The 288358-nt window shown below is 37.3% G+C and overlaps 5 protein-coding genes and 1 long non-coding RNA gene across 16 annotated transcripts in view; 4 read left to right on the top strand and 2 right to left on the bottom strand.

Moving 5' to 3' along the window:
* The first annotated feature begins 387 nt into the window (after positions 1-387).
* Positions 388-14100, top strand: LOC124171647. The gene is made up of 5 exons (XR_006867896.1): positions 388-635; positions 801-1072; positions 1256-1518; positions 1683-1882; positions 13719-14100. It is a non-coding gene; the product is annotated as an uncharacterized LOC124171647 (long non-coding RNA).
* An 11654-nt stretch (positions 14101-25754) lies between these two features.
* Positions 25755-43855, bottom strand: LOC124171167. Its single transcript, XM_046550308.1, has 4 exons — positions 43777-43855; positions 43414-43476; positions 27017-27109; positions 25755-26101 (listed from the first exon to the last, which is right to left on the bottom strand). The coding sequence occupies exons 1-4, from the start codon at positions 43853-43855 to the stop codon at positions 25776-25778; spliced, it is 561 nt and encodes a 186-aa protein (XP_046406264.1). The 3' UTR covers positions 25755-25775.
* A 4551-nt stretch (positions 43856-48406) lies between these two features.
* LOC124171637 lies at positions 48407-201251 on the bottom strand. Of its 7 annotated transcripts, XM_046550840.1 has the most exons (38): positions 201031-201251; positions 114680-114862; positions 113966-114106; positions 110776-110811; positions 106329-106511; positions 104678-104821; positions 104287-104469; positions 103171-103302; positions 100506-100688; positions 97213-97344; positions 96891-97073; positions 96602-96733; positions 95364-95546; positions 95027-95158; positions 94092-94280; positions 91064-91204; positions 90797-90979; positions 90536-90673; positions 89840-90022; positions 88971-89021; positions 84147-84263; positions 78138-78338; positions 71862-71993; positions 71587-71769; positions 71371-71511; positions 70552-70740; positions 69131-69268; positions 67105-67236; positions 64367-64467; positions 57800-57884; positions 57291-57422; positions 57025-57207; positions 52021-52161; positions 51150-51224; positions 50285-50392; positions 49726-49866; positions 49431-49613; positions 48407-49345 (listed from the first exon to the last, which is right to left on the bottom strand). In XM_046550840.1, exons 1-38 carry the CDS (start codon positions 201215-201217, stop codon positions 49179-49181), a joined length of 5568 nt encoding a protein of 1855 aa, XP_046406796.1. In that variant the 5' UTR covers positions 201218-201251; the 3' UTR covers positions 48407-49178. The 7 variants fall into 7 exon arrangements, with proteins under 7 accessions (XP_046406796.1, XP_046406797.1, XP_046406798.1 ...); XM_046550841.1 differs by lacking the exon at positions 110776-110811; XM_046550842.1 differs by lacking the exon at positions 84147-84263.
* A 31409-nt stretch (positions 201252-232660) lies between these two features.
* On the top strand, positions 232661-247817 carry LOC124170732. The gene is made up of 14 exons (XM_046549630.1): positions 232661-233323; positions 233419-233556; positions 233786-233904; positions 234166-234310; positions 234383-234512; positions 236676-236841; positions 239218-239398; positions 240169-240286; positions 243346-243586; positions 243670-243826; positions 243959-244090; positions 245021-245138; positions 245666-245820; positions 245985-247817. The coding sequence occupies exons 1-14, from the start codon at positions 232824-232826 to the stop codon at positions 246088-246090; spliced, it is 2406 nt and encodes an 801-aa protein (XP_046405586.1). The 5' UTR covers positions 232661-232823; the 3' UTR covers positions 246091-247817.
* Positions 247818-257517: 9700 nt separating this feature from the next.
* Positions 257518-273230, top strand: LOC124170574 (leucine-rich repeats and immunoglobulin-like domains protein 3). Its single transcript, XM_046549373.1, has 11 exons — positions 257518-257947; positions 259163-259306; positions 259397-259540; positions 259637-259780; positions 259861-260004; positions 260691-261073; positions 263056-263370; positions 263472-263753; positions 265612-265887; positions 266697-267092; positions 268429-273230. The coding sequence occupies exons 1-11, from the start codon at positions 257766-257768 to the stop codon at positions 268875-268877; spliced, it is 2859 nt and encodes a 952-aa protein (XP_046405329.1). The 5' UTR covers positions 257518-257765; the 3' UTR covers positions 268878-273230.
* Positions 273231-278612: 5382 nt separating this feature from the next.
* The window catches only part of LOC124171472 (single-stranded DNA-binding protein 3), a 184442-nt gene continuing 174696 nt past the window's right edge, over positions 278613-288358 (top strand). For all 5 annotated transcript variants that reach the window (XM_046550643.1, XM_046550645.1, XM_046550644.1 and 2 more), the window contains exons 1-3: positions 278613-278877; positions 281115-281187; positions 283246-283307. In XM_046550643.1, the coding sequence (XP_046406599.1) occupies positions 278822-278877; positions 281115-281187; positions 283246-283307 (191 nt within the window). In that variant the 5' untranslated portion in view covers positions 278613-278821. The remainder of the gene's footprint in view (positions 278878-281114; positions 281188-283245; positions 283308-288358) is intronic.

Genomic DNA, 288358 nt, shown 5'->3' on the forward strand with positions numbered 1-288358 from the left:
CCCGGACGCCCCCTAAATCCGCCTAAGCCCCCTCCCTAAACCCGCTCATGTCCCCCTTCCATTTCAAAATTCCGCCTTCGCTACTGCTCCGAACCCCCCCCGTAAGATGGGCCCCAGCAAAAGGTCCCCAATCAACCCAGACCGCCCCTGATGGTGAGTCGGTCGTTTAAGTCTCCCACGTGGGTGCGCAATCAAACTCCAGAAACTGGCATGTCGCTCGCGAGGGACTGGCCCAGCTGCTTGCGTGGCAGGGAACGGGTAGGAGGCGGGGGAGAGGGGAGGGAGAGGTGGGGTAGCCACCCCCTGAATAGAGAGAGCTCCGACACCCTCTCCTCTCACGAGTGAACTTCGGTATAAATTGCGAAGCTTCGTCAAGTACTGGTCGTTTTGCCCGTGCTCTTCAATGGTTCGAGGCTTGTCTTCCGTACGTAGCTGTCGTTAGTCTTACTATGCTGCCCGTCTCTGGTTCACTTTCCTTCATCTTCGTGATTTCGATCTGGTGAAGAAACACCACTATGTCGTAGTGCATTGACGACCAGATAGTGTAGTTGTCTTGAACTTTATTCATTTGATGATTTAAATGAAGAGCCAGCTAAATTGAGTTCCGGATTTTTAACTCTCGTAGTAAGGTCTTAGTAAGTACATATTCAAACTATTGCTTGTATAATGATTGATATTTGGTCGTGCATGACGTTTTTTACGCACTAATGCATATAGTAATTCTTGAAATATTGTGGTCATTCTGTGTGACACATTTTAAAGGGTATGTATGCTAACTCTATCTTTTATCTTATTTCCAGGCCGAAGTTGAAGTAAATTTCATTACAAGTCGAATCAGATTACTTGGCGTAATTTGACTTCGTTAACTTGCACGTGGGATATCTCAGTCAGAAGAACAAATTTCCTGGAAAGAGTATTTCCAAGACTTACCCACGATTTCAAATGGTTGCCAAAGATTTCCACGAGGTTTCGGCTGTACCTCCGATCGCACGACTCTTCATTGTAGCGCTTCTCGCTGATAATTTGCCTTCGTAAAGCTGGAGAGACTGCGCTACTTCGGAATATTTTAGTGGTGAGTTTTATTCCTAATCTCGAAAGTTTCCCGTGCCTAATATAATCGGCAGAGATTTAAGATGTTATCCATTAGATGGATAAAGAAACTTATATTAATCTAATTGCCGCTTTAATTTTTATCTTGTATTGGTTGGTTTTTAGTACTAGTTTTTTTGTTGACCAAGGTTAATTTTATTTACAGGTCGCGTGTCCAGCACGAACACTTGGAAAGCGCGATTAGGGTGCTTGCTGCAAGTGTATACGGTCTGGGGGATCAGTTTTCACCTGGCGACAACTTCAAATCGCCATTTCAATGTGGAATTTGACTGATTCGAAAGAGAGAAGTGAAATAGTCGCTATTAAGTGGGCTCTAAGATGAAAATTCTGAACGTTGATCCATCGTAACGTTTTGGAGAAATGCCCTTACACCAAATCTTGAATTCTTCGGGAACTATTTTTATGATGGTGAGTTAAATCTTTGTTCACACGTTTGGATTGCCGGCGTGTTCTTTGTTCAATCACGCATCGTTAACATTAAATTACATGGTTGAGCTACTCGTCTACTTCGCTTAAGTTCCGATTGATATTCTTTTCCTACACCGTAATCATGACTTCATTTCAATTTTCAGGCCTTCAATGACGCTACTTCAGGCCTCGACATTCAGCATTCGATATCACCTTGCTGTACGTTCTTCTGCAACATCCATAGTGCATCAGCTGTTTCGTTCGATTCTCCCGCGAGGGACTACCATCCGAATGAAAGCTTCAACTTATTGCTGTTGTTCAGTTGGAGGTTTCGTCTGGAATTTGGACATCATGCTGCGGCTCGGTGAGTTAATATTCCCTTCTTTCCAATTCTAAGTGACCACAGTGAACTCATTTATGTCAGTGTGAACAATGCAGGTTGTACGTCAGTTTTATTGAGATATTGAAGTTCAAAAACAATAGAACAAAAATATTTGGTGCGCGCGCATCGTGCCATAAGAGGCCCAATAAGGCCCAGTTCAAATCTTGTAACTGATGGCAAGCATCAGTACATGGAAGTTGCGATGGCGATCACATGGGACAAATTATTCAGTGGATTTATTCCCTCTAAAGTTTGAGAAAAAGAGGATTTACCTAGCACGTATCATTAAATGTATTAGATTATATTCTTTATAAAATATGCGCAATGTCATGTTGAATATCAGTGAGTATTTGGGAGTAATTATTTAAAGCTGTTGTGTAGGCATTAGCGGTACTTTAAAAAAGTACGGGTATATTGTGGCGAGTATTAAAAAGCAATAAAAGTACTCACCCGGTGGTACCGGCGAAAGAAAACTAAGCCGGTACTTTTATTATTGATAACATACGTAAATAAGGTTAAAACAACCGTTCGCATTGCCCTAATTATCCGGTATTTAGGAAAATTAGAATGCCAGGCAGAATGAATGCACAGGAGTCATCGAAAAGCATTTTTTTTGCGGAATCCAGTTAGAAAAATATTGGAGGCTAGTTAATTTGAAAGTGAGAAGGGTAATAGAGGCGTAGTTGTCGAAGTCAACGTCATGTGAACTATTTCGGTTTTAAGTTTTTTGTCTGACTCTGGCACAGTCATCAGGAAGTCTTCTACAGTCATCATTTTGAATAAATCCTTATTATTAAAAGACCTGATGATGCAAGTCTGACACATACTTCGGCTGTATAAAAAGCACGCGATTTGTGTGAAAAGAAAGGCACTAATTATTTGAAATATCATTCTTTCTTCGTGATTAAAAATATTTTAATACTCTAATGCAAAGACACTTAATTGTATGGTTTTACATTACCAAGTTCAGTGTTAATCATGCATAGAATACTGCGATCAAATAAATTTCGATGTGTAGATAATTATGCCATTTAGGTTGGAGAAATAAATAAATTTTGTGGTTCAATAAAATTGATTTTTTTGCCTTTTCTGGCTTAAAATATCTTTTACCTAAATAATGATAGCACGTGCCCCAAAGTCAAGGCTTTCTAAAGTGCCTACCATAAAATTATTAGAAAATAAGAATGGAACTTAAGAAGTATACTCAATAGTTCAATGTCAAGTATAACATTTTCCATGCATTATTGTATTTCTTAAACTCCTTCATACCGTATTTTGACAGTGAATATAGAGCATACAGTATTATTGTTATCATAGTTTAATGTAGAGGTATTTTTATTGCTTGCTTATAGCATAGTTCAGTCTAAATAGTCAATCGTTGCCTATTAAAACAATAAAAATTTCAGCACATGCACAATGCATTTTTAGGGGTAGGTGAGTCCCCATACCTTCAGCCTATGACTGCTGTGGAAGACCCTTTGAGAATAAAGTTTTATGATTGGTAACAAAGAGGGATGGTCAAAAAATATCCACAGGGGAGAATGATGCCTCGGTAGCTTCGCTGGCTAAAGCACCAAACTGAAAATCTGTGTATCCTGGTCAAGGCGAATAATTTTTTTTCTGTGGATTTTTGGTGAAATCATGATTATTATAAATACTAAAATAGGGGAATATAAGCAGTATTTTATTACTAGAATGAGAAATATAAAAAATCTTAATATATGTAATTATGCTACTTCGGTGCAGGATTATAATTTTAATGGTTTCACACTGCCATTGTCCCACTCACGATAAAACTAAAATTTATGGGTCATGAATTGAAATTATAAAGAAACTGCAGCAATTTACCTATCATTTATTTACTAAATTTGCCAATTCAATTAGGACTCAATGAAGAAACTATAATTAATTCATATTTTAATTCTTTATTGGATTGCATAATGTATTATATGGGATCTTTATGGCGTTATTTAGGATTGAGTCAAAACCTGTATCAATTATAAATTATGAACTTCTTACAAATAGCTGTTTAGCTCAAATTATGTTAGAGTTACAGGAAGTACCAGCCATATTACTACTGGTATTTCTGGTTCTGGCGCAGTAGTACAGCTTTTAAATACTGACAATCTAAAATCTAAATACAGATTTACTGGAGTAGACAAAAGATATGCAAAAGGTATATAGGTACAACAGAAGACTGGTATTTCTTGCCCATCCCTAGTTAAGTGAACGAAAGAGACCGCAATGAAAAGTTGAACAAATGATAAGTACATTATTTTGGCATTAAGGAAAAATTGTCGTGGATGTTCTGAAAGCTGTTATGTAGTGGGCATGTGCTTCCCTATTCTTAAAGCTACTTCAAATTTTTTCTTGGACGCTTTGATTTTAAATTTGCATCATCACCATTCTCTCTCGTTGACAAAGAGGGTAGTTTCCTTCATCAAAGAAAACGAAAGGCATACAATGAAATTCGTTACCCACGATTAGTGTATTCATAAAATACAAATATTTGGTTTTAGAAATCCCAGTTTAGACTAATGTTAATGGTCAATTTTAACCTCATTTGAAAAAGACAAGATTGGCGCCCATGCGATGCCACTTCATGTGATGGCACAGGGACCTAGATTCTATACTAGTGGTCAGGAGTTTTAAATAGTCTGAGATTACTAATGCATGAATGTGGCACAGAGCTCAGGGGAAACAACTCTTAATAATCACCTATTAAAATTGCCTAGGGTTGGAAAGTTTCCTTCATTTGACTTGACAATAATCCTTATGTAAGCAGAGCACTACCTGCTAGGAGGGTACTCAATGCTCAGCAGCAAGCAGCCTGCAGTGGTGTTCATAGCCTCGCACCCGGGTGGCATCACACAGCAGCAGCCAGACGTCACATGGGCTTTTCCTAGCATTCATATTAGCAGTCACATTTTCACTCTTGGAAATTTTCACTTTTCATTTAATGTTAAAAAAGTAGATATCAGTTATTTTAAAACATCTACCAGCATGAAATATGTGCTCCAGGAGTAATAATCTTTCGATTTAGGCAATAAACAAATGATAGGAAATTTACCATATTATATGGGATGTTATGGGAGGTGTAGTAATGAATCTTCTGTTTGAGCAGTTAGAGGTCAAAGGTTTCCGCAACTAAATATATTGATTCTACTGAAATAAGGATGTAGGGAGAGACATATAATTTAACATGAGCCGTGGGGGTTGCAAGTGCACACTTTATGCCCTTGGTGCCCATGATCATGTTATTATATCAAAATGTTAGGTTTTGTTGTTACATCGTTAATTACTGTAAGAGTTCAGTAATTTAACAAGGCCATGCTTCTCAAAAGCGGTAACTTGGGCATGTCAAAGTCATTGAATGATAGTTACCTGATTGAGATGCACTTCAAATGAACCTGATCCTTTGACTTTTATTCATTGCTTTTTCCTAAATTTTTTTTAAAAAAGGTTTATTAGATTACTCTCTTAAGGTAGTTTATATACTTGGAGGGGAGAGGGGCCCAGATTAAATGAAGTAGGTTTTTAATATCAGATGAGGGCATTGAATGATATTTTAAATTTGACAATGATATAATCTTAATGGGTGAAAGTATTTACGTTATCTCAGAAGGCTATGATATGAAAAATTTCAGGTTTTGCTTTATGCAAAGAAAGACTAATGTGCTTTGTTCATTCTACTTAGTCAAAAAAAAGTCTCTCAATAATAGTGCAAAATAAAACTATTCATAAGAGGCAACTGGTGTTATATGCAAGTGGGATTAATACTACAATGAAAGGCTACATGCAATTGAAATGTAAGAAAAGTTACTTGTGGTAGGAGGGTTTAAGTATTATTGAAATTGCAAATGGCTGGTAATTAAAAGGCACAAAATTTCCTCATTTCAGTGCAGTTAGAGGAAAGCCCTGTGGACGTTCCACATGTGGCCTGGTGAATCTTATATGATAGAGGGGAGTACTATGAAAGCTTATGGAATCATTTGTCAGTGCTCATAGTTTTTTTAATTTCATCATATATTAACCAAAGATATATTTTGGCTGTAGGTAACTCCATTAATAAGCATATGATAATGTTTCAGACATCAGCTGGTTCAATGTATTGTCATCTTAGTGCAGGGATGCGGACTTACAAAAAAATAGGGAGGGGCCCAGACCTGGGATCTTGCCCCAAGAAATTTTACAGTAGAGAGTTTTAAGTTTTTTAAGCCTTTTAGTCATATGATCAAAATTAGAACCCTGATAACTGGAATCTTGATACCTGGACACTCCGGGGAAAATCGACAAGTGCGACACATTTTTTCCTCAACACCCATAACAAATTTTTGATGGGGCTCGGACCTCCTTAGGCCCTATGGAGTAGCGCCACTGTTAGTGTTATTCCAGAATAACATTCTTTGTATACAGCTGAGGAGAAAATTATTTCAATTTAGTTTTTAGTGTGTTCCCTGTGGTTAGTTGCTACAGATCTCTTAGCACTGTGGAGCTATTATTCCCAACATTTTCCCGTGTTGACTAGCAGCCTTTTGGTTTTAGCCACATGTAACATCACCTCTTGATATATTATCTGAAAATCAATTTTTGCAACTAAAACTTGGCCATAAATTATTAAAATGATTGTGTAACAGTTGCTCCATTGGAGATTCTGAAGATTCTCATAGCACCTCAGGATCTACCTCTGGTGTAAAAGACATGTAGTTTGAATGGTGATGAAATGAACGAAATTATGTAGATTTGAATTTATCAACTAGTTTCCTTGGCATGTAAAACATTATATTTTGACCTATTCAGGTGCCTGGCACTGTATGTACTAGATCAGCCCCCTGTGCCTTCTATGAACTCAACTAGCATTGGCCTGTTCTATTCATCTCGACTCATGAGCAGCCTAAAAGCCAATATTTCATTACTTGTGCCTTTGCTTTTCTTTTAAATTTGAATTAGTCTGCATTGGAGTACTCTTCCATTCTTTGTTCTATTTTTCTACAGCTAATCCTTTTCAGTATCTTTGATGCAAGTTTTCTCGGTTGCGGTCCTAAAATGTTCACAGGTCTCAGCTTCTTTCCTCTTAGGAATTGGTATTATGCTTCTCTCAAAATCCTTTGGTATCTCCACTGTTACATACTTTTTGCTTATGGTCTTGATCTGCTTCATCATATTTTCTCCTGCATTTGTGATTGGCCCTCCTAGTGTATGGTAAATGCTAGATGTTATCTTCATTTGTGGGTATTATACCACCACATCAGTCTGAATGTGGAATTGACTCTATCATGTCGTCGTTCTCAACTTTCCTTAAGTTTTCGTTTGCTATCCTTAAGGTACTACCGTTGTATAATTTTCAGATTCTTTTGATTTCTTCACTTAGCATTCATTTTAAGCATTAGTTGCCCATTTCCACTCCCTTCTCTATTAGCACTGCACAGCTTTTATTTTTCTCCACAACTGGCATCCTGATGGTTCTGATTTCTGGTTTCTGATCCACCATGCACGACATTACCTACGGACATGTTGTTTATACAGCATATTGTGCATATAACAGACTTAGTCATCAAATACATAATCAAGGAATTGAATGGTTGAGTTAACCTTGCTCACTTTTTAGTTATGAAAATATGCGCAGCACACTAGCATCTACCTCTGGCAGGATATTACATCTTACACCTTTGAAATGGTTCCTTATTATCCTATAAACAGCCACTACTACTTCATTCCCAAGGAATTTGGTAAGTCTTTGCAGACATTTTTCATCCATCTCTCTAGCCTTCCTGGCTGTGCGACACATCTTGTTCCCTATTCTTCAATAACTGTACTGCCCTTCCCCTGTTTTTGCACTCTTGTGCTGCTGTACCGAATTCTCGTCTTGAAAGAGAGGCTCCCATGTCATCCACTTTCCTAGTTTTCAATAGCTCTCATTGTTAGGCCTTTTTCGTAGTCATTTCAAGATATACTTTCCATCTCTTTGTCATAGTTTTCAAGCATCAGTTCTCAATGTTCTCCCTAATGGTGTCACATATAATGCCATGGAAGTGGTTCCTCACCATCCTGTATCCTCTCCACTTTTTCTTGCCGAAAATTTGTTCCACTGGTCCTCAAATGCATTTTTCATCCATGCTTCTCCAGCCTTCCTTGCTTTACTACAAATCTAGTTGCCTATCCTCTGGAACTTTACTGTTCTTCCTCTGTAATTTCACACTGGTACTTTCTTCTTTCATTGATAAGACTGAGGACTTCCTATGGGATAGCTAATTTAATGACTTTCCTATTTAGAGGAAATTCTTAGGTGGCTCCCTCTATTCCTATTAAGTTGCACCAGCTATCTTCCACTAATATCGTGTACACATCTTGTCCTGCGCTCCACAGCTTCTTTATGTCAGTCAGTGGCGCCGACTCCATGGGGCCTGAGGGGGCCCGAGCCCCCTCAAAGATTCGTTTGGGGGGGCGGAGCCCCCTCAATTATTCAAGAAGGTAATTAAGTTATATTATGCTTTGTGAAATCACATAAATATATTTGTTATTTTTATTTCCCATGTTTGACGATAGTTACCTTTTAAAATAAATTCAACAATGTGTGTTGAAACAAATAACTACATATAAGGTTAAGCAGGTTATCTGAATCAAGTGGTGTGAATCATGGTAGTGTTTCGGTGCTGCGACACACTTTGAATTTAACCTCTTCCCGGGGCAAGACCTCCGATATGGGCCCCCCCAATATTTTTTATAAGTCGGCGCCCCTGATGTCAGTTGATACTACCCATCCTGCAATTTTTCAACCCTCCAAAATTTATTTTACTGCTTTCCTCAGATTTTTGAATTTTAAGTGGTATTTCATCATAAGTTATGGTCAATGTCAATATCTGCCCATGAGTAGATTAAGTGATCCTTAATCTGGTTCCTCTTTTTCTTAACTAGAATGTTTCGAAATACTAGAAATTTTGAATCTTTGACGTCCCAAGGCATTTTCCATGCTTATCCTCTTAGTATGGGATGTTTTTCATAATGTGGAGCAACCACTAGTCTGTATTCAGAGCAGAATTTTATTAGCCTTTCTTGTTTTGGGTCTTCTAATCCATAATTCCTGGCTATTCTCCTAACTTGGCCTTCATAAATGACTGCAATCTAGTCGCCTTAAGATTTTCACCCCTATTACTTATTAAATTTCTTCCAATACGTCTCTGTAGATGTCCTCCACTTATATTCAAAACCTGATGTAGGCAAGTAAACTTGCCCCTATTCAGTAATTGCCTCTTTGGTCTCCACCTTAATCATGATTTTACTTTCATTAATCAGCAGGTAGGTTTTCACATGCATCTTGGCTTTTTCAGCATTCATCATCATCACCACTGGTCAACAATCCTGGGATTGGTTTGACGCAGCTCTCCACTCAGTTCTCCTATCAGCTAATCTTTTCACACCTACGTATTTCTTCTCTTTCACATCTCTCTTTACTTGTTCCATATATTTTGTTCGGGGTCTTCCTTTTCCATTCTTGCCTTCCACTTGTCCCTCGACGATTGTCTTAATCAGGCCATTATGTCTCAAGATGTGGCCTATAAGGTTGTTCTGTCTTCTTGTTAAGGTTTTCATGAGGCTTCTCTCTCCTACCCTTCTTAGGACTTCCTCGTTACCAACTCGGTCGATCCATTTGATTTTCATCATTTTTCTGTAGCACCACATTTCAAAGGCCTCTATCCTTGCTTTCTCCGCTGCGGTCATTGTCCATGCCTCACTTCCGTATAGGAGCATACTCCAGATGTAGGTTCTTATAAATTGTTTCTTTACTTCCATATTTAAGTTTCCCGCTGTAAGCAGGTCTCTCTTTTGGTGGAATGCTCTCTTCACCTGGGCTATTCTGCTGATAATTTCTTTCTTGCTTCTCCCGTCACTAGTTATCTTGCTTCCCAAATAACAGAATTCATCCACCTCTATCAGTTTTTGCCTCCCTATTTTAATGTTGGTCTTGACTTCTTCTCTTCTGCTGCATACTAAAATCTTGGTTTTCTTCGTGCTTATTTTCAGTTGATATCTACTAATTACCCTACCCATATTAGCCAAAATATTTTTCAAATCCTTCTGTTTCTGCTATAACGGCTGTCATCGGCAAATCTCAGCATGCTAATTTTTTCTCCATGGATATTCACTCCCAATTCATTTTCTTTGATTTCATTAATGGCTTTTTCAATGTAAAGTTGAAAATTACGGGTGACAATATACAGCCTTGTCGCACTCCTTTCTTAATTCTTGCTTCTTCACAGCTGGGCCCTGATTTTATCACGGCTACTTGGATTTTGTATTAACTGTGGATGATTCTTCTGTCATCATAAAGAACCCCAATTTCCTTTAGGATTCCAAGCATTGTGCTCCAATCCACATTGTCAAATGCTTTCTCTAAGTCCACAAACGCAACGAATGTTGGCTTGTTCTTTTCCATTCTCTTCTCTATGAGCAGTCTTAGGGCCAATATTGCTTCCCTTGTGCCTTTGTTTTTTCTGAATCCAAATTGGTCCTCATCCAAGTACTCTTCTGCTTTTCGTTCTATTCTTCTACAGATGATCCTTGTCAGTATCTTTGACGCATGTGTAGTAAGGCTAATGGTCCTAAAATCTTCGCACTTCTCTGCTCTTTTCTTCTTAGGAATAGGGATTATAATGTTCCTCTCGAAATCCTTTGGTATCTCACCTGTCTTATACATTTCACTAATGATTTTGTATAGCTGGTTCAACGTCTTCTCTCCTGAATTTTTAATTAGCTCTGCAGAAATGTCATCAATGCCAGACGCTTTATTTATCCTGAGGTCTATTACAGCCGCATCAAATTCCGATCTTTAAATTGGGGCTCCCATGTCATTGGTATCCACTTCCCTCTCGTTTTCGATAGCATTCATTCTGAGGCGACTTCCTTTGTACAAATCTTCCAGATATTCCTTCCATCTCTTCCGTTTGTCTTAGTTTTCAATATGTAGTGAAATAACTTTTCAAATAATTTACTGTAACACGAATGTCTTCAGCAGGACAGACTAGAGTGAAACTTTCCTTTGTGGTTTAATGGAAAATTTACAAATCCCTTTGAATAGGTCCTTAATTAGAGTATATCTTGAAGGCTGTCACAGCTGGTATTTTGTAGCCATGTGTGTTCTTAGAAAAAACTTCTTTAGCATCTTAAGTTGTACGTGGATGGGATGCATGGATGATATGAATGAGATGGTAATTGTGGGTGAATTAGTCCTGCAGAGCCTCTGCCTCATGGCTTGTTGCACTTAAATTTAGAATTTTCACGTTCAGAATGCTGTCAGTAGTTTTGTTTCTGTCTGAAGTATGTTGAGTTGATCAGATAGGGGTCAACTCAAGGTTGGTTGGTGATATTGGGTGGAACTTGGTGACAGGAAACTTAGTAAAAGATACACTTAATTGTATGATCCACAAAAGTTTACTTGACCAACCCAGGTTTTGACATGTGCATTATGTACTTTGGGGGAAAAAAGTATCCCAACACATTTTGTGCCACCATAAAACACCCCCCCCAAGAGCTCAGACATTTTTAAGCTAAATCTATTTTACTTAATTGGATTAATATTGTTGATAGAATAGTGTGAGGATTAATAAAATATCCCTCAGAAGGCTGTAAAAATCACCATTATGAATGATTTATCTTAATTTTTTCCGGCAGAAGGCCTCTGCACCTCCCCGGTGGGTATGCAATACCCCAAGCCCCCCAGTATTAGTTGCACCTGAAACCCCCCCTAGCCTTAATTCCTAGCTGCGCCCCTATCTCCACATATGGAAGCAAGGAAGATTGCAGAATTTGCATGTAATCACCAGATGCCATTCGTGCTAGTGTTTTGACATATGCTCCATGCCCAGCAGTGGAATTGGCAGCCCAAAAGCTAAGGCTTACATGGCCTGATTTTTTTACTTAAAATATTTTTTTGGTGCTATCTTAAATATAAAAGAAAGGTTAAGCTCTTAGATAGGCAAACAATCACATAAATCTTTCTCCATAACTGAATCATATTTACCTAGAATTTCTTGTCCTCCACAGCTGAACATGCCCACTTTCATCACTTCTAAATGTCTTTTAGTCAGTGAAGATGATGAGATCCCAAAGTGTAGGATTCATATCCACATACGCATGGGCAAACTCCAATCTTGACACCTTGTTTGCTTCTCACTTTTCTTGCTGGCCAGCAATTTCTTACAACAGCTTTGTGGAGACAGTTTCTTACAGTTCGTATGCTGCAATTTAGGTTTAACTGTCTCTGTATTGCAGCCACCCCATCAATGCTGATGGGATTATCAATAGCACTTTGATGTATATCACCATCAACATCCTCTGTTGTACACCTAGGCCTCCCTCATCTTCTCAGATTTAATGCCTCAACACCCTCGGTGGCATTTCACCCAGTAGTACACAGTACTCCTATTGATGTTCATTCTTAGTGGTATTTCCGCTGCTGTAAAGCCTGCCTCTATTAACCTAACTACTTTTCCCTCTCGCCTGGTGATAACTTCATCTCAATTAAAGATAGCAGTATATCCTTCTCCATCCAAAGAAAAAGCGTGCTGGGAAATGAGCTCTTTGGTGCCCCTAGCAAAGCTAAAAATTCTTAAAAATCAACTGCATTCAAATATGTGGCCCATCAAATATGTTAGTTGACTGTCTTGTTTACCTCAGGATAAAGCTTGCTATGGCTGGTAGGGATTTATTTAGTTTCATTGAGACATGCCAAGGAAAACTCAAAGGAATGGTTCCTATGTGTGCACATGATGCCATCAAATGCACTTCTAATCTGTGGAGTTCATCACAAATCATACTCTGGGTTGAGAGAGACTAGGTGGTCGGTCATGCATTTGGATGACAAAGAAAGGAGAGAGCGTTGTTTGATTTTCCCCACTTCGACCAAAGAATAACTACACACTGTAAAGGAAACATCTTTTCCCAGAGAGTGATAGTGGTGGAAAACCTTTGTTGGGATACTTTTTCCCCCATAGTACATTTGAGAATGACTGAACATGCTGAAACCTGGGTTAGTCTAGTGAACCTTAGTGGGACATAAAACTTCATGAATCTTTAATTATGTTCCCAGACAGGGGTGCATTGGAAGTGAATTTGAGGAATGAGTATGAGCTAAGGTTAATTGTGATCTGGGAGCGAAATTGGAATAATTTGTCTTGGGAGTAATCACCTAAAATGTCATTCATATGGTATTGGATGTTTGGAAGCATTGATAAGAATGCTAACAGATTCTCTAACCCTCTGAATCTCCTTAATATAATGTATAGTAACTGCTTTTCACATTAACTATTGGTACTTTGTTACTCTCCCATTCAATATTTATGACTGTCTAATTTAAAGAAACGGGTAAAAGAGACAAATGGTATTGAAGGTTTTCTGATTAGCGGAAGTGCTTGCCACTTAGTGATAAGTTGAAGCTGTAATTGCCTGAGTGATCCATTAACGAATCGCCTTTATCGACTCAGTCATCTTATAGGAGTGTTATGAGAAGCAATAGCTTGCTCTAAACTACTTGTGATTGCACTGCTGAAAATTTACAATATGCTTGAATAACAATTATCTTAATTTTGTTGCTATTTATAGGGGTGATACATCATGAATAGTATCAGACTATGGTATCAAATTTTGTGGTGATAGGTGTTATCTTGCTCAAAAAACTTTTATCCCTTGGATATCTATTAAAAGAATCTGAATGCATTGACTTCACAAGGAAAAGAAATTGAATGATTTAAAATTACTTCTTCGCCTGCACAATATGTATATAAATTTTTCTCAATCTAATAAACTTTTCTTTCCTTTAAAGGAGGCAATGGACTTCATTAAATGCTGTCTAGTTAGTGTTGAGCCCCTGAAACTACATCCGTGGCAACGAAGACAGACCTGCATAAGACAAAACGGTGAGGCATCTGCTTTATCATATTCTTAAGGGGGATGGTCATTGCTGCCATTGGTACTACACAAAATGCAAACTTGCGAAAAAATAAGTAAGGGGGTTGTATTTTTCTTCCTTCATTCATGTATTCAGTAAGATTTATAAGCACAATATGATAACATGATACAAGCGAGGAATTAGTGAAATCTATACCATAATGGCCAAAAAGTGGAAAAAGAGTAGGATAGAGTTTTAATGAAAATCAAACAACAATTCAAAACCTTAATGGAACAAACATGAGTTATGAGATATGTAAATGTAATATTATTTATTTCAGGTAGGTATTTGGCCCAAACACTAACAACAGTTGAAATAGCTGACATATGCAGATTCAATGACGCATAAACTAAGGAGCTTCTCACATAGAATAGGTGCTGAATTACTATGACATAGGGCCTATATTTAAAATGCTAGCGCAGTAGGGGCTCCTCTTACAAGAAGGCCGTCGCCAGTGAGAGGTGAAATTTGGCTGCCTGGGTCACTATGGAATAGGGTGTATATGTGAAATGCTAGCGCGACAGGGGCTCCTCTTACAAGAAGGCCGACGCCAGTGAGAGGTGAAATGTGGCTGCCTGGGTCACTATGGAATAGGGTGGATATGATAAATGCTAGCGTGACAGGGGCTCCTCTTACAAGAAGGCCGTCGCCGGTGAGAGGTGAAATGTGGCTGCCTGGGTCACTATAGAATAAGGTGGATACGTGAAATGCTAGCGCAGTAGGGGCTCCTCTTACAAGAAGGCCGTCGCCGGTGAGAGGTGAAATGTGGCTGCCTGGGTCACTATGGAATAGGGTGGATATGATAAATGCTAGCGCGATAGGGGCTCCTCTTACAAGAAGGCCGTCGCCAGTGAGAGGCGAAATGTGGCTGCCTGGGTCACTATGGAATAGGGTGGATACGTGAAATGCTAGCGCGACAGGGGCTCCTCTTACAAGAAGGCCGACGCACGTGAGAGGTGAAATGTGGCTGCCTGGGTCACTATGGAATAGGGTGGATATGATAAATGCTAGCGCGACAGGGGCTCCTCTTACAAGAAGGCCGTCGCCGGTGAGAGGTGAAATGTGGCTGCCTGGGTCACTATAGAATAAGGTGGATACGTGAAATGCTAGCGCGACAGGGGCTCCTCTTACAAGAAGGCCGTCGACAGTGAGAGGTGAAATGTGGCTGCCTGGGTCACTATGGAATAGGGTGGATACGTGAAATGCTAGCGCGACAGGGGCTCCTCTTACAAGAAGGCCGACGCCAGTGAGAGGTGAAATGTGGCTGCCTGGGTCACTATGGAATAGGGTGGATATGATAAATGCTAGCGCGATAGGGGCTCCTCTTACAAGAAGGCCGTCGCCGGTGAGAGGTGAAATGTGGCTGCCTGGGTCACTATGGAATAGGGTGGATATGATAAATGCTAGCGCGATAGGGGCTCCTCTTACAAGAAGGCCGTCGCCAGTGAGAGGCGAAATGTGGCTGCCTGGGTCACTATGGAATAGGGTGGATACGTGAAATGCTAGCGCGACAGGGGCTCCTCTTACAAGAAGGCCGACGCACGTGAGAGGTGAAATGTGGCTGCCTGGGTCACTATGGAATAGGGTGGATATGATAAATGCTAGCGCGACAGGGGCTCCTCTTACAAGAAGGCCGTCGCCGGTGAGAGGTGAAATGTGGCTGCCTGGGTCACTATAGAATAAGGTGGATACGTGAAATGCTAGCGCGACAGGGGCTCCTCTTACAAGAAGGCCGTCGACAGTGAGAGGTGAAATGTGGCTGCCTGGGTCACTATGGAATAGGGTGGATACGTGAAATGCTAGCGCGACAGGGGCTCCTCTTACAAGAAGGCCGACGCCAGTGAGAGGTGAAATGTGGCTGCCTGGGTCACTATGGAATAGGGTGGATACGTGAAATGCTAGCGCGATAGGGGCTCCTCTTACAAGAAGGCCGTCGCCGGTGAGAGGTGAAATGTGGCTGCCTGGGTCACTATGGAATAGGGTGGATATGATAAATGCTAGCGCGATAGGGGCTCCTCTTACAAGAAGGCCGTCGCCAGTGAGAGGTGAAATGTGGCTGCCTGGGTCACTATGGAATAGGGTGGATACGTGAAATGCTAGCGCGATAGGGGCTCCTCTTACAAGAAGGCCGTCGCCGGTGAGAGGTGAAATGTGGCTGCCTGGGTCACTATGGAATAAGGCTGATATATCAAATGCTAGCACAATAGGGTCTCTCAGGAATTGGCGCTGGCTTGTGAGAGGCGAAATGTTTATTTGCATCACTCTAGAATTTTTGTATAGGTCTTAAGTTAATACATTCTCATTTTCATCTCAAACACACAAAGACACTGCCCCCCACAATGTTCCTGTCATCCATGCTGCCTTTGATGTCTTTCCTGCCTGCCTTCATTGAAGATTGGTGTTTAGTGTCAAGTGAATGGTCATTTTTCATTGCCCCTGTGTTGGTGAATGTGCTTCTGTTTATGGGGGCTAGTGTTGTGCAAGTGATAATTAGTGATTGTGCATCGTGGGATCGTCGATGGAAAGCTGAGGCTCTGCCTACGTTGGACCTTCCTGTGTTGTGGTAGGGACTCGACTCCTTTCCCTGCATGATCTAGGAAAACTGCTGCACTGGCAATTAGCTTAGGCCAGTGTTGCATTCATCGTAGGGCCCTTAAGTTGGATTTGAATGGGAATGGTGTGACCAGCAAATGGTGTACTAGTTTGGTTATGTATTTATTCTCATGTGTTAGTCTTTCAGGTTAGGTTTAGGCCACCTCTGAGAATTTATACATGCTTCTCTGATATTGCCATCGCCTGTTTGTTCCATTGCCATTCAAATTTAGCTTTAGTGGGCGATAGAGAATGAACACTTAGAGAAACATTTTATGGAGGGAGATTAGAAATTTAATTTCATTTCATTGAGGCATCTTAATTCCTTTGCCCAATCCTGATACTATTAACATATACCAATTTTCAAGATCCTAATCTTCATTAGGCTGGCAGGTTTGACGAGATGTGATCTTGAGGATATTGTGTCACCTGGCTTAGCTGCCATTAATCTGTTAATTGTTCCGTCCTTCAGTGTCCAGCAGGAATTGGAGAGTCCTCCACACTTAGAAATGGGTATTAGGTAGGGCCATGGGACTTTTCTTTTCCTGCAGGCTCTGGAGTTAAGGTCCTTGATAACTCATTTTGAGAGTTAGGGTTTCAGTTCTGCCTTAGTTTTTATGGTATTCTACTCAAATATTTCTGAAACAAAGGTTTCACTACACCAGTCACACATTGAAATTAGTTTGATTCGGCTTAATATTAGTTTTAATTCTTAAGTGGCTATTAACATTATAAGAACTGTAATTGGATTGTGAAATGTCATTTGTTACTACTAATAACTTTACTTTTCAGGACTTTACATCCCTTTATTTAAATCTTTCATTTTCGTAATTCCACATTAAGATTAATGCAAGAGAATTCAATTTTAAAGAATTAGATTCCTGTTTTATATTTGCCCTTTTATTCAAATTATTTAAAAAATTTAATCATTAAGTTTTCTATTTTTTTATTAAGATTTTAAAATTTTGTATGGAACCTGATTTTTTTCTTCTTAATCACAAGGGTCATATCATCTGAACACCTAAATTAGTAATTACTCTATCTAAAATAAAGCAATCATGGAAATTAAATTCCAATTTTGAATTTGAAATGAAAGATATTTAAATTTATTCCCCATGTTTGATTTGTGTTGCATGATTAGAATGCAGAAGACTAATACAGTTTCTTTTCTATTGCTTTTATCCGGTGGAGTGATGTTGGCCTGTAACCCTCTGTGGTTCCTGTGTGGGAATGTAACCTCATCTTGCTGCTCCACTACATATCCTGGAAGTAGTCATCGCTAGAATAACTGTGCCTTGGCTCACTAGGAGTTTGCTAATTTTTTTTGGGCAGTGAATCAATTTTTTGAGGGAATTTTTATTCCTCGAGACAATGTACTGCCACTGTCTGGATCAAAATAGTCAATTCAAAATTGTTTTGAAACTTTCAATCAAGACTACTGCATTTAAGAGTGGAAAAGTAATGCTCTTACAGCATTGTAATATTCATCTAGCTTCTTTGTCTATTATGGGTTGCCTTCTTGGTGCATGCCTGAAGTTGAATCATTCTAGTTTAGTTGGTTAATATTTTTATCACCTTTAATGCTTCAGTGATGCCTCACTCCTATGAATTTAAATGCTATCTATTGTTATTGTTAATTTAGTTAAGTTGATTTGATGATGGAAAAATTGACATTAAAGTATTGATTTATTCTTAAGTTTTGTTGCTTGGCTAGAGTATTTAATGGTAGATCCACCTCTAGGAATTCATATACGTACATCACTTTAGTGTTGTTGATGGTCACACTTATGTCAACATTTTTCTTTGTGTAATTTTTGATGTGAATAATTTCTCGAGCTATTTGAATGAGAAATATCAATTTAAAGATTCCCATTGTACCTATGTTAAGGTTTCACTCTTCTTGGTGTATAAATCTTGTTGTAATTACTCAAATATAGTTCATAATGTTTTCCATAAATTATTTAGAATAATTTTCTATTTGTCTTTGCTGCTCCATGTAACAATAAATGAATGTTCATAAACAATGTAACAGTAATGTTATTTCTTTCACCTCTAAAATTGTATGCTTAATACAAAATAAATTTTCATTTTCTCTCTAAATTATTTTTTACCTTCCATTAAGATGTATAATTATCCTGGTATATCTATTTACTTAACATCAATGGGATTTATTCTTGCTAATGCAGTTTGTAAGGTCACGCACATGCTTTGGACCCTCAATGATTAGGTTAACTCAGAAAATTGAGAACTAAATAAGTCAACTGACACATTTCTCTGGGCATGACATGCTGTGATAATTCGTAGTTATGTAACAAGGAATTATTACTTTTAAAAATTTAATCATGAGAGTTGTCCAATTTCTTAAACGTAGCCTTCCATTGATATTGCCACTGAATAACAAGCTTGCTGCTTCATTGTCTTCATCATGTTCAATTTACAGGCAAGATGTAATTTCTATTGAAACTATTGCAGTGATGGTAGTTGGCTATTCTACTCTCGAAACTTCTGTTATCGTGGAGTTGTGGTCTGGTAGAAACTGAAGAGAATAGTAGTACTGATATGTACCTAGATGACTATATCCACAAGGACATTAATAATAGTGCATTAGATCAAGAATCATGATTTAAACAAGAATCAGAAAAAATAAGATTCAATTCCCACACCTTCATACATGGAAGGTCCAGTCTCTTCTGCCATGCCTACAGTGAATGTGCATTTGTCTGTATTCACACAAATGGTCATCTGTGGGAAGTCTGCTCTTGGTCCAAATGTCATAAGGAAATTAGTCGTGAATTGGTAAACACAAAGCAGACATTAATCATGCAAATCATGCCCCACTGTAAATACTCTTATCCTTTTCAAATGTAAATTTTCTAACAAGCTTTTACATGCCAATCGTCATTATGAACCCATCTTTGACCATACAGTAGTAGTCTTTTGTTGATGCTAAATGATATATTATACATATAATAATCCACCAAAATATTAGTACCTTTTATTACATGGGTAGAAAATTTGAGTTCATCAAAATCAACCGCTAAATCATCAAAAGGAAAAGTAAATATCCCCTCATTGGAATGATGCATTCAAAATATCAATTCATTGATAGTTGGATACTTCACCTCAGCAAACTCAACAATCTCCCACCAAATCTAATCAGTTCGTGCAACTAATACTGGGGTGTGTGAGGGTATGGAATGTCCATCAGGATAAGCAGTAGGTGCGAGATTAATAAATTGCAGAATTTTAAGATGGTTGAAAATGGTGAGTTTTACGACTTTCTGAGGGATATTTTGTTAATCCTTACACTATTCTATTAGTAACATCAATCCAATTAAGTAAAATGGATTAAATTTAAATATTTCTCCGACCCCCAAACCCCCCCCCCTCGCTGCGCCACTGCCCCCAATCACCCCAGACCACCCTTGTGAAGTAGTAAGCAAAAAAGGTAAGAGGAGAAGAAAACGTTATAAGATCTGAATGCTGCTGCTGCTGGAGAAGATCAAGATCGAGAACATGGATTAGGTAAATGTAATGAAAGGGAGATTGCTGGAAATCTTCATTGAGTGTCATTTAGTGGTGGAGAACACTCAATTTAAAAATCACAACCAAGGCAGATCAACGTGGAAAATGCTACGTGATTTGAGAAGAATTTCAAATGCCATATCTTGCTGTAATTGAGATTTAGAAACTATGTGATAGACTGATAAAGATAACGGGGGGGGGGGGGAAATATCGACAAAAACCATAATTTAGATATGATTAAATGTCACTTAAATATAAGAAACTGAGGAGAGCCGCAAAGAGAGTGTGGCAGGTAAAAAAATAGAATGAGACTTGGCATCAGGTACCATTCAAGAAGTAGAAAAGAGAGAAATAAAAGAGGATGTTAGCGAGAAATAAGTTGAAGATAGCTGGAAAAATATTGAAAGTGGAAGGTCTACGAAACGAGTTCAAAATCTGAATTTAAGAGAGATTCTCACTGAAGCATGTGAACATGGCGGGCGACCGTGGGTGAGGGGAGGGGGACGACCTCAGCCTCTGTTGCGCCGCGTCGCGCGAGCCGCATCGCTTAGCGCCACTCATGGCGCCAGGCTGCGCAGGCCGCAAAGCCTAAATGGTGAAAGATACACAAAAATCGATGAAATTTTAGTCAAATGGGTCATAAATTACCCTGATTACCCCTTTTTCGGCAGTTTTCGCGAAATTGTAGGACAAATTATGGGTGTTGGTATATAGGCGCCTCTCGCTAAGTAATTATTTTAAAATTTTTGAAATGTTTTTTTTCATCAAGGGTCATCAGGGTTTTTCGATCATTCAACGGTCATCGAAATCCAGTTGACGATTTTGAAATTAAAGAAAATTTTTTTTGGGACAACCTAATGCATGGTGCTACATCATAAGGCAAGTAGCAATTTTTCGCACCTTGTTTTTTTATTATTTTTTATTCTTTTCTCATTTTTTTCAAAATACTCTTTTTCATGATTGAACATATCCAACAAAAATTAATTAATTTGAACAATTCAATGAAAAACCTAACAGCTAGAAGAAGGAAACTAATATGATAGACTCATAGAAGAATCGCTAGTATTGTGTGTATTAGGGGCGGTCATCAAACAACTTTTTTCGAAAGTCAAAGTTCGACATATTACAAAATGTAGCCCGACGTACCAAATGAGCAGAGAAAAAATTTTGTTCATGTAGGTTGACATCCTACGGTTGCACCAGGGCCGTTTATGTTAAGCTTAGGCAACCCGCAACACATTCCCTCTTTTTACGCTATTTCGGCGATAAATGTCGTGATTTTAATGATTTTTTCAGCCGATTCTGTAACAGTCATGTATGAAATAGTCGAGGTAAGCAACATAGGTCGAATAATAACGTTTATTATACAATCACCGGTATTAAAATCCAAAGAAACATAAAAAACTTTGAAATTTTCTTAATTAATGGTATATATTTTAATTTGGTGTACTCGTATGGGCATGATCGCACTAATATGACCCTACCGTTTATATACAACAACATTTTTCCCCTCTCTCATCCTAGAGTGAGGATCTCCTCATCTCCCTATGGCCCGCCTATGAACTGATATAAATACACTGGTCAGGGATGTGAAAAGCCCTGATGCCTTCATCTGGCGAAGAGGTCTTTCTTACCTGCAATATCCTTTGGAAGGCTACTCTTCGCGCTTCGACCCTTTCATCATTCACCAATGAGGATGTTTTCGGGATGAGCGAAGAACGCTTTGCTCTGGATGAATTTCTCAAGAACTCTACTTTTTACGGAATTGTCTTATTCTCTTAAGCATTTCCCAGATATGTTCTGCTTCTGTAATCTTCCAATTTTTCTTTATTGTGAACCCCATAGGAATATAGAGTTTCATCATAGTTTCAGTTATTGAATTCAAAGCCACTGTTGGTCGTCTTGTTTCTATGTAAACGCGGATCACTCTGTTGGCCGTCATTCCCCATCTGCTGTTATTCATTTCCCCATTATCGCGATCAGCCAGCTCTTGTGGGATGTATCCCCTGGAAATACCACGAGCCATGTCCAGCGAATAATTTTGGTATTTGCTGATGAAAGATGAATTTAGTTCAGGATCAGGTAGACCAAGATCAATCGTCTGAAATTTCATTAGAGGTAGCTGCGCACAGGTCTTTAGTTGGCGACCAACTGACCCAATGTAGATATTTGGTCCCGTCGTTGGCCGATCAAATTTCTCCATTATAAGTCGAAGAGGAAGTTCATTTGAATGCAGAAGGCACTTAAATCTATAAGGCACGACCGAGACGCACGTCGATAAAACATATAGCGCCTCCCTTCCAGCCGGTCGCGGTGTTCGAATGTGATCCATCACAACCGATGCACCGTATGGAAGACGTGTCAATTATAGCAGCTTCAACTAATTCGAGTATAGAGTTTCCGAGCCATTCTGTTTCTCCTGTTTCAGTTTATGCATGTCCCAAATAAACCCCCCCGGGTTCTACAAGGATGACTACATGCTCTTCGGTTATGTCGTGATGCGCACTTCATTGTTGCTGCACAATTCCCTGATTTTCGTCTTCTCTTTTCTTCCCTCGAAGAACAATGCTATCCTCGGTTGATCTCTAAGCTTTTCCATATCCTCTGAAGTCGCAAGCTCTCTGTATTTCTTCCTTTGTCGCGCAACTTTCTTCCGGTCGACAATGATCGATGCATTTTCAGGTGTGGCCTGGCCGACGTCTTCAAACGCTCCAGACACGAGGGTTGCTGCAAACCGCTGGCAACGTTGTGCCTTTTCACCGATTGGCAGGTCACAGGCAGCTTCAGGATGTTGCGCGCCGAGCTATTATAGGATGGGCGGGAGGATGGTTGCCATTCGTCGCCGAGCACAGGTGGCGAGTCATTTTGAACTTTAGAGCACTAATACTTGAATTTAGAACCAATTTTCTGGGCTAATGATGCCCTATTTTCTAATGATTCGTCCGTTTCAATTATTTTTTTTCTTTGGTAGCCTTCTTTCTATGTTTTTTGTGGTTTTCCAATCAATGGTCCCAATCACTAGTTCTCCGGTTGATCTTTGGTCTAAAAGGAATGATATTTCTTCATTTTTAATTTACGTCTTCGGCTTACAAATACACTGGGCCAATTTTGGAAGACACATTGAGGAAAATAAAACAATATTTTAACATCTCGATGGGCAACAGAGGAATTTTTCTTCTTTGTGCTCTTCATAATTTTTTTACATTTCGTGTTGTATCTCTAAACTGCCATGAGGATGCCGCGGTTCGACATTAAAGGTCCAGACGCGTCGTTCTACACTTGGTCCACTCTGTGTGCGACAACATGTGCAATCTCTTGGACCGATTGATCAAATTCTCATCTTTCTTGCATCTTTTCCATCTTCACCCATTAGTAATACTTCATAATATCTTCATATGTGGGAAGATGTCTCCCAAACATCTGTCGAGGGGCGCCAAAGAGATGACTCTCAACTGAAGAGCGTGTCAATACATTCATTGTTTATTTTAGTTGCTTCTCCATTAAAAAAAATCACTTCGGCACGAAATCCTTGCCTCACAAAACCTTGCGAAAGGCCATCCATATGTACAAGACAATTCATCAATAGCGTACAGGGAGTATGTATATAGTAAAGGAGAATAGAGGGGAAATGGAGAAAAAGGAGAGGATACCGGCAAATTTTACTTTGTTTTAATTTGAATTTACATAGCCTTTAGCAGCTCACTTCCTTCCAATCTGTTTAATTACCATTTATCTCCACCAATTTTGGATACAAAAAAGATTGCATCTTAACTGGCACGTCATAAGACTTGAAGGGTGGGCAGTAATGGGAGAAGCTCGAGTTGGAGCGCCCTCCACGTGGCGAGTTCTGGGTCTCCCTGAGAGCCAGAGTGGCACCTGTTCTCATGATGGGTGAAGAACTGCAAAATTTGGAACACGGAGTCATTTCCGTAGACGATGTAGCCTGAGCAGTGCGTTGACATTAGTTCATAGGCGGGCCATAGGGAGATGAGGAGATCCTCACTCTAGGATGGGAGAGGGGAAAAATGTTGTTGTATATAAACGGTAGGGTCATATTAGTGCGATCATGCCCATACGAGTACATCAAATTAAAATATATACCATTAATTAAGAAAATTTCAAAGTTTTTTATGTTTCTTTGGATTTTAATACCGGTGATTGTATAATAAACGTTATTATTCGACCTATGTTGCTTACCTCGACTATTTCATACATGACTGTTGCAGAATCGGCTGAAAAAATCATTAAAATCACGACATTTATCGCCGAAATAGCGTAAAAAGAGGGAATGTGTTGCGGGTTGCCTAAGCTTAACATAAACGGCCCTGGTGCAACCGTAGGATGTCAACCTACATGAACAAAATTTTTTCTCTGCTCATTTGGTACGTCGGGCTACATTTTGTAATATGTCGAACTTTGACTTTCGAAAAAAGTTGTTTGATGACCGCCCCTAGTGTGTATGTGGTTGGAATAGAAGCATCTTAATTCCAAATGTCTGTAAGCAATGAGTTGTTTGTTGCCCTGAGCCTGGACTTAAAATTATTGACTAGCTGAGTTATGAATTGGTTTAAAGTTGGGAGACTATGAGTGGAAAGGACATCTTACATGGTGATTAGTTTGGAAGGTTTTGAAGGACACGGAGGGATTTGTTCTGAAATAATTCCACTTCTTTTACGGATGGTTCTATTGTTGGCAAAAATTTCGCAGCCATAAAGAAGGGTGGGTCTCACTATTTAAGCATAGAAATTGACTCTGGATCTATGGGAGAGTGGCAAAGCACGGGCACACAAAGCGAAAATTGATCGTCTTGCAATCAATGCTTTAGTGGTGAAATTTTTTAGGTGAAGAAGGTTAACTTATTGTTTAAGATGACACCAAGGAATTTATGAGAGGGAGCTCTTGTTTATGAGTAATGTTAGTTGTGGTACGAATTTATTTGTTTAAAAATGTACCTGTGTGCTTTTCATAGCGTAAATGTGTATTTCCATGTGAATGCCCATCTTTGAATTGATTTTAAATGATTGTTAAGTTTTCTGATGTTAGCGTTACCGGTCAAAAACACACAATTTTAAGCTACATAAACTATGAGTCAAGCGCTCCGATTGGCCGAAAGTTTGCCCTAATGCCGGGTGCTCTGGATAACTCATAACTTCAAATGCTTAGCGGCGATGCATCGAAGGCATCCGGCAACAAGGCAAACTCGTGGACAATAGGAACGCTTATCTCAAAGATTTCTGCGGTTTAAAAATGGTGCGTTTTCGACGTAAACATCATCGGTAATTTTGGTTTCTATTGTCATCTGCTATTCAGGGTTAAAATTTCGAGACATAATTTTTCTCCACCTTGTATAAGACACTCGTCATCGCAAATCGAGCTATAGACGCATTTTCGCTGCGGGGCATGGCATACCACCAAGCCACCACGGAATATAATGAACCGCTCCCCTCCCACCACAACAAGGACCTTAATCCGCCCCAGTAAATATCAAAAGGCTTATGTAATCGTACTTCCGTAACTTGATGTTGTTATATGTTTTTTAAAGATAATTCAGAAGAGTCCCTTATCGCATAGCAGTGAGGTCAGATGACAGGAATTTTTATGACAAGTCTCTTCCTTCGCACCTCAGCAGCATGAGTCACAAATAGGTCATCTGTCATTTCTTCTCCTACAGATTATCTGCGCCACATTTTAATAATAATGCGTACTATTGTACACTTGAACCTTCTACACCCTATCCAATTCCATATCCACTTAATAGAGTAAATATGTCACATGAAATGAAAATACTTCTTCCCACTTTAACAATAAGTCATTTTATTGCAAATAGTACAAATCGAATTTATGCATAGGCCAATCACGACACATGGCCTTGATATAAGCACGTAACTCGTCGCCTGCTTCCTTAGGTATGTATTTTTCAATACGACGAGGTGCCTTCCGGTGCTTTGGAGAAGGTTTAGGAGGAGGTTGTTCCTCAGTAGGGTCAGGCATTACCACTTTAGAGGGGAGAATTTCTACTCCAGGGACAGGCGTCACTTGCATCGTTGGAAGTTCCGGGTCTTTTGCGTCAGGCGGGGATATTGTACTATTTGGTTCAGTCACTGGGAGCTGTGTCCTGAGCGATCCATCATTGTGGGTGGCTAAGGGATTAAAAAAATTGTTATTAATATGGAACAATGACATATTAGGATCCGTGCTATGCGTTAAGGCGTATTTCGCACTCATGGTAAGCTGTAGCAGAACCAAAAAGTAAAAGAATCGGAAGGTGTGGAAGTATTTTTGGTAAAAGTAGAGGAAAGATAACATACAAGATGAACTAGAAAAATTAGACATTGTAATAATTCCTTTGGGTTTTATTTTAACACGAGTTTCACTGTGACAAACAGCATTATCAAGTGCAATTTTACTAGTATTAAAAACTTCCACCACATCATTCCTCACATCATGTAAGATACAAGATGATTACTCATGATGAAAAAAACACTGGCAATACTCCATTCGCCTCCCCTACCCTGATTTTCCCACCCCCAAAAACTAAAATATAATACGCCGTAAGCAGTTTTTTTTTAAGATGTGGCAGTTGAAATTACACACCGCATGTTTGCTATCAAGAAGTTTTATTAATATTATGTTGTTTAATAATTTATAAATGTCTCATTATTGCTGAATAATTTAATTTGAAAATTTGAATAACTTTTTTCATAAGTTCTCAAATATTGCCACCCCCTGAAATCTGCCGCACGGGGCACATGCCCCCTTAGCTCCGCCCTAGTTCTGGGCCTAGTGTACACACACAAGCACTCGGAAAACAGTCACACACATATCACGTACAAATGGCTCCAAAATTTCAAGAGAAATTAGCTTAAGAATAGCGCAGTTGGTGACAAGGAGGTGACGGGTAACAGGTCGAATATGCATTTTGTCACAAAAATGGCTTTATAAATGAAACTTAAGGATAAAAACGCACTTTCAACCCAAGTTCGAAAGTGAACGTTACGGGAGGACAACCATACTTCCAAACAGTGTCTATCAAAAAAGCTATAGTGTTGGCTTACCTGTTAAAATCGATTCTTCGTCATTCAATGGAGTCTCTATTTGTTCCACTGTTTCGGAGAGTTGGCTTGGATTGGAATACAATGGTGGTATTCCTGAAAGAAATTTACGTTTTTGATAATGATTGGAAATTGATCTACTCTCAGCGGGTACCTTAAAAGTCGAAATAAGGAAAGAATTTATCAGAACATACATTTATAGAATTTATTTTTACGGAAATGAGGCATGAACAATGATAGCAGCGGATAAATCAAGGGTAGAGGCTTTTAAAATGCGGCGCTACAGAAGAATGATGAGAATTAAATGAATCAGCCGAGTAAATGATGAGGAAGTCTTAAGAAGAGAAGGAGAAAAGAGAAGCCTCATGGCAGCCTTGATATGAATTCAGAACAGCCTAATCGGCCATATCTTGACGCATGATTGCCTGATGAATACAATCGTCAAGGAACAAGTGGACGGCAAGAATGGAAGTGGAATAACCCGAATAAAGTGCGGTAGATTCCGTTTAATGGGTCCACCGGTTATTTGGTGCAGCCGCTTAATTGGGGCAGATCCTGAAGAACAGAACCCAATGGAGGAATATCCCAGAGTATTCTCCGCTTAATTGGGACAGCATGCCGCTTTATTGGGCCATGAGTCGGCGACATAGACTATACTCGCGACGAAATTAAATTTTTTTGTTTTCAGAATACTATTTTTTTATATTTTTCCTCCTTTGATTTACTCTTATTTTTCACAAATGTTCCTATTCTTGCCCTATTTTGAAAGCTGTTGTTATACTATCGGCAAGAGGATAGGACTTTTCTTTATTAGGGCTTGGTAAAAGACATTCATTCAGCGTCGCCCGAGGCTGTGAAAAATATTTTTAGCTAAATTGTTATAATTCTTAAAAATGATAATAAATTAACTGAACTCGCTGATTTATTAATTAAATTAATAGTTTAATAAACTTATGTTGCATTTTAAACATTCTTTAGTCTTCTTTCTACCATTTCAAAGTTTTTTATGCCAATATACTAATTGGGGCAGCCGCTCAGTTGGGGCAAAGTGCACAAGTCCCGATATGTTCCAATTAACCGGAATCTACTGGACATGGGACGGGTAAAGAAGAATGCGAAAGATAATAAATACAAAGACGCGAAAATACTATCCTACAGAAGAATTTAGCGGAGAGCTGTGTCAAATCAATCTTAGGATTGTTGACCAGTGATGACGATAATAACGTAGAAGACGTTACTATCGTGATCGAGCGTTCCACACGATACACGATGGAAAAATAAAAATTATCGTCGTAGGTGGTAGAGTTGGTTAGAAGATGAAGGGTGTAAAGCAGAGGAGATATTCAAGTATTAAATAATGAGTCGACGGGAGAATTGAGTGGAGGGCTGTGTCAAAAAAATCTTATGGCCGTTTTACACGGGGCATGTAATTGCAAAATCTGACGCGAGTACGAAGGCGCAGTTAAAATCGCGTCGTGTGAAGCGGTGAATTGCAATAACGCATGTGAGAATGCATGGACGTGAGATGACAAAATAGCCCCCGTTCGTGCATTCGCGCACGCCACAATAAATTAATGCAGTTCTAACCTGCGCAATTATGTGCCCCATATATAACGGCCTTGAGCATTGACGACTGTTGAAAATGAAGTTTAAACTCACCTAAGGATGCCAAGCAGCATAAGGTGGTGATTAACAGTTTCATTTTCCTGGCCGTTGAGTTGTTTAACCAGTTTAATCGCGGCGGCGCCTCTTTCCTTTTCCCTTCCTCTCCTCCCCCTCCCCGGATCTGGCGTATAAGCCACTGGCTTGGTTCCCGGCCCCGGTGCGTTGTATCCTCCAAGGATTCACCCTGAACTCTCATACTCTTTATCCGGGTTGCCATCAACTGGTTAAACAACTCAACTCTTCGCCACAAGTTGTGCCAAGGGCTAAGAAGGTCTCTCTTATATAGTATTAGGCGTGAACGGAAATGATGACGCTCTCAAATTTCAGCCAATTGCAGTGAGCCTTACATTCTTGACGCTCTAGAGGATTGGGTTCACGGTTTTTTCCTTTCAGCTTAGTTTTCATAAACAGATTGTAAAAATACGAATGAAACCGGATGTTGATAAAAATCAGTCGGTCTAAGTACGCGCGAGTCAACATAATCGATCCGCTTGGTAATTACAAACTGCTTATCGTTATTGACATAGCCAAGAGTAAAACACAAGCCACATTCGTGTGATAGTTTTAAATCCTCGGAAATGAGCTCCCGGATGTCGTTGAAAATCGTACTTACTGAACCACTGCAGTGACTCATGGAGGGAAAATTGTATCACTTGGTGGACGCCGTGTGAAATTAACAGGATGCTGGTGAATTCAAGGTGAATTTCATACTTGTCGGATCAAAATAATCTGAGTTACGGGTTTTTATTTCCCCTGTGTTATATTATGTTCTCCATAACATGTTTCAAGCCTATATTCTCATCTCTTCTACCTCCATTTGAAATACAGTTGTATAAAGCTCATTCAAAAACAAATTGTACACGTAACCGCATCTTTATTGCAAATGTTTGCGTGACACTCTATAGATCCATCTTAATCCATCCTCAAATAATAACTGGAAGTAATGGCTATACCATTTTTCAGGCAATATACACTTTAGAATGAAAAATAAAACGTTAAATGTTCAATGTGTATTGCAAAATTGTATCGGGAAATAAAAGACGTATAATAGGGTGGTTTCCTATTATTATTTTATTGCCTAAATCGAAAGATTCTTACTCCTGGAGTACTCATTTCACGCTTTTAGATTTTTAAATGACGGTATCTATTTTTCGCGATCAAATGAAAAGTGAAATTTTTCGAGCGCGCGAAAACGCGACGGCTAAGTATGAATGCTGGGAAAAATCCCGTGTGACGTCATTCTGGTTCCCGCTGCCGCAAAATGAGGTGACCTTGGGGCGACGATATGTGCGCCGCTGTGATGCAGGCTGCTAGCAGGTAGCAGAGTACCCTGCTAGCAGGTAGCGCTTGGCTTATAAAAGGATTATTAATACCTTATCAAACGAAGAAAACTTTCCGACCATAGGCAGTTTCAATAGGTGATTATTAAGAGATGTTTCCCTGAGCTCTGTGCCTCATGCATGCATTGGTAATCTCAGACGATGTAAAAGTCCTATCTGCTCGTATAGAAACTAGGTCCCTCTGGTCCCTCTGAAGGAATCGCAATCAATGCCTTTCGTTTTCTTTGATGAAGGAAACTACCCTATTGTGATCAAGGTAGCCGTGATATTGCATTGTTGTAAAGGTTAGCTGCGGATAACGCAGAAATTTCCTTCATCATAGGAATTTTTTTCCTTTCTGTAGAACGTTAAATTATGGTTTCGCTAGTAGTGGGCCCTAGTCGATTCCATAGCGGCTAGGGCATTCCCTTCCTTCCCTATCCCCACCCCAGAGGCGTCGTCGGGCTCCTATCGCCGCGGCGCACAGTGGGCTGAAATCGAAAAAAGCTGGACAAAACCTCAAAAATTATTTTTTTGGAGTGCGGAATTTGAAACTTTGCACAGTTGTTTTCAATACAATTTTAATTTTTTTGACGCGAACCGTTTTTCAAAGGTTACTTTTTTAAACAAATTACATGGACTCAAAGTTGGACAAATTTCGCAAAAATTGCCCTCATTGATTTTTTTTTCGAAATTCGGCATGTTAAAACTAATGCCACACCTTCTGTAGTCATTCAATAGAAACAAAAAATACAATGTTACAATGCGGTTTTATATTTTTAATTCTTGGCAACTTTCACGACCTAGTTGTATTATTTGTGGCCCATGCGATACAAAATCGCGGACCCTGTTTTTCGTTGAATTTTTTTGTTCAAGTAGGATTATAAAAAAAGGATCACCAAGTTGCCTCGAGATATTTACACAACATATACAGCAAAACCTATAGAGTATGATACAAAAAAAAAGAATTGCGACCACCTGCGACGCCGAAATTAAGATTGATTTTTCGAACGTGCGGCACAGTTCGCAGCTCGCTGTTGACCACGAGGAATATCGTGCTCGACGGACGTTGGAAAGTGAATCTTTTAGCAAGTGAATTGTGTATAAGATATAATGTATTTAGTGCCACAGTTATTTTACATTTCACACAACCTAATTTCCTCGCTGTCTTGCGATATACATCGTCGATACGATAAAAATTGGAGGACTCTGTTTTTCGTCGAAATTTTGTGTTCGTTTGGTATTATAAGAAAATGATCACCGAGTTACCTCGAGATATTTACGTTAAAATTACATCAAAAGTTTTACATTGTCCATTCAAAGAAATCAACTGCGACCGTTTGTATCAAGCAAAATAAAGTCGATGTGTTTGCCGCGCTCGCAGGTCGCGGCAGCTCCCTGATGGTATGGAATGCCCGGGCGCGGCGTACTGTACAATTTGTTCCGTACAATCTTGAAGTCTTTGATGCGGATATATTTAGCTTTAATTACCTGTGATCATTACCTATTCTACATTGCATGGCACGTCCATTTATTACATGATTACGTGATTTTGGCGATTTTTGGGTCTCCCCTCCCACTTTTGTGAGTCGACGTGAGATTTGGTTCCACCCTCTCCATATAATTTCAAGTGAAATTGTTCGGAATACGCATTGTCTGTGTAATTACGTTAATACCTCACTGCGTTGAATTTATATTTGAAAAAAATGTTTAATTATTTTTATTTGACATTAATTTACACTAGTATTTAAGATAAATAAAATCGCAATTTTACCATGTATCTTGCGGAAAAAATTTGGACCCTCGCGTTAGATTGGGTGAGAATGAGCCTGGTACCATCCCCTCCACCCCCAAAAGCCTCACGTAATTATTTGATGCTCCCTCATGGACATTAAAATGGGCAACGCTTCTATATAAGAGCACATGCAACCAACTGGATGTGGAACGCACTGTGGCAATTCCATTCATAGTGGCTCCATTATATAATCGATACTTTCATAGTTGGCTCGTAACCTTCATATTCATCGAAGTTGTGAATCAGTGTCGATCATACTATCTACCGATTTGATCGATAGATTTTTCTTCCTCATAGGAAAATCTACTAAAATTGGTAGCATATTAATTGCGTAAGCTTGGTTTCGCTGATGGTAGGACCTGCCCGCCTTGTGACGGTGCAGGATTCCTCGTCCCCTCCCTACTTTCCCCGTCCTTCCCCTGGAGGCGTCGTCGGACTCTCATCGCGGCGCCTCCTTTCCTTGTTCCTTCCCGTCCTTCCCCTTCTGGTGGCAGAGGAAAAAAGCTGATCGCTTATAGTCCCTGCTCCAGGAGTGTATCCCGCGAGCCCGTCCTAAGGGTTTCGTTCCCACTGTCGATCATACTGTGTTCAATGAGATTACTATCGAAAAAATTTTCTCAAATTATTACGCATTTATGCAATTTTCTTAATGGTAACATTCATGTTTATACACTTCTATCAACACATTTTCCTCATTCGCCATCAAATGCATGAATGTACCTTCGATCGTGCTATAAATATTAGGGGATAATTTGAAAACAAAAAAAGGTCGCACTTATGACTTACAGCGAAGTGGAAAGTGCAAAACTGTCGGAGAGAATCGAATCTAATGATGAATTAGTTTTATTCGTGAGCCCTGGAGTAGATCTTCCGTGATGAAGAAAAATTTCTCGTCCTCATTGTCGTGCATCACAGAAACCGTCGGAACCAACCGACTTTGGCTTGCGTGCCTGTGTTTGCTGTTTAGTATGCGACTGCTCTAGGTAGGCACGTGGCCTTGTGCTGCTAAGATGCTCTGCAGGGTGCCTGCACAGCTTTTTTCCAATCCAACACACCCGAAAACCATTAATTTCATTAAATGAGCTGTACATTTCGTTTGCATATTGCTGACATTTATAGCCATCCCTGGATTTTATCAAAATGGCAGTCATTATTATGGGTTAATTTCCATCGGCGGTTCTTTCGGAATATTTCGATTTTTTTCACTTTAGGGCAATGGCGGTAATAGTTTATATTATTCGATTTTGATTAAATTTCGGATTAAAGACGATGATCTTAGTCCACAACTGTGAATAATTTTGGAAAGTCTTACGATAAGTACCCGTGAGCTAGTTGTGTCTTAAATGCATCTATACAGTCGCTACACGGGAAATGATTCTGGGTTAGGGGGGACTGAAGCCCCAAAAGTCCCCACCCCTGGCTTAATTGTGCCTAGCTCTTGGAATCGATTGCGCATTGATTAGAGTAGCTAGTTTTGTGTTAACCGTGTGGAAGAATCCACTTGAATCAGTTTATCCATTTGAATTTTTTTGTTATAGTTAGTAAATAGTTACAAACTGTATGTCATCACAAAATGGCCGCATTCCATCAAAGGGGCTCATACTGTTTTCAAATACTTTTTTAATTTTTTGGCACCGTCTTTTTTGCATCGATACCAATAAAATCCAGGTCTATGATCAGAAAAAATATTTTTTAAATTATCTCATCTGCTTGTCAGTTTCAACTGCTTGGAAAATAGTTTGCGCTATATTAGGACTAATATTTATGGGAAAATTTTCCAAGAGTAAGTTGATGTGATAAAACTAGGTCTGATGATTTAAATGCAGCTCTTAATTAGTTATAAGTCGATGAAACGCAAAAGAACTGCCTTTAAACACGTGAAATTCCCGCGGGTAAGTCTTTCGATTGTAACAATTGCGTGAGGGGGTGAGATTTAAGCCATTTAATCCAAATTAGAGTATTTCACTCATCCGATTTATCAGTTTTCAGGCATTAATGGAGACGTGTACGGAAATTGCTGTCAATGATACCCTGTCCTATTTGTCATCCCAAGCTTGTACACCATGTATTTTATTAGTCAGTTACATATATTTCGACCAGGGGGGGCATTATATAGTAGGATGGTCTCCGATTGAAGTTGACGCGGTCCGAAGTCTTCTGTGTCCTTGCGTGAGCATTTCGGCAAATTATCGCCCGCATTGATGTCTCGACAATTAAGTTTGAACGAGTCCACTTCTGCATGGAGACAACTATGACCGCGTTTTTTATTTCAGAAACACCTCAGGATGTGATAGGGAATTTATTTTAATGGAGGTGTGGTCTTACGGTAAGAGTTGGGCGTAGGAAGGGAAGAGATTGTAAATTATATTGCCCCTCTTGGAACGAGTTCCCTTACGGATAACTTTTTTTCTCCAGAAACTGTAACATAAGGAAAAGACTATGGAAAACGTATGTTTGGAGTGTGGCTATATATGTAGAAGTGAAATATGGACAATCGGAAAGGTGGAAAAGGAAATGTTGATGGCTTTCATTGCTTGATGTTAGAGGAGAATGCTTAAGATCAGTTGGGTAGATCATGTTCACAAATGGGGAAGTGCTCGGAGGAGCTGGAGAAAGGAGAAGCTTAATGAATAGCCAAAGAAAAATGATAGCAAATATGATGCTAGCAGTATGATAAATATGATATACTAGTGATAAGAGCCATTGAAGGGAAGATAGAAGGAAGAAACACAAGTGGAAGGAGCCACCACCTGCATGCATCAATTAAATCATGAGAGATGATCACAGCGCACCCTGTTGCCAGCCGAAGATTACAGGAAAGAATGGCGATTTGCGCCAAACCAGACCCATGGCTGCTAACTGAAGAAGGAGGCAGGAATTACAGCCTTAGCAGTTGTGGTGCGCGTCACGGGCAGTTGGGAAAAAATTACTGGTAGCAACGGCCGACGACTATGGTTTTGGATGGTGCCGGTGGCGTAACTATGGGGGGGGGGATTAGGGGATAGATCCCCCCCCCCACCCAAAGCCTCAAAGAAATATAAAAAAATTAAAAGATACGAGCGTGCTGCGCCCGCCCCCAGCGGGCTTTCCCCCCTCCTTGCAATGCAGGTCCACCGAGGGATAGGCACGTTTCTAATTTTAAATTGTAGAAAAAAAGGCAGGGTCTTATGTACACATTTAATTGGAATGTTCATGTACAAATTGAGGTCAGAGGACCTCTTTAAACACAACGTTGGAAGTAATTACACTATCCTCTGTTAAACGAACACGATGACTCATACTTACGTATCAACAGGAGACTTGAATGTGGAATCAGCCGCATTTTGATAAAAGTTATTTAAAGAATGCGAGATATTGTTGCAAATAAATAAATGCATCAGTTTGTGTGACGTTAACGTCAGGAATATTTACCGTTTTTTGTTTTTTTTTTCGTTTTTTTTTTATTTTTTAAAAACCAATTTCTGGAAACAATAGCAATATTTAGGAAGTAAGATATGCCGTCGCATGTTCTCTGATAAATTCTGTGCATTTTGCTACCTTACTTGTAGAGTTTGGTTGCGTATAAGTTGAGAAAGAGGTATCTATACAGTAGAAATAATATAGAAGATTGTCTAGTTATGACGTATAATAGCTGCATCTGCTTATAGTTAAATCTTTAGTGCCAATATAGTGTAAAAATGTATTTCCAGGCATGAAATTTTTCAAAAATTTGCCGTTTACCCCTCCCCCCGTCGCCCCCCCTGACCATCCCCCCTAAAATATATTCCTAGTTACGCCACTGGAGGTGTTGTAATCCATTGTAATTGTGAAAATTTTGAAAAATTATTTCTTTGAGTCTCAAATCTGAGAAAAAGTAATCGTCCTTTTTCTTAAGCTCTCATCACTGAACGTTTTTATGGGGATATAATTGTGTAGTGCCAAAAATGTTTACACACAATTGACTGAGCCCCGCTAATCCCCGCTAAAGGTGAGCCAAGAGGGGCCCTACAAACGTACATAGGTCCTGGGCTCTAAGAGTGAACTCTCACGACAAATATGTATGTGAGAATGCGCCATTAAAATAGATAAAAGTTGATTAACTTATAATCTTAACCTTTTTTTGTAGGAGTTGTAGTTTTCTAGCTATAAAATTGACAAATTTTCGAAAATTGTTTTTCAATTTATTTAGCCAACGTTTAAAGTTAAAGTAACCTAGAAATAACGCATGAAAACGTAAACGTTTGCCTTGGGTGAGTCCGCGCTTTTTTCCTCCAGTTAGTGATCATCCAACATGGCGTCGTAGTCCAATCAACATATACTTCTCACGGGAAATTTTTAGGCTGGTTTTTATTTTCCTGTCCAATATGGCTGATGCGCTGATGAATCTGAAGCTTATAAGCAAAGTTTCACGACGCAAAATACGGCGAAACAGGCCGAAACGTTACTTTTTAGCATTTTTGTTCATAGTTCGGAATCCATCAGGATTTAAGGAATAAGTATTCAGTTTAAAATTAAAATGCATAAAAGTTCCTACAAATTTTATCCCTATCATTTTGTCTACTCCGAACCGTTTAGGCTTCTGCGGTATTTGAAAAATGTCGTATTTTCCTCATCTCCGCTCAAAAAAATAATTTCCAAACAATCCTTTTCTGAAAATTTTATGGTTCTCTCATTTTTGGATGCACATCCGACTATCTCGTCCCATTTAAGAGATAGACTGATTAATTGTGTTACGCCAAGAGTTCAAAAGCTATTGGCATGCATAAATTCTTCCTAAGCTCTAGCCTGTTTCCTCCAGTGCATTTCCTTCAGCCGGCCGCGGTGTACTCTATGCTTATATGCGCACTTCCTCTCCGATAGAGCCCCGATTTCTTTTCTTCCCAATTGTCCCCTTTCCTCCGTGCTGTCCTCCTCCTTTTCCACTCATCCCATTCCACTTTCCTTCGACAGACTCACTCACTCATCAATCTCACTCTCTTGATGTCGCCTCTCTCCTCCCTCTGTTCAATTATGTTTTATCGGCAATCTTCCGCAGAATTTTCATCTGCGCGGTTTCGATTGGTCTTTGGTTTTCGGAATTATGTACCAATCTCGCCCGCAATTTTTAGGAATGTTCTCTCAGCGGCCATGTGTGTTCATTCCTTTTTCTTATTTCCCAATGTGTTTGCTTTGCCTGATGGTGACATTCGATTCTGTCGCCTCTTGCTATCCGATTTCCTGGTCGGTGTGCAGTTCTCAGATGTTTAGATATTTGAGGTAAAGATGATTAAACGACATCTCTTGAAAGAAAGGAGGTTATATTATTTATGTAACTAAATAAATAACTTTTAGCGTAAAAGTTTCTTTTTCCACTTCAACTGTTCTTTTTCATAATAGGGTGGTTTCCTTTTATTTTTTCATTGCCTAAATTGAAAGATTATTACTCCTGGGGTACGTATTTCACGCTTTTAGATTTTTAAATGACGATATCTATTTTTCGTGATTAAATTAAAAATGAAAATTTTCAGGCGCGCGAAAACGCGACGCGTAAGTATGGATGCCGGGAAAACTCCGTGTGACGTCGTTCTCGTTCCCGCTGCCGCAAGTGAGGTGACCTTGGGGCGAGGCTCTGAGCGCTGATACGACACGGGATGCTAGCAGGTAGCAGAGTACCCTGCTAGCAGGTAGCGCTTGGCTTAAATAAGGATTATTAATACCTTATCAAACGAGGAAAACTTTCCGACCTTAGCCAGTTTTAATAGGTGATTATTAAGACATGTTTCCCTAAGCTCTGTGCCTCATGCATGCATTGGTAACCTCAGACGATGTAAAACTCCTATCTACTCGTATAGAAACTAGGTCCCTGTGACGTCACGTGGAGTGGCATCGCATGGGCGCCAATCTGGCCTTTTTCGAATGATGATAAAATTGACCATTGACCATTGACCATTGAAATAAAATTCGTCTGAACTGGGATTTCTATAACCAAATAATTTGTATATTATGAATACAATAATGGTGGGTAACGAATCGCAATCAATGCCTTTCGTTTTCTTTGATGAAGGAAACTACCCAATTGTAAATTTTTACTCGAACTTGTTGTTTTTGACCGAGATTTACTTAAACTTAAATCAGTTTCTTTTTTTCTGGTAACTTTCTCAACTCTGTTCCTGAGCGAGCATTTTCACCACATAGGTACCTAATCCACACACTACTGCTCTCACCTACAATAATGGAAATGAGTTTCTGTCGAGGTGCTGTTGATGTTGTTGGATGACCGTTAGGCGGGGCGAGAGGCTGTCAGAAATTGCGGAGAAAAGTCAAATAACGGTCCCTTTCGTACTGTGTTAGATGACGTTCGTGATATCTAATAGCGTTCTTCTGCGAAAGTCGTAAAAACTTGCATTAGTTGGGGAATTGCAGGGGTGATTCATTCCAGAGAAATACTCTCTTATTCATATTTTCATCCATTGGGCTTTCATCTAAACCTTCCTTAAGTGGTAGATTTCGAGTACATATGAATTATAATTAATAGAAGCGGGCGTAAATTTGTGGAAATCCTTTATCGTAGGAAATGAAGAAAAAAAACCTTGGCTATTTCCACATGATAATCCGTGGTTTCGTCAATGCTCAAAATTATCAAGGTGATAACTTAAAGTGATGCTTCGCTCAAAATGGGTATTTTGTCGTTATAAATGTAAGAAAAAATACTGAAATGAAGGTCATAAATTAAATTGTAATCTAAAAAGCGCCGACTTGTGCATAGAAAATTATGGCTTGCTTAGATTTCTTTGCCCCTCATCTGGCGCATCCACAGTAAAATGTGCTACATTATTCCTGCACCTTTTCTACTATGAAATTTCCATAACTCCTGAATTAATTGAATTCCACGGATAGAATTCCTATTTTTACGATTTTTCTTCAGAAAACCATTCAAAATGTACTATGCACTTGAAACCGTGTGTGAGTCGCTATTTTGGCCGGGGGAAAATATTTCCTTCCTCAGCATGGTTTCCTTACCATGTGCTGGCCTTAAAAATGTCGGCAAAGTAACTGTCAGAGAATATTTAAATACCATCATATGACAAATATCCTGAGGCAATTGGTTTGATTCAATTCTCCACTTCAATTATCAACTCCACGCAGGCAAAGTGATAGTATAAGAATTTGTCAAGTTTTCAGAGCGTTTTATGAAAAATTAATGTGAAAGATCATACCTACTCCCATTGATGTACTGTCACTTTCAACAGTTTTAGGACAAAGTATGTGGCGCCATTTCTGCTCCTCGAGGAAATTTAGTTTCCTTTACTACCGACGTTGACATTGACTACGCACCGCAAATATTTCGTTTGCCCGTGAAGATATATGCACTCAGAGGGAGAATTTACTGGCAAAGGTATCATTCTGTTTCGATTTATGTTGGATTTAATGATTATTTCGTGTGCAGTTAATGCGCACTTTCCCCGGTTTTCACTGCTGGTTTGTATTTTACGTGTCATGGTTTTGCTGCTGTGATGGCGGTTGTTGGATCGATCGAATCCACGTCGCGGAAAACTTAGTTCAAACCTCTTTTTTTCAAATTATTCAATCGTTTTATATGTCGTGATTGTTTCAAATCATTTTAAATTTGCTGCAGTTGCTTTCTTTAATACTGTTATTTAGAGGGTAATGAGTCGTATTAAACCTATAAAGCGAAGGAGCGGTAAATCGTGCCACCAACGATGTCAGCCATATCTTGAGTCATGAATGGCTGATGGAGTCGAAGTACAACTGGATGGCAATAATGGGAAAGGAAGACCGCGAATAGACTTTGCGGAACAGATAAAGAAAGAAGGGAAATGGGAGTAATGCGTAGGTGTCAAAATATTAGTTGACAGGAGTATTAAGTTTAGATACTTATGCATCAAAGGAATCTTAGCATTATTGGCTGTGATGATGATTATAGAATGGAAATACCTAAGCTGCTATGAAATTTCCTTCCATGCGAAGAAAATGATGTTAATAACTTTGAAATAACGATAAAAATAAATATTAATCTCTATACCACCGGCAAAAAAATGCATTGCAAAAGAAGGGATTTGTGAGTGAGGATTGTGGCCTGAGAGTTCATACATAATGAAATCATGCCCTTATTACTATTACTGATTGAACAGACACGAATGTTAGTATGAAATTTTATGTGTCTCCGTTGTAGAGCTCTATTAATTTTTTCTTTTTTTAGTCCACTTATTGATTGTTTTTATCAATTCCCTGTTAAGTACCTCACGACGAGGACGGGATCGATCAGCCTTTACCTTCGAAGCAGCACATATTATTCACAAGGCCACCGCATATAATAGGGTAGTTTCCTTCATCAAAGAAAACGAAAGGCATTGATTGCGAGTCGTTACCCACCATTAGTGTATTCATAATAAACAAATTAAATGGTTTTAGAAATCCCAGTTCAGACGAATGGCAATGGTCAATTTTAACCTCATTTGAAAAATGCCAGATTGGCGCCCATGCGATGCCACTCCACGTGACGTCACAGGGACCTAGTTTCTATACGAGTAGATAGGAGTTTTACATCGTCTGAGATTACCAATGCTTGCATGAGGCACAGAGATCAGGGAAACATGTCTTAATAATCACCTATTAAAACTGCTTAAGGTCGGAAAGTTTCCTTCGTTTGATAGGGTGTTAATAATCCTTATTTAAGTCAAGCGCTACCTGCTAGCAGGGTACTCAGCTACCTGCTAGCAGCCTGAATTGTATCAGCGCTCAAAGCCTCGCCCCAAGGTCACCTCACACGGCGATAGAGGAAACCAGAATGACGTCACACGGGGTTTTCCCAGCATTCATACTTAGCCGTCGCGTTTTCAGCCGCTTGAAAATTTTCACTTTTCATTTGATCACGAAAAATAGATATCGTCATTTAAAAAATCTAAAAGCGTGAAATGAGTACCGGTAGTAAATGGGTACTCCAGGAGTATAAATCTTTCGATTTAGACAATAAAAAAATAATTGGAAACCACCCTATTATCATAATCTTGAAGTATTTCTAATTCTCGGAGTAGGCTTGGTCATATTGGTCATCAATGAGACGAAAATACGTGAAATTCGCTATTTTCCGTTATTTGAAACGCTTTTCGCGATGGTAATATTTAATCCGATTTGAAAAATGTTTTCGTTGCTTTAAAAACATTCACCAATCGCACCTTTCCTGCACCATACCAACTTTCTAGTAAAATTTCGAACTTTTAAGCACCACCCTACAGATCAATTCCCGAGCACCTTGTCCCGCTCTGCAACTTACATATCGAGGAATTCCCAACGGATCAAGAGCCCCAAATTCTCTTTTTCCTTCGGAGTGGGTACAATGGAGGTATCTCAATCCACACTTGGGTGCTGTGTGGAAGACATTCTCAGCACAGCACGAAATCTGTCCGAATATTAAGCACTAGCATAAGCCAAACGCCGGGTTACTCTCACTATTTCTCACCCCTACGACGTAAGGAGCTAGTCAGGGGTCCATTAATTACGTGAGGTGATTTTGGAGATTTTTGGACCCCCCCTTTGTGAGATATCGTGAGATTTGGCTCGAACCCCCTCCCTCTATTCTCACGTGAGATTGTTCAAAATGCGTACTTTCAGTGTAAATACGTTAATCTATTAACTAATTCATTGCGTTGGATTCATGAAAATAATTTGTTTAATTTTTTGTCAATATTAGTAATGACTAGTATTTAAGATTACTAAGATCTTTTACACAGTCCCTTTTGGAAAAAATGGCGTGATACTTGCCAGGACCCCCTTCTCCCTCACATGAGATTGGGTGAGAATCGGCTTGAACCCCTTCCTCCCTAAGGCCTCGGGTACGATACGAGCGGCGAGCGGCAAGCGACGAGCGGCAATCTGAGCGGCAACCTGAGCGGCAGCGGTGGCTACAATACGAGCGGCAATTTTCTAACCGCTCAGGTTTCTCACCTTTTCTAACTTCAGTCTTCCTTTGTTTGGCCGTATTCTCACTACTTTGATGTGTCTCCGCTTACATTTTCAACTACACTGAAGGATGAATCTACTGAGCGGCGAGCGGCAGTGGAAAAGAAATCGGTGTGGACTTGGAACCATGAGCGGCACTGGGCGGCGCCGCTCACTGTCGCTCGCCGCTCAAACGTATCGTACCCACCCTCAATGGATTTACACGCAACTAAATGAGGACCGATATCAGAGCGGCGCCGCTCGCGCCGCTTGCCGCTCGTATCGTACCCGGGGCCTAACGCCTCATGTAATTGATGGATGACCCCTTATCTCCTCCAAATTCCAACGCAAAAATCTAACGGTTCCCCTTGATTGTTATGCAATACAACATGACTCCATAGTGTTGCAAGGAACATAATCTTTTAGGATACGCTCCTCTCTCTACGATTCTCGAGCAAAACCGGAGGAAATATGAAGAAAAAAGGATATCGGCAGAAAAAGTCTTCAGGAGGGACACAATTAGAGGGAGAATGCATTTATGGGGGTCCACACTGATTAGTTACGCTCATGACCACCTATTCCAAGAGTTTCGGAGAGGAATTATTGAAATACTACTCAATTTAATGAATGGCCTAAAAATTTAACCGTCCCACCTCATTTATCTTCCTGACCAGTGGCGCCGACTCCATGGGGCTTGAGGGGGCCCGAGCCCCCTCAAAAATTCGTCATTGGTGTGAGGAAAAATTGTGTCAGGCTTGTTGATTTTCCCTGGAGCGTACAGATATCGAGATTCGAGTTATCAGGGTTCTAGTGTTGATGATATGACTCTTCTAAAATGCTTAAAAAACTTAAAACTCACTAATTATAAAATTTCCCGGGGCAAGATCCCCGCTTTGGGCCCCCCCAATATTTTTTGTAAGTCAGAATCCCCGTTCCTGACAGTATAGCGTTGCTCCTAAAACATTTCCTCGTTTATAAATATTATTTTGTAATGCCTTTAAAAAAAATTTTTGTCACATAAGTGTTAAAAATGTAACTGTCGTAAGAATTAATTCATGTAATTATTCAAAGAATGCCATCATAACTAATATTTTAAAAATTGGAGTAGCAAGAACTCCTCGGAATAATAGCGTGTTGGTTTCCCCTTTCCTTAAACATCCCAGTACTACTTCTATTAGAGTAAATGTTACCACACCTGCAGTGAAATGAGTCTTGCTGTACTGGCCACTACAGACTCCACCTTCACTCATGTAAAGACAACCTGCTGCCCTCTCCCCCAGGTGTTGGGAAGTATAATCATTGGTGGCCTCCTATCTCCAAGTCACGGTATCTTCACAGGCTTAAAGTATCATTTAGTTGGCCTATCTTACTCAGGGATAGACCCATACCACCTCGGAATACCATCGCTTTTAGTTCATGACTGCTTATTCCATGAGTAAACTCACTTATATCACAGCTAACCTCTATAAACAGATGTTGCCCCAGCATCTGCAACCCTGCAGGCGCACTCGGTAGCTTTACGCTTAGCCAGTCAATGAAGAATCACCAACTCCATTAATTATTTCTATCATTCATAAAGATGGCTTATGACTTAGCTGCTAAACCTGGATAAAGACGATTAGTAGAATAAAATAACCATACCTTAATTTATCCATGGTTCAAGGTATTCAACATTGAATAATAAGACACACACTCCTACTCACTCTTATCCAATCCCTTTAAGTTTGCAACTGCAATCAGCAGGTCTATCCACCCCCATCTTCTGCCTGTTGACAAAAAAATTCATGTATTTTTTAAGTGTATGACTGTTTATTTTCAATGAATGAATAGACTGACACAGAGAAAAATATCAAAAAGAAATCAAACCATGAACTGTTTAGTTCATTTTACATCTCAGGCAGATGTATATACCAGGATAATTGATTTCTTCTTGGTAGGCTTCAGAAAAATTTACCAAGCATGGTAAAGACAACAAAAACTAATCAAGGAAGCACATCCTTCAAGATAAAATACACCCAGATACTATTTATGCAGCTATTAGTTTAAATTCATTGTAAAAGGCATACTTGATACCAAGGACACTGGCAAGCAGCAACCAAAGAATTTACACCGGAGGATGTCGTTGCCCAGTGCATCAGGATCCATGAATCACATATTAGATCAAGCTCTAATTTCAATAGACCTTCAATAGTCCACTGAACCTGGAATTATATTAGTATGCAAGAGGGAACTTTACAACTAGGTATCTTAGATGAATAAAGAAATGATGAAACATCACCTCATCAGAACTCTCTACAATGTAGAACAACTATGAAATTGAGCATTGAAAACATTTATAGCTGTTTCTTGTATAAGAAATAATGGTTTATGTTTCTAGATGAAGATAATATGAATGAATAGGTCATCATCAAAAATGTATACATTCATACTTTTTTTCCAGCCTTGACATGAACCAATACAATTCATTGCTCCAGTTTAGTCAAAGACAAAATAACTGAAACAATATTCATGACTTAAATTATTTCCATCAGTTTTGTACATCTCACAAAAACTGCATTTGGTGCAAAAGACTGTGGCTTCCATGAAACATGTTGGAAAGGGTTGAATGAGCTTTTTTAGAGATATTCTGAGAACAAGGAAATATCCTTATCAGCTACCACAAAGGATCCACAGAAAGCCTACTTATACACATTGAATGATCATGTGGAATGGTCATGCAAATGAAATCATTTGCAGTGTATAATGGAAAAATTTGCCAATGAACTGTCATGCACATGATCATTCAGTGAAAATTAGAACATGTTCTATTTTGCTAGCATGATCCCGTGAATGATGGCATGATCATTTACATAATCACTCACCATGTATTGCGGCCTTAAGAACAGCATACATGGGAATTATCTTTCGATATATGGTTGGTAAAATGCATATAACCAATTATTACGGAAATCTCACAATGTGTAGAAAATATTTCATGCATGGGAGAAATACGAAAAGTAAGGGATGGTCGATTAGTGTTTTATTTAAAAAAAACAAAGACTACATTTGACTTCCAAATAAGATGGTATTACCCATTCAGCACCTCACAGCAATAATTCCTTTGGATCATTTTTTTAAATTACAATTTTCATGTACCCAAAAGTTAATGATCCCACAAGTAACTGAAATGATTATTTCATCAGGAAACAATAGGCCCATATCTGTATGTAACAGAGTGCAAGCCATTGAAATGCTCAATAACATTGTCCCCTATTGATTGAGAAATGAAAGCTTAATGATGTCGATGGGTTATATACTAATAAAATAAAATCAAAATTGCTCTCATGATGAGAGCATATCTGATTATCATAACTCCATAAGCCTAATTATTTTGGCTTTAACAAGTATGTGGCAGAAGAAGGATCAATGAACACTACAATTTACATGCATAGGTTTAATTTACACAAAAACTGGTTGTTCTGATATCAGTCATGATGTAATTTTACTTGTGTACAAAACCAAATTTTAAAATTAAAATATTATCAACAGAACAATTATTTACAAATGCATCATTAAAGTTGTTTCTCAAACATTTACTAAAATATACAGATTGCAGACAGGATTCTAGGCTTATCCACATGGGGTCATTGTACCAACACACTCCTCCTTAAAGTGTAAAAAAATGTAATCACAGAATCAAGTATTTTTGTAAAGCCATTTTCAGCATTAAATATATGGCACACCATAAACACAAAATGCCATTGCCACATGAAGATGTTTTGTTTTCAAGCCTAAAATTCCCAAAACAGAAACAAAACAAAGAGAACAGAGCCATCTGATTACTTTGAGCAATATGGAATGCCAGTAGTTGTAGCTATATTTCCCCAAAATAAAATAAGCTCCACATGTATATCACACTTAGTCCATGCTTAGTTGCCAGGTAAACAAGGATAATCTCGTGAAATATATATCACAAATATTAAAGAGATGTTAGAGAGCATTCTGTGAGATAAAGAAGTTTCTTTACTAATGCTCTTCATATCTTCTTCCCCAAAAACAAACTAAATGAGTCATTCTGTGAAATAACAACTGGCATATCCCTTCTAACTACAGAGTACATAACTTTGCTTTCAACACCAATATTTAATCCTATTGCATACAGTGACAAAACATTAGTGTATTCCACATGATCATAAAAACATTATTAGGGATGAATGACATGGAGTCAAACAAGACTGATTTCTAGCAATCACTCAGGAGTTCATGAAAACTTGAGTCCATTAGATATGTATCAGATGAACTTCAAGTAGTTATATATTCAGAAGATTCCAAAGATTAAAAAATGTACAAAAATAAAAATTTAGGTTTTCAAATGATATAATTTCCCAAAACAGCACTTTGAAAATTTCATATTTAAAAGGCAGTTATTTTATGCTTCCTCAAAATAACTTTTCTCTGAAACATTCTGTATGAACTCATTTATTTCACAAACTGATTGAAGTGCCGTCCATATGATCTTTCAACTTCATACCCCCTCTATACCATATCTATGAAGCTTCAAATATTTATCATACTTTTTGTAGGACAATTTCTCATCCCAGAAAAATAATATGAGTATTAGAAAAAAGAATAATCTTTTAATGCTAGAATAATTTACAATCCAAATATGTAAATATGAAGCAATTGCTAGAAATTTACTTATTTGGGGTTTATTTGGGCAAAGAAAGTAACCAATTGGGCTGTAAATTACTCTTCCACATTACACATGTCTATCCTCCTTCACTGAATTATAAAATGAAAAAACTGCTTTCTTGAGTAGGGAATGACTGCGTTTGGAAACCATAAAACTTAACAAGGAAGATAAATAGTGAGCAATAAACTACTTGAATACAATTGAGAACTAACAAAGAAATTGCACATATTTCTTTCCACCACTTGACAGTAAGCATCTTGAGAGCATGCTAATCAAAAATCAATCCATTTTACATGGGAAGATCAATACTCATAAATAATATCATAGAGACTAGCATAAAATGGTACCTCATAAACCAAGGATGATAATTCTTACGGACACATAATTTGATTTCTCACATAATCAAAGAAAACATTTTCTCTCTAAAATTTAAGAGGATCTATGAGCTTTGATCAACAGGCATTTTAATTAAAGCAATTAACAAAATTAATTACAAAAGCTCTGTGCCAAATTTATATCAACAGGAATATATCTGAGAACCACCATTCACCACCTAGAGTTAAACTCTGCATGAAATTACATATATGCAACCGAATTCAATTAAAAATGCCTTGAAGAATGACAGGAAAATCAAACTTAAGAATTCTTACGGTCATAGCAGTGAATCAGAATGGCAAAATTACTGCAGTTTTTTAACAATGTGTAGCTCTTGATTCTCAGCTTGTTGGAAAAAAAATTCAATAAGAAACTTTACTCTTACTTTTTCACTTCACATCAAAGGATGATGAGAGATGGCACAGATATCAACTGAAGAATGGATTGAAGCTATTGAACCATGGTCATATTATGACCTAGTTAAATCAATAATTATAAATATTTAAGGAGCCCATTGACACAAAAATATATAAATCATTTATAGCAAAAATTTACAGAGAATAAGTGTCAAAATTTCACATTTATGAGCATTAAGAACCAAATTTATACTTGATCATTGTTTTGAAAATTAATTTATATGACCAGAAATCAATTAATGGCTAATACTGATGGCTTCAGAATATGAGTCCTCTTTTTACTAACAAAAAACTATTTCTGCTCACAACAGGTTCACTAATGATGGTCCCTTCTGGTTCTGCAGCAGCAATAACTATTTTATCACGTACCATATGTCACAAAGTATGAAGCAAACATTGCATCAGATTAATTTCACAAATAGCTTCTTTTTGTTAAAACACTTCACCATAATACCCCTTTTTGAGGAGTAATGCAGAATGAAACAACTAAGCATTATTGAATATGTATACGGTCTTCAAATGATATCTTGGTATGAAAAATTTCCATCAATAAGTCAGATGTGAAGCTTAGGAGTAGTGTCTGCCAGCCAGTAAAACTCCAGCAGTTCATTCTCACTCTCAACTATGTATATAACTTTAAAAAATGTTTCACGCAGCTACCCTTTTTTTATCAATATTATTTGACTAAAGCCCAATCATTCATACTTTCCATCATTGGAATAACCTATGGAAACCAAATCATATCCAGCAGCCTTGTATTTAAGAATGAAAAGGTTATTCTATTTTTGCTAAATGGCATTTGAATGGAGTGACCAAATAAATTTTTTTAATAATCTTCATTAGGAGAGTGTAAGAGTCTTGCATGAATTGATTTTTCATTTCCAAAAGCAAAAATTTACAAAACCCTAATTATATTTATTTAATCAACATATGCACATGGTAATATAACTGATAAATAACACAACAAAGTACTCAATCATGAGTATTATGGTCAGATGGATGGACAACAATTATTTGTTGCTGGTTGTACAAATAAATGGTAAAAGCTGGGCTAGGCCATTCAGACAAATGTAATGTGGAAAAGAATACTGTAACAGTTCAATAATGAGGTAAAAATGAGTCACAAATATCAGCTGATCACACAAAAGCACATACATATTCATTGTCACTTGGCATAGAGACTTTATGTTTTCAAGTACATTTTAAAACTGAAAAATGATTGATAGTCTCAAATAACATTATGTAATTCCATTTATTATTAAAATTTCAACCAAAAATTCACAAAGTATAGCATTTGGTATCAAATATAATAAGACCACCTTTGATCTGTAAAAAAAATGATTTTGCCAATGTCATTGGATATTAATCCAGCCACACATTATAACTTGTATTTACATCTAATTTCTTGGCAGGTGACATGGCTATAAAGGTTAACCGAATATATTAATGATTGTCTTTAAGCTATGAAGCCTAAGGTTAAAAATTTTGACAAAGGATAAAAAATTTTGCAATGGAATTTACCTGAGAATGCCTGATGTCTTCTCTCAAGCTAAACATATTTCATTGATTCTGAAGTAAAATCTTCATGAACAAATCTTCACAGAGATCAATACCTTCTGAATCTAATATCATAACAATGCTAATGATGGATATGATTTTACGCTGAATTAATGATGTCGATGATGGCATTATTGAGGACTTTGATGGCCCATTGCCAACACAAAATATCTCTCATTAAAAAAATAACATCAAATGCTGCTTTCATACTCAGCATCCAGTTGTTATAGTATGGAAAAATATCGAATGTATATGTTTTCAAACAGATGACAACGTGTCTGGAGTTCCCCCATTGTATAAAAGATAAAAATCCACAATAGCACTTTTCATGGAAAAATGTAAAGGTATTATATCACTCATGGCTCAATTTCAATTATTTGTCCTTCATGTTCAATGATTTAACATTTTATTTTTTCAGCCATATTTTCCAACAGTCACTGCCAAATAATCATGCTGTCTTGGGATGATTCCGAAAGCAAAACACCAAGAAAACTGTGTATATAACAAATGCTACCGTAATGGCTATCAGAGCATACATGAAGATGTTCAGCTCTGGCTGCCTAAAACGATTTTTCCTTAGCCATTCTAAAACTTCTTCTTCTGTAGTTAAATCACCTGAAAAAATGGAAAATGGTAATAATAATTTCTTACACTATTGATGGGGAAACTGACATGATAACCATATCACACAGAGCATTACCTCGATATATACTGGGGAAACGTTTTCGGAAATATACAATGGCAGGCAACTTGGTAACTCCCCACTTGCGTGCATACCTTGCATCGGATATTTTTACAAACGTGATATCTAGATTGTCTGTTTCACTGTCTATCTTTTCTAATTCTGACAATACAACATCACACTCTGCACAGTTTTGTTCATCTGAAATATGATATCATATAATAAGTAAGATTTGGAGTTCATAAGAAAAAACTTGTTTCAGCAGTAATGCATTATTGGAAAATATAAATAATCTAAAAGGCATGACACTTACAAAAGTACACAGCCACAAAGTCATTCTCATCTAATAACTTATCTAACATTTTTCGATTCACTTCTTCAATCTCATTCTTTATTTCAAACACATCTTGAGATGTTAACCACTGAAGTATTTTGGTTTCATCCTGCAAGTCACCTGAGAAGTGAAAACAAGATTAGATTAGAAGAAAAACAACATGCTTGTGAATGATTAAGCACTTCACAGTGTATGTATTCCCCATAAAATTAATTATAGTCTCATGTAAAACAATTAAAGATAATGCATGAAAATATACACATAATACAATCCGATATCTAGAATCAAATTTACTCTTTTTCTCTTACATTTCCACATTAAGTGCTAGCAATGATAAAATTATGCAAAAAATGATATCTTATGTGCCACAAAACAACCGACAAATACCAGAAAAATACCCTGATTTAAATAGGCACATCATGTACATTATGAAATTCCCCATGGTCTTTAATGCTCAAATAAGGTAGCTAATCTACTAGATATGTACATGATGCTTTGGCACTGAAGTCATTATGCTACTCATGAGTTGGTCATTTACCATCATAAAATAATGCTGTCCTCTTCCTGAAGTATGCTAGGCAAGGGAAGTTGACGATATTATACCTAGCAGCAGCATCTGGATCATCTATCTTCACAAAGTCAATGCCTGAAAGAATTTTTGGAAAAAATGGCATCACCACAAAACATTTTCAAAAAATTATAACAATATTATGCATTCAAAGATTTTGCAAGATAAAACGTGGAAAATTAATTTTTTAAATACGTATAACCTCCATAGGAGTAAATTATTACATAAAAACTTCATAGCTCTGGTGATATACACAGAAATGTTTGATTACCTACTTTCCATTAATAGCTATTTTATGAGAGACAGCTTGCATTCAAAACATCATGGAATGGTTTAAAATTTTACTGCATATTACTTAGGCCAGTTTTCATAGTTCTGTTTCATGTACGCATAGAGGCTATGCTACATTTTATGTGACAATTAGCGCATAAATACAAGGGAACTGTTATTTTGAGCTATTAAAGAAATCAAAGGGTAAAATTGAATTGAACAAGGATGGCAGGGCATATGTTTTCAAGTAATCGACTATCAGTACTGATCCTTATGCACCAAGAAATGGAAGAGTCACTTTTTATATTAATTTTCTAGGGTTGATGCTCACTCTAATACGTTAGAGCTCAACAGACACTATCCAATTATAAGTATGTATACCAATAGCCCAGACTTGCCAAACAGTGTCAACCAATCAAATAAATAGTATCACTTTAAATTCAAAGAGCCACCAACAGAATATGAATTACATATAAAAAATAGCTGTAATCAGAGCAAAAACTACCGATTAGATTTAAAAAAATTTCTAAGGTAATAAAAAGTTCAATTTTAGGTTACAGCATACCAAAAAGATCAGCTTCGCCATCAATTTCTTCTAATTTTGCCAATATTTCCTCACACTCAGGGCAGTCCTCATCATCTTGTTCATATGAAATGAAAAAATAAATAATGGACATAAAAACCAGCAATTTTATAGTAAAATTAGTGTTTACACTGTAATTTTCTACAAACAGTCATAGCTCATTTAAAAAAAACCTGAAGTCATACCTTCACAGAACAAAGTTGAAGACTGACAGTCAAAATTCTAATGTACATATATAACAATCTTCTCTGGGTTTGATGATCAAAGAGGATATTAATTTAAATTGCAATAAGAGCAAATAACAAATATTTGCCATGAAGGAAAAAATTGAAGCAGAGTAAACATGCATCCTTTTTTTACATAGGTATATATTTTTCCCATCATTCATGCTGGGCTTTTGTATTTTCAATTTTAAATGCACCACTCATAAAATCCATAAAAAATTCAAAATCAGATTTGCTATAGAGATCACAAGAGAGGAACTTGCACTGGAAAGGCAGAAAATTGCACCATTTCCTTCAACTGCATAGAAATATCTTTACACATGGAATTTACTTGATGGCAAGGACTTACACTAGTTTAAGGATGATAAAATTCATAGTCGAATTATCACAAGGTCGGCTCCCACTATGATAGAACTCCTTCTAGTGAAATTGCTCTGAGTGGACATACTCTTTCACCACAAACATGAAAGTCTGTGATACCAAAATGGACCACGACTAAGGATACCCTAAAGTGGTTTTACGGAAAGGAACTGACCCCCTTATCTCAAACTCAAATCTAATAATGAACTAAAACTCATTAGATTCAGCTATATTTCTATAGAAATAAAAAGAAATGAGAAATAGCTTACAGAAGAAGACTGCCAACAGAGCCGATTCATCAAGAAGCCGCTCCAGCATCCTCTCATTTACAGATTCAATCTCATCAGCTAGCTCCCGATTATTATCATCAATCAGCCATTCAAGAACGGAATCTTCATTTTGCATGTCTCCTGCAGAAGCATAGCATTTATTAAAACTGACCATAGATGACATCATAAATATATTCAGATAAAAACAGCATAAACAAATCAGGTCAAGAGAAATGCATTAATTCATATCGAAAAAATTGATATGAGATGAAATTCAGAGTACACTATAAACATGTAAACAATAAGAATATGATAAAAGATTAAAGACTTTCCCAGTGAACAATGTGGGTGCCATCAGTGATGCCAAACCGGAGAAAAATTTGTAAAAATGTCTATTTTTTTCAAATTTTTCTCTTAACCATGGGCAAATAGCAAGCTTTCAACAAGTTACACTTTTATTCCATTTTTTTAGAAAATTGAAATTCTTATTACACCAAATTTAAGTAATATGGCATTAAGAGTAGAAACCTTACTCAATGGTGGCAAAAGTGAGATGGGTTTTTATTCCTAAATTCATAGTTTCCAAAAGTCAGTGTTGATCAAAAATTCATAATACTAGCAATGATATTACATGCCTACTTGGGAGAGAGACTACAGCAGAATCCTGATTTAACGTTTTTCAGACGGGACAAAATTTAAAACTCTAAATGCGTAAAACACTAAATGAGGAAATAAATAGAATTTTTTCAGGTTTTAGGGTCTGTAATGATCAGAATGGCTTTCTATTAATAAGTAATATATTTTTTAGTCACTAAAAGGTGCCACACCAGTGGAGTAGCCAGGAGTGTCGTTTGGGGGGTCGAAAACCAGGGGGGCATGGGGGAAAAATTAAAAAAAGGTTAAAAAATAGAGGGTTTAAACTGATTTCAACACTTTTTATAATGGAAACAAGTTCATTTTTCAAAAAATCTTTTGTAAATATATGAACTTTCAACATTTTGTCTTCTTTTATGAAGAACCAAAGTACATAATTGAGTTCTCATATTTGGGTGGGGGAATTTCATACCCCACCCCCTTGCTACCCCACTGGTGCCATGTGCGGCAAGAAATTCATTGATTACATGTTCTTATCCCACTAAGACGGTTTCATAACAATTTTCAGGAAAGAGCTAGAAAAATTGGGGAGTAAAATAAAACAATGAGTACATTAAATTTAAGAAAATTATAATATACTTAAAAGAATTCTCATGCAGAATATTACTATGAACTTGATTCCATTTTTACTAGGGATGGGTCGAATAGTAGATTTCTCGAATTCGAATATCGAATTCGAATATCAAATCATTGCTCGAATATTCGAATACCTCGAATTTCGAATACCTCGAATACTAAACGATGAATGTGAAAATGTTTGACTAGGTCGCCTATGCAGCAGGAAACCCGAGATTTTGGCGAGTAATTGTGATTGCCTTTAAAGGATTCAAACAGGAATTTAGCTGATTAATGGAATATTTTAATTTTATGTAAACAATAGGGTAGTTTCCTTCATTAAAGAAAACGAAAGGCATTGATTGTGATTCGTTAACCACCATTGGTGTATTCATAATATACATATTATTTGGTTCTAGAAATACCGGTTTAGATTAATGGCGATGGTCAATTTTTTCCTCATTTGAAAAAGGCCAGATTGGCGCCCATGCGATGCCACTCCTCGTGACATCACAGGGACCTTGTTTATACACGAGAGGATAGCAGTTTTACATCGTCTGAGGTTACCAATGCATGCGTGAGGCACAGAGCTCAGGGAAACATGTCTTAATAATCACTTATTAAAACTGACTAAGTTCGGAAAGTTTTCTTCGTTTGATAAGGTATTAATAATCCTTATTTAAGCCAAGGGCTACATGCTAGCATGGTACTCGGCTACCTGCTAGCATCCTGCGTCGTATTAGCGCTCAGAGCCTCACCCCTAGGTCACCTCACTCGCGGCAGCGGGAAGCAGAACGACGTCACGCGGAGTTTTTCCCGGCAATCATACTTACTCGCGCGCTTGAAAATTTTCACTTTTAATTTAATCGCGAAAAATAGATATCGTCTTATAAAAATCTAAAAGCGTTAAATACGTACTCCAGGAGTACATATTAATATTTCGATTTAGGCAATAAAAAAATAATAGAAAAGCGCCCTATTTGAGCATTACGCCAAAATGCTAAGCCTCCGTCGTATTTCTTCGTCTGTCCGGCATTTATTTTCTTGCGTAAAATGCTTAAATAAAGTCAGAAATACGTCGTGTTTGGTCTTTTTCTTTTTTAAATTACGCGCACATTACCAATATTTCAATCCAATGAAGGTGTAATAATAATTGCCGAAAGTCATTGTTAGACACCTTTCGGGCTAGTAGATGACTCATGCAGCAGTTGACCTCCGGAAAGGGGGAAATTCGAAGCAGGTAGGTAGAAAAAGGTCAGTGGGTGAGAAAAGGGGGTGGGCGCGAGACCAATTTTATTTTTCTCGCGTAACTTGATATTATTTTCGAAGCTAAGGTCTTCGTAATACTATCCCTGCGCGAGCCGGGACCTTTTGTTTGACTTCGGAGAAGAGGAAATCGTCGGAGGGGGTGGGGCGAACGCTGAATGGAGGGGGATAGCGGATCGTGGGAAATGCGCCAATGTCACTATCTCACGGCACTGAGTTTCTCCCTATGGTGGTTTCATCTCCTGGGGAAGATTCAAAAGTGCCTGTAGTTATTAGCCACAAAGTGCACATGGTAAACACCTCGTCTTTTTTTTTATCAAAAGATGGATGCGGGAAAATGGTCAGTGGGGCAGAAAGAGTGAAGGGTGAAACGCGATTCTATTATTTTCCGGTAACTTGATATTTGTTCGAAGCTAAGGTCTTCGTAATACGATTCCTCCACGAGCTGGGACTTTTTTTTTATTTTGGAGAAGCGGAAATCGTGAGAGTGGCTGAGGCGAATGCTGAATGGAGGGGGATAGCGGATCGTGGGAAATACGACAATGTTGCTATCCCACGGCACTGAGGTTCTCCTGATGGGGGACACCTGGGATTTTCGGATTTTTTTTACCCGATCAATTTCGGTTCCCCGCGTCGAAATCTTTTCGCCGCTCTAACCCGCAAATTTGATGTAGTTCGTCAACTTGCATAAAACGGCGCTGCATGGACTAAAAGAATAGAGTTCTCTCCATTTTTCCGAGTCAGCTACGAACGACGTGCGAGCGACAGTGTATGACGCGAAATTCAAAGTATTCGAGGTATTCGAGACGGCACCTTTGGCATAACTATTCGAGATCTCGAATATCGAATACTTTCTAGTATTCGAGGTATTCGAGTATTCGCGGATACTATTCGCACATCTCTAATTTTTACTCATTTTTCAGTGGTCTCGATGAATTAAAAAAAACTTATTCCATGTATAAGAGTGACGTGTTGCTGAATATAGAAAGTCTAAAATAATATGAATATGTTTAATTCCCCAAAAATTCCTCGTCATTGCATCATTATAGATAAGTGAAATAAAGAGACATTAGAAGATCCTTAATCTGTAATTCTACGCTATGGAATATCTAGTTAACGGAGGGTTATCTCGAATTTTGCCAACTTAATGTATTGTGTTGCCTCAGCGAATGAGGGCCAAATGAACTGCTAAAAATCCTCACATTTTGCACTTAATGGATTCCGAGATCATCCTAAATAGGAGAATCTTATTTCGAGTATGCATACAAGTCGAAGGTGATTGAACTCGATGGTAAAACCAGATTTGCCGTCACATATCCACGGCCTCATGCAGGTGGAATGGAGCCCGGAGAAGTTGTTTATGCAGTGCACTGATCACCTTGAATCTGACTCACCTTGTTTCTTGCCAGTTATTAATAAAACATGGTTGGGCCTTGAGTAACAATTAGGTAACTCTGAGGAATGAAAAGATTTCATATTCAACAGAACTTGAGCTAATATGAAAAATTGTCACTGCCTCTGGAGTTTTGCAATTTTGTCAGAGTTACTATGTCGAAGTGAACCACCAAGGAATTCCTGCTGGATTTTCATATTTTCCGTGCTCATCGATTTTACCTTAATTATGCAGTGGTTTTTTTTCAGTGTGAGCAATTTATTTAGAGTCATGGACTGTGATACAGTTGTCAAAAGTCTGATTGCCATTGTCTTTTGACATATAAATAGTAGCAGATCTTTGAATCGACATCGATTATAGCCATCTGCATGTCGCGTTTGGGCTCCAGGATATCTAAATACAATGTAATATGATGTTTTTCCACAGAGAAAGAATGCTCTCACCCACCATCATGTCAGGGAAAACACTTCCTCGGTTCTTTTACAGTTCATCTAGAGAAACTGACCTTTCTTTCTCTTCTTTTAACCCTTAAGAAGTCGCATCTGGTCTACATGACTTGAGAAGTTTCTTTAATGAATAAAACAAGCATTCAATTATATATATTAACAATATGCATCCCATGTAATCTCATAACGTACTCTTCTCTTTCTTTCCATGCCATTTTGTGTACGGATATTGTATATGTTATAATGTTTATTGTGTATGTTTATGTATTGTTATATATTAAGTATTGTGTATAATTTATTATTTTAACCCAGCGTGAGTATTTTCATCTTGAAAAATACTGCTCTATGACACGTCATGAGCGTTTGTGATACAGTTTTGATATATGAAAACAGTACTTGCAAATTATCAATTAAAATATGCATTAAACCACTGAAACTTATGGAAAATCAATATGAAATGCTTTACATAGTTTCAGTTTCTTATTACTTAAACCCAGATTTATTTCTAATTATATTACCATTATAACTTTAGAGTTCGATTTCTAGATCAATATGACCAGACGAGAGTAGTTCCATAACTTTATCTCATGTGACTAATAAGGAATAAAGGAGCCGTTTGAGGATAAAAATCCCAATGAATTCAATAGCACCCATGGATTTCATAAGGTCTACACGTAACATTAATCATACCATCATACAGAAGTGGGTTTCCATTTCTAAAATATACCAAAGCTGGGAATGTTTTAATTGAGTAACGCCTCGCCAATTGAGGATCTTGGATTTTCACCATGTGGATTCCATAGAGATCACATTCATCATCTATATTCTCCAATCCTTCCAGGATTTGTTCACAGGTTTTACACTGAAGCTTATCTGAAATGGACAAAGTCTAAAGAAATAATATGACCATCTAATGCAATAAATGCATCAATGTATCCCTTGGTTGCGGTGCTTACAGAAATACACAGCCAGATACTGAGTTTCTTCCACCATTGTTTCCAACATGTTGCGAGTCACTAGCTCGATCCTTTCCTCAGTCTTCTGTGTTATGAGCCACTGCAACACTTCCTCTTCTTCCAAGAGATCACCTATATTAACGATCATAGAAAGATTCCATGAATTGCATGATATACCATATCCTTCAAGCATTGAATAGCATTCCAATCAAGCTATTGGATACATTACGAAATGGAAATGGTACAACCATTTTCTCACGACACTTTCAAGTGTATTAGATGATTTTGCGAAGAAATTGGAGATTAGAGGAAGAATATCAGCATGGGTAGGGCTTTGCATTTAAGAAATTAAGGATAGACAGTATGAAGCAGAATGCATGACATAAAAGAGCCCACTTGGCGAGGGCCCAACCCTAATTTTCATAGAATGATGATAAAAATGGTAAAAGCCATTATTTTGATACTTAAAATCAACAAGATATTGATCTTTATTTTGGAAGATAACTTACCTTCAAACACATTTGGTAATTGGCCTTCAAAGTATACTAATGAAGGAAACTCAGATATTCCAAAATCTTCAGCAACTTTAATGTCCTGTTGGTAAAAAAAAAGGAATTTGATTTAATTTTCACACAGTCAAATATATTTACTTGATTTCTAATTTATTAAAAGGACGATACTAAGTATTTGGTATAACAAGGAATGGAGGGCTACATCATATTGTAGAATCTCCTCTTTGCAAATTTCTAAGGATCCTCAAAATGACACTTAAATGTATTTTCATAAGTCATCCTCGTAAACACGAGAGGCCACAGTTGGGCTATGCAGAGGGTTTCAGCTTGCAAGAGCATTTCACAATGAATGAGGCTTTGTAGCAACATGCATGCAGCAGTAATCAATGAAAATAGTTATACCTTTGAGGATGGGATGGGAGGGGGGCACATCAATGTAAGGTTAAGTTACTTTCGCTTTTGTTCATCTACTTTCCATGTACAGAGAGAAAACAAATGGCTATAACTTTATTAAAGGAGTGTGTCCCACTGTAATATCCTATTATTTTTCACTTTTCTGCACCACATTTTCATCAATATGTTCTCTCTCCTACTCTAAAAAATATCTTTCATGAGTTTTTCACAGCTCCATAAACCAGAGTAACCTTCAAGATCATTTTGGTCGGCACCCCTATTGTAAATCCTTCCCAATAACCAGCCCCTTCAGAGGATTCAGATGAAAATGTCCATGAGTGGTGGATCTGGTCTCTCGCAGAGCATAACCCCGCAAGATGGAAGGGCTGAGTTATAAAGTGTGGATACTCCTAGCCAGGGAACGGGTTTCCTGGTGATTAGGCATTTCACATGACGAGGAAGTATTCATGGGTTGCAGGTCACACAATATGTAGTATCTCTCATTGCAAAAAAAAACCATTTTTTGCATTTTTCTCTGCTCCTTCAACTACAGAAATTCCAGAACTAAAACCAAAACATGGAGGTATAGAATCCACATTGTATGCACCAAATCTCATTTCTATGGCTCAAAACTTGAGAGAGAAAAGAAACTATGCAAACAGAATTACTGACACCATCTGATGTATGTACTAAAAAATTAATAAATATATGTATGTGTATACCATTAGAGTATTTACATATTGTAAGTACTATGATAGCTTTCTAAGCTCGCTCTAAGACTGCAGACATTTCAAACCTTATAAATTTTCCTTAATTCAGGGAGGCCAAGCCCCCTGGATCCCCTAACATAAGCCTCTAGTATGCGCATAGGGGGCCTATTGCTTTGGCATAAAACAGAAAGTCTAACGCTGCCAGAAAAATGTGACTGGTGCGTGGCTAATGGGCATTTGTGATTCTATTCAGCTCCCTTGCTTTGAATGCACTTCAAACAGATCTAATAAATTCAAAATAAGGCACTGAGTAAGAAAATACCATTGGTGAGGACCTTTTGCCCAAAAATCAGCAACGCTGACTTGCACATTAGGGCGGATCGCAAAAATCGATTTTTTTCAAATCCATCTGGCCCAATGAAAAAAAGTTGTGGGACCGATCAAAAATAAGGCCTGAAAAATTTGAGACCTCTACGTGAACCCCTGACCCTCGCTCAAATGCAATTTAGGGGGGGAAGGTCAAAATTCGAAAAATATAATATTTTATGGTCATTCCCTATAGATTTTGCCGAGGTACTGCTCTTCTAGGGCAAATATTTCGTGCATTTTGACGTATCTGCCACCGTTTAGCCACAAAATGCCTAATTTGAGTCCGCGCCCGCGAAGAAAATATTACAACGCCCGCGCAGCGTCGCGGATACGAGAGCTGCTAGCCGATCCCCTCCCCTCCCCGCTCGGTTCTCCCCCTCCCATGCCTCGAATGAAGCAAAATTCATCCCGCGTGGGCTGCTAGGAGGGCGTTTATCTTTGATAATATAAATCGGAAGATGGTAGAAGGTAAAAAACGGTGCGTAGCGGTAGTCCCTTAGTCCCTTATTAGGCGCCTCGTCGGCGTTAAACAAATCGATGTTACCAACTTTTAGAGAAGTGATGAAATATTTTTAGATCTGCGAACGCAGGAAAGGAGCCTGCGGTCTATGAAGACGCCTCTCGAGTGGCTATAAAGGTGTGCGAACTATGGTGACGCGCTTCCCTTCCATTATGAATGTGACTAAATGGATTTAGCGGTACCACAGGAAGTACTATAACTTACGGAAAATTAGAATAGGCCAAAAACAGGGTTTTATTGAAGTATAAAACTCAAACAATTTAAAAGGAACATTTTTAATTATGCGATATTTTTGCATGTAAGTGCAAGGAGGAGCATAAGTTTCCCCCAATGAAGTAGTTTGAAAGACAAGCTGACGAAAAGAAAGATGATGACTGCTGGATTGAATCCTAAAGAAACTCGACACCTGAGGAAAAAAAGGGAATAATCGGAGATCGATGAGTCAACATCGTCAATTCTTGTACGGGAAAATAGTATCAAAAATTTTCTTCATCAATTCATTCGAAGAAAATGAAATTAGCCGATTTGTATCTCTACTTTCCTCATAAAATAAACATTAAGGACTATAAACTCAATTTGGAACTTCTTCGGGGAAAATGCGTCTGCCAACTATGATAGAGGTATATGCAAGATCCAAGCAACAGCAATGATCGTTCCCGCAACTTTTGCCGACGCAAAAGTCATAACTTCGTAAGATACATCAAAGCTAGTGTACCAGAATCACTTACGTACACAGAAAAAGATGCTGCCTACTGACAAATCGCTGTCGAGTTTACAAAATTATCCGAATATTAAGAAAATGTTCATCAGATTTAATACAAGCCTATGCTCATCTTCACCAGTGGAAAGACTATTTTCACTTGCTGGGTTTATCCATTCCCCTGTGAGGGGATCTCTGTCAGACAAGCTTTTTGAAAAACTTGTATTCCTCAAGGGGAATAATTCATTCATAGAGAGCAACATTTGATAATTTTTATATTGAAAAATCTCAAATGTGTATGTGTGTGTTAGAATTTTTATGTTTATTTATGTGTTAGAACTTTTTAAAAGATGTCTTCGTTTCCTTACAAGTGTATTTTGTATTTTAAAAAGTATTTAAAATACTATTTTGTATTTTGTATTTCAAATACCGAAGTCCAAGGTATTTGGTATTTTGCATTTCAAATACATTTTGTGCAGTATTTTGTATTTCAAATACTCCTCGGCCTGTATTTTGTCCAGCCCTGCCTACTGTGGATAAGAAAAGAGAGGTTTCATCAAAGGGCTCCATTTTATTGGAACAAAAGACTACACTCTTGTCTGATGAAAAAAGGGAAGAGGACTTATCAATACAAGTTTAGAGGGAAATGTGTGGTGTTACTTGAAGAAACAGGGTCCCACTTTTGGAGGTTTGCCTCCCCCGTCGGAGGATTAGCAAAAGTTATAAAATCTGCGATTATTTTATAATCTTCATCATCCCTTTGCTATAAGCATAATTCCAACATCCCTTGCAGTGTGGGTAAACTCATCTCAGGATTTCCACCGGGTTAATTTTTCCATAATGGCCAACATTTCAATCTCCGACACGGGGCTCATCCTAAGAGATAAATTTTGTTGAATCCCGAGAAGAGTTTTTTACCCACATCATTCGTCGGGAAAGCATTAAATCCGTATTTCATCCCTTACAGTGGTCTATTTGCTAATTGCACTATGCTGACTTGGATATGCGACATAAACATTGGGAGGGTAATCTAGGGACCCCATTTGCGACGCTGCAAGGATGCGTTTGGCGACAAATCCGAGATTTTTTTAATTGCTGGATTTTAATATCGACGTAAAGGACTACACGCTGATGATATATTGGAGAGAGACTCAGGTTCCTTCGGCTATATCTGAGATTAGCGCTGTGGAAATTAAAAATCTATTAGTGAACGTTCAAATTTGAAGTTAAATATTATTTTTATTATACATGCGGATGAGATATTCGTGAAAGAATTCACCAAAACTTTGTTGACAGCAGCAAAAGACAAGGAATTATATAAGAAATACAGACTGGAAAGCAGATAATTGAGTAATTCTTTCGTGATTGTTCCTCACCGGAAGATGCTGAAAGCCAAGGGGTCCACGGAAACATCAAATATTAGTAAGACTAACGAAGAAAGACGCACTTGGTGTGAATTTTGGTGCATTTGGGGCGTGGAAGAGGCGAGCGGGGAGGGGACGCGAGCGGCCTTCACCCAAAATCCATTTAGACACAGCTGTCGGACAACACAGGAATAGAAGTGCATATCCTAAGTTCCCACACCTCCATTGCCACTCGAGAGGCGTCTTCATAGACCGCAGGCTCCTTTCCTGCGTTCGCAGATCTAAAAATATTTCATCACTTCTCTAAAAGTTGGTAACATCGATTTGTTTAACGCCGACGAGGCGCCTAATAAGGGACTAAGGGACTACCGCTACGCACCGTTTTTTACCTTCTACCATCTTCCGATTTATATTATCAAAGATAAACGCCCTCCTAGCAGCCCACGCGGGATGAATTTTGCTTCATTCGAGGCATGGGAGGGGGAGAACCGAGCGGGGAGGGGAGGGGATCGGCTAGCAGCTCTCGTATCCGCGACGCTGCGCGGGCGTTGTAATATTTTCTTCGCGGGCGCGGACTCAAATTAGGCATTTTGTGGCTAAACGGTGGCAGATACGTCAAAATGCACGAAATATTTGCCCTAGAAGAGCAGTACCTCGGCAAAATCTATAGGGAATGACCATAAAATATTATATTTTTCGAATTTTGACCTTCCCCCCCTAAATTGCATTTGAGCGAGGGTCAGGGGTTCACGTAGAGGTCTCAAATTTTTCAGGCCTTATTTTTGATCGGTCCCACAACTTTTTTTCATTGGGCCAGATGGATTTGAAAAAAATCGATTTTTGCGATCCGCCCTATTGCACATGCTTATACATGCCAATCATTCACTACATAACATGTGGAAGTACAACAAGATCACCAAATTTATTCAATAATCTACAAATAAGACTGAGATCGCACCTGTGATTAAAATACAACAATTAATCCTAGTCTGGAAAAGTTCAATTGAAATTTATAAACAAAAAGGATGGTTATCAATGTGCCTAACCACTTTTACATGCATATTAATAGATAAAAATAAGGCTATTATTTAGTTGGAATAGAATTTAAAGCTCCTAGAATCTCTCAAGTGCATTCCCAAGCAAACTGCAATGATGAGCATGTGATAATATTATTAAAACTGCATCAGAAATCTCTTGTGATTGTGGTAGCCCGTAGGTAGCATACTCCAAACATCAAGGGTTCTATTCCACCCTACGGCTGCTTTTTTGCAGTCATTTTTATTTTACAGCTTTCAAATTTTCCACTTTGTGGCTAAAACGTCAAATGAAGAAGAATTTGGGAGGAAGAAGCAGGTTAGCAGCTGGTCATTAGTATTATTTCAAGAGTAATACAGAGTGGCACCTGTATTGCCGGAACCTTCAAGAGGATGGGGAAAGTTACGAGAAACCTCACCTAGAATGTTCGACAAGGTATGTATATTTTTAGAGGCCAAATATAGTCACCAGCAGACCAGAGAGAGACTGAGGAATGAGAAGAGAACAAATGATTGGATTGTATTAGAAGCAATAAAGGAAGTTTTCACCTGATTCGTGAGTATAATTCTCGGCACCTTGCCTCACTCTGGGATAAGGAACTAAAAATTCTTTCCTTTATTGCTTCTATTACAATCCACTTGCTCATACTGTTATTGTTCCTACGTCTCTCTCCCATCTGTTGACTATACATAGCCTCTTTATATATTTATCCCTCCTAGAACATTCTAGGCAAGTGTTCTCAAAACTTCCCCCATCCTCTCAAAGGTTCCAGTAAGGATTGAGGGAAGAGCAAGGACGTTGCAGCGAGACCAAGCACTGGTTGAGTGCGGCCACAACAGCATATCTGGCATGCAGAAAATAAAAATTTGAGGTGAGCATCAAGTATGCTAATTCAGCACTGCAAAATAATGCTGCCCATTCATGCTGGCAGCTACTCATGTTCACTGGGATACATAGGCGGATCCAGGGGGGGGGGGGGGGGCACGGGGGCCCGGGCCCCCCCCCAGACCCTCAAAAATATGCAAGATTTTTAATACAGTCCCATTATCATTGCATTTTTTTTGTATTCCGAGGTATCCTTGTGCCCCACCCAGAACAAAATCCTGGATACGGCCTTGCTTGTGCCCCTCCCAGAAAAAAATCCTGGATCCGCCCCTGCTGGGATACTAATACATAAGCATGTCAATGACATTCGAGCATGTAATAATGGATAAATACTGTGTCATTTTTTTGGGCATCCCACCCCCGCTTTCCTCATAGATATCATAGACCTTTTTGCTGTATGAGATGAGTGAATAATCAAGAGAAATAAATTTCCCTAGTTGCAAGGTAGTATGTCTCACCATGGTTGGTATACACGTATTCCATCCCATTATGCACAAATATAAAAGACAAACACAGGAAAAAAGGTTAAATTTAGGAGTCAACTTCATTTCATGGTCAATATTTTTATAGTCCATGAATAGAAAGTACCTGTGTTTTGATAAATGTGATTCCATGACGATCACAATCATCATCAATGTTTTCTAATTCTTCAAGAATGGTGGAACACTGATCACATTCATTGGCAGTATCTGAAATATCAAATGCATTGCATGAATTGTGGTTTGAAATTTTAAAAAGTCAATACGAATTGAGGAAAAAGGAAAATGAAATATTTCAGTAGTTTTCTTTATGCAAAACTGATGCATATATGTATACTCAGAGTTCAACAGAAAGAGTAAAATTATTAATACTAAAAATTACATCAACTGATATCTAAGGATGATGCAAATGATTCTTCAATAGCACTCATTCACTTGGAAAAGTATTCCCATGAGTGGTAAAAATAATTTCATCCTCAAAAACATACATTCAAACAAGTACGAAAATTATATCCTCAGTCTTTTGCTAGCTTAACTAGCAACAAAATGAAAACTAATACCATAACAATGTAAAATTGTAAAGGAATATTATACACATACATATACAATAATATTGTCCATGCTGTTTGCAGTCAAAATTCTAAGGAGAGAATTCATGCAAACTTCTAACAAAGGATGTAGTCCAAACAAAGTGCCAGGGCATTAGCATGTACAGAGTTCATCAATTTATCTGATCTATGAGATCACACAGAAAAAAATATAAAATATATCAATCTTATTATTCTTGAATTCACAAAATTTATCGCAGCAATCATTGGCAAATTATGGTTTCCTGGGAGATCTTAGCCTCACAAGTCTCAATTGCGCTAACAGAGAAAAATTGATTTCTTGAAACTGGATTCTAAAAAACTAAATGCAATGAAAAAATAATCTGAAATACCCGTGGTTATTCCATTGCCGTCTCCAGGTTAATTACTTTCTGAAAAGTGCCTCAAGTTAAAAATAAGTACATACATGGATACTTCAACATTGACTAGCCCACTGAAATAGTAGCATAAATGAATAATAACGATGAAATATTTTAATTTATATTACTTATAACTTCAGGCTTTATCATCTAAAACTTGTCCTTAATGGAAAATGAAAGAATAATACATTTTAAGATTTACTTAAAAATTTTAATTAGCTTAACCCATATGATGAGTTTCATAGCATAGTAACCTATGATGATGTAATCATGCTATGAAACCAGGGTTTTGCCACTTAAAATTCATAAGAGAACCTTGTATTATTTTATTTTCCATATTGTAATCAAAAATATATTTTTCGGCTAGGATTTATGAAGAAAACATGGTTTAATTAAATCAATACTGCTGAAAAAATGAAGATGTGTGTCATGAGGCATATATGTACGTTAAAATGCAAAAATGCAAAGAATATCAATCTATAGAGGAATAAATGTTGAACAAATATGCATGTTAATAAATATGAACAATGGCCCATCTGCAATTACCTAGTTTTCACTTTATTCCGCAAATGCTTCAGCATTTAATTTTCAAATACACCGGGATTTAAAATTGCGGAACTGAAATGACCTTAAGGTCTCCACCCTAAAGTGGAACTACATAATTGTCAAATGTGTTTTGAAATGCAGTGTGATAGCATGCACAATACTCAAAAGTATCAATTCATACACTTTAAATTCAAATGTTGAAGTTTAATACCCAGGAATTCTCTGATTAGGGTACAACCTTGGATCTAGCGTACTAAAAGCATTCACTGAATCTACTCAAACAAGAACAGTATTTCTTACCTGATATTAATCACATAAACTGACAGTACTACAACCAATGTAAGATACACCAAATCAAGACATGTGAACAGTTGACCTGACCCTGTTTCATTATTTATATCAAAAAGAGATTATAATTATTTTCCAGCAGCTCCAATCAGTTTTAACAGCCAATTGAATAAACCTGATAACTTTTTACAAGAAGAAATTATTTTTAGATAAATATGAAACGTATTTGTGATACAATACAGTCAAGATTATCCCACAAGGTAATCATTGCATCAGCACAGTAAATAATATTATCAATAGTACGAATCAGACTCTGAAATACAGCTGATGCAAGCAAGTAGGAGAATGAAAAGTATGGTAGCTGAAGGGATTTTGCTCATCAGCTGCATTCCATGCATAACCTAGCTCACATTCTGAATTTATTTGAAAGCAAAAATCAAATAAGGAGCATTTAAATCAATAATTACATAAAAATTAATTGTTTCTCATGACTGAAAATTCTTAAATGTGCCTAGCTAACTCTTCATCAATTTCTACTTTTACATAGGAGGCACATTTTGTCCTCATGACAACATGCTTGCAATCCACAGTGCTGCGGCTAATTACCAAATGGCATGCTCTAAATTTACTCATAGACCTACTTCAACATGATATCTATTGACAAGCTTGCAACTAATGTTTACTGAGTTACATCCTTTATTATCCACGGATACATAATATGTTAGAAGACAAAATATTTCTCATTGTGATTCAAAATGTGCAGTGATGTACCTTCAATATTAATGGCCTACGAACACTAATCTAAAACTGAATTTCCCCCACACATGAATGTCTTGAATTTACATGAGTACAAATGAGTGGTGTCTCGACGAATTTCAGGTTGCATTTTGGTATGAAAACACACAAAAACATTCGTGACCAAAGGTAGGGAAAACAAATATCTGGTCTGGCTAACTGGAAACAATGGAGTGGATCACAAATGTCCAAATATTCTACCAACTAAGCTCTATAGGGGTAAGATACACAGATCTCGAATGAAATGATACCCTTAGCTGCCCCTTCAGGTTTAGGGCATTCTGGATGGTGATCTTCAGCATGGCTTGCATTTTCAGCCTCTTTTGCATGGCCATGCTTACGTCTGTGTCTGGCGTTACATATTTGGCAAACTGTCTCGTTCCCTATGGATTTAACATTGAGATATGCATAAATATAACCATTGCACCTTGTGATAAATTGAATCAGAGGGAAAATTCTTCTGTACCACTGAAACATAGCTATAATTGGAAAGTACAATACAAAGCCTAATAAACAATAAATCAGTTTTATAAGCCAACTATGAGCCTCTACAGCAACAAAAAATGTATATTAGTGTTTACACTTAATTTTATTAGTATATCAAATCTCCAAAATAAAATTATAATGGCATGTTAATATTTATGTATCATAGCGAGTGAATATTGGAATGGCAATGCCTGCATGGGTATATCCTTCAGGAAAAAAGCTGATATGAGCAATTGGTGATAACCTGTTTTCACATCAGTTCAACTTGAATCCACTTTGTTCTAGCTTGGCTACAACTCACCTGTCTTGTGTACCCCTAAGGTATACGACATGCTGCTGGTTTACAGGTGCAACAAGGTGATGGACAACCAACTTCCAAACATTCATAAGTAAATAGAGGGTGCCGTGAGGTGAGGTTATACAGGCACCTCACATTTCGCTGGTGTAAATTTGCGAGGCCCTTTTATCCTGAATACAGGCAACACACTATGCATATAGAGATACTCAGTAGCCAAGCCTAACTGAACTAATGCGAGTTGTATTCAAGAAGAACAGAAGTTAAGAGATCATCAAAGGCTGCTCATATCCACTGCTTTTCCCCTAAACGATTTTCATTTATTGAACCTATTAACTCACCACAAAATTCAGACTACTGTGATCTTCCTAGCAAGAAGATACCAGCTATTAGCAAAGAAAACCTTTATGTGTAATTTGCAAAATTTATAACTCCCCCCTAAAAATCCATTCACCATGCTTATTATTTTAGAAGCTAGCTATAAAATACCAAATATGAAAATATATAATCGGGCAAAAATTCATAATTACTCAGCAAAGACATCTCCAAGCCATATTTACATGATGGTATTGAAAAAGCGGGAGCTCAATAGTATGAAGGGACCCAAGGTTTATATTTAACAATTATACATGTAAATTCATAAAATATCGACCACAAAGCAAATCAACTAAGAGTTATGGTACGATATATATTATCTTCATGAAATTTCATTCAAGAAAAAATGTCAAAAATAGAACTATTCCATAGAGCAACAAATTTTAGCAACCCATGACATTTAATAACTAATGAAATTCAAACAATCCAGCCAAATTGTGCGATGCTTGATTTAATCTCTATAAAGAAAACAATGCTTATTAGACCTTAACTCAACTTGCTATCATATATTTCAATATAGTCTAGCATATGTAATTATTGACTGAAACATGTTAAGACTGATCATTTTTCCAATTGGACAAAATTAAACCTTAGATGCTCAAGGTGCTGATATATCAGCTTTCTGTTTTCACCTTTAAATACCCAAGATGCCAATATATCTGCTGTGCGTTTAATCCCAAGTAAAAATTTATTCTTTGAATTAGTTTCACATTTATACTGTTGATTCTATAAATATTTATCACTCCTAATAAACTGATATTTCTTCAATGATATTCAGAGTTCTGTATAAACATAAGAATTAGTCTCTTCTTCAAATTCCTGACAGCTCTTGAATTGGGCATAAACTTTCTGGGAGTGAAAATAGAAATTGCCATGAATGCAAAAGGGTTCATGCAAGCATAGCCATTCAAATGATCACACCATAAAAATTTAAATCAAATGTACCACCATTATTTCCCATTTGAGGAAGCATTATGACTATCAGAAGCTATTGACACTTATATCAGAGCAACTCATAAAGGCCAAAATCAATTTCTGGCATTAGGAAGCATTAGCTACAGCAAAACTTAGTCTTGTATTAAATAAAATGAATAAAGACGTAAGTACATACATTCACTTACAAAAATAAACTGCAACAGCATCTGAGTTCCGAATAGCTTTGAGTAGGTCTTGTCCTTCCAATGCTTCAATTACGTCACCAGACGGGTCTTTCTGCACAAGAAGCCACTCAAGGATTCGGTTTTCATCATACAGATCACCTGAAATATACAGGCATGATGAAGGTTGGCATTAAAAAGATGAAAAATTAGAAAAAAATTTTCGTTAAAATATTTAAATCATTAAAAATTTTTAAATATCCACAATATAAATGCAAGTACAGTAGATTCCGTTTAATGGGTCCACCGGTTACTTGGGGCAGCCGCTTAATTGGGGCAGATCCTGAAGAACAGAACCCAATAGAGGAATATCCCAGGGTATTCTCCGCTTAATTGGGACAGCATGCCACTTTATTGGGCCATGAGTCGGCGACATAGACTATATACTCGCGACTAAAGTAAAAATTTTTGTTTTCAGAATACTATTTTTTTTTCCTCCTTTGATTTACTCTTATTTTTCACAAATGTACCTATTTTTGCCCTATTTTGAAATCTCTTGTTGTTATACTATCCGCAGGAGGATAGGACTTTTCTTTGATAGGACTTAGTAAAAGACATTCATTCAGCGTCGCCAGAGGCTGTGAAAAATATTTTTAGCTAAATTGTTATAATTCTTAAAAATGATAATAAATTAACTAAACTCGCTGATTTATTAATTAAATTAATAGTTTAATAAACGTATGTTGCATAATAAACATTCTTTAGTCTTCTTTCTACCATTTCAAAATTTTTTATGCCCATATACAAGAGAGTGTGCCTAATTAGGGCAGCCGCTTAATTGGGACAAAGTGCACAAGTCCTGATATGTCCCAATTAACCGGAATCTACTGTACATACTATATTCAGAATAATGACTGAGTTTACCAAAAGAATTTATAACACATCAGTGGGAGATTTAGGGGGAGTCACAGAGATCGTGATCCTCCCAAATTTTATCAAAAATTTTTAACTTTTATTAGTTTAATAATTTTCATACCCTTAAATGTCTAAAATTGTTCACATTCATCTGTTGTTAAGAATAAAAATGGAATTTTGGGTGCTAAAATACATAAAAAATGGAAATTTTAAAAACTTTCACACAGGATAACGCCCTCTCTCCTAGGGGGGGTATTCTGTATTCCCTAGACACAGGTCATGACCCCCCAAATTTGATGCTGAATCCACCACAGCTACAAATAATATAATGGTTGAATGGAAATAATATGATTGAATGGCAAAAGAATGATTGAAGCATGTACAAGTAAAAAATATCCAAAAGATCTTGTCATTAAATGATTGCTTGATGGATCAAGAAACTATACTTGATTCATTTTCTTTATAATTGTGATATATTTAGTTGAACAATTCATGACTCACATGCCCCATATGATATGTAGCAGACTTACCAGCATAAATTACAGGCTCTTTGGATCCCATTTTGAAGAAAAGCACAGCTGGCAACGCAAAAACGCCATATTTTTTGGCTAGATGCTTATCATCAATTTTCACAAAATTGATTCCTGCCGCATCAGCTTCATCATCAATGTGCTCCAGTTCAGCCAATACGCGGTCACACTGTTTGCAGTCAGCGCCATCTAAATACAAATAGATAGCCAAGGTCAGAGATATAAAATAAACCTAAAACATTGACTTCTTTCAGGGACATAAAACTCGTAAATCGTTCATCAACTTGGCGGAAAACAGAAGTACGTATTAGTCTAAACCGTAAGAAGTAAAGTTGAGTCAAAAACCCCAATTAGAGTCCAATTATAGTATGCTCTGGTCACCGGTATGAATAAAATATCATATGACAATAAAATCAGGCTAATTCCAGCAAATTTTAAGATTTTAATCAGATCTAAATTCATAAAGAGAAATTGTTAGAATGGGATTATTGCGGCACAATAAACAAAGAACAGTCAGAATTCACTACTTTGTGAATATTTAAAATACTTTTTTACTTTTAATTTTACTCCAAAGATGAGTTGAGAAAGCTTGTGTGTGACTTCGTTAAGTTATCATCGTGGCTAGTCCCAGTATATTTAAATTAAAGCAAGGTAATTTGTGTAGACAGAACATAAATTTTACCACTTAGTTGGGGGACAGTCAAATTTTTAGTGAAACAAAAATGCTGCATGAAAGCTAAATTCAATACCCACTACTTAATTTCTCCAATGAATGATCATGCAGTCTCTCAAGTGAATTTAAAAAAATGCAGTACTCACAGAAAAATACAGCCACATAATCTGAATTGGCTTTAATTTTTGCAAACATTTTTTCATTCACTCTTTCTATGTGATCTGTCAGTTCCATGTTTTCTGGGTTTGTAAGCCAATCTAAAACCTCTTCTTCATCATCAATATCACCTAAACAGAAAAAATATCAAGGTCAATGAAGGATAAAATCTTTCAAAACCAGACAGAAATATTAATTTAACCTACCATCATAGTTGATGGATTTTCCTTTCCTAAAATATGTTATTCCAGGTGGCTTCCGGAATCCATATTTTTTAGCCATTAAAAGATCACTGGTTTTCACAATTTTAATGCCATACTCAGATGCTTCGTCATCTATCAACTCAATATGACGCAGTATTCTGGGACTATCAGGATTTTCTTCATCATCTGAACAGAGGTAAAAAGTTAAATATCACACCACCAGTAAATGCAATGTCTCTCATCATCATCCAGTCATCACACCCTGAGTCATTACTTACAGAAAACCACTGCCAAAAACTCTTTGGTTTCAATGTACTTAAAAAGTTTGTCCCGTCCAATTTCCTCAATGCTTTCATCATTCTTTTGCATTATCATCCAACTGAGGACGCTCCCCTCATCTGTAAGGCTGCCTATAAGTAGATTGTTACAATTCAGTTCAACTTAAAAAGTTACGAATACATAGAATAACATTGAATTTTCCGTCAGCTTCTCAAAGTTACACTGAGAAGAATTTTCAGTGTTGAGCATGGCAGCAGAGGTGAATGAGAGCATAATGATTCACAGTCATTAAACAAAGATTCTACACTACTTTACTCTATGAAGCATGTGTTGTGGGAAGGATAACAAAGTAAAAATATACCACGCTAAAACGCTACTATTCAACTGAAAAAGGTATAGTCATAGCAGATAAAAAACTGAATTCCTAAAAATGAAAATTAAAGTCAGTAATAAGTAAAGATCCAAAGTCTGAGCTAGTGTATTTGAACAAATTGAACAATATTACATTGGCTTTTCATTATATCCTCTACCAATAACATATTACCTTTTAAAAGAAATACAGCCTGAAAATTCAAAATTGTTTGTGGAGTATGTAACCACAAAATATTATAAAGAAAGCAGCAAATTCTTCTAGAGAAGCAGCTAACAACAGCTTGCCAACTGCAATATCTTAAACAAATTTAAGTTAATAACTAACAATAAATGTAACTGCTATTAAATTTTAAATGACTGCATCAATAAAACCTAAGCTCATAAAAACAATCAATTAGCTTTCATACATTTCCTGAAAATACAGACACTAAGTTCTACCTGGAATTAATAAAAATCTAAGGTAATATCTCAATTTCTCAGAATCAATAGCATTATAAACTTAAAGACTAAGAGTAAAACTTACAACTGGAGGTAGTTTCATGAAAAAATGCAATTATAAGAAAGTAAATATTGTGAAGACAGGTACTCCCATTCATTAAGAACAATAAGCTACTTATTCGCAATATCATCATTTAATACGGCAGCATTTTTTCAGAAACATTGATTATCACTCAAAGGTCAGAACCACAAATGTTTAATCTTGAACATTATCAAAAACAATCTTTTTACTTGAATATCCTTGGAATGTGGGAAGAAAATGACAAAACTGAAAATATTATACTAGGTAAACACATTTCAAAAATTAGATATTACAGTATAAATTAACATTAACTGAACTTCTCATTTGATTTTTCTTATCTCAGTTTATTGATATTCTTAATTCTCCCACAATTTTTTAAACTGCTAAGTGAAAACAACATTTACATCTTTACAATAATACCTCTTTTTGTGATGCCTCTAGCATTGATTATAAAATGAATACACGGCCTGTAGGACAAATTTTGAAAATGACAACTATTAGTCTCAAACAAAATACCTAAAAAAGATAATACCTAGACACCTCGAATGTTATCAACAGTTATGCTCCCCTTTGATGATTAAGAGATAAACTAGAAAGTTACTTAGTGTATAGAAATTGGAGGTGGAATACAAAGATGAGATATTGTTGTAGAAATGCAAATGTTGTAGCATTATCCATTACATTTGCATGCAATTATATTTTAGCAAGCTTTGGCAAGTAGACACTGCTAAAAATGTAAATTTTCGTAGTAATGGAAAGAAATAGAAGCTACACAGACACTTCACACACACCCACTTTCTTCCAGCGAGTCTCTATGCCCTTAAGGCAATTAGTGCAATATTACGAGTTATTCAAATAGCAAAGGTCAAAAGTCATGCAATACATTTGCAAGCCATTAGTCATAAAATAGCTAAGAATATCACTAGAAGACAACTTACCACATTTTGAAATATTTCACCTTGTCTGTAATGCTACAAGATGCCCAAGAAATATGATTCCTTGCTAATAGCCAATAGCACTATTTTTAAATCCATTGTCTCACACAAAATTGTTCATAGTTTAAGTACAGAAGAGAAAATAACAGTACAAATAGTATTTTATAGGCTAAGAAGAAGGCACAACTTGAAACAAGGGCTTCCACAGTACATTAATGAAAACCTTCATGAATGGACTGAATGTAGAAAACGTAACAATAACGCTTGGCACTGTATTCACTAAAATACCAAAACTTTAAACTGTGAACATTTTACCACTATGCATCACAGTCATTATAGAGTTTTATGCTGGATAACCAACCAGCCATACCTTTAAAAAAATAATACCAGGCAATAGTCAACATTAATTGAAAATCATGGTATAACTATAGGGATGTTATCAGACTATAAACAACTGGATAGATAATTTTTGATCATCATTAGGTAGTACCCCAAGAAAATTGCCACATTGCATTTATTTCATCAGGACCTCTTTGCCTCTAAACGTAAATCCCTAATATCACGCATGATTTCCACGGTGGCATCAAAATGTTCCAGATGAAACACCTAAGTATTGGGCCCAAATTTTCAAGGTCAGCAGATTTTCCCCCCAAATTCATCTCACTTAAGTGCAGCAGTCTTCCTTGAATCATAGAGTAATATAGGTGAACAGATAATATGATTTTTGCAAAAGATTACATGAAATACTATTAAATGTAAGAAAAAAAATATTTATTTTGATCTATTAGCGAATAAGTAATTAATCATCAATCCCAAGGGCCCAAAAAAGGGAAACAGATTTTCTTTGATGCTATGCACCTAAAAATGTACACAGGATGTCATCACATTTCCAAGCATTAAGGATACAAGACACTATTCTTTTCTCTTACCCTTTGTATAAAAATATGTAAATTGCAAATCGCATATGCAGAGGAGACTATATTCTACGCAACATAAACAATTTTTAGAACTAAACAGACTGGAATGAGCATAATGATGAACATTGCTCCTGTGTCACAAACAGAATTCCACATAATTTCCTTCATCCGTCAACAACAATGTGTGTGCCATAGGTAAAAACCTTTTGGATGAAAAAATAATTTAGTTTAACAGTCAACCCAAAACCTAAGTAAGTTAGCTGTCAACAGATTTCTTGCAAAACTCTATAATCTTTCACCCATTAACTGTTAAATATGTTAGCAGGATTTATGAAGGTATATGGCAAGATTATTAAGAAATATCACCATTAAAATAGACCTATTTCAGATACCTAATTGATAAAAATGAAAATTTATATAATGGTAATGATTTTATATTTCTTACAGCTTATGGTTCTTTCCAAACTGCCAATTCTTATTTTCATTTCTTCAAAAACTATAATAATTTTAAAATCTCAGTAATTGCCATTTATCTATATACTCTTCCGAAAAATTGAATGCAAAAAAATAGATCAATTCCTTTCCAGACCATAAACACAATAACAACTTCTAATAGTAGTTCATAGAATGAAAGACTGAGACTTGAAAATATGAGAGATAATCTAAATCTTATGAAGAGTGAATGATGATTATGTAATGACTGAGATGACGAAATAAGGAGTATAATGAAAGCATTCCAAAGAGTAAGGTACCACAGGAATCCAAAAATATATGTAAAATGGTTACACCAACACGAGAACACTCATGTAATTTTAAATAATATCTACTGATTTCCTTTTAAAATCATTTTATTAAAAGACAACAAGAAAATAGCTGGTCTTTCTTTAAGTAATGTCAATGAATGGCAAAGGGCAAATGCAAACAATAGTATAATTGAGCCTACAACAAACATGTCATCAAATCTTATATACAAGATTAATTTCAAATTCTTCAAGTTAAATTGATAAAAAAAAATGTAGGATCACCCTTAAATAATCACGTCACCTATGACAGCCATGGTAAGGTAGCAAATAATCAACGGTTATGGTCAAGGGAAAAATAAATAAAATATGATACCTGTGTAGATAATGCATTCAAGGTTTATTAAATGCTAGTTAGTATCCTTCAAAAACATCACATATTCAATAGGAAAGTAATTTAAGTAAAATGAGAGTTTGGATCCAAGGACCTTTCCAAAAACTGAAATTTCCAGGTCTATTATATTAATTCTCTAGAAGCATTCAAATGATAAAAATAAAGCCAAGTATGTATCTACCAACCAAAACTATTACCCATCAATGTTATTTTTGCTGAAGTAAAAGTGTAACTATTAACAGAGTGCATTACTCTAAGAGAGTGAAAATTAATCTTTACCTACACTTTCATGTACAGTCACATTTTCTTAGCTTTGGGAGCATATGCAGCATTCTTTTGGTCTCTAAGACAAGGGCTACAAGTAAACACTTCATTCATGCAGGGTATTCTAAGAATTAAATTACCATAACCAATACATTATCACACATTCTCCATGCACCTACAAAGTTCTTCTATGCTGCCTAACTATTTTTAACTTGCAACAGTTGAACTTTAAGCAAGTCATAGGAAGCAAAAGACCATGCACAACCTAGCATGGTTACACATCAAATCAGTCATTTAGTTCAACTCAACTCATTTTTTTTCATTTTATACTCAACAATAATGAAAGTGGGATAGGGTTGATGCAATTTATCTTGATCTACTAGCTGCTACCTAATGAAAACCTTAGATGATCACGTGTATAGAAAACCACATGATGATACTACAATTGCCATCTAAAATGCAGAAAACTGAGGTAAATGAAGAGCTTGACCCATTTTTTTTCGCTGGTCAACCACATTATCTACATAGCAAATGAAACGCTTTGTGAGGAATGCACAAACACACTCCACTCCTCGCTACCTATACCGCATACACTCAAAACAGTCTTATTCTGAAAGCATTCAGAGAAGAGACTCATTAATTCCAACACTAAACTACAAAACCTCTCGAATGAAGGAGACTCAGTGAAAATTTCACCATTTGAAGAGTTCCTCACCACAACAGAAAGAGGGTTAAAATGAAAGATTATAAAAGAAAAGACCGAAGGATATTTACCTTCATGAGACACTAATAATTTCACGACGACTACGTTCGACCATATTGTAATCCTGGCATAAAAAATTCGATATTTTAAATGAGCGTACCTCCCATGAGAGCTTATGCACATGCAGGAGTAAAAATTTTATGCATGTTAAAGAGACATGGGAAGAGCCTTAGGAAGGGGTGAAGCCTATGTATTCAACCTAAATTTATGTATGAAAAATAATTGGCCAAGGTAAGCCATTCCTTAGAAACCACAAGTATAACATACAAAGGGTGGAACAAATTGATACACATATAATTCCAAAATGGTTACCATTTTAGTTCAACAATACATGACGTCATTGAGCATTGTCCATTAACACTTGTTATTTTGGATAAATAGTGCTCTAACAAAAAAACACAACACCAAATGATGTCATTTTCAAAAATTTCCATAAACATGTCCAAAATATTGAACTTGGCATTAACAAACACAACTGCAATTCCACGTTAATTGGTACAGTGTCAACACAATATGATTCAAATTTTGAGCTTCAGTTCTAATTAAGTATAGTAAAAGCCATTAGAGGCCAACTGACACTTGAGCGAGAGGTATTGGGGATAATTTTAAAGATTGGGAAAGATTCACACTATAAAGTTAGATTTTAAAGCAATACTCCAATGGTTAATGTTAATTTCTTAAGCACCGCTAATAAATGAGTATTCCTTATTTTCCATAAAATGAATTCATAAAAATTTACTTGGGAAAGAACTGATTTTTCAAAGATTATAGAAGGAAAACAGAAATTGGAAATATCAAAGACCAAGGACTCCCAAACATACCTAGCTATTCATATAATGATTGCAATTTCACGTCTAATTATTTTTCTCATGATTAGAATAAATTTAAACATCATAAATACACCAAAGTACATCAGTGTTATATGTACCCTATTACTCAACAAGTAATCATAAACTTAACAAATTTATTGGGATCTTCAACTCTTATGTACAAAATGAAATTCAAACAAATGAGATTGAATGATACTTGAGTTCTCGAATATTTCTTTCAGCCATTGCTATCATTTATGTGAATGAATTTTATAGAAATGATCAAATGTCTTAATGATCACACCATGCTTCCATAGATCAAAAACTTTCAGAGTAGACTTCAACCAGAATTCTCAGTGTAGACTTCACACAACTCTGAGATCACGAGGCAGCAATGATGATTATGAATTCTCAAAATGTACAGGGTGAAATTGATGAATATGAAACAACCAAGACATATTCATTGTGTTTCAATGATCACAGATGTCAAACACTGATCATCACAGTGCTCCAGCTACCACCACCAGGTATATTTACCACTACCAAAAAAACCTTTCTTCCCTTTATTAGACTTGTCCTGCTTCGTGACTTTCCCAGAAATGCTGCTGCTGGCTTTACCCCCCTTCGGGCTCTCTTGGGAGACTTTGTTCACTTTGGCACTCTTGCTGTCCGTTTTAAACTTTGTGGGACAGCATCGAAATGGTTCGAAAGAAGGCATCGGTCTGGCATTTTTTCCAAGCCCCATGAAGAAACAGCCATCGCCTGCAGCAGAATTAAGTAAATTTGTCAGTGTCCCCATCAAGGACTAAATGAAATTTTATCTTCAAAATTCTCAAAAAAATCATTCAGCCATTTGCATTTTTCATATAATTAAAGTATGAAATATGCAGCCAAAACAATTTATAAATGAACCGACAAGAGAATAATTATTTCAAAAGGATAATGTCACAAGTGAGCTGAATTCTTGGTTAGTTTTCTTTGAATTTATTAAGTAGATAGAGTCACACTTCTTAAAAAGCAGAAACTAGAAGGCTGAATTAGCAAAAGAATAGTAAGTTACTCTGTAGTAATGCTGAAATTTTTCTTCCTTACAACAACAAACTGCTGCAGACGACAACTGTTACACCAAAGTGGCCATGCAACCAATTATAGGCCCATGCACTTACTTTTATAAGCTAAAGTTTAAAGCTTTAAAGTCAAATTGTACAGAAAATTAAAATTATTGCACACTGCAAATAAGCCTATTCCTTTAAAAGCTATTTCATTAGCTGAAAAGCAACTTATGAAATAAAATTTTCAGCTATGCACGAAATCCAACCAAACTGATTCATTTCAAGTTGCATGAATGAAAAATGTTTTTCATAAAAAAGGCATTTAAATATATAAATATCTTCCAATAAAAAAGAAACAATAATTTTGACACCATTATACAAGAATGTATCATTTTCTATCAGTGGACGTTCTAATTAAATTAAATAACTCCACTGATTAAAATTAATTTATCAAAGTGCAAATCTAGTTTTCCAATTGTGTTTTTGTGCACTGTCCCATGTAAATTCTCTGAAGTGAAATTTTAAATATTCTGTGTAGGGTGAGATAAAACTTGAACACATTGCCATGAGAAAAATTTCACCTGGACTTGAAAAGGGGAAAAGGGGCTTTCAAAGCCAATATGCATCCCAATAATTCAACAAAGTTTCTTTGAGCTAATGGCATTTTTTAAAGAATTTTATTGCAAATTCCAGAAGAATTAAGAAACCAAGGTAGTAGTCTACTGGCCTGCACATTGGTCATGAAACCCAAAGGATGATATTTTCTTGAGGAAATAGATAAGTTAACCATAATATCCAAAAATTAACAACTACCCTTACAAAAAAAAGCTGGGACAAGCAACCAAGAATGACCTATTGAATTAGTTCACTTTGAATGCAATTCATGCAATGCAACTCAATTATGGCACAGCTATCCCATATTACCTCATGATAAATGACAGGCTGTCACTGTATACAGACAGGAAGTCATGCATAATGAGTTATTTACAAGGTAGGTGACCCGTAACCAAATGTATATGTCCTGGATAAAAAGTGAACTGATGATTAGGTCATTACAAGGCTGCTTGTATCTGCTGGGGATATTCTTAGGGGTAGGTGTGATTTCAATGGATCCCCTATATTTTAACTCTGTAACTCTTTGATTATAGTACATTACACCAAAAAAAGTGCTTATTTACAGCCATAAATTATGCTTTTACAGCCATTTGAAAATTTAGAATATTCTGTTAATGCAAAAAATTGACATTTTTGGTGCAAACTTAAGATTTTTCTTTTAACGCATTATTTCATAGGAGTATATAGATGAAATTTGTCAAGTTAACATATTTAGCCAAAAATAGCTTTCAAATGATGCATAGGCTGTGGCTGAGCGCTTCCACTTCCATGATTTTGCATGCAATACCCTGCAGGGAGGGCATGGTAAATATTGCCTCATTTACCTGTCCGCTGGTTTTTAAATTGCAATTTTGTTTTTTGCAAATGATTACTTGATTCTTGAGTTATTTAAATATTTATAAAACTCTAAGATGAATATTTAATTCATTTATGGAAATTTTGGCATCACCCTCATCACTTGGACACCTGATCGTCCTAATCTAGAAGTAAACATGAACTTTCGTCAGAGAATTCGTAAGAAAAACTAACCCTTAACTCAATTAGATACTGTTTATGTAAGGTACAATTACCTTCAATAATATGTAGACACCCACTAGTCCCGCTTAACTAATGGGGTAGGGTTGGTGAAAACTTAGAAGGTTGGCTCATCAAGCAACCAGCATCCCATGCCTTTGCAGCACCAAAAGCGGACAAGGATGGACGTGGATGCACCTGAGTTACCAAAGCTGTAGTCAAACTCCACAAATAAAAGCCCTATTGAAATTATAATTAATGGATGGAATGAACTGAGGTAACTCACGTCCACACTCACATTGGGCCCTCAGAGTTTTTCATTACGGGCTCCGTGACAAGTTTTTTCCTCTATGTAGATTCATATTTGGACTCGCTGACATAGGCATTAACGGAGCTCAAAAGAAAACAATCCAATCGCCCAATATGTGCATGGGCTTCTTCTGAGCATTCCATCCACTAATCTTAATTTCGATTGGGCTTTGGCTCCTGGGGTTTGACTCCAGCTTCAGTAGCTCAGTCGCGACCACGTTTGTCCTCATCGGCTCTTGGTGCCATGAAGGCATAGAATGCAGGTTGATTCATATGCCAACCTTCCAAGTTTTCACCAACCCGACCCCATCAGTTAAGTGAGACTTGGAGGTCTACATATTACTGAAAATGATAGTACTTAACAACATAAATTTAAGGAGACGATCTGGACTGCTGTGGATCGTACATGTCAAGACACTACTGTGAGGTTCAGCACTTCCAGCATGATAGTTGCAAGTTTTTGGTCCCTTGAATCTCCATCACCCATAAAAGAGCCCTACTTTGTGCTCATATCTCAGCTCATGCAATCAAATTCCATTAAATAAGGCGCAATGAAAGTAACCACCTCACAAAAATCATACCCCAGCGGTAAAAATATGCCCATGAAAACTGTATGAAAGGCCCTGGCTACACGGTAACACTTATATGTTAATCTGTAAATGAATGAAAATGAGAATGAATGAGAAAATGCATTGTGTAACCACCAAACTTGTATGAATGTATGAAAGGATAATAATATTGTTCTCGTTTGATCCATACAATTGTGCACCCTCCATTCTGGTCCACCAAAATAATTCATACATTATCGTGTACAGGATAATGTACAATGTAACCAGGCCTTTACAACAGTATGACAAGAGAAAAATATTACTAAAATACATTAAAAATGGAAGGTCTCCCACCTACTAGAGGGTTCTCAGAGCATTTATTTTCAATTTATGCTGAAGGAATAAAACACCACAAAGATACCTCTTTTTCAAGGTTTCATCAATCAATAAATGCTATATGTGTATTTGAGTTCAACTAATAGTACGAGCATAGATTTTCTGAGTATATATTGATGATATGCTTCCAACATGAAAACTTTGAAATAAATCCTTTGCTTTTTTCTAGTCTGTACTATTTCCAATCACCACCTATTCAGTCTATGAATGGGGGTGCTAATCCAGAGCAGGATCAAATCCATTAGAAAGGAAAATGACTTGAATCCTAAGACGGTTGAAGAGCATACCGAGATGATTTTTTCAATACCGTAGCTTCATAGAGGTAGGACAAGTAAATTCTTAAGGCAACTTTAATAAGAGACTTTGCAGGACGGCTCTTCCTAGTATGCTAGGAGTATGTCCTTCTCTGACATTCTATGTTTTTGCACTTCTTCTCTGCACCATTGATGTCGACGGCTTTTGGGAGCAGCTGTGTATTGCACTTTGTCACGCAAGCTTTCGCGGCCATTACAGGTCACATCATCAGGTGATGAATGAGGTGACCTGTAATGGCCGCCAAAGCTTGTGTGACAAAGTGCAATACGCAGCCGCTCCCGAAAGCCATTGACATCAACAAATCTCGCTGGAAAGTCTACATTCCAAGCTTTCTCTGCACCATATTTTCATTAATATATTTTCTCCCCACCATAAAAAATTAAATTATTCATTTTTCTCTTCTCCATCAACTGCTTAAGTTCTAATATCACAGCAAAAACATGAAGATAATCCACATTAAGTGTACAAAAAACCTGCTAATATAAGTTTTTAAGAGTTCTGTCACTCGAAATTGCTTTTCATAGTTAATGTGTTGAGTATTTCTGCAATAAATCCATCATGCTCCCCATATTAAAATAACATCCTAACGAGTGTTAAGTGCTCTATACATCCTGCAACGTAGGCCGCATATATGCTGATAAGTTATGTGTGTAGCATACATTACATCAAAAGAATTTTTATTTCTGTAGCTCACAGCTAGATAAAGAGAAAAGAACTAATGGATGAATAATGACTGACTGACACCCTACAAAAAATACATATATATATGTATACAAAGAAATATTCGTTCCCAAGACTAGAGCGAAGAAAAAATCCGTAGCCATTGGGGTTCAAGAACACCCCCAAAATGCAATTGTCCACCAAAGGTACCATAAAAATTTTTTGGGCAGCAAGAGAGGATTAAAATATGAAACAGACAAAAGATTATTGTTAACTTCATATTGTTTCATAGGACAGTTAAGAGGAGAATTCCACTATGATACCGGGTATCGAAGTATTCTGAAACATCAGCTATCCTACCTGTGGCCCATTGGGAATCAGTCTTCACTCAGCTCAAATCTGTATCCAAGACATCTTATAGATAACAGTTTCACTGTCATCTAGCCAGATAAGTAAACCAAAAGGGTTATTTTCCTGACCTTGAATGCATAGGAGTCAAGGTTATCATTCCTTCCCATATTTATTCAACCTAATTAAGACTCCATTTTTCCATTAAATCTTGTTGTCCAAAAGGATTTCTGCCATGAGCTGCAATATCTAAGTAATGAATCATTAGCGCTGGAAAAATAGACCTTGAAAAATGAGACCCATCAAAGAAATACCAACCCTGACTTCCACTAACATCAGGATGGAAAAACCTGAAGTTCGCTCACTCTAACTGCAGACTGTAGCTGGATGAAAAGTCCTAGTAAAACTATCACCTATATTATTTTATAAAGAGCAGACTAAATTCCCATGAGCCAAAATTAATACGCAAAAGTTGTGAAAACCAGAGAAGTACCGTATTTCTCCGAATATAGTCCCCCCCTAATTTCGAGGCTTCAGTTTCGGGAAAAGTTTTTAAAATGCGTCTGAATATAGTCCCCTCTTTACTGTTACCATTGGCATTTTTGGAAAAAAGGGGGGACTATATTCAGACAAATACGGTATCATGCATGATGTCACTTTTTGAACCTAACTTTCAGTCCCAAGTCTCATCCTCCATTGTCATTTGTCAGTTTTACCTGACCACTTCTTTTCTCTTGAATGAAATTTACTGAAAAACTAAATCAGTCACCAGCACTTATGATAAAAAGTGATCGGCCTCATTGTAAATCCTTCTATTTCCTGATGACAAAAGGGAATTTTTCACGACAACACCTAAAGATAACTTTTAACCTGAAATAGAGATTCGGGCAAATTGACATCAAATACCCAAAGTTAAAAATTTCTTGCCTCATAGGGATTGAGAAAAGTGATTTTCCTCCAGTTTTCTCGTGACAGAATCAAAATGTTGTTCCACTGCATCGGGAAATAATGATTGTTGGTGGTGATAGAAATAAAATGGTTAAAGTAAGAATATGATCAAGCCTGCATCATAAAAATTGATAAAAAAGTAAATTGCCCTAATTCATGAAGTATAAATTTTCTCTGAAGATAGAATGAAAGTATCAAATGCTCATAACGTAAAATGATGATTGTGGTGTTGAAATGGTGATAGAAATCAAATGTCTCAGGTAAAAAACTGTTTGCAATCTGTTCTGCAGCAAACACTTCCCTTTAAGGGGGAAAATGAACTGACACCTTGAGAATTGATAACCCTCAACGTTTCAATATTTTACCTGAAAACATTCCTTTTCGCTCCCCACCACAACGACTACTACCGACCTCATCGTCATCATCATCGTCATCATCATCATCGTCATCATCATCATCATCATCGTCATCATCATCGTCATCTGGAAAAAATTAGCATGTCATGCAATCATTACATGAAAGGCTGTTTGAACAACATGAATCCATGAAATGGAAACTGAATGTTTAAAATCTTTTCCGTCCCAACATATATATTATTTCTGCCCGATTGGCAATAAATTGACACTCATTGCAAGAGAGATTAAAACTACCATTTTTTTCCAGTCCATTAAAGCATCATCAAGAACTCACATGAAAAGCAAGGGATGAAAATGATCTAATTTTAAATTTAAAGGATCCAAAGAATCCTATCACATGATGCTCACAAGCCAAGAACAAAAGTAATACAATCAAGAAACCTTCATGGGCTTTCTAGCCAATTACAATGATTTCCAGTAAGTAATTTCCACCTTCAAATTACGCTATCTTAGAATCAAGTCAATTTATACCTTTAAATGCCTTGCAATGAAAATTATATTTATTAGTTTTGAACAGAAATTCTGTAACCTGTTGGTCATTCAGTAACAACATTGTTATACTGATGATGATATGCTGACTTCATTGCAAGAATGATTATGCAAACAAGTGCATTGGAGAAAAGTTAAAGAAATTATATACAGAAGTGTTTGCATAACCAATATTCATTATTAGTACTTTAAAAAATAAAATTATCAAAAAACAAAACATTGAAGATGTGATTAGAGACTTGAACCGAAGAAGAAATCAAGCCAAGTATTACAGCCAAACGGAAAACATTGGTCTGGTTGGCTGAAACCTGACCAAGGAACAAAGGTGCATGGATTGGTGGCTATCAAAACTTTTATCTGACATCAAACTCCAGGGATACATTTCAAACACATCTGAATGGAGGAAGACTTTTGAGGCAGAACTTCCCAACTAACACACATACTATAGTTCAATGAATACCATCACTACAAATCCTTAATAATACCATTGGTGATAATTTTCACAAACAAAGGAGGGGTTACTTAGCCAAAAATGTTTTGCCATATAAAATAAATGGATGACAGAAAAAACTAAATTTCAGGACACAAATACTGAGGAAATAAGTGTGAAAATGTTGATGCAATAACTGATAGCAATAACTCCATCCAGAAAATTGCACTCAAAACTTAACTTCATTGAAAATCATAGGCTTGAGGATTCTACAAATTAAATTTTGCTTGATGATCAGCAAAAGCTAATCAACGCCCAATCAGGATAAAACTTCCATCAATTTACATATTAGAGCTGATAAACGTGGATACAAAGAAACCGGTTGAAATATTTTCATCCAAGAAGCTGTGTTGGATACAGTAGATCCTCACACAGCACAGCATTGCAAAAAAATAGCTAAGATGCATTTATTGGTATAAGCCGATAAGTTGACATAATCAATGCAGTTTCTCTTATTCTGACGATTCTATAAAATTATCATGGTCATGACTACATTTGATATTCCAAAATTAATCACAGGTGGATTTTAGCAACTTAGCAAGAATAAAAAGTTATATGTATGTTGACTCAACCAGACTGTAATCTTACCAGGGAAATATTAATAACATATTAACTAATTAAATGTAGATTTCATTTCAATAGCATAATTGAATCCTCACCTACTATTTCACACAAATTTTTTCCTAACAGAATATGTTTACTTTTACCTTTAAATATTTTTTTTAAATAATAACCCTAGTATGGCTTTTAATAGTCATACAGGTGATACTTTGGCTTTCGCCATTATACTCTGAACAAAACTCGATATTTTCTATTATGCACACAATTGCTATAAATAGCATGATTCAAAAAGACTAAAATAGCTTGTCTATGCAAGAGTTTTCTGAATTAAATTCATACATTATAAAATCAAAGTATCATATTCTAAAGATGCACGAAGTTAATAAAAAGTGGGGATTACTTCAAAAGCCATTTTCAAAGATATGTGAAATTTTCTTAAGATACAATTATATCACTTGTGTTGGCTGGGAAAAAAATTATGAAGATGCACCAAACTTGAATCCATTACACCTGGAGTACACACTTACTGTGTTGGAGAATAGCCACCAAAATCAATAAGAAAATGAACCAGTATATTATGATGGAGATTTTTCAACCATGATATTATTAGGGAGACCAGTCATATTTCAGATTCATTAAAATTAAATTCAAATAAGGAGCTTAACATTGAATCCCAGCCTGTTTTTTCACTAGTCAAAGAATATTTAAGAATCAAAGATATTCTTGGCTGAAATATTGCAAATAACCCTTCACCCGACCCATATTTCAGTCGGTTAAAGTCCCTTTCAAGTGCAAAAATTCCAATAAGAAATACCAGCTAAGAAAAAATGTTATTCCAACAGAGAAAATTTCTTTCTACTTTCCTGGTGGTTATTACGGCAATAAAAAGTGGCAGTTTTAACTGTACTTATCTCTGATAAGCATGCTGAATTTCCGAACTTTTGGTATATTCAGATGTTTTATTCACTGCGTTAGGAACAATTTTATAAATTCACCTAAGTCTTCTCATAACAGTTCTGATCCAATTCCTGTACCTTTGAGTTTAGTATGTTGTGCAATTGCTGATAAAGAGTATCAGCAATGCATATAGAAATAAGAATGCTAGCGGAAGATATAGGTAGGTATTTGTAATGCTAGAAAGGATTGGCTATCACAGGACAATGTAGCCTAGGATGAAAATTATAACATTTTAAAATTATATACGAATTAAAAAGATATATCATTTTAAAGCAATTATTATTACACTCTCTAATATAAAAAAAGCCACCAATAAAACCATGAATTTCATGCACATGAAAGAATAATAGCCACATTAACAAAAATAATTAAGAGCAAACAGACAGTGCAAACATATCATGCAACTAATTTTTGGTAACACACAGCAAGTGTTTCCAGAAATAAGGTATACATACCACTACATCAAACCCAGAATAATAAATTATATAGCAGAACTAAAACTATGTTTAGGAACACACAAATCTATTCGAATTCCATTAAGGTCACTCATTCTTTGGAATCAAGTTACTACACCATGTATAGCAATATTTACAGTGTTTAAAAACAAAGACAGCTACATGGTCTACACTGGAGCTATATACAACCTCCCAATCAGAAATCAGCTTCAAATGCTTCAAATGTCACCAAAATTGAAAGTTTTTCATAGGCATTACAGTTAAATTATCAAATAAATGGAATAATTGTTCATACTTATTGCATTTTGCAACTGAAATATGTTTTGTGATACTGATTTCCACATGATACTTATGCCAGAATTTCAACATTCAATGATGTACATATATTTTGAAGGGAGAAAGATGATCCATGTGTGGAAGACCTTTAGAGTAAAAAATCAAGGAGAAACATTGCTGAATAATATTGACATTATAGAGACAGAAATCGATATGTAACAGCTATATGCAAAGAATCCTATGATACCAGACATTAATTGATAGTTTCACTAAAAATAACCATGTAGCAAATAATATCAATTCAAGATATGAAAAGTCAAAATCCAAAGGAACTGAGTTCCCGAAAGCACTTTAATAAATATTTCACACTTGGATTATCATTGCCACAAAATAAATTTAATCACATCACACTTACGTTAACCACAACAAAAATTAACTCACATGAAACAAACTTAAATTAATACGAAAACAAGCTCTGGGAATTAAATAGCCACAGTCTAATTCAGCACACTCACAAACTGAAGTCAATAGTCTCAAAGCAACTTTAATGGCAGCAATGACTAATGATATCCACACCAAGAGTGAAGTGGGTAGTATAAATATTGTATAAATAAACTATAAATCTGATACGGTTGTAATAAATTTTCTTAGAGAAATTAATTCATAGGGAGTGATTTTCTTCACAAAATTTACTGAGGATAAAAGAATAAATAATACACATCAAATACAATCATGGGCATACAAAAACTTAGGGCTTTTATTATCAGCCTTCCTTCACGGTCAAATTTACTCGATTGGCTCAGTCAAGAACCTACGCCAATCACATTCAATATCCCTCTCATATGAATAAATATGGCATCCTAAACATAAATTCATCACAAAATAAACAACACAAATGGGCTGGAAATAACTCAACTATTAAAATATACAGCACATTTGGTCATGGGTTGTTTGCACCCACATTGCCACATTAGTGAGGACTTGCAACACACAAAACAGATTGCAGGGATAAAAATGGAACGGCAGTGAGTGAAGACTGAGCCAATATTATATTGATAAAATTTAAAGTTGAATTCAATTTTAAACTATGGACAATGGAATCATGAATGGATACAATACTTGGCAAGGGAAATATTGTTGCCTATTAGATGAAGTCAAATTGACTTGTGCTGACTGGAATGCTCTAATAAAATGTCTTCAACACCTTAATCCTTGGGAAATATTTATATAGAGTACAAAATATGCCCATGACTGCATTGCCTATGAACATAAAGTAAAGCCAATAAGATAATGACTATGACAAATAAAAGTAAATTCCAGCTTAAGAAAATAAATAATAAATTCAATAAGCCTAGAGGCTATAGTTGTCAAAAGTAGAAATAAAAACCAAAGAAAAAAATCTTCAGAAGATTGCCAGCCATTAAATCCTGAAAGATTGGCAAGGAGATAATTTGAAAGAATATTTTTGAGAAAGTCACAAGGGAACACAAGTCAGTGAAATGTGTTTCAAAATCAAAGACCACTGAGGCCTGTAAAATGTCTTACTTTTCTGATCTACAATCCAATCCAGAACATCTTCTTCCTTCTTTAGACTTCCTAAAAAAAGGAATAAGGCATTAATCTTCAAACATGAATGATTGATACATAATCACTTGAGCAACTCTCTTAGATATCACTAAAATAACCATGTCCATTCGACGTGCAAAGTTTTCTAACATAATTTCAAGGCAGCTTCAATCTGAAATCCAAAATTTTACTCTCAGTTGTGCATTAGTAGGGTGGAAATGTGTCATAAGAAGAAAAAAATACTTTACCTTCAAAGAGTGGATTGACACAGGAGTTGAATACCTTATGATGCATGTGATGCATAATTTCAAAGTACAAATGTAAAATATGTCAAACTAGTACATATATAAATACACATGACTACTTTTAAAAAGAAATTATTTATTCCAATGATCAGATTTCATTCGTGAAAACAATTCCACAGGAATATTGCATTATTTCCTTGGTACAGGCTAAGTTTTCTCTTTCAAGTGAGCATTGGTAAATATTGAACAGTTCAATTGATTGCAAAGATCACAAATGATCTATGATTATTGAGAAAAGGTTATTCTGATGAAAATTCACAGCAAAATAAATTAAAATTGCTCACCAAATCGTATGAAAAAGTGCATAACTGAAAACTACTGCTTGACCATGAGATCCAATAACATAAAATAAGCAAATTAACAGAGTTACATGGCAAAAAGTCAAACTTATTACATTGAATTAACATTCAAAGTGATTGGGTCAACTATTTATTTAATGAGCAATTTTTGCAAGGAAATGAACTACATCATTCTTTTCAAGGGTGAGATGACCTTCAATTTCAATAATTATTCAGTTCAATAATTATTCAGGTTGTCACTTACCATCATACATAATTGGAACGCCAGTTTCATAATACACCAGGGCTGGGAAGCTAAATATTCCAATCTCAGCAGCAAGTTTAGCATCAGTTGACTTAACAAATTGGATTCCATGCTTATCTGTGTCATCGTCAATGGTTTCTAACTCCTCCAGAATTTCCTGGCATGATTCGCAAGCATCATTATCTAGAAAGGAAGAGTGTGTGGAGAGTGTTGTAGTGAAATTACATTGGTCTTCACACGACAAAATTTTTGTATAGATAGACTAACCCCAAGTACATCATAAATCCTTTCTTGTCTGCATACTGCAACATCTCATTTTTTATGTATTTTTAAATGTTTTGATATTTATTTAATTTTTGGATACTTAAATTTACCTTATTTTTTGTTGGATTGCCGAACATTTGTTGATGTTTTGGGGGATTGATGAGAAAATGAAAGAATAAGGTGGGAGTAAAAAGATTTGAGAAGAAATTTGTGAAGGAAATGTTTCTTGTTTTGTGAGAATAAAGATTATTGTAAAAATGCTAGAGTCTGATGTTACAATACGATAACTACTGTCAATAAATAATCACCCATGATAACCTAAATTAGTATTTTTGTTTTGCAATCTCTAGATACATGATACCAAGACATTTGGTGTGAAAGTCTCCCATTGCAAGTGCCACAGGTAAAATCCTCAGTTCCAAAGTCACTTACAGAAAAACACAGCAAGATGTTCCACATCATTAATCAGTGTTTGTAAAGTTTTGCGATCCACACTTTCAATGACATCAGGAGTTGATGTATGAAGGCTGAGCACCCATTCTAAGATAGCATCTTCATCCATAAGATCACCTGTAAAGGATTACACAAAGATGTTTTTTGTTTCAGTTTAATCAGAATTCAGGCTGTAAAAATATAAAAATAGAGTAGGAAAAAAATATCTTAAAACTATGATGATGTCCCAAGAGATCTCACCAGAATAAATTTGTCGGAATTTGTTTCGGTAGAACGCTAGCGATGGCAGTGACTTTAGGTCATATTCTTTCTCCACACCTTCATCAGATGTTTTCACAAAATCGATCTCTTTTTCCTCACATTCATCATCAATATTTTCTAATTCCTGAATGATTTTTTGGCTCTTTTTGTCTCCTTCCTTGTCTAGAAAGGGAAAATGAGAATGTAATAAAATCTTGGTCTCACAAACAAGAAAATTCAAGTGAGTGAATGGCTTTGAGTACTCACAGAAAAACACTACAACGTGCTCGTTATCTTGAAGAACCTTTTCCAACATCCTCATGTTAACTTCCTCAATTTTCCCTGGAATTTCAAGGGTTTCTGGGTCTGTAATCCATGCCAATACCTCATCCTCATCATCGATATCACCTGCAAAGGAGTTAAAATGTTATGAGAACATTTCTGACTGAAGACAAAATATGTTTATTGGCTTTACTATATTCAAATACACACTCAGATTTTACCAACAAGTTGAAGAAAATTGGTTACAATGAATTGAATTTCAACCAAATATGGCTTATTTTTGTGCTTAAACCTAATCTCTTAGATAAAATGGCCAAAACTTACTTAATGGGCAGGTTTTTATATAAAATATAAGCATTAACCTAACATCATTTTCTAATAGAAATATTAAGATTAAAATGGTACACCAGAAAAATATTACATAAATATTTTTCGAACATATTTTTGTATTATTTTTTATAGTTTCCAATAGGGATGGACGGTTCCAGGATTTTTTTCGGATCCGCATCTGGATCGGATACTTGATTTCAGGTGCTTGATCTTTGGATATTTTCGGATCCGAATGCATTTTTAATTTCCTGCCATAAAACGAAGTACATAATTATTCAAGTGTCTTCTAGGTAAATGCGATCATAGGAATGCTATTTAGGTTTTCATACACATTAAAATTTTTACAGATTAAAAATCATTTTCATAATCTTTCAGGTTATTTGACAGTACTCAAATTTTCCTCACACATGTTTCCCCCGAATTTTGCCACTTTCTCATTGCATGCTGACTTGTGTTTCACCCTCAAATGCTAGATGGTTGTGGAGAGGTGGATTTTGCACTTCCTCGGGATAGTTTCATACCTCAGTGCACGCACATGGCACACATTGAGCTCTCCTTATCTCAATAAAAATGTTTCCACACAATTAAATACATTTATATCAATATATCATTGAATTTTGAAGTACACCATGTCCCTTGTTTAAGTGCCCCTTATTTAAGAGTTTTAATATCCTCCCACTCCCATGTGTATACATACTCGTAACTTTGTTATTTATTAAAGCAAACTTAAGGCAGTTCCTGAGGAATTCTGACTTTCACCATCATTACACCAGAAACCAGGATGCACTACACCTGAACTATAGCCGCATTAAAGCAACCACTCAGGGGCCTAAAGCTGTAGGTCTGCGAATATATAATAAATTGCCCAAAGAGATAAGAGACATAAATAGCATTAACTGTTTCAAGCATAGAGTTCAAAAAATGTTACTTAAAAAATTGAACTATTCAACTGAGGAATATTTTCAAGACATGTCAAAATGACTTTTATCTGACTTGAAATGACTTTTTTTATTGTAAATCATTTTGTGTAAACATTTAGTAAAGATAATCATAATTGTAAAAATATTTCTGTGTTATATTGTAAATTGACAAATCCTATACCATGTACATGGTCTCTGGACAAAAAAGATTATTATTATTATTATTATTAATTTCATTGCAACTGTGCAATCTGCGACACAATTGACAATGGCTAGAACAACATTGACTTCACGTATGACGAGGTGCGGGAACAGAACGAGACGAATGCTCAGCAATCTCGAGAGGAAGGGGTGGATAGCAGAATCTCATGAAGGAGAGATGAGGGGAAGGAGCGCAATCCCTCCATCTTTCAAGCAACGAGACTACAAATGAGAAAGTTGGAGACAAACATGTTAGATCTTGCTATTTTGCGCCGTCGTTGCCTTCAAAGCGAATCCAGACGAACTACGTGTTGCATGCAGTTGACGTTTCCAGTCTGTCTCTCCTTGTTTGTGAGGGCTAATGCTATGCTTGTTTCTCGGAAAATTGTGCTGTTTGGACAATGTTGAATATTAGTATAGTCTAGTTGTAACTATAAAACTTAGTGGAAATCAATCAGAACTGAAAAAACTAAGATATCGTCAGAAATGCATCGCGTTTGGTCTCATTCTTTTTTAAATCTCGAGCATGTCATCCAATTGCGGAAGCCATTGAGACATCTTCGGGCCCAGAAAGTCACTCACCTAGCGTTTGTCCTCCAGAAATGGAGAATTGAAGCAGGTAGGCCGAAAAAGGTCAGTTGGTGAGACGGGGTAGGGATGATACATGCTTCGATTGTTCTCATGTAACTTGATATTTTCCTTTGAAAATATTGATATATGGTCCGTGTGATCTCATCTCGGAAACAAAAAAAAACATCAGAAGCACAGTCTGACCCAGGGCCAAGGGTGGTTTTCTGAAACCTGCGAGGTAGTTACTTTTGACGTGGTTATTATCCTACAACACTGAGATTCCTCTGATGAATGCTCATTCTCTTGGGAAGAATCACACTATGTGCCTATCATATTTTGCCTTAAAATTTTCCACGGCTGAAATTTGTTGCATCACCCCTACGAGAGATTTTAAACAAAATGATTCATGAGTAGGACAAGCATCCTTGTGCGATGGCGCATGCGAAGAGAGGATCAGAACTCTTTCCTCTCTTTCTGATGGGACGCAGCGTTCATTCACTGAAGTATTCATTTAAAATTTCAGATCCAGATCCAATGTCTTCAGCAGATTTGGATCCAAAGTATCCGTTGAAGGGCAATATCTGTGGTTATTTGGATCCAAGGTATCCAATCTGACCATCCCTAGTTTCCAAATTTCTTTGCATGCTTTTATTCATTATATAAGGACACATGTTACTACAATGAGTCACAGATGAGCTACATTGGTTTATATCTTATTTAAATGTACTGCCAAGCATTGCCTAATTTTTCATTTAATGGCGACCCCTACACAAGATTGTGTCTTCTGGGGTGCCTAATTTTTCATTTAATGGCGACCCCTACACAAGATTGTGTCTTCTGGGGTGCCTAATTTTACTGATTTTCTTTGTATTTTGATGTAATTTTTGGGCAGTGAAATAAATACCTTATTATTACTATCTTATTACATACATACGTTTTATCAGTCAATATACTTACTCTATTATTTATATTATCAGTTTATCATCACTTACCCTTGTAAATGAGCAAATCTTTGTTTCGGAAAAATGCTAGGGCAGGAAAGTTTTTGATGCCATGCTTCTTCGCTAGACCCATATCCTCTGTGGTGACAAAAACAATTCCAGTCTCATCAAGCTCATCATCAATGTTCTCCAGCTCATCCAAGGTGTTATCACAATCTTCTCCTTCTTCACACTGTCCACCTAAAAATGAAAATCTCCAGTTGAAAATTCACTGATATTGTTGCCTCAAAACTCTTTCCATTAATTCACAATTGGGAGCCCAGTGAAGTCGGTAGAGCGCTTGGCTTCTGACCACAGGGCCATGTGTTCAAATCCGAATTGAAGCCCTCGGACACCACACTCTAAAATCCTCAAAGCAATGAGGTAGTGGTCTAGGAAAAGAAATGGTCCCCATACCCTGAAAGTGTGAATTCACACGCCTGTGACTAAGTCTGGGGTGAGTTCTACCCACACCCGTTCAGACTGACCTACAGATAGAATCACTGAGTAGAGTAGAATACAGTAAAACCTCTATACAACTAGCCACCATTCAGCAAAATTTTAGGGAAACTTCCCTATTTCAAAGTCATACCCCTGGTCCCAGACCCTTCCATACGACAATGCATGTAAAAAAAACCCAGTACATTCAGTATGTTCTTAGAATCCTACAGTCATTTTTTACAATAAGTAAAAAAAAGGTATTTAAAAAGTTTTCTGTTACTCGCTGTCTGTCTGTCTCCCGAAGATGTAACCCATACATCACCTCCATAAAGTAAAACCCCCTATAGCAAAGTCACGATTTTTCCAGTCAAAACAAATTCGTAGCATAGAGTTTTTACTGCACTTCACTCAAAAATTTGTGCCCAGAGACATTCCCGATCAATTTCCCACCAATGTACTAGCAATGACAAGGGTACCCGTACGAAATTTAATAATTGATAACTCACTGAAGTAAACGACAACATATTCATGATCATCGATAAGTTCTTTCAGAATTTCATCAGTTACTTCTTCAATGGTCGCTGATTTCTTTTGTTCCACAAGCCACTGAAGAACTTCATCTTCATTCAATAGATCTCCTATGAAAGAGAAAGGGAAAAAATATCAGAGGGTGGGAAATAAATTCTAAAACTAATTCTCTAAAAGCGGACTTGCTTTGATTTACTTTTGGCTCACATGAAAAACACTGGCCAACATATGAAATATGTAGCATTCAAAATAGGGAAGGCAAAAAAAAATATAATCATTGAATCACATACAAGGGAATAAAAATGCACACATTACCCTCATAAACGGCAGGAATTTTCTCCTCGAAGTAAACCAAGGCTGGCAGGTGATCAATGCCATATTCCTTAGCTTCTGCATCATTATCCATTCGCACAATGACAATTCCTTCTTTATCAAGATCATCATCAATATTCTCCAACTCATTAAGAATCCTCATATCTTGCTTGTCATCTTTGTCATCTGAAGTGCAACAAATGGAAATTGATTATCAATACAAAAATCTTTGAAAAATAAGACCCACAATTTACTTTTTGAGTTTTCACGGCACAAGCATATAAGTTATATAAATATAGAAAAATACATGAGTTTAATCAACAGATTTAGGCGTTACTTGGTGGAACGATGAGATATTCATGGTTAAATAAAAAATAATGACGTTGTAACGTTGAAACTAGTAGACTGCAAAAATATAAGGTTGTGGAATAGTACTGTGTTTTTTTTTTTTTTTTTTTTTTTTTTTTTAACCATGAATACATGAGTTTTTTAGCCCTTTCACAAAAGCGGATATGAGAAGTTCCTAGTTTCCAGTCCACAACCTGAGTACAGAACTGGATCTATGATGGCATCAAAAACTTTTTGATGGGATGTAGCTTTCACTTTTTTTAATTTACTGGGATGTGGTTGAATTTAAAAATTTTTGCTGCAAATCTATATTCAGAACCATATCCCAAATTCGTGATAAATTCTGTCCCACAGGCACTGGCAGGAAAAGTGGAGAAAACATCACCACCATGGGAAATTCAAATGAGGAAGAATACCACTAAACTTCTTCCATCAAAAAAGTGGCTGTTCCATTATGTAAAAATTATTTTTCAACTCATATCAGTTGCATACTGTGCTGGATCCAGGATAAGGATAAAGGGGGGGGGGGGACTGGATGATAACCTACCACCAGAGGTGGGGGTCCGAACAAAATTACCATTTTACCTAATGTAAATTGGATACCCTAAGGGGTGGCTATAGCCCCCCTAATCCCTCTTTGAATTCACCACTGGTTGCATACCTTTGGCTTCTATATACTGATGCAGATATTTATGTGATACAACTATTATTTATCATAAACTCATTGATTGCTTCACGGCAAGCCACAAGCATGTCTCATCATTTTTACATACATGCTCTTCCTCCCATTCTGCACAAGATACAATGTACATACATATATCCAAAAGAGTGGTAGGATTAAATCAGAGATTATTAAAACTTGATCTCAATTTAAAAGTGAAAAAAGGACTTACAAAATAAAACAGCAAGGTATGGTGTGTTTTCAATGAGGCGGTCTACCATTTCATCAGTTACTTCCGGGATCTCACTATGTCTTTTCTGATGCACAAGCCAATCAAGGAGCTCTTCTTCCTTGGTAAGGTCACCTGAAGGCAAAATTAAACACAATTTACAGTTATCTCTCTTTCTAACATTCTCTAAAATACATCAACCTAAAACAATGAATCTAATTTTTATCCCAAGTTCCATAGTGCAGATGCTAAATTTTTTTCATAAGAAAAGATAATTTTGTGTGCATCTTACCATCATACATATGAGGGATCTTCTTTTCGAAGTAAACCAGAGCCGGCAAGTTATCAATTCCATACTCCTTTGCTTCTTCATCATTATCAATTTTCACAAAAGAAATGCCATGATGATCACACTCATCATCTATGTTCTCCAGCTCGACAAGTACTTTTTGACTTTTCTTCTGATCTTTATCGTCTGAAAGTAAAATCAACAAAATTCCATAATATGAGAGAAAAGGTTCCTTCCACCAAATCATCACTCATCATCCATATAAATAAATGAAGAGGGAAAATTAATCCATTTTAGGACATTGATATAATAGTAAAATACTCACAGAAAAGGACAGCCAGGTTGGACATCTTGGTGATAAGCATGTCCAACATTTCATCTGTAACATCTTCAATTTCATCACTTTCAACTTGCTGTACCAACCATTCCAAAACTTTTTCTTCGTCTTCCAAATTTCCTGAAATGATTTCAAAACAAAAATGAGACCATCATATTTTGAACACTAGATAATAACAAAGTTCAGATTTAAATCAACCAATCATAAGTACCATTTAATCAAAGAGACTATTTAATGTATGCTAATTCATAACACTCATTATAGCAAGCAGCTTAAAACTCAATTCAAAGTACAAAAATGTATGCAACATTTTTATTGCAATATGGACAAATTCTACTCATTGGCCCCTAAAAACTAGTAAGTGATGAGATGGCATCCAAAAATTCAAATTCACTATAATGCACTTCATTTAATCTTATCTAAATTTTGATTTATTTCAGCCATAAAAAAGTTTTCATTCTCTAATTTCAATATTGAAAATATTTTCATTTGAAATAATGAACACGCATTGAAATCACTTCAACTGCATTGCTTATTTGATAAAAATTTGAGAATTGAATACTTATATTAGGTTATTTGAACTTGTTGACCTGAACAATTCTATGTAAGATTTTACACTTTCCCGACAAACAATATGTATAAACTCTTCTTGAGATTCCGCGCAGGTAAGATAATAAATGGTTTGGCACTCATATATAATCTTACCCGTGCGGGATCCCGAGAAGAGTTCTGAACAATTCCTATTTCTCTTCAGTAATTTTGATAGACCTGACTGCTACTAGATAAAGTAAGCTATAAAAGTATCATTTATCTCACAGGTACCATAAACATCATATCCAACTCTACTCACAACCAAGACTTTGGAACATATCCTATTCGAAAGTTGCCTTTGAATACTTCTCAGCTGAATTTCAACTAACAAAAACAATATTTTTATCCAAATAATACATAGCTCTAATATTAGAAGAAATAAGTATATGGTGAATGTACACCTCACCAGATATAGCTCTAAGCCTTATTACAAGCCCTTTTTACAGCATATGTACTTGCAAAACCAATGAAAAAAAGGAATACACAAAAAATTCAAAGTGATTCAAATTCGATCATGCCAAAAATATTAACATCAAATGTATGAACAAATGCTTTAACATTATTGGTCATGCTTTACTTGTCAACATAGCCAGGAAAGTCTTTTTCAATGGATACTTAGGCTAGTGTCCTCTCCCCATTGATCTATTTTACTTGAAATGTTCATGACAAAAATCGGATAGGCTCTCAAAGCTAGTTTCACAATGAATATGAAATTCTTAGTTCATAATACCACTCATACACTCAATGCCTGTATTTGCTTATGTTGTTAAATAAACCTTTACGCTTATTTGTTCCAAAATTACAGTAGGCTTTCAATGCCATGGACTGGAGAGTGGTGGAGAAGAAAAAAGAAATTTGTGATATCATGCAGTACACATACCACAGTGGAGGTGTAATTTAGATTTATTGAAGGAATAGATACTTCTATCATGTTCACCAAACTTCAAATTGATAATAAATAAAGTAAATAATATTAATTAAAGATGAATCACATTACTTTTAATAGCAACATTTAATGAGATACTAAATTTTTCCCTCAACTGAGCTTACTAAATAATACCTCAATCGAAAAGACATTTCTTTTCTTCATGGGTTCACCACCCAACTACCCACTTCTGTTCCACTGCTTTTCCAAATGAATATGTGGCATGTATCTTTCACTTATTTGACTAGCAGATGGAATATATTTTGTTTTGTAGCTTTTATGCCAATTCATTTAAAATTCATATTTTACTATCATTTACGGGCTAAAGGAAACTTTCTTCCCCACCTCAACATTAATTATGCCAGTAATGCTCTTGAGAGAGAAATAAAATTCATATTAATTTCATTATGATCAACATGTACTGCAAGAGTTTGGTTCAAATTAAGCAAACCTGAATTACTTCTGACAGTGAAAATAATTTCCAAAGGAAAATCATGCTTCACGAAATCCCTTCATTTTTAGTTTTTACATAATTCGCATGCACTCGGAATGCACAACCATATGGAAAGACTAATGTGGTTAACTCATAGAAGTTATTCTTCTAATGCCAAATCAAACTGAAGTAGAACCAATAAGTTTCCTACTAACCATAGAAAATTTTGCAATCAGTGAGTGCCAACCATAAAAAATTTAGAAAGAAAGGAGTTTCTCTATGAAGACAAAAATTACTTGAATGGTAAAGCAAGGGCACAATTTAATTAGGCTGAAGAGACAATGAGTGGAGAGAGAATGCAGTATCAGGAATATGAGGTTTTGATTGAATGTATACAAGGAAATGCAGTGATGGACAATTTTAGAACCATCAATGGTGTTTGCTCACCACTATCAGGCAAAGCACTGCCTATTGTAAAAAAACAGATGGGTTCCTAAGTTGAAATATTCTAAAAAATAGTTTTCATTAGGAATGAAGCTACTGAGAAACTTGGTCATAACTCAGCATCAATTAAAAGTAAAAAATTAAAAGCAACCCTTTCAAACATAGGCTTTTGATGTGATAATATGTCAATGATACCAATCTCCTACATTTTCCTCTACTGTCCATTTTGGCAGATAACAAATTTGTCTTTTTGCGGATGACTAGCAACATATAACACATTTGTTAGAAAGAAAAGAAAATTCAGTGTAAAATATGAAAATTAAATATCCTAAAAAAAATTTTCAAATAACAAATATTAAACGGTAGCAAATAAAAAGACAAGAGAATTTCAAATAAAGGATATCATAAAGAACAGAGCAGAGTTGTTATTTTCTCCTTGATTTTCAGGTAAACAACATAATTTTTCAAACTTGTGTAGCTACTTTTAACTTTCAAGAATAATTTGTATAAAAATCAATAGAAAATCCATCTTTAGATGAGAAGATTAAGTTGGAAGGAATTAAAATCAATAATAAGAAGTGGAATGAAAACTACTATTTGATTGCCGCAGGATTATTAAAAATAAAGCAAGAATCAAATTCTGAACATTTTTAACATAATCTGATAAAAACATACTTTGAAATTTCGCTAGTAGTCTATACTAAAGATGTACAAAAGATTTTGAAAAAAACATGACTGGGTAATTGCAGTAGAATAGTTTTAAATGCAAAATCAAAGCCTAATTTCTAACCAATGTTATGAAAATGTCTCAAAACCACTGCTGTAAAAAAAACTATAAAACGATACAGAAAATAGAAAGAAAAATGTACAACCAAAAAAGAAAATTACCTTCATAAATAGTGGGTATTTCATTTTCAAAATATACCAGAGTAGGAACTTTTTCTATGCCATATTCCTTGGCCTCCTCCTCATTGTCCATCTTGACAAATACAATGCCATGTTGGTCACATTCATCATCGATATTTTCCAATTCATTCAGAATTTTCTGAGATTTCTTATCATTGTTGTCATCTGTCAGAAAAGGAATATGGAAAAACATGTGTCACTCGATACAATTATTACCAAATGTGTGCTACCTGATAAAAAATATTCAAAGCTACTCAGATACCAGTAACATTTTTACTCGAAGGTAACCTGAGAGCCTTATTAAAGTCACAATGATCATGAGATTTCTGTCACAACAACCTCTTGTAATATGGACTTATAAAGGAAACATCACTGGGTGCACTCTGCTACCAGCTGCCTGACATTTTTACAAACATAAATAACCATTTCCATACATAAGCTGAGTGAATACAAAGACTGCAGCAGAAAAAAACTGAGGTAAAGTTGCATTCACAGCACCAAGATAACATGTTAGACTACATTATGGTCCAACAATTACTACCTTCATTCATCTAATTAATCAATTATAAAAACTCATTTTTACATAATTATTTATTTTGAAACTGCTGCATAATTACATTTCAGACTGGACGTATGTATTTGAACTAAACATAACTATTAATTTTTCAGAGCATGCAAAAAATTATAAACAGTTCTTTGGCTGCCCCAACCATAGACTCAAACCTATTTATAAATTTTGACCATTCCATGCCACTATATAAGCAGTTAATTTTGCAATTTACAGCAGACTGTATGAGAACTATGTACTCCAATGAAACGTCCATTCACAACTTCAAAACTTCTTCATTCTGCTATGCTTACGCTACAACCCCTTCCTTATCTGAGATTACAATCCTACATTCACCATCCATCAGAAATCAAGCAAACGACGTAGGCACAAATGCTTAGCCATTGAAGCCTAATTTTATACGTTCATCAATGCCAGTTCAATTACTTCTCATCCTCCACTTTCATTTCTATCAGACTCTTACTTCACTGCTTCTCCTTCCATTACATACACAAAAAAACAGTTCTCTCTGTCCTTCTTCCCACAAAACTAGCTATTACATTCATTTGACAATCTTTCAAGTCTTTCAATAAATATTAATAACTAAAAGACAAAGTTAATACACACCTGAACAACAAAAATGCTATGAAATTTGGGTCTCTTAATATACAAGAATCACCAAAATATGTAAAGTTAAAAAACTTCACACAAAAGTATAATTCTCTGTCTTTGTATGGCCTGGAAAATGCAGCCATGTGGCCAAGAATTAGGGAAATATTTAAAGAATTCTGAGTAATACCAGCAACAAAAGTACAAATGTGTTAAACATCAGATTGTAAAACAGGGTGGAGAAAAATTGTCACGAAATTTTAACCCTAGGTAGCTGATGCCAGAGAGTATGAGGGTTCTAGGTGAACCCTTCGAAGGATACAACGCACCGGGGCCGAGAACCAAGCCAAGGCTTATACGCCCAGACACCCGGGGAGGGGAAGGAAATAAGATAGAGGCACCGCCGCGATAGGAGCCCGCCGACGCCTCTGGGAAGGGATAGGTACGGAAGGGACGGGACGAGGGAAAAACACCCCAACACTATAGAAGCGAAGAGGGCCCTACTATTAGTGAAACCAAGCATAAGCAATTAATGTTCTAGCGATCCTAGTGGATTTTCCTATGAGGAAGAAAAATCCATCAATCGAATCGCTAGATAGGTAGCTGATGCCAGTATGAGCCAAAATTACTGAAGGTGTTTTGGTTGAAAATGCATCATTTTTAAGCAACAGAAACTTTGAGCCAAGTGCTCCAATTGGCCACAAGGAAGCCCTGTTACTGGATGCTCTGAACAACTCATGACTTCAAATGCTTTGCCTGCCAGAGATCACGATGCATCCAAGGCATCCGGGAACAGGGCAAACTCGTGGCCAGTCGTAGTGCCTGGCTCAAAGTTTCTGCAGTTAACATTGGTGCATTTTCAACCTATTATCATCAGTAACTTTGGTTCATACTGGCATCAGTTATCCAGATTTAAAATTTCAAGACTTAATTTTTTCCACCCTGAGTATAAATGATAGAATATCAGCAATCAGTTTCCCAACTGAAACTCACTTAAGATTCTTTACCAGGAAAGAAAATAAATTCCCATCAATGATTTTATCAATTATTATTATCTTATCTTCTTATTAACAAGGTTTTTAAATTATCTTGATACTCAAGAGTTCCTAACTGCTGCATTGTATTCCTTATTTGTAATTTGGGAAGGTAGAGTGAATTGAATGGTGCTCATTGACTTGGATTAGCAGAGCCACACACAAAATGCATTCAGAAATACAAATATTATGACACTTTTTTCACAACAAATTTTACAACCAGAGCTATGGGCCAAAGGAAACGGTAATTCAAAAACACTACAGGAAAACCAGATCTACAGCTAAAATGCAACTACCGATGTGTTGAACATCAAATGATCACTGATCACCAAAAGCAAATGAAAGAAGTAATTTTTAACATAGCATTATGCAATGCTTGCTACTATCTAGGCTATCTTCCTCTCAATCAATGCAATTGGCAGAAATTGATAGCTGCTATCATAAAATTTCTACTTACAAAATAGCACAACCAGGGTTTTGCCTTCCTTAATGAGCTTGTCCAACATTTCATCGGTAACATCCTCAATTTCATCTGTCTCCAGCTGTTCCACGAGCCATTCAAGGATTTCATCTTCATTCTCCAGATCACCTAAGGAAAATATGATGATTAGCTTTCAAATTTTATCAGACCAATTTGATTTCATTTTGAACAACGTACTATTTTCAAACTTTGGGAACATAGAATCGATAGAGATGATCAACAAATTTTTTCCATGATAGACTAAATTGAATTACACAGGATGGTTGAGATGTTATTATGTCATTTGGGAACTATCCCATAACTGAAGCAAATTTAACAGATTTATAAAATGAAAGATTGCATAAATGGCAAAGTTTAAAAAATTGTGTAAAGTAATGAATAAATGAAATCATGGGACATAATGATAGAGTAAGAAGATGAAAAAACAAATGTTACTGTGTCAATTAATAGCTACTGAAAAGGTGATTTGTCTTCACCCTTTTGCTGCTAATTACTAACTGGAAACCTACCCAAAGCATGTGGCAATAGATCAGAGTATACGATAGGGAGGAGGGAAAGGTAAGTTCCCAGTAGCCTACTGTGTGAACATACCAGGTACATTCATAGCAGCAAAAGGGTTAATTTGATGAGAGCACACTCATTCTTGCTCTTTATTTATGCAGGTTATATTTAAAAATTCAAGCTTAGATAAAAAATTGACATTATAATGATTTCATATTAAAGTGGTCCCAAAATCAGTCACAATCAAGTAATTAGATTACAACAGCTTAATTGCCAATTTCCTATCAATCAAATGTGAATGTGTGGAGGAGCAAAAAATTAAATTCGAAGGCATGGTTGAAAATCCTCTGCTCAAAGGCCTAGGGTTGGGAAATAACAAGAGAGGAATGAAGAGAAAATAGAAAGTGTAAAGTGAAGAAATCAAAGGAAAGAAATAAGATAAAGAAAACAATCTAATTGTGAGTACTGCAGGCATCATTAATTACTTAAAGGCCTGAGTTAACAAGTTCATTTGCAGGTGACAGAAACAAGAGTAGTTACATAATACACTAGCCATAATATACTTGTAAGTTATCATCCTGAGATCATTACCATCATAAACATTAGGAATTTCCTTCTCAAAGTAAACAAGGGCTGGTATCTCGTCTATGCCATACTCTTCAGCAGTAGACTTATCATCAATTTTGACAAACTGGATGCCTCTCTTATCACAATCATCATCAATTTTTTCCAATTCGCCCAGAACTTGCTGTGATTCCTCATCATCATTATCATCTGAAAACAATGGCATTATGATATAAGACATAGGCTATTCAGTTACCTCAGAAAAGCCAAAAAATAATAAATGCATTCATAATGACACGAAATATCACTAAATCTGCAACTGAGACTTCCAAAAAAAATAGGCAATGGGCACAATAGTTTATCAAAAATATATTAGGCAAGCTATGGTTTATAGATATAAATTTAGCATGTGACTTACAGAAGAGAACAACTAAGTGGTCAATTGAATCAATTAATGTTTCTAAGGTTTTGGCAGTGACATCTTCAATAACATCTTCTTCGTCTCCTGTTGACTTGTTTTTCACCAACCACTCCAATACATCTTCTTCTCGTGTTAATTCGTCTAAACAGAAGTGAGAAAACATTAATGGTGATTTAATGTAAGAAAAAATTTCAGAGTACATAACCTGCACCACATCAATTAGGAGCTTGATAAATGTACATACATTTACACAGAGCATTTATTCCCAAGAAAATAGGAAAGAACTGCATTCCCATACCCATTTTGGGCTAACTTTCAAAAGGTGTTTACACATTTGAATTGATTCATTAGAACTGCTTCATTAACAAGCTCTCTGATTAAACAAGTGTAATACTAATGGATAACCAAAATGAGAATGTTATCCGTGCAATACTTACAGAAGAGCCAAACAACTAAAAACAGTACCACTACCTGATAACAGAAAATATTGCTGCATTTACATAAAATAAATTTAAGCCATTTTCAAATAACTTCATTGCAATAAAACTCTTAACATTTGTTTAGTAACATTTTTGCAATATCTCTTAAATCAACGCTTCACATTTTACCTTCCTTAACCCTTTCAAGACGGTGGAGTTCTCGCCTTAGCATGACTGATGTACTGAGCCCCAAGAGACTCTTCTGTCCCCTCCGTATGGAGCATTTTTAGGACATTGGTTAAGAAGGGTCTTGCTGATAATCACGCACTCTCAGCACCAACCTTTTTCGACCCTTCCTAGTGGGTACTCTGTGTTATCTCAGACTCCGAGGGTAGTTGGGCTCCCTCCTTTCGCGATTTTTAACCCTACCAGCTGCATTAGTTTGCGGTCAGTCATACTTTCTTTACATGAATTAGCTATATGGATAATTGTTGCTTGAACGTAAATTGCAAACTTTGAATTTAATTCCTCGTTTGATTCTAAGAATTGTCAAATTTTGAACAAAGCTCTACCGTCAATACTAACACATTTAATGCAGCAACAATTTACATGTTGATGTTTGTACTGAAATCGAGATTTAAGTTAATATTTATCATAGAATTTCGTTTGAAAATTGTAAACACTGCTCAAAAGACAAATAATTCAAATTTTAGTTTACATTTTTTGAGAAAGGAACAAATATTTATTTCGCAAAATGAGTGGATGCACAATTGTATGACTGCGGTCCCTTACCGCTAAGAGGGGTAATATAAGACGAAGGGTCCAGGTACCTGCTCCCGGATTTCGAGGGTACAGCCTAAGCCCCACTGTGTTGGGTTCCGCAATAAAAACATCACACACCCGCCACCGTCATAAAAGGGGGAGAGCTAGGAAACACATATATTTGTCATTGGTTCGTACGTTTAGGATAATCTCCGACGAAAATTTGCTGCTTTCGTCTCCCGGGTCAAGAAACATCCAGATGCATACTTTCATCTTTAGTAGGGAAAAGGTTAAAGAAATTAGCTGATTGTTCCATGTGTAGTAAAATACTTACGCCCACAGAGGAACAGATATTTTTCAAAACCTCCATTGAATCATAAATGTCTACTTGAATCATAAATGAAAGTTTAAAATTTGTAATTCAATGTTGCAGGAAAGTTTATTTATCCCTTAAGAACATGACTTACTCTCGTATTTGATGGGGATTTTGTGCCTGTAATAGACTAAAACTGGAAGTTCTCCCAGATTATACTCTGCTGCTAGATTTTCATCAGCAATCTTGACGAATCCAATGCCCAGCTGATCTGCTTCATCATCAATGTTCTCCAGTTCCTGAAGAGCTTTGTGACATTTCTTGCAACCCGGTTTGTCTAATTAAGTATAATTGATCCATTTATTAGTTGGTTATGCCCTTATTTACAATAGAAAACTCGCACATTCAAAATACAATACAAAATATTTTGGAATGATTTCAAATGAAGCCTACAAATTTATGAATTTCATGTTAATTATTTAGACTGCAATATATTCCACAAAAAATCTTCAAAATTCACCTTAGTATTTAATGAATGAGTTTCAATATGGTGAAAAATTGATAAAAGTAGGGATTGAAAGTAATCAGACAAAATCTAATGACAATTTCAATCATAAAGTAGCTACAAAATTAAAATGAAAACTACCAAAACTTTGAAAATCGTAAAAATGAAAAAAAGCATTATGCTAGACTGAAGCTGCTAAGTACAGTATTGGCATCATCGAGACTAAATTTAAAAATGCCCATCCATTTATTGCTTGGGCACTAAATAGTCAAAACAATGTACGTATTTAATGATATAATTAATACACTTATCATAAGTTTATAAAAACAAATAGCTCTGTAATGCATATTTACAATGGCAGAAGCTAATTTTATTCAAGTCTTGCATGTAAGTTACTGAGAGGAAAAAATAATTAAATCCAAAGGTACAAAAAGCAAAATATTTTTATGAGTCAATCTACTGCCATAAAAACATAACTAAGCTACATAAAATCTTAAGTAAATGTTTATTCTAGTAAATTTGATTTTTTAACTTCTTCAAACATGGTTCACTCTCTTTATGGCTTCTGAGGATCATGTTTCATAGATTTTTGTGATGCTAACCAAGTAGAGTATCCAATATTTCATTTTCATACTATTAAATGATAAACTAATTTTTTTTATTTCTACAAATGCTTTTATCTCAAATCTTTATTTCAGGTAGTAGTGGAAAATTGCCAATATCTTTCAATTTATAAATACGTATGTAAGAATTCCACAAGATGAAGCTTGAAAAAACTCTCCATATTCATTCATGTAATTGCACATAAAAAGATTTTGCTCAGTGAGCCTTCTGTCAAAGCAGAACATAACCATAAAGTGCAGATTTTGGAAATTATGATATAAATATTTACAGAAATGTAGTTAATAATTTATATGTAGTATATACAAATTAGAATAATATATAAGCTTATTTATACACCAAGTAATTTGTAGATGGTTGAAATGCAGTATAGATAAAAATTTCATGAAGGCTTCAAACAAAAATAATCACACAAAACAGGATGCGAACATATTCTGATGAGAGAAATCTCTTGACACAAGGCATCTCAGAATCATAAAATAAAGTATCCATAATAATTTAAATTTCGATGCTCAGAGGGCAGTTTTTCATACACACAGGCCATATGCTCAAAGTGGTAGGTGAGGGGCAGCTCAAGAAATGACTTCACCCAATAGGGTGGTTTCCTATTATTTTTTTATTGCCTAAATCGAAATATTATTACTCCTGGAGTATGTATTTCATGCTTTTAGATTTTTGAATGACGATATCTATTTTTCGCGATTAAATGAAAAGTGAAAATTTTCAAGCGCACGAAAACGCGATGGCTAAGTATGAATGCCAGGAAAACTCCGTGTGACGTCGTTCTGGTTCCCTCTGCCGCAAGTGAGGTGACCTTGGGGCGAGGCTTTGAGCGCTGATACCATGCAGGATGCTAGCAGGTAGCAAAGTACCCTGCTAGCTGGTAGCGCTTGGCTTAAATAATGATTATTAATACCTTATCAAACGAAGAAAACTTTCCGACCTTAGTCAGTTTTAATAGGTGATTATTAAGATATGTTTCCCTGAGCTCTGTGCCTCATGCATGCATTGGTAATCCCAGACGATAAAATTCCTATCTACTCGTATAGAAACTAGGTCCCTGTGACGTCACGTGGAGTGGTATCGCATGGGCGCCAATCGGTCCTTTTTCACAAACGAACGAAATTCACGGCTTATTCACGGTTTTATGGTTTTCACTGTTGAGTGGGAACCCTGAATTGAGAAATATATAAAGCATTTATGAAAAGAATCATTTTAACTGATTGTTTTCTTTGTGAGATAATTTGAAAGAAACTGCCTGAATCAGAGCCTCATTAAAAGCCAAAAAGTGGTACAACCTTAAGCTGCCCCCGTTGTAGGCCAAAGCTATAGCCTAACCTACCACAAATTGCCTAATTAGTAATTAATAATCATTCTTGAAGGAAGAAAAATTTCCAGGAAAAACTTCCAAGCAAAAATAAGTATATTATCTTAAATGCACATTTGCATTCTGATCACCAAGAGCCTGAGAATTAATAGAAAATTTTCAGTAATAAGACATGAGTCAACGGTAATATCCCTCTTGGGAGTAAGCTTATGATGTATCATAATTCTACTTGGGATTGGTACTTCAACTTCAAAATTGGCTTCCTGAATTTTATAAGTGATTTTTTCATGATAGGAAAGGTCAAAATACCTCAAATCTCAATGAATATGAGGCAGCAAAATGCAATGAGCTGTACATTTATGTTAGCAACAAGCGTTGTAATAAGAGAAAAATCTAGGTTTTATTAGAAGAAATGAGTGATTAAATATGGAAAGAAATATATGAATCTTAGGGGGTATCAGTATACATAAAAAATATAATAGAAAATAAAATAGAGAGAGCACATGTAATAAGACTCCAAAAATTAGAGCAGAGTTTACATCAATACATTTTCCCAGCCACCAAGCCAGTAACCTCCATTTCATTCACACCGAGCACATTAACATCACCGTTCTTTTTAGGATAGTGAAAAGATTGGCAGAGAAGTTTTCAACTTTTGTACTGACCTTTGTTTGTGTTCACTTCTATTCATTCACTATCATATTAATATACATATGAGAGTATCTTTCATATAAAGAGAATAAAAAGTAAGTGCACAAAAAAATGTAGGGAAATGAAAAAATGGGTAGTCCCAAATGCTGAAAGTTGATCCATTCAATGAGACGGTTCATACTAAATATTTCCCCACCCTATAGAAATATGTATTTTGAACTGAAATGGACTGATAATAAAAAGATAATGAGTAAGTCATTTTGAAAATGTATTTGGCAAGATAAATATTTTTTTTAACCTGTGTACTTCTTGCTTCACAGTTCCATTTGTTTCGATTCTAGAGATATATTTTAGTACCTGCTGATGTAACTTGCCATGATCTACCTCCAACTTCAATGATTTACATCCTTATCTGCTAACTACAAAAAGCATTCTATATAAAATTTTAAGAACCATAACCACAATTCAGAGGGTAAGTTAAAAGATAAATTGATACAGCCTTAAATACGTAGTATTCAATTTAGGGTAAGGTAAATCAACTGAAGTAAGTTTTAAGGCCATTAAACCAAGCCTTTTTATTTATTCTACATAAAAATAAAATAGCTTCGGAGAAAATAGTTGTTTCCAGGATTCCAACAAATCCTATAAAATATATTTATAAACATTTAATTTGATAAATTCTGAAAATCAACCAACAACAATACAAGTTTGATAGCATTTTAAAACTACTACAACAATGCAAGATTTTAGGCATTTTAAGACTTAATAGGAAGAATGCACTACACTAAAATACTCAGAGGTTAGCCAAAAAATATAAGTAAATAAAGGAAAATATATTTGCTGGAGAAAAAGAATATTTTGAAGAATACACTGCTATAGCATTTCCTCAATGTATTTACAGATTTCAACTGCTGACTAAAGTTATATACTAATACCATAAATAGGCAAGCTGTGCTTTAAGTGCATGGCTGTGAGATAGTGCTGATATGTACATAACTGTGAATAGTGTGTGCCAAATTTCACTCATATAAACACAAATAACATAAGGTGACTGAAATAGTATGCATGCAAAATTAGTAGACAAAATCATAGACAAGTAAATTAGTAGCCATCACACACATGGATATTTCTACGTGAATGTTAAAAATGAGATATATCATAAAAGAGTACTAAGACACAAAAACACTTTAACAAGGAAAGACAAGAGAATACTAACATTTACTAGGCTACTACACTCACAAGTTACTTACTGTAAAGCATGAACCACTTGGAAGTAACAGTAGTGAACAAGCTTTAAAACAAATATTTTACCTCTCACAAGAGAAAAATTACAAAAAGCAGTAGAATGGAAAGGGATGAGGAAACGGAAGTCCTTCTTACAGAAAAAATAATTGATATGTGAAACTTATTCATTATGATAAATGATCAGGCCTATTTACAACAAGCTCCATTCTGTACTTCTCTCAATACCTTGTAAAAATGTGTATACGTACTTACTGGGTTCATTGGGTGGACAACTCTTGGAATCAGGACCTAACAACATAGAATAACAATGAAAAACCGATCTCCAAATCATATGCAGTACAATAACAAATTACATGGTTTAGAACAAACACACATACACAAAAATTATTCAACTCACATTAAACATTTAAGCACATTAGGATTACCATGTTTATTTCCTTTTTTTCTAAGATAAGATTATTCAATAGAGAACCCCATAAGTTATTTCATACATCAAAAGTAGTTTCTGACACATAAACTCTTAATAGTAGCTATAAATGGAGGACATAAAATTTATTTATTTATTCAGCACATAAAGGAGAGAAAATAAATACACATGTGCCAAAATTGAATGGTAATAAATTATCTTTGATCACTCTAAATTTTTCCTCATCAGTTGCAATAAATATTATCCCAATACCATACTGAAATCAAATAAATCAGGCATTGCCAAATAAAGGGAATTAAAATCCATACATTTTGACCCCTTTGCTCTTCAAAGCTGATTTGAGTATAAAAAGGAACAGCTTCAAACACAAAACCCAGAAAATTAAAAAAAAAACTGAAATATTTTCCAGTCTCTGATTTCTATTTTATCCTAGTAATGTTAATTCCAGGAGCTAATCAAAAACTATTTTTCACTTTATCCTATTCTCAGCACAAAAGCAGGGCCTAAGATATAATCAGCAAAAAATATTTGGCCAAAAACAAAAAACGAACATGTGAAAATATACGCTTAATTCACCCAGGTTGTAAAAAAGTTGAATTCAACAAAAGACTCCCTTAAAAAATTCAATTCAAAAGAGAAGTTCAGAGCTTAAAAATGTTTAAAAAGATATGAACAATCAGTTCTTCTTCGAGTCGATCTGCAAAAGCACTAGTGAAGTGAAAATGTAAACCCTTTGGAATTATATTTTGGCATCATGAATTTTAATGGTTTCTGGGGTCTTTTGATAAAAAACACAACTATGTATAAAACATTGCCAAAGAACAAAATAACAAAAAGCATTAATAAATGTCTTCAAACGCCATATAAAACTCACAATTTCAGACTAATAAACAACATTCCAACCATGAGAGCTAATTTTAAAGCCTATTAAATAAGTTTTGCTCAGCAACATGAAACAATGATTCAAATATGCAACCCACTATAATGCATTTATGTAAATGTTATGGTTTGATCATAATGAGTTTTAGTAAAAGACTGAATGGTATTTTAGGGAGGACACATGCTGGAATGTGGTATTAATGAATTGTTGTTTTATTTCTCAAATGATGTCCTAAATTCAATGTTTGTATTACCACAGCCACAGCTTCATAAGGCCACCCTTGATACTGACTTATTCCTCAATAAGATTCCACAAGTACATATTTGACCCATTCTCATTTGATGCGGCACTCATTATCATTAACACTATTTGAAATTTTAGAAAAATAACAGCATTGAAAAAATGAACAAATTTCATTACTCCATTATCCAGAAATAAAAGAAATTGGTAATGAAGGAATTTCATTTCATTACATCCATTTCATTGAAAAAAGATGTGAACATTAAAATCAAAAACTTGAAATTATATCTGTTTTTGTACCAAGGAAATAAAACTAAAGTAGATATGACATTAAAGGCTTTCTGAACACATTCACCTGAGCCAAAATTTGTAAACTTTCCTCAAGAAGCCATCTCTTCTTTAGAGAGCATGAAATAATGAAACTTTGAATGATTTTTATCCCTCTCAGTAGGCCTATTTTAATTCTACCCCTTCATATAGAGTACATTTGGATAAAAAATATCCTGAGATTTTTTTCTTCGTGTAGTAGAATGATCATTGCTATGGAAAGAACTTGAAACATAAATCCACAAAGACAAATTCAACAATTACTAACTACTTACATAGACTTACAAATTTAACACCATAAATCAACAAGTTATTACATATGATAAAAGGCAGCACATAAATACTTTTTCTGGAGTAATCTATCACAAGTGTGTAGCTGAGACCAGCTCCTAATCTATACTACACATGACAAACATGGACTGGCTAAAAAGAATCTTTATATTATGAATTTAATTCAAAAGATAGTGATATTTTCGACCATAGTGAGAATGTTGCATGCGAAAAGATTCTAAAGGCAACATAATGAAGACAGGTACTGGCACTGCAAGAATGGGAGTAAAAAAGAACTAATTTCACAGGACCAATAAATCTTACCCAAAGATCATTGCCTCCAAACTCTTTGCTGCTATGTACATGGTCAAGATACTTTAAAAGCCACTGGATAGTAATAAAAATAGATGAATAATTTCTATTTACTGACTACACATCTTCACAGATAAATTATAAGGTATTTCACAGTAATTCATCTTAATGAAAGCCATAAAGGTTTAATCTAACATTTAACATCATAAGTAATGAATACTATGAAGGAGGAAAAATGTTTGAAATTGACTTTTTCTAAATTGTAATGTGTTACTTACTATCTAAAAGTCTATTCCATACTATGAGCTGTAAAAATGGCTAAAATTACCAAATTAACTCCGCCTCTTATATGCCATATTCAATACATTTCCCCAAGCTACAGAAATTACAATATTTCGAGGCAGATATCATATGCTCTTTCTAACAAAAATATGTCAGAAAATATTCAAGTGATTCAAAAAAAAAATGAGGAACAAACTGCTCCCTTAAAACTTCAACTGAGAACCAACACCTGGTGATTAAAAGGTCACTAATTATCATCTAAGGAGAGGATCACATAATACTTACATGATCAATGAATACATTAAACTGGACTTCAAAAATTATTTTATGTTTAGAGGGATAGAACGAGCCTCATGTGTAGTGGGGTGGTCACCTGTCATTTGCAATATTCTTTTTTGCATCTTCTTGGGAACCCTCCTAAGACATGCAATTTTACTAAAAACAGAATCGCTGAAATTTCAGCTCAATGTGACCAAATTCACTTACGCCACATGAAGGCTTAAGTTTGTACAAACATATTACAGGTTGGAAAATAATTTTTTTTTAATTATTTCTCATACAAATACCCTCAACATCCAACTTCATTAAAATTAAGATATGAAAGTAAGATCATATATATCGACCAACTTCCAGCCTTGTAAAAAAATATTTTACATTTGAAATCTTGGTCAACACACAGGCAAAGTGACTGCTTCAATACTCACAGAATAAAACAGCAACATATTCTGTATCTTCAACAATTTTTCCCAGGATCTTTGCATTGACTTCTTCTATCCTATCGGGTAAATCCATAGCCTCTAAGCTTGTTAAGAAATCCAAGACTTGCTCTTCATCCATCAGGTCACCTAAAAGCCAAGATAAAAAAAGGTACATTTCATCAATCCATAGAAAAATTAGTATTTACATGATGCATTTCCATGGAATTAAAAGGAAATTTAAGGATAAATAATATTTGTCATTTGTTTAAACAAGTTGATTGCAAATTTTGAGGCAAAAAGAGGATGATTTACATAAATAATCAAGGAGTTAACAGTATCATAATCCATGTACGTCCATGGGAATTAAATACAAAGAAATCAACTTAATCCAAGTAAAATTTTGATTTTAAAATTTACAGAAATGAAACATGGGATTTTCTCAGCTCAGATCACCTGGAGTGGAATCACACCTTGTATCAGGCACTGCTCAACCCTATCACATTAGCACATGAAAGAATCAGATAAAATCAAAACATGAAGAAACAACTTAGATAGTACATAATTGTGGTATACTCAATAAAAGAGCACACATACAAAAATTTTAAAAAATTTGGAGGGACAATGACTCCAAATTCCCCTGACTAAAGAAATATTCTTTGCAATCAGCTCCTTTTTTAACAGGATACTTAAAACAATAAAATATTGACTTTATATACTGACCATCGTATATAATTGGCTCTTTCTCCCTAAAGTAAGTAAGAGCTGGAAAGTTCTTGATCCCATATTGTTTCGCCAGTCGTTTGTCATTTATCTTGACAAAATCCACACCAAAAACGTCTGTGTCGTCGTCGATCTTCTCGAGCTCAGCCAGCACCTTGTCGCATGTCAGGCAGCTGCGAGCATCTGTACAAAGAAACAAAAGGTAAAATTAGTTTTTCATTAATGCCAAGCTGGGTAAAATGCCTCTGCCTGCTCTTCACTGCCCATTCAGATCCCATTAGAAATTGAAATACCGTTATGTTCAATTTATTTACTTATACAAGAAATCCTTTATCAAAGACATTGAAAATTAAGTACAACACTTTAAATGATAGAGGAATAGGTTTCTTATAAACTAAATGCATGATAGCAATAAGGGTATATTAAAATTTTCTTTTTCGATCTAATTCTTGCAAAAGTAAGACCCATTGATACTACTCTTAAGCACATATGTTTTTCAAGTTACATATTATGAGTCCAAGATATTTGGAATCTTTGAGGCTGTGAGCAAGCTTTGGACTGATTGAATGATACAAAATAGATGTGTTTCAGGGCAGTAGAAAAGAAATCATCATGGTGCCTGACCAAGGAACTGGGCGGGACATGGAAAGAAAAATATTAGGGAAATACAGAACAAAAAAGAATACACTGTTTAATGCCGGGATGATAAATTACTATGATAAAAACTGATGAGTATTCAAAGGACTTTAAACGTTCTCTAAACTTTTTCTTTTTCACTCCCTGGTTCTAGGTTTGTCTCTCAGAACCAGTGGCGTAGCCAGGGGTGGGTTCCTGGGGTCCGCACCCACCCCAAAATATAAAAACACAATTATTTCCTTCATAAAAGAAAAATTATTGAAAAATCATGAATTTACAAAATATTTCTTCAGAAAATGAAGTTTTTTTTATTATAAAAAGTGTTAAAATTAGTTTAAAACCCTCTACTTAGTACCCTGTTTTTCAAAAATTTTCCCCCTGGTTTTAGATCCCTCCCAAACGAAATTCCTGGCTACGCCACTGCCCAGAACCATGGGCATTACCATACGTCCATGGTTTAGCTTGCATAGTAGATTGCAGATCTGCACAAACTATCGTGTGCTGAAATCATGCCTTACACATCAGCACCGAACCCAAATCTGACACCAACACACCTTCCCACGTTTACTAGCCACACGTCTTTTCGTATAATTGTTACTTATCTTAAATGAGAGAAGTAACAAGTGCCTTGGAATTGTCGAAATTCAAATTTGCCTTGGTGCCTCCACCTCAGAGGTAGTTAAATCCTAGATGACTCCGAAAATAATTTTTATCCACCTGATGGAACAACATGGCCATGAAATTCGTAGGTATGGTATTTGGAGGAGGCGACCGACAGCTGAGGTCATTTGCGCCATGAGGGAAGGGTAGGTGAGGAAGGGTGGAGGGAAACCTGGCATCGGCATTAGCCTGCTCTTAACGAAAGGCGCCAAGGGGACCACGGCTTAATGTCCCATCCGACGGACGGAGTGTTGCGCTTGAAATGTCCTCCACACAATATTCAAGCAGGGATCGGGCAGTCTCTGAAAATTCTCTGCCGCTGCCGGGATTTGAACCCGGGCTCACGGGGTGGGAAGCCAACACTCTAGCAATCACACCAACCCGATCACCCCCATGAAATTCGAAGCTATTTTTGTCAGAGACCTTCGTTTTGGTACTATTCAGGATTTAAATTTTCAATAATAATAATAACCTGAAATGAAACTTTCTAAGGCCATCACTAGCAATAATTCCATTAAGCATGCTAACGTCAACGAGCCCGAAGGTTGCTCCGTCAAGGTATGTAATACGCTTGCGCGTAGTGTGCAATGTGACACATAGCTCTCAGGATAAACACAAAGTCAATAAGATGCAGAAAGTGACCGTGGCTTGAATAACTTCTTCCAACATTTGGCTATATTATAATAAAATTCGAGTGCTAGTTGCATGAAGATATCCTTTTGAGTCTCCGTCTTTGTAATGAAATATTTCGATCAATGACCATCAAGCACATATCAAACATATAAATTCTCATTAATGTCAGAAACGGAAGATGCAGTTTTCCTTGTAAAAGGAGATACAAACAGATATCATGCCTCCGAAATGTACCAAAATATAAAAAAATGTAATCTAGTTCTTGCTAAATTTTATTTCACTCCTTCCACTGAGGGCTAAGTAATCAAACATTTTACATTAATCCAATACGAATTTGGCTGGGTAGCATTAATTAAAATGTAGACAAATCATATAAACGCTAAATCTAGTTTGATAATAAATAGCTCTAGTTTCCGCAGAAAAACACCGAATACCCAGGATAAGCTCCTGCCGGTAAGTTGAAAGTCATTCCAGGAGCTCGATTCTGTAAATGTCATATGGCTGTAACAAGCAGATTTCGTCAATTTATTGACGGCTACGACGCTGGAGCGATTCTGAAACTTTTTAGTGACGTCACTCTGACTGCCGCGTCCGTGAAAGTATTCACGGCCATGAGGGCCCGTGGCAGTTTCGTTGCGGCAATGCGCTCAAAATTTTCAACATGAATTTCCGCTATGATTGTTTATTAATAGCACATTATTCATTAATTACGATGGTGGTTATTTTATATTGTCACTTCCCATGAATGAAATTCATTAAAAATAAATAAAAGAAATGCGTAAAGTTAAACTTACATCCGCGTACTATTTGAATTGATTCGCCTTTATTGCGATTGAAGTTGGTGAGAAGTTAAACCTTGCGCTGTGGGTTTGACGATTATCTTTATATATACTGGAATGTGCAAGTCAAATACTCACAACTTAATGTTCATTATAATTTGGAGTAGAACCAATGGTTACTGCGCTAAACAAGGTGCTATATAAAAAGTACTGTGCGGTATGGAATGTTAACAGATTCATTTAATATTTATTTCGTAAGTTCAAGCCTTAGATTCATTTTTATTAAGGAGAATGGAGGCTCTTTACATAGTTCCGCTACTGTTGCATGAGCATCAACGTCGACGGAGGCAACAGATGCACATACTTCGGCGGCAGATACGCGATATCAACAATCCCTTCGAGATGCAGGAAGAAGATTTAATAGTTTTGTTCCGCGTATCTCGAGAATTGGCGATGGATATTGTCGCTGAGCTCACACAACTATTAATTCGTAGACGTTCAAGTGGCTTGCCGGGGCATGCTTTAGTACGCCAAGGTAAACATTAATCATCCATTCCATCTCTCCCATGCATTATTGCTGCCGTTCAGTCACATGACCAACATGATTTTTTCCGTTGACATAACAGAAATACAAAGGCATGTAAACATTTAGTCCTCTGGCAGAAACTATTAATAATCAACTCGTATCCGCACTAAAGCATTTTCACCAATATAAATCGTGAATAGTGGCATGTGCTTGTACAATCTGAAATATGCACGACAGCGCATTTAAAATTGTGTACTGAAATGATGAGAACTCCTCAAACATACGAAATGATGAGAACAGCATACGAGAATGAACCATAGTAAGATAATAAAATAACACTTGTTCTCATTCCGCGTAAGCATTTGCTCCAGATTATGAGAATATTACTGCTAGTTGTGCAATTACCTGCCTGCTACGTGATAACTGGCTTTGATACGCAACACCTGACAACATATAAAAGAGGTAATATACAGTTAATAGCTATAAACTAAGCAACCGTAACTTTATTAATAGGAACTTTTAAAAGAAAAGACTGAACTCAAATTTGAGTAAAGTCTTGTCTCCTAAAGGAGTGAATCTGCCATGGCATTGCGCATGTTCCTCCATGGTAACTGAAGTTGAAGTTGACCGCTGAAGTAAGTTTGTGTCGAAGATTCTGATTCGTTCTTCGCATCCGCACAGCTATCAACATAAGAAACTCAAGTGATCGTTCGCAACCCGTCAAACATCTCACGACGCTGGCTGGCAGAATCGCTCGAACGCCCTTGACGGTGAGAGGCGTCAGAACTCCACTGTGATTTGAAGCAACCGAAACGTAGATATGACATTTAGAGAATCGAGCTGCAGGAAATAATTAAGCCATGTACAAAACATAAAAATGTCCTCACTCTTGATTACTTTGCTTTCGTTGAATGCTTTACTAGCACGTCTCGTGGGCCAATATTGCGAGCCAGAGTAATCCGAAAAGGGGAATATTCGACATTAAATTAGTACGCCAAGACAGGGATGAGGAGTTTTCTGGAAGAGATTTCCATAATCCGACAAATTAACATTCGTATTTGATTAATCTAGATCGTTTGATTATGTTTTATCCAATCGAATGCGGAAAATGAAAATGAGATGGACCCAAGTTACAAGAGAATAGAATGTTTTTAATTAATATCTTGGCATGCTTCAGAGCAGAGATTCCATGCGGCCCGTGGGCCGCGAGTCGGACAATGTCGGTTTGCGGCCTTGTTTGCGAGCGGTTTGATATACTTGCGCTTAAAGGTCTTGGCTCGAAAGATTTCGTGCAGCGTGTAATAACGGAAAGCATATCTTGATATAGATAGCTCCTGATTTTTCAGGAAGTTAACCATATGCTGGAGAGAGAAGAAGTCACTCATAACACGATCACGTTTCAATATCTCTTCTCAGCTATTTATTGGTACACATATTGCCTTATCCTCATAGCTATACTGCACACAATGCATAAATTGTTTGCGCGTTGCATATCGATACGGAGCATATTGCTAAACTGTCCTCTTGAGTTCGTTGCGCTGCATGCTTGATAGATAATTGGAATTACTAAGCGGTTGACCTCGAAGGAAACCTTTTCATTGAATTTCATTCCACTTTCTATAATTAGACACCTGAGTAGCGCCCTGAAGGTCGCAGACAATAGCAGCAACTGTAGTGATGCCCGTTTTGTCCCATCTGGAGACCTAGGATTGGAATTTTGAGACCTAATTCCACAATCTGTACGAGAGTTAAGAATTGTACACGCTAACCCCATATTTTCTGGCGATAAATCAACTTTAGTTCTTTTAAATGAATGGAGGGTAATTAATTATTTCCAATTAACTTCCCATTTGGCTCTCGGCCCAATAATTCCCAACACAGGATTTCGAAGTAAGAAAGGCAATGGTTTTGATACATCTCCAAGATGAAGGGTGAGATTTGAATTCTTTATTTTCCATTGCAGTCACAAAAATACATGCCAATTACATAGAACCTTCAAAAATAAATTTATACTATTTTCTCATCAAGCTATCTTCACTCGGGAATTGTTTTGCGTTTTTTTACCGTTGGATTACGTATAGATAAAATTCCCTAGTTTAAAAGAATACTTTCGGAGCAAAGGGAGCCCCACTTCTGAGAAATATGAAGATGATTTTAGAAAGATAGGACTACTGATCATCCAAATTAATGGCAAGCAATACACATGACGGAGAAATGCATTCCGGACAACGACGAAACGAGTGCATCGAGCAGAAATGGCACAGAACGACTAATAGACGTAGAATTAAGTAAAAATGGCTCAAGGAAGTAAAATTGCAGAAAAATCCTTAACCTCAAGTCCATGCAAACTGATTTTCCAAGACATTCATTAATTGGAATGGGAAAAATCGTAAGTAATCATATACATTAAAATTACCTCATAAAATCCATTCGAATACACCAGGATATTACTATTAACTTCGCATAATTATACGGCTCGGCTAAAAAAATTCCCAAAAAATAATGAAGCCGACCATTATTCAATTGACGTCATTCCAACAACTTTCCCGCGATAATGGCACACTCACGTTGTATCTGGCATTCCCGGAGTATGTTTTAAACGAAGCCTAGACAGATTTTCACCAGACCAATGACCAATATTGAACAGTATTTTGCTAAAATATTTGTAAATGTTTTGATGTCATCAAAACTGCGTTGACCTGATGATAAATGCTTGAAACTTCATGACGATCAAAAAAAATCAGAGAAAAATTATTTTCTGGTAAACACAGCAGTGCATCTTTTTTTCGTCTTTAATACATAGCCATTTCACCCGGTGGAATGGATGCCCTAATGATTAATATCATTGCATGAATTCGGATGTTTAAGGGCAAAATGCATTTTATCATCATTTAATAAGAAGGCGATACAATCTTATAGGTCATATCTTGAGAAATGATGGCCTGATGAAGAAAATCGTCGACGGACAAGTAGATGTCAAGAACGCTAAAGGAAGACATCGAACGAAATATATGGAACAGGTAAAGGAGAATGTGAAAGAAAAGAAATACGTAGGTGTGAAAAGATAAGCTGATGGCAGAATTGAGTCGAGGGCTGCGTCCAACCAATCTTAGGATTATTGACCAGTGATGATGTAGATTAGACATGGTATTGGAAATTACCACGGAAATGATATTTAATTAGTTTCTCGGTGGAAAAAAGCGAATCAAAGGGAATGATAGGAAAGATTCTAATGCAGACAAAAATTCTATCCTGCTGGCCCAGAGAAGGGGACGCATGTAGAGGACTGTCACGGCTTCCCGTCAAATCCACACGCCGCCCGCAGTAGACTTCCACAGATCGCCACCAGGAGGAGCCTCCAGCGCCGCCAGGTTGGCGAGCGGACCTCGAATCCTCCGACCAATGACAGCAATGCCGACGGCGGGGCGAAACTTACTCCCGCGGGCGCGGGGCTATGTAAAGCGTTAGAAGGTCGCCGGGCCTCCTGGTTGGTCATGCGGTGCGCTCAGCGTGGCGGCCCGCGGGTCAAACGAATGACGGTTTTTCAACGTGGCGCGGAAGAAGATGGTGGTTTCCTTCAAATTAGCGGAATTCTTCTAAGGGCCTGCAGCTCTATGGGAAAATCCGGGAGGCCATTTTAGGAGAAGGGAACTCCCAGAATAGAAGCGGCCGGGTGGATGAGTTTGTGAAGAGGGTGAGCTCACTAAAAATACGTGCGTGGAATGGTGGCCACAGTAGCGCGAGTGGCAGCGAGGAGAGGGGTTGAGGGGGAGGGGAGAGGGGGACGTAATGGAGGAGGAGAGAGGGGTGGGGCGAGGACGGGTGGGGGTGGAGGGACAAGAAGGGAAAGTAAAGACGGTAGGAAAATTGAATGAAAGACGAGCAAAGAGCATTATTTCGGGCGGGGAGACTTACGGGTTCCGTTCAAACAGGCGACAAGCCGTCGAATGACACAATCCCAGTGAGCAGTGTCTGAGATAATGGGTTTACGTAAAAATTATTTCTTATTCCCGACTCATTCCCTTTTATTCACCTTACTGCCACCGAGAAATGAAGTAAATATCATATCCGTGGCAATCTCAAAGTATGATTTTATAACGGCATACTAATCTAGTGATGGTAATATACATTTGGCTTTTTACCACACGTATTTATGTACTGATCTTGATCTTATGAGCATCCATTCCATCGGGTGCCATTGCTATGAATTATGGACGAAGAAAAGATGCATTACTGCATCTACCCGCAACTTATTGTGCTCGATATAACGCTCAAACGTGGGGCACAAATAATGGGTGGACATACCAGTATACCGTACACTAAAATTTCATTTTATCGAATTTTCAGATGAACTTTATCTCACTTCGTCACCTGAATCATGCTTTGGTAAATTTCTAAATTGTATCAGCAAAAAATTAGACTCCTTGTGAAAATTTATAAGTACTATAAAAACCCAACAAGCATCTCATTACAAACAATACCAAATATATTTTCTAAAATTAGTCGTAACTCAGCTCCTTTCGCTTCCTTGAAGCTGAGACCAATTTTAAGATACTATGAATGACTTAATGAGGGCATCACATTATATCCTTAAGTGTTTTACCCTTTCCAACCAAGATTTCCATGCCCTGACTGTTGTGACATGTAATTATATTTGGGACACGTACAGGGACCAGATGTTTATAAAATACTCAGTAAACTTACACAGAAATATCGTTTTTCATGTAGAAAAACCAACTCAACTTCATGTTCTGGTGTACTGAAAGGACGGCCTAGAAATGTTCACATAATAAAACACTAAGCCATCTATAATGATATTTAGAAAGTAATTACTGCGGATAGAGTCTCAATCACTGTTGGCTGTTCATTGCCCTTTTCACAGAAAAAAGCAACTTTTCAATTCAGCCTTTTGCGGATCTCTTGAGGCGGCTATTTTTAATATTATTGCAAATATAGAGACACATCTATGGTCCGAGATTAATGGAAAAAATAAGTACTATTAGTTTGAAATCAAAAACGGTTTGTTCCTTTTCTCAACATTTTTGGCAGTAATCCCAATCTGCTTATGGCAAAGCCTCCAACATCCGTATTAGCACAAAGTAAGTTCCCATTAAAACCAGGCGAAGTAAACAGTTGAGCTAGCATGGCGAATTTGAAACCAAGTACTTTTATTTAAAGACTGGTTTTCCGTAAAACTCAAAAACTGGATGAGAAGAGTGGCGTTTCGCCACATTTTTTCGTCGTGGCTATCGTTTTACTTTTGTTCTCAAATATTTTTTTATGTAATTACTTTCACTTTTGTGTGAAATAATTTTGCCATGACAGGCTCAAAATTACGGTGCATTAAACATTATAACACTATTTTTTCGTCTTATCTCCAACTCAGAAGCTATTGCACTTTATTGCCTTCAAAACCTTGATCGAGACGAAAATTAAAAAAAATAATATTCAGGAATTTCACAAAGTCGATGAATATGAGGTCCCTCTAACAAAAATGTCCAAAAGGAAAAACAGAAGCATTCATCGCAATTTTGATATTTTACAATCTCTAATGATGGGTCACAAATGAAATCGGAGCTCGTTTATTCCGACATATAATTAGAATTATTTTGTGGTCAAATAAGGTAAAACAGTTTCATTATTTTTAGTAGAGTGCAGTGACTTTATTCAAATTTATAATTTTATTTAAAAAACTACATATCCAGGTTATTACATCTAAAAGTGCACAAATCAAAGTCAAACATCAAGATCTGTCTAAATCAACACGGCCCATGACCCTAAAAACATTATAACATTACAGCGTCGTAAAAATTTAAGTGAATATGGATAATAATTCAAAAAAAAAGTATCAAATTCCAAACAGGAATAATTTCCCAGGTCGGTGATCGCAAATAAGATTACAATGGACGTCCAAAGACTATATGAAATGGCGTCAAAATAATACATGACTACATACGAAAGCCCACATCGAGGCTTACCCTGACATCAAAGAGGAACATACTAACGAGTACCGTATCGATTTTCGTTTCGCTTAATGAGATCAAGTACACCTCAAGAAAGTTGGCAGAGAAAAAAAGAGCACCGACCGTTTTTCTTACGGCTGAGAATGATCCACGTTTGTGGTCCATTTCTGATGAAAGTAAAAGATTAGTTGGATCTATATAACACCGGTCACTTGTATTAGAGCAGTTTAAAGAAACGAGATCGGAGTTACAGAGAAGGAAATTGCGACTAGATAATTCATACCCTCGAATTTCGTTAACAGAAGGCGGTGCTCCGCTTGACTCCTAACGAGACAAAGGGCAACATAAGTAAAGTTCACAGTAAAATAGGTAAGTACAAGATTTTCTCCCCCTAAAAATCCTAGACTGCAGCTAAAATCAACTGATTCGTTATTTTTAAGGCCACTAGCTCCGCCAAAAAATATTCTAATCAATTTTATTTCTCCAATATCTTCCATTTTACGACACCGAGCAAGACACCGAATGCGGAAGGAACAAAAACAACTCACAAGGCAGTTCCTCGGACCCACCACGCAATCCATGTTTTAAGGATAAGTGCGAGATGAGGCGCAAACTTAACGTAACTCAGATAACGGGGTATGAGGATTACGTTATTTCGAGTATTTATACCATCCAAGAATGGCAAAAAGCAACTTAGATCGAACCCCAACGAATAGATGGAAAGAGTATTGCCTCCATAATAAAATGGAAGAACAATACGAACAGTAAACAAACAGTACGAATACGAAAAACATTTCGTGACGAAAAGAGAGAAGATCAAAACAAAACGTGAAAACTACCACAAGAGCAACGAAGCGTGCAGCATTGTACTTTCCAACACTATCCATTGAAGTGGCTTGAAGGAGATGAGGAAAAAGACGACAATGACACCTATTGACTGAGTGCCAATTTTTCATTTAATCTTGACTGCAGCTATTACTGGCAAATCCATGGAATGACTTTAATACCCATCATTAGTAACAAGCAATATATAGCCAGAGTGCACGTGAGTGCATAAGAGAATAGGAAAGGCGTTAAAAGCATGTTAAATCCAAAGGAGAGCAACTGGTTAGTATAAGAATAGAAGTACTGGTTCCTCAGAACTAATGTCCGATAAGTCATATGCAGGCCAAAAACAAAGCCAAAAAATACTAAAATAATGGTCGCAATAAAAATCGTTGGAACCCGAACGTCAATAATGTTTTAAAACGTTAGACAAAGAAAGTAATTGCTTCGCTAAGTGTGGACTTTGATAATGCGATATGCATATGCACTTGTAATGCTGATTTTTATGGCATGAATAACAAAAACAGCTCGGATTACAGGAAGCATAGCTTTCAATTCTCGTCTTGGAGAAGAAGAACGGATAAGATACACAAATAAAACGAAATAAATTTCAATAAATAAGTATTATATTCCAAATAAATGATAGAGCCCCAGTTATCAGCAGTTTTGATATTAACCTACCACTCTCTTAAGAATTCCGCATAACAGTTTCCACACTTACCTCCTCCTATTCATATTAGAGTTTCTAAACACCCTTCCAATATCTATTCGACTGTACTTTTTACTCGTACCTCGTTTCTACATTATCTTCCGTAGTTTCTCTTGAATTCAATTACCACTAAAGCGCATCACCCATTTCCAAAATATCGGCGAATATTAAATAAAGCTCTAGTCTGGCTGATGACCATTCTCGAGATATATATCATGGTAAATTAATTTCCATAATAAAGTCAACCAAAAATAGCAGTCTTAAGAGTACGCTGTCCAACACAAATAATGAGAAACACCTCGAGAAAATAAGCACTATAAAATTATCACTTATACAAATAAAACCAGCTTTTGACTATAAAATAAAATAAAGTATTACTATAGAATACTAAATTTTGAAGGAACTTTAATCTTTGATTAGTCCATAATAGTAAAGCCATGTAAAGTCAAATGGTTTCCAAGGAACCATGTCTTAATTCCTTATTTAGGAAGTCAGGTACATGACATTTACCACGGTCGTAGGGAATTATAGTATACTTGCAAAAACGGGCTGTTTTTGACCCTGAAGACCTCGGTTCGACTCTGAAAAAATTTCTAACCCAAGCGACAAAAAATTTCGTACTGTCCGATATTACACCCAATAGGAGAGCAAGTAATGGTAAGGTCAGTAAAGATATAACAGCTTAGTGAACTTTCATTTCTTCGCGCAGACTCGAATATTCTTTCTTTAAATATTTCACCAACATAGAGGTCGCCTATCATGAGATCAGAGCAGTTTTAACCAGATCGCAATTATTTTGAACGCATGAGTTTCCCAATAAGTAAATCAGGATAAAAAGCCGAAAAAACTTAACCATAGAGAATGCTGATGATTTATTCTGACCCCAAATGAAAGAGATACATGGGGTTCTCCACTCTGAACCGGCCGTGCAGAACACCATCCATTGAAGAGTAAGTGAAACTGAGATCTCGTGGAAATTGAGATAGATCCCCTGGCGCTCCGGTGCGTGCGATGAACAAAGCGTGGAGTGGGGTCTAAAAACCGGAGCGGCCGACAGTTTTAGAATAGAAACTGCAGACAGCACAAGATGGAACAAAAAAGATACTAGCAATGCGTCCCCCTTCGATGAGCGCGGAGGGAGGCGAACTGTATTTGAGAGCGCACAGTGATCTGCAACGCAAAAAAGCATCCGAAGGCAATTTTTACGATTTTTATTTTCAGCATTACAACAAAACATGAACGGACTAAAATGTGCACCTCGTTTTGGCCACTTTTACGCACTAGTTTCCAACAATTAGAAGATACCTCAAACGAATAAATGCGTTCAGCTGTGGTTGTAGCGAGCGAATCAGTGTCAAATATCAATTCATTTGATGGTTAAGTAATACATCAGCGGATCAATATAAGCTCACATTAAATAGAATTAAATGTGGTATATCTAAGTCTTCTCGTCAGTTTTAAGCACTTTTTCAACTGAAATAACATAACTAAACTTATGTAAAGTATAATATTTGCTGATGAAATAATCATTCCCTCTGTTTTCCATTTGGAGTCCCTGAAACAGTTGCGCAGAGTTTCGAGTGGAATCTACTACAATAGTTTTACTAACTTATTTTTTGACTTTTTGCTGTGAAATAATATTTTGCACAAAATTTCAGCCTTCGATATCAAAGTCTACTTTGTATATGATTGCACCCGCCGTGTGGCACTCTCGCTGTCACGGTTCGACGAAAGTCCTGGACAATAAAATTACTTAAATTCACCAAACGCTTTTTCTAAGCGTATTACAGCCATTAACCATTTTAATAAAGTAATTAAATTTTTAAATGATCAATCTTCGATTAAAATAATGAAAATATTGTAACGAAAAACAGGCCCAGAATGAAGAAAAAATTGCTGTATTTTGTTTTTGTTGAACAGTTGCAAGAAATTTGTTAGCTTGGAGAGAAGAAATGTCTTTCCATAAGATTATCATTAAATGGATATAAGTATTATTAAGCAGATATACTCTGTATGGAAGCCTTAACATAGGAAAGTACACATTTTTTAAAGCCAATGGCTCGCTCAATCGGCATCAATTACAAGGGATGGAAAATGTATAAAAATACGTAATGAATAGAAATACGTAATTATATTCATGATTAAGATGAAAAATGAAATTCCATCATTTCAGAAGACCCCTCTCCTTTTCCCAACGTGAAAAAATTGAAACCCATTCAAAATTAGAATCTGTTTACTCCATACAGGTTCAGCACTTCCTTCACATCATTAATTGGCCGCATCTGAGTGAATAAAATGGTAAAAAACCATCCCATAGGAAAAAAAATTAAAAACTTTTACCAGTTAAGCCTACCATAAATTATGGTATATTTGTAAATAATAAATTCACTTCGAGCTCCAAAATTTATCATATTATCCATCTTTTCTTCCTTCATTTACGGCGCAAAATTCACCAAAACGTAAAAAAATATTCAAATAATGATAAAATATCCTCAGCTGCAAGTATAGAATTAGGGCAACATTAAAGGAGGTTCAGGGAACGTGAAACGTAGAAAACATTCATACTGTGCATATCAAATATAGGTATGCATCAGGCAGGGTATGCCTTTAAGTAAAACAAATACATGAGTTAATGTTTTCCAGCAACTGAGTAAATGTAATTCCCATTTATCCGATTCTATATCACTGTGGAACAGCCAGAATTGACCTCAATTGAACTTCGTCATAATCATATTCTACGATTCCCGACATAAACTTCCCTCATTACACCTGGCGCTCAAATCCGCTGGCTTCATTTTTGACCCCACTCTGATCGCCGTCCAAGAAGACGCCCGTCATTTAGTATCTCCGACGGGGAATCCACACGAAGGAGACAAAGGGCTTCCCGCTGACGATAAGTGGGATTCCGTCACAATCCCGCCACTTCCATTCCATCCAGTGTGTCTTTCCGGCACGCATTCCAGGCCTCATTGTTTCTTATTTTGATGCGTTTAAAAGTAACCGCGACGGGTGGATCCGTCCACCGTTTGCACATAACTGCTGTCTCAAAGGGGTCCTGGCTGCATATCAAATAAGAGACAGCTGCGAGCCGATGATTAAGTTATATTATGGCGAAATCAACCCAATTTACGATGGTTTCCAGTAAATATAAAAAATACATTTACCTTATTACAAGAATATATTTAGCGTAAAACCCAGACGAAATAAATATCCTCGGTGGAAAAGAAGCATTCTTAAAAAGTGGGGAATTTTTCCCGGGAGGAATAAGAAAGTGGGAGGATTGGACAACATTCAGAAAAATAGTTTTTCGCTTAATATCCAAACATGAAACTCACAAAAGGCTGTGTTATATTCCGAAACATGATTTCATTGGTGTTGCGAGCAAAAAAGGAGTTATTATATCAAGTGTTTTTTAAAACTCCTAAATTCCTCTATCTTTCTGTTTTAAATAAATAACTAGTTATAAATGATGAAACACCACAGTAGAGCCTGCTGAGCCAGCTACTGCATGGACGTGTGATAGAGGGAGCTAGTGCACCGTCCATTCACATTAAAAAAAAGGTAGGTTAAAAGTTTTCGTGCAGATTGGAAGTGATAAAAGTAGAGTTCCATTTAAATTACGCTGCCTATACAAACAAATCTTGATCCTATGAGTACGATAACTTATCTCCTTTGATCTATCGCTTCCATCGACACTAGAAGTGCAGTAGAAGCAAATATCTAAATGACAGAAACTGTTACCAATCAAAAGAAAACTATCTGTCGTATCAAGAAATTTTACGCTGCATTGAAATTTAATGCCACATAAATTTCACAAAAGAAACCAAAAAGATACTCAAGTGGGGCCTGAAAAAAGTCTAATTTCAAGGTCCTGGTAAATAATCCTGGCAGAGGGATCACTAATTTGAAAATCTCCCACACATTCACCCACTCATTCTCATTGTAAAAAATTCTAGCTTCTGCCGCCTTCCTCCAAAATAAAAGATAATCACCAATCATACTTAATTTAGTATAATAATTTCAGCAAATCGGAAAGATCGATTTATGATTCATGCCAAGGTTTGGTTTTCAGTCCTTCGACTGATAAATAATATTATAGAAGCACATCTAGTGACCATGGCAGAGCCTTTTAAAAAAAACATTCTTAATATTCTGTAGTAACAAAAATGAAATACCCCAACGTCGACTCCTGTCAACCCGTTTTTGGCGAAACCAAAAATATTTTCCCAGAAAATTATTCAAAAGAGATATAGCTCCCCTGGTAACTGGAGTAAAAATTACACAGTAAAACGACTGCCCTAAATAAAGCTGATTCCATCATTGCAAGCAAAACTTTCAGCTGAGAGGATACATATACCTACTCGGATATATTTTTCCTTCGAGTCAAAGTCTGTTCAGTAAATCTAGAATTTAGCTCTTTTGAGATGTATCCAAGCAAGGTACACCCAGTTAGTGTGAAATTATGCGTAGATATTATTAAATACAAAATTCTTATAGGGTTCTTCACCAGGTCGAGATGTCCATTGCTTGCTTTCCGGTTCTCGACTAGGTGAGGCAGATGAGAGAGCCATAACGATGACGACGACGATCGAGCTGAGTAACAAATAGTCAGCAATGGAAAGCATGACCCGGTGAAATACCCGCGAGGGAGTTTATACAGATATTACATTCGCTTTTTCAGGAATTATATAGAGATAACATAATAAATGAAAATATTGGCAATAATTCACAAGAAGTATGGATGTAGTAAATCGGAACTCGTCGATTTAAATTCATTCCTGTGGAATCTATTTTATTATTATTTATTTCTTCAGATAGTTTGCCAGGAAAACTCACGTTCTAATTTCATTACGGAAGAAGTTGAGTGAAGTGTATTGTTGCGGACCACTATAACTGCTGGCGACGACATCGGAGATGCGCGAAGAAACGAGGGAAGGGAAATACTGCATCGCCCTGCATCGGTAATTGAACACGAACCTTGAGATACATTGGCAACTTAATGCACCTACTTCCGTTAAAGGATTAAAAGCTTCCGCTCCATAAAATAAATATTACGCTTCGGTTAAATTGAGCTCATGCCTCAAATCAGAAGCACCTAAGTATAATAGAATCACATTACATATACATGGAATCAGAAGCCTAAATATTTCTCGAGCAGCTGATTGAGAAAATAGCATACGATATTGCCATTGCATGGTTACGTACTTGCCAAACCAGGTGCTTCATTTAAAGCTCTTGACCGGCTCCGACCACTTCGAGGCATTTGATGATGTCCTTGAAAATGTTTCGAAGGCGTCGGAGCCGGTTGGGTGTTTTCAATAAATACATGGAGAACATATCAAAGAGAAATTCTACAATTACACGAAATTTCAGCAAGTAAGCCAGAAAACCATCGATTATATTATAAGAACGAGCTTAACGCATCACCACTCCTGTTCAAGAGCAGTAAAGCGGGTGGACAAAGATAGAATTGGCCTTCATCAACAAAACACCGATGATATGATAAATACGTTAGTGAGTAATTCATACCTTTCTTATTCACTGCATATATTCTTAAAAATTAAAAAAATGCAATTTTCCAGGAGGAGAATTTTCCCCGTTCAAATTAAAATTAATGATAATGGTCCGCCTGGCAGCCACAAATAATATCATTTTCTATCACTAATTCGAAAGGTCCAGAAATTATCAGGGAAACTTTATACAAGTATCTTCCTGCTTCGAGTGTATAGGATAATCACTTTCCGATTAAATAATGCATGAAACCACTGCCAAATAGGAAAAGGATAAGGGAAAAAATGAGCAAAATCGGTAGTTAGGGCCCAAACAATACTAATGGAATAAACCCAATTAAATTTCACGACAAAAAAATCATTAGTAAATACTAAATATATTAGAATTGCTAAAAAAAAGTCACATACGACAATCTCCTTCGACCTAGCACTCATTCAACAACTCCTTCAGACACCGAACTTTTCCATTCACAACTGCCTTAAATGTCGATACACCAAAACAATGAACATTTTTATGTTTCCAACTTTGAAAAGATGACCAAGATACTACCAGAGCGCTGCTGTATTGAATAAAGACTGGGTCACTTCTTCTTGATTGGTACAAGCTGTGGAATTGAGATCACAAAAGATTGACCCCGTCCCTCTTCCTCTATAGTATCTATAGGTAATAAATCCATGAAAAAATCTCCATTCATATATGCTAAAACATTTCGTTTGAAGAAAAAAATAGAGCATTATTTTACATCAGACTGAAATTTCTTTGATCCAAATATTCATTGCAGCCCATTAAAAAACTTCGAAAGAAAACACGCTCACAAAGAGTGTTTTGGAAAATATCTAGCGCCTGACGTAGGCTCACTGTGAGGGAAAACAAAACATCTATTGACTCCTGTTCCTGCGAAATCATCACCACGCATTTTATGATGCCTACATTCCAGATGAAAACAAATAATAACAAGATCAATGGAGAAAAAATCTCGAGTTCATGAACTGACGAACACGAATGCAAGCCATAAATTCAGTTTGCGCTCATCTTTAAAGTATTTGCAGTAAAACCACAGATATCACTGACAAGAAACCGCTTTGAAATGGACGCACATGGCCCATGACTAGGGCTTTCACAATAAATAAATTCACTTGTGAGCGTCCGACACTGTTACACTGTTTGTTAGATGAAAAAAGGAGGTGAATTTAAACACGTAGCATATTTGTCTGACAGACAAAGATTTAATATGACTACCCATTTAATTTCTAAACACAGAAAAGGAAATCTCTATCTAAAGAATGTGACACACACATAAAATGTAGTCTTCACATGGTTTTGTAAGATAATATGCATTTTTCTAAAGAATTTCGCAAGAAGCAAACCAACTGTGTCGATTTCTGTAAGCATGCAATTGTCTTTTTCACTGATACTGCGCGTAAATATTCTTAAGTTACAATAGCCTTCTGCATCTCTGCATCACCCCTGCATCAAACTTTTCAGTACTTCCACAAAAGTTTTGGGAATTTGATTCTAGAGGAGGATTCTAGAGGATTCTGGGAGGTATTTTATATTGGCCCTACGAATATGTGCCACGATGTGACTTTCATACTGTCCATTATACCTCAAACGTTATATTGTTCTCATCCGCTCCTTTCCACATAAGTTTTTGACGGTTTTATTTATTTTCTCGGCGAGGCGAATAGCTGTGTCTATCAAATTGGTAGGCTATTAAAGGACAAAAGCAAAAACGGCATTCTATTTTTTCACACGAGGCATAGAGAGAGGACAAGCTGTGAAGCCCCGCGCTGGCGGTAAAAAAAACTCTTTAAACATAAGCGCTAAGCGAGCCATGAGATAATATCCCATGCAAGTACAAGAGCACAGTACTTTAAGTGTTCCCCACACATTATCCTAGCAAATACTGAGATCCTTCCGACACTGACCTCCATCAAAGACCGGAGAGAAGCATGGAGTCAATACTTTACCAATGCAATACATTATTCCTAATGTGGAAAATAACCTCCATATTCGGTCGCTACAATAAATTACCGATCAACACTTAGTTGACTGCAGGGCATGGGCTGAGTATGGCGGTTGGAGTGTCTAATATATCGTTTCTAGTAAAATGAAAGGTGATAAAATAATTAAATTTTCATTTGATTACTTTTTATAATTTCACCTTTTGAGAATTAACACGTAGGGGAGGAAGTAATTATTTTAGATTTAAAAGCGGAGCCCCTTACATTTTTCACATTAATTTTTCCACAACTGAAATAAATGCGAAGATGAAATTCAGACGGCACTCTTCATTCAAAAAAAGGTGAATAGAAAAGATATATTAGATACTTCAACAGTCGTACCCAGCCCATACTCTGCCCACACATATGGGTTGAACGATTAACTTATTAATGAGACCGAAAATAGAGATTATTTTCAACATTAGAAATAACATAGCATGCTGGTGAAGGACTGCAGAAAGAGTGGGTAAAATCTGACGCCGATACTAATATGGTCCTGATTAAAGCGCTTAGTTTAACGACTCCAGTATACAGCTATAAAAATGCAATGTTCCACGCCCAAAACAAAGTGTGCACTTCATTTACCATAAAGTTACTTGACTACCACTGGATGTGACCTCAATCCCTCGGCGAAGAAAGCCATTAAAACATATCTCCGCTTTTTACAGGAAATTTACCGCGAATGGAATCATCCTTGATGCTTCAGATTAATTATTTCAGCGTACATATAGAGTTCAAGAAAGAATACTAACCTTTTATTTTCAAAGAACACATAGTCTTCCATGTGGTAGTAGAAATAAATTATCTTTGATAACCAATAGTTTCAAGAAATTGCCAGTCACCTATTGTTAGGTAACCGCATAGAAAAGTTACCGTAGAAATCAAACAATTCTGTTTAAAATACAATATTAGATTTTTATTCAAAGGCTATTTGGATCCATAATATCATGTTTACATTGATGGTCACTGCAAGGACATTAATTTTTCATCGACTGGTTCCGACTTATGAATATATAAGTAAAATATTAAAATACCCCGCAATAATTCCGAAAATCCGCTAGCAAATAAAACCTTGCCCACAAAATTACTCTGGTGCAAACGTAAGCCACATACAACAATAATTATACCAGGATTACGATTAAGATTAATTTTCAACCTCCCACTAAATTGAGACAAAACTCCATTATTAATAAAAATTAGAAAATAGCTAAATGTTGACTCCAAATGAATTTATAATTAACTAGTTTATTGCACGTTTATTTTACTTAAGGTCATTTCCACCATATATTCATAATCCGCTGAATCGTGTATACAGGATCCGGTGTAGAAAGACTAAATCCATGAACTGAATAAATACTAAGGAAAGCAGCGCGATTCGTTAAAAACTACTACGGGCGTACAGTAACCGTAACACAGACGTTAAGCGAATTAGGCTGGGAATTGCTAGAGACTCGGACGCTGTGCACTAGGCTTATATTACCTGAGCAATTGATAATAGATATATTTAAGAGCGACACGCAGAATTATTAGAGTTCCACTATACGACCAGGTCCGACAGAAGCGATAAATTAAAAGGCGTATTTTGGTGAACGGATAGGTATGGGAATTCGCTTTTCCCCCGAATAATAAAGGACTTAAACAAATGCTAGGTATAATTTTGCCATAGCATTTCCATCTTATTATTTAATGGCTGGTGTCCGAACACCCCCCGCCACACGCCGTTTTAGGCGGCTTGTGGGGTAGCATGTACATGAAAACAGTTATTTCTCCCTTTTTTCGTTCGTAATCAGAGGGAATCGGCATGAAGAGATGTATTGAGCGTTACAGCGGAGAGCGTGTCATTCCATGCTAAAACTATGCGTGGAGGAAGACCGGAGCCTCGCCTCCACTCGGCGGATCCCGCCGCAAGAGGCGGTTATTTTCAACCCGGGAATACGACCGCACTCAAGACTCAGCGAGATGCATATACTCGGGAAAATATACCTGCGGCTGCGAGGAGCAGGGGAGATCGTCAAAATTCATGTCTGCCCTCGGCGGTGGGTGCAAGAGTTTATTTGCGGACGCCGCCGCGCGCACGCGGAACGCTTGTTGCCGAAAACCTCAACACTCAAAAACATAAATCGCGGGCGGCCCGGAGGGCGGGGCTGTCATCTAGTGAAGTGCACTGCGAAACGAAACCCATTGACCGTGATCACGTGGAACGACCCACTCCCAAGACACAGAGCACTTAAGACTTAGCACAAAAAATGATACTGGGAACAATACTAAGCCGTTACCGAAAAAAAATCAAAGCAGATCCCGAGGGCTAAATTTCTAAAATTTCAGCACCGGAACTCATACTAACGCATTTAACACAGACGATTTTTAAATATAAAACCCCCAAGAAATTCATATTATTTTAAACTTGTAATAAAAGCTACAATGAGGAATCATGTTTACCAAATATAAAAGATGAGGAATTTTTTTGACACGGCCCAATTTTCCAAAAGAGGTGCTGGAACCCACTTCCGGCCTAAATTAAGCACTGAAAATCCCTTCTTACTAAACTTCAACGACTGACGCTCAAAATAGTTGCGGTTCACATACTCCTAAGAAGTTTTAAAAAATATAAAAATCTGAAAACTCTAAAAGACTCAAATGAATCTTTTTGCCTAAGCGCAGAAAAATGTAGAAAATAACTAGAATATGAATGCCGTTTTGTTCAGATAAATGGCAAAAAAACGCATCATGACCTGTAGAACCTAATACTTTTTAATGAATTGAAGGCACGTGGCACAACCTACTCCCACTACATTGAGCACAAAAAATTGTACGGGGAGCGATTTAAACGCAGTTTCCGAAAAATAACCTTTAAACTAAATTTGATTAAACCTCATAATGACGTTTCGGACGCCTTCAAAAAACAGTTGCAGGTGACCATGCTACTGAGAAATTTAAAACAATCTTAAAACTCTAAAAGGTTCTATAAAATATTCTTGCCTTTGCGTATAAAAATGTAGATAACACCTGGAATATAAATGCCGTTTTTGTAAAAACATACGTCATAACATTAGAATAATTTTTTCAATGAATCGAAGGCACTACCACTACACAGGACATAAAAAATGGTGCAGTGAACGATATAAACGCTGTTTCCGAAAAAATAAATTCAAAACAAATCTCTTGTTGCTAAAATTCAACGGCTGACGGTCAAGATATTTACGGTTTCCATGCTCCTCCGAAATTTTATAAATGTAAAAATCTGAAAACTTAAAAGACTCTAATAGAGATTATTGCATGAGTGTTCGGTTAGTTATTTAGAGTGTAGAAAAAATCTAGATAGCAACTGATATATACATGCCGTTTTGTTAATCTTTCACAGCCTATCTGATAAGGGAGAGTGCCACAGAGATTTAACTCCCTATTTCTGGCTGGCTGATGTCGATAAGAACTCGAGGAGCTTCGGATGTGCGTCAGCTCACTGGCCGAAAAAGTCAAAATCGGACGGGTTCAAGTGGGCGGAACCATTTCAACCATCTCTTTCTCAAACGTATTCCCTCAGCGAGGAGCAATTTATTCTTCACGCATCGATACTTCTCTGGGAACTATAAAATGAAATAATAAATCGTAAACGATTTCTTAAAAAAATTCTGTCGCACAATTAAAACAAGCAATGTTATCAACGCAATGGTACATACTTATGAAACTTTCAATCGGATCATTCCCTTTATTACGGGCCCATTTCTGTTGCAGTTCTCCCAGCGTATTGATGATGTCATTGACCTTGAGATGATGCGAGTGCCAAACGTATTTCCGATAAATAGATTACCTAATCGGAGAGAGACATGTATAACCTAATATTTTTTTATAATATTATACCGATGCACGATCTACATTAATATTAATGATCATGCATCGGTAAAACATTATATTTTTCAATATCAACATAAAACACGGGTTTTACGAAACTTAGGTCAGGAAACTTATCGAGTACTCATGCACAGGGAATTTGAAAAACTTGCCATCATTAGGAAAAATGGAGAAAAATGCCATTTGAGCCTTTGATTAAAAGGTAGAATTAGGTCAAAAGTTTAATGATAGATATTTGTCCCTATTCACATAAAAATGTTTTAACTTAGTCGTGATATTACCTTAAAACGAAGGAGGCAAGATATGTGTTATTTGATAAAAACGATGAGTCACCAGAGGTGATCACTAGATAACAATTGTATCATTATATTTCATCATCACATGGGCGTACCCAGCGAGGGGCAGGAGGGGGCAGCTATCCCCACCTAGAAGCAAAACTCGCACATGTCTTTAAGGAAAATAACATTTTATTCAAGCAAATACTTTTAAAAGCTAATAAAGAGCTGTTACAGTTTCCCTAAAATGTTGATTTCATTCACTTTTTCCATGCTTAAATCTTACCTACAACTTGAACAACCATGGCTTGCCCCCCCCCCCCCCCGGTTTTGATCCTGAGTACGCCCATGCATCATCATATGAGTGTTTTTCCCGAAATTAAATGATCAGCCATAAGCAAGCCATAAACCTACTCGTCCTCAAGCTATAAGGAAATCAAAAATCCATAGTAGGATACAGCCTTAACAACTTATAAGACAAAAGCACTCGGCGCGATTCCAAGGGATACTGGTTCGCGTTCAGGTTATGGTGAATGATTTTTCCACTTCGCAATCGGTTCTAAATCTCTTCCAGCACGTGCGTCATCGTAGAATCAGCCTTACTTTGCTCTATTACCGCTGCAAAAGCTGCATCCTCTCACACGCAAATTCACGGTCATAAAAAGTTCTAAAATAGGTTACCGCCAACCCCACGTGGGTTGGCCTGAGGTGGGTGGGAAGATTTGAGGTGCTCGTCCGTAAAACAAACTATAATGCGCGAAATGGATGATCATGGTGTAAAGGAACACTAAGTACCCCAGGAACAGAAAAAGCTGCCTGAACTCCATGAGAATTCCACGGATGAATTTGCGATGGAAAACATGCTCGGAATATAAACCAGTCCATACACGTGCCTACTTGACACAATCCTGAACAGCGTTACATTATAGTGAGAGATTTCATCGATGAAATACTTCACAGGTGCCAATATAAATAACCAATTAACCCACACTGCATACGGTACAATGTCGTAACGGCACGTGGACATAGCTGGCTGCATGTTATTGTTTTGAAAATTTGACGTAGGCGATTTAAGTTAGATAGTGATTCAGGTTGGTGGCTCGACGCTTCCGGGGATTAATTTAATATTTTTTTCACTTTAAGGCTAAGTATAATCCGATCTATTGACCTTAAGAACTCCGTTATTAAGCGTAAAATATAACCTTTCTGCATGGAAATATTTCAAAAACTTCCACGGAGATATGGCCATGATCCCATGGCACTGAAGGTACTATTTTCTGCTAAGTAAGATTCTTCAAACTCTTTTTTTTGTTGGAAAAAAACGTCTTTGAAACTAGAATACTATTTGGATATCATGTTCAACCCTTTTAATGGTCATCGAAAAATTAACCTGAGAATTTCGACTTTCTACCGCATGAATTTGATTTTAATTACTTTCCAGAAAACTTGTTGCGACGGTTTAACATTTTCCTATCCTGGTATTTATCAAACACATCCACTTTACACACAAAATACTTATAAGTAGGAGATTAAAATAACATTCACAGCGAGAATTGAGCAGACAAAGCATTCATCTCAGACAATATACCCACAATAATTAAGTTCATTCAGTAGAAATTTAACATGGTTTCTTGAATCGATGGTCCCATGGATTCCACCTCCTTACTCGTCAATGTCTTTCATTTTAATTTTTTAAAGGTTTTATAAGGTTTTTGGCCACTTTTCCAAAGAAATAAAGACTTTTTCGGTACTAAAGAAATTTAACTTGGCCGGTTTCTTGTAATTTTGCCATGAAATTTCTGAAGTATAACTAACAATGCAATAGCTGTTTAAATGTATTTAATAAAGAACCACATTCACAAATAGTGTAGACATTAAACAGGTTAACGCATTCTGTCCTCCGTAAAGTTTGAATGCTGAATCTCGCCCCGGAGACAATAAAGATAAATCGTGATTTGTCACTCCTAGAAAAGAATTCAAGAAATATAATATCCCCGTGTGAAATAAAAAAATAAAAAATTTAATGGTAAGAAGGCAGTAAGCTCGATAGCTTTGAAGTCGAGAATGGCTCGGGTATCGGTACTTCATGGCATATTAAGCCGAATTATGTTGCGAATTGATCTCTAGCATGAAAAATCATGATTATCCTTTTGAGACCCTCAAGAAACGACTAGATATTGGCATTTAATTTGTCATGCATATAATTAAAAGCAAAAAAATGTATATGCAGAGAGTGAATCACCAAATAAATCCTTGAGGTAAGCTCTAATGCTATTAATTCTCTTCTCTTTCAATCACATGAAATCGCAAAGGCTTGCCCATCAGACCTAGAAATTTGCTCGTCACAACCTCAAGGCGAATAATAAAATCATTTACAGCATTCACTCTTACACGAATTGATAGAGAAGGCAACAAAAATAGTGTCTGAATTGCGATCGAGAAGTAAGATGGAACAACGGTCTGTGGATTCATAAAACAAATGCAGAATATCCATTAAAGAAATCATATTTCTTGGAAAAAGATACATATAATCGATGACAATAGAGTGATAAAAAAACGAAACTTTCAACCGATCGATACAAGCTAAAGCACAATTTTGCATACATCCAAGCTTCTTCGACAAAAGTAAATGAATTGGGTGCCGGAATGTGTCACTTGACTCTTAGATCTTTTTCATCCGAAAAATTTGTCTCCCTAATTAGTTTTGACTGAAAACCGATACTTACCACCTGGCCATCAACGCGAACTCAGAGAACTAGTGATGGAAATCATGTTCACCTGGCTTATCATAGAACTTCATGTCAGATATCATGACACCTTTAAAAGTTTTACAGCCAGTTCCTGGGTGATTGGTATAACATTACGTCGAGAAATCATATGTGGTCCGAGAAAAGCTATCTCAATAGCTATCCCTCAGAGGAATAGAGAAAATGATCACGTCATTCAAACCAAAGCCACATATGTCTAGTCACTTTTCAACTCTCGGGCAATCTTTTCCTCTACAACCTAATCCCGTGGCACTTTGAATGAGTGAATTAATAGGAGTTCTCCACATAGAAATTATTTTGCTTCAAAACTTGACCGCACTATTAACAGTAGGCTGCAAAAAACAATGCACACATAGAGAAAAAAATTAATTACTCCGACGAAAACTTCAATTTATTCATTCAACGAGAACTACTCCACTAAATTGGATAAGAATACTGCACACTTACCACACCAAAAGGCAAATAGCTAAAACCATGAGTTGTTTACGTGACCACCCGTCTGATGATTGAAATAAAAACGCTATGGCACACCAAAATAACACCAAGTTTGTCCACGTTTTTTCCAGTAGTTGAACAAATAAATTGGAGTGTTAAGTTTTTCTTGGCTCCAATCTTTAACTCGGCGTCGCCAGGACTCCGCTTACATCAGACAAATGAAAGCAAGCCCGAGGGAGGGAGGGGGTAAGGAGGGAGAATAAGGGGGGGCTGGGGAGACAAAAGAGGAGCGGGAAGTGTGGAAAGGCTTGAGATAGGGGATGCTTAAGTAACGGTCAAGGGGCGGTGACGGGGACTGCAGTTACAAGAAGCGTTATAATCCGGGCGGGAATGTTGGCCTATTACCAACGTTGGTGAATAAGAAGAAGGGTATTTAAAGGATCGTCTTTCCCGCTTTGTGAGCGAATACGACCGTGATCGGCGGAGATCTGCACGCAGTGCGCACGCGATTTTAAATCAAAGACCTAATTCGGCGGGCATTTCTGCTGGAAGAAAGCTTACCACTTGTTCAATTTTGTAATTACACAATGACAAAAAAATACTCTGCGACGAAAATGACGTCAATCCGTTTAAATTTAATAATTATGGAGTCAAGCCCCGTCTACTAGTGCATAACTTTTTCAATCGAATACCTAATAAGGCATTTTTTTCAGAAAACACTTCTGGCTACTCCGCTATCAATTATCACCTTCTGCATACAGTGGCGGTTCCAGGTTAAGGACAAGTGGGGCTAGACAAGAGGCTTGGGGGTAACCTCACAAGAAGTGGGGGTCCGAACAAAATTACCATTTTATTTAGTTTGAATTGGATACCCCAATGATCCTCTCTGGACCTGCCACTGTCTGCATGCAATAATAGGATTAGATTGTTTTCTTATCATTTTATTTATTACATTGCTTTCGGAAATTATTCATAAAACGCGATAAAAAACAGTCAACCAGTAGAATAATTAGCATTATGTACGGACGTTCCTTATCATTATCTGGATGTTAATGATCACGTGAAAATACGGTGAAATTGTAACCCATAAAGATTGGTAATATAAGATTACAGCAGTAAAATAACTAGTAAGTAACTGAGTACGCTGAAATATGTATCAACCAACAATAGGAAGGAAAAAATACTACGGAGTCCACCGACGGAGCACAAGAAATTCGAAAAGACACGGCCATGAATTACGACAGTTTGGCAGCCGAATCGAATGAGTATTAAATAAAGCCTTAGCCTAAATGGCTATTGATTCACAGCCTCCTAATTATAAGCCAAGGTCCAGATGAGAAGAATAAAAGCATGTTTACGGGGGAATAAAGATGTAAATAAACCCGCGGGAAAGGCCTCCAATGAATGCCTCTCCTTGTCAGCACGAAAGAAAAGAATAATGAGTACTTCGATATTTAAAATAATAAAAGTAACTGAATGGATTGATTAAAATGCACATGGACTTAAAAATAACATGATCACCTAAGAGTTTTCAAACAATATGATGAAGAAGGCAGACTTCATGCCGTCAGCACGCTCGCGGTTTGTAACACAAGAGATGCATCCGATTTGGACTGGGATCTGAATCAAGATGCCAATCTGCTGAGGAGCAGGCAAATATCGGATTGGCAAGTCAATAATTCCTTTCACAACTCAATACCTTTCCATCTGTCGACACTAGCATTTATCAGTGGTTCACTGATTACTATTCTTTGAAATTCACCACTGAATGCATCTGGATGGAGAATCTCCATGGCCCGAACCGCACTTGTTAGTCTAAATAGCTTATTAACCTCGAATTCTTAAAATAAATACCAATTGTTCAATAGTCCCACAAAATATGCAACGATTAAAGGAGAAAATATGATAAATAAACTATCTGGTGACATATGTGGTCCAAATTTTAATTTCAGGTGCAGGGCGAACAGTTCGGAATATATTAGGAAGTCCATTCATGGGAGAGTCAGAATTCAATAAATTTACACTGATACACCAAGGCGTGCGAATTCGTACAAAGTTACTAGTTTCATTAAGAATTTCCTTCACATTTATTAGCACTTCATTTTGGAAGGGTGCTAAATTGTAAATCGAAATGAATTAAGCATATTATTTCACAAGATAATTAAATAAAACCAATTGTGAGACTAGGAGAATAGTCAACACTCACAAATTAATGAATTTACTTGGGGATTTTGGGTTTGAAAAGCAGTAAAAATAACATTCTCCCAGATAATCATCTCACTAAATTTGCTAACACCAGCAATCGTAATCATCTCACCAAATGTACGCTTAAAATACACAATACCATCATGGACTAATCAAAAGATATGCTGCAACAGATTTATAGGTCGTAATGACTGTTTAAGTGTCATTAAAAAGAGAGGTTTATCCTTAAGGTTCCTCGAAATGGATCAAATGTCACCATATCGACCGTCAGTTAGTCTTCGCATGGGCTGAGACAGAATTATTTTTAAGAGATACTCGCGGCTAGCCAATATACAAAACCGAATAGCATTGGATGGTGGGAGGTAGCACATAGGAAATAAAGCAGAAGGCTCAGACTCTGACTAGGCAACAAGAACCCTGGATAGACTAAGGGGATCGAGTAGGAAAGGAGGAGCGAAAATGTGGAATAAAATCTCTAATGGAAGGGAAATAGGTATGCATAAACGGTTTCCCCTGTATCCTTAGGATATTTCTCCCACGGGTAATACAAAACCGCAGGTGCTGCTTAGCAATCATCCAAGATAATGACAAAAAGATTCGAAGCGAAATACTTAAAATACAAAATACTTGCTTAAGTTAACTTCACATTTTATTTACCCACTGTTTCCACGGCAATTCACCATCATCTAGTACAACCAAGGGTAAATAACGACACGCTTTGCTTTCGTTACGCTCAGTGAATAAATAAATCCACGAATTTAAACAAGTGGAATATTTACCTATCACAACATACCACCATATCTCGCGTGACCTGATAAAGTTTCCGCCAAATAAATTGATTCGCAATCGTGAAAGAGAAAATAATAGCAATTTTCCAGCCACGACTATGTGATACATACATGTGAAATACTCAACCCTCTTTAAAGCCAACCATCGAATCATTGCAGAGAAGAGGATTCCGATTAGAGGTCTCGTTCCAATCCGGGAATCGTCGAATATTCTTGGAAGGATATTGAATCAAACGCTTCCACTTCAACGTGAGATTTTCTGCAGAGAGCCAGGGAGTAGTTGGACTTGAAATCATGACGTGGGCTGCATGTACTTGGCCAGCGGGGAGTGTAGAGTTTATAGCATTTCCATCGGGCCGTTTCCGCCAGTATTTTATTGACCTACAGTTTCCGCGGCAATGTATCATCATCAGAGATACGTGAAAATCGCACTTTCATTTTTTTATTATCGCACTTTCAATAACAGTTTATCGCATTTTGTAGCGTCTATTTTTTTATTTTCATAATGAGGTAGATGACGATAAAATGTGATGAAACACAGTTACGTGACAAAATAAAGAATATTTTAAATAATTATGTTGTAGAACAATAATAAATTAAGGAATAAGACATAATGGCGGAGGTGTAGCTTGCCCGCGCCCACTTGTAGTTCGCGGCCTCGTAGAGTCCCAGCCAACTAGCAGCTGGCCAGTCGCTCACATGCTTTGAGCGATGAGTGTCGGCGGAGCATTTAAACTGCGCTCGGCACAAAATGTACGAATTTTGCCGTCGAAAAGGCAAAGTTGCGTAAAAAGATCATAAAAGTCCAGTCATCGCATCTATGTCGCATTTATACGCGCACATCGCATCTATATCGCATTTATCGCATTTGCGATTTTCACGCATCTCTAATCATCATCTAGCGCAACCCAGGGTAACTGACGACACACTTTGATATCGATGAGTTCAGTGAATAAATCAATCTAAGAACTTATACAAATGGACTATCAAATTAGCACGACATATTACCACATCTCTCGTGATAAAGTTTCATGATACGACTCAATTGATGAGCGTACTTGCAGCACTGCCTAAAAATCTCACTCTAAGTCATGTCCTTAGTCGCGAAACTCTTAACTCACCCAGTCGCAATTAGCGCAGGTTCCCATTCACAATTCAAGCGTAACTCACCCATTTCGCAACATATGGAGAAAACAGCGAGAAAATCTAAGGTCCTCGTTAAATGAAATTGGAGCTTCAGAGCGACAAGGGTGATCTTAATTCAGTGTTTCGTTGCCAAATTTGAGAGGTAGACGCTGTAGTCTCAGCACAAAAAATAAATGATGAGTTAATATAGAGTAGCATCCTAGTGAGGAGAAATACTGAAATGGTTCACATACAGCTATTCTGATTACTTTAAACATGTCGACAGTCAATTTCGGACGGATAGGCTTTAAAAACAAGCCTAAAATAAGACTTTTTACATGAAGTTTGAACGCATCAAATTAAGGATGAACCTAAAAAAAGTACATTTTTTCATACATTGCTCACACCTTCCGAATTCCAGCTCGATGGCAGCACTGTGCTGCGCGCATAATGCACAACTCGTGCAAACGCACGTAGAAACGTTACGCGCGTAGCTACACACGTTGTGTAAGCGGGGCATTTGCGACACCTCATTTGCCGTGAGCGGGGAGGACCCCGGTGTCGGCACATTGGCTCCCGATGGCACACTCAGCTGGCGTCGTTCCACGCGAGTGGGCGAGAGAGCCGATATGCACTCGCCAGGGAAACGTCCTACGTGACGGGGGCCCGCCACGCCGAGTCTCGGCGGACCGGGCGGCGGCCGGTGGCCTTCCGCCCCCGATGCCTCAATGGAGCCGCGCGACGCCCAGGACAAGACGTCGCCTCCCGCGCCATCGAAATTTTGACAATCGAATCCAGTCACACGACTTGTCGAGCGTAAAAATACGCCACCATTCCTTCCTCATCGGCTTACCGAAGGGAGCGGGGGTGAAGAACACTAAAAGACTGGTTGACAGAAATGTTGCGCTATTAGCTCTAAGAATAGCATCCGGGATAAAAGACGAATATTTCCACGGGTCCTGGTTCTAATTTTGTTGAACATTCTGACATATTGAGGGCGGCTCTTTCGAAAATATATATACATTCGGATAGACGGTTATCGCTATCTGGCACACAAAAATGACACGTATTTCGTAACATGATGCGAAAACGGCGTAAAAATCTATGGATTTGGTCAGAGCTGCGATGCACCTAGGTTTCTTTTTATTATAGTAAATAAAAATTAACCAGGTGATCATGTTTTCCGCTTCATGTGAAAAATAACTGAGTAGGGAGTTGTTAGTCCATTAACAATGTGCCAATTAGGTAAATAATAGAAGAGCTCATACAAATTGAATGAACCCGAAAAATAACAACCCAAGGTGTCAAACCTAACGGAGCGAAGTTCGCGGCCAGATCACTTTAAACGAGAGCTTGATTCAGCCTTCTCTGTTAGCCCATTCAAAATCAATCCCGTTGATTCTTCCTTCCAGCTCCTTTGCCCATGAAAATGATAAAATGCCTGAAAATACATGCGTTCCACCATTCAAGATGATTTTCAACCGAAAGGCTTCCGCATATTTATGCCTTAGGGCTTAAACCATCAGAAAAAATCCCAATGATCTGATTAAATCGATTCCACAAAGGTTTTCCTGATTACCCAAGCTGGAGGAGGAGCAAAGCCACGCACGATTTGTTTTCGGAGAATTTGTGAGGCCCTACAGGAGTCTTTAAAAATAATTTAAGATTATCAACAACGCTTAGTTGACAGTTTCCTCAATAATCGCAATAAATTACTTGTCCTCAAAGTCATGGGTACCGGACGGTGAAGATTTCATTCATAAATGCTGAATCGGCTACCAAAAACTGAGGAGTTATTTCCGGTATCCCCACCACGATACTCTAATGGAAAGACGATTAATCTGCATCAGATCTAGAGATGGACTTGTCTTAGCTTTTTAATGACATCTATTCGCCGAAATTCTAGCTCTAAAATCATGGACCGAGTTTTAAAAACTGAGGAACTCACAATGTAAAGGCTCAGAGTCACCATTACATCAGTCATAAATTGAAAGAACATAACCTTTAATGAGAAAACATTTGAAAAGGAATTAAATATTCATTCAATAACAGAGACAAAATTTATTTTAAACTGACACTTTGTACTTAAATTGTGGATTACTCGGTACCCTAACAGTTGTGATGGGTGATTGTCTGGAGTGAAAACACCAAACAATCACCCATTGTCATTTAATTTGTAAATTAGTACCAAGTTGAATGAAGCTGGGAGGAAAAATAAGGCTCAATTAGAAGCTAGTCTTGCAAACAGAATAATGCCCTTCATTTTGATTCATTGCAGATACGATATTCCTCACATAATCAAATCACATTCCCCTACAATGGGAGAGAACAGAGATTTAAAAAGGGTTAATAATAATGAGCAGTGGACACATTTTCCTATTACAAAAATGGATACGAAAATTAAGCTGCGTTACCAACGGCCAAAAGCAAAAAATGGCAGGGACTTAAAATTAATTAATTTCTCCGTGCATTAATGCATCCGTGGAGCAAACTGCCGGGATAAAATGCATCCAAGATTATAAAATCAACACAAAAGGAAAAAAAATTGTGGTTATTTCATCCAAAGAAGGAATATAAATTAAGATAACAGAATAGGTAATAAAGACAACCGAACATAACCTTGATAAAAATGAAACTCATTAATTCGTGGATGTAGCACCCCTATAATGAATTATAATAGAAAACTACAGCAAACTATAATATTTTTACAGACTTTGGTGGTAAAAGTATAATATACTTATTTGAGAACCTATGTAAGCATTTCGCCGAAATACCAGGAAAGTGCAATTCCAACGCCGGTGTCCCCGGAGCACGTGATGAAATAATACTACCATGGATACCTAGAACTTCCATGGATATTCTTAATATATTGCCGGTATTATGCCAATGCTGACGTTCCTACTTCTTAACCTCTAGCGAGGAAAGCTTTCCATTTCTCAGTACAAGGTGAAAAAATTCCTCTATCACAGCTCGCGATATGCAAACGCAGTTCCAACTCGCTGATCCAATTTTTGGCTTTGATTATTTTTATAAACTGAGACCCTTTGAAGAAATTTTGCTTATTTTCGACGTGCAGAAAATATATTAAGGAATTCTGATAATGCTCGACAAATACACGAATTTATTACAGGCTTTTTGTTGCGTCAATATTATTATAATGGCCGAAATTTTGGCGCAATACCAGCGTTCACTTGAATTGCCATGAAAAAAAATCAACCAGACGGAGAATCGTACCAAGGACTTAAGGCTATCCGGTGCATGTGCAAACCACTAAGATTTCAAGCATCAATGATGCACGGGGGCATCATGACTGCGATGAACGCAAACACAGTAAGCAACTTGGTAGAATTGGAACATCGTGGAAGTCGCCACCTGAACAAACTATGACTTCTAGTACCGAGAGTTCCCGTAAAAATTGCGCGAGACCTACGGGTCCTGGATTATGAACATTTCAGCGGATTTATGTAGGAAGCTGAGAGGTCCTCGGCTCAATTACTTGCCCAATCTATTACTACCACGGCGACTCACATTAACTTTCATAACCGTCACGAAAAAAGTTAGAAATAATTGCATCTACAGGCAAGGGCTGACTACCGTTATCCATTAATGACCTGAAGTGAAGCATACATTTTGATATATAAATATTGAAGACCTTATTATGACCACAAAACATTATTAAAATATTTTTATCCTAACTTTCATCGGCGATAATAATAAAAATATGTAATCGATAACCTTTACGCTGTATAGCCTTAAGGAGCGTGAGATGATTATATTCCACTTTAAGAGCTTCTACCCAACGGAACTGGCCCGGATGAAAACAGGAGAAAACTTCAAGCTGAAATACGTCGCCTAAGCACCAGATCCTGCTTCAAAGAAAATATAAACTGAGTTATAATGATCGATTTCCTTTCGAAGAACCTAAGACTTTCCCCGCGAATGATTCGGATTAATATTTCCGGGTTTCCCACCGATTCGGGATCTGCATGATTATTCCGTTGGGACACTTTTCCAACATCTTTAAGGCTGACGATATGTTTCGCATACCGGCAGAATTCAAATGCAATATTCCATTCGGATAGAGGACGGGTGGAATCCCAACGACGAGGTTCTCACCGCCAAGGCGGATAAGAGGATTCTCATCGGGGCGGTCCAAGGATCGGTGAGGAAAGCGGCTCCCCAAGTGAGGTTAGCGACCCCTGCTTGACGGTGAGGCGGACACTAAGCCCATAAGGGACCGGTGAAGGGTGGGTGGGAGGCGGTGTGGGGGGCGTGGGAGGCGGGACGGGAGACGGGTTAAAATAGTAGGAATGAGTTGTGCGAGTGACGTTAATTCTTCGGATGAGTCGACTCCGCCGTGAGGAAATGGGATGAGGTCGGCCGGCGAAGACCGACGTAAGTTCGCCTCCCGCGCAAAAATCTTGACCATCTGAGAAGGAACTTTGTTGACCGATCGGAACACTCCCAATTACGAGCACCACCGTATGACCAAGGCTGCGCTAACATTTATTAAATTACCCATGCGTATAAGAGGAGGTACGATGCAAAAGAATGCAATTTCATAGTATGAATTACCATCCGCGGCTTTGTTAACGTTAATCAAAATTTTATTGGAAGGAAAATGCACGATTTCAAGACACCACTGGATTAAGTTACATCTTACATGATATCTCAACAATGAATTCGACCATCAAGGGGTAATAAAATAGATGAAACATTTCACCAAAAGTTCAGTAAGTTTGATTCAACTATCCTGCGTGCACCAACAGCTTGGATAACTGTTTCAAATGTACGAAATAAAATTCAATAAAATGCAATTCAAGTACACAGAAACAAATTTTGATCAAAAATTATTTAATTATGGTTTAAAATATGAACAATGCAATGCCTTCCTATTGTATCACTATCCATTATTATCGTTACACGATAAACGTTTTTACTTTTACTTGAACTGCCTTTTGCTTACGTTAATATTAGTTTTGATGACAAGATCAAATATTATTAACACCGACATAAAATCAAGGTATTAGAATACCTATGTTCATCTTTTTTGAACGGTATAGATTCGTTAGGATGTGAAACGTATTCCTTTACATAGTCTATCATACAACCAATGGATTTGATTGATGACATACAACGGGGGAAATGTCTCAAAAGGTATTGAATTGAGCTAGAACAATAGGTAACAGAATTGAGGTAGCCCGCAATAATTTCTCATTCACCTAAACGTAAATGAAAATCAATGGATATTTTTATTCCTAAAACCTAAAATAAATTTCGAGTCAGTATAGTGAGAAATTTAGAAAATAAGGCAATATGTGGCAGAATGTTTTATCGCAAACAAGTTCATCACAGTTGAAGGCCTTCTTGAGCCCCCGTCTCTGAATAGCAGAAGAATAAAATTGACCCGCGCCAAGTAATTGGGGACATATTATTTCTTTCTGTCAGCTCTCCAATTCATAATAGCTGCCATATGGCATTTTTAGAGGAATCTAAAACTTGTGGAAACGATTTGATGAGTTAGAATCAACTGGAAATCAATTTAACATAATAATAACTCCAGAACCCTCACGGAGGAAAACAACAACAATGCTCGCAGTTTGGAGTACGCTAGGTTTAACTCTTTTAAAGCAAGCAACGTCAACTTTACTCAAGCTTAAAGTTGAAAATATCGTGTGCACCACGTTCCTGGATGGAATTGTTAGAAACAGGGAAAGAATAAAGCAATTACCTGAGCCCCCTCAACTAGAAAGTTACTGTTGACGTAACTAATAAGAATGGTATCTAGTAACGCGCGCAAGAAAGTAAATTAATATTATGTTTTCCATGCGCTCACTGGCTCCACAAAACTAACAATAAAAATCGATCCGATTTAAATTATGAATCAGATGTACTGATACAAAATCTATTTAATTCACGTGAAAAGGTAAAATGTTTTTAAACCGCCAATGGAAAACAGGACACCAAATCTCTAGGTCAACATGCCCGCCCCTTCACCATTACAGCTTCCAGACTCTAGAAACATTTTTTATTTCATAGTATGAACTACCAGCCGCGGCCTTGTTAACGTTAATAAAAAATTTATTGGGAGGAAAATGCACGATTTCAAAACATCACTATTTTAAGTTACATCTTACATGATATCTCAACAATGAATTCAAAAATAAAATAGACGGAATATTCCACCAAAAGTTCAGTAAGTTTGATTCAACTATCGAGCGTGCACCAACAGCTCGTAAATGTGTTTCAATTGTACGAAATAAAATATAGTCATCATTTTAGCAACCCTCTATGATAAGTTCTTTCTTTATTAGGTCACGTCACACAGTGACTTTGAACATTTACAATGGTCCCGAGGAAAATTTCACGGTTTTAATGAAGATAGGTTAACAAACGTTACCAGAAACTAAAGCTCGTTTTCAAATTTTCCTGTGGAAATAGGAACTCAAACTTGTGCTCAGGATTAGAATGTTTATAAATAACTTGTTTGAATGGTTGTTTACGTAAATTGTTCCTTAGGTAATTATTCTTCATTTCATTGTCGTTAGCGCCACCGATTACAAATAATCACTCCTGAGATAGAACGGAGCGGGGTCCAAAGTTAGAACCTTGGTCAAATGGACCACATATTGCTGGCAGGTTTCAATCACCTAGCCTTGTTTACTGTGCGACGGCTTCTAAAACCTTTCAGTGACAGAAATAAAATAATGTGAGAGGGGAAGACAACCGCTTCCCACCCTTGTCCAGGTGTGTTTAGTCTGCCTGAAAATCTCGATTATTTCAATAGCGTCAACGCAACTGACTTCAAATAATAATCGCTTGAATTGTAAGAGATTGAGTAAAGCATTTCAACTCTGTTCATGCCACTGATTTAAAAGGCCGTTTTACACGGTACACGGAATTGCGCAGTCTGACGTACGTGTGAAGGTGCAATCAAAATTGCGTCGTGTAAAGCGGTGAATTGCTAGAACACATGCGAGAATGCGTGGATGCGAGACGGCAAAATAGCCCCTGTTCTAATTTCGTACATGCATTCGCGCAATTCCACGCCATTTTAGAAATGAATGCAGCTCTAACCTGCGCAATTCCGTGTACCGTGTAAAACGGCCTAAAGAGGAATCGGATCTAGAGCGGAAAGGGTGGGGTCTAAGTTCGACCCTGGGTCAAAGAGACTACACTTTGCAAGCGAATTTCAATCTTCCATCCTTGTTTACGGCACGGTGGCTTCAAGAATTTTTTAATGAACGAAATAAAACAGCGACGGGAGAGGGGAGAGAATATCTTCCCCCCTTTGCATTCTAAAATATATTTTTAAAAGCAAAATTGGAAAACACGCCGTCTGCCTGGGCACTCCCCTTCAACTCATCCCACACGAGTTCATCCCAAAACCTTCCTTTGGCCAACCCACCGCCTTCCGATGGGTTCCCCACCAGACCCTGTTTTCCTTCCCGTGCGCGTGATTTTCGGTGCTCCCCAAATCGTCCGGGTGGCTCTCGGGGAGGGGAAGTGAAGGGGTTGTACCGCTGCCCGGGAATTCCCGACGGACCTTGAAAACCCTCGGGGAGGAGGGAGGGAGATGCGGCGTGGGAGGAGGCGGGCGGAAGGGTGGGGAAGCAATAGAAAATAACTTCATTGTTCCGGGAAAGAGAGATATCTTCCCCACGGACTTGGAAATTTCTTCCCCAAGAGTGGCCTCACAGTTTAAGGGAAGGCTTCACAATATCTATTTAGCGTTTACCGTTTGCAATCGTTTCAGGCTTGACGTGGTGGATATGCGACATACCCATGTTAAACTATAAATAAAAAATTGTAATTTCCACACTTAAATATATGACTCCACTACCGACCATGATTTCGACACTCTTTGTCATTTTCACCCTGAAAATGACATAGTGTACAATAAGGACTTTACCAGATTTTTTTGGCCAAAAGTAGAGAAATAACAGTCATTTTGACGTAATTATGTAATTCACGTAATGATAACCACCCTGAAAATGACACAGAGTTGAAACTATGGTCAGTAGTGGAGTTATATATTAAAATGTGGGCATTACAAATTGTTTTTTATACATAATCATGGATATAGCTTTAACCGGTACATGATATTGACGAAGCCTTGACGTAAACATTGAAAATTGAAGTAATGAAAAGCAGTTCAGGATAACGGTTAGTTAAAAATATGACTTCATAGAAAAATCTTCTATGCGTTTCCTAGCACTCAAAAGAAATTATATTGTGCATTTCTATAGAATAAATAACACCGCACAAGAGAAAAAATTCTTCGGAGGACAAATCATCCTCCTCCGCCGGACCAAATCAACAGCCAACAAATTCAGCCCGATAGCATTAACCACAACACTAGCCAGTTCAGCTACCAAGACTGCCTTCGATATGGATTTTGGTGACCTTGGTGGACGATAAATATATTCTCAGTGTGCACATGAGCAGATTGTATTAAACATTCACAGAAATAGCATTTAAAATTCTGGAGATAATGAGACCCTTCTGTTTTTTCCTAATGGGAATATAACCGTGATCCTTTCGTGAGAAGTGGCACACAATAAATGTACGAGGTAGATTGAGATACACCTTTTATTTGGTTTCTGCTTTCCTTCAGATCATATAGTAGAGAACCATCAACTAAGGCTCTCCCTCCTCCAGCGCTGATGGAGTAAGAGACCTTTTTCAAATCTGCATGGAATGCCCGTAGTAATAAGTCAAGGAGGCCATATTTCATCAATTAAGTTTATAATTTCATACAAAAAGTAAGGGGCAGAAAACTAGGATTATTTCAGGCAATACTTAATAATAATATGAGATACCTTTATTTTAAAATGAATCATTCAAAAACGAAGAGAGTTTTATCTAGAAACGCATCTTGCATTCATAGATTTTGAAAAGGCATTCTATCGTGTAAATAGAGAAACGTTATGGTCAATTATGAAAAAAAGAGGGCTTCCTAAACATCTGATGAAATCTTCCCAGAGTCTATACAGAGACACCAGAATTGTAATTGACACTAAGAAACAGATCACTCAAATTATCATTAACCAAGGAGTTAGATAGGGTTGCAGCCAATCCCCAACCTTGTTTCATCTATATATAGATGACGTTCTGAGAATATGTTCTGCATCACCAGGCATAGAATTGGGACCATCTCAATACTTAAATACAATGCTGTTTGCGGACAATCACGTTATAATACAAGATAAAGAGGACAAACTGCAGATGGCAGTACACAGACTAAACCAATTGAGCAAACTATACAACCTGAGAATTTCAAAAACCAAAATAAAGACTATGGTATTTTTAGGAAGCAACCCGATACGAACAAAAATTGTTATTGAGGAACAAGTCCTGGAGAAAGTGTCGCACTTCCAGTGCTTAAGATATAACATATGACGAGGAGAAAGATATTATAAATAAAGCTAACACTTTCCAGAGAATATTTGGCACAATTAGAAGACCTCTAAAAAAACGAAACAAGAAAAGAAACCAAAATAAAATTTTATGAAGTGATGGCAGTCCCTACTGTAATCTACGGATCAGAATGTTGGGTACCAAGAAATAATGAATTAAGACAGATAGAATCATCGGAAATGAAATTTTTAAGATCATTGAAAGGCTGCACAAGATTGGATAAATTAAGAAACAGTCAAATAAGAGATGATCTTTGTGTCCAGGCAGTCACTGATTAACTACAAGACTATAAATATAGATGGAAGGAACATATACTCCGAATGCCAAATGAAAGATTTCCAAAACAAGCAATGAAATATTAACTATTTGGCAAGAAAAGTATAGGAAGACCAAGAAAAAGATGGTAACGTGGAGCCGGAACAGGGTTAGTAGCCTAATCCTGGAAGGAAGAAGAAGAGATACCTTTATTCGGGCAAGGTTGAGTCTATTAGGCCCCCTCTTCTACGTAACCCTTATAAACTTAAAGATATATCGGCACCATTAGCCTAGATATTCTTAACGTACTTAACGTTTGAAATTTGCGATTCTCTTTTTTAAATATTATTTTCTGGAAGACTTAAACACGCACCTCGGTCAACTTCTAATCCACAATGGTCGTATTTTTTCCCTATCCCGCCGGAACTGAAGCACGCGTCGAAATAGAAATGACACACTATGGTGAATGAGGGATGGTATCCATGTTTTCGCCACCCGTAGCAGGGAGAGTCGAGACACATTCTGCCATCATTCAGCGATAAAATAGAACAACCGCCCCCGGGGAACTTCGGGAAAAAGGAATCCTTTGACAGGACATCCAGCTCGCGCTCAAAATTTCATACCGCTCCCTCGCATAGGCCCGTGAATTACTTTCGCGCACAAAAATCACGCGTCCTCGTGGGAGTTGAGTTTATCCGGTGACTAAGTCGCTAGCGTGAAAAACAAGATGACGAACAAACGCGTGAATTAGTATCGTTTATTTTTACTCAGTCCCCTAGTGCTTTTGTGGCTCGAAGGACGACGAGTTGTCGCGCGCCGGTCTGTTTACCTAATGACACACGCACTCACTGAATTGGCGACCTATTCGTGACTAGAGTGGAGGAGTGCAATCAAAATACTGCGGCAGTAACATTATGATCAGGGGGGAGTCAAAGGACCCATGCCAGAACAAATCTATGGTCACTAGAGCTCAAAATCGATACTTTATTTTAGCACTTCATTATCTCCCGTATTCCCAAAAATCAGCAATCAAGAACAACATCTACCGCACTTCCTAGCTATATGCACTCTGCCGTGCAGCACTTTACAATGAATAGATAATTTTATTGCTAATCATGATTATTTCTTGATTCATAAAACATTAATTCATAAGTAACCTAAATCTAAAGGCGTATATAAAGTTTGCCCATACCTAATTCAGTATTATTTCTAAATGAACTTATTCCATCTCCCAAAGTTCTTTATAATCCGATACTACAATTTAACCTTCACTGATCACCGAATAATATCATACCCTCATTATACCTAATCCCTATCCTCTCTATTACTGACCATTCGTTAGAAAATCCACACGCATACAACACGAACAGATTTCATTGAAATAATTCAGGAAATTCCAACCTGTATTGAGGGAGGGGATAAGGTTAAAAAAAGGATTGAGGTTTAAAAACAAAATATTTACTATTTTCAAGAGCAAAGAAACAAGTTCGCAATGCCTATGGGTAAACTCATAAACCTCCTCCTAGATGCCTTCATCGTACCCTAAGATTCGAAATCAGTAGAAGCCACAAAGATATTCAGTCGATGGAAGAAAAGATAAATAAATTCGCAGCATACAATTCCGAAATAGTGCAATTTCGTCCAGTTTCAACAACTTCGCCATTATAAACGTAGGGTATGACCTGGTGGGCAAAGAGTGAAGAATGAGAAAACTCAACGACAGCAGTATCGTACCTAGTCGCATATACATTATTTCTCAGTGCAACTTAACTATTTTCCCTAATCATTCACTATGAAACGGTTCCACCATGTCGAGAGTGAAAAGAGAAAAAGGATATTTGTTATTCCTAGGAATATACCTGTATATTGCATTTATTTGTGTCCACGTCGTGTTTGCAGCGCAAAGGAGTCAAAAATACTACCACACAGAATAAAAATGCGTTAACATTAATAATAAAGTGTTATTTTTATGTGTTTTTATCTTATTTTGGCATATTTACAGTTTTTCTTGTCGCTTTCTCAATCTTTATTGCAAGATATTGCGGCATATTTTCAAGAGAAAACGTTTTTTTCCGCGTGTACTGTTGACTTCGGTGCACGAATTTGTATGGTTCGTTATTATAAATACATTTCGGGGCCGAACATTGGGGAGGTAGAGTGAGTGGAGAGGTAGGGAGGAAAGGGTAGGAGAGCGGTGGTAGGGGTAAGCAGCCTGCATTGTTCAAAGTCGAGTCGAACGGCAAATATCGTTTCAAGGGGAGGGGTGTGGAGTTGAAATAAGCGGGGTGGTGGTGTAAGCGTGGGTGAAGAGGAGGGAGGGGAGGGAAACCAGCCCTGCCAAGATGTCCCAGTTCTCAGGGAATCGAGGAGACTTTTCAAGTTCCCCAAGAGTCCGGGCCACTGAGATCGAAAGACGTGTATTAGCGGAAATATCTGGCGATCAAATCTTGGCCTTTCTCTTACAAAAACTAACTTGCTCACAAAATTTTCGAAAATTGTTTTAAACCGTTACAATAAATTACACTAACTCAATTATTAGTAAATTAAAACTTAAAAAGCAATTTTTCACTTATACTTTGATTTTCTTTGACGACCGGTTTCAATACACTTTAATTATCCTCAGGAGGTACAAACTGTATTTAAACCGGTCGTTTTAAGGCGATTGAAGTGTTTCTGGATAATTGCCAGGAAGCTGTAATTTACTATGACGTTAAAATTCCCCCAGATTAAGCCCGGAGCGACTCTCTGCATCAACTCACCTTGTGTAGGAATTAATCCAAGAGCCTCCGGATTCCCGGGCTACTACATAGAGCAAAACGCGATGCAAAACCTTCAATTTTCACAGAAATTTTAAGGAAATTAATGCATCTAGAGGTTAAAAAAATACACCACAGTTTTGCAAAAGTATGAGACACGTCAAAAATAAAAAAACGTAACAAGACTTTGGGTTCAGTTAAACTACAGGCAAACTAATTAATAATTCCATTAATCTGCAGTAAGAGTTAAAAATAATTAAATGATCATTAAAGTAGGAGTTAAAAATCACAGAATTATCATTAACAAAAATTTAAAAATACTTTCAACGAATCTCTTAAAAAATGTAAGACTTGTATGGATAACGACCAAGCTGTGATTAACTGTATTACATGGAGGGATGAAAGACATACATGCATTTTTACAATAGCAACAAGATCAACCGCATTGCGAGGACTTTAAAGCTTGCATTTCTAAAAATAAATGGAAGGTGTAAATAAACAAAGGTGCGTGAGTCTTTTGAGAAGTATAACTAAGAATTCGCTACACACGCCAGGGAAACCTAAAGATGATCGTCGGAGTAACGGCTAATTTTGAGTCAAAGCCATAAAATAAGGCTATTGTATTTTCAAACCAAGCAAAATACACTTCAATTGCTCTAGAAGGCAAAACAGAAACATAATTTGTCCGTTCTCGTCTACTTCTCTCTTCATGAGAGTGGGTAATAGATGCAAATTGTTAGGTAATGGGGGTAAATTTAAATTTTATGAAGGGATATACATTTTGTTTATATAGTCTATATACAGTTAAGGCCAAAGTGTTGAAAAAATTCTTAGGTTCCTTTATGATGGACTTTTATCGGGCAGAACTATTTAAAATGAAAACCTTCGAGAGTGTGCAATAAAGCCATTCGTAAAGAAAAGCCGAACAAGCAATCAAATATTCAATGGGAAAGAAGAACCATGGACCTTCAATTTTTGAGAATGCAGCATATTATAAGCACATAAAATGAAAATTGGCAATCAGTTATTCCTCATATTTTTTAAATACAACAACATAAAATATATAACATAAAAAGAGAGAGTTTTTCTCAAAAGTCAAATTAACTTTTGCAGAGACATTTCTAGGATGTAGAGCAGTTTCATCCTTTACCACAAAACTAAATAATGGCGCGTTGACATTCTCAGAGAACAATATCTATTTACCCTTTGATCTATGGAAATATCCACCCACTAAACCATGACCTAGACGATTCGAAACGCACTGGTAGTCAGCGCTTTAGAAGAGTGACAGCCAAAACGTTCATTCCCGTGCCTTTTCTCGCTCAATTCGTCCCACTCTGAGAATTGAGGACAAATCACTCCTTTTCCCCAGTGAAGGCTACATTCACGCCACTTTCATAATTATTTTTAGTTATTCAAATACTTCCATTATCATGAAGATGCGATTTGAACCTCGTCGTTTTCAAACAATATGATATTTTTGCATAACAAGTTAAAGACGTTCCCTTCGCACCCAATGCAAAATATATTTTGAATGACAATGGGAGAGTTCGCCAATATAAAACAAGCTTTTACCCAATTAGAGCCAGTATACCATAATGTTACTAAATCCGTGAATCGTGTAAGATGACTAGCTAAATCGAATTTTTAATAATGTTCTCGTAACAAGCTCTTTTCCAATACGTAATTATCAATGATCAGCATCTAATTTTTAGTTTATTCAAAGGATAGATTTTTTGCGGATAATTAGATCAAGTTTTGTCTTGCGCATCTATACCAATAAATCGAAATGAGGTAAAGGTTTAGGTTGGATAAAACAAATCATAAATCCTAACATCACACAACAGGAATAAGAGATATGAATAAATAGCAACGAAACATTTTTCATAGTGAATTAAAGTGCAAAATTAATCTTAAAATCCTAAACAGAAATGAATTATCATCGGAAGTAAATACACCATTCTGGATATTATTTCCCAGCAGAGAGAAATAAGAATCATAATAGAAAAGGCGTTTAATAATACCATTTCTTCTCATACATATTTATCGCCCATGAAGAAAACGGCCACCAAAAACCACCGACTTGCGGAACAAATAAGGACATTAAAGCGAGAAGAAACATGCTTGAAAGCTCTGAGCAACCGTCTGCTTGATATCCATAACATGAATCCACCCCGTGTGCGTAGGCCTTACGCAACACACAACGTAAAGGATGTTGCATATGTCAAACGGCGCTGGAAAATTCTCATGAAACTCGCGCATAACTAATAACGGTGATAAAAATCGCACTGAAGAGTGAATTTAAGTTTCGCTATTATTATTTATACCTGAAATATTTCAATCACAGACGATATTTACCAATAATATCATGAAAATTATGAAAACTCACCTGAATTTACTTTGATACAAAAACGTTAACTGCAGCGGTAAAAATATCCTCGAGAAACAATTTATCAAATCCCTAATCCTTTAAGGAAATGTATTACGATGAACTGAACAAGTATCGTAACGTGAACTACATGTTGAGTACAAATAAAAGACATAGTACATGAAGCCTAGAATTACCGGAAAAGCGTTTCGAGATCTCCAAGAACTTTTCGCTGATAGCTATACTGGGGATGACTTGTATTTTGTCGAGTTATCAACACACCAAAACTTCTCCTTAAATCTCAATTCAAAGCTTGGTGGTCTAATTCAGCCCCGGTTCACTGCGCGTCACATTTATTTAACGAAACACAAAGGAGTTTTCGCGCCTCTTTTTCTCAACAAATTATAATCCCCATCCCTTATTTCCATTAGCGCGTGTTAAAAGTTAAAATTTTTCCAAAATCCTACATCTTTGATGCACATGAATTGATATCTGTACCTTCAGGTATGTTTAAACTTCTAAACATATGGCAGAGAATTTATTTCTTTGGTTGTATTTTTCAAGGTTTCCATAAAGAAGAGCGATTCGCCGTCAACAAAAGACTGATGGGGGAGCGCCGGTAAGCGGACATTGATGACTCCTCAAGTGAAATCAAGCGTTTAACAGATGTACTAGAGGAAGTTACAGTATATCTGTTTTCAAAAATGCCTAGACTGTGTTGAAACCATCAAAAGAACATTAATTTCTCCAACTGGGGCGAAAAAGGTGGTCCGAAACTTAAAAGCATTTACTAAGACCTCTAGTGATACTATTTTGACGTAGAAAGGGCGAGTTTCCATTTTCGAGTTTCCACTTTAATTACATGATATTTAAAATTATTTTACAGAAACTAACTATGGTAATTTCTACAAAACGAACGATAAGTGGAGAAGTTGAAGGATGATTGCAATACTCTCACTTTTAGGTTACAATTATGAATATAATCACTGAAGTGATCAACTGCGATTTCCAACAAATATATTCTAACATCTTCGAGACTGTGATATAGTACATATCCCCATCAATGAAGAGATGCGATAGATTATTTATCGTCACATGTCTTTATCGCTAACTAATTCCGTAATATGCATTAAATCAATTAGCCAAAAATAATTCGTCAAATGGACACGTGGCTTCACATATAACAGCACTTTGATGACATTTTAACAACAAAAACGTTGAGAAAGAAATTGGAATGCATTCATTGTCATAAAATTTGCACAAGAAGTCCATTTCATTAAGATCACAATACAGTTGAAGTACTACCAACTAATACAAAATTTCAATAAAATAAATACACAGGGCGATTTTTTTTCTGTTTCCATTGGGGGATACCTACAAAATATCTCTTCTTATATCGCAGTATTCCAACCTTCCTTCGGCGTCGGTACGTATACTCTTCCAAAATATGTTAACAGTCTAAATGAGGCGACAGCTTTTCCATCATCCCGTACGCCAAAGGTTGCGATAAAACGTCTTGAGCCAACAGCAACGCTCCTTTGGAAAGTGCCAGCCGGCTTTAATCATTAAAGAGCCCCACGGGCTAAGCGAATAATAACGATAATAATATCTCGACGACCGTCCTAACGTCATGATGGGAGGGAAAGCTAAAGATAATGAGCGAATTAAAATGAGGCGGGAGGAGTTTAAATGCACGCAATAAGCATTAATTTAAGTCTACGTTCCTACTGCGATGAGTTTAAGGCATTCGTCATGTTAAGTGGCTTTGCATCGAGGCTAATTGGCGCCGCCCCATGAAACTTGATACCCTCATCGTCCACAGCGTTGTTTTCCACGAGGCGCGATTGGCAGGCTGATTCCAAAACACTTCCGAATTATCTTCTCACGCCCGTCGCCAGGCACCATATAAGTGTTCATAGCAAGAGGCAGAATACGGCCCACAAGCGTCATCCCCTCTCTTTTAAGATTCCAACCGATGCACAGCGGAGACACAGCGACTTTTCGAATCCCATCGAGCCACAGGTAAGAAATGCAGAAAATCCCGGACTTCGATTCTTCGCGAAACTCCAAGTAGTTGTATGCAGCTAGCTAAGTTGCCCTAACAACATAATTGTGAATAACGAATGCTGCTTAAATTTTGTGACAAAATTTTTAGTCATACCCAGCAGAATCAATTTTAGTTAAAAGTACTGGCCCTTCCCATCCAATAACATCCTGCGCGCGCTCAAAGTAAGACGAAATTCAAGGAAAAACATTTAAATGAAACTATTAATAGTAATTCACAAGCACTGCGTCAATTGCGATATGTATCAATACTTGGAGAAAGAAAAGAAAGCCCAACAGTACCAAGTACACTTAAAAAAAAACAATTAAAAGCTACATAAAGAACTAGCAAATTAGTTAAAAAAAGTAAGTTGATTCTTTTGCACTTATCATGCTATGATGTCCACAATACACAGTTCTATATTCCGTAGCATTCATATCTATTGAATTTTATCTCTATTAATTAGCCTATCGAGCTCCTTGTGAGAGAGTAAAAGAGAAGCACAGGATTGCCTGCCACAAACTTAGCAGCACCGTTATTACCTGTCTCTATCACGTTTTAGAGCGACCGGTCTCAGACGTCTCCGTATCATTTCAATAAATCGTACTTATCATATGCTCTGATCAGTACCCTTACCACATTCCTTCCTCGCGTCGGACGATAGCGAATCACAAACGATTAAACAAGCGAATAACAAACTTTTATAAACGTTAAAATTTTATCAGATGAATGACTTCTTTCCCAGAAGTTATCTCCTTTATTAAATCCTTTAATTGCTGATTTTATTGGTTATGGATATGGATATTATGACCTGGGATTACTGGTAGGATATTTCACCCAAAAATCAAAGATCTGCGCTTGTAACTCTATTACAGCTCTTACAATCAAGATTCATACGCCAATACGTAAAACCTCTCCTGTATAGGAAATCCACGCGATGACGTGTAGCAACTTCGGTGAGCGAAAAGAACAAATGACGAAACCATTGTAACATAAGGAAAATTATTATGATTTACCCTCATTTCAGGACTCAGCCTGAACATATCGAACAAAATGCACCGAATTCCGACCGAAATCGCTATAAAACACTCAATTTTGGGATTGAAATGAGCAAAAAAAACATTAACTACTTCGCATGAAATAAATTTCTCCACGTCGCCAACTTCCTAGGATACCTATCACACCCGAATCGATAACGTTTGTGTGTAATGGTCGTATTGTACATAGGAGACGCAATTTAACGCAATGGAGATAGAGGAAGAAAGGAAGAAATCAGGCCTATGCTCTTAAAATTGCCTATGTTGATCCCCGGCCAAGTTCCCACATCATAGATAGAGAACTAATGTTCTATTAGTGCGATACACAACTAGTGATCAAGAATGACATTTTTTTATCAAGATATGGGATCGTTTGAGGATAAACAAGGCGTTTTCGTTACCCTACTCTAGGGAAAATCGTCACGATGAGCACAGTTTTCCGTCCAATTTGATTAACACAGTTCTGTATGGTTCTGTACCTATTCCCTCCACAGAGCGCCCAAATATTGGGTATTTTCCCACGTCCAAACGACAAAAAACCTAGAAAATAACACAGATGTGTCAAAACCACGGTCGAAAATACAGGGAGTGGAATGTGACAAGTGAATTTTCATTCCCTACTTCGTGGTTCCACAATGTAAAGTCGCAAACGCTAAGCACTCGAAGTACCTTAATAATGACATACTATTGTCGAAATAACCGTAAGGATTAAGTACTACTGTGAAATGCATGACGTGAATTTACATTTCCTACATCTTAAGTTTTTCACTGGATGAGGGCTATAATTTAAACGCCTCATGTATTTATAGACAATGATAGAAAAGTGACATATGTTTTGAATAATCTATGTCAAACCTTTTTAATGAGAGCGTGTTTCCCTGTTGGGTAGACTTTGACCTCTGACCGGAGGATCTCGGGTTGAACTCCGGTTAAAGACTTTGAACACCGAGCCAAAATTCTCACGGTGTTAAGTGGCAAAAGGAAAATTCTTTATCGACATCATTTGGAAAAAAATGTTTGAACGCGTGAAAATTGCACGCCTGTAGCTACGTCGGGGATGAACCTTTTCCAAATCAATCTTTGTGTTGAAGCGCGGAAAGAATCCGAATTCAAATCAGAGTGAATGTCTTGAAAAGCAAAATCAAATCATTATGCGGTTCTAGGCGGAGAAGAAACCTTAGCGAATGAAATTTTCACCCCTGCGGCTAATGCGAGTGAGCTCCACCCTCACTTATCAATGTCATCCTTACATTTGATTAACTGTGTGAGTCGTCCAAGCCTTAGTCCACGTACTTCTACTTCGGTAAGGTGCGTCAGCTTCCCATTTCTGCCCACAGAAGCGTAGATCCATGCGCAATTGGTTACACTTCAGCATCATTTCCAGGGTATCATTGGAAAACTTTTAATTATCTCCACTGCTATGGAGCTCCACCATCACCTCATCAAATCCACCCTTTGGGTTGAATCACTAGGAGATATGAAGCGACTCGGGCAAAAAATCTCGCTGTGGTAGATGGCGAAAGAAACCTTCAGCGGATGAAATTTTCACGCCAGTAGCTTAGCCGTGGGTGAATCTCACACTAACCTATCGATGTCAAACTTGGCTTTGAATAACTTCGTGAGTCGTGCTAGTCTTAGGCCGTGTACGTCGGTAAGGTGCGTCATCTTCGCATTTATTCCCACAGAAGCGTACGTTCGTAAGCATGTGGTAACACTTAAACATCTGAAGTTGTTAAAACTTTCGCGGTCCATACGTTGTTAATTAATAAAACCTCCCTCCCGGCTTCTTTCCTAGGGTATTAGCCCTGAAGAGGTTCCCCGCAGAGGGGAAGAAACGTCGACTTTTAAGCCATAAGACGCGGGTTAACTCAAGCGTTTTATTGTAGGTTCGAAGATTTTCGCGGCGATGATTAGATGATCTCTCCATTCTCTTCGGGTTTTCACCGCGTCCGTTGGGTTTTGGTGACAACAGTTTCGCTGACATTGCAGTCAGCGTCTTGTCTGTTGTCGCCAAAACCCAACGGACGCGGTGAATACCCGAAGAGAATGCAGAGATCATCAAGAGTTTTATTAATTGACAACCTCAACATCTATTCCAGTATATCATTGGCAAAATGATAGTTATCTCTTCTGCCATCTAACCCCACCGTCTACTCATCAAATCAGCCATTTGGGTTGAAACAATGGTAGAGATGAAGCGATTCGGGCACTTAGACGATCTTCCCCAGAGTCCCCGAGAGTCTAGCCCACGGCTTGTGCGGGGGTGGGCGCCGATAGGTGGCCGTCGACGTGGAAGGGCGGACGAAATAGCGCCGGGGCGCCGTCACTGAGGGGTGGAGGGCGAGGCGGGGGGGTTGTGCGAGGGAGTGTGTTTCAAAAGGGAAGTTCGGGGAGTGTCGCGGCGGTGGCGTGGGGCGGGAGGGGGAGACAGTGCCGCCGGGGGCTCTCCCGGCCGCTCCGAGGCCTCAAAATAGACGCCCTTGGTCCACGTGGAGTTGGGCGAGCATTTCTTTTCACTCGGTTATCGGAGTGAGCACGGGATGGGATTGAGAGAGGAGAAGCGGGAGTGACGGGGGTGAAAGCCCGGGGGGGAATATCGCCCCTCTCCGATGAAGAGACAATCATTTCTCTCCGATTAGATTCCTCCGGCCCGCGCCGCCTGACAAATTATAACCTCCCTTATGAACTTCACGTATAGCGCTACAATCCTAGGATTGGGTCGCGATGAAAATAGTTGGTGCTACCTTCACTATGCTAAGAATGGTTTCAATACTTAAACGGTCAATAGCAAATAGAAGTATAACCCAAGTCTACAAAAGATAAAAATTATAAGAACCCTTTTCGATCCCACGGTCTCGATATTTTAGCCAATATCAATTAGCAAGGTTATCCGTGCCTACTAAAGATACAAATTGTAAGTACCCTTCTCAATCCATTAGAAGCCTCGCATGTAGTGCTAAAATTCTAGTATTAGGTCGCGATTAAAACAGTTGTTACTAGCTTCAATGTGCTAATAATTGTTAAGATACTCAAACCATCATAATCAAGCAGCAAGTTTAGCCACGTCTCCTTAAAGAGACAAATGATAATCTTCCTTTTCCACCCTCTTCATGTCTTCTCATATAAGAAGTACTACCATCAATCAATTACGAGAGTTACTATCTATTAGAATCAAAATCACCCACGCCTGCCGAAAGCGAATTTATTCTCAACTCCTCCCTCTAAGCCGTACTGTATTAGTAAATAGACAACCCTGTGAATGATCTGCGACTAAACTAGTTCTTATTAGTTCACATTTATTTCACCATATACAGTTTCCAAAGTCATACTATCATTTTTTAAATCCAAATCTCCCCGCGCATCTTGAGCAGAAAAGGTATTACTTCCCTTTTACATCACTTTTGTTTCTATTAATATGATTAGCGTTTCATCCTATAATAAGATCTTATTATTTTTTTCTGGTTAGACGTACCACAAACAAGTTTCGAAAGTTATGCCAACCACGCAATATTCTACCGGTATCTTAATTATTTACACGATACTTTTCATTTTCCCGCAACTGTCACACTGGCTACCAACATTTCGATCAAGGCACTCTTGCCACCATCGCCTCAAGAGAATTCCACTTCCCAACACTCCCTCTACGATACACACTAATAAATAGTGATTCCATTACACCTTAGAAAATATTGCATTTGCTAAAAACGTAGTACAATTGTCGTGCTCCAAATAAATCACCCCGTGAAAAATTGCAATATGCTCATGACCATCTATCACTAAGAAAATTCCTTAACACTGGGCCCAATAGAATTCTTCCTCCATTACCCTTTTTTCCACTGCTATCATCTTCTACCCATTTAGACGATAATATAAGTAATATAATGTCCTGTACGCTAATTGATACTTAATATTGATGCTGAATCTACTGATATTGGAGCTGTCTGCACATATTCCACAAGATCATTGAACTTATGATTGCAAAGTGATAGTACCATTTACCATAGCAGCACTAAGACGAAAGAGTGATGAATTTTGCACTGCATCCTGAGATCATACGATTATTCGGTGGATACATGATCCTACCTGACCCTTGAAGCAACATAATGTCACTTTATCACCGATTCGTGTAACCTAGGGAGTAGGATAGCCATTATGTTAGGTATCAAGAATGTTGAAAAGCTATTTCATTATCCGGTAGCGTGGACAGAAAAATGCTTCGGCAAAGAGAGATTCTCTTAGAAACGGTAAATACTAAATTAAGAATCACAAAAATGATATTGAAGGTTATAATGATGCCTTCTCCACGAGTATGATATTGAGGGTTATAATGATGCCTTCTCCACGGGTATGCAAGGAAATTCCAGAGATATATGTAGACCGAGAATTAAGAAATGCATAGGTAGGGATATGGTTGACTGGATAGATACCTAACTATCTTCACATCCCTATCGCCTGTTTGCCACTGAAATGAATTCTGAGCAGTAGTTTAGAACTAAATATCTATACATGAATGTTGTGTGGAAGTGTAAATCAGTTCCTGGACGAATGGGTCATAAACCGCGGTAAAATCTCAAGAAAATAGTCTCCAAAAAATACTTCTTCCATCGATTACGCGACTATTTGGCGTAGGCATGAGGAAAAATTACCTCTATAACGACTTAATACCAAGGAAATTCAACCATGGTTGACAGTAATGAGCATAAAATAAAAATGGCTAAAAGCAGTTGCACTGAGAATATAAAATGCGTCAAACCAATTAATAAGAAGAAAACGAATACAGAGTCATGACCAGAAATTTCCACGCAAATTAAAAAATAGATAAACCGAAAGAGATAAGTATCGCATCCCGTGGAAATGGCCATCTATTCGCCAAAAAGTCTTAGCTCCAACAAGATTTCACTATTCTTAGATCGCGTGTACAACTGACAATGAAGGCATTGCAAAAATGGCATCAATCTCCTCGTGTATAAAAATTAAAAGTCTCTCAAACCGGGATCGGAAACTTAAGTGATAGAATCTACAGTTTTGTAATCGATCCGGAGATGAATGACCTCGTCTTGAAATAACACCCCTTACCAGTAGAGTTACAGAAATCCTTGAATATATGCATTAAAAGCGTCAAAATCAAAATCAAGTCAACTATTAGATATAAAATATTACGTAATTACCTACAGTGGATAGCCACGTCAAAAGGCAAAGAAATTCCGATTGCCCATCAAAGTGAATTTTTTCTCGGGTTAAAAATATGTCTGGTCTGATCTAATGACTATAAAATGAACACAAGGTTGCTTTAGAATTCGCTCATTCATTTCAAACCCCTTAGTGAGGTGGTGTTTAAAAGTTAAATGCAATTAACACCCCAAAGGTGTAATAAGAACGCCCATCCCGACGCATAGAAAGCACAAATTTCCTTCTGAATTTATGATAACCACCATATACTATCATAACATATCCCTCCACAGTGAAAACTTAGGCCATCAACTATTTCACCTCAATAGTACAATAATCCAACAATTTCTCACATCTAAGTGGATGATATTAGACCATGGTCATATGCGGAGAACTAACAGAACATATTTTGGCCCAAACTTAGACATGTATACACCCCGGGAAAATGAATGAGCAAAGGAGAAAATCAAGGATCAGAACAAGGCTAAGAGAGCCGGAGATCAACCCACTTCAGCGCCGGACAATCATCTCGAACCCCGATAAACACGAGTCACGATAAATAATTATGGGATATCATAACTTTCTCCTTTGGGAGCCACCAATTTCCAGCTCCCTCATATTTCTGGGCTGTTTTTAATTTTAGAGCCATTCCCCATCCACACGCAGTTGACATTCATCCCAAGACTGATGAGCTACTTCCATGGATATCATTTCGCAGGAATTTCGGGCGCTTCTGTCGGCAACCACTTTTTGTGCCCCCAACATTCCTTTGCTTCCCAAAAGAAACGGCCTCACAGCTCCTACTCCATCCATTACGGCTTGTTTATTCACTTTTATATCTGCGGCGGATACAATGGAGATGTCAACCAGGCTATTTTTCCCTATTTTTCCCCGTCTCGCGCACCGACCGGAGGGATCGAAATGATGTTGGCCCGCCGATTACAAAAATTCCGCGAGTTCGAATAGCATGTTGGAAAAGAGGCTTGTCGGCCGAGAATCTGGGGTGAGGAGATTATGACAGGATGCGAGAATAGTAGTGGTAGGAACGTGGATTGCGGGCGCGTCGACAGCTGCGGTCATTTAGCACCAATCCCAGAACTAAGGTGAAGATAAAATTTGGGATAGGCTTTTATCCTCATAAATTTTAAATACACTTAAATGTACTAGTACCCGTTTAAAACACAGTAGTTCTTCTATGCACGTGTATTTTCCTGGGGTGTATACACGTCTACTTAGCTGTATTTAGCTGAGAATAATTGCGGAAAAAGAAGTTTTTCATATAAGTAGATACGTATTATGAATGTGGATAAAAAACTCACGATAAGGTGGGTTTTTATGGGATATTGTGATGCATGCATGTTAGACGTGGGCCTTGAAGAAGGAAGATAGATGTGATTAATGCTTTTTATGCACGGGTCTGAGGGTAATGAAAGAAGGAAGATGGATTTGATTAATGCTTTTGATATACGGGTCTGGAGGTAACTTGAAAGATTAAAACTGGTCGACTAAGGAAAAAGATATAAAATGGATGGGATGGGATGATTTTGGGAAGTGGCAACCAACAGCGTAGATCATTTGCACCACGATAGAGAAGATGAGCTCGGCGTAATCTTGCTCGAAAGGCGGCAAACCCCACTTATTCACGTCCAATCCAACGTACAGAGCGCCGACCATATACAATGAAACCCGCCATACAACACTCGTGACCCAAGGAGAGAAAGGCCTCCTGAGAAGTTCCAGCTACCGCCTGAATTTGACCCGAGCCCTCAGGATAGGAAGATAGCAGAGTATCCCGATTCCCACAAAAGAATAGATGGTGCTGAGAGGAGGCCGGAAGGAAAAGGAACAGTACGCACGTAGCATTCGAGAAAGCGAAATAAAATGCTACTATTTTAACAGGATGGATAATTTTAGGTATAAAATTCGAGGGTCTTTTGAAGAAAACAAGGGAATATAAAGGTTCAAATTGATGAAAGAATTACGGTAGGACGGTACAAAGGAATAAAATAAGAGATTTGGATTGGGATAAAGCGGAGAGAGTAATGGTGTGTTGGGCCTATGGACAGGGAATTTGAACTTGAAAGTCTGCGCGCGGACTAAATCATTTTTTTAAAGGAATGATTGTAAAGGGTCCTTCTCTGATTTACGACAAAGTAGCGTTGACTCCTTCCAACGGTGACTAAGACCGGCAATTGGGAAATTCGAGTTCGAATTCGGGTTAAGTAATTAGTCCACAGCAAATTTCAACTTTAAGAGCACGTAACTACCGACATGGAATTTACGGCCTTTGGGCCTAATTCATCAAATGATGAAAATCATCAGAAACTAATGATGATGACGATAATACGAGTTTGCGCACCGAGTTCATAATGAGCAGAATAGGACATGAAACTAACCGCGGAACCTGTTTTTTGCAGCCACTCGTTCGATCTGAACCGATGCACTGTCTAAAACATCAGGCTTCCCAATCGAAAGATAGCGAAGGAAACAATGTTCCCAACACGATTAGAGCCGAATAGACTTACGTAACTATTAAATAAATTGACAATCTTGAATAACCAAAGCACGGAAAAAATCATAGATTGAACCCAGCTCAATGAGTCTTCTTTCGTTGGGCATAAAAATAGCATCCCTTCAGTAAAAATCTTAAGTTTTCCATGTGGAGAAACATCTTCAATCAAAATTCAGATGAGCCGAGAGAAATACAGGGCAAACACTACAGTTTTTTTTTTTCAAAAAATATAACAAGAGATCTCGAATAACTGGATGTTAAAAAAACTTTCCATTTATTTTTGCCTTCACTCTTCCCTCACATTTTCTAATTCTCGACATCACTTCCACGAATTCCACTCTATAAGCATCTACTAAGGCCTCGTAATTTTCGTGCCACAAAAATGATTTAATTCTATGACCGCAACCTCGAAATTTTCGAAGACTTCCATTTAAAAAGTTTATGCATGCCAAATTTTAGGTATCACGGTCGCGAAAACCACTAAGCGCCTAATCGCTTACTGAACACCGCCCCTGGGCATGAATCCGAGGTTGCCACGTTCTCCTGATAGCGGCTGAACGAGGATGAAACGTTTAACTGACGACGGTAGCGACGGGAGCGGCAAGTTGAGGAATTGAACGCAGCGGGAAGTTCTAATGGGTCCGAGGCGGAGCGCGCGATTCATGTGCGATACGGCGAGGTGGGAAGTTGAGTGGCATTCCCGCCACTCGGCTGCCGAGACAAATGGCCAGGCATGTTCTATAACGCGTGGCAGCACTGATGAGAGTCGATGTCACGCTTTGTTTGGCAAGGGAGGGTGGCTGTAAATAGATGAGAAAAGACGATTGAGGCGATGGGCATGGAGGTGGTCGGGGAAGCGTGAGGAGAGATGTTTGGGGCAGTTCAATTCGAAGCTCGCACAGGAGGGTTCTGGAATGACCTAAACTGCATTGGAGCACGACAATTGTCGACCAATCACCACCTAAGTCTCAAAGACACTACAGAAATTGACAACGAATTTTTCTCCCTCAGATTTTGACATGGCTTATGCCGAAATATTCGGATTTGACTGCCTCAAGATTGTAACATGGGGATCACTACGCCTATATTGGTGCCAAAAATGTTACCTTGGAGATGCTTATTAATTTCAGAAGCACCAACATTAATCGCAATTCTCGAGGTGAAGTTTCTTTCAATATCCACCTGTTGAAGAAGGCCTGCTTCACGAATGGAGCAGAGTGCAATAATACTAGAAGAAACTAAAAGATAACTGCAAGCGGTAGAAGTGCACATCTGTGAGCAACTGTCCTAGTGTGCAAGAAGCATCTGCCCCGAGTAAGCAGCGCTCTCTATCGAGAAAAATCCAAATTTTACGCGTGGCTTATCCATATATTTTCATAAGGGGTGGGCGTTTGATTCGAAAGATAAACAGGCATAACTTCATCGATTTGATAATGAATCAGAATACTGCGATACCTAAAGAATCGAAACGTTTGTATCTTCACGATACTTTTTTCAAATTGTAAAACGAGGCATTATTTTTACGTACACGCGAAGCCAATGGTAGCATTGGCCCATTCACGAAAGTTCCACTTACCTGATAAATAATCCCATGGTGTTTTGGTAAAGGCTGCATAAGCTTAACTCCTCTAAACCACCAACGTATTTTATACGAAATCACTGCCGATAGTTACGATACGTCCACATTATTTAAAACTAAAAATGAAGACGGTAATAATACTCTACAACGTTGATACTGAAGAGCTTGTCTATTTCCGCAGCATTTTATTAAAATAAAGACAATGTAGGCACACAAAACCATTTCATACTCGAAGATTCATATTTCGTACTTATTGATATCTTAATATCGATTTCATACTTAGAAATCGAAATTAATTTTCACGCTTCAGCACAGAGATATTAAATTACTTAAAATAGTATAATTGTTTTACACTTGATCTAAGAGAAAGACATGTACATTGGTCTCAATATATTCGTGCACAGTATAATCCATCGTTGCCTTACAGCAACTAACATGGAGAGGTCAACTGCATTGTGACAAATATTTTTTCCGGCAACCACGATAAAACGCATTTTTCAACAGCTTAAAGTGCAACGGTGAGGCAATCAAGATCATTTAATATCCATTCTTTAAACTTATGCACCCAACAACAATTTCGCATATTGAAGGACGATACATTTTCTTAAATGTCCAAACTATTGGAAATACCCATTTTGGAGGGGATATGCAAATTATGTAACAAAGGATCAAATCCAAAATAAAACGGCACAACTTTCAACAGTTTGTATTTTTTAGGACTTAGCAATACATTTTTCGTAAAAAACAAAACCCATCCATATTTGAACATTTGAGTTGAACATGAGTTAAATCCTAGCACCGAAAAATTATTTTTGGAAAGCTGGACATCACGGATAAAGGAAAAGAATAACAAAACTGCGGATTCTTAAGTTCAACACGCTAGTAGCTACAACATGTCTCTTCACATTTATACAGGAATACCTTTGTATCGAATAATTCTCTGCCATAAATTTAGCTCCAAAAGCAGGCTAATGATTTCAAAAATAATATTGTTCAGAGAACTCGTAAACTCCAGTTGACATGCGCGAATAAGATCTGCATAAACACGTGGCCAAAGAAATGAAATTACAATTTTTAGTAAACCGAAATTATATTGAAATTGAATCACTGGATATATCCATGGTTTATTTTCAACAACCTACCTGGTCAATTAATAAGCAAATATTTGCTGAAGTAAGCATGGATATCAACACAAATAATAGAGGTCGATAAATTTAACAAAATGGAATACTGCATGAACTCCCTGATATTGATATGGTATAGTTAATTTGAAAATACGTTTCCCTTACTGCCGGCCCGGTAGACCAAATATATATTCTACCAAGGGCCTTAGATTCGGCGTGTGGCGAATGACCCTTCAAAGCAATTAATATCATAGCCACGTCTCACCGAAATAAAGAGATAAACGATTGCAAAAGGTGGACTTAACCCTTCCAATAGCATTTTGACCCTTTCAGCAGACATTAATAGCAAAATATGGATTGGACACGATACGAAATCCCAATGCAAACAAGCGAGTTTTAATCAATTTACTACATTTCAAACCAATAAAATTCTAATTTGCTACGCAATAGTTTATTTTCATGGTGATATTACTCATTCGAAAAGATAAATATAGCGAATTAAAGTTTCTGTAGCTGCAATAAAGTTAACCGACAGAGTATGATTGTGTTTTAAATACCCGTAAATGATTAATAAAATATTAGCCGTTTCCTTCGGCATTCAAAACGTAAAGGAAAAATGCTAAAAAATTTCAGTATAAAATACACGTGCACACATTAAATGACCGTGCACCCGCCTACTAATGTCTCTCATAATCCTAACTTTAATTTTTTCTTCATTATAATGGAGGAGTCATGTAATTTCTCATCGTAATCCCATACCTATTCAGTTATAGACTACTCATAGTAGTAAAAGCAAATTACTCTTCTTCATAACTTTTACGACTAACAAAGATAAAGGGAACAACTACTTGGTGAAAATGAGAAATATTTTAAGGTTAATCAGTACGGGAGAACTGTGGCACAGGGTAAAAATAACTCCAAGACTTTATTTTTAAAAAGTAGGTTTCTACTTAGGTGCAGCGAACCTGTGTTGAAAGATGAAAAGTTAAATGTCGACTTCACTTGATGAAAATTAAAGCTAATGATGAATCCGGAAAAAAACATACCTCAATCAGGCCCTATGCAATGCACCCCAAGTGGAGAGGAACTATTTTTAAGCCACTGGCATAGTTTTTCGAATTAAATTTAAACCAAACCACGCCTCGAAAGACGAACTCCCCCCATCCCCCCCCCCCCCCCCCACACACACACCATCTCCAGGAGAGAGCAGGATCTCTCACGACTGGAAGTGGCGAAACTCAAAGTTGAGAACAGGGTTAGATTGAAGGAAATTTGTGTGGTGGGTATGCTCACAGGAAGGACTTTAGCAAAAGCTCAGAAAAATTGTGACATGTAATCCTTTCATCTCAATTAAAATCAAACTGTAATTGAACGAACATCAACAAATAGAGCAAAGAGGAAGGCATAAGAGGTTATCACACTGCACTCATTTCATGCCACACCATTCGCAGGATCAGAGAAAAATAATAACCCTTGAACAATTCGCTCTAACACTGATGGGATTTTGCTTCGAAGGTAACTGGGCCACTAGAAGGTTGAACGACGGTTCTCAGTCCAATTCAATCTAAGCATATTTGAACAATAAAGCCCATGAGATAGAGGTGTAAAAAGACTAATGACAGCAATCAAATAGTACCATGAAAGCAACTACAAATGGTTATTTCCACAATTGAATACAAAACTCAACTACCGACCATGGTTTCAATATATTACGTCATTTTCAAGGTCGTTTTTCTTAGTTTGTAGTTTTTATCGTGGGTATATCGAACTTCCATCACATGAAGCCTGAAACGATTTCATACGCAAATAATACCATTTTAATTTCCATGGACATGATAATTCCCCCTTTTCCCATTGTATATGCGTATCATGTAACGCAAAATGAATACAAAGTATGCAAACAGAAAAGACACTAATCATGAGAAACATAAAAAAGCCGTATCACAAGATACACCGTATACACGTTGGCAAAGAGAACAATATCCTAACTCTATCCAATTCACCCAATACCAGAGCTAAGTATCAGAATTACGAAAATTTCGGGCTGTGATGAATACTTCTCTTAATTTGACATTCCTACGTTGATCCCGCAACTAATCCAGTGCATTCCAGTCGAATACCATTAAATTGCCTACACGGGCCTTTTGAACCTAATTTTACCCTCTAACTTTAACGCCTTCCTATGCTCAATTCATGGTAAACGCTGGTTCTTTTATCAGCCAGCACCCTAGCCGGACTGAATACTGTAATAGTACTCACATTTTTATTTGGGTTGGTAATCATGTTAAATTTTGAATTGTTACTCATTACATCAATCTATTAATCTCCGAACTAAAAAGCATCAAATCAGGATAAGACGATGATACTTGATAATCAGTGGCGCCGACTCCTTGGGGCCTGAGGGGGCCCGAGCCCCCCCAAAAATTCGTTACAGATGTGAGGAAAAAATGTGTAAGGCTTGTCGATTTTCCCTGGAGTGTCCAGATATCGAGATTCGAGTGATCAGGGTTTTCATATTGATCATATGGCTCTTCTAAAATGCTTAAAAACTTAAAATTCACTACTTATAAAATTTACCGGGGCAAGGTCCCCGGTTTGGGCCCCCCCAATATTTTTTGTAAGTCGGCACCCTTGTTGATAATACTGAACGACAAAGAGCGTTGAAGAACGAGATGGAAAAGCTAACAATTCAACAATTTTTAAATTTATTCCCCATGGCATTCAACTGGGGAACAGAACGTAATATAATGGTTAAGAGGTACTTACTAAAGAAAGTAATATTGGCTAAATGATTGAAATCTGTAAGCGATAATGACACTCCCAGAGAGAGACTAACGACTTCTGCATACGGGCTGTGGTACATAAGGTCGGGAAGGTCGGGATATGAATCCCAGCATTTGAGTAAAAAATTCATAATAATCCATATTCCTCCTTGGATGCGATAAGGAAAGCACTTCCAAGATTAAATTCCCTCGATTGAATGGGGTGATGGAGTGAGAGGCTGAGGATGACAGAGCCTATGCTGTCCTAACTAATGATGTGGTTTGGGGAAAGAGGGTTTCAGCGGTTGAAGTATTTACCAAGGGATACTTACCGATTAATTAGCTATGGCTAACTTAAATACACAATATTAGGGTATCTATCATTTACGAGCTTCAGCGCCAATATTTCTTACGGTTCAGGTAATAAATTTACATTGATAAGACGACAAAAGGACTTGAATGGGCCGTGCATTGTCATTAAAAAGGAACATTCCCTTTTTTTTCCAAGAGTCATAAATAAACGAAATCCGCCCGTAAAAATAAAATACTCACCCATGATTCCACAACTTTAATGCCGATTGGATATTCCTCCCATGCAGAATGTAATATTAAAAAGCAGAAGACCTAAATTTTAGAAAAAAATGTTGGGTGCGTAACAAATACGGGGATCTAGCACCCATTAAAAATTCGTGAACCTTGACCTATTAAACATATATACCTACCTACTAACCCACTTGTAATCTAATAACCCAAAAGTACATGTACAAGTGGAAAACTATCCAAACGGTCCTGCTATTAAATTGTTGCTTTTTGGATCAATAGACTATACTTCATTCAAAGCACAGCATGAAACAAGTGACTTTATACTCAGTCACGTGCACGAATGCAAAGTTATATACACCAAGGATGAAGTTCGCTCCGAGGATATGGCTTGGTTGTGTAATTGCCTAACACTTCTGACTGGCAATCGGGAGATCCGCGTTCAAATCCCGGCTAAGCCAAATATTCTTTCAAGGCGAACTTCATCCTTAGTGTATATAATTGAGACCAAGCGTTTTTCTGCGTGGCACGGAGGTTTGCATTTTCCAGGTCCAATAGTTACAATATAGTACGGTAAATGTTACGTCGAACAAATAAGTGGGATTAGTTCCTTCAACGAACAAGACACATAATAAAAGTTGACTTACTGTCACCACTCCCTCCAAATAACGGTTAAGTAATAAAACGAAGGTTGCAGGTACACAGCTGCTGCGTTAACATCACCGCCATAAGCTGATTGAGGATGGGTGGTAAGAAGATGATGAGGCAGGTAGTAGTTTTGCTCAAGATAGTTCACGGAAAAATGGAAATTTATACGAGAAATATAGGTACGGGGAGCACTTTGAATACAGCTTAATACAGCTTTGAATACAGCATTTTGCTCACTCACTACGGGCGCACAAAATGGATTCTTATACCTTTCAAAAAAGACAAGGGGATTGCATAGAGGAGGCCCAATTCCATCCCATAGAAGGCTAATTTCTGTTGCCAATTCGTTCGCATTTTCATCGGTTTTCAAAAATTTCCGCTGCGCTGTAATGAGTGCAATATGAGCCATTTTTCCAATATTTTGCATTATAATGTTTATAATTGCGAGGAATAGCATTTAAAAGTTATGAAATTGGTAAACAACATCATATTGAATCTAAATTTCGATTGACACCCCCAATTGTACAATCTGAGGTTTCAGGCGAGATGGAGTGGAAACGGACCATAATTGCTCCTGCTTCTTCACTACCCCCAATTATACCTTATTTGCCCGTGAAACTTGGATCAATTTGACCTTCAGCGACGCGAGTGGTGAATTTGTAAACCCATTTACATTCGCGGTGGGTGACAACACATTTAGAGGCCGACTTCAGGATCCTCTTTTGTGATATTCGTGAAGAAATTATTCTGCTCTCTGACTGCTCCCTACTTCATCGTTGATCTCAATCAAAGACAAGAATAAGTAGCGTCAAATGACACTCCCTGAGTCAAAGAAACTCGCCCAGTCCATTTTGCTCAAGCAATTTAAGAACTGAATTCAATGTCGCTTCCAATTAGGCCTTTTACGTCGAAAATGACCGCTGTAGTTGCATTTCAGCAAGCAGAGGGACCCTTAACGCCCATCAACCCTAGATGGAAGTCTAATTATACAAAATTTAAAAACAAATTTAACTTAATAATAACATTTTTTTTAAATATTTCAACATTATTGGCAGGAAAGAATTATGAAATGTAGCCCGTGTGTATTGCATAAAGGTAAATTTTCACCCAGCACGTAATTGTAGTATACTATTAATAGGAATTCATACCTCGCTACCTAAATTTTAACTAAAAAGACAGTAAGTAACCGTTATAGGTTTACCTTTAAATGAAAAATAGAGAGATGCTCTCGGCAATTTATAGATAATAACTCCAGCATCTTAAACCACGCAATATGGGTCATATAAATACAGGCAAGATAAAAAATATTCTTTGACCTGCACATCTGTGGATTATCAGAATTCCTATTTTTTAAGTAAAGCTACCCATGACGTGGTTCCGCAAAAATATTATATTGCGGATAAAAAATTCCAAAGACGGTTCCATTGGTTTTTTTTGGTGCGAAGCAGGAAATTTTTCCGGGAAATTTTCCAGGATAAGCGAGAGAGTAGGAACCGAGTTTCGAGACATCTAGCTCATTGACCGTCCCGACGTTGATTCACCACTTGAGGGCGGGCAGCGAGACACTTCCTTCCCCGCGATGAGTCGCCCCCGACTCCCGCAACAAGCCGCGGAACCCTAGTGAAAACAAGCCGCCCGAGGCTGCGGCTCCGTATTCAGTTAAAAATGGGACGCAGGTCCCGGGTCGCACAGCGGGGATTTCGCCTTCGGCAGCCGCTCGGACACACTCTTCCGCTACGGAATATTTCTGGTCACTCTGGGGATTGAGGGCTTAGAGCACGCTCACGACGACATTCCCCGAACGCCATCATATTTTCATTTGTTTTCGCAGCCCTCTGTCGAATCGACGATGAATCAATTGTGCGGGGCGACAACATACAGGAGACTAAAGAACGCGCCAAATTGAAGGAAAAATGAAGAGAATATGAAGCACATTGCTAAAAAGCAGTTACGGAATAAACTTGCAATATTTCAATTTCCCTGGAAACTTTATTAGCTATAAACACGTATTCCTTATTGAGTGGAAAATAAGGGTCTAAAAATGAGGTATGCGTCTTAAGTCTTGTTTTAAGAATATAATAGTTAAAAATTTAATTAAACGCTAAAGATTTGCTTAGTGGTACTGCGGCGTTCATAAAAACATTAATTTTCACTGGATTCAATCTATCACTGTACTAAGAACAAACAGCAAACTGCCGCATAGACTATTAAAATTGAGTTGAACTGTTCCTTAGCTGACCTGATGCCTTTCTGGAGCTAATTTAGTTCTACATTCCATTAATATATCCCGTTATGTTAGGATATAGAGTCTAAGGCTGAGAGCTACTGTTGATTTATTTACTGTTAATTAATTCAATAAAACAACCTTAGAACGGGGGCGAGGTGCACGAATGTATACTACATAGGCCATTCCATGGACAACCGCAGTTTTCAATGCAAATGGCAATATAGGTTAACATTACAAGGGAAAACCACAAAACATGAAGTTTGAAGATATTTCCTAAAAATAAAGGATATTTGGGAACTATTCGTGATTCCCCACGGACCCTGGGCGGAAAGCAAAAGTAAAATCTCCAGGGAAAATAGTACAATAGGTCACCCAGCCTTGAGATATTCATGCATCATTATTCACTCGTCAGTCATTATTACACGGTTACTTACTTCTACAACATCCTTAATAGAAGCAATATTAATAATAGTTGTGGGTCAACTGAGGAAAATTCATAATATATGGACAAAAAATCGAAATACCAACCCAAATGGGTTTAAAAAAAACGAATTCTCTCAAAGAAATGGAAAACTAAATTTGAACAAAAATTTAATGCATAAATAGCTACTAGCTAAATTTCTGTACCGAAAACTTACGTTCATTCAATTTACTGTGAATATTTTTGAGAAAATACAGTAAAAAATAGCTTAAATTATAAGGTGTTTTGGCATTTTTGCGTGACTTCCTGGAGTTATTTTCATTTATGGCAAGGATTTGATGGCTAATCAGAACGTGAATCCTTAATTATGAGTGTAAAAATTAACAACTGCACCACTACACTTCCATAGCGACCATATTCTTTCACAGAAACCCGCGTCAACTGATGTCAACAGCATCATAAAATAACAACATAACTTTCCACTACAGCAAAGGTTAATTAAGGCTAAGAACGAACTATATGGCTATTTGAGAATGCGTAAACCTTGAGGGTATTTAGATTAATTAATTATTGTTATTATAACTTAATTCGAATTCATAGATGTATTTCGAAATGAAATGATGCGTCGGGTTATAAATTTTGACCAAGGAATTGAAGAAAAGGTAAAAGCTGTGCAACTAAATAACTCCTAAAAAACCTACCTGATGTCAATTTTTGAATTTTCTGGGGAACGAACTATTCATAGCGCTACTTAATAGATAATATGCAACCAAAATGAGGCATTACATACATTCAAAATAGTAAAATCTTTCAATAAAATCCTTCATTTAGCTACACATTAAAATATTAATCAGAGAGTAATTTTACGAGAATGGCATTGCCATGATTAGGGTTTTATTGAATCCACTGGTGATTTCAGACGAAATTTCCACATATTTGAACCGGTATTTCGCATATAAAACAAAAAATGGCATACAAATTTCACCATAGAGACATCACCAATGTAGCAACACAAAATCACTCTTAAATACTACAGAAATGGGAGATAATTGTTAGCGAATACTAAATCAGTAGAGACTTTAATATAATGGGATTTATTGATCGAAAATCAGCACAGCCCAATGGTGAAAACGTATACGAGGTGTGTTACTTGACATTGGCTTGACTGCACCTTGAATATGTAGCGAGAATCCAGGAAACTCGATGCCTTTGGAAAATGCAAAAGAAACTGGCGCAAATCCTAAGCATCTATTTTGGAAAGACTTGAGCGAGTTTCATAGCTTTAAGACAGCAAAGTTTGAGAGTTACTGGAGCGGAAAGAGGCATTGGCGATTACAAGAGCAATTCAGACGTATATTTTAGCCTTTCGGGATGACAGAAAAATATTATATTGGTGCCACACTAAAACGCAGGGATAAGTAAATGATATGCACTGCCTAAAGGGCACAATTTTTTTCCATGGCCGTAAAAAATAAACCTTCAATCGCTTTTTCATGTGGGTACTTTTTTATTCACACAGCTAGTACACTAAAAAACTTCTATAGCATCTTCATGATGCGGATCTCGGGGTAGTACGCAAATCTATATTCCAAAAATATAGAGAAAGTTCAAAGAAATGGATGAAGGTTGTCTGGCGTAATATTTATGAGGGATTAGTAGTTACAATCCTCTACATCAGCCATATTCCTTACTTACAATGAAAAGACGACTGCCATTTCTCATGAAGCATTTTCCAGATGCTATTAATATCCTTGTACCTTTTGCATAAAATTTTAGGTAGTACCTAGCCTATAATACAGGTGCATAACAAGCAAAAAAAGACGACGATAAATAAATAAGACTTAAACCATAAGCTTATAAGGGTGATTCAAATGAAAAAAGTACGCAAATTAAACATTTAGTGTAAATGGGCACTGAATGTAATTCCTTCAAATTGTCATTTTAAGGGGTTATTTTTCATGAAAACTGAAATGTAAAGCCTGAAAAAATTACGCAGCAAAGAGCGTAAAAAATAGCTATCATTTTCAATCTCCTCAATTCAATGAAAATACCGCAGTGCTAGTCACATTTCGCCAGGAAATATCTGATAATTGAGTAGAAGAAAAAGAGTTGTGAAAGGATGGCCGCAGCGGCCTTGGGTTATTTTCTATATCGCGAGACTATACGATTGTTTCAAAGCTGAGCCCTTACCAAATTGCGTTACTACTTTTTCCCCAGCATAGGTGGATTTATTATCCCCACATAAAGTAATCCCATATCGAGCCTTCACTGTCATCGAAGATCCATACCTTGACAATAAATTTACGAACGCCTCACCCTTAATTTTTGCCAATGCATCTGGAATAAAAGTACAAGTTACGAGGAAAAAATTATCAATTACACTAATTGCGACATGGACCTTATAGGCCACATCTTGAGACATGATGGCCTGATGAAGACAATCGTCGAGGGACAAAAAATGGATGGCAAGAACGGAAAAGGAAAACCTCGAACAAAATATATGGAACAGGTAAAGAAAGATGTGAAAGAGAATAAATACGTAGATGTGAAAAGATAAGCTGATACGAGAATTGAGTGGAGAGCTGCGTCAAACCAATCTTAGGATTGTTGACTAATTACGATGATGATGATGAAGACGACATGGAACTACAAATTTTTCACGTCATACTCCTGATATTTTCTGCTTATTTCAGTGCCTAGTCATTCTAACATTTATAATATCTTGATGATTTTTTACAGACTTCAATGAAAAGAGAGGTACAAAAAACTCTAAATAAAAATGTTTACAACGAAAAAATTAAAAAACAAAAATGAATATCCCAACTATTGATATTATAATACGAGAAACGGTTGCTTATGATATATGCATATGCATGCATATGACAACACTGTAGCTTGAAAGATGTCCTCACTACACATTAGCAATGACCATAAATGTTATCTTAATTGTTAAAATAGAGCTTGGACGAAACTAGAGAAACATGACTTAAAAGGTACCTTTAGTAACTTACGGGTAATCAAACCACTATTTTTTTAAATTCGGAAATGATAAACAAGTAATATAATGATTACATAAAGAAAGCTAAAATTGATTGTTTGAGGCGTAACTTGGTGAAAGCGATTCATAATTAAATTAAAAAGAAGAACTTTGTGCTTTCACATTAATATTTATTCACGAACTAAAATTTTAGAAGCATTCATACATTGAATGACTACGAACTTTCATTCGAAAAGCATGATTATAGAACTCGTATGTAATGAAATAAAAACCTCAGGACGACTTTCATCGTAAAACAAAGTAACAAATACTTTATTTATGGAAGACTTGCATTTAATCTGTTGTCGTTCCAGCACCATTTATGAGGAAAACTGTATAGGTGAAGCTTGTTGTAAAATTTAGTACCCTCTAATATACATTTTTTATTCACCTTAGGTCAAAGGGTGATTCAAATGGAGGGAATCGTACACGTTGAGTGTTAAAAAACTGCAGAAAATATTCGATATTGTGGTGTTATTTGGATTAACCTTAAAATCGCGCTCCATCGTTAATCTTAGATATTGATTTTCAATTTAAACTGTTCACCAAAAATAATCTGGAGAAGATGGCTAATCCAGTAAAACAATTTTAATTAAAAGCGTACTTCGTTTTTGTCAAGAATATCTACCCAAATAATACTGGAAATAAATGAAATAAAAATGAACATGATTAAGAGAGAACTCGATGAAAAAATAATGCTAGAACAACAATTTTCAACGGAGAAATCTCCATTACCCGTTTCCTCAATTTGTTTCATCAACTACTTGGGAGGACCCTGAGGAATTTCGTGGCGGAAATCATAAGTCTTATTTTCTATTTCTACCATAATACCGAGGTTAACATAAGAGATCGAGCATTGAGTTAGAGATCAAAATCGTTTCATCAGTCAGGCAGATGGATATCCGTAAATTTCACCCTCATGCTGTTGGACGGGAAAAGATCTTAAGGTTTGAAGAATGAACATCAGTTAACGTAATAATAGCAGTCAATAAGAAGTTAAAAGTCAGTTTATGGCAATGTCTTCAAGTTAAATATCAACTGAAATTTTTAAATAAAATAACTTCGTTGATTTTACATATATAATTTCACACGACCTGTCCCGTTGCAGTGCGACATCGCCAGATGATTTTATTTAATATGAAGCCATTTCACCAAGTAACGCCTGAAATTACTGATTAAAATTGAAAATATTTTGAAAAAGAGAATAGATTATATAGTGGAATGAACATTATCCGTTTATTTCCTTGTAGAACCTCAACGATGGCTTTCTACAACAAAATATGCCAATTGACCTTGAAGTGCAATGAAAATTACTCATACACACCATTTAAAACACCCAGAAAATTACTCTATTCCTGCTTTTTCCTCATTTCAGAAATTTATCGATAAATTACACTAAATTCAACACTTTTCTTAAAGCCGCAGCTAGTGAAAGGAAATACGTCATCTCATACTCATCGTTCGGATATACTAACACATTTTTCCGGATCACAAGTCAATGGAATGTAAATGGATCTTATTGAATAAAACCAATCGATGGGAATTTTCCGTAGACGATTAAAAAAGTGGCAGTGCTAAATTGCTCATAATATACAACAGATTGACATGTAAAACTTAAGTCACATACCTGCGACATCCATTAATCTCTTTTACATATTTTTCTAAAGTAGTAAAAATCTAAAATTAGCTTCTTGGGTGTATAATTTCATAGTATGAAAACCTCTTTCCACCGTTTTAGCGGTCATTAATCAGAACAAAAATTAATTCAAACCTAGCTATTACTGGGCATGATCAAAAGAAACAAAAATGTACTTATTATCTCATTGGATCAGCATATATTTGAACTAAATTTCCTGGCAACGTTCAATGAGAGGCGATTTATTTATAGATACAACTTAAAATGGCCTGTCAGTTATTTTTGTCTATACATTTCCCTTGACGCTCCATAGTGCTTAATAGTAGTGGAAGTACATTCATCTCAAATAATCATACCAAGATCACGCCTTGATAGGAACATAAGTTCTAACAATCCAACAAAATTTACTTGCATTAGGTACAATAATGATGTAACTTTAAGTACTTTTAAATCGTTGTCAAGCAACATTACTAGGTAAATCTATTTAAATGGATGATCATTCAATGAAAGCCTTTCGGTCTCATTTAGACTAGTCTAAATTGGTTTCCAAGAACAGTTAATGAAATACTTAAATAAAAATCGCCAAAATTATACTTAAAAGAGGTATTATTCGTGAGGAATCATACCTAATAGTGTTTCCCAAATATATTTAACTCTTCTACTCATTACATGGCCTCTTCCTTTCTCTCACAAACCTTGATCTCTTACTTCATCATCAGCGCCTCCCTCGCAACTGTATCTCTATCACGGACTTCAAAATTTCCTCGCCCTGATTTTATTGTTTAATTCAAGACTACTTCCAACCCTTTAAACACCTTATAAATCATATTGAACGCTCACAAATCACCCTCAAATGAGTAACCATCCTTCTTTTCTTAAACCTCATTTCCTCTTGTCATGTACAGTGTTGTCATATGCATGCATATGCATATCATCTTCATTTCTGTTATAATAACTCTCCACCTCGGAAATAATTGGAAGCACCCTAAAACGCCTCCTACAGTAACTCATCTAACTAGCTCTGAGTTACACAGGTAATCCGTGTCTGATTACAAGCTAGTGTGCGGTTGTTTCTAAATTGACTATTGGTCGCGATTATCAGATTAGAACTCACTAACTGTCACTTTGACAACACTCCATTTATTCCAGATCCATAGATCAGATCCTTCAAAAATGTTTGAATGGAACTATTACTGTTATTCGGACTTTAAATCCTTTAGTCGAAAATTCATTCCTTGTAAGGATATCCCTACGACACGATAAATACTGATTAAAAAAAAGCCTTTACCACCTCCATTCCAAATTCGAATCATTTTTAGCTGTCTACATTATTTCTACGCCCTTTTTTGACTAAAAGCTTCTTGCGTCTTGTAGAAAGTAAGGCCTAAAATTAATGGTCGTAAAACTCTCACTCTAGTTCAATAAATTCACCACTAGTAGAAACAACTATCTCGACAGAGCCCACGTCTCGACGTTCTTCCCTATCAAAGAGGGCAGGGTTACAGAATGGTATGCGGCTTTGGAGTTATTCAATATTGGCCGAAAGTTCAGAAGCCAACAATGATCCTCCCATGTCTCTCATCTGAGGCACAGACACAGTCAAGAGACATTGAACACCTACATAATCGCGCGCACCACACACCTAGAGAGTCAGCTTCGAAAACGAGTCGCTCAGACTTGCTTAGGAGGATGAGAAGAATCACACCCTCTCAACTGGTCGTATTTTTTCTAGTTTGCGAAGAATTACTCCTTTAACCCTTAACCAGTGACGTGCAATTCTTGTTACACTACCAGTGACATGCGATCTGGGAGACCGCAATAAAACAAAAATTCATAAAACGTTGCAAAGTAATTTTTATTTCGTCTTTTAATGTTTCTTTGACTTCTCAACTATTATAAAACTTACATTTAATATTATGCATTCCCAATACGAACCTACTTTTCCAGTAAAAATTTTTGTTTGAAACATGATCAAAAAATTGATATCAAAAACACTTGGGATATTAATATTACGGTACTTTTTTAATTAAGTACTTAATTATCCACGTTATGCAACTAAAAGTGCTTCATTACAAATTATTATTATTATTATTGAAAAATCACTTGGAATTGTTTTTAATAACTTTTTTTTATCATTTCCACCAGCATTACGTTTATTGGATTTCCAATTTAGTGACGTGAGGTCTCACAGACCGCCACTAAAATTAGGTAGAAAATTTTCAGAAATAAATAATAATAACGTTAAATTTTAAGTGTGCTATGTCCTTAATATACAAAATTATGACGCTCACGAGGATTATAGATATTTTGAAAATGTTTTTTTTTTTTTAATTTTTTGAAAATTTTGACCGCAAAAAATTTTTTTTTGAAACGCAGCGGTCTCTCAGACCGCACGTCACCGGTTTAGGGTTAAAACTTTTGTTATAATTTTGATATGCTCAGGGAATGTAGAGTAGAATCATGCCAGAATTTTCGTGTACCTCAAAAACAAAAATCCTACAGTTTAAAGCATACCGGGACTAGCCGCGGTCAACTAAACTAGTCAAGAGCGAACACCTCTTTGCGTTCTATGTCCGCGCCTGCTCTCCGGCTGTGGCGCTGTGCGCACGATTTGGACTGCTTGTGGCATCATATGCTCAGCAGTCCAGCAACACCTTGTCCGGTAGTGTCCACAAATATCCACAGGGAAGAATGACGCCTCGGTAGCTTAACTGGCTAAAGCACTCGACCGGAAGTCGGGGGATCCGGGTTCGTATCCCGGTCAAGGCGGATGATTTTTTTCTCTGCGGATCTTTCGCACAAAAATCCTACACCTGAGAAAATAGGTGCAGAGGTTGAATTTTAAAGTAAGACGTGCATGCAAACGTAATACTTCATAGACGCCGCTGTAAAAGTAATACTATACAAACGATAAATATTTCAAGATGATACTTAAAGCTTTAAAGGAGTAATTCGTTGCGTAAAAGAGAAAATCGGGAGGAAGTGACTCGTCTTCAAAGCTGACAGACTCGATTTCGAAGCTGACTCTCGAAGTTTCGTGCGCGTGATTATACCAGTGTTCAATACTCAGTATGCTCAATCTTCAAGAGTGATTTATGGGCCCTCTTTATCGACTGGCTCCGATCCGCTTTCACAATAGTCAAAAGGCGTAACTACTAGGAGTATTCGAGTTCTCAAGTATCCCTATGAATCATGTATGCAATGGTAGATGGCATAACTTTGTGAAACTCCTTCATGATTTGTATAATATATATCTAATAATTTGAATCTGCACTGTGTGCAACAGTAGAGTTTCCTTTCTTGCCAAGACCCCACCACTCGATTGTAATCAAAGTCGATGAGAATCCGGATTGCAGCCAACCGATCGAGAAATCTTGATCCCCGCAATAGATCCGTTTTCGCAGCAGACTTCCAAGCGGTCTAGTAATCCTTTTCTCCACTGTTTGAAAGTTCCATCTCTCTATAAGACACAAGGTTTCCTTTAAATCTTCCACTATGCTTTACAGCTGTGGAAGAGGATTGGGACGAAATGGGATGGACCAAGGATTGGAGAGCTCGTAGCCAGGCATGAATGGGGAGATGTGAGAACATATGGTAGGCAAGAGAAGTCTTAACAGCGGTTTAACATACTACTCAAATAACTACCGAAAACAGTAAACATGCATCACGGTACAGCCTTCACAATTAACTTTTCCGTTTTACGTAAAAACGACCTCATTGACTACGATTCAGCTTTAAGGGTTTTATGAGAATATATTAGTCAATATTGTGCTATAAAATATACAAATTGCATTAAAACACGAATTTAAAGTCTATTTACTATCTTCCAGTCATTACCGCGAACTTCCACACATTTCTGACAGTGTAACTCTTATTTTGTCCAATTAATGCACACACTTTCGCCGATGACTTTGATAATGCCTCAGTAATTCTGTAATCTCTAATTTGAACCCGATTTGAACAACGGATGCACGTCTGAAACCCTAATTTTTACAGATTTTTAAATAACAATTACAAGAAATGATTATGAAATATTCTTCAAACAGAAAATAAAGCATGCAGATAAATATTTCCACACAGTAAATGTAGGCATTTACCAACGTCCTACATTTTTCCCAATACAATTTAACAGTCTTTAGGACATTAGACGATGAAATGGGAAATAGTAAAAAGAAAAATAGTAGAGGCACACTTTGAAAGCCAAAGAACCATCAGTCACTCTCTAATTCAGCCCGAAGGTTGGTTTGGATAGCTAAGGGTAGAGCTAACCCCGAACGAGAGCACAGGAGAGTGAATTTCACATATTCAGAGTAGAGGGTCGAGTTCCATTACCTGGGCCATTTCGAGAATTTGTTTTGCGGTGTCCGATGGCTAAACCCGGGATCTGAACTCGAGACTCCTAGACCGGGAGCCAAGCTCTCTACCCACTAGGCAACCGCCACATGTATGCCAACCTTACGCTCTCTCTAATAAACTTTATGCAAAAAGGCTACTTGACGCAGTGCAGACAAGGGAAGACATAAATGGTTCCACGTGGGAAATAAAACAAATAAAATCAAACATTTCTACATATAGAATTCCCCCCCCAGTCACGAAAAAGCATACAAAAGCACATATACGTTTCACATTCTTTTCTTCCACGCTGTAAGCCCTAAAATACACCGGCATCTTCTAAACATACTGGTATTTACAAACTTAGGCTTAAACAACGCATTCATCATTCATTGTCCCCCTATTTTCTTAATTCTTACCGCATCTTAACACGAGGAAGCTAATTAAAATACACTTTTAAAAAATTCAAGTAAAAATTTTGGACTATCAGAAGGTTTGGCATCTTTAGCTGAATTCAATCCCAAAATGAGGGCTATAGTAGCTATGTGACTGCTTAACAAAGTTATTACCGCTTAATCTGATGAACTATGAAAAATGTCTCTTTTGGTTTTGGATTTTTTGTCACGTTTCAAATTATTAGAGAAGAAATAACTTCGAAACCTTAACTTGGAAAAGGACAAGACAAATTTTCTTTGAAAATGTTAAAATTAAAATTGTGATAAAATTACAAATTTTCCATAAAATTTATGGACAACATATTTTCCTTCGTTTTAAAATTGAGTGAACGACCAAATTTGGCATATTGCACACGCTACATATATTTTTAATCTCCTAATATCCTTCTGCATCGGTACCTAAGAGACAATACACTAACACTTCAGGCAGCTTCCTCTCCCATTCACTCAGTAATCGAGTAACCCAACCTTTGTATTCCCAGCAATCAGCATAATTAAAGTACCAATTACTACTCCTTATAATTGTGGATTCCTTCAAATCAATATACAATATATACATACAAATACATATAGCATATATACATATCAATACACACAAATAAATTCATAGAGAATGAAAGAAAGGGATATGAACATATATGCGCTTCAGCGGAACAGAAACTTAACTACCTACTGACATACTTCTAGTCAGCGCCTCCTCAAATGATGCAAAATTAATTACCAGTTAATACAAGCTGACTTCTGGAATATTTTGCACAACTGAGTCATGGGTCATAAAAGTCACAGCATGCAGCCAAAAACAATACGAAGCAAAGTTTCACACCTACCGCAGAATTCCTAAGGATTCTTCATTCTAACGCATGTTCCTTATAATATACGTAAATAAGTAATTCAAGGGGGATAATAAGCCTGCCTATTCTCTATCAGATAAAATGCCTCAGGTTGTTATCTACAAATCGTTATTCCAAAATGTAAACAAATTTGGTTTGTAAATGGCTGCTTTAAGATGAGTACTTTTTGTAGTAACCTGAGTAAAAGGAACCAAGATTAGAAATGATACCTCTCCACGCACAAGAACTTCACTCTTAACAAATGAATGTAGAATTTCTCCAAGTTCCTTCCTGCCGTATATTTTTTATCACTCAATATCCCTATCATGTTCAACACATTGGTATAATTATAGGTTGACTTAAAAAGTAGAATTTTCATGCATACTTATAAGTGGCTAAATTGTAAATTGTTTTATTCGCCTATTGAGCGAGCTTAAAAACTAAAAAGCCATAAATTTCCATTTCTTGTTCACGCGGGATATAGATGTTAAATTTTCAAATAAAGGGGCGCAGAAAGCTACTGACATCATTGGCTAAGCCCGTCCTTTTATCAAGACACGACTCTTTCCTTGTCACCTAACGAGTAAATATTTTACCGAGCCGGATCTCTTATGTCGAAGCATATTTTCTTAATGGGATGTAACTTCTGAAATTTTAGGTTCATTTTACAAATGCGTATTTCGCAACGATAACGAAAACTTTAACTGCAATTTTAAAATAAAATTCCACGCCAAATGGGGTACATTAATTTTTATGACACATGGCATAACTAATGTTAAGATTGAAAATACTTGCAGATGAGGTTTAAAGATACCCTCGCCAAAATGATAGCGAGTCCTTAACTTCGTATTCTCTTGCATGCACCATTATAAAATAAATTTTTATGTAAGGTCATAATAACAATAAGTACATTTTAGTATCTCCATTTTCTTCTAAAATTAAACACAATCCTTTTGTTAGGTGCAGGCTAATGCCGACGCCGGGTTTTCGTTCACCCTTCCTTCCCAGCCCTTGCCTATGGTGCAAATGACCTTAACTGCCGATAGTCTTCTCCAATTAAATTACCATACCATTGACACTACCGCCAGAAAGAATTCATCATGTTATCACTGCAACTAATAGCCGAAATGGAACTGTGGAGAATAAAAAAATATTTCTTTGGAAGATCGTAAATTCCTGCGTTTTTTTCTTTTATTTTTCATTTTCACTAGCCATTCAATTTGTTCAAGTTTTGGTAAAAATACCCAGCGCTTAAATTAGAATGTGATGATACCCTTCAAATATTAGCATTCATCGCCGTCTTCTTGTTTGTTCTTGTTTCCTCAGAATGACAAGGATAGGTCCCTGATATCAAGAATATTAACCAACGTCAAGGTTATTGTTAGAACAAAGGCTTTCTACGGTGATGGTTTCAACTCTGAAATTTTCTCTGGTTTTTTTCCCGCGTTAGTTAGTTAGTTAGTGGACGACAGTTTTTCTGGCTATCCTGCCATCTTCAGGTCGAAAGTTTCGGCGTGTGGTTTCTGCATCGCTTAAGTACGATGCTACGGTGTATAAGCAATGAAGAAACCACACGCCGAAACCGTCGAAATGAAGACGCTAGCAGGATACCCAGCAAAATTGTTGTCCACAAGCCAACTGACGCGGAAGAAAACCCGAGGAAAAAATGCAGAGATCGGGATTATTCGCCTGCATTTTACAAACAAAAAAAGCGTCCAGGATTGAGGCTCTCAAGGGACGGACAAATCCAGCTGGAGGAGGGTAGGTAGTATTTACCTACCAATGCATCTATCTATATAGTTTCTACTACAAACTATAAGCCATGTTACCGGACGGCAGAGGGAGTGTGGGATACTCACTTGTCACTTCAGCTGACCCAAACCCGTCAAATTTTATGCCGAACACTAAATGGTTGTTCAAAGATCAATCAACCCACTGACGTGTTACACCGTGAGTCATAACCATTGAATCAGGTAGTAACAAAGACCTTAAGAAGTATTCATCCGCATACTATCCAATCTCTCCTCCAACTACCGGAATATAGGGAATTTAAAATGCCGAGTTTAACTTAATACCACGTTTTACATGAAAAAAGAATTCCTCGCGATCTTATTTCGTTATTAAATGACCGATTAATCCCCCCCCCCATTTTAATGAAATAAATTTTATCTCCTTGACAAATAAAGAAAAAGATAATAGGAAGTACGATTAGGAGTTTTAAACCGAATTTCTAAAAAAATTAAATCAAATCCAATGATTTCGATGTTGAAATCTGGACACAAATACTACGAAACTATTAGCAATGAACTTGACCGTAATCGATAAATATTCCCCAAGATTAGCAATAAAAAAACTTTTAAAAAAACGAAACCAACATTTTTTGTTATTGTTTAAATGATGAATTTGTGGTGTAAGGAAATTTTTAAATAATATGCTGAACTCATTAGAATATCAGAGCTCTTAAAATGGCCACTGTTGCTTAAATCACTAAGAAAGAAAAATCTGAAACTACGAGGGTGGCGTCCCTACTTGCGGACGTGTATGTTGGTAAATTCGATATATTAGGGAACTAATTACGTCTTACAATTCATTAATGATCCACAACATCACAAGTTTTCAAATACAAAAAGAGGACAATTTTCTGATTACAAATGTTGTTAAATTTCACTACTGTACATGAACCCCCACCCATAAAATAAAATGACAGAAGTGACAACATCCCAGTCAAAACACGTAGAAAATAATATCTCCAAAAATTAAGCCAATGCTTCCTTTTCATGGTTTCCACTACTACAAGTATGAATTATGATCGAATACTTTTAAAATGACTGCAAGAGGAGAAGTCACAGAAAACACTAAAGTAGGATAATTTTAACTGCGATAGTAGCATCCATAGGAAATTTAACCTAACCTCGCGAAACTTTTATTGCAAGCAAGTATAAAATTTAGTCCGAAAGCAAAAGCTTTCAATAAACTCCAATGAAAATATACCAATGGATGAGACGATCGTAAGGACAGCATAAGGATGCTAGATGGATGCAGAATTAATGGAAAAGAGACACAATACTAGTGCAGAATTAGACCGTCTTAATCGATCGAGTGCAACATGGGTCTGGCAATTCGACGATGTACTTAAAGCAAGACTCGATACTTGCTTTTACTTGCTCGATAATTCTCCCACCCACGCATGTTGTCGATGTATTCTTTGGTTTTAGCACAAAGATTGTCAGGTAGGTTACCCTTGTATAAAATTAGCTACGTCCGCCAATTCATTAACTCTCTCGGCTATCTCACAATTCCCGACAGGTAATTTCCTACTAGAGTAGAAACCAATTTTCGGCTTCGCTTTTTATTGATTTCTTTTGTTTTTATAATTTATTAGGTCGCTCTTACTTAAAAAAAGGTGGGGCTGAATTTATCTCCCTCTTTGATTTTTATAAAATACCTTAGCTTAAAGGCATTCATTTATTTTCTGATGCATTCAAGTTAACTGGATCACAGTAAATTTAAGAAAAGCTATTAGTGTTAATTTTTCCATTCTGAAAATCTGACTTCGACGATAATTTAATTAGTACTGACATTCACCGACATTTACTCCATACCTTTCCCACTAGTGTACGTAAACGCTGGCCTTAGGGCTCAAGGAAGGCACATTGTTGTTGGATTTATATGTGGTGAATATTTAACCACATGCACAATCCAAGAACAACGTGCCTTCCTTGAGCTCTGAGGCCTGCATTTACGCACACTTGTGGGAAATATATGGAATAAATGTGGGTGAATGTCACAAGCACAGATATTCACAAGAAAACCTTGAGTAGATACAAGAGTTTAACAAAAGTTAATTCATTAATAAAGAGGAAACAGAATGTGACCATATAAGCACACCTACAAACAATGCTAGTAAAGACAAAACCCTCCAAATTGTTACTTAAGACGTACGCAGAGTCTGGCGCGTATTGATAAAACAGCAAGCCAACAATAGACAAATCAGACAGCAATCTAAACAGCGGCGAAAAATTAGCAGGCTACAAGATACCAGACTAGCACGGTGAGCGCTTTACTAAGAGTGTCTACGGATAAGAATACAGAGGAGCTACAAACGATACCAATGGAAAATAAGTAAAGAAAAACTCTGCTAAAGGAAGAACAATAAATTGATTTAATTAAATATTCAATGCATAAATTATTTCAATAATCCATGTTACAACTTAATTTCAGTCACTTTAAGTAACTGGCATAAATGTGAAGGATTGGAAAATGTACAACCACCGTTAAGTTCATCCACTGAAATTGGACTACCACAACTGCTAATATCATTATGTCTTTTCTATCCCTTATAGAGCTATGCTAAGGCTTGTGAATGTTGCACTTCATGCAAAACAAACAACAACGTTTCAAAAATCACGACACAATGGGTAGATCCTGTGGTATTAAGACATCTCTTCCACTAAGGTGTGGGAATAACTGCTCGGCGAGAAAGGTTGTTATGAAACGGAGCGGGTACCGAAAAGGAGGGTGGGAGAGATTCCCCTCAGTCGGGCAAAGATAAGGTTTCAACGGTTATTTCATGTCCGACATGGTCCACGCATTTCTTAGTTTAAAACCTCAGAAAGGCAGAGGAGCTGGAGTAACTTCTTCCCTTTTATAAATTTTATCGCAGTTCTAAATGACCCATCTATTTACTTTTGTTCCCTTTACACATTCGCTAAATGTTTATAAGAAGGGATTGAGATTTCTGATTGAGGATTCTATCGACCAGAAGGACCCTATCGCGAAGCCGGAGAGGCTATTCTGGGAAATAATGGAAAACATGGTGTAAACCCCGGGAGACCTGATTATTCAGCTTAATCCACGCAAGCCAACGTTAGGACTAAGACTACACCCCTCAAAATATTTTTTCTTGCATACCAAACCCTTTTGCTTCACCCGTTTTCTGATACGTAATATTTCCACGTAGAATATGTCACATATACTTCTTGAAAACGTTCTTCAACATCAAAAATAAATACAAAAAAACTCTGAGAAGGAGAGAAAACGAAATGCATTTTATTATATATTTCAACGCATAAATTATTCCAGTAACCCTGGTTAACCCAACTGAATTTCAGCCATTATAAGTAACAAGCATAAATTTAGAGGATTAAATAATATAAAACTACCATCTTAAATTTTTTCAACCATTATAAGTAACTGGCCAAATCACTAAACGAAAAACATGAAATATTTATTGAAATATATGCCTTGAGAAATAAATGCGACCGCAGAACATAGTTGAACATATTAATTTCCAGTTCTCAAAGTTTGATTCATCAATTTCACTTTCTGTACCTCCTCATGATTCATCATATACTATTTTCTTAGCACACGTGCAAGGTCAGAACACTTTAACCACTTGCTATTTTCATGGCACGATTAATACGAGACACTGACTTTTCAAAAGCTACCAGTAATACTTCAATAGAAGATGCAACCACTTTACAGTTACATTACATAACAAAAAATTTCTAATTACACAAGCGACGGTCTAATTGAAGGATATCTGGTGCACTAAATAAAATAAAGATTTTAAAGCAAAAATAATTACTAATCGAAGCGATGTCTGAAACTAGCTCCCCATAAATGTTGCCCTGAGGACGTTAGACCGCAAAAATTGACAACTACTGTCAATGCAGATACAAAGATAGGCTATTGAGAATTCCTCGGGGACCGTAGTAATAAAATGCATCCTTATGCACACAGTGAGCCGCCTCATAGGAGGGAGGCAAAGGGTTTTAACACATCATCCTCGTAAATAAAATTGGGAAGTTAGATGGCTACCTTATAACATGAACGTGCTGTTTTTAACGTAACTCAATTTCACAATCGTCCGCTTTTAACCGAAAAATGGCCAGTGTTTATGAATATGGCTCTGAGATTCTAATGGCCACCAACTTAATCCGCCTCAAATCCGTGAAACAAACAAATCGCTAAAAGCATATTTAGCGGATCACGCTATTTCCCTGTGAAAATTGGATGAAATTTGTGCCGGAATTATACTAATTTCTAATCTTAACAAAAGACAGCTAGATATCCTAGATTTACTGGCTATTCTGACAAAAAGGCTACTGCTCATAAAATTCCCTACACTAAACCCCTAAATAATCGGGGTATTTTAAATACTACTTTATCAGCAATTGCAATACTTTCAATACAATTTTACTAGCTAGCTAATTACTTTTACTAATTTCAATAGTTTATTAAATAGCACCCTAAAAAGTATAGCACGCCTGTTCCTCAAGATAATATGATAGCATTCTCGAGAAGCAATGAACTGTATTAAATCAATTATATTTCTTGGCATCTCATCACTCCTTTCTTGAACACTAAATAAATCAGGCTCGGAGCCGCTAAACACTCGAAGGCCGAGCGGTAGGCATCGAATACTTGAGAAATTGAGAAGAATAATCTTTAAAAGCCACACGGATAACTTCATATTAGAACCCCACTATTTTTCTAGGTCCGACAGAAACGATAAATTAACAAAGGAGTTTTTCCGAACGGATAGGTATGGGAATTCGTTTTTCCCCTAACCAAAAATTTTAACACCTATTAATTTTTTTAAAAACTTGATAAATTCAAGGCCTGATTTTTTTGAAGAATTTTCTATTAATCTGTAAACAACTGGTGTCCTAACACCCCCCGCCACACGCCTTCGAGATGAATCGGCTGATAAACAAATGAGAATCAGGTTTCTATTTCCACTTATGAAGGTTTTAAGGCGCCAGCAGAAAATTTAGCCGGTATCCCACTCATTTATTGATAGAATTATTGGAATATAAAATACATCTATGCCGTCCATTTAAGGTACACTTAATTTAAGTATGGTCCAAGCAGATAAAACGCGGAAAATCAATTCAGCGGGAGGATAAATGCGAAACGAGCTAAAGTTAGTAAATAGGCGTGGATTGCGGCTGATTACTACAATTTATTTCTGGATTCTAAAACCATAGTTACAGTTTCTAATCCAAGGACTCCGCCTAAAATTGTGCAAGGAAAACCAATACTTTATAGTCATACCTTCCATTTCATATTCCTTAATTTTTGGACAAGAGTCCTATCCTTTCCTAAAGAAAAGCTTCATAAAGAAAGACAATAGAATAATTAGGAACAAAAAGCCTTAAATTCTTTATGCCACAGTGTTAACCACCGCTAGTTGAAATCGAAACCATAGCCATTCCTTCCTAAAATTTTGAAATCTTAAAACATTCGTTAAAAATGGTCGAGTAAGATCTAGAAAACCAATAAATGGTATCTGAGATGTTATTCGATATTCTGCATCAAATTTCTTTAGTCTCCTTCAAATGAACGCTCCACGAGAATAATCAAAGATAAAATATACGAAGGATATACGAGGAACACGAGGAACTACTACCGTTAAAAAAATGTATGGAATATCATATGCTGTCAAGACAGCAAAGAGTGAATGACGGAAGAAATAAAAATATTACTATAAGGCAAACACCAAGCAAACAGATCAATATAATTCCCTACTAAGAACTTTAGATCCAATTAAAAATTCAGCTCCATTTAGTCTTTCGGAAAATTTTCACGCACCTAACAAAATTCGAAAATTACCAAGAAGATCTTGAACCCAACGTGAGGTAAATTGTCTCACCATCAGTTTCCACAGAATTTTAATTCGCTTCCAATGCAGAAATTTCATCCGTAATGATGTACCTAAGACAAATCGCAAAGTGATATTTCCAAATACATAATTAAATATCATCTGTGAAACGACTTTCATTATAAAAATTTGGAACAATTGGCAATCTACTCAAACAATCTTAGCTTACTGCTCATCGTCACCTAATGCCAACGAAATATCGGTTTAACAGAATAAAAATATCAACTTTTGCACACTTTCTACACATCTTAGCATTAAAAAGTTTGAAAGTGAATTTTTAATGCATTATAAATATCTGTATTCCAATATCCCCACTGGATCCAGAATGCCGATCGCCATGGAGACTTTTATCATAATGCTTTCTAAGTGGATCATGATATTCTAACAAAATGTGTCAATAGGCACAGAAAACCCCGCGCCCAAAACACGCTTGAGCATTCACATTTTCGCTTGTTTTTGTAATGGAAACAATATAGGGTTGAAGGCAGATAACAATGGTGATATTGTTAATAGATTTATTTTCTTTTCTGCGCCATGCCACTAAATACCTTAGACGATTGTATGCAGCACAAAAATTAGTTTGCGTTATGGTAATATTCTAGATAGTATTGATAACGATATAAATGAGACAGACAAGGTTGAGAACGATAAAACGAAGAGTGTGCTCATTTGTAATAGATCACCATTAATGAAGAACCAGTCGTTGCGGAAACAGCGGATACTTCTGGAAATTTCAATTGGGAATTCCAGAATGTACCAAGAAAATAAAGCCAATCTGGACTAGGCATTTTTCAAGATGCGATAAGATTTCATATTTATCGTATAGATAACGTAATACATCTTTGATACCATTATATTTAGTTTTTCACTATAAATGATTATAGAATAAAGTATTTTAATCGAACAAGTATATCGGAGATGCTCCGTACACGTCGACCGGAAGGGACGACAGCATGGCCGCGATACATCGACACTTCCGGAGACGGCGGTTGAACTAAATTCTCACCCCATGCGAAAATTATGCTCTATATACTATCTGAAGGTACAAAATATGTCAGCAAAAACGAAAGACAGAAAATAATAAAGTCATCTAAAGAGTTGAATCTACGTTATATCAGAACTTTCAACTTAATTATACAATCCGGCAGTTGCGAAAAACCTTATCCATTGTTTAAAGCTAGAGGCTTCAAATTAAGCTGAGTTTATTTTACAAATTTCATGTATGCCCTGAATTAATTAGAGCTACCAGCATTTAGATATTACATAACTTAGAGGAAGAGATAGCTTAATAGCGAGTACGCATTACCAACAGCCTTGGTCTAGATTAACTTTTTCAGCGATTTCAACAAATTTGATTTTTATGAACAAAATTATATTTCCATGACATAAACAGGCCCGTATAATCCACTACTAAATTAACAGATAGATGCATGTGGACACAACATTAGAAAATATCGTATCCTCCTTAAAATGGTTTTCATTAACTACCTTGTATCGGGGGTCCACATGCACCCAAACAACCGATTGCGTTCCATCGTTTTATTAAAGCACAATAAAATCCACAGCAGAATGTAGGCCCATTATCAACTTAATCTAACGAAGATTCAACGAGGAATCGGCCGGCGGGTAGTGAGCGAACGCTCAACGAAGCAAGGAATGTATTTTTAGCACCGACCTACCAACGGTGGTGGAATAAGGTGCGAGTGGGCAGAACAACAGCCGAAACCTTATTTTAGAAGCTCTTCCTATCGCCGGGGATACACCATCAAGAGAATTCATCACTAAATAATCTATTACCTAACGACAGAAATGCCAAGCAGCCATTCCTATTGCTAGAGTGCGAAATTTCTTGCCACTAGATCAGCTAAGGACAAAAATAAACTTTAAAAAAAATATATGTGGGGGGTTGGAACTTCAAGCCATTTCTTTAAGTGCGACCGGAGCATCAATTCCACAAACCACATGCTATTTTCAGGTTTCTCAAGCTGCCGAAAGCATAACGGCATATTTTCTGTGAACTCAGACCTGGGGCAGAAAAGGAGGATGTCTAAGGAGGCACATACATTCTGTCTCCTTGATTCACTTTCCAAATTCGTATCAATCATTCTTCATATTCTTTCTAATAACCAACTCTCCTTATTCTCAAGATGATCTTAATAATAGCATTCTTTAACGGTGATAAATAAGATATATACTTCTGAATCATCAGTTTCACCCAGAACAAGCGATATCATTCCGGTAAGCTGAATCATAGATGGACTCATAAATATAAATCAATTATACATCCTAGCGTCTTAGATATAGCACAGAATCTCCACTCCCTTCCAAGCAGATAGTGAAAGCGGTTTACAGTTTCACAGGCAACGGATTCATGACAAAAAAGGGTGTGCTTCATGCAGTTGAAAAACGTCAACACTGAAATGGATTCACTCCCCATATATGAGTAAATAATTACATAATTATACGTTACAGAAAATAAATAGGAATTCGCCACCAGAACAGACTCAATCACTACACTCGCATTGAAATATCGCGGTACTTTTATCTTTATATATCATTTAACCATCATGGGACATCAAATAATCATCAGGTGTTACTCAAGTAACACACCGAGATTCAACCTTCACTCCTAATGGTGAAATGGTAGAGCTAGTTCTTTGGAGTTACGTAATCGGAAGTCTCAGACCAATTAAAGCGAGGATCGAAATTCACAAGAGTAACCAATACTAGAGCAATAAAAACCACCCGTTCAATCCCACAACTTATTTTCAAAGCCCTTAACAGTTGATGACAAAACTCACCAATTAAATAGAGACTATAATGAGAAAATATGCAAGGAATTAAAACGAAACAACAAAGCACGGGCCGGAATTTAAATCTTCGGAGAAGAATCAAGGACACGACGACTTAGAGCTCAAATGAAGAGGTAATATTCCACTCTTCGCTAAAATTAGGGACAAACTACCTGAGACACCAGGGATATTCGTCCTCATCAAAACGCAAGGCATTCGTAGTAAGTACTTTACAAGGAAGAAAAACTTGTAGGGGGGATAAGAATCAGATGGCATAGGTTGAACAGGGCGTAATAAGTGCAGGAATGTGTTAACTTGTTTTGGCGAGCCTGAAAAGCCACCGGATAGCCCGACTTCAACCCGCACAAATATTGTTTTCATCTTCGCGAAGACATCCATAGAGTAGGTAGCACACAGAAATAGAATTCACTCGAGAGATAGGGAGAGAAGGAGAGAAAGAAGAGAGGCAAAGGACAAGCGAGGGATATAGCGCTGAGTGTCCACTACGGCCCCGGCTTCACGCCTTAAGCAGCGTGAGGTGGGAGCTTTTTCAGTGCCCGGGACCCCACCCCCTGACGAACACGACGACAGACACGACATGGGGTGCAAAATTCCACCAGACACGCCTCCGCGACGGAAAAATAAACCTCGCTTCCCGAGAACTGGGGAAGGCCCAAAGGTTACCCCGAGAAGGGAACCAAACGGGAGCACATGTCACAGGGAACGAAGCACAAGGACCAGCGGTCTGCCACATGGAATGGTGACACCAGTTCCCGCTCAATCACCGAGGTTAACAATTGCGCTGATCGAATCGACATGTCCAATTCGCTCCGAACGTGGTCACACCCGTCTGCAATCAGGCAGGCGGGCAGTGAGAGACCTCACGATGTCGAAGCACGTGACAAACCTAAGGATTAGGGTTCAGGGAGGCACAATCCCTTGGGTGACCCCATGAAATTTCTTTCCTCGCAGGGCGGGGACGGAGTGGGTGAAGGGGGGAGGGCAGAGGTCTTAAGTGAATTAGATTTCTTTCTCATGCGAGTGCACTCACACCAAAATACAGCCACGTAGTCCTTGTCGTTGAGAATCCTCTCCAGCTGTTTCGAAGTCACTTCTTCGATGACGGGCTCCGAGTCCTTACCCCCTCGCTTTGCCCCATAGCCCAAGGTGGCCGAGCACACCAGAAGCAGGAGCAGTGTTCGCAACGAGCCGGTAGACGTGGAGGCGGGTCGTGCCATCGCTAGCGAACCACTGCTCGCTCACAAGAGGATCTTGGATCAAGGTTTAGGGGGAGGGAGGGATTTAGGAGCGGTGAGGGGTGGGGGTAAAGTGGGGGGCGTGGAGGAGAATGGAGGGGGATGCGTGAGTGGCCATTGGAAGGGAGGTGGGGAGGGGAGACGGACAGGGGGATGAGGTGAGAGAGAAAAAGGCTCGCATGGAATATCGTAAATATCGCAGGGACGATTTCTGAGAGGTGAACGCCTTCCTGGTTCGCGGGGCGCCGAAAACAATTATTTGCCGAGGGTGGAATGGAGGATGGATATGCCCTGAGGATGGAAAGCAGCTGGGATGCCGAAACGTCGGCAGCTATGAGATCATTAAACCGGTGGGAAACCCGAACAACCTTCCATAATTATAATGAAATGTAAAAACCTTTGTACTTCCGCATAAATTTATTACTGTGCGACCTAGGTTTCGATGTACATACAGTAATCAATTTATTTGGAATTACGAAGTTTTTTTACATTTCATTAAGTTAAATAGATTCCATTAATACACAACATTAATGCATTTAAAATACAAAGGAAGGCTGCGCGTTTCGTTAAAAACTGCTACGGGCGTACAGACAGTGTTACCCAGATGTTCAGCGAATTAGGCTGGGAGCCGCTGGCGACTCAGAGGCTGCGCGCTAGGCTTAGATTGCTTGAACAATTGAGAATGGATATCTTTAAGAGCGACATAGAGAACATAATATTGGAGCCACTCTATATTTCCAGGTCCGATATAAGCGATAAATTAAGAGAGATGTTTTGCCGAACGGATAGATATGGGAATTCGTTTCAACTCCGAACCATAAAGGACTTTAATAAATGCTAGTCCCAACTTCGTAGAGCACTTCATTTTCTATGCGTAGACGGCTGGTGTCCTAACACTCCCTGCCACACGCCTTTTAGGCGGCTTGCGGGGTGTTATGTAGATGTAGATGAACCGAGACAACGTATTATTTCATAATCATATTTGCCTAGGCCCCAAGAGGATTATATCATTGGTCCAGAAGAGTATTTCAACAACTCCATAATTCTATTTGCTATGGTCCCGAGGAGATTACATCACTGGTCTGAGAGAGTATCTCGCTCTCAACAGTTACATGTATTACATATTGCGGCGAAAAATTTGGCCTGAACACATGATTAAATGAATGGTTTACGGCGTGTGAAGTCAAGTACCTGGGTGTTACAATTTAGCCTAATTGTGGGGAACGCATAAGAGCAACATTTGCACCAGAACCCTATACGATAAGATTACATCGCATGAAAGAAAGGCCCTAGAATGAAACCGCGATAAAAAACGCATGAAATCGTTTTAGGCTTGACTTGGAGGAAATGTGATACATCCACAATGAAATATAAACTATAAATGGTAATTTCCACACTTAAATATGTAACTCCACTACCGACCATAGTTTCGACCACGGTCGGTAGTGGAGTTTTATATTAACCCTCCCTACCTACCTGGGGTCTTTTTTGACCCCAGCTCATAGAAAAATGTGAATAACTTTTTAACTTTTACAGTTTAATTCATATTATTTTAGGAATGCTCCTATAAAACAAGTTTACATCAATTCCATTTTTCATTTTCAAAGCATTTGCATCAAGAATCCTAAAAAAAAATAATTTCTGGCTTGGGGTCAATTCTGACCCCAGGTAGGGCATGTGGAACTAAAATCTCCCCGATCGTGATTCAACACCTGGAGGTGAATTATCATCGTCTTTCATAAATAATTGAACAAATGTTTGCTTTTTTGATGACTCTGTCATGTAAGGAATAAATATTAGCATTTTAATCATAAAATGAGTAACATATTGAATGTTAAAATTATTAGAAGGGAAGAACATCGTAGAAGATCGCCATGGATTTTTTGGATGTATTTCCTTCGCATGTGATACCGAATTTGATATAATGGTAATATACACCGTCGTATTGAAAAAGCTTTATTACCACTTAGGGAAATGAATAGAGGATTAGCTAACCAAAAGCAAAATCTATTCCATACCAGCAGTGTCAAATGATTGAACTTGGAGACTAACTCATAAGCAGTCAATCATGTTCACCTCACCCCATCTCATAAAAACAGCTGAATAATACCAAGTGATTGCTAGCAAACTACGTTTTCAGCTTGCTCTGCAGCTTCCAACCCAAATATTATCAGCGCAGAGCTAATTCTTCGCCATCAGGGTGTTTTCTTTGTAATCAGCAAGGCCTAGTCAATGTTTTCTCCGGGCGTCGTAATATTCGTCCACTGAAATAAGCTCAGCTGATACAGAGAGATAACTTGTGGTCGCTCCCCTGATGATTGTAGAAGCCCTCATTGCTCTGCAACTTTGAATCTAACTGTTATCGTCGCAGAGTTGATTCTTCATCAACAGTGTGCTTTCTTTGTAACCAGCAATCTCTCTCAATTGTTCTCTCCACTCGTATCTTGACTTACTTACAATTAGTAGTAGTATTCGGCCTCTGATATGAGCTCGGCATATACAGTGAGAATCGTCACTTGTGGTCACGCCTCCGTCGACTGCAGAAGTCATAGCTAACCTTTGTATCCGGCTCAAGAGTATCTCCCACATTCGAATTATTAGCGGACCGGTAAGTGTTTCTTTGTAAACCATAGTACTACCTACCAACTACTTCAGTACTAATTTTATTTCCTTTACGGGAAATTGTTTTGATTCATATATTTACTAGGTTATATGAAGTTTTTGAAGCCTCTCGTAGTTCCACTTTCCTTTTTTTTCAGCTCCCGTGAGGAAATAATCACAATATTTTTGTGAGGGTTTTGAAGGAATCGATGTGTTTTAAATATTGCATCTAGTGGATTTAAGAGCAAAGCAAAAAAAATCACTTTGTCAACGGCATATGCATTTGTTGAATGGTTAGTGTTGTTTTATTTGCCAAGTGCGATGTAATTGCAACTCCTACTTATTAGGGTGTATTCTTATGCATATCTCCTCTTGTCGAATGTAGGATTAGGTTATACAGGAATAATTCCTAATTATGGCAGCCTATAGAGTCAAATTTGCTCCTGGATACAGCGAGAACGAAGCTCTTACCGATTTATTTGGCTCAGATGAAGAAGACATTCCAAATGAGAGTGATGGAAGTGAAGCAGAGGAAGACAACATGGAGGTGGAAATAGAAGACCAAGAGGAGGATGAGGAAATACAAGATGAATATGTCAAAGACGATTCACGGTTCATGGTGAGTAAAGATGAAAAAATAAAATTGGATACTGTGGAGCCAAAGACGCCTGGAAAAATACTCTCCAGGAATATTATCAGGCAGGACGCAGGTTTCCCAGGACATATTCAGTGTGTGGAAAAATCTGAATTTTTTCGATGCTTTATAACTGATTGAATGGTTAAAAATATTTTCCAATACACTAATCAACGGGCAAATCAAATCAAGGATAGGAAAAGCTTACGCAAATGGAAGAACCTCGATTCCATTGAGTTTTTAGCTTTTCTTGGCCTGTGTATCACATAAGGTGTTCAGAAAGGGCGAGGAAAACCTTTGAACGAATTTTGGTCAGATGAATTTGGATTTCCAATTTTTAAAGCAACTATGTCAAGAAGTCGCTTTGAAAATATTCTAAGCTGTTTAAGATTTGATAATAAAGAAACTCGGGAAGCACGCAAAAGGGAAACAAAAAACAAGGCAGAAGCTGTGTCAGAAATGATGAACTTATTTTCTAGTGCATGTAAAAGTTCATTCATTCCGGGTCCGAATATCACTGTTGATGAACATTTATATACTTTTAGAGGAAGGTGTGCTTTTAAAGTATATATTCCCTCGAAACCAGGAAAATAAGGCATTAAAATTTGGATGGCTGTGGATTGCGAAAATATGTACATTGTAAATTTGCAAATATACGCAGGTAAACATGGAGATATGCGTGAAATACAGCAAGGGAAGCGGGTAGTAATGGATCTGGTGAGTCACTTGAGTGGGTCTGGTCGAAACATCACCACAGATAATTTTTTTACAAGTTTTGATCTTGGCCAAGATTTATTAAAATTATCCCTAACACTCGTGGGTACAATGCGAAAAAATCGCAGGGAATTGCCACCAATAATGCTCCCATCAAAAAACAGGGAGATTAATTCCTCAAATTTTGCATTTTCCCATAACACACTTTTGACTTCTTATGTCCCCAGCAAAGGAAAATCAGTGGTATTATTGTCTACTCAACATAAGGCATTTGAAATATGTTCCTCTGAAAAGAAAAAACCAGAAGTAATTCTCTATTACAACTCAACAAAATTTGGTGTGGATACTGTGGATCAAATGGCTCGACAGTATTCTGTAAAAAGAGGGACTAGACGATGGCCATTGACTATCTTCTTTGATATCGTGGACCTTGCAGGTATAAATGCATATCAAATGTATTTGAGAAAATACCCCTCTTTCCGCGGAAAAAATTCTAGGCGGCGGTTCCTTTTAGAATTAGCAAAAGAATTGATAACGCCTGAAATTCATCGCCGAATAGGAAAAACCGGTTGCCAAACAAAAAGAATTCAGACTGCCATAAAAAATGCTGGGATTGGCAACATTCTGCCAGAAAATGAAATCGAAATTATGTCCAAAAATAAGCGTGGTAGATGTTGCATATGCCCACGTAAGAGTGACAAAAAAACCAATACTCATTGTAATATTTGCAATAGATATGTGTGTAGTAATCATGTTCAAAAGAGAAGCATCTGTATGCAATGTGACAGTAATGGTAGTGGAGATGAAGATTCAGATTAAAATTTGCCACAAATATTTTGAGTCATCAGAATTTGTTAAAATATTTTATTTTTATTACAATTTCTTTGTAAATTGTAATAACAAAGTTTTAAAATTACAGTGCAAATGTTAACTTTTAAAAATATGCATTCAGATAATCAAACTATGTACTTAAATATGTAGTTCTATTGTGTCCTCATTCAATTCTAAAAATTGTAATATTTTTAATTTTTTGTAAATTATCCAATGTATATATTGGAGTGAAATTTTTCTGTTAATTGACCTGTTATGTGTTCAAATAAAATACTCATTAATATAAGTCATTGGAGTATTATTTTTCATTAAAAAAATAATATCCACGATGGGGTCAAAAAAGACCCCAAGTAGGTAGGACGTAATTTTTTTAGTAACAGGTGGCGAGGGTTAAAGTGTGAGAATTGCTATTTGTAGCTCTTATATTTTATCGTGGCTATAATAAATTATGGATACTAATACGCACAGGACAGGCCACACCTCGAAAGCGCAGTACGAACTTGGAATCTGGAGTTGAAAGACATAATTTGTGATTTAAATAAAAATTTATAATTTTATAAGTGATAGCAGTTCGATTGGATGGTAACTGCTACGGGCGATAAGAGAGTGAGGGAGGGCATTTGCATGGGCAGGTTATACGTCCTACCGCTAGGGGGAATACTCGCTAGGATTAGTTTGTTTGAGCGATTGTAAATAGGCGTGTTTCATTGTGGCAGAGAGGATATCATTTCGAACATTTTATATCCTCGTCCTACAGAAACTATAAATCTGAAGGGATACACTGTTGAGCGTTGAGTACATGAAACCGTTCTTCGACGTACAGTCGGATTCAATAGTATTGCAACAAATGGAGCGGCGCCACTTTCCCCGCAGTTTGGATATCGAGTTTGGGTATATTCCATTGTACCAGTGGAAGGGAAATTTGAACATTATTCCCACTTCTCGCAATATTCTTACAACAACATCATTAAAGGGAAATGTATGCGGGATATGTGCAATGTTTAATACCACATAAATTATGCAGCTCCTGCTAGATAATAAATCTACGTCCAGAACGTCAATTTACCTTCTCTCGTAAGTTGGCCGATCCGTCGAAGTATATTGTCTTACAATTAACGCTGAAGCTTTTCGATCAGCGATAGCGAACATAATATACATATGAAATATCCGTCACTGAGTGCACTTAATACCACTGAGTGTTAAAATTCAGTTTAATTTAGTGACACTAGAAGACTGGTTCATTCCCTTTCCTGACAAAGCTCGTAATGAATCCCCTTTCAAGTGAAATAGTGAGATGGACCAGTGGTTAAGGAGAAGACTTATTACGGCAGCGACGAAAGCAGTGATTCGAAACCTCTCCGCAATAATTTTTATCAGTTATATAGTATGGCAGTAACAATTTTTTAAATCCATTGTAATGCATACTAACTTAATTAAACACTGCTGTCGAATTGAAATTTTTAATGGAGAAAATTGTCTTTTTGCTTACGGCGGATATCATTATTCGTTTTTACCGAAATATCAATGCACCAATAAGATGGAAAATATTTCAATCAGGTAAACTGCTACATCAAGTCCTTTTTCGTACTACTCGAATATTCTATCGTTTTCAATAATGTGTAGACACTCACGAGACCCGCTTAAGTGATGTGGCCGGGTCGGTGTAAACTTGGAAGGTTGGCATGTGAAGCAACCTGCATCCCAATAACCCTACCTATAGGGTTCTTGCTGCATCCTTTGCCTTCGCAGCGAGCCGACGAGGACGAACACGACGCAACTGAGCAACCGAACCTGGAGTCAAACTCCAGGAGCACGTGCCCAATCGAAATTAAGATTAGCGAATGGAATTTACAGAGGTAATTCACGTCCCCGCAGACAATAGAAAATACCGAAACTCGATTTCCAAATTGCGGCGAAAGTGGCGCCGCGGCAAAAGTATTGTAACAAATGGAGCGGCGCGCCGCTCCATTTGTTACAATACTTTTGAATCCGACTGTGCAATAAAATACCCACGTATGTAACAATCTATACTCTCCCAGGCAGTGGCGCAGCGAGGGGGGTTTTGGGGGATAACCCCCCCCCCCCCAGAGCTCACAGAAATTTTTAAGTTAAATCAATTCTACCTAATTGGATTAATATTGCTTATAGAATAGTGTAAGGATTAATAAAATATCCCTCATAAGGGCGTAAAAATCACCATTTTGAACCATTTATCTTTTTTTTTCCGTCGGACGGCCTCCGCGCCTCCCGCTAACCCTGGCGGGTATGCAATACCCCAAGCCCCCCAGTATTAGTTGCGCCAGAAACCCCCCCTAGCCTTAATTCCTGGCTGCGCCCCTGCTCCCAGGAACAATCTAATGTGTATTAAATAAACTTCATAACCATAAGTTTGTCTTGGCGACGATTTCCACAGTTATGAGAATAAGTCCATACGTAGGGAAAATTAAATTTATACAAATAGGTCGACGAGGCACTAAAATTCGCACATTCTAATCTAAGGGGTCCGGATTCAAATGCTAGATATGGTGGGGATTCTATTAATAGACCAGAAAATCCAAGTTTACATTTCTCTCGAATAAAATCTACATTTCAAATGTTTAAACGGTGCCATGGTCCCAAAAAGATCAAAGCTTAGGTTTTACTCCATGTTGCACATTACAGCCTTGAAATAGAACCTTACCATTCGCCCTCGCGAGCAACAAATATATCAATCGGTATAGTTTGCAATGGATGACAAAGTCTCGTAAAAATAATTTCCTTGAGATCGAATAGCCACGGAACAAGAAAGCAAATTACAAATAATGAAGACAGAACCACTCTAAAATCCCAGTCGTCACTGATAAACCAAACCTACACACACTTACGCAGATAAAAAACCCAACTCAAGAGATAAATTTAAATGTGGTCACTCACTCATTCAGGGCTTCAACCCGAAGGTTTATATGGATAGGTGAGGGTAGAGCTCACACAAGCCACAGGCGGGTGAATTTCACTCATTCAGGGAAGGGACCCCTGAACACCTCGCACATTCAGGATAAGGTGGATATTATCTTATATTTGAAGGTGGTATACTTCATTTGCGACAGTACACATGTACGACCATTACCTGCTGATGTCAATCACAAACTCTAAGGCTCTTCTACTTTAACTTTAAGGTAATCTAAAACTCAATTTATCTGGGTTTACAAAAATCCAACTAATAATTAACAGCATTTAACAATGAAATAACGTCTCTATGGTCACCACTCATAAGAATGGAAAATTTGAACAGCGAAAATAGAATTAGAACTTAAATTCTCCCAATGTCTGGGTGGCTCTCTCCTCGTGGCCTACTTCACAGTTTACAAACATGGCACAGTAAATTAACGTTAAAATAAATCCTCTGAGCGAGATGAGCGGCTCTTAAGTTGCCATTGGTACACTCGTGCACCCAAGTTGGGAGTTTCACTATGCAATTTCGAAGCCGACGGTGTCTATGCATATTTCTGCGCGTTTACATGCATCGCACCGCGTAGAAAAGGCTTAAAACAGGCGTATTAAATATGAAAAACGAACAATTACATGATAAACGAAATTTTTCAAATGATAATATGGGTTACTGCATGGTTATAGGTTTGCTTTGCACTCATTTTCTTCACATGCAGTCTAAAGGCTGTTTTACACGGAGCACAATCTGATGTGTGTACGAGGGCGCAGTAAAAATGCTTCACGTAAAGCGGTGAACTTCTAGAACGCATGCGAGAATTGATGGACGTAAGATGGAAAAGTAGTCTATGCTCGTGCAATTTCGTTCGTGCATTCGCGCAATTGCACACCATAGTGATAAATTAATGCAGGTCTAACCTGCAACATTACGTGTCCCGTGTAAAACGACCTTAAGAACGTTGAAAATGGCCTTCAGTTTTAACAGAGAAAATTGTAAAAACTTTTTGTAAAAAATATTCTTTGTATCTATCTCAACTTTATGTTCGTGGGTTGTTTCGCCAAGGGTTACAGTTTTCACGTAATTCATGAAAGACATAAAAACATGACAATTATACGACCAACCTGACCCCCACCCAACATACAAGGGTTAGCGACTTTAGTTGGCTCTTCATGAAGCTTGAGGCTCACTGTATAAACATTGTAACTGCTCGATATTTTCCTACTTTACGTTCGTTCAATAGGCTCCAAGTTATGGTGTTTATGGGATGCAAAATCGAAGGTGACAAAGCCCATCGCCTGTGAATTTACTTTCGCAGACAAGTGCACAGTGAAATAAGGTTGTAACGAACATAGGAACGCAAAATTGAGATACATAAAATTTGTTACAAAAAAGTACTCATAATTTTTTTCATAGAAAATTGATGTATACAAGTACAGACGATGTAAAATCGTCCCCGCTGGCGAACGAAATGTTCCACATTCGATCAAACGGTAAAACAAACTCTCAGAATGTTATCAGGGGCTAATGTGTGGACATGTGCCCACTTATTCGCGCAAGTCGGTTTGTTCACGCTACGGCATACCATCATGGTATATGGAATGCATCAATACGTCTACTTCGCGAGTACATTCCAGGGACTCGGGTGCGCACAGAGACCAAAGGCACCTTGGTCGCCTACCTTGGGTGCCCTCAGCATAGAAATTAATATCTAATCGACAAGTAACACTCGCATGGGATTTGCAACTAGAAAAATGGAAAAAAACGTGCTCTATTCAAGCAACTCTATCCAAGATTGACGACAGAATAACTAAATACTTATATTTTAACTAAAAATTAAAATAAATAAGTCGTGTACGCCGTAAGTGCACGATTGTATATGAATTTTGAGTGTTAACTGAGACACCAGAGATCTTACCAAGGCCACGCAAAAAAAGCCTCGTATCATTCCGAGCTAGTAAAATAATGGACGAGAAAATAAGCTGCATTGCACCAACGGCACCAATTTCATGAACACGGCATGACGTAACACCACATAATACACGAATGGTAAAGGTGCCAATGCACCAGTGGTGCATCTATATTTCAAGAAAGCAAGGAGATACTGTGTACGCACATGCATCGTGGAACCAAGGCAGGCATGTTGCAGGCTCTTTCCTGGGCTTCTACCAGAAATCCTATCGGTGGAAAACAACTGCCCCTTCCCTCCCTTGCCCCTTCATTCCCGATTCCGTCCTAAATGCCTCCCCGCCCAGCCCTCCACACACTCCCCTTCCAACCCCCACCTTCTCTAGAACCACTCCATGACCACACTCTTACGAGGAGAACTAGGGAGAAGACAAGAATGGACAGCTTTGCCAATCCATAAACTCCAGGCTCATTCCTAACATAATAATAAACAACGCACATGATGGGAAATTAAAATTACAGAGTAAAGTAATTAAGGAACTAGAAATGATGTTGGCTCGGCATATTTCCAGAGGACGAAAAGCATAAATTGGTATATTCCCAGGTATTTTCATCATGTCTTGGGTAAATATCCAAAAGGATGACATTTATGATTTGACTCGCTCGAGGCATAGAGGCAGTTAGCAACACTGCAATAGGTAGAAAATTAAGTTTTTCGACAATTTAACTAGGGTTTCAGACGATTTTAAAAGGGTTCGATTCCATGACTTTTTGTCGTATCACGTCTCGTTCACTCCAAATATTTGTATGAATCAGTTCGTCAGCCAGTCAATCAGTTGTCGGAAGTGGGTTTTAAAGTATAAAGATGAACTTTTTCTCTACCCAGAAATTATTTAAGGATTGCATGACATCCTGGTCACAATTAACTGTAAATAAGACAGCTCTTAGTCGCCAAAATTACTTTTTTTCCTAATTTTCAACATAAAAGAGTCATTCGCCTACTATAATAGCCCCGCTGAACAACCCCAGTTTCGCAACTATTATCGTTTAACCTCGCGCCGCGCTGCGGCATTTATGTCACTCCACAACGGGATATGACCGTCGTGTGCGCCGTAAGCGCACGTTTATTTATGAAATTGAGCATTTACTGAGAAACCTGAGATCTTACGAAGACCACTCACAAAAAGCCTCAGGTCATTATGAACTGACAAAATAATGGACGAGGAATCATTGCACCAAAGCTAAAAGTGAGATGTGTGTTTACGAAGTCCCTCAATATCATCTCTTCTTTTGCATTTTACGACGGCATTAACGATTTCGTTTCTCGGCCATCTTCGCCATTTCATCACTTCTGCTTGGCTTTTGAGATGAACGATTTTTACACGCTTTTATTAAACTTGCTTTGAGTGTTTGTCTATTCCATCGATGGAATCTTGAGGTTGATTTCACCTTCCATTCTCTGATCGGCTTGAAATTTTCATTATTGATCAGAATCAAATGACAATGCATTCTAGCACTATTCCTAGGCCTTCAGAAGCAGTATGTGCCACCTTTTTAGATACTTCAAATTTGTATTAATCGCTGAACTTTTGGGTAGGTATAAATGACTTGATTTTTCGTGTATAAGGCACAACGGTTAACGCGTCTGCCTAAGGATCAGAAGATTACAGGTTCGAGTTCTGGAAAATTAGCTTGTTATCCTTACATTTTTTAAAGTTTGAATTTAATCGTCTTCCGTCGTTTTAGGCTTTGCTATTTCGCACTTCATACGAGAAATTTTTGGTAGCCTTGTAGGCCACAATTTTATAAAATAAGTTTATGAAATTAATATTGAAATGGGTCACAAATTTTATTTTAAATTCACATATAGGTACATTCAAACGAAATAGAAGAAAATAAAATAAAAAATATTTTTCAAAGCACATTTTTTCCAAAAACTCACTCATTTCTATTAAAACTGAATTAGCAGCCACGTTTCATTCTCCGTGTGATGAAAAGCTATTTCTTCTACTTTTTAGCGCTGTTTTTGGAAGAAGCGCGTTTTTTATCTCTTTTATTTTCATTTATGATCACGTCCAGCTCAAAATGACCTACGGGGCAGAAGCAGCATTTGTGTTCATTACCGAACGCATTGCTTTCTTCGAACAAAAATGAAGTTTTTGGTCACAATCCTGAATGTGTGTGTTCTCAACACCGTTCCCACTCCAAAAATATAAAATTCACTGTTTGTTCCAGGTTTTCATAGTCTTAATGGAGTCAAATTCACGGTCTGTTGATAAGCCATTTTAGGCAAAAATGTTGATCACGTAACATTCACCGGCTGTACATTAACTAAACGCGACAGACGCCGCGAATGCAAATGCAGCAATGAAAGTATCTAATATGACGTCAAAAACATCTCTTATGACGCCACTTATCGTTAGCAAAATTCATGGCCGGCTGAAGGTTGTGAGTGGGAAAATGGAGATATCAGGTTGGCAGGGAAGTTTTATTTTATTTTTTTTTTATTTTTTATTCTCAAACCACCGGATACAGCTCTTATTGGCCATTTTACACCGGGGTGTTCAACAAATGTAACAAGTAAACGTACACAAACGACCATGCCCTGGACCGGGGAAACCTAGTTAAGAAGTGTCTGAATTTTGGCCAGGGTTATGAACACTTAGGATGCCGGTCTTCCGGCTTTGGTACAGTCTGAAGATCAATGTGTCGCCATAGCACACGGACCAATAATTGCGCTTCGTATTTACGTGTGCGGATAAATCCGTGGTCAGTGTCTGCGCGTGACTAGGGGGGTTTGAAATATGACCGACATATCGATTTTTCCTTTGATCTGACAATGGTAGTTGTATGTAAAATCAAGTTAGAGATATTTTTGAGGTTTTATGACGGAATTCACGGCTTATTCGCGGTTTTAAGGTTTTCACGGTTGAGTGGGAGCCGTGACTCGACCTACGCACCCTACCCAGAAGATTGACCAGTTAATTGATACACTTTCTCCCCTATTTCCGGAACTTAACGTCTCTAACCCCACATCCCTGAACAAAAATCACGTAGAATAGTTACAAAAAACTCAGTACTCACAATCTGAGAGTGATTAGGTCAGTCAAGATGCGGCAACCCAGGATGAACAACCAGGCGTGGAAAAGGTAACCCCTAGAAGGGCTCATTTTCTTCGCTCCTGCCTTTCTTTTGACATCACAGCACGCCCAAACGAATGTCGCTGAGTACCGCGCTACCTAGAGCAAAGAGAAGATAAAAGGTTACATCAAGTAGTTTTCTCCATGGTTTTCGGGTTAGCTGCATCGAAGTTTTTTTTAAGGTTGACGTTTCGTGGCCTATCTGGCCACATCTTCAGGGCAGGTCCTGGCCAAGGGTGGGCCAGATTATGAAATGGGAGGGCCTTCGTCGTCATAAAATCCACTTCGATTGTATTTTTTTATTTCATAATAATAATAATATTCATTGGCTTTGGGTACAATACCCCTAAGAGCACCAAGTTAACAATGGTGGTGTGCTTAAGGTGTTTTAACATTCTACAGAAAAAATACCATATTAAAGTAACTGTGAAAAAATAGATGATAAGCATTGAAAATTAAGTATAAACATATAACCCGAATAAGTCACATACAATAAACCTAAGGGAATGAAAGAGTGATAAAAATTGACATAATTCTTCTATTGCGAACAAAACAAAAACAGAAACTTTACTGGATTACTGAAGAAAGAAAACACTTATAACACCTTTGTAAATCAATACTATTAAAGGCATTTTGATGAATAATAAACTAATAACGAATAGAAGAAAAAAATCGCCTCTCATTTGTAATGCTATTATTGAGTTGATATTGGCAATACAAAATTGTTTAACCAATTAACATATTCTCATATGCCTTTAGCTGTATACAATATATTTTAATATTATAGAATAAGTTTCTCGCGGCTTGAGCTTTAAGCCACCGAGTGTGTCCACCGGGTTGCGGATGGTGGGTCAACCTCTAGATATAGAGGTTAGCTGCGATATAAGCGAGTTTACTTGTCGAATAAGCAGTCGTGGACAAAAAGCAGCGGCATTCCGAGGTGGTATGGGTATATCCCTGGGTAAGATAGGCCATTTAAATGATACATTAAACCTGTGAAGATGCCGTGACTTGGCGATGGGAGGCCGCCAACAATTATGCCTCACATCACCCGGGGAAGAGGGCAGCATCTCTTCTTCATATGAATTAAGGTGGAGACCACAGTGGTCAGTACAGCGACACTCATTTCACTTCAGGCGTGGTAACATTTACTTTAACGGCTGCAGTACTGCGATGTGGAAGGCAAGGTGAAACCACCACATTATTATCCCGAGGAGTCGCAGCTACTCCGAATTTAAAATATCTGACATGATGGAATTGGTAAATCTTTCAGGTAAAAAATTGCGGAGGTAAACTAGTCCCCCATTCGGATCTCCTTGTCTACACTACAGACTTAACTTAAGTGACTTCACTTAAGTCTAATCTTAAGTGTGTTGCGATAGCTACACTTGAGCTTTAAGTGGATTTCAGCGCCGTGATTGTCTATGTCGGGAAACAGTTATGTTGACAGATGAAGATCTAGGAGAGCAGAGTGATTCTGTAATCCTAAGCCACGGATATTTGAAATAAACTTCCAAACTCCGTGAATTAACCATTTTGGATTTAGAAGGTTAAAAGGAAAGACCGATTTAAGTCCCTGAGCAAACGCTATTTAGCGAGAGGTGGTGAAGCCGGAGGAATCTGTTGGGAAGCCACGGACATATGGAGTATGTTTCTCTATGGAAGCGAGGCTTGAACGAAGCCAGTAGCAGAGAAGTCAAGAGTGGAAGCATTCGAAATGTGGTGCTACGAAAGTATGATGAAGATAAAATGGATTGGCCGTGAAAGTAACGAGGAAGTGCTAAGAAGAGTGGGAGAAAAGAGAAGCCTCCTAAAAACCTTAAGCAGAAGACGGGGAAACTTAGTTGGCCACATTTTGAGGCACGACGAGACGGCCTGATGAAGACTATCGTAGGACAGGTGGAAGGGAAGAACGGCAAGAGACGGCCCCGAATGAGTTAAATCGGACAGGTTATAAAGGATGTAAAAGAGAAGAAATGCGTCGCTATAAATCGGTTAGCGGATAGGAGAGAGGCATGGAGAGCTACGTCAAACCAATCTTAGGATTGTTAACTAATGATGATGACGAGAATAAGTTTAACTTTGGACTACCATTCTGAAATTTGTCCGTCTAATTTTAGTGGGCCGAAAAAATTTGGATGGCCCCGGGTCAGCTCAATGGTCAGGTCAGAGGTCAGAGCTCAGACCTGATCTGAAGATGTGGCCAGTATAAGCCACCTGAAAACAACTTCGACGCAGCCAACCCGAAAATTATGGAGAGAACTGTAATCCAGCGCTGCCAAAGCCTCGAGCAGAAAGTTACTTAGAGTGATTAGAACGCCATGGTATTCATAACCAGAGTATGTACCCAGGTCATTTATCCAAAATTGATTAATTCCCAGGTATTTACAATTTCCACAATAATCATTACGTAATTGATTTATCTCCTAGGCCAGGGGCGCAGCTAGGAATTAAGTCTTGGGGGATTTTAGGCGCAACTAATACTGGGGAGTTTGGGGGTATGGAATACCCTCCAGGGGAATCGGGAGGGGCGGGGGCCCTCCCCCAGACCTTTTTTTAAGATAAATGGTTCAAAATGGTGAGTTTTACGGCTTTCGGAGGGATATTTTATTAGTTTTTTTATATTATTCTATAAGTAATATTAATCCAATTAAGTAAAATGGATTAAACTTAAAAATTTCTCTAAGCTCTTGGGGGGGGGGTGGTTTATCGCTGCGCCACTGTCCGAGGCTACCACGGCCCTCGCCGAGCGCTTGGCTACAGTACATAGCTTCCCAGGTTCCATCACCGGTAGAGCCTTTGGACCCCAAGAAAAAAATCCCCGCGGTGCGATGTGGCCCAGGGAATGGAACTTACCCTCTTACCCTGAATATATGGAATGCATACGCCAGTGGCCCACACTCTAGATGAATATTGAAACAGTACAAATTTAGAGACGAGAACGCGGCAAAAAGTGAAAAGTGGCAAACAAAAACAATCAAAATCAATTTTTTCTACGGCTGTGCTTAGAAGATATCATAGAAGCTAAGAACGCCAACGACTGATGAGAAAATGAGTGAAAATGTAAGATCAAAGGACAGCGCAGGAAAACAGCTCGGAGAAATATGGCTAGTGGATGAAACTTTGTTTTCCCTACGCCACAAGTAATCATCAAAACGGTGTCACTGATGACAGCGATGTGTCACGGTTTTCACAAGCTAGAACGTAATTACTTCACCAAAGTCTCACACGGAAACTAAACAGCTTACGGCTAAGATATCTTGTGCGAGGGTAACATAGGCAATACTGGTAACACAAGGATGGAATTCCTTCAACCGAATGAGTAAAGGCACCAATTCCTAAATGAAAATAGAAGCTGTATCAGTTAAATGACTTTTTTCATAAAACGAACCGTAATTAGTTTGTTATGACTGAATTTGCACGTCATAAAATTTCACAGATAACACGTAGCGATCGTTTGAAAAAAATGCATACTACTACAACCATATCTCTACCAATAATCCAGTCAATACGTCGTCAAAAAGGACATTATGAAGAAAAATTTGGGGAGTCCGGCTTTTTTTGTTCTGTATGTATTTTGGTCTGCTGAATTCGAATCTGAGGTTTTAAATGAAATTTTAAGACGCGACATTGGAATAAATGGCAAAAAAGACAACAATTATTACTTTTTAGCTTTTTTGTGTACCTATCATTAGGAATGTATTAACTTTTATTAAACATTAAGTTAGTAAAAATTAATTAAGGAAGAATTTTTCCGTTCCATTCAAAATTGATATGTATAAAATTATCTACTAATTTGGTTCCTTAATTTTTTTCTCCGACGAGCCGTTCACAATCAAACGCCACTTGAAAATTCGCTTTTTTTTGCTCATTTCCGCAAAACAAACAGTTCCTCTTTAATTAATTAAATAAGCCAACAATGCTGTTTTTTAGTTTTTAATAATTGTATCACATGTATTTTTCGGCGAAGAAACTGAATATAACCTTCAATTTTATCCAACATGGCAAATACTTTGCAAATTGCAAAATTAAAAAGTGGCAAAGAAAGGAAAACCATGCCTGAAGAAAGTGGGGCGGTCGGAGAGTTATTTAAAGCTTAACTACGAATACATCGCTAAAAATTAGTGGAAACTGTTTTTACAACAAATTTCAATTAATACATGTTTATCTGCAATCAATTGCTATGATGTAATTAATCATGTCTCCGAAAAACAATTCAGCTTTTATCATCCACCCTTCAAAATGAAGAATTTAGATTATTTAAAATATTTGTTCGGTTTTGAAGTTTATTGAGCCACTTGTACTCTGCTTCACGGTGTTCCTTTCAGTACTCATTTCAGGGAAGCATCTAACCAGTCGGAATCTAGGTTTCTAATGAAACTACGGTATGCTTCCTGGTATGCGGGTGTTATAATCCACTGCGGTATTATTAAGTTATGTGAATCCACGTTGAAGGAGGCTTCAGGAATAATATTTGTCCATCTCTTTTATCCATATGTTCATTTATTCTCCATGGAAACCACGAAAAATTATAAGACCCATACGCGTTCGACGAAGCGGAGCATGGAAGTGCTCAAATTTGCTTGTAGCCGCGTTCTTGGATGCTTCACCCTCCTAGTGTGAATTTAATAATATCATCTTAATGCCCTTGAATAGCTGACATGTATCACAAGCAGATTTTCTATCGTCTTTAACCCATTCGCACAAAAAAACTAAATGAAAATTCTGTATCTTCTCGCTTTAATATATCTGACGTTTTTTCAGCTGATCGCAAATGAACCCATATGGAATTAGATTTTTTTTAACAAACAAGTATCGAAAAAAATATTAATTAGAACCAACACCCAAACTATTCTCCTGAGAACTCTGATAGATCTAAATATAATTCTTAACTCACTCTTGTCGGTTCTTTTACATCAATTGAGTTCTTCAAAGCCTTCCTAAATGAAGGTAAAAATTATACCCACGTAAATATTATTTATAATACAACAAATAGCAATTTTTTCAATAACACTAAAACTAATGAAGTGCGTGTATGCCGGTTAATAAAAAAGTTTTCTATGGATGGAAATTGTGAGAAACCAATGTAAATCACACAAAAATATCCTGAGGATTTTAAAAACCAAATTATCGAGTTCAAACGAATTTAACTGCGAAAAAATAGTCGAAAACCCTCGGGGCTGATAAAGGTTTGGGTGACGAAGAGCAGAACCACTTCTCAAAGTCACATTAGAGTATAAAGATTGCCGAATGCGGCTTCCTGGAATGTAGATAAGAATTTAGGCGGTCTACGTCTCCAAAATCTGCTCCGCGGAACACGGCATGAGGTTTACCCTTTACGCAGTACCCGTGGAGGATAAAAGCAAATCGATACAAAATAAAATGAAAGACATCGTAACCAAAGCTTACTTAACGTGAATTCGCGCAACATAGTAACATCGTAGATGTTTGTTAAACAATAGTGTAGCCAGGAATTTCGCTTAAGGGGGTCAAAAACCAGTGGGGCCCGGGGCAGAATTTTGAAATACCGAGTACTAAGTACATTTAAAAAAAAACTAATTTTAACACTTTTCGTAATCGAAAAAAACTTCATTTTTTCAAAGAAATCTTTTGTAAAATCATGATTTTTAAATATTTTGTTTTCTTCTATGATGGAGCAAAGTAATTGTATTTTTATGTTTCGGAGGGGGTCCGGACCCCTCCCCTCCTCTCCGCTATGCCACTGTCGTAAAGGCCGTCACACGAGGCACATTATTGCGCAATCTGATGTTTGTACGAAGGCGCAGTCAAAATTGCGTCGTGTAAAGCGGTGAATTGCTAGAATGAATACGAGATGGAAACATTGCCCCTGCTCTAATTCCCAGCTCGCATTCCGCAATTTCAACATTTTTTTTCAGTGCTAGCATGCGCAATGATGTGCCCCGTGTAAAATGGCCTTGACACCAGCGTTCGGGGAGGCATCACTGCATATTAATAAAAACAGGGTTTCATTCGTGAAGAAGACAACTGCTACAATAATTTATACAATAAAATTATTATTTATAATAAATTAAATAATATAAAAATATAATAATAAATGAAGAGTTACTCTTCCTTTTCTTCAGGCCACTTCCCATCAACTATAAAACGTTTGCGCGTAATCCTTGTGCACAAAAAAAAGGCTCAAACAGCGAAGCTGATAACTATAGACCCATATCAATTTTATCTGTTTTCTCAAAGCTGTTTGAAAAATCGTTCTTCAAACGATTGCAGGACTATTTAACTTTATGTAACTCACTTCATGAAAATCAGCATGGCTAGAGGGCTGGAAATTCTACTATCTCAGCCTCTTTTGAGCTAATACATAATACCCTACAGGGCCTCAGGGATAAACTATTCACAGTGGGAATCTTCTTTGATCTTACAAAGGCCTTCGATTTGATCGACCGTAGATAGCATTCTGAAAAATAAGATAAATGCTCTAGGTATCACTGGTCCAGTCCAGAATTGGGTCATGTCATACCTAATAGGGTAGTTTCCTATTATTTTTTTATTATGCCTAAATCGAAAGATTATTACTCCTGGAGTACGTATTTCACGCTTTTAGACTTTTAAATGACGATATCTATTTTTCGCGATTAAATAAAAAGTGAAAATTTTCAAGCGCGCGAAAACGTAATTATGAATGCCGGGAAAACTCCCGTGTGACGTCGTTCTGGCTCCCGCTGCCGCAACTGAGGTGACCTTGGGGCGAGGCTCTGAGCGCTGATACGGCGCAGGATGCTGGCAGGTAGCAGAGTACCATGCTAACTGGTAGCGCTTGGCTTAAATGAGGATTATTAATACCTTATCAAACGAGGAAAACTTTCCGACCTTAGCCAGTTTTAATAGGTGATTATTAAGACATGTTTCCCTGAGCTATGTGCCTCACGCATGCATTGGTAACCTCAGACAATGTAAAACTCCTATCTACTCGTATAGAAACTAGGTCCCTATGACGTCACGTGGAGTGGCATCGCATGGGCGCCAATCTGTCCTTTTTCAAATGAGGATAAAACTGACCCTTGCCATTCGTCTAAACCGGTATTTCTAAAATCAAATAATTTGTATACTATGAATACACTAATGGTGGGTAACGAATCGCAATCAATGCCTTTCGTTTTCTTTGATGAAGGAAACTACCCTATTGACAGGCAACAAACTGTCTGCTATCAATGTAGTAGCACCAACTCACTAATCAAATCTAGCTCCATGAAATCAACAAGGGGAGTACTTCAAAGATCCCTCCTTGGTCCAATACTTTCCCTACTCTTCATCAATGATCTCCCTACTCACTTGTCTCATTCTAAAACCACTCTATACGCTGATGACACCTCCACCATAATTACTGCCAATAGTGCTCAGAATCAGTGGCACAGCGAAGGGGGGTTTTGGGGGTAAAACCCCCCCCCCAGAGCTCAGAGAAATTTTTAAGTATAATCCATTTTACTTAATTGGATTGATATTACTAATAGAGTAGTGTAAGGATTAACAAAATGTCCCTCAGAAAGCCGTATAACTCACCATTTATCTTAAAATTCCGCAATATATTAATCTCGCACCTACAGCTTATCCTGGTGGGTATTCCATACCCCCACACACCCCGGTATTAGTTGCACCTAAACCCCTCCCAGCCTTAATTCCTAGCTGCGCCCCTGCTCAAAATATAGTTGATTTGACTAACCTTACAATCATGGAAATGCATCAGTGGTATAATATGAACAATCTGATAGTTAACAATCAGAAAACTGTCTTCCTCCAATTCCTCCATAAAAACTCTTACAAAAATGATCTCAACCCTCACATAGACAAAATCACTCACTCCTCTGATGTGTATACAACAAAGTTCCTTGGACTACTAATCTCTAATAACCTTGATTGGGCACCTCACATCAATGGCGCAGCGAGGGGGGGGTTTTGGGGGATAAACCCCCCCCCCCAGAGCCCAGAGAAATTTTAAGTTAAATCTATTTTACTTAATTGTATTAATATTGCTTATAGAATAGTGTGAGTATTACCAAATATCCCTCAGAAGGCCGTAAAACTCAACATTTTGAACCATTTATCTTAACTTTTTTCTTGCGGAGGGCCCCCGCGCCTACCACTTACCCTGGAGGGTACACCACACCCCCAGGCACCCCAGTATTAGTTGCACCTGAAACCCCTCCTAGCCTTAATATCTAGCTGCGCCCCTGCCTCACATACAGGTTGTACTCAATAAAATCTCCAGGGGTATAAACATGATCAGAGGGTTGCTTCCGATAGTATCATTGGATACTTGAAAAATGGTATACTACACTAAAATCCATCCACATATTTCTTATGGCGTTCTGTTTTGGGGAAACTCATCTGTGGCTAAAAGAGGTTTTTCAGCCCAAAAACAAGCTATTATAGCTATGTACCATGTCCCTATTCGCACTCCAGGTAAACTTTTCTTCACTAAATCCAAAATCCTCACCCTTCCTACTTTCTACATCCTTACACGTGCCTGCTTTGTTGAAGCTAACCCTTCCCAATTTCTTACAAATTCTACCTACCATGATCACCTCACCCATTCAAGAAATAACATCCACTCCCACCAGTATTCCAGCTCACTCTGTCTTAAAGGTCCCAACCACTCTGCCTCGATCCTTTACAATTAAATTCCTGAAGAAATAAAAAATAGCAACTCACTTTCCATATTTAAAATGAAACTAAAACTTCTCCTAGCTGAAAAGTGCTACTACAATGTTAATGAATATCTGGAGGATGCATTGTAAGGTAATTTCCAAGAGGGTGACTGTAATGCCTGCTTTTTTTACATGCCTCTGTTAGTATTTATTAACCCTCTGGACTCTTGTTTTTAATGATGTACATATTATATTTTATTTCTCCCTTACGTTAATGAAATGGTTATAAAGAGTATAATCTGCAACATTGCCAGAAAACACAAATACAAGAGACTAGTTAAAAATTCAACTACACTCAAGAAAGTTGAGCCCATGCGTTACATTAAACTACCGTACCATCCAAAAACCACTAAAGGTCTTCAAAAGATTTGTAAGATGGTGAACACCAAAATATCTTTCAGTAGTAATTATAAATTGAAAAACCTTTCGGGTAACACAAAATGCAATTTAGAAAAAACTAATAAGTCCGGTTTATATAAAACATCTTGCTCCTTGTGTGACATGGCATACATAGGACAAACTCGAAGAGGCATGAAGACCAGATTCCAGGAGCCTATGGCCCATTTCAAATACAACCGACCCGAAAAATTCAGCATGGCACAATATTTACTCGATACAGCACACGGAACATCAGAACAAAAGCTGCAACTCATTAAACATACAGATAATTATTTACTTGACACTTATGAAAGGTTATAGATACAGAAATTTAGAAAAACCCTTGTAAATAGCGACAAAGGTCCCATTTCTTTTTTGCCATTATTTCCTGCTATAGATTAATAAGGTCTCTTGTTAAACCTTATCCGTAGTTTTCTATTTCTTCACAATATCAAGGTTATTTAATTTTCAAATTTATTGAGCTTGTGATCCACTCGCTTGTTTACCAACCACTACCCTCCTTCCACATGGTCAGTTGGAACGCCAACCTTCCCTCCCCCCCCCCCTTCCTTACTCCAACAGACACCTCCAGTCACTCACCACCTCCACTCTCTTCTTGCACATCATATTAACTCACAACGCCCCCCCTTCCACTCCATAATGACCAATGCCCATTCACCATGTTCACCCATTGGTTCCCTTCCTCCCGCAGCCGATTGCCTATTTATTGTTGTCCTCGACTTATTTCACTCACAACCTCGTGTTGCAAGTGATTATTTCCCTTCACCTCGCTGAGGAGGAGCACTTTGTGTTCGAAATACCGTATCCGATGCTCACCCTCGTTCCTTTGTGTTTGTACTTTTTTTTACTATGCTCCTTTTGAGAGGTTCTCTCGAAATTTGTGCCCTACTGTGTGTGTGTGAGTGAATGTTTTTAGTGCTTGTGAGCAGTGGCACATAGAGAGGGGGCGAAACCCCCCCCCCCCCAAGAAATCAGAGAAATTTTAAAATTTAATCTATTTTACATAACTGGATGAATATTTATAATAGAATAGTGTAAATATTAATAAAATATCTCTCAGAATGTCATTAAACTCACCATTTTGAACCACTTCACTTAAAAATTTTCTTGGGGAAGACACCCGCACCTCCGGTATTCCAGACCCCCCAGTATTAGTTGCTCCTAAAACCCCCCCTAGCCTTAATTCCTACCTGTGTGCCTTCTTGTGAGTGTGAATGCTTGCCATCCTTAGCAGGATCCCATTAGCTCTGTGAAGGATCACAGGTCGTGTGTGTGGTAATAACACGGCATCCTTAGTGGGGTCCCATCAACCCCACCAAGGCTCCTAGGTTACCTTAGCAAGGTCTCTACAGCCTTGCGAAGGTTTCATTCGGGTGGTGCGTCTGCAGCTGTGGCAGTCCCTGGCGAGGAAGCATTACTCCCGTAAACTGCCACTGGAGGGTTATTTGGGTAGAGTATGTAGTTGTTTAATTTGACAAGTGGTGCCAAATTTGACGGCCATTCGAGACTCTCTTTTTGTATAATCTATAGCCCCAGTTTGTAATAAATTTTTGGATGATTTGGGATATCATGAAATGGGCAGATTACCCTAAAAATCCCAACTGTGCAGTGTTTTCATGATCTTCTGGTGCCATACCATGTCGTAGGCCTTCTCCAAGTCAAAGATGACTCCAATGACATGTAGTTGTTTCTCTGTGTATAATAAGGGGAAAATGGTCACTGCCACATAGATCTGTATGCACCAACATTTCTAGTATTGTGGATAGACTGTTCAAGCACTTTGCGAGTCCTTCGTCTTTTCTCTTTCTATTTTTTGAGCTTTATTCTGAACATCTGTTTGGGTTACAATAAATACAGTGTGGGATGTTGAAAATGTTAGGGGCAATTAAGGTTCAGTAGTTTTTCCTGAAATCAAAATATGGTGGCTTTTCAACAGTTTTAATTTTAATTACTTTCTTTTTGTCTTTCATCCTCGGGCATGCTCTTGAGTGTGTGGGGTGTTCACCATCATAGTTGACACAGAAGAGTTCAGATTTACAGGCCTTGCCCTCATGCTTTTCTTTGCCACCGCATGGGTAGGACTTAGCTTACCTCTGCAACGGCAGCGGAGGTAAATCTACACCAAAAAACTGTACATTACAGGTTTGTGTTCTGTCCGGGTATCCAGGGTATGGGTTGTTTTAAATGTGTTTGTCTATAATTACTACCATGCTAATAATTAGGGAAACCTGTAGGCAAGAGATAAATTATTACCATTATTACTACCTCGCCATCTGATGGTGAGGTGACCAAATTGTTGGCATTGGAAGCATCATACGGGGCTCGGGATGAATGGTCGAACAGGAAAAGATGTATATTCCAAATAGACCTTATCAGGGAGCGTAACACAAGAAAAGGTGAGGATATGCTGTTGGTCTGCTTACCATTCCACTTTATTTTTAATAGATGGCAGTCTATTATGCCTCCAGGGGCCATTTCCCTCTTCGTCATCAACATACAAAAGGTCACAACTGCTTATGCCTAAGATGGTATTCAAAGTGCACCTCCACCTTGACAGCAATGTCTTGGAGAAGAGTAAGTACCAGCAGCTTTTGGCTTTGATGCTCATTTACTGTTTTCATTAGCAAGCTAACATCATGTAGCTTCAAGGCAGATATGAGGTCACCTGATACTTCTACAGAGAGAGAGAGCTTTCCAGAGTAGGGGGACATCTTTGTTAGGGTCTCACCATCCCTCACACAACTCATGACTAAGAATATTTTGAAAACATTAATTGGACATTCTCCCCAGCCAGATTACAGGTGGGATCTTTTGGATAGAGGAAGGTTTTCAGACTCCATGTCATGAAATGATACACAAAGGCATCAAACTGTCTACTTAATTTTAATTTCACACACTATACTACACATGTTTTAACTGGCTTGCAGTCATCACCTGGTACAGGTGGAGCATATGTAGAAGAGTTTGTGAAACTAAAATTAAGTAGACAGCACAATATCTCAGCGTATTATTTCAAAATGCTGTTCTATGGTATCTCTCCTGAAAAAGTTGACTTCATCCATGTAATGGTTAGTTTCATCCCCAGATCTCCCCATCTACTACAAAACTACACATTCAGGATGCTTCACTGCAAACTGGTATGGTTGCCAGGGCTACCAAAGGTATATAGGTCTATCCATCGGGGTTCTCTTTCGTGTGGGAATCCCCAATGCCCAACTGCTAAGAGATTTAGGATAGGTGTGTAAACGTGGATGTGGATTCAGATCCTCATTGGTGGTGAGGTGAGGTGAGGATGTTGGATTGGTGAGAGGGAGGTGAGGATGTGGATTTCATCCTCACCTCCCTCGACAAAAAGCAGAAAGCTCTAGGTATTTTCTTTGATTTCTCTAAGTCTTTCGACATGGTACATCAGCTTCGCCTGCTCAAAAAAATTCATAATCTGGGTGTCAGAGGTACCCCTTATAAATGGCTTGAATCTTACATTCTAAATCAGACCCATTTTGTATCCCTCTTTGCCAATGGGGCTTTCCATCTCTCTAACATTGCCCATAGCTCTCTTGGGGTCCCACAAGGTTCAACACTTGGTCCTATACTGTTCTTAATATATATTAATGACATGACTCACTAAATCACTGACACCCCTGCTTCTAAATTGCTCCTCTATGCTGATGACACCAACTTCCTTCTCACCTCCTCTTCTTACCCTACACTGATCAACAATGCAAATATTATTTCTCATAAACTCCATCTGTGGTACCAACAAAATTTTCTCTGTCTTAACACCCAAGTCTCAGTTAGTCATATTTTCCTTAAACAAAGTTGAAAATGACTATATTGTAAAATGCAACAATGAAACGATAGTGCAGGGTAATTCCATGAAATTTCTTGGCATTCATATCACTGCCAACCTCTCTTGGGAAAATCACATAGCCTCACAAATAAACTCAACTTGATGTGTTACCTTGTGAGAACTCTATGCAGATCTGTAAGTCTGGATATCCTATTAATGTTATATTATGGTATGTTCTTCTCACACATGACATTTAATATAATACTCTGGGGCTCTTCAACAAACGCATCAAAGATTTTCAAAATTCAAAAAAGGCTGCTTAGGATTATCTTAAAAAAAACCATATTGTTCCTCATCCAGACCTATCTTTACAAAACTAAACATACTTCCATTTCCTTGTGTGTACATCATGTATTCCGTTATACATGTGCGACAAAATCTCTCCAACGTCATGATAAATTCTGACTTTCACGGGTACGAGACTCGAATTTCCAAGCATTCTACATCAAGGTAGTGTCAGGACCAGAGCATCTAGCTATGGCCCAAAGGAAATGGGCATCAAACTATACAGCAAATTGCCCACTCAAATAAAAAACTCTCCTACGGTGTGTGGGTTTAAAAAAAAAAAGGTTCGCAATTCCCTTCAGGCGAATTTATTTTATTCAATTAATGAATGTTTATACAAATAATTAACATTACTGTAAATATGTACCAACAGTGAGGCTTTTTAAAATCACTCTATGGCTTTATTCATGTATTTTCTCTACACCTTGACGAGTCCTATATCACTGTATCTTCTTGTACATGGTTTTTGGACAAATAAACAATAATAATAATAATAAAAGATCTCTACCTAGTGCTTATGAGATGCAATTTGAGATTCAAAAGATGGGAAAATTAGAAAGACAAGGAAATGGAATGTATGTAGTAGCCCAGAAATGAATTAAAGAAGGGAATACCAGGAATTAATGGAAAATAGTATTCAAAGATTGGAAATATTCAGGTTATAGAGGAACAGTGGGATAAGATTTTAATAGAAAAAGTTGAAACGACTTGGAAGTTAATTGGATACATTGATAGTAGAAAGTAAAGAAACTGTGGATAATGGAGCCAGTGACAAAGGAAATGGAGATGGAAGCAGAAGAACATGGATATAGAACAAGGCAAAAGATTGCAAGTAGAGGGGAATAAATAATCGATTACAGCAGGTAACCAGAGACAAGGAAGGTTTGGTGTAAAAGACAGTGTGATGGAATGGAAAAGCTTCAGAAGGAAGGAGAGGTAGGCACCATGTATGCCAAGGTGAAGTTGGTGTTGACCGGCAAAAGAGGCCAAGTCATGCCAAGAATTTAGGGTAAGAAAAGGAAGGATTTTAACTGAGCAAGACGATGCTCAGGGTAGGTGGAAGGAATATAAGGTGGATCTATATGACAGCAAGAACAGGCTTGAGAGATCAAGGAGGAAAGTGCAGTGGAGGAGGATCATCTAGGACTGAGGATCTTAGACATGGAATTCAAGAGCCCTTCATGATATGAAGGCTTGACAAGCAGTGGATTTGAAAAATAGGTATTCTGTCCTGGCTTCTTAGGAATTTCAATAAGTGCTAATAGAAGGTTTTTGAACAAGAACTCAGACTGCATAAGGAAGGGTCTTGGTCGGAATTTTTGGTGAATACAGTTTTCATTCCATCATCAAAAAATAATTAAGCTGTAGATTGCAGTGAATATGGGAGTATTAGCTTCGTATCACAGGTGGCAAAAGTAGCACCAATGATTCAAAATATACATTGGTGGCAAGGATAAATGAGTATTTGGAGGAGAATAACTTTGAGAGAATCCCTAATTATCTCCGGGAAATCTTTATGAACAGATCAGTAACCACCCATATGTCATCTCGCAAAAAGGACTATTTATGTTATCCTACTCCACGTACTAATATCTACCAGAAATCATTTCTAGTAATGGGATCAAAATTTTGGAATTCTCTCCCTGAGGATCTTAAACAGAAGGGCTCCATCCATGCTTTTAAAATTAAATTATACATGGATTTACTCAGTGGAGAGCTAAAATAAGCTCCCACGAAAAATACAGCCTACATATTCTGTCTGCCTATGATGTCAAATTTCAATCCTTGTTACGTGTTATTTCTTTTTTATATGTGTGTATCAAACAACTTTACTTGACATTTTTCATGAACTTTTTGCTTTGATGAGCCATTTTATTGTAAATTGTGTTTTTTTGCTCCAAGGGTTTTTTCCCAGAGCATAATAAATATTTATTCTATTCTATTCTAACTTTGGTTTCAGAAAACAAAAGTCAACCTTGATACAATACTGGTAATGAGAACCCTTGTGGAGAGGTAACTAGAACATTTTCAGGAAGTGTATGCTTGCTTCTTGGATTTTGAAAATGCATGATAAACAAGATTAGGTAAAGTTAATGGGCATTCTTGTGTCACCCATACAGAGGCCCTCAATACTCTGTAACCTACTTGGCCAAAAATGTTAACTCATTACAACATATGCAAACCCTTCATGTCTTTACATTGCTCAACAAATAAATACCAAAAGAGACATGAAAATATAGCTAAGCTAAACAATCATATCACAATACAAATATAATAGCAATGATTAGACTTTAAAATAATTAATTCTGAAAATCAGGGGCCTAGCTAAGAATTGAGGCTAGGGGGGGTTTTAGGCACAAGTAATACTTAGGAGTGTGGAGGTGTTGCATACCCGCCAGGGTAATCAGGCTTTGCGGGGGCGCCACTGCTGAAAATACTAAATATGTAATGTGTACCAATAAGTACTAGAGGTGGTCACTGCCACACCCTAACACCAAAAACTAGGCCTCGCAACTGAGACGGCCTGTTTACACGATGCATTAACCCGTACGAGTTAATGTCTGAATGTATGATCACGATAATGGACACAAAAATGCACCACGTAGTCACCCAACTTGTCAAATGCATGAACGGAAAATAGTACCTGTTCTAATTTGGTTCATGCATTCGTACATGTTCCAATCTGGTTCACAAAAATCATTCACGCAAACACACATTAACCTGCACATCTTAATGTATCGTGTAAACAGGCCTTAAGACTGTGAATCTCCCACAACATAATCGGTACTAGGTTGCAAACTCAACAATTAATCTTAGATTTGTACTTCTTCATTTTAAGAATTCAATTTTCAATTGTAAGTGATAAATTTTTGCCATCAGTATAAACATCATGCATGCCACTCCATGGGTACAATCCAATTTTTACTGCCAGAGCACAGGTCAAGTACGTACATATTTCACTTTTATGCTTAATAGTACATGAAGCTTTGACTCTTACCAGTAATCAAACAGCATGCTCCAATGGAGCTCATGAAGGCTCCTTCCCCTGGCTAATATTAGGATGGCACACCAATACCACATCCATGTCAACCACGGAGACTAGGGATAAAATAAGATGGTGAAACATATAAAACATATGCACATTGCAAAAAGCATTACAATTGCATTAGAACTGTACCAAATAAGATCTATAAAGATCTGTTAAAAAAAGACTTAGGTTAAAGAAGTCTAAGCTGGAATGAAAACATTTTCTTAACAAATATTAAAAAAACAAAACAAACATACATTTGCCATGTAAGGAAATATTGTTATCCCTTCAACTCCCTTGATTGCATAAAACTATGGTGTTATGAAGTTCACTTCATATACTGGAAATTCATCATCTATAGTATTCAAAATGAAGAACCAAAATCAATATTACAAATGAAAACAGCAATAAAAAGCATATCCCAAGACTATAACCAGACGAATTTCATTGATGTTCAATAATTTTGATGGTATAACCAAGATATTTTCAATCTGGTAGAATAAACAATCACTCCAATAAGATCATTCAACATTCTACAGCCAAAGTCAAAATCCATTGGTCAGCCTGCTAACCAGTTCACTGTCTTGACAGCATCAAGCATTGGTGTTAGTAGAAAAGTAAAAGTAGAAATCAACCATCACGCATTCCCTCGGAAGGGCCCAAAGCCTTACAGGCACATAGCGAGGTGGATGCCAGCAAGAGCTCCCAGGGACCCATGCTCAGTGGAGAATATTGCATGGGCAGATTTTAGAGTTTTATGTTGGGGAGGGGTGGGTAGCAATGCAGCCAGGGTAAATCCCTGGCATAGTTGCTGGGCTGGGCATCCCTCAGAGAAAATCCCCAAGGCCCTTCCCTGAAAAATGATGTTTTTTATCTTATTTTAACAGAAGATGGTTTTGTTTTATTTCAATTCAACGTACAGGTTCTGTACTTTTTCCGGACAAATTACTATTTAAGTTGGAGGAGGGCAAACTCCCCCTCCCCAAAACTCTATTCATATGTTACAATGGGAGACGAGAGATATGGGTGAGAGTAGTTTGCTTGAAAAGTCTGTTATGAGGAGGGTTAAGATTACAACTTTATCACCACAAGTCTTAAGTTCGAAAAATGAGAGAATATTGCAGTAAAAACCATGTTTTGCTACTTAAAAGGAAGGGGTTTTTAATGACGAATATTATATGCACTGCATATCAAAAACGTATCACCATTTTTCCGAATCAGCTTTGCGCATAATGCTGCATTAGATATAGTATTGAAGATATACCATTTCGGAAAAAAGATTGAAACTTTAACCTAATGAGATTTCCGATTGAATTTACCACTCGGGAGAACATATCCGTCGACAGATCCTGCAGACAAGCTTTCACGTACACCGCAATATATCATGCAATAAACTACACTATCGGAACTTAATGATTTCGTGCCTGTAGTATAAGATCGTTTTCCAATATCAACGTATTTTACAAGCTCGAATCCTTCAACAACAGGGATCATCGCTAAATTTTAATAGAATACCTGTCACCAACACGTAATTCATATCACCTCCCTGCTGGCGACGGTGCTGCCACATCTGCCTTTATTCGCGAATGGTCATCTCTGGATGACTCTGGAGTAGAGCAAAAACCGTGAAAATCGTATCTTGGCTATGGTATTCAAATTGCCGTTGGCGGTTAGTTTGATTCTATGTGATTAGTTTTCGTAATTGTTCTACATGGATATCGTCATCTAACGTCAGTTGGCGAAAAATAATATTACAAAAATGCAAGCGATTACTGAGATTAATAAATATTTATATTGTTTGAGTTTAATATAATAAGATACCTTACCTACTGATTGCCGATCAAGCTGGCCGTAATTGAGAATTTTTTTGTTTGCCTGTGCGTTTTAATCGTTTAGTGCATCGTTTCTGTGAGGTTTTTCTTTTAACAGAATCACGGAATGAACTAGAATGCTATTTTGTGATATCACTTTAGTCTTAAGGAAAATCGAGGATTCATTTGATGGGCTGTCAATGGATTCAATAGTAATGCCACCATTTCTTCTGCCAAAACTCGATCGACTCCGATAATTTCTCTCTTTCATCGAAACTGCGAATATTAAAATAAATTCTTCTAAAAGGCATTAATTAAAAATTTATTCAAACAAAATTATTGGAAAAGCGGCGGAAAAATGGAATAGCACTCCTCATTGCATTCCTCGTGGTAACCAACAGTAGAAGCAAAAGAAAACCAAAATGCTAATAGTCTATATAATACCTATGAGTTCATTTCCCATAAAAGCTTTCATTTCCTAACTAATTACTCAAAAGCTGGTATTATGGTGGTGATGTTGAATTACAGTTCGATGATGTCATAACAAAAAAATTCTTCTCCATGCTCGGTTGCAGAAACACAAGGCGTAGAGGTGTGGCTGTTTTCGGAGCCAGTGCCACCTGTTGGTTAATGTTTCGAAGCAAGTGTCGGAATTTCAACCTGCTCCGACAGACGCCAAGACTTTTGTTTACTTATTTGGTGAAATAATTTTCTGTGGTTGTGATGGTGTTTGTGAACTGAGTGATATCGTTTTGAAAACAAGAAGGTCTTCCAATCATGGCTTTACTGCCCATATTAATTTGCTTACTGACGCTTTATACGAGTGTTTCCAATGGGCAGTATGAATGGCAAACAAAAGATGCATTCGATGAAATTCGTGAACGGATGAGCAAAGTGACGGCAGAAAATTGCCAGATTCAGCACTTAGGAGATTTGTATCTTCCAGAAAACTCAGTTTCGCACCTACCCGACATCAAGGATATAAATATCAATCCGGTGTTTCCCAACCGGACAGCACTCCTTCACCTCCATAACATGGCTCTTAGTAGGTCTTTCTACTGGAGCTATATTTTGCAGTCAAGATTTATAAGACCAGCAATAAATGACACTTACGACCCAGGATTTATGTACTATTTCTTGTCTACGGTAGCTGATGTATCTTCAAATCCGTACATCAATGCTAGTGCAATTTATTTCTCACCAAATCAATCGTATACTCCATCCTACCGTGGATTTTTCAATAAAACCATGCCTCTTTTTGCTCCTCGGACATTCAGGTAAGCTATTTCCCCATTTGAAGCGGATAGAAATTGGTTTGTTGTTTTTATATTGTGGCGTCTGTTATTTATCTCAACCTTCAATATACTTCTAGAGCTGACGATTTCAACGATCCTATTCACTTCGAGAAAATTTCGACCTTAAATACCTTCACGGTGCAGGACCTTGGCGCAATACCTAATGGAAGTCTGAGCTCTGATTACACTTCTGACTTCTACAGAATAAATGAATGGTAAGTTATGGTATCATCTAACCCCAAAGATTAGCAAACTTCCCTCTCAAGTTGATTGCAACAGCCTTTCTTGGTGTTGGTCATAATTTGTCTGTCGTTTACCGTGTTATTTTTATCTTTTTTCGTATAAGACGAAGGAATTAAATTTCTCCCAACTCTTGCTTTATAATTTGAGATAGTGCTATTAATTATTCAAATTCTATGATGACTTCCTCTCAAAACTTTTCAGGTACAAGAAGTGGCTGCCGGACAATGTTGTTGGTAGGCATGACACTAAAACAACGTATAAAGTGGAAATACGTTATGCTAACAATACCAATGAAACATTCACCTTCCACGGACCCCCAGGTTAGTTTAAATGGTCAATCAGTAAGTATTATCTCTAACAGACACTTTGTTACTTCCACAATATATTTTTTTAATTTTTTTTTTCATTTTATTAAACAATAGAAGATTTTAAAATAAATGTGAATTAACAAGTGTCTGTTATTAATAATATGAAGCCCTTCCACCATGTACAAGCTTCAAGTTTCGATTTAAAGGCAATCAGTAAAATATGAGAGATAATTGGGTTGGATATATGAATGATAAAATCTTGATGAATTGCAGGTGCGGACGAGTATCCTGGTCCTGTGAAATGGACAAGACCTTACTTCGACTGTGATAGATCTAATGAGTGGATTATTGGAGCTGTTGTTCCAATTGCAGACATTTATCCCCGGCACACTGGTTTTCGTCACATTGAATACCCAACGTATGTATTGGGATACATTTTAAGCTACAAATTGGAGTAAGTGCAACTGTTAATATGTTGCTGTTTTCACAGGTACACCGCTATTTCTGTACTAGAAATGAATTTTGATAGAATAGACATCAATCAGTGTCCAAAAGGAAAGGGAAACAGTGGACCTAATAGATTTGCTGGAACTGCTCGCTGTAAAAAGGACACCACTGAGGTAATGGTCATAAAGTTTGAGTCAAGTGATGTTTAGCCTCCTAGAATTGGCTTACATTTTTAAATTTGTTTTACTCTGCTTTAACTCCCCCTAGGAAATGCTTGCTTTCAAGATAGCTAATTTCTTGGTTTGTGTGTTTGGTGGGCCAAGTTTTCTTTTCAAGGCTTCAGAGAACATGATATCAGTCTACCAGAGTTAGATGTTACTTTACATTCATCATGAAATTATTAATCCCTAAATGTCTACAATGTGACTAATAAATAAATTTTTCATTCAGTTGATCGAAATGCATTTCTTGGTCGATCACTTCTGCAGTTTATGGTGTCATATCTCATGTCAATCACAACTTTAGCTGACAGGCGATGATTGGCATCACCTGCATGTTGCATATAGCGCACATAGGTAATCGTTACTGTTGATATTTTATTGAAATTATAATTGATTGAAGTCTTCTTAAGGTGATAGTTTGGCTATAGTGTTACTTCAACTATTCATCCCCATGCATTGCCACTATAATCTAAAAAAATATCGTGAGCTTATTAGTTTGCTAAAAAAAAATTTAAGTTAAATATTCTTGCCCAGCTTTTATCTTGAGAAGATTTCATTGCCCTGAGAAAGCACCAAATCCTTAACTTTGTCTCATCTCTACCTGAATGCCTTAAATTACGTTCTAATAAATGGTGTTTTTTTGAATTTGCAACCAAGCAATATCAGAAAGGTGGAAAGAATTTTCATTATGCTCTCATCATACCTAAATGTCTTATGAGGTATCCAGGTTGATATAATTCAAATATAAACTATTTAATTATGTTAAATTGAAAGATACTTAAATGCAAGTTGTAGTGTACAAAGAATGCCTGAAATAAATAAATTTGTTTTCTGATTTTGATGTTTTAAAAATACATATATGCACTGTAACTTGATTGCTGTCTCAGGATGTGGGAATATCTAATTCATTAGCTCTCTTCCTCAGCTTGTCTCGGTAAGAATTATAGAAAGAAATAATTTGCTGAGTGAAGAGTTGTCGGGAAAGCCACCGAGAAAGCTCTTAATCTTTAAGTAATTTGCTGTCTGTTTCAGTTCACATAGTCCTTTAAGTAGATGCCTTATTACTCTTCATTTTATTAATGGTAGATTTGCTTAAGAGGCAAACTCCAGTTGCCTCCTGTTTTACCTGATTGTTATACTTTAAGCTGCCATGCCTTGTGTACTTAGCTCCATTCTTTGTGATGGAAAATAACCGTCTTTGGAGACTGACCTGATACTGCTAACACAAGTATCTCTTGCTGCTACTTGGTGAAGTGGTTGTTAAACAGATTGTAGGGAGTAAGTAAATGACACTCATTTAGGGTATTTTACATCAATTTAAAAATCAAATTTTGCATATTGAGTTTTGGAGACCTACTAATATGGTTTGTTCCAGTTAATGAAGGGATGGGGTTGTTGTGGTGGCCAGTGTATTGGCTACCTATCCTATGGGTCCAGGTTCAATTCCTGGAAGTAGCAGAGATTTTCTAAGGTTGCATGACCCCTGCTTGAGTGCTTTGTGGAGGACACTTTAAGTGCATACACCGCTCTAAATGTCAGATGGGATTTTAAGCTGTGGTCTCCGTGGGCGATTTCTTTAAATGCAGGCTAATGCTGATATCCGATTTCTCTCCACCCTTCCATCCCACTTGGTGCAAATGACCAAATTTTTTGTCACCTCCCCTAAATGCCATACACTCATTCTTGGAGAGGGAGAAGTGACTGTCAAAAATTAAGTGCATCCCTTGTGTCAAATGAAGTGTTACTTTTCTTTCTACACTATTATCTTGATTGGCCAGGTAAATTACTGCTGTCTGAAGCATGAATAAAATATTTGAGGATAAAATTTTTAAACATTATTAAAAATTTTGGTAAAAGAAAAACATAGGAATACAAGTATATACTTCCAGAGATCTATGAATTCTCAAACATAGGAGAAAGATTTGGTTTCCACAAAATGAAGTGACCAGGTAATTTTAGGCTATTGTCAATAATGTCCTAGGCTCGAGCATGTTTAAAACTACTGAAGGAAACCTACTGTTTACATTTGTAGTAAAGAAGTAATTGGTGAAGTAAGCAATTAGTTAAGTGTCCCAGCTAATGTGAGATTTTAAGATTGTATTTTTCTCCTTCCAGTGTGAACCGATTGATGGCTGGGGTTTTAGAAGAGGTGGCTATCAATGCAGGTGTCAGCCAGGATACCGCCTCCCTTCATTTGTTCGACGTCCTTACTTGGGTGAAATCATAGAGAGATCAACCTCAGAGCAGTACTTCAACGGATTTAACTGTGACAAAATAGGATGTAAGAATTCTCTTTTATGTGTATCATCATCATCATCACTGGTCAACAATCCTAGGATTGGTTTGACGCTGCTCTCCACTCAGTTCTCCTATCAGCTAATCTTTTCACGCCTACGTATTTCTTCCCTTTCACATCCTTCTTTACTTCTTCCATATATTTTGTTCAAGGTCTTCCTTTTCTGTTCTTGCCTTCCACTTGTCCCTCGGCAATTGTCTTCATCAGGCCATCATGTCTCAAGATGTGGCCTATATGGTTGTTCTGTCTTCTTGTTAAGGTTTTGATGAGACTTCTCCTCTCTCCTACTCTTCTTAGGACTTGTTTGTTACTAACTCGGTCGATCCATTTGATCTTCATCATTCTTCTGTAGCACCACATTTCGAAGGCCTCTATCCTTGCTTTCTCCGCTGCGGTCATTGTCCATGCCTCACTTGCGTATAGGAGCATACTCCAAATGTAGGCCCTTATAAATTGTTTCTTTACTTCCATATTTAAGTTTCCCGCTGTAAGCAGGTATTTCTTGGTATAATGCTCTCTTTTCCTGGGCTATTCTGCTGATAATTTCTTTCTTACTTCTCCCTTCACTAGTTATCTTGCTTCCCAAATAACAGAATTCATCCACATCTTTCAGTTTTTGCTTCCCTCTTTTAATGTTAGTCTTGACCTCTTCTCCTCTGCTGCTTACTAATATCTTGGTTTTCTTCGTGCTTATTTTCAGTTGATATTTACCCATTACCCTAACCATATTACCCAGAATATTTTTTAAATCCTTCTCTGTTTCTGCTGTAACGGCTGTGTCATCAGCAAATTTTAGCATGCTAATTTTTCTCCATGGACATCCTTTTCTTTGATTTCATTAATGGCTTTCTCAATGTAAAAGTTTAAAATTGCGGGTGACAATGCACAGCCTTGTCTCACTCCTTTCCTAATTCTCTTTTCTTCACAGCTGGGCCCTGATTTTATCACCGCTACTTAGTTTTTGTTCCACATTGTCAAATGCCTTCTCTAAGTCCACAAACGCAGCGAACATTGGCTTGTTATTTTCCATTCTCTTCTCTATGAGCAGTCTAAGGGCCAATACTGATTCCCTTGTGCCTTTGTTTTTTCTAAATCCAAATTGGTCCTCATCCAAGTACTCTTCTGTTCTTCGTTCTATTCTTCTATAGATAATCCTTGTCAGTATCTTCGATGCATGTGTAGTTAGGCTTATGGTCCTAAAGTCTTTGCAGTTATCCGCTCTTTTCTTCTTAGGAGTAGGGATTATAATGTTCCTCTCAAAGTCCTTTGGTATCTCACCTGTCGAATACATTTCACTAATGATTTTGTACAGCTGGTTCAACGTCTTCCCTCCTGCATTTTTAATTAGTTCTGTGGGAATGTCATTAATGCCAGATGCTTTATTTATCCTAAGGTCACTTACAGTCACATCAAATTCTGACCTTAAAATTGGGGCTCCCATGTCATCGGCATCCACTTCCATCTCATTTTTGATAGCATTCGTTCTATCATGTATCATCATGATTGAAATGATCATTGATTTTATTTGTCAGTATAAGTGTTTTCATTGAGTTTAGATTTGTTTCAGTGTATATATATTTGTACAAACTCTTGCATGAATTCCAGTGTGAAGGAAATTGTCCTGTGAAAATGTCTTCCTTTAAATAAGATTGTCCTTGATAGAAAATAGAGCCTGAAATCAATATTTGTACATTCCTTAAGAAACAAGTTATTAAGTGATTTTCTGGTCACTAAATACCGTCTTTAAGATAAGGTAATACTGGGAGTATAGCATTCAGAGGTATTCATTTAAGAATGTATTTTCATTTAATGAAGAGTTAATGAAACCAGAGAAAATGTAACCATATTTAATGTAATATTTAAATGCAGCAAATGGCTGATGTCATTGGTGGACATTGTAGCTTTGACTTTGATTTTAATCTGAGATAATATTTCTATTTACGGAATTTCATCTGGTCATTTTGTTGTCTGGTGGTATGATTGGAGTATGACATTGGTGTGTAAATTTTAAATCGCGAGTCTTCATTACTCATGAACTATATTTTAGTTGCTATGGGAGTGTTGACACCAATAATGGTAGCAACTTTTTTCGGGATGGCTGCATTAGCTGTAGGCATGGCAATCCTGCTTTTTAATAATAATAATAATAATAATTTTTCATCTTCATTATGCATTGCATCAGCAGTTTGCCATTATTTTTCAAATACTGTTGTGTATATCCTCTTTCAAACTAAGCAAAAGGCTGTATGCGGGAGCAATTATTTGTTCTACCCCCCCATTTCTTATCAAATTCAGTTACTAATTTTCATTTGATTCAGGAGAAAGTGGCTGTTCATTTAGTTACTCTTTTGCATCTTTCAGGGGTCCACAAAATGCCAGTTATATGGGAAAGAGCAAATCCCCAGCTAAGGGAGATGTACATGGACAAATATTATGAATACAAAAACTTCAGCAAAGGACCAGAATCATTGCATACAAGAAAAATTAATATTCATGAAGTCCTCAATTTCATTTTGAGGGTGAATGAGAACAACTGTAAGGAGTAAGTATTCCAAAGTAGGTACTTAGTGGTGTTGTTGCAGAGTGAGCAGTATCCCAATTTGTATCCGTCTTATCATTTCCTCAAATTTCCCTACTCCCTCTCCTGTAATTTCTTTGCTACCTGCCTCTTCTTTACTACTCACTGCTGACCTTAAGGTTTTGTAGCATCGTGCTCACTTGATAGTTTTTCCTGCAATAGGGAACCCATTTACAAGCATGACTACATGTGTAATTGTGAGTAGCCTGAATCAATCCTCGCCTGCTCAATATTTTAGGAGCAAGCAAGTTTACATCATGGCCTCATGTTTGGTATGAGTCAGATATTATGATACGTAATTGGTTCATAGAAAGGTCAAGGTTACTGTGCAACAACGTTAAGAAGTAGGGATGGTCAGATCAGGTACGTTGGATTCAAGTTTCCTTCGAGTTGAGTTAATAGTAGAGAAGGGTTTCCAGTTGAGAGGCTGGGGTTGGTTACGGCTCCAGTTCCAACCTCCCATTCCAGGAAACCAACACAGTAATTTTTTTGTACATGTGACGTGATCCCTAATGATACAGCCATTGGAGACTACTTTTCTGTTTCTCTTTAAACTTATAATTTTCCAATTGTGCCTTAAACTGTTATTTTGCACTTATTAAATCAACCTTGATGACCTCTTTTAACAGTATCAGTTATTCGTTCATCTTGTTATGTACTCCTTTATGTAAATTCAGGAGTGATTGAGTACCTTAGGTAAGCAGATGGTTAATATTTCTCTTTGCTTTATGTAGGTATCGCCCTCAAGATTTGCACCTTCACGGGGGAATCGGCTATGGAATGGAGCAGCAATTTGAAAATGAAGCCAAAATGGCAGTTCGACTTGCTAATTTCATCAGTGCTTTCCTTCAGGTATTTTATACACAATTTTTTAATGGCTTTTTCAGTATATAGCCTTTAATGACACTCTTTAGTGTTAAATTCTCAGAGGGTGTACTGTCCATACATTATTCATTTGGTAAATAATTTAAGAAAAAATCTCACCTTTGCCCCTCTGCAAACAGAAGGGCAGATGGGAAAAATTAATTTTTTTAGGGAAAATTTTAACCCCCCGAAAAAGTTGAGGAATTGACTATGAAAAAAGTGAGATCTCTAGATCAGCCCTATAACCTTTGACTTTTTGGGTTTTACCTCCCCAAAAGGATGGTCTGTAAGAGGCATTTAATCTGAGATTTTCCATTTTATAAATGGGGAAGTACAGGTATCATCATCATCATCATCATCGCTGGTCAACAATCCTCAGATTGGTTAAACGCAGCTTTCCACTCAATTTTCCTATCAGTTAATATTTTCACTCCTACGTATTTCTTCTCTTTCACATCATTCTATACCTGTTCCATGTATTTTGTTTGAGGTCTTCCTTTTCTGTTCTTGCCATCCGCTTGTCCCTTGATGATTTTCTTCATCATGCCATCATGTCTCAAGATGTGGGCTATAAGGTTGTTCTGTAAAGGTATATGAAATTGAAAATTATTGTATACAACAGTGCCAACTAAAATACTGAGGAAAATGGGAAAATACCTTTATTGTTGGACATTTTGTTTTAAAAATGCCAGTGCAACTCGGATAAGGTAAATTATCATCCTCCATGATTAAAACTTTTGAGGTAAGTGGCCATGATATCTCGCTCACCCTTTCTTGTAGTCATAATGGCTTTCGGACTGTGAGAGCATTCCAGATGGTGCGTCACTATCAGCTTAGTTCTACCGCATGTGGTGAGAAGTTAGAAAGAGGCCCCCAGGAGATATGAATGTGGCAATAAAAAATTTATCATTCTAGAGTATTTTTTAAGATTTAACTGTATTGTATTTTGAAAATTCCCGTACATATGGTGTAAATGTGTCTTTCTGAATCCACTGGGTATGTTTACGGTTACAGCCGATGGCATTTGTTGCATTTTCATTTTTTTAAATATGTAATTACATTTTATGATTCATAACATGGTAAATATTGTGAAGTACATAGCCATGATAACAACTGTCCTAATTCTTTAATGAAATGCTGTTATCCTGCCAAGTAAAATATTGATATGACGGAGGATTTATCTGTATCATTTATTTGTACAGCTTTTATTCTTATCCGTATCTCATAATGCATCCATTAGCACAAATCATTGGGAGTTGACTCCTTTGATAAGGTGGTTTCTTTGACCCTGTCAAGCATATGCCAAAGACCTTATTGAGATGGAATTAAAGCCCTTACTTGCCCTGTAACTGCTGTCAGCCCTGGGGCCGTATTCTGTATTTCGTCGGTGCCGCACCGGTCGGTTTCCCTTTCAAGCCCACCGACTGGACATCAAACCGTACCGACAACGGATTCCGCACCGACGACGACACTTTCAGCGATTCTGTAAGGTCGTCGGTTTCAAACCAGTCGGTACGGTTCCCCTTCCTTCCCAAACAGGGAAAATCCGAATATATCCGAAGTTTCACGTGTCTCCACCAATGAAAGAAGGGTAAAAACAAGTGAAGACTCATTGGCACAGTTTGTTGTCGTCATTCTCAATCTTTTTATTTGCGGAAATTACGACTTATTGCTAGATTAAGATGAACGATATTGGATAAGTTGTTGACAATGCTTATATAATGTGTGGTAGTAATGCTGTACCTACAGAATCGAAGGAAACAATATTACAACATCACAATAAAGTTTGTATGTGATGGAGATTGTTGTTGCTGGAATGAATTATTGAAACTATCCTTGAGATCGTAGTTTCTTTTTTTAAATATTGGTTCCGTATAATGCTATTTATTCATGATTTGGTAATATAGTTGTCATTAAGTAAGTTCCGTATAAATGTTATCAACGGAAGGTTATGCCATTGGCACCGTAGCAGACGAAAATAGCATACCATGGAACGTGAACGTAGGATTCAAATGCAAATGTAATATTAGAGGAACAAGTTAGGAAATTGTTATAAAAATATGGAGCTGGGTGCAATTAAAAGAAGTGTAATGACGAGGAAGTAAATAAATTGTGATTGGGTGAAATACATATGTATAAGTTGCGCATTCCAAGTGAGAGAAAATGATAATATTGCGGTAAACCTCATACTTATTAACAAATATCTTCTTTTATCGTCAAGGGAATCAATGGCTGACGATGAAATGAAATATAGTTGCCCGTTAAAAATGAAAGAAACTGATACCGTTGTGGCAAACTTCATACTTAAATAAAAAGATCTTATTTCTATGCCGAGAGAAACGCCAAATTGATGATTGAGTGAAATAACAGTCGCCTATTCAGAGTGATATAAAGTGATAACATTGCGGCAAAACTCATATTTAATCAAAAATATCTTTTTTATGTCAAAGGAGCAAGTAAATGATGATAGAGAGAAATAAAGCCTATTACAAGCGAGTGAAAGTGCGGTAACATAAATGAGAGAAAGTCATTATATGTTAGCAAACCTCATTTTTATTAACCATTATCTTATATTTCTGTCAAGGTAATTAATATAGATGATGACACAGTGAATTATAGAGGCGTATTCGAAGGGGCAGAAAAAGATAACATTGGAGAAAACCTCATTATTTACTCGGTGATGAGGTAAAAACAAAATAAAACGTACAATGCGCACCGGGGAATTCATGAAACCCACTAGTCGGTGGCCGTACCGACACCTCTTTGCTGTCGGTACGGCTACCGACGATCTCCCGTCCTCTCGTCGGTGCCGCACCGACCGGGTTCGTACAGAATCGCACGACTTCTTACCGGGAGTCGGTGTGACGTCGCACCCGACGAATCGGTGCCGCACCGATCGGTTTGGAGTTACAGAATACGGCCCCTGGTTGGCATTTCCATTTTGGTTTTTCCATTCATTAATACTAAGCCAATTATCAGGTCATGTAATAATAATTATGGTAAGTATTATATTTGGTTGTACCTAATGTCATTATTTTTATTTTTAGGTGTCAAATCCGAAAGAAGTGTATTCTGGAAAGCTTGTGGCTGATCAGCCTCTTACTGAGGATCAGATGATTGGTGAAACTTTGGCTTTGGTGCTTGGTGACACTAAAATATGGTCAGCTGCGACCTATTGGGATAGAAATAAATTTACCAACCGTACACTTTTTGCTCCCTTTGCATACAAGAAGCAGCTGAATACAAGAGACTTTAAAGTAGAAGATTTAGCAAGATTAAATAAAACTGGTAAAAATCAAATTCATCTGTATGCACATATTTTAAGTAGATTATGATTCATTTTAAATAATTATTTTATTTTATTTTTTCAGATGAAGTTTATTTGAATAAACCGTATTTCAAATTCCTGAAAGAGAGATGGTCTACCAACTTTGATGACTTAGAAAAGTTTAATTTAAAAATAAAGATACGATTCAATGAAACTGGTGAATTGCTGAAAAAATATGAACATTATCCGACATTTTATCGGTAAGTCGTGTATTAATTTTTCTACCCTATGGCAAAGGTTGGCCTTTTTCATTTGTGCATGAAATATCTTTGTTTGGTATATTTTTACCTACAGGGTGAAATTACAATTTTTGTTCTCCATTTAAAAATTAGGGCAGCTAACTTGGACCAAGGACATTGGACAACTCCCTATTTCGATTGTAATGGTCTTGTCAAGAAATGGGTCATCACATATGCAGCTCCATTTTTTGGCTGGGACAGTCTCAGACATAAGCTTGAATTCAAGTAAGTAATTGCTCTCCTAATGTCCACTTATACCTATGATTTGTTTCTTGCATAATTTCTGTGTATGACCTCTTTTATCCCATCTCTATGTACCTGCATAATATAATAACCTACCCTTGTATGTAAAACCTGAGGAGTAAACTGGTGTTAGATTAGAAAACCCAAGAAGCAAACCATAGCTGAGACGTTTTATGTGAACTACCAGGTGACCCCGAGTCATATGAAGCTTTTAAAAGGGTGCAATTGTTCAAGGTGTAACTATAGCGTCCTGTATTTGAAAAGGATTGCATCCCATTACAATCTCTTCAGACTAATTCTTGTTTTCCCAAGGATTGCTTTCTGACATTTTCAATGTCCTTGTCACTAAAAGAACTTTTAGATTAGGGCTTATTAACCGAAGTGTACAACAACATATAATTAAGAGATCTGAAAATTTCACGTATTCACGCAACTGGGCAAGAAGAAATGAGTGGTGAGTGATCACTCTGCATCATGCTCACCAACGATTGCCCACAGTTACCATGGTGTTTTCATGCCACTGGCCGCCCAACCAGAACAAACATTTGTTACCTAACAGTTCCAATGAGTCTTCCCAAGTTGTAGGGTGCAAACAGGGTATCCTTGTAAGCATAACAATTTTACGTAGATGTTTGCTTTCACCAGGGCCTGGATGAATTATCTTTGCCTTTACTTCAGTTGCCTTTCTATTGGCCACCATTTGAGCCTCTGAGAGCATGCAGCTTATGAATCAATGTTATAATATGGCCAGTTGTTTTGTATACATATTTAAATTGGTCTGAATTCCATTTTTATCCCACAGTCAATGCATATTATAGTTGAATATAGTAACTAAAGAATTACCTCAATAGAGTGTATGCCTTTGGTTGTCTCCTAATTATCTATATCGTTATGGTTTCTGTTTTATTTTAGGGGAGCAGTTGCTGTGACAGTGGACATGCTCCAGCTGGATATAAATCAGTGTCCACAAAAGTATTCCAGTACTAATGCTTTTAAGGACACTCATAAGTGTGATCCTGGCACATCATATGTAAGTTATAAATCATTAATTCAGTTTATAAGTCGAAAATAAGTTAAGGAATACATATTACAGAAGTTGAACTTTTTATATCACTCAACCCTAGATTTTAGGATATAGTAATGTGTCTACATGTTTGGGTCCAGTTTTTGGCTCTATAATTGATGAAAATGCTTAATCAGGATGGTTTATCATAATAATTGTATTGGAAAAAATTCCCCTTGAGAAGGAATCAAACCACAGACCTTTGGCTTTCTTGGCCACTGCATAGACCACTTTGCTATTCAGGTTCCTGAATTCTCATGGCTATCCTTTGAGGTTCATGGTGCAAGATATTTTTTGAGATGTGAAAGTATATGCATTGCTAAAAGAGGTATCATATTCATTTCCAAATTGTGATGTTTTCAGTGACTTAATGGAATATCCGTTGCATATCCCTTGATCCATTGGCCAGTGTAATTCAGCATATGGGTACAAGTTATGTTATTGTTACTAAATTTATTTTGTGCCCTTTATGCCATAAGTATTATTCATTTCAGTGTGTGCCTATCCAAGGAAGAGGTTTTGACACAGGTGGCTACAAGTGTGAATGTATTCAAGGATATGAATATCCATATGAGGATCTCATCACATACTTCGATGGTCAATTAGTGGAAGCTGAATTCACTAATATTGTTGCTGATAATGCTACAAGGTAGGGTCTTGCTTTTCATATCACTATGTGCTTTATTTTTTGTTCAAATGATGCAGTAAATTTTCAGCATAAAGTTATGCATTGGTGTATTCCATGTTACAGTACTTCATAAAATTATGTGGTGATTGATTATCTATTAATTATCACTTTTTTGTTTTTTCTAGATACGACATGTTTACTTGTAGGCTAGCTGTTGCAACAAATCTCCAGAGCAGCTATTTGTTAGTTTTGGCCAGCTTGTTTATTTTTAAGGTTTTATTTGGTTTTTAAATTTAATTATGACATGTTTTTAATATGTATCAATCCGTCCAAAGAGTCTACAGAAATATTTATACCATGAAGTACTTAGTTTACTGTACTTTTGTATGGTGACAAAGTAATTTTTCATTGTAGGCTGAATATTGACTCATGATGAATAGATCTGATTTTACAATTACATTCCTTTTTAGTAACTATGTTATGGAATCATTTATTAGATGCAGTGATGCCAAATGTTATGTATAATTTGCCCAGGTTTTAATGGTATGTATGTGGTATGTGAGATATGTTAATTGTTTCCAATGGCATGAATAGGTAGTGTGATGGCCTATGTATTCATATGCATCATATTTTTTAAATTTTTTTAAGAAAAATGTAAAATGTTTTGTGCACAACGTTTGGTGTGTGATGTTGTCCAGTATTGTAAGAATTTATGAAAGAATTTTTAGTGTTATTAACCTTTGTTGAGTAATTTTTTTATGATTATCGCATTTACTTCAATATATAGCTATTTTTTTAAATTATAGAAAATTCCATTTTAAAATTTGGCATCTTTCATTTATAGAGTTACTTTTTTATTATGAGAATGCAGCTAGTGATGTAAATCCTTCAATTTATTGTGCCAGTCTATGTTTTCTAATGGAAATGAGCTTTCAGTCAGTTGAGTCAGCAAAGTTCAGGTAGTTCTGCTTAAAAAGTGTTTTGTAGTGCAAAGTTATATGCTTTTACACCTTAAATAATACATTGAGATAGTGACTCCATGTTTCTTATACTCATGGAACTCCAGAAAATTATGAAATAAAGCAAAGGACTGCAAATGTTAAAGTTTAGGATAAAAATAATACCCAAGATGCAATGTCATCGAGCCCCTGTATAATCTATTGGTGTCATATCACTTCCTGTGCTTAAAGGGCTGTATACTTTGAATAATGTGGAAATGAGATGGGTATGGTCTTCAGAAATGTAGCATTTGAGTTTGTCGTTTCATTCAACTCATTAAATCCTTGAGGCAACCACTGACATCAATTTTTAATGTGTATAATTCTGCAATATAATTGGAAGAAAATGAACACTTTATTCAGTTGACATCTGAGCACTTTTTATTATTAGCATTAACTTTTCTTTTTAGAATAAGTCAGGGTACTATTTTCAAAAAATTGAAAGAACTAACTGAATTATAATCAGAAAGCATAAATTCTCATTGCAATAAGAACTTGCTGTATTTTTTCTCTCAATTTTCATGCACAAACCCTCCCCAATAATTACTTTTAGGTAGATATTTTCTGGATATCATGATTATAGCAGTTGGAAATCATGTTTTTAGTTATCCTAGACTTATCAGAAAATATATCACTCCTTGTTCTAGCTGGGATCACGAGTGCTTTATATATCATTTCACAGGTTGTGCAATAGTGTTGGTTTATACTCCTCTTCATTCAATTCTTAGTTATAATACCGAATAGTATTTGTGTTCTTCACCTCACCCAGTTTTCAAGCAGAACTGCCTGTTTGCTTTTTGTGTTACTGTTATTTACATTATTGTATTACAATTGATGTTATACTCGGGCTGCATTTTGACTCAAAGCCCTATATTTTGTATTCTTTTGTTTAAATTACCTTCATCAAAGACTTATGTATGTACAGCGGTGCCTCACACTTTTGATACTACTTTTTTGAGGCTACTTATACTCAACTAAATAGGTACCTTTGTAAATATAAAACAAGATTATCAATTTTTATTGAAGTGGTTTCCTTTCGTGATTAAATCCTGGATCAATGAATTTTATACTTTTCATATTATAATTTCAGTGCCAGGAGAAAGAATTAAAAATTCTTCATTATTATGCTTAGTTTCTCTGATATGTTACTTACCCCATCCTTATGTTCCCTTACTAAAGGGTGCTAAATAATGGTTTGCTATATTTTTGCTGGTCTCAACATGAAATGCCTTTAAATAATGATGTGCAGGTACATTTTCTTGCTTAAACAGTGGCTACCACGTTGAATTATGAAACTTGGGTCAGAGTATTAAACCTTCCAATTCCTTGGAAGTCAGCGAAACAATCATCAAATTTTCTGCATCCGGTGTCACGCCTAGCTGTAATCTTTAGTTTTTGATGGAGATTAGCCTTCGAAAAGTATGGTTGCAGAGAAAATGTCTATGAAATCATTTTTATCCCTATTTCTACTTCTCTTAGTTTGATGGCAATATCACGATGAAGTTTACTTAATTGGCTTTTGTGCAGTAGTGAAAATTCTGCAATGAAATGGCATATTTCCATGGCAATAGAAATGCTGTGTTTTTCAATGACTGAAGTGTTTATGGAAAAGTACGAAGCAGGATGTAGGACTCAAATTTTGCTGTGATTGTATCATCAAATTGTAAATGTACCCTTGTTGTCTTGTACGCTTTAAGTATTGTTTTAACAAAATATGTTCATTTTTGTTGGTCCACTACAGTTTTATGTAATGTTTTTTTTCCAATCATTGTGCGTTGATGTAAGAAAAGGCCTGAGGTGGGGCTTGGTGAGGCCCAAATATCAAAAGCCTTAATTGATACGTACATATTTGCATTTAACCCTGCTGCTCACTGTCCGAGAATCTTCCTGTCACATGCGGCCAGGGGTGGATCCAGGATTTTATTCTGGTGAAGGCACTAGGGTCTGACAGGTGAACAATCTTTTCATACTTGAGATAAAAAACCAGATGCAACAATTACTTTAAGAAATATTCTCTTTATTTTATTATGAAAGTTATTGATATGAAAGTAACTGGCTAAAGCACTCGACCGGAAATCCGGGGATCCGGGTTCGAATCCCGGTCAAGGTGAATGATTTTTTCTCTGTGGATCTTTTGCACGATTGTGCATTGCGGGTGACTCCCGTAAAAGTTATCACCGTGGCTAGTCCCGGTATACTTTAAACTAGTCTAGAGCGAACACCCCTTGTGTCCTATGTCCGGGCCTGCTCTCCGGCTGTGGCGCTGTGCGCACGATTTGGACTGCTTGTGGCATCATATGCTCAGCAGTCCACCAACACCTTGTCCGGAAGTGTCCGAAAATATCCACAGGGAGGAATGACGCCTCGGTAGCTTAACTGGCTAAAGCACTCGACCGGAAATCGGGGGATCCGGGTTCGAATCCCGGTCAAGGCGAATGATTTTTTCTCTGTGGATCTTTCGCATGAAAGTAAATGATTGAGGCTCCATAATACATAAAACAAAACGAACATTATGATCACCACGTAAAATTTTTGTCTATTTTTAAGAGTCTGGGGGGGGGCTGTGACCCCCACCCCCTAAATCTGCCTATGTATGCAGAGAAAGCGCTGAGCACATGATAGGGAGGCAGAAAAGGTACGCTTGCAGCAGCCTGACCTGCAAACTTCCCAGGAATGTTCATAGCAGCGAAAGGGTAATTGGAAAGAGGAAAGCATTGTTGATCTCTTCTTCTTTTCTATTATATATGCTGCTGATAAGTCTTGATCTGGGCTTTGCATGATGAGACCTCAGAGCCTTGCTACCTTTGATACATAGGATAATTAAAAGGGCCTTTTCTGCCCTCTGTACTAAATAGTTGATTCTTTCATCCGAGATTCTTCTATAAAGTTTCAGCTATAATTATGACAACATAATTGTTGAAACATTGATAAGGAATTATAATACACATTTATTTATCTACTTTCAAGAAAAATATACTCTTTAAACCCACTGGTCAAGAGTCACTTGATCATTGATACTATGCATTAAACTCACCCGTACCCAATACATCAGCTACTGGGTGTGATCCCTGATACTTAGGTCATTAATTTGAAAAAGAGTTGAGGGCCAGGTTTAATTGGAAAAGTTTCTATGACTCGTATTAGTTACTTCCATGTTTTCAGGAAAGAGATGGTAAATTTCCATTCCATTCTTTGTTGTATCAGAGCATTTGTGACACCAACATGTGGAATACGTTTCATCTAGCTGCTACCCTAAAGCAAATAGCTGGGCATGCTAAGAGTGTATTAAACACATTCACAGTGGCATAATCTACCAGTTGGTCACACCAGAACTCTGCTGTATACAACCTAAAATTTACTATTTCTCTTAATTTTATAGTTGTTGCTATCTATCAGCATGAGAAGTTAAAGTCATAAAATATTGTGTGTAGTTTCTTTTATTCGTTGCCTATGTGATGTGACTAAAAGTTAGGTGAGGCACACTAATGGGTCACACTGCCTAGGATCAAGCTTGTTTAAGCCAAAGGCGAAGGGTGACCCAGGAGTGGGTAACACTCTTGCCAGACTAAATGGTTGACCATTCACAATTCAACTCACCAGTTATGATCAAAGCAAACCCATTGGCATGCTTTTATGCATGAAACTTGTACATTCAGTGTGTTAAACTTCTGCACTTGTTGGTGACATTTCAGGATGGAGTTTGATTGCTAAAGTTAAATGGGATTGGTGCCACCTGGATAGATCAGGTGACTCTATATGTTGCCCACGCAGTGACTGGTTTATCAGACATTAATGACATCAAGACGCATCAGTGGGTGCATGCAATATTCTAGAGGCAGCGTGCTGAGAGGGCCTCACAATAGGGGAGTCTAGCACACTATACCCTTTGGCAGGGGTCTCAAGTGGTGGCTGCCCCAAATTCCTCAACTTTTCTACCAACTGCTCCCATCAAATTGCATCTATATATGAGCTGGTAACAGATGAACCAAAGCGTGACTCAGTGGTGGGTCTCATTGCAGCCTGAAACAGAGAGGGTAAATTCAGCAATTGTATTGAGGGTTGTATCTGCTAAGCATTGGCATAGCCAGGGGGGAGGGTCCGAGGGGTCCGGACCCCCTCTGAAATATAAAAGCACAGTTGTTTTTCTTCATAAAAGAAAACAAAATATTGAAAAATCATGAATTTACAAAATATTTTTTAACAAATGAAGTTTTTTCGATTATGGAAAGTGTTAAAATTAGTTTAAATCCCATTATTGTTAGCACTCTGTTTTTCAAAAATTTTCCCCCTGGTTTTGGACCCCCCTCAAACGAAATTCCTGGCTATGCCATGCCTGCTATGTTTTCCTCTGGGAGCTATTTGAAAATGCAAGCCTTAAGGCTGGAAATTTCCATTACAACTGGCTAGCTCAAGGTAATTTCTCATTGGTGTGACAAATTGAAAGTGGGGCAGTAGCACATTGTCTGATGTTCATTGAGAAGTGGGGCATAACAGTGGTATGTGCTCAAATTTAGCTAGTTAAGCAATGCTTCAGTTGCTATCCACATTTAACATAAAAAAGTGTCTTAAATGCAATATGGGTCATTGGGAGACATGTGACAACATGTCTCCCAATAAGGTGAGGTAAGAATAAATATTAATTTGGATCATCAACTTTGAACGGGGTACATCACATGTTGACTGATTCAACAATCAGTCAACATGTGATGTGCATGTCTTGCTGGAGTATATGTAGCAAGAGTTAGTATCAGATATTCTACCTGATTAGCACTTTCATAAACCTATTCATGCCAAATGTCAGCAGGAGGTGATGGCCATTTTCATACACGGGAGACCAAATGTTGGCTATAGCTGGTGTGGATTTTCCAGCACTAACGAATCGAAGACAGCTGGGGCAGGGGAAGGGAAGTGACCACTGAGGTAGCAATGGTTGGAGGTATTCAGGCCATGTCTAAGACCCAGTTTAGTGAGGCATTAGTGCCACTCCTTGGCAATTGGGTCCAAACCTTCTACTATGATCCTCCTCAAAGCAGGAATCCATTTTGAAGTGGTTATAGATTTTCCAACGAAAAACTTTGTTGTATACTCCAATTACATATTTGTTGTTTTATGTAAGTAATTTTGAAACAAAATTTTTAGTGTTACTGTTAACAGACTTCTGGTGTTCAAGTCGTAGTATTTTATGTTTAATAACTTCATTATTATCTATGCTAGAAATCCATTTAAAACTCTACAATGCTTAAAAAAATTATAGTCATTCTTATCCAAGTGTAAATTTTTAAAAATCAAAAGCAATGTATGTTTTTTGAAAACACAGCTAATGCAATAAGGTGACCGTGGACTCACGCTAAGAAAGGGTTAGAGGGTTGAGTCTGGTGGCCATGGCAACAGCCAGGTGCTCCGTTGAGCCGGGTCCCAAACTGGAGGGACAAGAATACCAGGGTAACCACTCCAAAAATGAGCTCGGTAGAGATTGGTTTAAAATATTCTCATGATACTGGTGGCACAGAAAACATTTTCCTGATGTAGGCACCCAGGGGCGGATCCAGGATTTTTTTCTGGGAGGGGCACGAGCAAGGCCGTATCCAGGATTTTGTTCTGGGCGGGTCACAAGGATACCTCGTAATACAAAACGAACACAATGATAATGGGACCGTATTAAAAATATTGCATATTTTTGAGGGTCTGGGGGGGGGCACGTGCCCCCGTGCCCCCCCCCCCTGGATCCGCCTATGTAGGCACCAGCATGAAAGGGTTAAATTTCATCTTTCGGCAAGAAATCAGCAGTTTTTACCTGTGGTGCATGAATGCTACTCGTGCATTGTTCATGCACAATGCAGATATAAAACAGTTGCCTTCTCATTTGTCTGAGACTTAATACACCATAGCCATCAAGAGTGGTGAAATATCATAATAATACAAAGATGCTCAATTAGCATCCCTATTCTAGTGTGGTTGGTTCAGCAGTAAGCATTCATTATTATTATTATTAGTATTCTACCGATTAAGGTAGGTTTTCATGGAGTATTCAAGAAGTGAGCTGGGAGCCTCCCTTTCCTTCCAGCACTACCTTCTTTAATTCACTGTAAGGCCTATTCTCTTTCAATCTATCTAAAAATCCTATTCTTTTCCTTCCCCTCCCTCGTTTCCCTAACATTCTACCCTCTAACCCCATTTTCAACATCCCCTCACCGCTAAGCACTAACTCCATCCATACCTTCTGTCTCCTCCGTATCTCATCTAAAAGCTGCCTCTCCTCGCCAACTATATCCAGCACTTCGTCATTCCTTTTCCTCTCCGTCCATTTCACCCTCTCCATTCTTCTCCATACCCACATCTCGAATGCCTCCAATCTTCTCTCGTCTTCTTTCCTCAGTGTCCACATTTCCGCACCGTAGAGAGCTACACTCCAAATCAAACTCTTCACTAACCTTTTCTTTAAACTCTTACACAACAATCCTCTCAGAAGCTCCTTCCTGTTCATGAATGCCTCCTTCGCTAATGCGATTCTCTTCCTTAGGTCCTTACTACTGTATCCGTTTTCCTCTAACGTACTGCCTAAATAGTTGATTTGCTCAACCTGCTCAAGTTTTTCCCCACCCACCTTTATCTTGAGTCTCACATTCCTCGCTCGTGATGCTTTACAAAACTGCATTACCTTAGTTTTCTTCTGATTAATCCTCATCCCATACTCCTCGCAACGCTCGTATAACGCATCCACTAGAGCCTGAAGCCCCCTAGCTGACTGGCTAATCAACGCCTGATCATCCGCAAATCTCACTGATTTGAACATCATTCCTCCCACTTTTATTCCAGCTTCTAACTCATCCCACGCTTCCCTTACCATCTCCTCAGCGTACACGTTAAAGAGCAGCGGCGATAAAGGACAGCCTTGCCTCACACCTCGGCCAATGCTTGCCCACCCAGATTCTCCGTCCGCTACCCTCACTTGCGCAGTCTGGGCCATAAACAGATTACGAATCAGTCGTCTATCCCTCCAATCTACACCTATTCTCTTGAGAATGTCCATTAACTTAACCCAGTCCACCCTATCAAACGCTTTCTCAAAATCCACGAAACACGCATATACGTCCTACTCATATTCTAGCCTCCTCTCCACGAGGGACCTCATTATTGCTATTGCATCACGAGTTGACTTCCCTCTTCTGAAACCAAACTGATCTTTGCCCAAATACTCCTTTGCCCTCGCCTCCATTCGTCTGTTCAATATCCTCAGCACCACTTTCGCCGCATGCGATATTAGGCTGATAGTCCTATAATCTCCGCATTCCACAGCTTTCTTCTTTTTCGGAAGCGGAATTAAATCCGTCTTCACGAAATCCTCCGCCCAACATCCGTCTTCACGAAATCCTCCGCCCAACATCCCTCCTCATAGATCCTGCGCACTAGTTCGAAAAACCTTTTCTTACCTTCATTCCCTAGATTCTTCAGAAGCTCACACGGTATATTGTCCATGCCTACTGCTTTCCTAGCCTTCATATCACGGAGTGCTCTCTCTATTTCCGAATCTAATATCTCCGGCCCAAGATTATCCTCCTCCACTGCACTTTCCTCCTCTAGAGTCAATCTCTCTGGTCTGTTCATTCCGTCATACAGGTCCTCCACGTATTCCTTAGAGGTACAGGGTAGATGGAATTCCATCTACCCTGTACCTCTTCTCGCTCGGTTAGTATCCTCCCATCTTTAGCCTTAATTTTAGCTGTGGCTTGTCCTCTTTTGCCGCCCGATAGCGACTTCACTTTGGCATACAACTACTTCTCCATCCTTCTGGAACTTTTCCATTTCCTCACACTGTCTTTTCCACCAAGCCTCCCTTGCTCTCTTTGTTTCACACCGTAATCGATTATTAATTTGTCTATACATTATTTTGCCCTGTTCTGTGCCCACGTCCTTCCACTTCCTCCTCTCCTCCATTTCCCTTATCATGTTCTCCGTTATCCACGGCTTCTTTATCCTTCTACTGTCAGCGTAACCAATTGACTTCTCCGCCGCTTTGACTATTCCCGTTTTAATATTATCCCATCTTTCCTCAACAGTCTTGGTGCTGTCAATATCCCGCATACTAATGTCCACTAGTTCCTGATATTCTCTCCTCATACTCCCTTTCAGGGCTTCTACGTTCCATTTCTTCGTCTTCCTAACTCTTATAAGTCTTTTGAATCTTACGTTGCATTTCATGAGCACTAGATTGTGGTCCGAATCCGCATCCGCTGCAGGGAAGCTGCGCGAGTTTTTCACACTATTCCTAAACCTCTGTCTTACCATAATGTAGTCTATTTGAAATCTCCCCACATCCCTTGGCCTTTTCCATGTGTACCTTCGCCCTTAATGATGATTGAACCACGTGTTTGTGATGAATAATTTGTTTCTCCTACAAAATTCTGCTGCTTTCTCTCCCCTGTCGTTCCGTATTCCTAGACCAAAATCTCCTATTTCGTTTCCATCCCTCCCTTCCCCGACTGAGGCGTTCCAGTCCCCCATTACTACCAGATTTTTCTTATCCGGTGTGTCTCTAATTATTTCCTCGAGCTGTTCATACACCTCATCTACTTCTTCCTCCCTATGATTGCTAGTGGGCATGTAAACTTGGATCACCACAAGGTTTGTGGGCCGCAACTCAATTTCTACCCCCAGAATCCTATCGCTTACCTGGTCTATGCCTACCACACGCTTACCCATCTTCCCGTTTAATACTAAAGCTACCCCTCGCTGGCTTTCCTCCCCACCATTCCATATATAACTCTATACCCATCACTCCAATAGTCCCCCCCATCCCTCCACCTCACCTCGCATAATCCTAAGATATCTATCCTCCCTTTGTCCATTTCCCTTTTGATATTTTCTAACTTCCCCGCCCTCATCATTGTCCTCACATTCCACGTCCCTACATTTATAGCCGACTTCTTCTTCTCCATCTTCTTGGTTTTCTTTCCTTCTTTCTTCATTGCTGCTGCTGATGATAATGATGATGATAGGTCTCTGCAAGGATTTCGCATGTTGGCGACCCCGAGGACCTTGCCGACCTCGCTGCCGTGCCCGACACCCGCCCTTTGCGGACGGGTCCCGGGCGATGAGATTCCGAGGCTCATTTGGTTGTACTCCATGTTTTCAGGGAAGAGATAGTTGGTAGGGTTTCCCACTTCCATTCCAACAGTGTTTTTCACGTGACACCATCACGTGGACTACCTTTCGTCTGGCTCCTACCCTTCGACCTATCTGGCATGGGTGGCCCTACCGGGAATAATTTAGAATTAATCCCGCCAGTGCGGCTCTAGGGGTCATAGGAACGCGCAAGTCTTTCCACCGCGACACGGTTGTAGCCCAAGGGAAAGGTAAGCATACATATAAGCTTAAAATTTTTCTCTGTTCCTATGTTCATTTACTTTCTCCGGGGAATTCATATAGGATTGTATATATGAAGGCTATGCCCCAAAGGTTACTCTATTTACAAACCTTAGTTTGATAAGAGGGAAATATCACCAGGAATTTTATGGTTGCTGAAGTATACTTCAGTTGGGCTCCTCACAGTAAGATTGCTTGGTGACTATTGAATTGGATGCTAGCTTACAGTTTTTCTGACTCACACTGCATACAGCCCTTTTCTAAAAGATCTTTCTGTGATATAAAGGACATCAGAGTCAGAGGGCCATCTCTTGCAAACAATATAATTAGCCCTAGAGGTTACGAAAGAAAGAATTCTCTGCAAATAAAAGAAATGTGAGATTGAATTCTTTAAATGGGCCACAAAACATGACCCCCTCTCACTTAATTAGCCTATTTATCATATTTTCCATTTTCTTTTGGCTATGATTTTATTCCTAAGATTTCTAAACTTACTCTAATATTTCACTTTTCACACACCAGGCTTCAGCGTCTTAACTAAGGAGTAACCAAATGGCAACCCCTCAAAAGTACGACAAAAGTTAATCAGTCGTTCTTAAACTTTACACACAAATAAAACAAAAACTTTAAAATTTGGGGCTTAAATTTACAGAAAAAATATCATCGAAATTACTGTCGAATTAGAGCTTCTAGGGTCAAGGATGGTCAAGGGCGTACCCAGGATCAAAACTGGGGGGGGGAAGACTTCTGCGATTTTTGCTTGCATGGGGGGCGAGGACAGCTGCCCCCTCCTGCCCCTCGGTAGATACGCCCATGTCAAGGGTTCTTCTAAAATCGTTCCTCTGGTTCTCTCTCCACTAAGCCTGCTAATTCGACCTGCCACAAACCTTCTATGGCAAGACTATAGTCCCACGGTAGATTTTTGGCATTAACCTTTTACCATGTAACTTAAGGATAAATATTCAAGGAGTAATCTATTTTTAAAGTTCATATAAGGTACAAAATCCAGTTTAATATCAACGGAACCTCAAAAGATGAGAGGCCATGAAAAATTTTCCTGCGCAATATTTCTGAGGAAATGTGATTGTATCGCCCAGAAATGTCTGAAATTTAAATATATATTAAAAAATAAGGAGCCAAATTATGGCGGAAAGGTTTTTTCCTTTTCGTGAATAATTTTTCGATTAAATCTTATTGGGCTATTGGTATCATTTATCGTCTGATCATAGTCTGATGCGTATTTAGGCCTTTTTGTTGTAAGTGACATCTGGTGGTAGTCTTAAGTAATACTCATACCGAATCTCAACGAGCGTCTTGAATTCCGATGTATTTTCCCTGGGCTGGGAATGTCTCTTTAATAGCTAACCTGACGACTTCTTTCGGTAGAATATGGAAGTAATAAGTACATTTTGGTTAAGTGGACGGCCGGTGGTGTTTAAGTGATCGTAAATGAATTCAGACTTGATAGCCGATCCACGGGAAGGTCCTGTCTCCATTCTGAAATGATTTTACTTCTGCAGATACAATGTGTGAGAAAATATTTGGTACCCTAAGGTACTATATAGCTAATTCAAATAACAGCAGTGCGCCGAGTTGGGTTTCATAATGGCGAACCTTATTTCCTGGCTTTGGCCTGTTGTTGTGGTCTGGATTTGCTCGCTTAATTATGTGATTGCCGAAGAAATCTGCGTGAAACCCTGCAAATGTGACCGAAAAAATTCTTTGGTTTGTAGTAGGGAAGGCCTCATGGAAGTTCCCAAGAATATACCAAAATGGGTGGAAAGGCTGTAAGTAGCTTGTTTTGAATGCCTATTGTAATGCGTAATTTTTATTTTAAATGTGGGCTTATTGTTTCATGAATGTTGTTGCTCATGCAGTGGTAGTATGTTGCTGGGTGAGTAGTGGCAGTCCCGCTTTTATGGTGGAATGTAGCCCATCTTGCATATTTACGGAAGTCTGTTTGTTTTGACTTAGGTCGACGTGATATTCAAGTAGCTAAGTGAATGAATTTATCCATCGGTCGTTAGGTTTGAATCTTCACGTTGAACATGTAGTTCTACGTTTGTTTATTTTCCTATGTAATATTCCCGTCGCTAATTAAATATTATACATGTTGTTTTTTCCTCCTCGTCTTGCGCTATCACTTTCAACTCTTCCGTGCGTATATAGTGTGAACTTGTGATGATATTGGGCACTTAGCGACTGTAATGTAGATTTAACGACCTAAATATTGATTTTTCCCCTGTTGAGAGACTTGCTACTCATACGTTGAGCGTTTTTATGCCTTTAAGTCGCATAATTTTGATATCGTACCTTGGTGGTTGTTTAATGACAATTGATCATAAGGTGAACTAATGACAAATGAAAAGAAACCTTATCTTCGGCACCTCCTAACAAGTCAAACAACAATTTAAAGAAGTATAGTTTTACGAGTAAATTTGTGCTAGGCGGAACTGCCCCTACAGTACTAATCTGCATTATTGAGCTTTTAGCCTACAACCGCTATAACCTGTGCGTATCGACAACCATTACACTTTGTTGCCTCAGAAGTTATAATCGTGCTACGAACTCTTGGATCTTTATGTTTGTGAATTGATTTTTTGTTATTCCTGGATCGCTAATTCCGAGTGTATAGCGGCACAGTAACTCTATATCGGGCATCTCACTTAAGAGTCGTTCTCTCATACCCTTGTCATTCCCTGTTTTGTTTTCTTCACTGTATATGTTCGCAGAATTATTCCTATTTATATGTAATATAGCAATTTTTTGTTTTCCGTGTTCCAATTTGTTTTGTTGGTGTTGCCTAATATTTTCGTGAGATTTACTATGTAATCAGTTTTCCAGATACTTAATCGTAGTTGCATAATTTGTCGACTGTTGCGTAAATCACTTCACAAACTTGATGATAAGAAAGTGTATTGGTGCCACTTCTAACGTTTTTCTACACATTAGTTGTAATTTTATTTTTTATCTTAATTAATGATTAAAACATTTTCACGCAGCAACTTGGGCAACAATCAAATATCCTTCCTGGGAAATGGAAGCTTTGAGAACCTGACTTCCTTAGTTGATCTTAAATTGAATCGGAATCATATTCATGGATTCGGCAAAGGAGTTTTCAAGAATCTTAATGCTTTGAAGTCTTTGTAAGTGGTGGAATAAGTTGTCATGTGTTGATATTTTGACTTTATCTATTCTATCTGTATTATTTTACTATTTGACTCCTCCTATTTCAGGGAACTCAATAAAAATAATTTGACCGAAATTAAAGGCTTGACATTTACGGGTTTAGATAGTCTGGAAGTGTTAGCGATGAAAAGAAATTCAATTTCTGCACTGCTGGATGGAGCTTTCTTTACCCTGAAAAGCATGACGGAGCTGTAAGTGAAATTATAACTTAGTTTCATATTTTAATGCATTATTTCTTAAAAAATTAGAAATTACTAATTGTGATATTATGCTCTATATTATTTCAGCCAACTTGACCATAATGAAATAAAAAATGTGACTAAAGGATGGCTCTATGGTTTAAGTTCTCTTTCGATTCTTTCACTCTCCCATAATCGAATAGTGTATATTGAGCCAAGTGCTTGGGACAGCTGTCAGAGCCTTAGCAAACTGTAAGCCTGACTAAATTGAAAATTCTTTCAGCTCAGCTCTTCACTCCTATATTTTAATTCAATTTTCCTTGGTATTTCAGTGTCTTGAGCTATAACAGACTTCATAAAATTGATAAAGGAATCTTTGACTATTTATCAAAGCTTACTAGTCTTTCACTAAATTATAATAGAATTGACTATATTCACGAAGGAGCCTTTAACAGCACTTCATCTCTGAAAAATCTGTAAGTACAATAAACTGATTGTTGTTTAGTATAGATGCTTTTTAATCAAACTATGTCCTATGGAATACTGGCACTATGCGCTTAGGCACTGTGGAATAATCATGTTTATGCCACTGTGTAGCGTCATGAATCATTTCAATAGAATACATTTCAGTTGAGATTGCTCAGTTGGTTTTTAAAGTAATGGTATTTTGTGTTTCCACATGGTTAGAATTGATGATTTTTTCATGTTTTTCTTATAAGCAAAGTGGACTCTATATATTTGCCTCTTGTAATAACTTAACTATCAGCACCAGACCCAAATCCTCGAATATGTACTAGAATGCAGAATCATTACATGCTTGCTTGCAATAGAACAGCACTCCATCCTTCAGTTGTGTGCATTGAGCCTTAGTTCCTTGGCACTTTACATAAAGAACATGCCAATGGTGACACTTAATTTTATTCATTTACAATTATAAAATTTTTGGAGATAGAACAATAAATATGCATAATACAAATCAAAAGTAAATGTTACTAAGTTTTTTGCTGGCTGTTTTCCGCAGTGCATGTAGAAAACTACAAGCTGTCTATTTCTTGGCCTATTTTGAAATTTAGTATATATATAAGTCGTAAAAATGGATTCACTCAAACATTTGGCCTTGGTGTTGGAATTTCTATGGTATTAATGTATTTTTCTGTTCTAGGGAGCTTGATGGAAATTCAGTTTCATCTACAATCGAAGATATGCATGGAGCATTCATTGGACTAACGCAATTGGTGTCATTTAGTTTAGCCTCAAATAAAATACAATCCATCAATAAGAACGCTTTTTTAGGTCTGGGAAATTTGAAAAAGTTGAACCTCAGGAATAACAGTATTACTTCTGTGCAAGAGAATGCATTTTCTGGCATGGGGTCCCTAATGGAATTATACTTCAACACCAGCAGCTTGCTTTGTGACTGTAATCTTGCATGGTTTCCGAAGTGGCTGGCTGAGACAACCTTCACAGTTCATGCAGTATGTGGACATCCTCATCATTTGAATGGGCACTCTGTGATGGAAGTACCAGAATCTAACTTCACATGTGGTAATAATGTTTCTTATCCTGGATATGTTGTGGTGTCAAATTTTTGTCTGTTAACAAGTAGTCACATAAGTTTTGTGTGTTCTCATGAAGGAGTATTTTACTAAATTATTTGTCTTTGATTCTGATCAACTCCATCAATCTCCTTTACTAGTATTATATTCTCCAAATATATAGCAGACGACCATTTTAGAATGACATACCCATTTTACTGATCAGGCACAAATATAAATTTTATTATAAAGTAAACATGTGTAATGTTGGATTAAAGCTGGCAAATTGAGCTTTACATTAAAGAGGTACGAATGATTTTTTTTATTCTTACAATATGTGTTCTGTTGTCTAGGTAATTTGTCAGCCAAGCCAATAATGGATCTCAGATAATAAACACTTATAATTCATATAAATGCATTGAATTGGTCAGTTAACTACTTTGTGGTCGTTAATATAAATTGAATGTACGACTGAGGCATGTTCCAGGGTCTCCAAAGATAATAGGGTAGTTTCCTTCATCGAAGAAAACGAAAGGCATTGATTGCAATTCGTTACCCACCATTAGTGTATTCATAATATACAGATTATTTGGTTTTAGAAAACCCAGTTTAGATGAATGTTAATGGTCAATTTTAACTCATTTGAAGAAGGCCGGATTGGTGCACACGCGATGCCACTCCACGTGACGTCACAGGGACCTAGTTTCTATACGAGTAGATAGGAGTTTACATCTTCTGATATTACTAATGCATGGATGAGGCACAGAGTTCAGGGATACATCTCTTCAAATTGCCTATGGTCCGAAAGTTTCCTTCGTTTGATAGGGTATTAGTAATCCTTATTTAAGCCAAGGGCTACCTGCTAGCAGCCTGCATCGTAGCGGTGCTCATAGCCTCTCACCAAGGTGGCCTCACACGGCAGAAGCTGGAATCACAATGACGTCGAATGGGCTTTTCCCAGCATTCATACTTAGCCATCGTGTTTTCACACGCTTGAAAATTTTCACTTAACATTTAATCGCACGAAATAGATATCGTCATTTAAAAATCTGAAATCGTAAAATAAGTACTCCAGGAGTAATAATCTTTTGATTTAGGCAATGAAAAAAGGAAACCACCCTATTGTTCATATAGTGTAAAGTTCGTTGTAGTGGATTTTCCAGAAGTATAACCATTCTGTTTACACTTGCTAAGCATAATAAAAAATTGGCATTTTATCCATAATAAGAGAATCAAATATCTATGAAAAGTTCATAATACCATCCAAGCCTATAAGTTTTAATATTATCAGTTTAATACTTAGTGTTATAAAGAATTGGTTGCATTGAAAAATTCCGTGCATGTAGATTGTAAATTATATTATTGTGAAATCCCCTAATATCTCTGACCTGGTAAGGTTATCATCTTTGCTATCATTGGGATGAATGGCTTATTCATTGTCTTTGAGACCGTGTGGCGAATTCAAGAGCCTGATACTTAACTTATACAAGAACATCCAAATGCCATTCAAAATGACGAGAAATATATTCAAAATCTATGTTTTGCTTTACTTAGAAATCATCTGGGGGAAGGGAACAGGCATAAAGGGCTAACCAGATAAGAGTAAAGGCATATTATACAGGTTATATATTAAACTAATAGCGTAAAACATAATTAAACCTATTAGTGGCTCAAGTCAATTATTTTATTCAAGAGCCTTGAGAACAAAAAATAAGCCATTCATTGAAATTTCAACATAGTTGGAGAACTTCGCTTAAAGGCCTAAGAAAAACCGGTGATCATTTTTTGTTTTGCATGTATTATTGCCTCAGAAAGGATGCCCATCATGAAGTGAGGGTTGACTGGTTTTTAATATTTCATCATGTTATTGAGGGGTGATTAGTGTTGTTCTTAGGCCAAATAAATTTTTAAATCCATTGTGGTATTTGTGTGATGTGTGTTTAAGGTAATATTCCTTCTGAAAAGTCTTTTTATGTTTTCCTTTTCATGTAGATGGCTTCCCAAAGCCACGAATCATCGAGGAACCTGGTGAAAAATTGGCTTTGAAGGGAGATAATGTGTCATTGCGCTGTGAAGCCTCTTCATCCTCCTCTCTTCCTATGACTATACAGTGGAAGAAGGACAACGTAGATCTCAAAAATCCAAATGTAAACCACTTTGTTAGAAGCTACAATGGGGAAGCAAGGGGTGAAATCTCTGAGCTCAAACTTCTTAATATATCTCACAATGAAGCTGGGAAATATCAGTGTGTAGTTTCAAATCAATTTGGCACTACATACTCTTCTAAGTCAAACATTTCTGTCTTAAGTGAGTTGGAATATTATTGTCTTTTGGAGTACTTTCTATGATGCTTTCGTTATAGATTGGACTGGATAAATATTTTGCAATGTATGATTTCAATTTTCCAGTCTATCCTACGTTCACAAAAACTCCAAGCAATGTTACTCTTAAAACTGGAAACACAGCGAGACTGGAATGTGCAGCTGCCGGTCAGCCGAGTCCTCAGATAGCGTGGCAGAAGGATGGTGGCAATGATTTTCCTGCTGCTCGAGAGAGGCGGATGCATGTAATGCCCACCGATGATGTCTTTTTCATAATAAATGTGAAAACATCTGATATGGGAGTTTATAGCTGCACTGCTCAGAATCCTGCTGGAACCATTGTTGCAAATGCATCCCTAAATGTTTTAGGTATGTCACTTTCATGTCTCCTTTGATGTATTATTGTTAGAGGCACTGAATTCACTTAGTTTCGCCACAATTCATGTTTCAGCCAATAGAAGTCCATTAGCAATAGATAGATCCCTGGAAAATACTCAATTTTTCTCTCTGAATTCTTGAATTAAATATGGTACATGTCAGACAATTTAGAAAAGGCCACAAATCTCTGGCTAGATATATCGTGAATCATCATGATGAATAAGAGGAGGGCATAAGGAGGAAGTTTTAAGCTGTAGCTGCTGGGGGTTGGGGAATTCAGAACCATCCCATATGACAATGAATACCAAGAAAAGAAAACCAGAGAGGAAGGGGAATACCACCGTGCTAGATAAGTCCCTGGTGCTTATATTAATTTCTATTTTATTGCTGCAGGGACAAATAGCACAATGTTTATGCAAAGATATGGACTGATATCTACGTAGCTACAAAATTTTTCTTTATCCCTCAGCGCTTTATTTTTCCTGGTAAATGGGTCTTTATCCATCTCTTTTTTATCATTCCGAATGAGGAGATCCTCAACTTGCTGGTTTAACTGTTTCTCAGTTGCTCAAAATATTGCTGTCATTCTCTTAAGATGTGTTGAAATTTTTCCTTCCTACAATCAATTTCCACTTGACAGTGTTCTTCATTCTAAGTCAAAAGCAGTAACAGGTACACTTTGAAAATTCATCTTATGACACCATTAAATAGGGGAAGGATAGGCTATCTTGGCACGAAGAGAAATCTTATTGCCAGGAGAAACACCACTCCATCCTTCAAGGGTTCTTAGGCTTAGGTTGACTGTGGACTGGACTCGAGAGTGCTTCTCCCGAGGAACTGTGTCACAAATACTGCCTTGTCTCTGCTTAGAGGGGACTGGGTAAACATGGAGCAGACAGAGGGTAACCTTTGCTGAGAAGGGTTTGACAAAAGGCCAGGATATTATCCTTTAGTGCATACAAAATCTGAGAAATGCTGGAATTGGTTATTGCTCTGGTATACAGGATCCCTGCTTCCTCTCTTGTCTAAGTCGTTGTCGTTAAGTTGTGGACTTCTCAGCCAGCAGAATATTTTTTATGTTATACCGCTAAACTAAGCAGGCATTACTGCCAGCACAATGGAGTAAATGTCCCTAGGAATCAAATTTACCAATAGTGAAAATTTGAACCAAGAATGATGCGGCTCATAATTTTTGCATTACAAGTTGGAATGCATTTTATGGCATGTTATTGCATGTTATTTGATCGCCAGTCAAATCAGGAAGTCGTGAATTATTCTAAATTTATAATCAATGAATGGCACATTAAAATGATGTAAACTACGAGGTATTTAAAGACTATTGCATAAAAAATGTGATATTGTTTTCAATGTTCCTGGAAAGAAATGTTCGTACAAAGTTATTAATGTGAACACGCAAATTTTTGACCCCGTGAACTCTATATTGAAGAGTGTCTATTGTATCTCCTCCTCCTTCCCATTTGCCTCAATACAAGACTCATGAGGGAGGTTGCATTAGCAATAACTAAAGCAAGAATATTGAGGGGTCCAGGCTTAGGTTTTTAGGTCACTGTAATTTTTTTGTCTTGATTTTCCTGGAAATTCTCCGTGGTGTATTTCTCATTCATTTCCTTTATGAATTTGGGATAATTGAATTAACTTCCATTTCTGGTTTCTGAATTTAGCAAAACCTAGGCATTTAATGGGATAGCTCACTAGAACCGATTTTTAGTGTTGGTGAATTGTTTTGGTGCATGCTGAGGGTTTTCAGAAAAGTCAAAGTGGGCATAGAATATTCCAAGTGAGGGTCTGCAAATTCTATTTTTATTGTTCTTATCCATTTTTATTTCAGAAACTCCATACTTTGTAAAACCAATGGAAAGTAAAGAAGTGAGGGCTGGAGAGACGATTGTCTTGGAATGCATGGCATCGGGATCTCCTAAGCCTCGGCTCAGATGGAAAAAAGATGGTAGTAATTTGGTTCCTACTGAAAGACACTTCTTCACAGCAGATGATCAGCTTCTCATAATTGTGGGCACTACCACCTCTGATGCTGGGATGTACGAATGTGAAATGTCAAATCCTCTTGGTACTGAAAGAGGGTATTCATTTCTTACCATCATCCCAGGTTTGTCTTTTTCTTTTTTCTATGAAATATCTTAGTCATGTTTTACAGTAGAGGTGTTAATTATACATTCTTTACGAAATTATTTAACTGATACAAGAGTAAAATGTGTCATAATTTGGTCAAGAGTTAATTTCTGAACATGTCCACCATGTAATGCCATTGCCACCATGTAATGCCATTGGTGTATAGTACTGCAATCAAATGATATTGATTATTTTGCTCATCCAAATGCCATTTTACTCTTGCATGCAAGGGAAAGGAGACATTTTCTTTCCTTAGCCATTTGCTCTGCATTTTTTTCCTGTCGCTAATTAGAGTTAGTGCATGTGATGTTTCTTTGCACTAGAGCCTTGATTATATTTTTGATTGACCATTTGTTTTGTTGGCTGCTTATCACTTCTGCATCCAGTTCCCACAAACACCTTCTCTCCCTTTCTCACCCACCTTTATTCTCCATTTCCTACCTTTCCCCATCTAAGAACTTCTTCAATTTATTGGGTGCAAAAGTTGCAGAAAAGGTATGAAACAGATGTCGTTATAACGGTTACGAAAAAATTATTATTGGATTATTGTAAATAAAATAGATTGACCCTTTTTTGAAGGTAATCCATAACACTTGTCATATCTTAGGCCAAATTTAATGTTTCTCGTTGTTATCCATTTCTTTCCCTTATGCTTTTGGTATCTTCCTTCCGTGAAGAAATATAATTGAACCTCTTATGTTGGTGAATCCTTATAGTATGTGCGAACTGTCAAAAAAAAAGTTGAGGAATAATTTTATTTTAATTCAAAAAATTTTCCCTTTATAGCATCTGGAATCCTGCCTAGTGATGACTCAATAGCCGGTATTGTTGTGATTGCTGTGGTGTGCTGTGCAGTGGCTACATCTGTAGTTTGGGTGGTTATTATATATCAAGCCAGGAAGAGAGCAATTGACAATGGGGGTGGAGATGCAGCTAATGATGGCAGAGGGGAAGTAGGGCCACCCTCTGCCCAGCGAACCCTTGCAACAGCGCCTACCATAGTGACTGCTGGGGACCCTGTTCCAACTCTTCCAGTCAATTATATGGACACAGATTCTGAGCACTCAAGTAGCAAAGATAGTGGGACTGGAGATTCAGCTAAAAGGAGTAGTGATGATTTGTTGCCTGCCACACAACAATCAGAAGATAGCCCTCATCATCATCTCCTCTCCATGCCTGATGGTCAGTATGAAAGAGATTTTACTTGGTAAATCTTGCTTGTTGGAAATATGTTCTAAAATTGGGTTCAGATTGTTAAAGCTAATTACACTTACTCCAATTAAGTCCGGCTTATAGAAATAATGAACACTCAATCATTGAGAACACTTAACATGAAATTTCAATACCCATAGGGTTAAAGCAGCATTATTAGAAAATATTAGCCAGAAACCTGTTTAGAGTAATATGAAAATTACTGTGGGCTTCTGTCAATTTAAAATTGGCATGACGTTCAGGGGTGGTTTTGGGCCCTCGGCCTGGGCCCATGATGCCCCCCCTCGCCGGTGGATTCGGGTGTCCTCCCTCAGAAAATTTTAGGAAATTGCATGCCCGGAAATAGATTATGACACTATTCTGGCTCTTAATAAGTTAGTAAAAATAGCAAATTTGCAAGAAAAATACAATGGAAGTGAGAATTTCACAGCTAATGCAATTAAATTAAATATTATGGCCATATTATCTATTTCTTAGTGAATTTGTAATTTTTAGATTTCGGCGCAGTTTCTAAAAATCCTCTGAAATAACCTTTTCAAATAAGCATTAATAAAAGCATCTGGTTCTTCTTTATCTTCTCATGCCTTTTTTTTATTTTTCTTTTAATCTTTTTACTCTGAGTATGTTGTAAATAAAGCAACTAATGACATCGTAGAATTTTATAATTGCAAAAAAAACTTTGGTTCAAGTTATCAGTCCTTTTTATTGCACCTTTCAAATACACTTCACGATAGATGCAAGCATTGCGGGGACCCCCTAAGCTCAGGGCCCGCAGAGGTTGCCGAACGGCTGACCGGGCCAGACCGCCCCTGGGGCACTTTGTCGTAGTTGACTCTTTCATGTGCTTGTCCCTTGACTGTTCACTTAAAATGTGAATCGAATGAAAAAGTCATTGTGATATGAAAAGTAACATAGGTTTTATTATGGAAAGGAGAAGTAGGGTAGAGCGAGATGCAAGTCCGTGCCCTGGTACCTGAAAATGTAGTTTCCGACATTGCAAATCGGTTTTGAAGCGTTTGTGCAATCCACTTTTCTGAATCTGTGATCATGCCACTGTACATTACACAGCCGCAGATGCATGGTTTTCAGAAACCAGGTCTTATAAGGAGCATTAGAAAAACAAATACAATCATGTTATCGCCACTGAGAAGATCAAGGTCGGGTGGAGAAAGCTCTCAGTGAGTCCGAGAAGCATTCGAGAATAACAGACCGTGTGCATGTAATAATTCATTATTTGCTTTGCATATGTTATCAACATAATAATTTTTTTTAATAATGTATTTTTCCTATATTTCCCTGATTGTAGGAGAGAGCATCATGAGTGCTGATGTGAATGTAGCGAATGGAAAAGGGTTCCTCGTGGACCCACAGTCATCTTCCCCCAGTCCTAGTAAAGTTGTGCCAACTCTTTGCACATTCCACCCTCAGCCAACAAACCATGAGAGGTGCAAAAGCTTGAGCAGTGCAGTGCCCTCCTCGATGGGGCCTGCGTATCACACCCTACCAAGGTGGGGGACTACCCCGGGGAAGGAGGTGAGTTCGGGCAGCAGTCCCAGTCTGGTGGTTCTCGATTCTGTCAAAGAAAGTCTTCTCGCTCGTGGGAAAGTGTCGGGCTCAAGTTTATGGCCGTCTGTGACAGAGGAGCCCTGGAAATGTGGTAAGGGTCGAGGAGAGGTGGAGGATGAACTGACCCCATGCATACCACGGGGACCATCATTTTCTCTCCCTGGTGGCAGTGATGGCCGAATTGATTAGCCATGATGAAAGACTGCATTAGTTATGAGAGAAATCCAGTGTCATTTCTAAGGCATTTTAACGTTGTTTTTTTTTTTTTAGACTTCTGCTTGTCTCGTGTTTGGTATCAAGGGTTGTGAAGCCAGTTGTTGCACAGTGAGGATTAATTTTTTTCAAGTTAACAGGAGTTCAAACAATTCAAAAGTGTCCTCAAGCATTTTTGTGACTTAGCAGTTCAAAACAATCATTGGCTATGTGTGCTGGTTGCATAGTGTGATTTAGTTGAAGGATAAGAATTTTTTACTGTAATATAGTATTGCCACTCAAAGGTGTAGATCTTTTATTTATTTGAGTGACGGGCCTTAGTTTTAGGTCTCATGAAGGTAGCTTTCTTTGACTGTTGTGGTGTTTTTCAATTAATCCTGTACACACGTTATATGATTTTTATCATTTTTATTGGTGTAATATGGATCATTTTCCAAGTAGGCACAAAAAATTTGGCAAGAAGAAGTACAATGAGAACGTTTCCCTTATTCTTGATGTGACCTTTGATTAACTTAACCAGAAGTATGTATTTACCTCCTGCTTCAATAAGTTCATTTGAGTTTGTTTCCATTGGTTCAGTTTCGTTTCTTTTCACCTTCAAAGTGTGTCATAAATATGCAAAGGTATAAACATTCATGTTCATGGCTCCTTTTTAAAAGGCTACTCATCTGTTACTTCAAAGTGTGAGTTTTTATTTTTATTTTGTAAATACTGTGAATGTGAGTTTTGTTGTTGATGCTCATGGGGATATTCCCTTGTCATTGGCAATTTTTGAATTGCAATGGCACATGTCTAGTTCATGAAAGAACAAGTATGGACCGTATATGAAACTAAAAGGCCTATTTAAATGCCTCAGTATGTCTGTGTGTTGTAACTGATTGTGTGGTATATAGAAGTATCTTAAGGTCAATCTTAATGAAAGGTCAACTAGAAGCTAATACACTATGTGGAGTCTTCCATTTTTAAATTTGTTGATTAAGGTTTTTAGAGGCTACTAATTTTCTCCAAGAGAAAGTTTATACAGAGTTAAATCACTAAGGACGAAGTAGATTTTTAATTGAGTCTGTTCCTTATTACTTCTATGGCTATTGTCATACCTTTAACTGCAGTGGTATGTTTATTCTTCATTACATGCCAAAAATCCTTTAAGGTTGCACAAAATGTTAAATAGTTGTAATTTATTGTGAATTCCCAGGTAACAGTATGTGGCTTGTCTCTTGGCTTCTTTTTTTTCTTTTAATCACCATCTCAATTCAAAATTAAGAGCGAATCACTTTGGTTTTCTAGTTAGGCATGTTTGACTTCACACAGTCTAGCTCGTGTGGTGACTTCTGTTTCAGGTGCACGTCTATTTCCTGGCCAAGAGAAATGCAACTGTGCAGCATCAGACCATTTGTTAGTGTTGTTACTATTTTCCTTGTAAAAGTTACTCTTATAAACAATTCATTAAGACAGATATAGCATTTTATGAGGGCACTTCATAAATTAACACCTTTTGTGCAATCCATTAATTTATTGTCAGTATTATTGCCTTACAATTTTAAATTTGCCCATCATGGATTCGTAATTGAGTCTTACCAGTTTCAGTCGATTTTGCACTTGAAATATCCAAACATCAGATCTTCCTATTGGTTGTTAGGAGGAGAGACTTGAAATTTTCAAAGTTATTCCGACAATAAATGCAAGGGATTTGATGGTAGCTAGCAAAATTAATGAAGTATCACTGTTGCAATGAATTTAATTTGAAGCCAATGATTGCCCTTGTGTGATGGACCAGGAAATATGGGGTGCACCATTCTTCCATGTTCCTTTTCTTCCCCTCTGGAAAACCTCCTATGTGATAGGAGGTGAGATGGCACTTAAATCTTCACTCCCTTCAATTCTAATCGGTACACAACTTTAGTGTTATTTTTTCATTCAAAGGGTACTTGGTTGAGTTCTAAGGCTTTTTTTCCCATGCTTTTCAGGGATAAGTTTGTCTATGACAAATGTTTTTGACAAAGTGATCTATTAATGCATATTTCTTGAGCCAGAGTCATTATAGCATAGCACAAGTTACAACCTTAATTTCTCTCAAGTCATTCAGCTAGTAATGTAGCATTGAAACTTGATATTTTTATCACCAGTGGCCATTTTATTATATTGACTTATATCTTGTTAAAATGGTTTTTAAGAGTTACCATGTGTTCCTGAATATGAGGTGATTGTCCTCCTATATATTTTTTGTTGTGAGATGATGTTTAGGTTTGCTTGTCAGAAATCAGTGGTGCAAACTCTAGATTTCTTTGGCCACCTATTGTGAAAGATTGCTGCTATTCTTCAGGCAGATATGGTGTGCTGAAAGGTATTAGCAGTTGGTCTTTGGCTGGCAAGTTTTGATTTGATCTTGTTGCTGGAAGTACTCTTGTTGGGCAGTCTTGTTTTAATTTTTGCAGAAACATTTTCTTGTTATAGTTCCTATGTCTCGTCATGGGATAGTGTTTGGTATTCAAATGTATGATGTGGCTTTTTATGAATAATAGGGATATTTATACTGTTTGTTACTTCAGTATGATGTAAAGTCAGTATGATAGGTTAATTGATAAGGTAAAAAAACAAATTACTACTGAATGATTCTACATAGACTAATTGATAAGGTAAAACTGAAAATTACTACTGTAAGATTCTTCAATGATACCACTTTGATGCTTATGTTATTTAGTGATTGTTTTTATTGGAGCTAACAAGAATCTTGAAAGTATTTGAAGTAATTCGTAACTAGTCCATTTAATTTTTTTACTATGCACCATTTGCATAATATTCGAGTGCCTCAATGAAGGGAAGTACCTTGCAAGAGGCATAATGAAGTTTATTTTAAGAATTATGGAAATGCAATAATATATGAAAGCATTTTCCGTTTGCTGCAAGATTTTCTTATTTTTTCGGTGCCAAAATACGTTTAAGTTATCTACTTCATTATGTACTTTAGCTTCTTGGTGAATTATCTGGATTAATATCATTTCAGTTTTAGTTAAAATGTAATAAGTGTAGCCAAAAAAAATTGGATCTTAAAATTCAACTTGGGTACTCAGCTTGCGAGCCTTGTAACTTTAAAATTAAGGATTGTGGAGTTTGGTATGATGTGCATATGCGTTAATATTTTGTGATAATCTTATCCAGTGAAAAAAAGCACGTGTAGTTGTTTGACTATAGATGTATTTATTTGCGTGCTGATCTTATGAAGAAAATGCCATTGTTTATCATCCCATACTTTTTGAAACCCAGAACTGTTAACCTTGGAGGAGTTCATTGGCTGCAGAATGTTTCTAATGTTAAGAAGGGTGGCAAAGCTTCTTCTTATATCTAATGCCAGTGACCTTTTTATTTTTTGTGTTGAGATACATTCCCAGGATAAGCTTCAGTCTCTTAGATTGTTCTTTTCCATTTAGCTATGAGGGATCGCCGGAATTTTATTTTCAAATATATACTTTAGAAGGTTATGCTCCGTGATAATAATTACCTCATGTTTTTGCCGAAACCACCTCTATTTTATGGGTAAATGTTTGTTTTAAAATGTTTGTTTTGGCTGCATGTGGCCTCATTGTCAACACATTTCCATAATCATTTCTGAAGAATAGTGTAGCATTGGATTGGTAGTAGTTGATGCCAATATCTCAAGGATTACAAAATATTGAAGCTGCCATTTTTCATGCATAATTATTACCTGAGAAGTGCCTATCAAGTCATTAGCAGTATTACCATTTGATTTTTCTAATGAGCACAATTTTTGTGTAGGCAAATGTAAATGAGAATAAAATTTCCAGATTTCTTTCCTTGTAAGGGGTTAATATTATTAAATGTTTGTTGTTGACTTTTGCCAGAAATAATTAGTACAAATGAGTTTTATGCTGTATTCTAGCTTTGGTATTTATTTATAGTTGTCATATTTTCTTTTGTATTACTACACAGCTTTACTGGTTTACCAAACTTTTCAATATTCAGTTAAAATGAGCATTCTAAGTTAATGACAATCTGTTCCTAGTTCTCTGCAACTACTTTTGATTGTGATGTAAGGATAAACTATGTATAATATTTGGAAGGAATGAGCATTCTTTGTTACACTGCAAACTGTTCCTATTTCTTGGAATCCTCTTTTATGTGATTGAAGCCTTAACAGTTTTATGTTAAGTTGTAAACTTGTAACACCTTAATTCAAAATGTGGAATAATTGTGTTAAAATTTATGCTTGGGCTGCTCTTTGTATTTAAATTTGTGTAGATTTATAGTGCTCATTAATTGAATTTGAACTAATGTCAGTTGGCTGACAATAATAATAATAATTAAAGTCAATTGTTGGTGTTTTATTTTCCCCAAGTTCACAGCCATTCATGCAACAGAGTTGGAATTATCATTGCAAGAAAATTCTACAGATAAAAAAAATCATATGTCTTAACCGGGGACCTCAGTGCTTTTAAGCTGAGGTACTCAAGTCAATTTCCAAGATTTTTTTCTGTGGAATTTTTGCAAAATTTACGCATTGTAGGTGACTCTTGCAGCGAAGTTGGGTGACTCCGTAACGTTATTACCTTGGCTAGCCCGATATACTTTAATTGGAATTCACATATTTACCTCATAATACTGCTCAAACCTTATTATGGGGTTCAACACGGGTATTGGCTTCTTGAAAGCCCACATACTCTTGCATTGCCAGTCTTGATGGATCCAGGGCTTTTATCTGAGGGGGGCACAAAGGCGTGACGGGCAAACAGACTTCTCATATTTGACATTAAAAACTACATACAACAATTACTATCCGAAATATTCTATTTATTTTAATATGGAATTAAATAATTGAGGCTCCGTTATAGACAAAACAAACTTAATGGTGTTCGTATTAACAATCTTGTCTTTTTTTCAAGTGTCTGTGGGGGATAAATCCCTAATCCCCTAAATCGGCCTATGGGCTGACGGATCCAAGTTATCAATAGGTAAAGATGTAATTATTTTTTTGTGTTTAACCCTTTCGCTGCTGTGAACGTACCTGGTACGTTCGCACAGCAGGCTCCTGCGAGCATACCTTTTTTCCTCCCTGACATGATATGCACTCGGCACTTTCGCCGCATGTGAGGGGTAGTTTTTTGGAGATCTAGCAGCAGTGAAAGGGTTAAGTGTCCTATCTTTGATGCATTGAAATATATGGATTGAAGAAGGAATTTCAGAATCCAGAATAGCAAGTATTCAACATTTTGCCTTAAATTGCAGATTGAAAGGCATTGCTTTTTTTCTATGAACATCCAGTAGGTACCTGGGGGCTATGTCTTCCTTGAATCAAATTTTAAATCTGTAAATGAATGGCTAATTGATGGTCCTTGTTGCTTGGATTAGTTTTATTTGGTAATCTTTAATGAACAAGTGGATCATGGAGTGTTGATAAAGGCTTAATCTGATAGAATCCCGGCATATAGTAAATTAAAGCTGCACCAGACAATAAAACAATGTATTGAAACTGGTCGTGCAAATAAAAAATTTTGGAAAATTACCATAAGTTTAATTTTCAATAAGCCAGTGCAAATCAGAATTATCTATTTGTGCCATTGAATCAAAGAATATATTATCTTTCGGAAAGAAAATTTCCATGAAAATGGGAATAAAAGTCCAGCTGTAGTCACATGCTTCTTCTGGGAAATTATATAATGCTTCACAATTTTCACTCCAATCAATTTGCCTAGTGACTACAATTTTTGTTGTTTAAGTCTATTACGTATAATTTTGAGCATGAAGTGATACTGAATACTTTCTTAGCCCTGTTTAAGTAATAAATCGCATTTTAACTTCCTTTTACTTAAGTGTATTCAATATGTTACAATATTATAAAATAATAGCAGAAGAATCATTGATAAGTATTAAGCAGACATAATTGTGTTTTTGTTACAAGGGAACCAATCTAACACCCCCCAGAACAGCAGTGAAATGAATACGGTAAACTATTGTAGTGGTGAGAATGATAATTTTTAAGATCAGAATTTAATGCGGCTGTAAGAGACCTTAGGATAAATAAAGCATCTGGATTTTATTATATTCCAGATAAATACATAGATATGTGGATAAAATGTATTGCACCCGCTGTACAAAATCATAAGTTAAATGTATTCAACTGGTGAGGTACCAAAGGACTTCAAAAGGAGCATTGTAATCCCAAGTGGAAAAGAACGGAAGATTTTAGGACCACAAGCTTGACAGCACATGTATCGAAGATACTCTCATGGATCATCTATAGAAGATTAGAACCAGAAGATGTGATTGGATGAGGGCCAATTCAGGAAAAGCAAAGGCACAAGGGAAGCAATATTGACTCCTGAGGTGCTCGTAGATAAAAGAATGGTGAAGGACAAGCCAACATTTGTTGTGTTTGTGTACATAGAAAACGTTTGACAAAGTGAATTGGACATAATTCTGGGTATTCTGAAAGAAATTGGAGTTCTTTACAATGGAGTTACTTCATCCACAATTTATACAAAAACCAAGCAGCAATGATAAAATCAGGACTCAGCTGTGAAGAAGCAATAATTAGGAAAGAAGAGAGACAAGACTGTGATTTGTCACCCGTAATGTTTACAGTGAGAAATCCATAAATGAAATCAAAGAAAAGACCGTGGAAGTGAATATTCATGGAGAAAAATTAGCATGCTAAGATTTGCAGATTACGCAGCCATCTTAATAGAGATGGAGAAGGATTTGAAAAGGGTTCTGGTTAACATGGGTAGGGTTATGGGTGAATATCAGCTGAAAATAAGCACAAGTAAAACCACAGTATTAGTATGCAGCAGAAGAGAAGTCACGACTAACATTAAAATAGGGAAAGAAATACTGGAAGAGGAGGATGAACTCTGTTATTTGGGAAGCAGGATAACTACCGATGGGAGAAGCAAGAAAGAAATTATCAGCAGAATAGCCTAGGCATAAGGAGCATTCCAACAAAAGAAAGATATACCGACACCAGGAAATTTAAACATAGAAATAAGGAAACTGTTTACCAGAACTTACATTTGGCGTATCCTTCTGTACAGAATTGAGGCAAAGACAAGGACAGCCGTGCAGAAATCAATGATAGAGGCCTTTGGAATTTTATACTACTGAAGAATGATTCGGATCAAATGGATTGACAGAGTTAGTAATGAGGAAGTCCTAAGAAGATAGGAGAGAGGAGAAGCCTCTTGGCAACCTTGACAAGAAGACTTGAGTAGCTTAATAGGCCATATCTTGAGGCATGATGGCCTGATGAAGACAGTCGTCGAGGGACAATTGGATGGCAAGAACAGAAAAGGAAGACCTTGAATGAAATATATGAAACAGGAAAAGAAGGATGTGAAAGAAAAGAAATACGTAGGCGTGAAAATAATAGCTGAGAGGAGAATTGAGTGGGGAGCTGCATCAAACCAATCTTAGGATTGTTGACCATAGAGATGATAATAACTTAATTAGAATTCATCAGTACATGCAGCAATTTATTAATCACAATGTTTTCATGTATGCTGAAAGAACTTAGACCTGAATCATAGCACTTGAAAAGTTCGTGATCAGAATCCTTGTACAATACAGAGTTAGTAAATTCTATAGATAATAGATCCATTACAATATCTTATTGAAGCATACTTTCTTCACCTTGTAAGAGGAAGTTGAATTGTTAGGAAGACTAGCAATAGGTTAATGATGGGGTACATTTTATATTTGAGTTCCTAGGGCCGTTACCAAAAGTGCATAAGGTGCTCATTCCTTGATGCTTCAGATTTCCTTATTCACAAAATTGCATCAGCCATTGCAAACTACTGAACTAAAGTTGATATTGAATATGTTTTTGAAGTATGATGACTGTTCACTACGAGGAATAGCATTATTTGAATATTCTGAGATGGTCTGTGAATATACATCTAGTTGAGAAAATGATTCACAGTAATTCTGTAATACTTGCTACACGTCATTGGTTATGAAGCTCTAAATAGACAAGTGTGCATTATATTAACCCAGCTTTTACTGCCAACGGGCCGATATATCGGCCCTTGCTAGTTGAGCGAAAACTGCCAGGGGCCAATTTATTGGCCCAAATTATTTCACATTTTTTTCTTGATTGTGGCCATTTCAACGGCTGTAATTTATGTAAACCCCCATAATCTATCTATGGTTATAAGATATAAACATATCTTATGAATTGGGAAAAAAATTGAGATATATTAAATAAAATTAAGTAGCTGAAAAATTTTTTAATGTGAAATGTTGCTAGTTCCGGAAAATAGCCTTGGCAGTGTTCCGTACATCCCACGTGTAATGGGCTGGCAGTGAAAGGGTTAAGGTACGAAACTCCTAGACTTAGTGTGACAATGATGATTATGGAAAGAAAAATCTTATTGAAATTTAATATGCTTCCAATCCTTGATGAATGAATCTTGTGTCAACAATTGTGTCTATTTACGGGGCAATTACAATGAAATTTTAATATAGCAATGGAATTAATAAAGTCCTGCATAGGTGTGTCACAAAGATTTTGCCTGATGTAGCTTTTAGAGCGTAATTTTTCATAACATTCTTTAATGCTCCAAAATCAATTTTTTTGTATTAGTATTCTCATCGATCATTATCATAAAATAGACTAGGATACCATTTTTCAAGTTACTAACAAAGAGGTATATAAATGAATTACTTGATTTTCGCTTAAAATAGTTTACTCAAGTGATATTACCGTACATGATACAGGAATGGAATTCGAAATATTAATAATTAAATGGCTAATACTATTTGAGAATAATAATTTTTTAGATAAAACTACCCATTATAAGTTAATTATCCATTAAATTTTGTTGCATGCTCATAGCTGGCCAATCTCTGGCCGATATTCATTTCATTATGATTCATTTCTATGCTGGCAAAATTTTATTTTTCTCTAGTACATTTCAAATTGTTAATATTGACTTCATTGCAAATTTTACACATGTAAGTACTTTCATAATAAATTCAATTGGCGCCTTGCCGTAAAAAAGAAATACACGTGAATATAAGATGAAAACAATCTAAATCACACATTAAGCCAAATTATATTGTTGAAATAGCAGACTATTTCGTGGTTTTGGCGACGAAAACATTACCGCCTTCCATGCTGCAATTTTTAAATAAATATATTTGGAAAAATAACATTTATATTCAATTGAAATATTTTTTGGAATTTATCTCGCTGATGTAAGAGAAACAAACTTTTTTCCTCTCGTAAACACGTAAGATTCATGTTTGAATTTTCTGCATTTGGCGCTCGTCAGGCTAAATTCATATTTCTAATTATCAATCACAAACATGTAAATGTAGCTCCCTTTCGTGACTATTGCAAGATCTGAGGGTTTAAAGATATTCAATATACTTTTTAATTTCATAAAATCGCCTCCATTCTCTTAAAATTCAATAATTATTTTAGTTAAAATTTGTCAAGTTGCTACCTCGTTCGGCTGTTCTATTGGCTACAATCCTCCCCTCCGTGAGCAACCTTTGATTTTTATTTTGTAATAACGCCGTTTTTCGCGAATGTAAAACTTATAACACTTCTAAAATAATAAATTTTTATGTAAATAAAGTAATACACTGTATACTTTGCCCATTTTATTCAGTTTATTTCAAATTGTGTTAATTTGTAGTTCTATAGCTCTCCGCCAGGTGACCGAAAGGGAGTACGTGACACAACCGGCACAGCCTACTCCCGTGAACGCTTAACCAATAGCGGGTCGTCATCCAGACGGACCCTCTTGCTTACGCAAACCGAAATAGTGAAGATCCTTACTGCCAAATGAGCAACAGAGCCAATCAGAAGTACGGGTTTGACAGGTCCCTTGACGTTGCCATGGTCACGGGGTCTTTGACGGCCTTGGTAGTCTGACAGGTGCGTGACAGTTGAAGTCCACAATATGTACGCGAAGGGAAAAGGTTCGACGGTACCTTCAGACGCCCAAGCACGTGAAAAGTAAGTATCATCAAGTGAATACATCTCGGTGAATTAAGTGTCTTACCATGGTGCGCGAGAAAATAAGTCGGTGGCGTCACCCGACTCTGAAGTGCTGCCCTATTTGGTGTTTTATGGTGATGTGTTGTATGCATTTTGCGAACGAAGTGATCCTGACCATTTACAAGGTCTTTTAATTCTCATGTAGGCCTCCCGTGAAGTTTTGTGTCTCTTCCAAGTTTGCTGCTGATTTGGTGTATTTTTGTTTTTACACTCTGGGGGTCTTATGTTCTATGTCTTATTACTTGAAACTCATTCAGTGTGTTTGTAATGTGTTCGTTTTTCAATTTGGTTTCCATTTTACCAGTGTTATAGAATGTAAAAAGCCGCAGTAAACACTGCTCTTGAGGTTAGTCTTGAGTTTCATTTTGAAACGCGCGCAATTTCCCAGAATCCTAGTTAAAAGTTAGTTCCAGTTTGAAAGAAGTTCGGCTAGGAATTGTGTGGAAAGCAAAGTATTTGTATAATTAAACGTATTGGTCTAGGCTTTGGATACTTTTTGTGTTAAGCGATGCGAAATTTTTCGGTATTCTCGTCCTTTAAATCGAAATTGAATGAGAAATATGTCAAAGTGGACTTCAGTTAAGATTTGTTTACATTTCGGATTCAGAAATGAATATGCTTTCATTTGTCATTAATGATTGTGGAAGGGAGTGTAATGAGTTCCTCATGTTTTCGAGAGTATTCTTTGAATCATGAATATCAATTAGCCAATTTCTTCTTCAATTGGAATTGTTTTTAGTACTTCTTAATTTGTGTGCTTAGCGGTCCCTCACATCTTCTTATCTCGTTGTTTGTAAAAGTTGGCAGTGTTTAAGTAGGTTTTGTTTATGCATAGGGAGTAGGGAAGTTATGTTTTGTATTTTAACTCTTTGCTCTTGTGTAGCCAGTGTTGTGAATTCTTATTCTAGTTATTATGAGCGATGCGATTGAGCGACAAACAAAAAGACACCTGAGACGAAGTATTCAAGGCTGATAAAATATTTATGGGTGTGAAGAATAAGAAATTCGATATTTTTCTATGTAAAGAAGGGAAACATAGGCCTCTAATTGAATCAATAGCTGGGTGTTTCGTTATTTTGCCCCTCGCATTTCTTGACCTTAAATTTCGCTTGGTGTGTCACTTCAGTTGGTTAATGTATACACTATGCCATTATTATGTGAAAAAGCTTTTATCGTACTAACTTCTATGTCCAGGCCCGACGAGGTTATTGTATTTGTTGAACTATTTATGCACTGATGTGTTCGCTGATACCACGATTTGTATGATGCATATCATGTGGGTACACTCGTAAGTTCGGAGACATGCCAGTCATTGCTCGGTCACGTCTTCTATTCATCAAACATTTCCGTTGGAAAGCCGTATCACGTCAGTACGCCGTTAGAAAAGCACGGCATTATTTTACTTGACTCGTGCTTTCGAGATGCTATGTACTGATATTTACTTTTTTCCTATCCAATCAAGTTCTTAGGCGGGATTTTCAACTAGTCAGCATCATTGATTTAAATTTAAGTATCGGAAATGGTGTGTGCACGTTAGAGTTTTCTAGTTATGTGTTGCCCAACGAGGTGCATGTGCGATCTCGGCTTGAGAATAAAGGCGTTGAAGCTGATCTAAAGCCCGGAAAACTCCTGGTTACGTAATGGAGCATATATTAAAATTTTGACTTATTTGTTGTTCTTGAATTAAATTACAATTGTTAAAATCTTGCCTCATTTTCTTTCATATAGTATTGACACTCATTGCTTATTAGGGCACCACCGTATCCTGCCATCGCATACTGGTTTGTAATTAGTGAAAAAGTTTTGATCTTACCAACGACACAGGTTCTTAGCGCTCCTTCAACGCTTTTATGCCCTGGAAAAAGACTATTCTTCTGTTCCGTTACGTTATTTTTTCCGCTTAATCACTTTCACTGAGGCAAGAAATACAAATAAGTATCTATTGCTTGCGATTTATGTGTACTTCAGAATGCAGTTTTTTAAATCTTTCCTGCATGTGTCGTTTAAATATTCGTGTAGCGTGTTTTACCCCTCCGTGGGGTGTATTGATCGTAATGTTTACTCACACTTGAAGAAGCCCGCCTTTTTGGTTGCGGTTTGATATTTGGGGATTCAGTTTGTCATATTCTCGTGTAACATTTTGTGTCATCAGGTGTTTAATTGGACTGAAATAAACTGGGTAATTTTCTTTTCAGGTTAGCCCTCTACGTTTACGAGTACCTTCTCCATGTCGGAGCTCAGAAAGCAGCGCAGACGTTTCTCTCAGAGGTAATGTACTTCCCTTATGTTATTTTTTGTCGCTTTTGGCTTAGTTTTGTAATAGGGATTGATTGAAGAAAGGAAAGTAATTCAAGATATTTATTATTCCTTTTGTGTGTAGCGTGTTGCTCAGAACATTTCTCTGACGTATTTATTGTTTTGTATTGGTTTTTGCATGCAGCCTCATTTTAAATTTCTCTGGGAAAGCGTATGGCAAAATGTTATATTTCCACTTATCGAAGTGTTTTCCGACATTTACCCTTGTTTTCCGCCTTAAAGCGCCAAAGATTGAGCGTTTTTCAATTTTACTCGACTGCATCCACGAATTTTTATTCATAAAATTCAGAGACTCAGTTGGGGTTTTGATATCGATTTTAGGGTATCCGTGCACAATTTTCGGTGTTTTTTTTTTCAAAACTTTCACCGGCATTTGTTAGATCGTAAGATTTGTATGTACTCGGGCGATATTTTGTCTTCCCTCAGCGTTGCTTCGTGTGTTTTTCGTACCATCCCACCCGTTCAAGTATCTTCAACGGCTGCAGCGTCCTAGTATCAAAGACTACGCGTTTTTCTCAGATGGCTCATTGACTCCTTTTGGACCTAGGACACGGAAAAGGTCCTTCATGCGTCTCATGAGGATAATTTTGGCAGTCCTGTTTGGGGTGGTGACACTTATGTCCCTCGTGTTATAGATTCAGTTGAATATGCTTCTTCATTTACTATTCACGCTTTTGGTTCCAATGCTCCCGATTGCGTTTTTGTTATTTTGTCCCTTGCTTGTATAATTTTCACAGCTCCAAATTTTAATATTTAAAATATCTTGACCGTATATTATTAGTTTATACATTACTCATGAACACTTCCCAAGACAATGCCGAAGAATCAGATTCAATGGGCGGGCTCTCTAAAACGAGCAAGTACGTTTCTGCTTCAGAATATCCGTTGGTTTCGGCCGAAGTAGTCCTCACTGTATGGTTGTGCTTTTCTTTTTGTCGGTCGCATTTTCAATTAACGTTTCTATCGACTACCTTAATACGAGGACCATCTGAATTTTGTGCCGTCGAAGCTTTATTGTAGCATGAAAGTATTCTATTTATATTTCTCACCCCTTAATGTTTTTTCCCTTTCGTATCTAAAATTCCATCTTCATTACATTTTACGTATGTGTTTTTATGATAATTAAATCATTTGATGTTATTATACCTTGTCGCCCTTTTACTCGATAAAAATGGAATTTTCAAAGACAGGGAAGATAATTCTACACCATGGGTTTCATAGAAATTCAGCACGTTTGTTCCTTTTTCCCGTAGTACTGATTTGGGATTTTAGAATTCATTGCAGTAATCTCATGCCGCGCAGTTCAAGAATCGTTTTTTGAAGTCCACGGGAAATACGGGTTTTATTATTTCCAAAGTTGTGCCCAGCGAAAAGAGATTACTCATCCAATCTACGTCATCTTTTATTTCGTTTCCATGTTGTACATTCCCAACATATGGTACAGGATTCCCATTATGTTGTCCACGTTCGCTCCAAGTTGTGGATACCATCTGAGAAATGTCGCTTCATTGCGTTTCTGCCACAATATTTTATGACTGCAAACTGATAGGTTGGTAGGTTTTTAAATGGAGGATCTAATTGGTAAAATTCCCCCGCATCCTTCTGGAGTAGAAATGCAACCTATTCCGAGTCTTGTCTCTCAACTATCAGCGTGCTCTTTCACGACACAAAGATGTTTTGGATCGGTGTTTCGAGCGATTCCTATTCTATCGCCCAAGTATGCGATTTAGTGTCGTTGCAAAGTCGTGAGTGTCGTCTACCGGTCTATAGTAGTCATGACTTATTTCCAGTGGCATGTACGCGGTGTACTATTGGTCGAACCTTTTTTTTTCAAGAACCTCATCTTGGCCTTCGATGTGCATGGTACGCTGGGGAATTCTCTCGTTGACTAGTGTATTCCGAAATTTTGAAGAAAATCAGACCTAATATTGTTCTTTGTAATATTTATTCTTTTTGGGAATTGAATGTGTATTTATATACTTCTATAGTGTGTCTTTTCTACCATTCCAGATCCGGTGGGAGAAAAACATAACACTTGGGGAGCCACCGGGGTTCCTTCATTCATGGTGGTGGTGAGTAATTCTTTTTTATCATAATGTATTGATAAATCATTTAGTACACATTTAATATGTTAAACATATTAAATAAATTATAATTAGGAGTAAGGCCGTCGGATAAAAAAAAATCAAGGTCGGGTTCTATGTTCTCCTCAGCATGAGCCATTTTACCCTATCGAGATGTTCTGTTATTTTTTTCATCGCATTCCTGAAACAACGTTTTACACTTTCTGTTTACTGAGTTTTATTTTGTCAGGCTTTCTTTTGCCAAGTAACAGCTTTCCTTCTACCCCAAAGGCACAAGCTCAGGAGTAAAAATTATTGAGTCCTGAGACTGTATTATTATTGGGGGGCGAAATTACTTTTCGCAAAGCGTAGCCAACTTGGCATTAAAAGCCTTTATTTCGTTTCTTTTTTGTGTAATTGTCTAATTATTGATCACATTCGAAGGCACTCTGTGGTGTCGCCGGTTTGGTAATGATACGGCCTTACTCCTTTTCTTCGTTTATGCTTACCTCAAATATTTGGCTTATTTATTGCTAAAAATTTTAAAACTACATAGTATTTTTTCTACCAAGGATAAATGTAGAAATGATCACTCCAGCTCTCTTACCGTTTGCGTTCAAGTATTCCTTCAAGTTTTTTATTAATTTTTTACGCAAAATTTTTAGTCTCGTTTTTTCTAATTACTTTTGGTCGGAATTAAATTTTCTGGATGACAGCCGGTGTCCATAGATTTAATTGTATGTTATTCTGGTCGGGGCATGTAGGAAAATTTTCGGTGGTATGGAGTTGAGCCATATAAAGTGTAATGACATACGTTTTGTCAATGTCGACCGTGTGGTAATAATTTTTGTCTGAGGTATATTGTTTTCTGGCGAATATTAGCGATCGTCTCTTGGTTTTCGATGCACGACAACAATGCAGTTCTCTTCTTGAATTTTGACCAATCCTAAATCGATTTTGGTACATTCCGCTGTGGTCATTGGAGGTAAACATGTGCACTTAATGTCCCTTACACTTCCAGAAACTTTCTTTACGGATAGTTTTACTTTGTTTTTTGGTACTATTTTTCATCTCCAGGTGCCGAGTTGCCAATAATTGAAAGTTTAGTGGAGTGAAGTCGACAATTCGTCTCTTTTCCAAGTTCGTTTTTGGGCATTTCAGTTCTTTAATATTCACTAGTTTTTCAGTATTTCATCGGAAAGATGCACATGATGAGAGCTATCAATAAATGGTAATTTGTCACTCAAAATTCCTTAGATATTGCTTAATTTTTTCCGTTCCCTGTACACAGTGCAATACGTTTGGTCTATTCATTACTCTCTGCTGTTCAATATTGTAATTTTGCAATGGTTGTTGCCACTGTCAGTTGGGTAAGGTGTGGCCAGGACGCCAGTTTAGTTTTTTCTTCATGCTAGATTTATCCATAATTGTAACTATCCCACAGGCAGAATTGGCCTTAGTGGGCCTCAGGGGTAGGAAAAATGTTAGTGTAATATTTTTAATCGATCTAAAGAGGATGCTTAGTTTCGCCCATCCACAATCACTAGAGTTTACTCAGCATGCGCTTGTTTTTTCGAAATTGAAAAAAAACAGCGGACCATTCAAATGTCGCCTAGGAAATTTTGGCAATTATGAGGGTAGGAATTCTCCTGTAAAATTGGTGGGGGGTGAAAGTATCAAATAAACTTGGAAGAAATTTTTGGTCACGATGAGGCGACATTTTCATTTATTTTATGATATATTTTGTAACTATGAAAATAGCAATGCGTGCCTGCTCGTCAGCGGCGTATTGTTTGTAATCTTGTCACCATGCTCATGTTGCCATCTGCTTATCCCAATAAACTATTCCCCTCACCTTGCGGCTTTAGTTTTCTGCTATCAATGAACCGCCCTCTAAACCTGCTTTACTGCACTGCATTGCATTCTCATAGGGATTTCTGACAGCTTGTTCATCTTGGCTTCTTTAGTCCTTCCTATTTTTTCCTTTATGTTTTTATTACGATGGTAAAATTTTAGTATTAATTAATATTTTTGTGCGAGCATGTTTTGCTGGCGAAAAGTTTTTCTATATGCGTTTGAAAAAAAATTACGTACTTCTCAACCACTAGTTTTAATTAAATAGCCTGTTACAAAAAGATACGCATTATTCAATTCTTATATTGATAACTTAGGTAATCATTTTTTAACTAATTTCTCATCCGCGATGTTTTTTTTGAGTCCGTTCAGTCGTCTTCATGGTTAAGGAGTTGAACAGTGTTCATGATTATCCTAGAGAATGCTGAACAATAACTTCGGAAGGGTTATTACGTCTAAAAATTAGTTAGTAGTTTTACGCATTATAATCACACCTCCGTCATAATTGTAGTGTTGTTTTCTTGTTGCCTGAAGCTTCACAAGGTGAGATTCACATGATGTTCTGGCGTGGTTTTCAAAATTCTGCGGAATAATTTTACCCCTTCTCTTAATTGAATTACAGCATTATCCCTGTATCTGGCCTCGGGAAATTTAACCGGCGTTGAAGTCCTTCTATATGCTACATTAAGCTTTCATGTTGATGCGGACTAATTGCAATCAATGTAATTTTAGTACGAAGTCCAGTCAATTATCTGTGGCGTTTCTCATTTAGTTTGATTGTTGTGTCCTTTTACTTCTGTATGCTTTTATGGTTCTATCGTCGTAGAATTAATTGTTATGGGTGCACCTTTCTGTAATGTCTTTGTTGATGACTTTTCTTTTGTTTCGTTTGGGATTTATTTGTCAGGTATTCCGCACGATGGATTAAATAAGCCTATGAAGCTTGTATTTTTTCACTTATGATTCCTTCATTTCGTTGCTTTGCGCATTTTTAGGCATTATGGCCGTTCCATGAAAATAGCCTGGCACCTAGGTAGGGGCTGGGATGACATAACAGTCGTGGTAGAACTTCATTTTTAATCAAGGAGTTTTGTAAGATACTTTCTCCAAGCATATTCTGGCCAATACATAATCCATAACCCCCCTAGTGTACCTTAACTTTCTGATGTTCTGAGCTTGCGTGGATTGTTTATGAATTACCCGGGATTTTCATTTATTTAGACGACGTAAGCGTTGCTATATATGTAATTTGTAGTTCCTTTCATTCGCCGCATTATGTTCCTGAGAGTCCTTGTTTTCTGATGCGTAGTTTGTAAATTGCTTGCCAAGTATTTATTAGTATAGGACGTAACGTGTCCCTTGGTTTTCTGTTTTACTTAAATTTTACGTAGCCAACCTTCGCTTCAGTTACGAGTCTCATCCAACATTATAAAATTTAACCATGAAGGTCTTTGATGAAGTTGAATTTTAGTACCGTCATTCATGTGTTTCCATTGGTACTAAATACTGCAATTACGAATCATTGTTGTTGGAATGATATGGAATCCCTTTGAAGCGTTTGACGTCGACGTTTTATTGATTATTTTGACCTAGGTATCGGAGGCTCCCGCAAAATCTTTGACAGTCTCATTCGAGTCTTCGTTATATCCAGGGGACCTTTGTTGGGTGCAATGGTTTTTGTCAATTGAAATTGTTAGTGTTCAAGGCCGAAACTGACTCTTCTCCATTTATGTGAACGTGAGGTAGTTTTGCTATTATTAAGTAATGGTTTAATGCTTGCTACATTTTTATCATTTCTTGGATTCTGTGCTTCGCGTACTTCGTTCCAACCGCGTCAACCTCAAATTTCACGGAGTGGTAATGATCGATGCCATCTCATGAGGTAATTGTCTGGTGCTGTCCGCCATTTTTCCAGTCGGTTGTCCTTCTATCCGCAGTGATTGTCTTCCATCGCTGCTATTTTTTCTTTTTGGGGATTCCTCGAAGATTTTCTAGGTGTCTCTTGGTCTCTAAGTTATGTCGGTCGCCCGTTTCTCCTTCTTTTTCTCTCCAATATACCATTGGCCGAGTGCTCGTCTGGTTCTTTCTTGATTACCTTGAGAAGGACGGAGATTTTCTTTTTGCCTGCCCCGTTTTTGTCTTCGAACTCTTGTCTGAGGGGGAAAGTTTCCTCGTCCAAAAATAATAGTGTTTAGCATTCAGTACTCTTAATATTTATTCTCGCTCTAGGATTTATCGTATTCATCTGTATTTAAGCTGTACTTATGTCAATTTGATGAATCCCGGCATACCTGTTTTTGTTCATACGGCCTATATATTGGCTTTTTTAAACAAAGTCCCGTCTTCTTTAATTTTTGATTTCACTATGGTATTGAGCTCAGAAAATGATCACTACGTAGTGGTCATGTGATTTGTGAATCATTTCCGCGTCATAAGTTTTATGCCATTTTTAAGAAATGGCAACCTTCCATTAGCTGTCTTGATGAGGGCTTGGTTTGCCAAAAATTTCGTCTTCGAGGATGATTTTTCATTTTATAGCATATTTCTAATTCTCACTGCTTGTATCATGGCTTCCTCTTCACTGGTTCACAGTGAGTTCCCTGCTATGTTTCCGTGGTATATTTTTGTGGTAGCGTTTGTTACTCCTTCATTTATATATCCTTTTCAATTGTAGCCCTGGTTATTTTCTCGAAATTCTGTTTTCGTGGTCACGTTTCTTTATTTTGGCATAACATTTTTAGAAACAGCGGCTGCTATTACGGAATCTCATAAATCACTGGCCGTAGCCTTTTTGTTGACAATCTTCGTTTACTTTTAAGTGTGTAAATACGTTTTTATATTTCTGAGTGCGTAAATCGCTCGTTGGAGATAAATTTCATATTTCGTCCTCTCTTCAGCGTTCTTTTCCAGGAGAATATTGCTTACCTTCAAAGCATTATTTGTTGTAGGTGCTTTGTCCCCAACCTAACAAGGATTCCATTCGTTTTCAGATGACTTGATTGATGATTATGAACATTTTTTAATATAACTATTATATAGATAACCAACTTTTGGAATGCATTCCGCAATTAAATTTGTGTGAATATTTGAATAAGTAATTCGAAAGGTTTCAGGGAAGTTTTTCGGTGAGAAAACCATTTCCTACCCTGCCATCCGCTCGGTGTACAAACGCCAAATAGCGCGAATATTGCCGCCAATTCCGAACG

Source organism: Ischnura elegans, chromosome X, assembly GCF_921293095.1.
Source record: "Ischnura elegans chromosome X, ioIscEleg1.1, whole genome shotgun sequence".
Lineage (NCBI taxonomy): Eukaryota > Metazoa > Arthropoda > Insecta > Odonata > Coenagrionidae > Ischnura > Ischnura elegans.

Excerpts from the sequence above, each read along its gene's own strand:
- LOC124171167 (XM_046550308.1), bottom strand. The coding sequence starts at position 43,855 with ATGGATCCTGATGCACTGGGCAACGACATCCTCCGGTGTAAATTCTTT. Across the intron at positions 27,110-43,413 it reads CTTAAAGGGATTGGATAAGA|GAATACCACCATTGTATTCC; the intron begins GTGAGTAGGAGT and ends AATTTCTTTCAG. Across the intron at positions 26,102-27,016 it reads CGAAGAATCGATTTTAACAG|CCACCCACAATGATGGATCG; the intron begins GTAAGCCAACAC and ends TTAATCCCTTAG.
- LOC124171637 (XM_046550840.1), bottom strand. The coding sequence starts at position 201,217 with ATGGCACGACCCGCCTCCACGTCTACCGGCTCGTTGCGAACACTGCTC. Across the intron at positions 89,022-89,839 it reads CGTTCCAATTATGTATGATG|GAAGTCTAAAGAAGGAAGAA; the intron begins GTAAGTGACAAC and ends TCCTTTTTTTAG. Across the intron at positions 78,339-84,146 it reads GCGAAAAGGAATGTTTTCAG|GCGATGGCTGTTTCTTCATG; the intron begins GTAAAATATTGA and ends ATTCTGCTGCAG.
- LOC124170732 (XM_046549630.1), top strand. The coding sequence starts at position 232,824 with ATGGCTTTACTGCCCATATTAATTTGCTTACTGACGCTTTATACGAGT. Across the intron at positions 244,091-245,020 it reads AGACATAAGCTTGAATTCAA|GGGAGCAGTTGCTGTGACAG; the intron begins GTAAGTAATTGC and ends GTTTTATTTTAG. Across the intron at positions 245,139-245,665 it reads GTGATCCTGGCACATCATAT|TGTGTGCCTATCCAAGGAAG; the intron begins GTAAGTTATAAA and ends TATTCATTTCAG.
- LOC124170574 (XM_046549373.1), top strand. The coding sequence starts at position 257,766 with ATGGCGAACCTTATTTCCTGGCTTTGGCCTGTTGTTGTGGTCTGGATT. Across the intron at positions 260,005-260,690 it reads ACTTCATCTCTGAAAAATCT|GGAGCTTGATGGAAATTCAG; the intron begins GTAAGTACAATA and ends TTTCTGTTCTAG. Across the intron at positions 263,371-263,471 it reads GTCAAACATTTCTGTCTTAA|TCTATCCTACGTTCACAAAA; the intron begins GTGAGTTGGAAT and ends TCAATTTTCCAG.